Source organism: Anastrepha ludens, chromosome 2 (assembly GCF_028408465.1).
Source record: "Anastrepha ludens isolate Willacy chromosome 2, idAnaLude1.1, whole genome shotgun sequence".
Classification (NCBI taxonomy): Eukaryota; Metazoa; Arthropoda; class Insecta; order Diptera; family Tephritidae; genus Anastrepha; species Anastrepha ludens.
This window is the reverse complement of record NC_071498.1, coordinates 143,468,379-143,756,736: the sequence shown is the minus strand read 5'-3', so window position 1 is coordinate 143,756,736 and position 288,358 is coordinate 143,468,379. Positions and strand designations below refer to the sequence as shown.

Below are 288,358 nucleotides of genomic sequence, written 5' to 3'. Positions count from 1 at the left end.
ATGATAAAAAAATGCCTTTTACCTTTTCAAGTACTGTAAGAGGAGGAAAACCACACAACACAAGTATTTGGAAGATATTTAAGGGATTAGGGGTAGTCAGAATTTTACAAAAACTTGGACTTTATTCACATTTTCTCAAAAGTATAATATCTTAAAAATATTGTGTTAAAATTTGAAGTGAATCCGACAAATACTTTTCGAGTTATTCAACAATTAACAAAGGGCGCTCTGGCGCTCCGGAGCGTTCGAGAACAAAACTTTAAATGCGTTTTTCTCAAACTACGCTTTAAACTGGTGATCATTGTTCCTTAAAAGCCGCTTGGTAGATTTCAATAAAATGTATATTGCTTTTAAAAAACATAAAAACTCGTGTCTGATAAAAGGATTTTTTGTTTTTTCGAAAATTTCGATTTTTTAAACAATTAATTGTCGGTTTTTTTTTATCGAAAATCTGAAAAATACAATAATTCCTGAGGATAATTTTAAAAACAAAAAAAGCTTCAATTAGGCACAAGATTATCTATTAATAAAACTAACTTTCTCTTGTCCGATTGATTTTAGCTGAATCTCCAAGGACTTGTGATGATCACCGCAAGGGACTTCTGGAGAAACGGGCTCCACATGAACAGCGACAACTTTTACAATTATAATTTTTTTTTTTTTTTTTTAAATTTGGCTAAAGTCAAGCCGAAACATGATGTATTTATGCTGTGTTTTTATTTGTGTAAAAAAAATTATTGAAATCATAATTTTTTCGGGTCTCTGACTACCCCTAAAAGAAAAATACAAAAAAAAAACACTTAAATTGAGGAATGCATGCCTTAAATTTTAAAAAATATCAAAGCATCATCAACACACTTTAACTTGCATTATCTCACAAAACAAAATGAAAGATTCTGTGAAATAATTAGATCTCGTTTCACTGTATCTACTTAGTGTAGGGCATGCTCCCACTAGCCCTATAACATACCTCCTTTCCTCTAATTTCCACCCTGGGATCGCTGTAAGCATTTCATCAGCCGCATTTACGTCTATTGACACAGCCAGGTGCTTGTGTTCAGGTCGCTCTCTTGTGGGCGTATTGAGATTTTACGCACGCCATAGAAAAATCGCAGTATTTACGAACTATTGTCTTGTCTTCTGCTTGATGTTATTGTGAGTGATTAAGTCAAATGTCTGGGTTGGTTGTCGTCCTGTCCAGAAACAGTTTATCTCCATGTCGTACTTCCAACTGTAGCTGCTGCTACTGGGTCTTGCGCTCCCATTCAATAAATTGAAGTTTTACCATTATTTGTCCAGCAAACGCTCGAACCGCCTCCCACTTAGCACTTGATGAGCGCATGTCCCATATGAGGTTGATAGGACTAAGTGAGTGTCCCAAAGCTCTTTGAGGTATTGCACGTACTTCGTAGAACTGTAATTTATCGCCGATGGTGCCGATGGGGGGCGTTATTTCATGATATGTCGATGATTTAAGTACTATCAATACTAATGCATGCATCTCAAGCCGGATGATGGCCCGCTCCTTTAATGTAAAGACAAAAAATAATAATCGAATTTGCTTGTTAGCGCAACATTCGCTCATTTTTAGTGAAGCATTTATTATTTCATTGTTAATAATGGATTAAATATTCATTTTGGAAAACAAAGACAAGTGACGCCGAAAAAGCCAATATATCTTAAATATCACCAACCAATGGGTTGCCAACAGGTAACTGCCAGTTTACCAATAAACCACAATTAGAGAGGAGAGACAATATCTTTTTTTATGCAAAACCAATTAAATATATTTACATATATATATAATTAAACCGCTACCGAACTTGATTCCCTCAACAAAGTGCATCTCACTGCAGGTAAATTGATATCCCAACCGTCTATGGTACAGCATTTTGGGCTCTTATTGAAATGTCTTTCATTTATGATTAAAAGCATTGTCACAAGTTGAGGCAGAAAAGGCTGAGCAGGTGATTAATTAAAAGGTGTAATTGCAATTGTACACGTTGTGATTGATGAGTGATATGTAAATCTAACTTTTTATTTAGCTACTGAAGTTTTCAAGCCACTGTACACACAAAAAGCGCGAGCTACCATAATTTATCCGGCCCACGTAATCCGACTAATTATGTAAAGTTATGTGTAAACTGCTTTAAGACTCTTGTCTGATAGAAGTAAATACCTGAAGATAATAAAGCTTTTAATGCAAAATGTATCTGCTTACAACTCATTTATTTAGTTGTTAGCTGTAGGAGCTCTATTAGTTAAGCTCGCTCACATACTACTTCACATACATACATACATACATACATATGCATATTTGTCTAATGAGCAAGTGCCACTTATCAAAATAATTATGCGTTTTGTGAGTGCACATCTATTTATTCATTAAAATATTTTTGTTGTGAAACCAAAAACTGCTGAAATCAAATTCAAACTGAGATAAACCGTCGCATTGTTCTCCGGTAACCGATGTAGAAAACTCAAATGGAGGTGAAGGTAAACTGGGCGCTGAAGGCTGTTGGGCAGAGCTGGAGAATATATTTTAATCCCAGATCCTGGTTTGATCGGATAAATGTAGACAGGATGTGGAGGTTGGCGCATGTAGCCAACTTATTTGCAGATTTTTTCAAATCTAATTTCACTCGTGATGATGCAGCTTGACTTGTTTACAGTAGCACAGAAAACAAACTATGTGACATATCACGCTGAAATTTGCCATGTAAGCTTATAACAGTCCTACCAAAAAACAAAAAATTTATTTTTGCCATATGTCATCCGCGGACCGTTTTATTGATAACGTCTCGTTCATATTTGAGCAGAAGGTAAGAGTACGCTGCTACTGGCCTATGCCCTGTCAGCACGTCTAACAAAGTTCCACAATCTCTTCGCCCTGTTTACAATGAACTTAGCATTCCTGCAGGTGGACAGACTTTCCCATCTTGTACTGAATTTTCTGCTCTTGTTTTTGTCTAGTTCGTTGTGTCATTCTCGTATTGGCTTTGGCATTTCGTTAACAAAGGCTGGGTATAGAGAGACCCCATTTTCCACAATATCGTCTACTATTTCGTTCCTTTCCATGCCCTTATGGACTGGATACCAATAGAAATGTAGCTTACAATTTACTGGCAACCTTTCTACAGTCTCCCTTCTCTTAAGAACGGTGTTGGACGTTATACTAAACGACGGCTGCCTGCCTATCTATGTAAAAACTAACTTAGGATTTGGGTCCAGTAGTAACACAAGCCACGTTCGGTATAATAAAGCTCGCCTATTTTTACTCAGCGAGCATTTCTTCGATGAAGATAAGCTAAAGTTTCAGAAGAGTTTCACTCCAATGAAGGTTGTACAAGAACCTCCACTTATTTTTGTATTTCGATACGGATACATATTTTTACTCATATGTACTTGAATGCTACCTAATATTTTTTGTACTTCCATATATATGCCCAAGTACTACGTTTCCGTACGACAGTCAGTTCAGTTCTAAGTTACGCTCCAGCAGCAAGTAGAATCGTATTATTTAGCGGTACTTAGAGTAGCGTGGGGTATTTCCTTCGACGATTTGAAATGTTTACTAGCATCGACTAACCGGTGGTACCGGACGAAAACTACCTCCACTCACCAGTTCACCAGCAACTTAATTTACTATTAAAGCCCTTTGAACCTTTAGAAAAGAATGTGAAAGTAAACGCAAAACATCTCACCTTAAATTTTTTTCAACAAATACACCTAAACATTTGTATATTTAAATGATAAATATTAACGGTATATATTTAATCGAACCATATTTCATCTCGTAAAAAGGCCTTTTGAAAGTAATGGCCAGTGATAAGTCAAAACTTACCAATATTAAAAAGTAAATATTAATATAATAAAAACAGATTATAAAGCATATAAAAACTAGCCCTTCTTCTGTTTAGTATCGATGAATATAGCTGCTGCTACTGCGTGAGTCAAAAACCAGTGAACACAATAAATCAATGTGGCATACTTTTTCTTTCAACAATAAAACCCACAACTCTTTTTAAATACATAAAAGAAAATATTGTGTGCATTGAAGTCTTTTGCAAATTCCATGAATCAGGCTTTGAAATCAAAACAGTGTTTCGTAATTGAAATTGGAGAGGGCTTTACGACATTAATACGCCGGCCACTTGTGTGACAAACAAAGGTCGTATGCAAAATTAATGGCGAGTGATTGTGTTTTAAATAAATTTTGCATGCCTTTGCCACTTTTCGGTTGACATTCATTGCAATGGATTATTGGAATGGCCTTACCCGTGAGAGCGGAACTCCGAGCTTAGGTGCTTAGGTATTATCTCTCATAATTGGGGTTTTCAATCTGATGCATACAATTCCATATGAATTATGCAGCTATGCGAATTCTCCCACCTTTAGTAGCCATCAAAAGACTTGTGCGAAAAATTATTTTGTGCAAAATATTTCAGATAAATTATTCACCTGTAAGAAATTAGTCAATTATAACACTATGCAACACAAATATATAGTAGGTAATAATTATGCAATTTTTCATATGGTTCGTTGTTAATTTTTGTACTTTAATTTTCTACACTTACATTCTGTGTTTTGGGTTTTATTCAATAAAACCCAAATTAATTGTTTAATCACCAACATTTATTTTGTCTCCTTCAAAATAGGCTTCATTCGAAGCAATACAGTCAGCGTCAGAATAAAGTGTACACTACATATTGTTAAGATTTGACTATTTATTTTCAAATTTCTATTATTTTTTTTTAAGTATAGTTCAACAACAAAAGCCATATGAACGAAAGTTTAGAGCTTTGTATAAAACTTGTAAAAAGTCGGCAAATTTTCATCAGAATTTTAGACTTTTTACTTATTCGACACAATTTTCTTATATGGAAAAAACATCCTATACCGCCAGCAAAAAAAAAATGTCAAAAATCAACGCAATTTTTGAACTACTTGAATTTTGTATTTTAGAATACCAAAATTCAATAATCTATATTACAAAACTGCGTACCTGAAATTTTTCCATAAACTCCTAGTAAAAATTGTGAAATTTAGCTGAACAATTGCAGAATTTTTATAACTTTTGTCTTAAGTTCGAAACCTTAGTTTATATGGGTTTTATTTTAGTACGAACCATATTTTTATAAAAAAATAATTGAAATTATAAAATAAGTAAACAAATAGTCAAAACTTAACAATATCTCGTGTAGACTTTATTTTGACGCTGACGGTATATGCCAACGATTAGTCCAGTCATCAAAGCACCTTTTTGATCGCATTTGAAGATATCTGCCCCTTAATGGCCTCTATTGACTCAAAGTAGCGTCCGCGAAGTGGCAATTAAAGTTTTGGCAAAAGGAAAAAGTCACAGGGGGTAAATTCGGTGAATACGGTGGTTGTTCGATGATATTTGTCAAGGTTTTGGGCAAAAAAGTTTTTACAATATGAACCCTGTGAGACGGTACGTCATCTTGATGCAAGATCCATGAGTTTTCTCTCCACAAATTGGGCCGTTTCCTACGCATATTCTTTCTTTAACGTCGCATAACTTCCAAATAAAATTCTTTACTTACCGTAGAACCATTTGGAATGAATTCTTAGTGCGCAACACCATGATAACACAGGCCAACAACCAAAAAACTGTTTCGATAATTTTAACTAATTACTTTGTAATTTGGTGTCCTGATTACGAAAAAAATTATTAAAAAGTTAAATCACCCATCAATTTTTCACATTTTACAATTAAGTAAAAATAAAGTTTATGTACCAAAATGTATCGGATATCTTTTTAACTTCTTAAATACTTTTTAGTTGGCAACATTATTAAAATGTAATCAGATTGGCAATGAAGGAAAATGTTTTTAAGTTGGTAGTTCTTATAAATTTAACAGCTGTTAGCTTTCATTCAGTGAGTTATAACCTCAAATTGCTGTGCGTTTTTTATTCAAAATTAAAATGGTTAAACGTGATTGTAAAAATGCTCCTAACGCTTTTTGCTACATATGTGGTAATTTTGTCATTAAAAAACATCAAAGGAAAATTACTGACTTTGTAAAAAAAGTTTACTTTGCATATTTTGGCTTAGAAATCAGTAATCAAGACAAGTGTTGGGTTCCGCATAAAGTATGTTATGTTTGTGTCGAGGATCTAAGGAAATGGCTTAAAAAACGAAGAAAGCTTGTAAAGCAGTACCCATGGTATGGAGAGAGCAAAAAAAACCATTTAGACGATTGTTATTTTGACGTGATAACGTCTTATAATTCGATTTAACAGGCTGCACGCACGAAAAAATGTGTCGTTACCTTGCTCATTAGTGTTACCTTGCTCATATGTAGTTACCTTGCTCATTGCATTGAATGAACTGCAAATTCTTTCACCATTCGAAAGCTACATCCTCCACGAGTAACATGGATTATATTTTATTTTGGAAATAGGGCTCGAGATATAGGTCAAAACGTGGACCCGGGTAACCTTCGGATGTGTATGTACAATATGGGTATCAAATGGAAGCTGTTGGTGAATGCTTTAGTCCAGAGTATTTTTCATGCCGCTCCGTGACTAGGGTCTCGAGATAGAGACCAAAACGTGGACCCTAGAATGTGTTTGTACAATATGGATATCAAATTGAAGCTGTTGGTGAATGCTTTAGTACAGAGTATTTTTCATGCCGCTCCGTGACTGGGGTCTCGAGATATAGGTCAAAACGTGGACCCGGGTAACCTTTGGCTGTGTATGTACAATATGGGTATCAAATGAAAGCTGTTGATAAGTGCTTTAATACGGGGTAATTTTCATACCTATTGATGACTAGGGTCTGGAAATATATGCCAAAACGTGGACCCGCCGTGTCTTTGCACCGAATTAAACCAAACTTCCACACATTGTTAAGGAGGTATTGAAGATGGTTTCCGTATAGTTTGGATACCTATTGGTAGACAGGGTCTCGAGATATAGGTCAAAACGTGGACCCGGGTAACCTTCGGATGTATATGTACAATATGGGTATCAAATGAAAGCTGTTGGTGAATGCTTTAGTTCAGAGTATTTCCATCCGCTCCGTGACTAGGGTCTCGAGATAGAGACCAAAACGTGGACCCTAGAATGTGTTTGTACAATATGGATATCAAATGAAAGCTGTTGATAAGTGCTTTAATACGGGGTAATTTTCATACCTATTGATGACTAGGGTCTCGAAATATATGCCAAAACGTGGACCCGCCGTGTCTTTGAACCTAATTAAACCAAACTTACACACATTGTTAAGTAGGTATTGAAGATGATTTCCGTATAGTTTGAATACCTATTGGTAGATAGGGTCTCAAGGTATAGGTCAAAACGTGGACCCGGGTAACCTTCGGACGTGTATGTACAATATGGGTATCAAATGAAAGCTGTTGGTGAATGCTTTAGTACAGAGTATTTTTCATGCCGCTCCGTGACTGGGGTCTCGAGATATAGGTCAAAACGTGGACCCGGGTAACCTTTGGTTGTGTATGTACAATATGGGTATCAAATGAAAGCTGTTGATAAGTGCTTTAATACGGGGTAATTTGTTATGTTATGTTATGTTATGTTATGTTATGTTATGTTATGTTATGTTATGTTATGTTATGTTATGTTATGTTATGTTATGTTATGTTATGTTATGTTATGTTATGTTATGTTATGTTATGTTATGTTATGTTATGTTATGTTATGTTATGTTATGTTATGTTATGTTATGTTATGTTATGTTATGTTATGTTAAAGTATATTATGTTATGTTAATGTTAACTCATTCTCTATATCCATACAAAATATCTATCAAACAAATAAAATTAAAATTTTCTTTTGAAAAATGCAACCATTCAATCAGTATTTTCTTATGACGTTATCACGTTAACCCATTAATGCTCACACATAAAACGGGTTAAGATAAGTGACTGAAATTTTCACCAAATATTTGTTTTGATGTTAAACGGTTCATTTACATTTTTCAAAAAAATATCTCAAAAGATGTGGGCGTGGCAAAGCGTATGATATATCATACATAAGCGTATTCGGAGAGCTACTTCTATGAAAATAAATTTACAATCTATACATTTTTAAATTTCTTAGTTATTTGATGAGTGAATTACATGATATTTTTGTAAAAACAGTTATCTGGGTGCAATCCGAAATTACCTTTCATGCATATACATTTTGTACACTTGCCACAAAACTTGCTTCGGTGTTGAGTTCTTGAGTAATTTACGCAGTGCTCGACTCCATCGTATCTAGTTTCGTTTTCTCGTTTCCTCTTTCGTGTTGACACTGGACGAAGTTCTACTGGTTTTTAAAGAATGCTTACCAAAATAAGGCTCCATCGATTCGTCTACAGAAAATGAAGTTCCAAATGGTTTTCCAAGCTCTTTAAATTTTGTATTTAAATGTTCCAGAATATGCTGTACTTTGAATGCTTCATTATTCACATCAATTTGTGTATTATTATTGAAATGAAGGTACCGATGTATTTTTTGGGTTGAGTACAATATGATTTTGGTTCAAAATTCTGTATTTAAAATTTTGTATTCAATATTCTGTATTCAAAAATCTGTAATGCAAAATTCTGTAATGTTAAAATTGTGTATTGCGGAACACTGTAATTTTAAATTTTGTAAATCAAAATTATGTATTGTCAAAATTCTGCATTGCAAAATTCTGTATTGAAAAATCGGAAGAGCGTATGGATAAATAAAAAAAGTGCGCACTTTTTTATTTTTCCATATGCTCTTCCGATTTTTCAATATAGAGTTTTGCAAAACAAAATACTGCCAATACAAGACTTGTCTTGACCCATATGGTTTCCTATATTATCAAAACAGATTTACATAAAGCAAATATACATATGTTTGTATGTATTTATAGCTTCAGTCAAAATATATTGTAGAATAATTGCAATATTTTATGTATACTTCGTTCAAATACCTAACTGTTTTAATCAATTCCCATTCTTTCATTGTATACCAAAATACCCACCAAAATTTTGGTCAGTGCACGATGAGTCCAATATCGCTTTCCCCAGAACGCAAAACAGTATTGAGGCTTGGCATCGACGGCTAAAAGTTATTGTTCGGAAATGAAACTCAGGGTTGTACAAACTAATTAATGATCTAAAAGGCGAGCTGGTTTGTGCGAAAGCACAACTAGCTAAAATTCAAAATGGTCACAAAATTAGTCAAACGAAGAAGGCTGTAAAAGCAAACAACAGAGTTAAAAGAATAACAAAAAAAAGGCTTATATTAAGGCATGTTTCTTTTCTAAAGCGAATTGCTAAAAATTTAATAATAGTTTCGCCATTATAATGTAATAACTTTTGTTTTGAATGAATTTTTGAATTTTTCTTTAATTGACGTATGTATATATAATATACCATTGTTTCTATAAAATCAGAATTCCATTATTCATAAAATAAATGTGCTATTCAGGTAAGCGTGCTTATCAGGTTATCTGCTTATTTGGTTATATTTTTACAGCATTTTGATCGAAAATAATTTTGATTCCAGAATTTCAGTTCTCCATCATTTTGATCATACAGAATTTTAAATACAGAATATTGAACCAAAAGAATTTAGGCTGGACAGAATTTTTTTTTTTGATTTTTACAGAATTTTCATGCAAAAGAATTTTGAAAAGCAGAATTTAGTACCTCTCCCGTATTTTTTTGGATATATTCCGCGCCATTGAACCTGCCACTAAATGGTTGTACACATCACTTTCTGTCTCCCAGTACATCCCAGTAGCTGGTACCTAAAAGTGCAAATAATAAATTTATCATATCAAGTGAAATTATGGTTGAGAATAGTCACCTTGTTGCACCCACCCCATATGTGTGTAATTCCTCAAGATTTAGGGTCAACGCTTCATCTATTTTCTTTACAGCGTATTTTATAGTGGTGCTTGTATATATTTCATAAAATCATCATCAAAAATTTGTTTATAAAGTTGTAGTGGACTTAAATCGTTATTCAAAATATCTGCTGCAATATCCGGAGTGTGAACGCGTATTTTGTGTTTGTGCCTTCTCTTGTTTTTAGTTCTATTTTAGACCACTTTCGACGAATTGTGGGGTTTTTCGTTTTCCTTTGAGTGGAAGTCACTGACCGCGAGGTTTTTGAATTGATCACATCATTAAAATAACTGTACATTATCCACTTCTTAATTAGCAATTTTTATCTCGCATGGCCTTTTTAGGACCCCACTGCCCAAGTCGCCCAGTATACCTTTATCGTTCTCATCTGCATCATCGCAATCGCATAACTCTTGTTCTTCAGGTGGAAATAAAGTCTCGTCGATGGAATTGGCATTTCTGATGTCGTCTATAATATCTGCATTATCGTCCTCATTCAGATCTTCGAGCCATCCAATTATCTCCTCAGTTGTTGCTTGTCTATAAAAAGGTATTATATATGAATGCCCGTAAAGCCAAACTGGGGTAGCGTTTACGTATGATAAAACATACGCAATGATTTACAAAAAGCTAAAACACATTTCGAGGCAAATTTTTCACTGCATTTTATATGTATTCGATGCCTCATAGTTTCAACTTTGAGTTAATGCACGTTTTTATGTATATAATACTGTTGCTTGGTTTTTTTTAAGATATAAAACTCACCTGCGTGGCATTATTCACTTTTCCGAAAAACACTACATGAATTGGCGCGAAAAATGTAAATAAAAGAGCTTTAAGTGACAACTAAAAAGCTTTTCCTTTCAAATTACTCTTTTATCTCACTCACCCTGTAAATATAAAAAGCTTTTATATAATAGTGGGTTTTTGGTGAATTTTTGAAAGAAGCTCTTTTTGCGTATGATATATCATACTTTGTCATTAATGGGTTAAACTATCGTCAGTAAACCGGCTTTACAGACAACCTCTTTTTTGCTGTATAGATGTTAGTGGATGTAACTCCAAAAATAAAAAAGATATTATCTATCCTAATGTTACATCAGTTGATCAGCCGGTAGAACATGGCCGAGCTTTCCTGTCCCTGTGTCACCTGAGGATATTGATGATGTTTTACAGTCTAGTTTCGAATTTAGTCAAAGTCAATCGACTGATATTCTATTTGAATTGGAGACTTTTAGATATGCAAATTCAACCTTTCTAACTCTCTAATGCCCCTGTAAAGGACGAATTCAAAATAGTATAACTTTTTTTACATTAATCGCAAAAATATTTTTAAAAATTGATTTTAAAGCTGAAGAGTAGTACTTTGCGATGCCGTTGTGGAAAATTAAAAAAAAACTTTACCTTGCTCAAAAAAAAATTTAAAAAATGGCCAAAATCTGCATTTTTTGACTATTTAACCTCAAATTGCCCAAAATCCTGACGTTCTGGAGCATTTTCAAGGTCATATTCGTTTTCAGGATAAAAACACCTTCAGGAAACACCCATAGCGGTTTTAGAAACTGTAAAAAAGCGAGATTTTGCAGGCCTGTGTAATCAAAGAAATGCTACTCGATTTCCTTCACTTTTGACCTACTTTGACGTGGTTTTTTGGGTTTCGGCTCATGTGGATAGCGTTATTCAGCCGCCTGCTTAAGACAAATTTTTTGTTCGAAATTTTTATCCATAGTGAAAATCGCAGTGAACACCTGCGGTTGACTGATATAATTAAATGCCAAAAACAAACTAATTGCCAGATCACCCTCAAACTCTGCGACACTATAGAGAAGAGTTATACGTACATTCCAGCAAAAGAAATTCAAACATTTGTGTAACGCGCGCTTTTTCAATGAACAATTCCCAATATTTTTTTGACAGAATGTATTTTCTTTATTTTCAATTTTGTTTTGATGTGTCTTAAAATTTACTGATTTACTGAATTACTGATATTCATCAAAAAATTTGTATCCAAATAGGGGGCAAAATAGCAAAGCATTTTTGCATTTAAGTATACCTTTGTGTTTACTAACGTTTATGTACGCTGGAACAGTGACTAGTTATGCTATCTATTCGCAAGGGGTGATTCAAGAAGACGCCAGCAAGAGGAAGCGGGAATCGACACAAATGGCGCTTCAAGCAGTAAGAAGGCATTGTTCTTAAGCAACGACAAGTGGGGATTCCCACTACTTAGGACTGGTAGCGGCAAGCAAATCACCTACCGTGTCAGAAATGAAAATAAAAAGAAAAATTCAACAACACCTCTGATTTTCTTTCATAAACAAAACACAATAAAACTTATCGAAATGACTTTATTTTACTTCATCGCGCTTTTTTATGTATGAAATTGAATATCCATTAAATGCGCACCATGCTCCTCTAGTAACACAGAATGAGCATATAAAAGTTTTTCATGACTTTCTGGCCTAGTGCGGACTATACCATATATCACTTATGATTTCGTTCTTCCCCCATACAATAGTCTCGCACGTATTGGCATAGACCATGCTTTTCACGTAGCCTCAGAGTAAGAAGACCAATGGTGCTGAAAAGCAAGATCAAGTAGCCATATGACCTCCTTCTTTTGTGAGAAAAGGCGTTCAGGGAACTTCGTTTGCGATAGAACCATTTTTTCATGAGCTGTGTAGCAAGCGACAACCGACCGTTCTCCGTCCTGGAGCCATCCGTGAAAATGAGAAAACAGTGTTTGCCCGGCTCATTTTCTGATTTTGACCACAGTTGAGCCTCTGAGCCTCTTGAGCACCCCACTCTATCTCTTGTCAAGCACGACTCTGGATGGCATGGAGTAAACTGCATGGCGAGGATCGTTGGATCGAAGTCCATGCCTACTCTGGATTTAATTGTGTTTAAGTACTGTACTTGCTAGTCTGGCCCGACAAAAAAATACGGTATAACCCCGAGCTCAGTGCTTTAATCATATTGCATATTGTTCCAATATTAGCTCCTATTTAGTCAATCAATTCAATAATCATTTGAATGCTCTAAGCAATGCTGTACCGCTTGGTTTCCCTCTGCCAAAGGTAGTATTTTTAAATCTCTTAATTTATTTTAATTATTTATATTTTAATTATTATTAATGTTATGAATTGTTTTTAATCGTTTTAAGTTATTTTGTACTCCATACAGCTTACAAAGTTGTTAAACCTCAAAGCTCCTCACCAAATTGTTCTCTTCTCCATCCCTTATCCAATCCCTTAGCATCTTCCCTGCTCACTTTAACTCACTCTCCATTTTTAGCATAGCGATATTTGCAATCTTACGAATTCTTTGTAATATTTCCTTTCTCCACACACCTTCTCTCGCCCTTGATACTGCCATGCTCATAATTTAAAAACCCAACTTTTTTTAAATGTGAATGCAATATTTCAAATTGATTATGAATTAAATTTCGCTTGCGACTGCTGCTTTTAATTTCGCCATAGGTCGTTATTATCTACTTTTATAGCAGTTTACAGCAATTCGAAGCATAATAATTGAGATATCCATTGTCTCGTCCATATATGGCCGAAATCATTACAAAGCATCTGTTTACTTGGCGACAAACGTATTTGTAATACCTTTTATACTCTTCACATTGTCATTGTAATCTTGAAAATGTATACAAATTTCGTGTTATTGTTGTTATAATTATAGGTTTTCTTGCATTGCATCTGATTATTAAGTGTGAGATGTGTTAGTCTAAGAAGCAAAACCGGCGAATGTCACTTTGGTCTGACGTTGAATTTGTTACTTGCGCTGCTCATCACCGACCAACTAAACCAATTGAGAAAATGATAAGTGACTGTTGGATGAATGTTGAGAGCTACGAATGTTAGTATAAAAAGCAAGAACCGCCTATAGTTGGTCAACAGTCAAATTCGAGTGGTCTCCACCTAAAGTCAACAGTTCAACCAACTTAACTTGGCATCAAATTAAGTTTCAATATGAAGATCTTTGGGGTACGTGGATAAAAATGTGTTTTGTGTTTTAAGTGATTAAACCTTTTGAACTACTTTGAATTACTACATAGATACCTATGCAATAAATTTTGTGAGAAACAAAGAAAAAAAACAAACAAAACATTTTCGTGGTGAAGAAAATTTAAAACCTGAATACATTGGATTACGAGAGAAAAGATTGGAAAGTAGTTGCGCAGTTTGTAGTTAGTTTAAATAAGAGCCAAATTACAATCTAGTAAAAAATATATATGTAGTGAGACACATGTTTGGTGATAGGTTTAGGGTGTGAAGCCCACTACGGACATTAGGATTGACTTAAAAAAGCTTCGCCTGAAAATAATTTGAAGACGATTGCACTGGCCTATTATTATTGCACTCTGAGACTTGACGGTTTTCCATGTGTCAAGGGTGTTAAAAAAACTAAGATTTAAATGTGCAGAGCGATGTTTTTCATTTTTTTTTTATAGAAAATGCAGGTTGTATCGAGTGTTTTTTAATTCTGCGCCATCAAGTTTGCACTAAATTTGATTGAAACATGTTAGTTTTTGCTCCAGTTATCGGGCACACGGACGAATGGTCGGATGTAGAAAACAATTCCTCTTACCATTCTAAGCATTTTGATAGATATCGGGTGTTTTTTTAGCTGCATGATATCGATAACTATGACTTGACAGCTGAGAATGGCAAACTGTACGGACATTTCTGTTCAGTAAGGTTTGGAAAGTCATCAGAATCAGAAGTACGACTCTAAATTATGGAGATTTACTTTATAAAAAAATGATTGGTGAAGTCCATTGAACAAAGTGTTGAAGAAGACGCCGAACTAATCGGCATAGTAGTATTTGACCTTTTTCCTTCGACTACGGGGAAAATTTTATATAAGATCCTTGGCTTACCGCCCGATAAAATACAGCTCGTGCAAAAATTGAAATCACACATCGTTTGCGCCGAATTTTTGCTGATTGAACTCATTTAGCTTTGCTATTCAAATTTATTGGATAAAGTGTTCCAAAATAGGAATGATCGAATGATCGTCGCTGCGGCGGACATATGCCGGATATCATATTCAAAAAATAAATGCCATGAAATTATCAACCAGATTAGATTCAAAGAAATTCATTCCAACAATATTTCAGTTTTGTATTATCATTTTAACTGTTCAAACTCTTAAAAAACACCCTATACAAGCACACCACGAGGTTAATCTAAAAAAAATATATCTTTAATGGAAGACCTGCTTAATACATTTTTAGCCTTATAAAGAAACGATACGAATTATTCTTCAATAATAATCAACTTTTTAAGCTCAATAAATTTTTGAATTTAATTAATGAATTTTCCAGTTCACGAGCCTTGTTTTTTTCAAAAGTATTAGAATTCGAATTACCTGTCCCTCTTCCGGACTACTGTAGTGTCTACCAGGCAGAAGTTTTAGCCATAAAGAGGCCAACTGTGTAATTTAACACTCATCCGTAACAAAAAATACCATAAATATCTTCTCGGACAGCGAGGCAGCTATCAAATTAATGGAGGCAGCTATACTAAGATCAAAGGTTGCTCAGGAATGTCTTCCAGCTATAAATGATATTAGCACCGTATTCAAGACTAGCTTTATATGGGTTCTGGGGCATAAAGATATGGCAGGAAATTGCAAAGCCGATGAGCTAGCCAGAAAGGGTACTAATCTTCCACTGCTTGAAAACAGAGACAATAAGGGAGTTCTTATGGCAATTTGAAAATTAAGGATACAAAATAATATTCTCCAGGAGGCTAATAGGTTATGGAGAGAAAAAAAAATTTTTGTGCTGCAACCAGGCTAATTTGGCAGCAAACAAATAAGAAAAGATCAGGAAAATTGCTCAACCATTAAAGAAAACATCTCGAAAGTCGTGGCTTGTGCCACCGGTCATTGGCATTTTCGGTAGGGTAGGCATTTTCTACGCTAAGAGTATTTTATCTTGAAGTTGTAGAGACGAGGAAGAGGAAGAAACAGTGGAACACTTTCTCTGTAATTGTCCAGCTCTAGCTAGGAGTAGATCAAGATTGTTAGGTTGTTCGTGTACTACAACTGTCTAGCTCACAAGTGTCAAATATGACTCACGTTGGACGGCATTTGCAAAAATTATAAATCTTAAGATAGAGTGATTAGTTTTGCGCAACATTATTTATACGTAATATTATAATATTCAATTTTATCGAAAGAAATAGTGAGATCATTTCAGAATTGCCAGAAATTTTTTATAAATGGCAAGCTTAGAACATATTTCACATTAAAAAAAATGTATTGTATCGTAAAAAAATTTGTTATATATACTAATAGGTATTATGATCAATGGTTTCGTTGCTTGTGTGGCACGTAGCACCGTCTTGTTGAAAATAAATGTTGTCCAGATCAATACCCTCCAATTCCGGCCATAACAAATCGTTAGTCATCTCTCGCTAGCGCAATCCATTCACCGTAACTGTTGTTCCAGCTTCATTTTCGAAAAAGTAAGGTCCAATGTCTCCGCCGGACCATAAATCGCACCAAACAGTCACACGTTGAGAATAGAGAGGCTTCTCAACAATAACTCTTAGATTTTCTGTGCCCCAGATCGGACAATTTTGCTTGTTGATGAAGCCACCGAAGTGCAAATGGGCCTCATCACTCAAGATTATTTTTCGATGGAATTTCGGATCAATTTCATGCATTTCAACGACCCAATCAGCAATGACACGAAGTTGTTGATGATCGGGCGACTTGAGTTCTTGTGTTAACTGGACTTTATAAGCCTTAAAAGCCTAATAATAAAGAGAAATACGGTGTAATGATGTTTGTGGAATGCCTAATTCCAAAGAACGACAAGGAATGAACACACCTGGGTTTTCTTCAACACTTTCGGCTACAATAGCAATATTTTCGACTATTTTTGAGTGACTGGTTTTATTCTTTACATCACTAACTTGTTCCAACAGCTCGAAATTTTTCACCAATTTCTGTATTGCGGTCCGACAAGGTGCTTCACGATGACCCAAATATGTTCGATTTTTACGAAACGTCTCTGCCAAATTTTCACCATTTTTTTTAGTGAATTTTAATAATTTCAATGCGTTGTTTAAGAGTTTATCGTTCCATTTTTATTAATGGCGTAGGTTGTACTTGTCAAATATCAAAAAATGATAGCTTCAAAAGTGACATCTACCGAAATAGCGAAGTATTCAAAATAACCCTTTAGTATAATTGATATTTTTGCCAGACTTTTTAATTTTTATAGAAAGACTAAAAGAATTTAAATTTTCTAAAAAGAGTAAAGATATTTTATTAATTTTAGCCGAACATAAAAATGCATTAAATAATTTTTTTCCTCGATACTAAACTTTTAATGTAAATGAATTTTAGAAAATATTACTTACAGAAAGGGCCATTAAAAAAATTTGTTAGGGGCGCTCATAAACGCAATAAATATGTAATAAAAAAAATGAAAGTTGCATTAATTTAAATTTTTTACTTTTTTTTACAAGAAGAACATCAGAAATATATTTGCTTGGCTAGTAGCTTTAATATTACCATTACTTACCTTCCTCAATTTTCCCTTTGCAGACTTTTTCGCTGGCGCTGGCCACCCTAGCCGTCCTAACATCTGCCGATATCTCGCTACAGAACGGCTACATTTACAGTAACCAGCAGCAGCAGCCCATCTACAATGCTCGCCAACAACCGTTAATCATGCAGCTGATCCCTTCCCTGCCACAACAACAAATACAAGACAATAGAAACAAGCCATTACAAATTAACCAGCCTAGCCAGCAGTATTTGCCTGGACTACAACAACCACGCCAGCCACTACCCCCACAACAACCATTACAGCCCTTACAACCTTTACAACCTTTACAACCTTTGCCACCACCACAGCCACTACAACGGCAGCCACAAAAGTCTGCACCTTTGGCGCCACACACATTGCCAATGCCTTCAAACTTCCCTACGCCAGCTGGCTTTCAATTATCGCTAGCACCCGTGAGAGTTGCCAAGCATCAACGCCGTCCACGTCCTCGCGTTAAGATACCCAAAAAAGCTATAGTGACCAAGAATTTCTTCATCCACACTGCACCAGAGGAAAGCGAGGACGAGTTGCAAGATGAATTTACCCAATTGTCTGCACAGCCACGCAAACACTATAATGTGCTCTTCGTGAAGACCCCAGCGCAGACGAGCAAGGCTGCTGCTGTCAATTTGGCCAAGGCACTGCATGAGGAGAAGACCGTTGTTTATGTGCTATCGAAGAAGACATCTGCAGCCGATTTGCAAGAAGCCATTCAAGAGGCGCCACAACACATCAACAAACCCGAGGTGTTCTTCATTAAATATCGCACACCCGAGGAGGCCGCCAATGCACAGCGACAAATTCAGTCGCAATATGACAGTTTGGGCGGCACTTCCACCATCACCGATGAGGGTTTGGCGCCCATCACTTCTGTTGTGGGTTCACTCGATGAGCCAGAGGAGGAAGAAATCGAAGAAGAGCAACAGCTGCCTGAACAACAATTGCCTCAGCACCAACAGGCCGGTCCAGAAGCACAATACGAGGATCAGCTCTCGAATGGCATCAGTCCACCTGCTCAGTATTTGCCACCCGCGAATAAGTATTAAAGATTTTCATTTTGCCAATGAATGCTTAATGTTAGTTGTTATGAAATTATTGTTGCACACTCGTATATGAACAGAGTTTCATTGTTCAAGAAATTTTCAATAATTTTCATTTGTTAATCTAATTTTAAGGCTGTAGAATTTAAGCTTCCATTTTCAAATAAAATATTATACAAACTTTCATCATACAATACTAAAGTGCGTTAAAGCAGTGATATAAATTTATATACATACAGGGTTTGATTGAAAAGAAATGAGCCTTCCCGTGCGGAGCGTCTGCCAAGCGATCAACCGAATCGGCTGGTAGGGAAAATGATCGTTGGACCTTCCCCTTCCACTAGAACCTAGTTCCAGTTCGCTGGCAACACCGATGCAGTCAACATCGCTCCGCGCGTGAAAGCTGTTTTAAAAGTGTGTTAGGATTTTGCAGTGGCGAAAATGCAGCGATCGTTGGAGCAACGTTACTCGATCAAGTTTTGCGTAAAGCTAAACAGTTTGTACCTCCAGGAAGCACTGTAAACGCGGCATTTTACAAAGAAGTGCTCCTTTGACTGAAAAACCGCGTCGCCCGGGTTCGGCCCGACCTCGTCAACAATTGGACCCTTCATCACGACAATGCGCCGGCGCACACTGCTTTCCTCTGCACCTCTGCATTGGCCAAGATGGGGGTTCCGGGGGTTCCCCACCCTCCCTACAGCCCAGACCTGTCTCCTCCGAACTTCCTCTTGTTCCCGCGCCTGAAAAGAAAGCTGAAGGGGAGGCGTTTCGACTCCATCGAGGCGATCCAAAAACTGTGACAGCCGAATTGAACGCGATTCCGGCGGATGAGTTAAAAAAATGTTTCCTGCAGTGGATGGGTCCTATTTTGAAGAATATTACTTGTATAAGCCAAAAGGATGCTTAAAAAGAATAAGGCTCATTACTTTTCAATCAAACCCTGTGTAGAATTGGCGCGTACACCCGGGAACTTATTCCCATACCCAATATAATTTGTGAAAATTTATAATGGCGTCGTACGTCAATCATATTTGTCGTTTGGAGCGCGACTTTCATCACTCAAAACTTTTTTTTGTTTATTTTTAGTGAAAACGTTATTAAAAAAATTGGCTGAATAATTTTGTGCCACCGTGCCACCTCTCTCATTGAGCAGTACTTGGTAATACGAAATTTTCCATACAAAAATTCACCGTTCGCATTGTCTTAACAAGCCGTTAAGTGCACATTCTGTTGCACTCATTAGTGGTAATTTACAAAATCGCAGCAGGTCGTAGGCTTCCTATGCATAAATGTCAATGGCGAGTTAGAGATAAGTGCGCCACAAGAGCCCTTAATTTCAATTTTACTACTTTACTTGGGCACAACAAAGTTGTAGTTCTAGTTTTTTTTAACATAAAAGCGTTGCTGTGTCCCAATACTTGGTATTCCAAATACTGCAACGTAAACGAAATGTATCAGCACAAAAAAATCGCGCTACTACTGTTCCAGTTCGCTCTACTCGCAGCTGTTAGCAGCCGCATTATAACAAAGGATGAAGACGAAGTCATCTATCCACCACAAACGAATTCGCGCATTGTGGGAGGCGAAGCGGCGCCCGAGGGTTTCGCACCTTACCAAATATCCATGCAAAGTCTTAATGGCCGTCACTTCTGTGGTGGTGCGATCATCGATCAGCGTTGGATCATCACTGCCTCACATTGTGTGGCGGGAGCAAAACCTACAAAAATTCAAGTTCTCACTGGCGCACAAAATCTGAAAAACCACACCGGCAAATACTACTATCCGGATCGCATTGTGATGCACTCAAACTACAATCACCCGGCGTATGCCAACGATATTGCGCTATTGCATTTGAATGATTCGATCGCTTTCGATGAACACACCCAGGCTGTGCAGTACGTTTATGAGCCATTACAGAAAGATGACGAGCTGGTGCTTACCGGTTGGGGTACTATGGCGTTGGGTGGCTCCACACCGGATATTTTGCAAACGCTGACTGTGCGCGTGGTGCCGTATGAGGAGTGTCGCAAGGCACATCCTGATAATTTGTCCAACTATGTTGACATAGGACACTTGTGTACTTTCAATGATAATGGTAAAGGGGCATGTCACGGTGATTCAGGTGGTCCTCTGGTGCATAATGGTACACTGGTCGCTTTGGTTAATTGGGGTCTACCCTGTGCGAAGGGATATCCAGATGTGCATGCGAGTGTGACGTACTATCATGACTTCATACGTACGCACTTGAGTGCGTCCACGGAGGATAAGGCTTGAAGAGTTCAGATAGAAAGTTTGTTCTGTATTCCGTTTCGGCTTGAAAAGTAAAAAAAGCGGAGAAACTGCTTTCCTACGTTTTTATTGGTTTTTTACTTACCGAGTAAGATCGCATCGCATTTTTTATTCCGACAACTGGGAGGTACCTTTTTCCAACAGGGTGGAAGTAACAAGCTTTATTTATTTTGATTCCTAATAAATTTTTCACAGTCGGAATGCAGCACAGGTCAGAAGATGTACCCACATTTGAAAATGTTTAGTAAATTAAGTTAAAAGTAATTCCAAAAATATATAAAAAGATAAAGTATTTAGTATTCAAAAACTCTATAATAACTTTAATGAATAAAAAGTAGCAAAAGTATTAAAAAAATTACATTTTACAATAGCGTTTATTGCAGACAAATGCTTAACTTGGCTAGATTCGTATGTAGAAATGGCAGTCGATCTTTAAGCCAACTCACTTAGACTCTTGCCGATCCATTGTTGTAGCACAGCAGCAATTTACCCGCTACTCCTCATTAAAGTATTTGTTTTAAGTGCAAACTTTTTGATTTGGCCGACGCTTATATCTTTAAGGTCTTCAGTATCTCTCAGGAACGATTAGCCAAAGTATCGTCGCATTGGCCTAGTGGCATGCCATGCAGGACAGTGACAGCGAAGATGTCAGACATACTCTTGCCTAACTTGCAAACAAATCAATAAATCAACGCCAAGAAGTATGCAACATTTATTCACGTAGCGGAAATTGAATAACCCTGCAGGAAAAACCTGAGGTAGGAGAATAAATGGCTGGTTAACCCTTTAATAGACAAATATAAATTGCTTGCACATTTTTGATATTGACTAAGTTTAGTAAAGCTGAGTCGTTAGTTGAAGTAATTTAAAAGATGTCGTTAGGTGAAATAATAAAAAGAATCATCAAATAATATGCTTTCACTGAAGGGGTTATACTCGTATACAGTTAGAATTTTCAAAAAATAGATTTTTATATTTTACTTAATGTCGTTCCGGTGAATATTTTCGAAGTTACACGCAAATTTGAAAAGGCGTTTTAGAGCGCTTGAAAGTACTTTTCAAACTTTAAGCGTTTTTTTTTTCAAAATGGTGTTTTCAAAGTCGGTGACAAACGTTACTCGAAAACGGCTAAACCTATTAGCCTCAAATTTTAACACAAGCTTCTAAAACATATTTTTTAGTAATTAATCTAAGATTTTTTTCACAGATAAATATTTTATTGTGTTTATTAACAAATTATGGTCGAAATTTTGTCAAAAATCGATTTTTCTTTTTTGAGAAACCGCCATTTTTTCAAAAAAATTTATTTTGCTTATTCCTTCGATTAATTACTAGATTTGACATTACCTTAACGAAATCTGTTTGGTTTTTTTTTAATTTCAGAGGATCCAGTTCAGAGATATAGTGGTCACCGCAAAACGTCTGTTTTGAGAGGATCTCCCGGAGATCAGCTGTGGCTCCTTTTCAAATAAATATTTTTTGCTACTACTAAGTCTTAAAAGACAATTAAAAGATAGCATAATATGTGTACAAATTTTCAGATCAATAAATTTAAAAGTTTTCTCAGAAAAAATTCTGGAAAGCTCGCTTTGTTTCGGCCTTCTAACTGTATAAAACCCCTGAAAGTAATAAAGTAATTATGAAAGAGATACGACTGTAAGAAATATGGATTTTAACTTGCACAACAACAAAAAAACGAGAGCTATATAATTTTACCTGTGTTTCAGAAAACAAATTGTATTTTCCCATAGCAAATAATTCAATTGGCACGCTGGTATTCTATACAAAATAAATAATTGGCTTCCGGCTCCATATTTTCTAGTAATTAAATTGTAATTAAGTGATCGAGACTTCAACAACAAAAGGAAGCATCCTCAATAAAAAAATGAATGCTGCAGCTCCACAAGGAAGTGTTTTGGGTCCAGTGCCATTTACTATATTTACAGCCGACATCCCTCTATGAATCGATATTAACATGGCGACATCTGCTGATGGCACGGCTATTATTGCAACCAGCAGTTTCGCGGCAGAAGCCTCTCAACATCTGCAGTCAGAGCTTAACTTTATCGGAACGTGGCTATTCATCAAAATCTTAGTTCTGTTCACACCTCGAATTTCCCTACTTTTGTTTTTACTTGCTGTCACGTCAGGTTTTTGTTGACAGCTTTTGTTGCACTTTCGATGCAACTCCGCCTTGATCCCCTGCGTCTGCCTCGTTTCACGTGCCTCCCTTGCGCTGTGTATGGCTGAACCACCTCCACTTGCGGTCTCTGATATCTTGCGTGAGTGGTTTTTGTTGGCATCGTCGGTGTAAGTCGGCATTCGATATCCAATCTGCCGATATCTGGCCACCAGATGCGCAGGATGTATCTCAGGCTGTGGTTTACAAATACTTGAAACTTTTGAATGGTTTTCGCTGATAGACACCATGTTTCACCAGCTTATAGAAGGGCAGACTTAATATTTGAATTATACATTGGAAGTTTCAAAACAGTTTAAGCTTCTTTTGCATTGAGAAAGGAAGACTGGACCTAGGAGCTTGGAGCTCACCTTGACCGAAGCCTAACCTGGAAAGTCCACATGAAAGAAAACCAGAAGCAACTTCAAATTAAAACAAAAAAATATATTGTCTTTTGAGTCGCAATTCCCAAGTCAGTCTTGAAAACAACGTGCCCCTATACAAAATTGTATTAAAGCTTGTCCCGACCTATTATATTCAACTTTGGAGTACAGCAAGTCACTCAAGTTCCGAATTTTTACAAAGCTATCAAACGAAAACCTTTCGCTCGATTGTAAGTGCGCCTTGGTTTATTACGGAGCGAAATTCATAAAGATATTAAAGTACCTTTTATGTGTAAAAGATGAAATACGAAAATTAAATGACAGGCATATCTTTGTACTAGATTACCACCCTAATAACTCAGTTTAAATCTATTAGACATCTGTTTAACTTATAGAAGACTGAAAAGAGATCATATTTTAGATCTCCCAGATAGAGTTTAAATCTATTAATTGTAAAAAAGATGCTAATGAAACAAGATAAAGTATTAAAAAAGTAGTACCGAAAGAAGAAATATACCAGGGAATTGCGCCGCAGATGAGCTGGAAAGCGAGCAAACTTACCTGTCCGTAAACTTTCTCAGTAGCCTCTATCCATAATGTGACTATTTCTCTATCCTCATACAAACTTCGGCGCAGATGATCTTTTATTAAACTATCAAATACCAGATAGAGCAGCGAATGAATTTAATGAAAATACAGATCTGACCAAGCATCAATGTAGAAATAGCTAAATCTCTAATCTGACTTGTCCGTTGCTTTACTGGATCAGTAGTTGATATCACTAAGGGATAGTGCCTATTGGAGAAGCGAATTCGCTCTTCTCAAATAACTTTTCCCGCAGCTGCACAGATGAATAGCAGTTGTAGACCGTTGGGCTTTATCTCTGCCACTATACTGCTTTGGCTAAACCGCGACCTTTGGACTCAATGGGTAATTTCATAGGTTCTTTAGGGAAAGACGGTTGTTACACTACACAAGGCAGTAAAATTGGATTGAGCAGTGCGCCACTGAGCTCTAATGTCACCATAGTGGAGCTTAGGCTTTGGAATTCTTTTACATAACATGTGGAATTTTTCTTCACTTCATATTCATATGTATTTACTCGTATCTTGTGAAAAAACAGTCAACCATTCAGACTAAAGTAGCAGATGGCCAGTTAGTATCGAAATTTTAGTACTCAGGAACTTTTAGGAAAGATGAAAATGTGCCATTCTATTTAGAGAAGTACGACGATATCGTATCATCGGCGTACTATTACAACCTAACTAAAGGGTGATTTTTTAAGAGCTATAGGAAAGTGTTTAAAAAAAACACACGTTAAATTCAGAAAAATGCATGAAAGTTTTATTTAAATCGATACAGTCGTACAGTCCGTATAATTTAATGTTTGAAGATTATTTCATACAAATGTTCACCGCGACTGCGCTTCAAATGCGGATGGACCATTTAGTCCAATTTTAGCATACTCTTTCCAATGTCTCGGCCGGTATCTAAGATACAGAGTTTGATTGAAAAGTAATGAGCCTTATTTTTTAAGCAGTTTTATTAAACCTTTTGGCTTATACAAACAATATTCTTCAAAATAGGACTCTTGAGCGTCAATACACCGCTAGTAGTGGTCCTTCCACTGCAGGAAACATTTTTTAAACGCATCCGCCGGAATCGCGTTCAATTCGGCTGTCACAGTTTTTTGGATCGCCTCGATGGAGTCGAAACGCCTCCCCTTCAGCTTTCTTTTCAGGCGCGGGAACAAGAAGAAGACCGGAGGGGACAGGTCTGGGCTGTAGGGAGGGTGAGGAAGCACCGGAACCCCCATCTTGGCCAATGCAGAGGTGCAGAGGAAAGCAGTGTGCGCCGGCGCATTGTCGTGATGAAGGGTCCAATTGTTGACGAGGTCGGGCCTAACCCGGGCGACGCGGTTTTTCAGCCGAAGGAGCACTTCTTTGTAAAATGCCGCGCTTACAGTGCATCCTGGAGGTACAAACTGTTTAGCTTTACGCAAAACTTTATCGAGTAACGTTGCTCCAACGATCGCTGCAGTTTCGCCACTGCAAAATCCTAACACACTTTTAAAACAGCTTTCACGCGCGGAGCGATGTTGACTGCACCGCTGTTGCCAGCGAACTGGGACCGGTTTCTAGTGGAAGAAGAAGGTCCAACGATCATTTTCCCCCACCAGCCGATTTGGTTGATCGCTTGACAGACGCTCCACGCGGGAAGGCTCATTACTTTTCAATCAAACCCTTTATAAATGCTTTAATGTTGTCTTCCAACGCGTTAATTGAAGCAGGTTTGTCTGAATAGACATGAGCTTTAACATAGCCTCACAGAAAATAATCTAAAGGCGTTTTATCGCACGATCTGGGTGGCCAATTGACAGGTCCCGAACGTGAAATAAAATGTTCACCGAACTCGCTTCTCAACAAGTGAAACCACATGTCATGCAAGTCAAGCTCTTGTATTTTGGGCAAAAAAAATGTGGATATCATTTCACGGTAGCGCTCACCATTCACAGTTACGTTACGATTCGCAGCATCTTTGAAGAAATACAGTCCAATGATACCTCCAGCCCATAAGCCCCCTCAAACTGTGACCTTTTCTGGATACATTGGTAGCTCTTGCAATTTTTCTGGCTGATCTTCACTCCAAAATCGACAATTCTGCTTATTTACCTACCTATTCATCCAAAAATGAGCTTCGTCGCTGAACACAATTTTTCGATAAAAAAGTGGATCTTCGGCCAACTTTCCAAGAGCCCATTCACCAAAAATTCTGCGTTGCGGTAGGTCGTTCGGCTTCAATTCTTACACCAGCTGTATTTTGAAAGGCTTCACACCTAAATTCTTTCAAAAAATTGTTTACGTTGTTTAGTAACAGAGGCCCAATTACTGCGAACGGCGACGAATCGATAATTGATGGTCATCATTAACATTGGCCAATACAGCTGCGATATTTTCTTCAGTTCGCACTCTACGTAAGCGTGTTGGTGGTTTGATGTCCAATAATGTAAATTTGGTTATAAAATTAGTCACATTAGCTCGAATAGCCGCTTCAGTGGGTCGATTAAACTAACCATAAAATGGAAGAAGCGCGCGATAAACTTTCTTTACAGAATACGCATTTTAATAATAAAATTCAATTATTTTCAAGCGTTGTTCGTTTATAAGACGATTCATGGTTAAATTGTAGACCAAACTGAAGAGGTTTGATAGTGAAACAAAACACGAAACTTGCGTCAGCTGTTTAAACCAACTGTTTAAAAATGTAATAGCTAAAAAATCACCCGTTATTTAGAGAAGAAGGACGATATCGTATCATCAGTGTACTATTACAACCTAACTACAATTCACTTAACGGAGCGACCGCCTTTTGTAACAGTTGATATTTCATGACCACAAGGGATTTCGTGGCCAGGCAGTGAGGGCCGCCAAAACTTATTTAGTGTTCTCTGGGAAGTTAAAGAGTTATTATTTACATTGCACCAAATTATAAAAATATATTTTATTGTACTTTTTTAAATGAAATAATGTGTTTAAATGAGCAAAATTACAGTTTTTTCTTTTTTGATTGAAATAGTATGTATGACATTTTTTTTGTCACACTGTATTTATGTATAAAAATTCATTAAAGCTAATTGAAATATAATCTAAGAATTTGTTCGCGATTGGCTCTCTTTCTCCTCGCATGTTCCTCCAACACCATAAAACAGGTCACAATAAGCTCAGCATGCGTCTTTACCCTCAATGGTATCGATTATCCAGTCATGGAAGTAGGCGACACTTGCGAAAGTATCGGGGTAACCCAGTGCGCAAGGCTCGCCACCATTGACAATACCTACTTGCTGCTGATTGGCATCGACCAATGGACCGCCAGAGTCATAGCTGCAGGCTCCTTTCCCAACTGCGGTCGATGTGCAAATATGTCCAACGCCAACGAATTTGGCATTGCGTACCGACTTTGTGCATGTGCTATAATCCATATATTCCAAACTAACTTTATTCAGATTGTCAACAGCCTTGCCCCACGCCTTTTTGCTACCCCAACCGCTGAGCACTAACTCGTCGCCCGCTTTCAATGTATTGTTGGTAGCCAATGTTATCGCCGAGGTGTAATTATCGTAGACAATTGGTTTCGCAAGACGTATGAGTGCGATGTCATTGTGATACGTAGGGTTGTTGTATAGGCAATGCACTTTGATGTCATCTACAAGATAAACGGCGCCAGGATTTTGCCACTCCACTGTACCGGTGACGATTTTCAAATATTTCTTGGGCCAATCCATGCAATGGCCGGCCGTTAAGATCCATTGGGGCGCGACAATGGAGCCACCACACACATGTTCACCGAAGGTATTCTGTATGGAGACCTGATAGGGTAGGTCACCCTTTGACACTTCGTTTCCGCCGATAATGCGACCTTCAATGGCATTATTGTTCGATGTCACCACACGCGCCTCACAATTTGTCCATAGCGCGAAGGTGAATAGTAGAATAGTTGCGAATTTAGGCATATCGTTCAACCGTTACACTCCGTTATGTTTACTTTTCGGTAGTTGAAATTAATCTGAATTAACACAGTGGGATACTTTCACTTTTATATCAAACATTTGGACTAAATTTAACCGCTGATAAGAAACGGACTGCTACGCGTCGTACCGATAATTGATAGCGGAAGTATTTCAGAGTTGTTTATCGCCTATCGGTTCTAAGTAATTTGGCACTCTGCTGTGTGAGGTATAGAAAAATAGGTAGAGCGGTGATAAGGTTTATTGCCGTTACTGCTACCTAATCACACAGCCCACTGACGAAAACTCACTGACATGATTAAGATTTGAGAAAACAGTGAATAATACACCTGGCTGTGGTTAGTCACAGTGACTATAAGTTTGGTAGTGAGTGAGTGTTTATACTCTAGTAAGAACATCATGCACTGTTTACGCGTTTTGGACTTTGATATGACTGGGCAAACAATTTGTTGCGAGTGCTTCCAAAATTTTGATTATCACTTGCGATTAATACGATTAATACGATTTTACCAAACCTTTAGCTGTCTTGATTGTTTAAGTAATAAATAACGGGATTTACTTTAAGTACCCGATTCTATTAGTATTGCATCAGACCGTGCGATATCCAAACTCATTTGGTCCGCAAATGAATGCAAGGGCGCATCCATCTCTAAGCAAACCAAACATCGCATTGCACGGCTCGTTGCCGTTGTTAGTGGGCATTCAGTTGTTGACACTCGCGCCAGAAGGGCGCGTGTCGCATGCAATGGTAGCTGAAGCAGCTGTACAGATGAAACTAAGCTTCAGATGCGTATTACAAACCAGCGGACAGCGACAGACACTAGCATGGCCCCACTTGATTACAAGTCTAGGCAGGATCTGCATGCAAATAGCCTATAAACAGCGCTGATTTTATTTAATTATTGTGATTTATATTTGGCACTGGTCGATTTTAATATATTCGTAGTCATGCGAAGTCTATCATATCAATGATATGTTGCAAACGATAAGTAAAACATTCACGTTTACGCCGGCTCAAAGTATTAGGCGAAGTAAAAATTGCTGAATGTTTGCAGAGATGATATTATATTTTAGACAATTTTGTATTGTTGTTTCGAACAACCACTGTACTAATGGAAGGCTGGCTTGATTGATTGATTTGGTACCTAGTTTGGGCCAAACCTGTCTACTTAACTCCCAAGTGGGCTCCGTGTTCCATCTGCTGTTGGCTTGCGCGATGTTGACCTACCTGAAACAGAGCTTGCTTGAAGATAAAGGAATGCGTAAATAGTGGGCAGAAATTTGCAGGAATATGTCTGTGTTCAGAAACCCTGACAACGTTCGTTGTGCACTACGTAGCGAGCTCATCGAAAGTTTATAGGCTGAAAAGTCCCGGGCCTAACAAAGGAAACACGTTTTTTTTTTTGTTCAAAATTCGTTTTTTTCGTCAACGTAACTGCCATCAAGAACAACGTAATCACTCCAGCGCCGCTGTAACATTTTAGTATCACTTTTGTAGAACGATTTAGCTTTTGCCTCAAAATAGACTTTAGTTTCAGCGGTAACCTCTTCATTCGAACGAAATTTCTTACCGGCTGCAAACAGCCAGTAGTCGCTGGAAGACAAATTTGCAGCAGCAGATTTCTGCTCATTTGAGAGTATTTTTCAGTATTCTTATCCTTGTGCAATCAGTCGTTGTTCAGACGACATGGAGTAACTTGAGTGATGATTATGTTGATTTATTCTTATATCATCTCATTTTTGTCGCCATCAAAACCCCGGTTACGTCAAAAAATCTGTTAATAATAGGGCCCTCCTGAATTATTTTCACCACTTCACCACGGGTACTTTCATCGGCGACCATCGTTCAATTTCAAGCTGAAAAAACCCGTCATCTAAGAGGCTTAACTTATAGCTTCAAATTGTCCCCTGATTGATGTTAAATTTGGTTTTGTGCAATTTTTCCTTTATAAGATAATTGCAAAACAAAAACCAACGCATTCGCTCAGGAAGAAACAGAAGAGGTTTTTGCGTCCAACAATTCGAATGCCGATATCAGCGAGCCTGAGCCAATGTGACTAAATTTAGAATTTTGTGCATTAATGTCTCTTAAAAATGGTTTCGATTTTATCGAAAAATTATTTATAGGGACTTTTTTTCATCATGATATTTAACCTTTTTTTATTGCTCTTTTTACGAAATTATATGTTAACAAGTTTAGTAAAAATTGTATTAAAAATTAATATAAACATTTGTGTTTCTGTCAGAAATTGACTAACAACTCTTGACCGATGATAATAGGTTTTCAGCGACAGAAATCTTAAAGTGAGATTACGAATTGAGCTACTGGAGCAAAACCTGATACTGGGTTTTCTGAAAAAATCCCCAGTTTTATTTTCATGATTTTCACAAACGATTCATTATTATTTTCAATTAAATCACACACCTTCTCGATTTTTTCGGTAGAATATACCCTCTGAGAAGACCTGGTATTTCTTCGCGATCAAGCGTTTCTCTACCTTACGTGATAAACCATCGTCACCACACGCGTTTCGCAACGTTTGTGGTATTGCGATAAAAATTTTATAATATTTGCAGCTTTTTGTTTGAAACTCATTTACAGAGCAAAACATATATGTACTAACATATATAACGCAATAACTAAATTTGTTTATATCCACAGTATGGCAATGCTGGACTATAGTAATTTAGCGTAGTAAGCAAATTTTGGTCATAAAAAGTTTTTTTCTTAATAAATTATATTTTTACAAAATAAATTTTGGTTATAAATATTTTATTTAACATTTAATACCTTCTCATACAATCCAGTTTAGAACAAAATGAGTAACAACTGGCTTTGTTTGAATCCAAGTGCGGAAATTTTCATTCGATCAAAAAGTCCTTCATTTATTGTACTGAGGCACTTGAAGTTAGTGGCAGTTGACTTGCTGAAATTTTTTGTTTAAACTATGTTAGCGAATGAGAGATGGTGCAATGCACCGACCTGCAGAATCGTCCAACAATTGTGACCGACTCTCAACACTAAAAGCACGGAAGCTCTACTAAGCCTAAATAAGCGCAGTCTTAGCACACTGATTTCCATGATAACGGGACACTACCCCAGAGCATGGGCATGCAAACACATGACTTCTGCAGAAGCTGTCTAAATGAGAAAGAGGACCATTGTGGGCCACTGTACTGCTCTATCCAGACGTATATTCACCAATTTAGGTAGACAATTTGCAGTGAGTTGGAAGATCTTAGTACTGTGCAAATCAGGGATCCTCTAAAATTTTTGGAAAGTTCACACTGGTTTTAGGAGGGATAAGGACAATTTACCACCAGACACCCCAATGGACTATGAGCCCGAGTGCGTCCCATAGTGGACCACTGCTACAACCTGACCTAACCTACGTTGCAACATGTTGATACATTTTACATAAATAGCCAGGTTAACACAACAGGTGCCGTAGGTTGGTAGGTGAAATGGTTGAAGTGCCAGTCTGTCCAGACTCCAAAGAACTTTCTGAGTCCTTCGTATATTGTACTGGGGGCCAAAGGCTTTTCGAAATAGCACGTGAAGAAATGGAGCTCCATCTTTTCTGCGTTTTCCTGAGAAATAATTTGTTCAGTCCCCCTTTAACAACCGTTAGAGGGATTCCGATGACCGCGTAGGAGGTCTCTGAGACCAATTCAGTCCCCTTCCCAGCAAGCTCAGCAGCAATTTCATTTCCCTCTATGTTCCCATGTCTTGGAACCCAGATCAGAGAAATGTTACCTGCACACCCCTGCCTTTCTTGTTAAAAGATGCTGAACAAGCCACTTTGAAAGCCGTCTGATAAGATCGCTGCAAGTGTTCCACCTGCTTGTCCAGTTGATCAGTGGATGAGTAGGAAAAAGTACGCCTGTTCAATTTATTATTGAAGACCCTTTTGAAGAGAGACCAGTCGGTTCTTTTAGGGTTCCTGTGGGGAGATATGGTACCATAGTCAAGTATATTTTGCATATAGCCGCTGGGAACATGCATATCTATGTACATTGATTTTTTATGTGGCCCTCATTGCGTTCGCCAGTCGAGGTAATAGCTAATTTCAACAAGGAACCAAAGGTAGTATTAGAAAAGGATGGATGGCAGAGTGAACAACTTTCAACGTGCCACACCTTTAATATATACACAGACCATCCTAAATGGAAGAGGCTGATTGATCTGCACATAAGGAGTGAAATTCCTCGGGGGCGCTTATCGTACGCTCAACATGCTTACTGTAGAGGCAGATCGGTAGAGTCTGCTTTGCATACAATTGTTAAGGACATCGAGGTGTCCCTCCATCAGAAGCTGCTGGAGGAGGCGCTGTGAGGTGATTGCCTACGCGGATGACGTGGCACTTATTGTCAGAGGCAAGTTTCTAGATACTCGAATGGAACTGTTGCAGGGTTATCTGAATCTAGTTATGAATTGGACCTCAAATTGCGGACGGAGCTCGTCTTATTCACGAGGAAATACAAAATACCCAGAGTTTTTCTCCCCTCAATAGCGGGCGCTCCATTGGTGCTCTCTGACAAGGTGAAGTACCTGGAACTCATTTTTGACAGAGGTCTTGCGTGGAAGCCAAACATTGAGGAGAGAATTAGGAAGGCAACAGTTGCCTTGTATGGTTGCAGGGACGCTATAGGCAAAAGATGGGGCCTCTCGCCTAGAGTCACTTTTTGGCTTTATAATACGATTATAAAACCAATCTTGCTATACGGAGTCCTTACCTGGTGGAACTCGCTAGAAAGGATGGTATCAGTTAAGAAGCTGAAGAGGGTACTAAGGTCTGCCCTCATTGGAATCAGTGGGGCGCTCCGTACCACTCCTACTCTAGCGCTTAACGCTATGCTGAATGTGGCACCCGTGGACATCGCAGGAAAAACTACCACTGCACGCGCCGCAATCAGACTAAGGTGTTCGGGCCATAGGCTAGACTTAAGTTACGGACACTCTAGCATCCTTAACAATTTTGAGTTCATCCCCATTCTCGGTCCGAGCGGACCGTTGTCTACTCATATTTCCTCAAGGGATGAGTGAGTGGGGTGCAAAATTTGGCGGCAAGGCATGGCAAACATGTTCACGGATGGCTCGAAATTGGACGGAAGGGTTGGTGGGGGAGTATTCTGTAGGAGCCTCCCATCAAACTAAAATTTAGGCTTACGGACCAGTTTAGTGTTTTCCAAGCGGAGATATCCGCAATTAAGGAAGCGGTGGACTGGTTGCTTAGCTCGGTAATTACCGTTAAGGAAGTAAATATTTACTCCGATAGCCAAGCGGCAATTAGGGCCTTGGGCTCGTTGTTTGTGCGTTCGAGATTGGTCGAGGAATATAATTTTTTTTTTTTGGAAATTAATAAATTGATCAAAAAAATATAAAAAATATATATAAACATATAAGTAGTGTTAATCCAAATTTTAATCAATCTATGCCAATGAACGAAGTAAATTATACAGGACCTTCAGTTAACAAAAAGGTTTACCACTTAAAAGTATACTGGGATCTCAATAGGTTTTGAATGCGAATGAACTAAACTCTCTCTTAGGAAAGGAGTACGAAAGTCTGCGACTTGGAATAACATGCAAATTCTATGAAGCCACCATAAGAATCTCGAATTCAATAATTTCACTTTCGTGGAGTTTAAGAAAATCAGTGCTAGGACGGATTCAGTGATAGGGCTGATTTTCACTATCAGTGGAATCATTTATTTATGATCTGATTAAAGGGCGCAACTAAATTTTATTGTCAAGTACGAAAATTGGGCACAAAAGGCCATGACGTTGAAGTGCAAACCTCAAATAAATCTAATTCTAAGAACCGAAATTGGCTGAATTATTTAGTGGCAGTAGGGCTTGGATAATCCTTCATCACTCTGGCCATAAAACACTAAAACGATAAAGAAAATAATTTCACAATTCAAGTGAAAAATAGGCCTAGACATCTGTTGTAAATGCTTGATTATTGTTATTGTTGTTATAAAAAAAATCAATAAAAATTATTACAGTTGAAAACGAGCATATTTAGGTGCTTTAAATCTTTTTGATTAAATTCGATAGAAATCGGGAACATTTTTTGACATCGAAACTATAATAAAAGAATAAAATCTCAAAAACCCCAAAAAACAAAAAAAACGGAAATCAGTTCCTAAAAAAAATTGTTCATTAATTTCAAAATCACTAATGCATGACACTTCACGCTACCTACAGTCAGTTCCAAAAGGAAGTCTACATCACATATTGACCAATTTTGTTCTTTTACTCATTTATTTTTTCATTTCAATCACTTTATTATAAAATTCGTATATTTGGCAAATTTTTATCAAAATTTGATATTTTTAAGCAGAATTTCTGAACAAGAGCGTAAGTTCTAGAGTCCCTTTGAATTTTTATGTAATAAAGTGCAAGTTTCAAGTAGCTTAAATTTAGCTTTGATTTTTGAAAAATTTTTTTGCTCGTGGTGTAAGGTGCTTTCCTCCATATAAAAAACATGTTGAGATGTGTGGAAAAAAGCGCATTTCTGTCACAAAAGAAAATTATCAAAAATCAACGAGATTGTGCAGCAACTTTAAACATTCACTTTATTGCATCAAAATTCTACTGCATACTCAAAGAATTTTCAAAAATTCGGATAAAAAGTGTGAAACTTTGATGGAGATTATCTTAAGGTGCCAGTGTGTCAGTGCCATCCGCCTCCTCTAAGCAAGCAAGACAGGCAAATCGGGTAGTCAATGATTTCATTTGGTCATATGTTGACCCCATGGATTGTACTCTATAATAATACCGACCATCAACCGAACGTCTTTTCTTCCAATTTTTGAAGAGAGCTCGACAGTTTTCTCCATGGGCTTGTTACAAACCGATTTGCAGCTCTGCAGCGTTTTAGACTGGACCATCGCTCTTTATGTAAACTATTTGTTATAGAATGAATTATATTTTTTTTTTTAAATAGTTATTGAATAATTATATTATAATATATAAGTCTCGTTTGGTAGCCGACTTGTTCCGAAAAAGTCGAATATCATTAAAAGTTGAAAAGGTAGCAACTGCAAAACAAGGATTAACTTCAATGCGGCCACTCTCCTTAAGCCTCGCATCAGCTAGTTTAATGAAGTTATTACAAGTTTTAACTTTAACTACAATTTAGAATTGAAAACTATGCACACATATCACAACATCACATGTTTTTAGTTATCTCACATCTTTAAATCTAAACTTAAACCCTTTGATTAAACCAAAAGCGAATTTGTTTACTAACGTAGCAAGTTTCAGTATGAAGTGTGAAAAGACGAGCGAGTTTTAGCCTACACTTGACACAACATTTCTTATGTTTGAAAGCTTGCAATTGCGCGAATATGCAAAGCAAAACGAAATTGGTAGATGGTGCTCATCCCTGCAGCGGATTAATAGTTAGTAAAGGAAAAACAACTTTCGCGGCATTTCACAACTTTAAAATTTAATAAAATCCCACTAGATCGCTCACTGTGAGCTAGCGGAGAAAGTCTTGCAGAGGTTACATAATTTTATTTAGGTATAATGAGAATAATCAGCCAAGCCGATTTTTTTAAAAAGTTATAATATCTCACCAAGATACTTAGGCAACTCACCTAACATACATAAGTCGGAATATAAAAAAAAAACAGTTCCGCGCTTTGATATAATCAGTTAGGCACTTAAATGAAAATTCAAAAAGAATTCAGTGGAAGCAGTAATTGTGCATTTATCCGAATTTGATGCAGCGAAAAGAGCAGCAGCTGAGAGTATGCTTTTTAGCGCAAAAATGGGAAATAAAATAATAAAAATAAAAAATAAATGTTTAAATAAAATTGTCTTTGAAGGCAGCCCTAAGAGGTCTAATTGCCCAAAATATATACAAGTTTCATTCTTTATTAGCTGCTTGGCCGTGCTGCGGTATGTGTCTTTATATTGTCCTACACAAATAAAGCGTTTTTTAATAAGAGGTGTTACTTTGATATTCAAAAAAAATGCTATTTTTTAATATCAATGATCGGATGTTTATTTCATTACAAAGAGGAAGGTATGCCGTTAATAGTGGAAAATAACATTAGGCAAATGACCACCACGACCACGCTTACAGGACAATATCCTTTTCATGAAATTTTCCATAACCGAATTGCAAAGTGGCTGCCCTATGTCCTCGATAGCCTCACGAAGTCCATCTTTGAGGTCTTGAATCGACCCTGAGCTGTTGGCGTAGATCTTCTCTTTCACGTGGCCCCGAAGAAAAAAGTCACACGGTGTTAAATCACAAGATCTCGGTGGCCAATTGTGATCACCTCTTCGAGAGGTGACACGGTCCGGAAACTTTTCCCGTAAAAAATCAATGGCTTCGTTGCTTGTGTGGCACGTAGCGCCGTCTTGTTGAAACAAAACATTGTCCAGATCAATACCATCCAATTCCGACAGTGAAAAATCGTTAATCATCTCTCGATAGCGCAATCCATTCACCTGTAACACCTGTTATTGGAAAACCCTTTAGCACCCCTAAGTTTTTTGTCAATTGATTTTTAGGAGAAGTTTTTTCATGGCATAAATGCACTCAGAGATTAGCTGTTGCCTGTGAAAGAGCTTCAGTTACTATAATTTAATGCTTTCTGCCCACAATGAGCTCCAGTTCAGGAGCAAGCCCAAACGGCTACGCCGACCTCAAAGCAAATTCAAGATATTGGACAACAGCGCTTACCTGTCACTAATAAATATTTTTTATTGAAATTTACGTACCACCAAAGTGCTCTTAAAGTTTGTATTGCAATTTGAAATATGATTTTTTCGTATGTCTATGTAAATGGAAAATTTAGAAAAGGATTGACTTACCTTATCAATCAGTCTGTGGTTTTTTGCACAGACGAATTGATTTACCTTATCAATCAGTTTGTGGTCGAGCGCACAGACGTCTAAAGTTCAGGTACAATAATATTTTTTGTACTCGTATGTATGTATATCTAAGTTTTTGTGAAAATGACTAAGTATAATTTCCAATTCAACGCACACCGTCACAGGCACATACAACCCAAAGAACGAGTAGCCAAAATATGTTTATGCTTTGTGCGCATTAGTAAACAATTGTCACAAATGACCACTTCAAGGAAAACCACCACACAAAGAATTTAGTCATATTTTATTTCATATCTTTCAACAGTCACTTCCGGATGTTTAATGAGACTTCCGTGTAATTTATAAATTTAGGCATTTATTTACTAAGTTGGGTTACAACCATTTATAGTTGTACGTATCCAATCCGCGTGATACTGGATCTTAGCAAATACATCTGGAAAACCACGCCCACATGGTATACCCCAATTACCCACACCAACAAGTGTGCCATTGCCATCGACCAGCGGACCGCCAGTGTCGCCATGACAAGCACCCTCACCCACAGGCGAGCTGGTGCACAGGTGCCCCATATCCACATCGTCCGAACCACCGTACGCAGTGCGACACTTCTCATAAGGCATATACTTCACTTCGAGCTGCATCAGATTCCTTGGAAGATTTGTTGCGCCCTCCACTGTTTTACCCCAACCATACATCGTTAGAGTATCACCTTCCTCCAGTTCATCCTCATAGGCTATTGTGATGTTCTTTGTCTCATCATCGTAAGCGATTAATGTGGCCAACTTGAGTAGAGCGATGTCGTTGTGATATAAAGGTTTGTCAAAATTGCAATGCACAATGATCTCTTCCACATCGTACATATATGCCAAACCCATCCAATCATTGGTGCTGGTGATCACTTTTACTAAATTCTTATGCAGTCCACTTACACAACTTGCCGCTGTCAACACAAATTGATCATGAATGATCGCACCACCGCAAAAGTGACTGCCATAGATGTTCTGTAAAGAAACTTGCCAGGGTGCAGCGGCTTGCGCAGCTTCCTCGCCGCCAACAATGCGCGATGATGCGCCTGAGACTCGGTTATTAATCGCTGTATCCCCAGCGTCAGGCTGGGTATTACGATGGCGCAATCCTTCATAGGGTTCACCGTACATGCGAAGCGCCGAGCCGAGTGTCAAGGAGATTATCGCCAAAAGGGCGAAGAACGTATTCACTGTGGTAGAAGACCACATTTTGTTGCGAGCTATTTGTTGGATATTCAAATAACATCTGATCCAATGTTGGATAGTACCTAAAATTTTATATAATACTATGAATGTTATCAAATTAACGGAAACGATGGCGATATGTGCTTGGTTCATTCGCTTTAGTGGAGTTTTTATTGTCCGCGATAATATCATAATTATGTATATATACAGGGGCGTTGAGGTAATCCAGAATGGATATCATTATTATTATTCTTATTATCAGGGAGCTTAGCACCTGAAAAATCTATTGTGTGCTCCTCATGCACTCAGTATGAGCCGAACTTCCTTAATAAATTTTAGGATTGATCTTATTTTATTGAGTTGTTTTTCCTCCCTGGCGTTTGTGTGTTACGAGTATTTTGGAACCAACCTTAATACCGCTAATAATGTTAGCCTTTTAATCCAACGGAGAATCTCTCTTGCCAACAATTGCTACTTTGGACTATGTAGACAATTGAGTAGTAAAGTCCGCTCTCGACGAACAAAACTAACTTTCTACAAGGCTCTCATCATGTCCGTCCTATCATATGGCGCAGAAGCATGGACGATGACAATATCCGATGAAGCGTCGCTTGAAGTGTTTGAAAGAAAGATTATGCGAAAGATTTTTGGATCCTCACACGTTGGCGACGAGGAGTATCTCAGGCAATGGAAAGATGAGTGGTATGAGCTTTACGACGACATAGACATAGCACAGCGAATAAAGAACCAGGGGCTACGTTGGCTGAGTCATGTCGTCCGAATGGAAAGTAGTCGATGCAGTAACAGCTGATGGTAGCAGTGGAAGAGCAAGGCCTAATCGGCGTTGCAGAGATCAGGTGGAGAAGGGCTTGGCTTTACTTGGTGTATACAACTGGCGTTGGTTAGCACGAGAAAGAATTGACTGATGTGCATTGTTAAACTCGACCAAAATCGCGTAAGCGGTTATCGCGCCAATCAAGAAGAAGAAGAAAGTACCTGCGCGGAAAAAATATCAGTGCTGGGCCCAATGATAGTACATGTTTGGCAGCTAAATCTTCCTTCCCACAGAAGCTGCCAGTTCCATTGGAGTAAATGGCTTGGTTACTAAGATAATTATTAGTGTACAATGCCCTGTTAGAATTTCTGTGATGATTCTAAAATTATACTCATTTGATTCCACACAATCATTAGATCGGTTTAGGTTAAAGCTACCAATAATTGACCCAGCATAATAATCCAGACTAAGAGAGGAGCGGTTACCCTTTCGTTTGCAGTAATTCATATTTATGTTCCAGGGAACTCACAGGATACGTAGCTGGCTTAAGATATCCAGCTTACTGAAGCATTCCAGCACCTGTTTTGATGTGATGTGACCTGAAAAGAGTTGTGTAGTATTAATTTTCTTTAAATTTTCTTTAAATCTACCCGATCTCCGAAGAAATCTGAGTAGATCTTGTGGTGCCAAGGAGCCAAGATGGTCGCTTCTTAACACATCAGTGCCAAAGACCTCAAACCTGATTCGAGCGAGGGCGGGGCAGACACACAGGAAGTGGTCCGCCGGCTCATCCACCTCTTCACAAGCTGGGCAGAGTACTCTGCCTGAGATGCCCAATCTTTCCATGTGCTTTGCCCACAGAAAGTGGCCCGACATCAGTCCAACCAGCCGTCTGCACTCCCCTCTGCTCAATGACAGAAGGGTTTGCGACAGTCGAGCGGACATGACAGGTAACATCAGTTTTATCCATCAGATATCTCACTTAAGGGATCTGAGGGATCCGTCCCTATACCATGTTCTGGTTTATCTCGTTAACGCAGTCTTGAAGCCTTTGACAAAACTGAAAATCGGTGGCATCATCTCAGGGTTTAGTTCAGCAAGAACATCAAATTTGGTACGATTTTTATGAACGCCTGAGCCAACAGTGGCTTTCTTTATTCTGCGGATAGCCCTTCGCGCTTATTAATTGAAAATAATTACATATATTGGCGCGAAGCTTAGTACAATGTGGGTACAAATGTCACAACTCAAAATTATTCTGTATATACTTCGTCAGCTGTCATAATCTTGGAAGCCAGCTACAACTCTTCTTTGCCTTTCCCTTTGTCATTTGGGACATACGTAAAATTCAAGGTGATTGCAGTCCGCACTTCCTTCTGTCTTAAAATCTAGCAGTTAGTGAAAGGAAAGCTTACTGTATAGTCGAGTAGAGCCTGAGTGCTGTGACTCACCCAATCAGAAAAGACATCGTTCTTGTAATTGGTCCCTATAAACTATCTTCAAAGACTTCTTTTTGGCGCGAACTGATTCCATTATAGCACTTTTCTATTCTGCTTTCGACTCAATGCCACATTAACTTCTACTAATGTATGGTGCATCATTAGTTTTGGATTTAATAAAACTCCTACATGCCTCCATAGAAGTGTTTCGGATTTAACCGGACGACCCTGTATGTTAAAATGGTAGATTGCAATTTAATTTGAGTAGAATTGACTTAACAGCTATTGAGACCATAAATTGCATACAAAGTAAACATTGACCATAAACGGAAATTTTCGTTGTTTATTTACGATAGGCGATACGAGCAACGTCATATCTGGTATACAAAATTAAAAAAAAAGGTTCTGATAAAAACCAATCTAATATTTAGAAGCTTTTATAAACCAGAATATAAATTAAATAGAGCAGGTGTTTCGTTGCCAAATTTTAAAAGCGGAAAGTGGGGAGTAGATGTTTGCTCAAGCGCTGTATAGATTTGACGAAAAGAGTGTGGAAATAATTCAAGTATTAAATGACGGAAATGAAGTAAATTGAGACTAGAAAATCTAGAAAGTAGGAAGGGTTTTCTGAAACTACTGTGGTCAGTCACAGCTGCCGAAAATACTAACTTGAAATCTCAAAAAAACCGCAGTAGCCATACCACGCCAATAATGACCAATAATGTAAATTGCCTGCAATAAAGGATCGGGCGGACGAATGCGCGAAGCGAGAACGTTATTGGGTCGGTTGCTGTTCTTACTAGTAAAACCAATTTTCTAGTTATCACTAATAAAGCTCTTTAGATCTGAATATCATTTCAGATATCAGATTTCATATCAGATCATCATAGCATTTGCGTACATTGCCACGGGCTAAGAGTTCCCATATACACCACAAAGCATCGATAGTACTGTGTGAAAGTTTGAAGCCCTTCGTTAACCAACTGTTTAAAAAAATAATATGGTTAGGCAAAAGTCTTATAGGTATTTCGAATTCTCGAAGTGAATGCATGTCCATATCTTTTGATTGTTGCTTGAGTCGAAGCGGTTAAAGCCGGATTCGTTAGCATGAAGGGAAGTTGCCTAAGTCAAGCCTAAATTTGGTATCCTTCCGAAATTGATACGACCATGTAGAAATACGTTGTGTAGATTAAGGAAGGATCTCTCCGGGTCCTCCGATATCAAACCTTTATCAATCGGATACTCCTCATAGCCAGAATTAGAAGAGGTTAGTCTAGTAGTGAAGCACAAAATAGACTATCGCATGACAAACTACAGAAAGTAAACGCAAATTATCTTGTAATATCTCCCTCCGTGTTGTCAATAATAATTTAGAAGTTGTAAAGGATTTGACCCACATAGGAACTGATATGTATCAACAATGTTCGCCTTGACATGCAACCAAAAATAACGCTTGTAAACAGATGTTATTTTGAAGGCAATTGAAAAACATGCAAAATTTTAGTAAATATCGAAGAAAACTAAACAGCCACCACAGTAAATCTGCGTATTCGGAAGAAAAATTTTACGTAAGTTCTATAGCCTAGTCCGTGGTAGTATCAATTGGATGATAGGTTAAGTTAGGTTAGGTTGAGTGACTGTCATACAACACACGCAGGCTTGAGTAGTCCCATTGTGATACCACTAGAGGTCATCCTTTGCACTGATGCGTCTTCTCTGAACCAACCTGTGGATATAATCAATTTTGTTAGTTTTGTTAATCGGTAATCTTAGTTATGAGGCCTCTTCAATGATGCCAAGAATGGCGAATCCGAGCGTGTAAGACTTTTTTCGGTATAGAGCAATGCATATGTAAGCAGATGTTTAACGATTTCCTCTGCTTCAATATCTTGACAGCTACGACAGCTTCATTTTGTGGTACCCCCAATCTATTTGCATGCCATCCAATTAGACAATGCCCTGTTAGCACGCCTATTGTGTTTCTCATATCCTGTCTTGCTATGATTCAGTAGCGATTTTGTGCGGGCGTGTTTCCATTCTGGCCAAGTTTGCCTACTTATTTGACAAAATTTAATGCCTCCAATGGGAATTGGCAACATTGATACGGTGTCTGTCTATCTTCCAATAGTAAAGTTTGCACGTAGCTAAGAGAATCGGTATTAGTGCATTATCAGGGTGAATTTTTAATGTTGTACCTTCCTTGCAAGCTCATCTGCCTAGCAATTACTTTCCATATTTCGATGGCTTAGCACCAAGATCAGGTTTATTTTAAATATTGCGATAGTTCGCAAAATAATTTGTGGCATTCAACAACCGTTTTTGACGAGTGGTTTATTGACTTTAGCGACTTCAGAGCTACCTGACAATCCGAGTAGACCCATATATACTTCCCTCGTATTTAGGTGCCTTTTAATTAAGTGCAATAACCCCTCTCCTGTGGTCCCTGCCTGAAAGACACTGCAGTAATTACGCAAACGAAAGGATGCACAGATGCTTATTTTCAGAGTAAACTCCTCCATCAATCTGTTCATCAAGCTTCAATCCGTCAGTTACTATTGTATTTTTTCTCATCTACCGTACTACTGTCCCAGTGCTCTGCTAGTAGCTGGAATGGTGGAACATTTTCTAATGTAGTCGAATGATCATCAATGCAATGATGAACTATAGGAACTTTTTAAGCTCTGCAAGCCGAATAAAAATATAGGCATTACTGGCGTAAAAATATTCTTCGATGTATCCTCCATGGGCAGACAATGAAGCCAAGAGCTTACAAAAACAAAATGAAACGAATAAATTCAAAATAGTGAAAGCTAATGTCAAGTTTAATGGTCGCATTAATGGATACTCAGATCGTCCACTCGCATTAATTATGAGATAATGACTGTTAAAATTCATACAAGTGGATAAAGTAGCATGAAATTCATGAAAAGAAACACCTAGATCTTGTTATAAAATAAAGAGCGATCATATTGGAGGTACTTTTTCCAAAAGGGTTTTTTTCGACAGATCACGCGCGACTACTGTCAACTAAATACATATTTTTTTCAGTATTCAGAAATCTTACGCCTCAGCAATCTTTACAACGTACAAATCGACGATATGTGAAAAGTGTTTAGTGATGAGACCCATTTTTCACTTAGTGGCTACGTCAATAATCAACAAAAAAATTGCCGTATTTATGCTGCAGAGCCACCCGATGCCATTCAAGAACAGCCATTATATCCATTGAAAGCAACCGTTTGGTCCAGCACATGGGCTGGAGGAATCATCGGCCTATATTTATTCAAAGACGAGGCTAGCGCCAATGTAACACTGAATGACGAACGCTACGGCGCCCTGATAAATGATTTTTTGATGCCGTGACGCCAGAAATTAAGGCCTGTGATCTCCACAACATTTGGTTCTAAAAAGAAAGAGCTACTTTCCATATAGACCGCCCGTGAAACAATGGATTTATTGCGTCGTCGTTTCGGTGAGTAATTTATCTCTCGCCTCGGATTAATGGATTAACCACGAAGATCGTGTGATATCTTGGGCTTTTATTTGTGGGGGTTTGTAAAGTCACAATGCTTTGTGGATAAACCAGCTAGGATTGAGTCATTGGAAGTCTACATTACTAAAGCTATTCACGATATACCGACCGAAGTCCTCCAGCGAGTCATTCAAAATTGGTGTTTACGGATAGCCGAATTACGTAGTTTCGGTCTACATTTGAAAGGGATTACCTTTAAAAAATAAATGTCATGAATGGTTCTACACAAAAATAATGAAGATTCTCCAATGAATTTTAATTTTCGTTGTTTTATTTCAATTTAAATTCCGATACCTCTAAATTGATCACCCTTTATATAGTTTCGCTAGAGCAATAAGTCATAAAAAGTAAAAGAGGTGTCGCTCGTGATATTATTTTTGTGTTCGCTCTAGTAATATACATATACAACTTGTAAAGAGTGGTTTCGACGCTTCCAAAGTGGCAATTTCGACGTGAGTGGTAAAGATCGCGAAGGAGCACCGAAAAAATTCGAAGATACTCAACTACAACAATTATTGGATGAAGACGCATGTCGAACAGACAGGTTCACAGACCAAGCGTCTGTAAACGTTTGCACGCGATGCGAATGGTCCAGGAAGCAGGTAGCTGGGTACCACATCAATTGAAGGTGAGGGATATTGAAAGTCATTTGGTGATGTGTGAGATGCTTCTTGCACGGCAGAAAAGAAAAGGTTTTCTGCATCGCATCGTCACTGACGATGAAAAACGGATCGATTATGTTAACCCTAAGCGTCGAAGAATTTGGAGCCTGCTAGGTGCACCAGGTCCATCGACAGCGAAAAAAATATTCAAGCTTCAAAGGTTATGTTGTGCATCTGGTGGGATCAGAAGGTGTCATCTATTATGAACTCCTTAAACCATTTCAAGCTATAACTGCCGATCGCTATCGACTGCAGCTAATGCGTTTGAATCGAGCTCTCAAAGAAAAGCGGACGGAATGGGACGGTAGACATGACAAACTGATTTGACTGCATGACAACGCCAGGCCATACGTCGCTAAATCGGTCCAGAAATATTTACAGGGACTGAGTTGAGAGATCTGGCCCCACCCGCCGATCAATACAGGTTTTATTGGAGAGCGGTTCACTTCTTACGAGAGCATCGCAAACTGGCTCAATGAATGGATCAAGTCAAAAGAACTCGAATTTTTCCTCAGAGGGATCCGTATGCTGCCTGAAAGATGGAGTAAAGTTGTAGCCTTCAATGGGAGCATACTTCACATTAATATTGAATTGTTTAAATAATTCGTAACTTTGGCTAAGAAAAGACGGAATCTTATTCCCATACCCAATATGATATTAGGCATATGTGAAATACGTGATTACAGCTGTGGAAAGTTTTGCCGATCATCCGATTACTGGTAGGTTCTTACAATGAGCAAATCTGCCTTGTGCTTGTCAGCTCGTGTACAGTCGTTACATACACACCCCAAATATGGATTTTTTTATAATTAGTAGAGATTGGCTATCGACCAGCCAAATGATAAGAAATAAAATTACCCAGTGATATCATATTTACAGCTTAAAGTAGCTCTATATGTATGTAATATGAATTTATGGTTGGTCAGCCTGGCCATTTTATGAGATCTACCTATGCTAAACCGAGGCGCACTTAAATTAGACCAATTATCCTTAATTTGATATCTATTATAGACCCAATAAATACTTACTCTTTCAAACGTCGCCGTCCGTTTATTGCTAATTGCTTCGATAAACTTTTTCTGTGCAGGGGTATGTACGAGTATGTGACCACCCATAAAAATTAGGCAAAATATTTACTGATAGTCCTATAGTTAGTGCCTCGTAAACAATAAAACTAATTGTCCGAAATTCAAAACTAACAACTGTGCGTTTAATAATAATGTTAATTGGTGTTTAAGTCCTTCGTTGGTTATTTGGCCAAGCTCCTCGTCCTATTTGTGGTGTGCGTCTTGTTGTCTTCCACAAAGGGGGGACCTAAGGATTTAAGCGGTCTCCGAATGACATATATAATTTTATGAGGAGTTTTTTGCAGTAGGCAATGGCAAGCAAACCTCCATGAAAAAGCTCGTCATAAAAAATATCTGCCTAAAAAAAATATCTTGTGGAACAACGTCAAAACGCAAACCATTAATAGAATGAGGAGCTCAGCCAAACACCCAAAAAGGGTGTAAGCGTCAAGTATATATAGGTATATATATATATATATGTATATATAATTAAGTGGCAAGGCCAGTCACATTTTTTTTTTTAAGTTCTTCTGGACATATTTCGCCTGATACGTGCAACAAAAAGACTTAATATATTTATTTTTGTTTTGTTTTTAAGTTTTGTTATCAATCTTGCTAGCAGCTTGGCAGTGGAGATTAACTGTGTTAGACAAACCGACGACAGACATGAACGTTTGAGTGAAACACTCACTACTGTATCAAAGAGAAGACAAGACAATACCTTGTGAGTAATGGACTATTGCCCATTCTCTGATATTTCATTTCCTCCACAATCGCTTTAGAACGCAATAGGAGAAGTGGATACTATCGACGGCGTAAAGTTTCCATACGGCCACTGGAGTGGAACCTGGATACAGAAGCATGTTGGGTTAATAGACATTAACGCGGGTCTACCTTGAATAAATGCTTACGCAGTTTCAGAGTGAAAAACAGCCGAGGCGGAGGAATGTTATTGTGTTATTGGAAGCGTGCCCCAAGTACTGTTGGATTGACGGCACCTTTGATAATATTTCTGACATTTTAATTTCAATCTCCTTCCAAAAAAAAAATACAAAAAATGCGATACTTTGATAGAAGAAAGGTTGGCTTTCCATTATGGGCCAGGCGAAAAAGTTGGCGTGTATCACTTTTCGGCAACGGAGTTCAAGATCGGTCCAGATCGGAAAAGTGCGAAGTTGTCTGATGATGCTCCTCCGATACCTATCAAAATATTTTTTTATACTATTTATTTTAGAAAATATTAGGAAAAAAAACATTTTGAAGGCAGGAAATATCAGATGATGAACTGCTAAATCCACAACAACAGCATTAGATAGTACTCATGGTGGCTGGCATAGCGGGGTTATGTCAGCGGTTTGTTAACGAAAAAACTGAGATTGTTTTGGTGATGTATAAAAAAAATTAACACAACCTTCGTTCATTTAACTTCATTGCTGTCTGAACAAAGGCTGATTGGGCGAGTATTATCCCCTTTGCACCATAGCTGAAGTCTAATCCTGGTAAGCTATCAACCTTGGATAGTACTGCGATAAGAGAAAAAATTGTGTTCCATTATATTGCTGTAACAGAAAGAAGAACTCTATTGCTTGAGGGTTTTGACAGCAGCATTTTCATTTATTTCGAGTAAAGGTTTTACATATACTTCCATTGTTATATAAGTATTATATATGAAAATGTGAAGAATTAATGAAAATTTGGAATGGTAAAATTATCTTCTGCTTTTTTTGTGCATATATAGTCACTCACACCTTATTTGATACATAGCATAAAACATAAATATTTTATATTGAAAAAATGAACTAAAATAAAATATCTGCATACTCTGTCCTTCCATTTTTGCAAAATATTATGAAATAAAGAACGCTTTACAAAAAAATCGTATCTGTATCAAATAAGGTGTGAGTGACAGTATGTGTATACATTTTACTAGAAAACAATATTTTAACGCGATTTTTTGTTTAAAATTTTTGCCTGATGCGTTTTTCTGTTGAGTCACCATTGTCTAATTTATGGAGTTTTATTGAGGTCTCTATTATAAATATTTCCTTTAATTTTTCCCAAACTGCACAAAAACGGCCTTATACAGTTCTCTTCAACGATATTTCAGTACAAGAAGCAAATACGGACGTGAGAAATTAATATTTCTTATTATTATTTTAATATTCAGAATTCATTTTTTACGCTTTTTCTGGTGATTCTATAGGAACCATAGGAGGTTAAGACTTTCATAATTGAAATGGCGGGTTTTTGTTCTTTTCGTGAAAGGACACCTCCCTCCCCGCCACCATTCAAATACATGGTAGTCATAATGGAAAGTTCTCACTCAGACTCTTATCTCGCGACTCGATTCCTTCCTAATTTCGCAAAATATTGCAAAGAGAACGAGTTTTGGCATCATATCAGTTACATTGAACTGAGATTGAAAAGCGTGAAACTCTATATGCATAGAACAGTTTTTATCAAAAAGCGAATAAGATAAGAAAGCGACCGTAACTTTCAAACATGTAATGAAAAAATATGTAGGTAATGAACGAAAAAAGTATCGAATAATTAAAATCATCGTTAATATTAAAGTTTCACCACTTACACGTGCTGATCAATCGTGTAACTTGCCGCGGTAACTCGGCATGAGTGACTGAATAATAAAAAATAGATTTGGCAGACACCACCAAAAACAACAGCCCGCCAACATAGACCTGCGCTTATTAGTGAAGGGAAGAAAAATCAAAGTGTATGCGCTACTTTAATATTTTATCTTTCATTCGAACAAACAACACATTTTTTTCCATTAGTCATTTCATACTTTGTTTACAAGCCATTTGAAGAAAATGTGGCAGTATATCTTTTTCAATGGAAATAACCGGATTTTTGCAGTAATAAAATTGTTTCTTTTGAAAGGAACATAAATGAATAAAAAATTGGCGGAAGTGTTACATGAAAAAATGTGTTCCTTTATTCCCAACTGTGAGGCGGTTATATTTAGAGTTTTAGATTTTGCACCACATAGTGGAAGTTCAAAAAGGAAACAATACCAGAAATCATTGAGCATTAAAGATCCAGTTTTGAAAGCCTGAAATCATATGCAGGGACGGAAGCCAAAATTTACTTTATTTGTGAACTGGATGCCCTTCCTCTCCAATATGGTTTATTTTTAAATCCTTTTAATATGATACCAAACCAGTTGTATGCAGTAATTTTCGAGCATCCACAGGGTGGCGCAAAGATTTCTAATTTTGACAAATGGCGACGTACGTCAATGTTATTTGGGGCTAGTGAACTGGACAACTGCAGCATATAAACAGACAAGTAATGGAGCGGGTAAAGATACAATTAAAATTTCCATAACTCAAAATCATGTACTTTTTTATTTAGTAAAAAATTTATTCAAAAAAATGTTGCCCAACTTTGTATTTTTTGTCGAAATATTCGTATCGTGAATACAAGCGACCGTACAGCCTGTCTTAATCGATTCATCTTATCATAATTTGAAAATTTCGGTATATTAATGAGGAAAGAGTGAGGAAGGCAACAATTAGACTGAGGGGTTCGGGCTATAGGCTTAACCTCACTTATGGCACTTAAGCACCCCAATAAGCTTTGAGTTCATCCCCCTGTCAACGGTTCAATGCATACCGTCGCTTAGTTCAACCGGAACTTTCTCCACTCACTTTTCATCAAGGGAAAAGTGGACGAGGGGCTACCAACTGGGACATATATAGTTATATACAGGGTCCGACACTCAAAGGCTTAAGAAGGCCATATATTTAGTTTTGAAAATTACTTTTATTCAATTCGAAGTAAAAAATATGTGAAAATAATACAAAATTAAGAATCAATTTACTTCTGCTCGATATGACCACCTTTTGCATTGACTATGGCCATGAGACGGTCCAGAAACAAATCGCAAACTGCCCGAATGTGACTTGCAGATATTGTGGCCCACTCGCGGACAATGACCTTCTTCTGCGCCTCGAGACCTTTGAATATTTGGGACTTCGCTCTCCAAAATGGCCCAAAGAGAATAATCCATCCCAAAAAGTGTAATCCATCGGAACGTTGTTTTTTAGCCATTATTGGTTAACTTAAGATTTGTGAGACGATGCCGAGTCTTGTGGAAACTCTCATGATCTGTCGCAGAAATGTTTGTCCGCCCACGGCTTCAAAGCAACCGCCAGAATACTTTCCCGATAATATTTCGCATTTACCGACGACGCCAGTCTCGATGAAAACGATTGGAGAGCGCCCATCTGCGGTTACAGTGGAGACGGGTGCTGCCTCCTGGTGGCCAATTGATGACTCAAATACTCATATGAATGGTCGGTCAAATAAACCCTATCATTTTGGGAGCTTTCGAATGCTCAATTTGAAAAATTTTCTCGTCAGAAAACACAATGTTCGCAAATTCACTGCTTTCGGCCAAGCGAAGCAACTCCTTCGCTCTCTCAAGTCTGACTTGTTCCTGACAAACCTTTTGGATCTTGTAAGGCTTGACTTTGAGATCATTTTCCAGTATGCGGCGGATTTCAGATATTTTTAGCTCTTTTGCCATTTGATTGGCAGTTCGTCGGGGATTTCGCTTAAGTCGCAAGTCTGAAGTTGGTTACACTTCGGGTGCTGGACCCTGAATATAAACACACCTCCTCTAATGTATTACGAGTTTTTCAATACAAATACATTCGGAAGCTTACCGGGGGGTACACGGTTAGTTTCGAAGCCTGGACTTTACCGAATGAAAGTTAAGCACAAACGCATTCGGCTACGGAGGCTGATTTCTTTATACCACTCAGAAACCCTGAAAAAAAACGTCTCATATCTCAGCATCTGTCCTTCGGATTCGGTTTAAGACTGTAAGTCTCTCCATTCGGGGAACAATATCAAGACGCTCACTTCAAATAGAAGGAAGCGCTCGGCCATATACCCAAAAAGGGTGTAAGCGCCAATTATATATGTATGTATATATTATAATACCCAAGTGCAGCAGTTGCACCGTGTACAAAAAAAGCCATTACTTCAAATAAATACATTAAAACGAAATAGTCCATCAATAAAAGAGCAAACGTGGAACCAAATTTTTCTGGGTAATCATTAGGCCGGGTCGATTTGTGGGGAGGCAAAAAAATCGCCCATTGCTCTGTGAAAATCGTATTCTAGGGATCAAAATAAGAAACTTTGCCAAAGGAACCATACCTCTAAAACGAATTCTGATGTCCCCCAATTTCGGTCGAACTTTTTAGATTCTTTTCTCATGTAAAGGCCAAAAATGGTGATATTTTGAAATGATTGTATGGGGAACCCCCCAGGAGAGTTCCAGGGGGTGTGCCACTGGCATTTGTGGATCAGCCGTCCAAAGTTAGTGGGGGTCGGTCATACATTTGGACTCGATTGGAGCACTCTAAATGGGTCAAAGTGGGATTTTTTGTTCGAACCAAATTGGGGGACATCAGAATTCGTTTTAGAGGTAAGGTTCCTTCGGCAAAGTTTCTTATTTTGATCCCTAGAATACGATTTTCACACAACAATGAGCGATTTTTAAATCGACCCGCCCACTCTGTGGTAAGTGCCGTGAAACGTGCAGAAATTGGGTTTTTTTTTATTAAATGCTTGATAAAACGAAACATGCAAATCATTTGGCAGCAACAAAAAATCGCATAAAATATAATATAAGTTGTTGAAAAATTCGATATTACGTTAACTGATAAGTGATGCTAATAAAATGTTCTTTAAGCAATAAAAAAAAGTTTACTACAGAGGCTAATGCAATACACAAGTACACACACACATCCATATGTACTATATCTTTCTTTCTTGCTTTTAATTACATTTGCTCATGAACGGTAAAAGAATATATTTAAGTGAATGTGTGTAAATGTGTAGATGTGTGTACCTCGTATAGGCAGGAGGATATCAACACCCCTTTGAGAGGCTAATAATTTTCAGTTTTGATTACTTGACAACAATTATTTCGTTTATGATGCAATTTAGTATCAGCAGTGCATAAAACCACTACTGCTGGCTGTTGCTTTTGATAAAATATTTTACAGCGGCATTATCGACTTACGAATATATCAAAAACTTTTATGAATATGTAGATAATATTTATGCGATTTCATTCAGATAAAGGATGAGGAAGAACTACTGAAAACATTTTCTGCATTCAACATACGAAAATACAATTGAGCACAAAAAGAGGCAAGTGTAAAAGATTAAAAATCCTTTTCAAAATCAATTTCGCACGGGACACCAGGTCTCCCCACAGGAACGCTAAAAGAACCGACTGGCCTCTGCTCAATAGGGCTTTCAATAATAAATTGAACAGGCGAACTTTTTCCTACTCATGCACTGATCAACTGGACAAGCAGGTGGAAAATTCTATTACCCCATGGGGCATTGTCGACACGAATCGACAGGTAGGCTACTCGATATTTCCCTGAAATCTATGCTGACAGTTGACAGAATCACGTGGGCAATTAATAGTTTTCCCCCCTTTAAATCTCCTGGTTCTGACGATATATTGCCTGCGATGCTTCAGAAAAAAAAGGACCTCGGTGGTTCCTGTCCGGTAAAAAATCTACTTGGCGTGTATCGCTCTTAATCACGTCCCCGCCAACTGGAAGCAAACGAGGGTTGTTTTCATACCCAACGCAGGGAGGAGAGGCCACGACTCGGCCAAGGACTTTAGGCCTATAAGCCTTACCTCATTTATCCGAAAGGTGTTTGAAAGATTGATTGATTATCATATCCGAGAGCACATCGAATCCAAATTATCTCCAGCGCAACATGCTTACCTGAAAAAGAAATCCACGGAAACAGCCTCACATGAGGTCGTAGGAACTGTGGAAAAATCTCTAGAAAGCATTCAATTCGCTTTAGCGGCCTTCATAGATATAGAGGGTACTTTTAATAACATCAGGGCGGAGTCACTTGTCACTGCATAAGATAGACTGGAGGTGGAAAGACCTATCTGTCTCTCGACCTCGTCCCTACTTGGCTGCAGGGAAGTTAATGCGGTGGTATGAGGGGGACCTTCCAGAGAAGGAGACTGTTGAGCACTTTCTCTGTAAATGCTCGGATTTGGCAACTAGACGGTTAAGGTCACTGGGCGCTCCTTTCTTCGACAGCCAGGGGCAGTGCGCCAGCCTAAATCCCATCAATCTTCTCCATTAGATAGCTGTAGATATCTGCCTGTTGGAGGTCTCATAATGGTATCAAAACGACGCTTCAGTGCTACTTGCGGAGTGTCAGACTGGCACTTCAACCATTTCACCTACCTACCTACCTAAAAAATGATCCTTCCTAGACATGAAAATCCACAGACATAATAACAAGCAAATCTGCTGACTTCTTCAAAATCGCTGATAGCCGGTCAAAGGTCTAATGCTGGCCACACCTCTGCATTTTGAACATCGTGTAATTTTAAGAGTTATTTTGTGCCCTATTTTGGTGTTCTTTATTTAAAAGGGTATTTCTAGAGGGTCCATATATGCGCAAGAAATTCTATAAGAAAGGTTAACTGTTTGTTGTTGGTGCCATCAAAAATTTACTATGTCGTTCGAAATTTTAGAACTCAAAATATTAGAGGATAGGGAAATATATTTATATTTGTGTGTATTATTTGCACTGCCTTTTTTTACCGTACACTTTATAATTTATGCATGTCTGCCGCCAAAAATGATATTTCCCCAAGCTCTGTAAGACGTGTTGTATGAGTAACATCCAGAATTGTGAATTAATCTACAAGTAGAAAAACTGAGTATGCATAGGTTTTACATTTATAATCCTCTTTTATAATACATAGTTACTCATGTGCGCACATTTGTGTTGCACAGTGTAATGCACCTTCTTATCGATCAACACCTTTGATCGATTTTGTTGCTATTTTGTTTTACTAAAACAATAAACTCTCAGGCGTTATGCTTTTGGACTGTGAAAATTTCTATACTGTGTCAGAAGGAGACTTTTTTTATTGCTCTTCGAATAATTATAATAATTTTCCTTTTTGTACTTTTTACTTCGGAACGTAGTTCGCATTTATTGTACCTCATATTTTTTTAAATTTCAACTTTTCTGAGGTGCACTTATCTTACCTTACCGTAGAAGGTAACAAACAGGGAGTTTGAAGATCGACTTTCTTTTTCAGCAGTGTTTGATTTCGACAGTTGTAATAGTTCGATGTCGTCTTTTTGAGAAGATTACACAGTGTGACAAAATGAAACAAAATCTGTCCCTGGTATTTTTAGTGTCGTGGGAGGTAAAAATAAAGATTTCCATCACTCAAAATCATTAGTGAAAAAAATGATGATCCATTTTGCGTCACCTTCTACATATATTTAAGGTCGTTAAGATCACTCAAGTTATGTGTGTTCCTTTGGCCCTTTTTTGTGGAGCTTTCACAAGGACAGAGATTATGTGAATGAACCAGAAAAGAAGATTTAAAAGGTAACATTGGGCGCGTTATGACCGTCTAGGGCCTCAATTATGACTAAATTTCAACAAAAGGAATCGGTATCTTCAATACCATTTATGATTCATAAGTTCTACATTCTATAAATCAATAATTAGTAAAATCTATGGACACTCGGTCACGGTAGTCTGGCGTAAGTGCATTAGTTGTGGGTTCGAAGCCCACATAAAGCACAGTCCACACACTTTTCCTAATTTACCTACTTTCCATGTTTCTAAAACAGAACAAAAAAAATCTAATTCCTCAAACCCAAAAACTTATCCTTTCCATTCTTACTCCCGCACACCAAATTTAGTGAAGTCCCCAACCATCCGTGTGATCCTTTTGGCAGAAAAATGTGAAACACAGATGGCGTTCCAAGCATTAAGAAGGCGTTGTTCCTAAGCAACGACAGGTGGGCAAACCCACTATTTAGATTAACGAAACCAACGCAAGACAAGTCTTGTCGAGGTCCTATGATCCCAAGAGGAGTGAACAAGAAAAAAAAACAAAAAAGGACACTCGCTGTTAAACAACTTTTGTGCACTCAAATTAAGTTTCGGCTGCAGAAAGAGTAATTTTATTTATTTATTCATGACTGCAGTTAAATGGTACAGATATTGGAAAAATTACAAAATATACATTTTTTTTTGTTTTAGTATAATGCGCTTAAGGGGAAATTCCAAAAACATTATGTGAGCTCTAAGTATAGCTCTAAAGTTAGAGAAAGAATTGAACTCAGACAAAGCTCTACTAATTTGAGCCTTAACATTGTAAAGCATTTTATGTATATAAGCCTATGCACGTTACAATCAATTAACCCAAGAAGGGACGAACAGTCTATTTACCTGAAAGAATGTCGAGAAGAAAGAAAAAGGCAAAAGAGATCGTCTGTTATTTCATGATAATAAGCCAATTAATTGGTAAAAAAATGAAGAGTATAGAATCTTGAATGGATATGGGTCAGAGAATTGTAAAGAATGACGCCGAACATATGCCCGAATTCCAAGTGACTTTGAAATAATATAATTTGTATGCAAGGTAAAATTAGGTTTTGAATCAAAAAACACTCCTAAGTCCTTAATTTCGTTGACTGCTTGAAAAGTGGTATTAGATGAATGGACCAACGTAATAAGTGGCTTGGGCACCTTAGAAAACGTTAATTTAAAACATATGTATTTTGAAGAATGGTATTAGATAAATGGTACGATGGCAACTTAGGACACATTTTTGATGTTAAGGAAAACGCGATTCATTATCACCACCAATTATAGAGCTTATTGACTTCTGACTGTAAAAAACTGCGTCATTAAGACAACTAACCTCAGAGTGAATTTTCAAGTCATCGGTAAAAAGAAGAAATCTCGTTGAAACGAGGCACGCGGAAACGTGGTTTAAGAAGAGAATACAAAATAATGGTACTAAGATGCTACTCTGGGAAACGCCTGCGGAGGCAATAAATGGTTTCGATGAATTGTCATCAATAATAACACTAGAACTCCTGTTGTCCAAATACGATCTAAGCCATTCCAAAAAGATAAAATGAAAACCAAAATTTGCCAATTTAGCTACTAAGGAAGCCAACTAAGGCAAATTTGTGGGAAATCGTATCAAAAGCTGTATAGAAATAAGTGTAAATTACATCCATTTGAACGCCACGCCGAAAAAACGCAAAATTACCACATCAGTTAGAAAGGAGTTTTTAATTTTTCCTCTTTTAAAGGGGTTTTTAATAAGGGCGGGTAGATGTTGAAAATGTCAATCGTGGCGTTTGCTATGTGGCACGTAGCGCTGTCCTGCTGGAATCACATGTCGTCTAGGTCCATATGGTTCAATATGGGCCATAAGAAATTGGTTATCATCGTTGTGTAGCGCTCGCTGTTGACGGTGACCGCCTCACTAACGTCGTTTTCAAAAAAGTACTAAAGCACTAAAGATGATTTTTCGCCCAAAACTGGGGTTCTCTTCCAAACGATTCGAAGCCCAGTCAGCGAACAAACGGCGTTGTCTATGGTCATCAACTTTGAGCTCCTGGGTCAGTCGGATATTGTACGGGTGTAGGCCCAAGTCCCGACGCAAAATTCACCAAGTTGAAGTCTGCGAAAGGCCAAGTTCTTGTGCACGGCAAGGAATAGACTGCCTCGGGTTCTGCTATACACTTTCACGGACCGCGGCAATGTTCTCGGCTGATCTTGCGTTCCTTGAACGTACGGGTGTTAACTGATTGTTTACTGACCCGGTCGTCTCAAATTTGGCCACCAAACGTTGAAGAGTCGACTTTGAAGGGCCACCACGTCTACCGAAAAATGGGCGCAATGCGCATTTTGATAATAAAGTTGTATCATTTGAACGTGCTGTTCAATCGTGTAACTTGAATAATAAACAAAATATTTGACAGGTGTCACCCTTTACTTCTTAATTGGCGCGACAACCTCTTATAATACGTGCACATATAAGTTGATGATCTACTTTTTCGTTCTTAACTTCCAATCCATAACTAAAAAGTGAGATTACACATACAAAATTTCTTTCCCAAAATCTGATATTCTACAACAATCCTAAGTACCAACCATACTTTCTGACATACAACCCTTTGTTTATTGTGTAATAGATCATTATTTTTAAGTGTGTAAAAAAACCTCGAAGCGAAAACTAAGTAAAATGGATGCCGGCAAAGAAAACAGGTTTTTAGACATCATTATAATAAAATGTTTGTTTTTTATTATTAAGTATCCATTCATATAACAGAAAACAAACTACTGTGCAGCATCGTACACGTGGTAGAAGTGAAACTTCTGTGTGTGAATGAGTGTGAATAAGAGAAAGAGAGAGAGAGAGAGAGAGAGAGAAAGAGCGAGGGAGGAAGAGAAGGAGACAAGGATAATTTCAAAAGAAATCCAACAGTATACAATTTGTGTAACCAAAATTCGATTTTATTAACTATATATGCATTATGCTATCATCTGTTGGTGGTTCAATTGGTAATACTGATATATTAATACAATATATAATATTGTTGAATTGTACACTGGTTGAAGATCCGGGAGTGCATACTGGTTCGGCAAAATTTCGATATGTACGGCTTCGCCCTGCGCATTCTTGACTTGCGGCGTTGACTTGAGATAGTTCACCAAGTACAGAAATGTCATCAACGTGATGCCGGTTGGCAGCATTTTTTGCAGCCTTGTGCCGTTCTCTATAAGCACGAACACGTTCTGCTGATGTTTTCGGAGTTTTGCCACGTCTCCCCAACATTGATGTGCCACGCAGAACTTGTGCACTACTGCTCGTTGACGGAGCATCCGAAAGCGATGGCAAATCTGGTTGATGAACATCAACTCGAACAACAAATGCTCGATGAGTATTCCCTGCTTCCTGATCACTCTGGATACTCTGTTCACTGAGGACAGCAACATTGCTTATAGATACAGCCGCGGCTACATTCTCGAGGGCCCTTAAGCGTGCTCGGTATGCGCGAATCCGCTCTGCCCCCTTTTTGGCTATTTTTTTTCCTTTTTTTATTTTTTCTCCTTCGGTACCAACTTTGCGATATATACATATATCAATTGGTATAGGTATACTCGTATTACTTACATGTATTACAGCGATGTATAGATATATTTCTTGATTGCACGGAAGTAATGCCTCTCTCACGTACTGATGGAAGTTATGCGTTATAGTTATCTGTGATGAAACACGTGGCGTAAATCAATTATTTTTATTTTTTCAGCCCAATATAGGCTTAGAAATATTATTTATCATAATATTTTAATAATTTAAATATACTTACATTATAGCGGTTCAAGGATATTATCAAATAATCACAGAATACAGATGTAAATAACGTAAATAATCACAACAAAATACAATGATATAATATATATATCAAATATACACACGTGCTGTTTCAACTGCTAATATATGGCGTCTGACCATGATGCAAAGAATAATGAGATGGCGCCCATCTTGGTCCCGTTACTTTGCGCTCAGCGAATTTGACAACTAATTAGTTACGTGATTTTAGCTCCAGTATGGCCAGATTACCATTTTCGTAACTTGATTTAGCATTTTCGTTTGTTATTTTTATTATTTTTTGTCTCGGAGTTTTAGTTCATTCCACATGACATTTTTCTAGCCTATTCTAATTAAAAGTAATGTTTATAATTTTGTAAAATATACATATTTTAATAATTATTTAAATAATTCACTCAGTTTTATTTAGCTTTAATTTTTTTTAACATCTGGTGGCATTGCCCGCGATTGCCGGTGTTGTTGGTGTTCTTCTGCTTTCGGCAGTCAAATCTCTCTCTCGCTACTGCAGAGTTGCCTAGCTTTGGATATAAAAACGCACTAAATGCCCATTTAAAGAAAATAAAACACGAAATTTTTATTGTGTTACTTAAAGAACTTTGTATGCGTGACAAATTGTCTGTAGAATGTGCGTTTTTTTTAAATAAATGTGTTATGCTTATGTACAATTTAATTTATGAAATTTTTTTGTTAAACGAGACTCTTTTATTAAGGGAACGACTTTTTTGCTATATTTGAAGTTATGTAACTAGATAAGGTACTCTTTTTGTAAAAATGTCAGTATGGTTTCTTTAGTATTTTCTGGTATTTTGTTGCTTATTTTTACTATGAATACACCTCTTGATGCTCTATGTCTCACTAAGGATTGATGACCGGAAGAAACGATTACACCTCTATGGTTTTAATTCGCATTCAATAAATTCAAAGGCTTTTTAAAATGTGTAAAAAAGTTTTCAATCTTAAGAAAAGTTGAGAGAGGGGCATTTAATATTTTTGCATAACCTTAAATGGAGTCAAAAATTAAATTTGCACTTTCAAATTATCAAATTTTATAAGAGTAATAAACATTTCATTAGCACTAAAATCTTCTCAGAGTGACCTTTTATAACATTTTTTCTTTAATAATACAGTTTTTTTTTTAACTTACAGTTTCGGTAGCTTTAAATTAAACGCAAAAAGAAACAAACACGAAACTTCAAAATTTTCGCATTTTCGGTATAAAAAAGCACTAAATTTATTGCGAAGAGCAAATGGTTGGCAATACTGCACAACTCAGCAAACGTGACGTCACGTACGCTCTGATGGGCGCAATCTTGTTTCTATCATTCTTGGCGTCTGACGAGTACATCTATAATACGCACATACGATACGATATGTTATATATCTGTGTACTCTGTCTTACAACGAAGCCTATGTCTTAGGTATAGAAAATGTATAGCTCTCTTTCTCCTTCTCTCTACGTTGTATCTTTTTTTCTCTCTCGCGTAACGAAATCTCTAAACGTTACATTTTTTCCAATTCACTCTCCATTCTCGCTAAAATATCAGACCGCCTCTAAAGAAGTTTCACTTCAAAAAGCGTCTGTCCTCTTCTTATTTATTATAAAGTGTTATATCGAACTACGAATGCGTATTGCTACCATAATTTATTCCAACCTCAGTGAACGTCATTTACGGATTGCCTCCAACTGTTATTAGCAGTCAATTGCACAATTATGTGAATTAACTATGCTTTCTCCTAAACACACCAAAAACACCGAAATATTCCACCAAAATAGTTTCTATGAAGAAAAACCTTTCACAACGGTATTGACAGCTGATTGTCAATTTTGCAGGTAATTCGCCAAATGTGAACGGGTAGATTAATTTTGTCTAATGTCATCGTCAGTATTAATGAAGGAACCAAAATTGAAAGTCAATCAAATCGTTCTCATGTAAGTCCTCATCAGTTACAAAACTAGACGAAAAGAAATCCACAAGTAGATTGGGCACAGAGGAGGCAGTAACGCCGTTAATAAAGAATATTATTCGGGTATACGGCAGCCGCCGTAGCCGAATGTGTTGGTGCGTGGCTACCATACGGAACTCAGAGAGAACGTAGGTTCGAAACACCAAAATGAAGAAGAAGTTTTTTGTCGTCCCTCGGCAGGCAATGGCAAACCTCCGAGTGTATTTCTGCCACGAAAAAGCTCCTCATAAGAATTATCTGCCGTGAAAACTGAAAACTTGAAACTGTGGGTCCCCCCATTTGCGGAACAGCATCAAGACACACCCAAAAATAGGAGGAGGAGCTCGGCCAAACACCCGATAATGGTGTACGAGCCAATTATATATTCGGAATACAAGGCGTACTTTTTACACATTGAATGTTCCGATACCTAAGACTTTTTTGGGAAAAAATATGCGTCCGTCTAGTAGAAAATATGCGTCCGTCAGAAGAGCTTACACTGTTTATCAATGAATAAATAATTAATTATTATTGGAACCCGTTTTATGCATTTAATTTGAATTTAAAAAAGTTAATCGAATTTGAAGGACCCTGTATGTAAGTGGATATTATCGCTAAGTAAATTATCATAAAATAGCTTTGAAGCAAAACAATAAAAAAGCACGCAAGCATAAATGCTTTAGTACATATGTAAATAAATTGGCCAGATATGATAAATGAAGGTTTTGTTCTTTGATTTCCGCTCAATCACAATACTCAGTCTCAACTAACCAAACGTTCCCCACATTTGATTTGGATAAAAATTGAATTACTTCATCTGAGTGATCAAATAATTTGTGTGGTGTTTAGCAAATTAAATAGAAAATAATGCTGCTGTGCCGGGCAATCTCTATAGTACTTCTCTGCACCATAACTACAGCCTGGGCTAAAAGGTTGGTCACGCCCAGTGCGAAAGTACTGGCACAACAGAAAAATGAGCGTGTAGTTGGTGGCACAAATGCTGATCCCGGATTCGCTCCATATCAAATATCTTTGCAAAGCATGTTTGGCTCGCATATGTGCGGTGGTTCTGTGATCGATAGCCAATGGATACTGACGGCGGCACATTGCGTTTACGGTTACAATCCGCCTTACTTGCGCGTAATCACCGGCACCGTAGAGTGGCAAAAACCTGGCCAAATTTACTACCCCGATGAGTATTATACACATTGCAACTACGACAATCCGGACTATCACAATGACATTGCACTCGTGCATGTTAACGAAAGCATTGTTTACGATCAATATACGCAGCCCATTCCGCTTGCCTCGAAAGCCTTGAAGGACAACGACGAGGTTCTTCTAACCGGTTGGGGCACGACTTCGTATGGTGGCTCACTGCCGGAAATATTACAGAAAATCACACTACGTTACATGAGTCACAAACGCTGCTCGGACGTATATGAAGGTGACGAATCAGTTGACGTGTGTCACATTTGCACATTCACGCAACAGGGAGAAGGGGCTTGTAATGGCGACTCTGGTGGTCCTGTGGTTAGCGGTGGTGAACTCGTCGGACTGGTTAACTGGGGAACGCCCTGTGCGGTTGGTTACCCAGATGTGCATGCAAGTGTTTTTTGCTATCGAGACTGGATACGACGCGTTATGTCGGGCGAGTGTAAGAAATGCCACTGTGAAGCGAGCAATTATCCATTTTAGCTAGTCAGGAGGATATAGAAGCGCTAAGCTGAGAGTTGTAAACTTATTAAGTAAATTGAGACAAATAAAAATTTATTTTTATTTATTTATTTATTAAAAGAGTAACAATTATAAATAACTATTCCACTTAAAGAGCTAAAGCACTGGCTACTTTGGCCTTCGGCTATTAGTATAATAAAAATGACAGCGTGTCTTAAAGCCTTAATTTACATCTAGATACATAATCACAAATCTTATTTAAATTGCATACCGTTGTCTGTTTGAGGAGCTCCGATGGTTTGATGCTTGAGAAAAAGGATGTTCTGTCGAGTAAAGATTTTTGCTTGGTGACATAATGCAAATGGAGGGTAGATATTTGTTCCCCCAAAAATTTATAAATGAGCAAAAATGTTGGAATCACTTGTTTCGATGGTTGAGTACAAGATTTGCTTTTTTCTTAACTATTTCTGATGTAATGTGTAAAATATGTGCTGGCAATCACAAATAATTCGCCTTCAGTGTGAGGAAAACTCTTTAATTTTTGACGCTTTCACCCTTTTTGCCGCTTTCACCCTTTTTGCCGAGGTCCTACTCCTATTTGATGTGTGTGCCTTAATGTTGTTCCACAAATGGAGCGACCTTCAATTTTAAGTCGACTCTGGACGGCAGATTAATTTTTATGAGAAGCTTTTTCATGGCGGAAATACACTCGAAGGTTTGCCATTGTCGGTCGAGGGGTAGCTGCTATTACAAAAAAAATGCCTATCAACTGGTAATTCGTGCTTGTGCACTTCCGCATGGTAGTCACGCACCAACCCATTCGGCTACGGCGGCCGCAATTTATATAAAAGTAGTAATAAGCCCCCATCCGCCTCTTCTTCCCTACTAGCGCGAAAGCCGCTAAAGCAATTTCGAAGCCAAGTCTTTCTCAACTTCCTACTTTCTGCGCGGAGAAGTCTTCCCCTTCCTTTATTACCACCAGAAATTAAAAGATAAGTCAAAGACTTTCAGCGGTAGAGCGTGTGCATCCATTCATGTGACATGGCCTTGCCAGTGGAGCCGTTGGATCTTTGTTCAATACCTAACTCATAGGATTTATACATCTTCCGCAGAATCTTTCTCTCATAAACTCCAAGGACCAACTCATCGAAAAAACTAAAAAACAATGACAAAATGACGCGGTTTTGAATTTCAAACTCCAAAAATCGGGTGTTGTTCAGTTTTTTAATAAAAAAAACGAAATACTTGAAATAATAATATGATTCTAGTACGGGCGATAGCCATCGTTGTTATGAGCAACATTTTAAAGTTCGAGACGATTCGGTTAAGTAGTTTTTTGTTTGACAAAACCAGGCCGAAAAAGTCGTTTCGAGATAAATGAATTTAAAGTTTAAGATAGTTCAAGATGCCTTGAAAAAAAAATAGATTTTTTTAAATTTCTAGACCTCTGGGTCGCCTTAAGCAACTTAGTTTGGATATGAAAATCAAAAGCAGGTATCACAATGGGCCTTAGGGCCACCGAGTGTCTTGTTTTAGACAAGCAGCCTGACTAACCTAACATACTACAACAAAGTTTTTGGAAATAAATAAGCGGAAATCTAATAAAATTTTGGTAAAAATAAATGTTTTGTGATCTGGAAACCAATTTTTATTCCCTACACTTAGTACTGTACTATATGGTGCTTCCCATACTCAGTACAGTTTATATGAAAGAATATCACTGTCGATATACTTCAAAGCATAAAATTCAGCGGCTGCTGAGTGAAAGGACAACAACGCTTAAGCAAAGAAGGTGGCCTTTTCGAAGTGTACCGGTTGAACATGCAAAAAAGGACTCATCCACGTTGAAAAGTCCAATTCGACGACGACCTGACCACCCTGGGTGTATCTAACAGACGTCAACGCGCGCAATACATAGGCGATTGGCTCAACATTTTGGTAGCGGCTAAGAGCATAAGTATGTCGGTAAGAACAATTGTTTATTGGTTTCAGAATAAATAAATAATATACAATAGTATATATTTTAGGAAAAGATACACGCTTAATATCTTTCAAAACCAAACCTCCTAAAAGTATAAACTACATTTACGATTTTTGCATACATTTTGACGTGATAACGTCTTATAATTCGATTTAGCCGGCTGCACGCACGAAAAAATGTGTCGTTACCTTGCTCATTCGTCGTTACCTTGCTCATTTGTCGTTACCTTGCTCATTCGTCGTTACTTTGCTCACTTGCCGTTACCTTGAATGAACTGCAAGCGAAAGCACGGAACGAACGACAAAGCAAACGAACGGCAACGTTCGACATCTTGCTCTCTCCTACTTAAGTGAGCGTATATATGTATGTATATGCGCATATGTACATATATAAATTCACATATTTGTATATGCCTTCTTATTGATTATTATTATTATTATATATGAAGGTAAAAATGTATGGTAATATTTACCACATACCTTATAAGATATGTTGTATACCAATATATGTACATATATAAACATGCGTACATACATATACTTTGGTGCAATTTTCATATTCTAATATACGAATGTCCTATGCCAAAACATATAAACATGCATATACATATGTATGTACATATTCAATTTCGTGCAATTTTCAAACAAAAAGAATAAATCTATATGTAAAGATGCATACAAAAAACATATGGACATATCAAATGTACGAATCTATTCTGTACACAAGCAAATGTAAGCTAAGTGCTTGAACTGCAAGCGAGAGCGCGGAACGAACAGCAAAGAGCACAATCGGCCCCCGCGCTCGGCAACGTTCGACATCTGGCTCTGTCCTACTTGAGTGAGCATATATATGTATGTATATGTATGTATATGCGCATGTGTATATAAATTCACATATGCCAGAGAACGTAAATTCATGATTCTTGTGCCATATTATGCTGTATTATGGTTTAGTTGTCATGAATTTACGTTCTCTGCATATGCATTTACGTTCTCTGCATATGCCTTCTTCCTGTGTGCATGGTAATGAACCATTTCTCTGTTGAGAATAGGACGATGAGAGGAAAAGTAGGAAATGAAAGCGAGTGTCTCGAGTGTGATGTATCTTGAAATAGTCAAATCGATGATTTTGCCTCTTAGTGTTGTTTACTTATTAACGTCTGATGCACAATCGAGATTGAACATATCTTTCATGAATTTGATAAATGTTTCGTAATTTTTCACGTTTTTGTAAATGTAACTTGACCTATTCCATTGCGATTCCATTTACCTCCTCTATATCCATACAAAATATCTATCAAACAAATCGTCCCCTTAGTATTAAAATAGCCTATACATTTTTTGATGTTTTGAGAAAATGAATTTTAAACTTTTTGTCGAAAGTAGCTCTCACTCAAATCTCGTTATGTCTGTAAATATTTATTATTTTTTGACTGACGCTTTGACCCACTTTGTGGAACTAGAATTTGACAAAATTTTGACCACATCTAAAATCGACAATGGAGAATCCAAAAATTCAATAAAAAAAATAATAGCCTATGAGCACATAGGCTATTGTTATACTAAGGGGACGAAATAAAATTAAAATTTTGTTTTGAAAATTGCAAACATTACATCAGTATTTTCTTATGACGTTGTCACGTTAAACTATCGTCAGTAAACCGACTTTACAGACAACCTCTTTTATATTTACTTTTAAGCCCATCTCAGCGCATTTAGGAACACCGTGCGATAATAAAATTTAGTCATGGAAAATTTCATATGCACATAAAACTATTGGTTCCATAGAGTAGTGGTGCATACTCAACCTTTTTATTTTCTCGGCAATTGAGTTTTTTAAAGGACGTAAGAATTTCAAAAGCCTAAATTTTCCAAAAAATTGGTTTATGTACTTATATTCACTGTATGTTAGTAATAAAAAATATTAAACCTAACGCTCTTAATTTCTGTCCTCCCTGATGGGCCTAGACAGGTGTATATATGACAATAAGCACATCGTTTTACTGATATTTAGAAAGTTATGTGCTTTGCATCATTTATCTTAAATGTGCTTGCGATTTCCTACAAAGAGCCACATCAACGAACTTCTCAGGAGGTGGTAGGAGGAGAAGTTCGTTGAACACTGGCGAAATTTTATTCGTCAGCGAAAAGCGACAAGCGAAACATTCCTACCTCCGTACAGAGGAATTTCTAATAAGCTACTTTCACTCAGCAGAGTAGACTTAGGGCTTCTTACTGGGTACCTTACAGGCCATTGTAGCCTTTGATACCACTTAGACATTTTGTTTGCCTCTCTGAGACCATCATCTGCCGATTCTGTGAAATGGACACTGAAAATTCAGAGCACATCTTTTGTAAATGTCCTGCACTAGGCAGAAAACGGGTACACCAGCTTGATGCTGAAATTCTTAAAAAGCCTTAAAATACAGGCTACCTCAGCAGACTTTGCGCAATAGATCCATTTTGGTCGCAGTGCGCAGTAGCCCAATAAAATAATAAGAATTTCCTAATGAACTATTTTGAAAAAAAAAACAAATGTATACATATATGTATATATATTATATATATATTCAAAGTATATATTTATATGTAGTAATACATACATACCTCAATTTCGTATAATTCTTGCTGTTTTATTGAAATGCAAAAAAAATTGAACTTTCTTCCTATGAAATCAAGTATACGCAATGGACAACTCCTTTTACGTTTTCTCGCTTGAAATTTTAAAGCCCTTCAATAAATTAAATTGTTAAGAAAATGAAAAACTGAGTATGCAGCAAAATCTATTGCTTCGCGTGCAAATGCAATTTCTCCTGTATAACAAAAAAGGTTTATTTTTATTGCACGGCCTTTAATAAAAAATAGTTATTTTTCTTCCATTAAATAGTTTAAACTAAGCACTCAGTGTTCGGCGTATCCAATCCATATAAAAGAAAATACTAGCATGCATATCTGGATAGCCTACGGCACAAGGGTAGCCCCAATTAACTACACCAACCAATTTTCCGTCGTTCACCAGCGGTCCCCCAGAGTCGCCATGGCATGCACCCTCGCCATATTTCGTGTATGTGCACATATGTCCATAATCCATAGAAGGGTTATAGTTAACCATTTCCGCGCATTTTTTATACGGCAAATAGTTCAGGTACACCACTTGCAACTTTTCCGGAGTATCACCATACAATTCTGTTGTGCCCCAGCCCGTCAGTATGACCTCATCGCCCTCCGTCATCTGTTCTGTTGGCAGTTCTATCGGCTGGGTTTTCTCATTGAAAACAATCGATGTATTTAGATTTAATAAGGCAATATCATTGTGGCTAGACGGGGTGTTGTAGCGGCAATGCACATGAATTGCCTTCACGTAGTATGTGGCATTCGGTTTCTCCCATTCGTTAGTTCCGGTAGCAATCTTTATACTGTCCGCTGTCTTCCCATAAACACAATGCCCAGCAGTTACTATCCAATCTTTGTTAATAATAACCCCACCACAGGAATGATATCCATAAATGCTTTGCAACGAAATTTGATAGGGCGCAAAGCCCTCCGTTGCGTTTTCTCCGCCAATGACACGACTCTCGAACGAACTTTTTACATAGTCCTTTGGGTATTTCAAGAGTATGGCCCGTGTATGGGCTAGCAAAAGAATGCCGATAAAAACAAATACCTTCATGGCGTATGGCTATAACGAGTATAGAGAAGTTTGAGCGACTTTGGAAATATTTATCTAAAGGTTTGGTCAATTTGGCTGTAGATATCAGTAAACAACAAACTTATCGTCGTTTCTGGTTCGAAGATAAAAAAATTATATGTACTATGGCTTGATTACCAGCGTTTTTGGTTTTGTTTTGTTCTTGTTTTTTGTTTTTCTTTGTTGCCCAATACATTAATTGAATAGTAAAATTTAGAGACATAAAATGCACTTCTTAGGGTATAAAAGAACGAACAGTTATGACCTGTTTATGGCTTAAAAAATGACTCACAGTAGCAATGATATAAAACACACATAAACAAGGTGGCGCAAAATGAATCAGCTAACTTTGTTTTCGAACATTTTTGTACTAAATAAAATAAAATTATTTTGAGTGGTCATACTCCCATCATTTTGACCTTCACCCTCGCCATTGCTTGTCTGTTACTGTAGCTGTCTAGCTCACAGGTGTCGCCATATGAAAAATTAAAAATCTTATAAAGGTGCGGTCGGCGGTAATTTATTATTTTATTTGTAATTATTTATCAGTCAAAAAGTAATTTTACAGTATCTGAAATTGAATACTTTAATAATAAATAAAAATATAATTAATAATAATTACATCAAAGGTAATCGAAAGGGGTTAACAGCGGGACTTACTGAGATATTCGCACGATTATTTTGTTTTTACTTGGCGAAAATATCTGTGGTGCATATTCATCAAAGAAAAATTTAAAAAATATATATAAAAAATTAAAGGGATTTCTCAGCAACATGCACTTAAGGGGGGAGCCTGCTTTAAAGGCTTCAAAAAATCGATTTTTTTTTCATAAATGTCTTCCCAAACTATCCAAGAATGTGTCCTCAAAATTTCAGAAGGAAATTCAAAATATTTTCGCAGTTGCAGAAGAAATTGCGAGCAAGCGTCGAACAGGTATACGAGCGGATTTTTTATATACAAAAACTTTGACGCGCGATTTCTCGGTTTTTTGTTTCACGATTTTTCCTAATTGGTGGAGGGTTATATTGCGAAGAGCTTTTTATCAGAATGCTTTAAACTACCGGATCACTGTAGTGTTTTTCAAACGGAAATAAAAGCTGTTCATGAAACCTCAAGATGATTAAAGATCGACAGAATATCATCCAAAGATATCTGCATTCTATCAGACAGCCAAGCTGCTCCACGGGCTGTGGATGCATTCCAAATAACATCAAGTATCGTATTATCTTATGCTGGGCTCTAGTCCACAAAGATATACCAGCTAACTGTGGGGCTGACCAACTTGCAAGAGATGGTACCTGTATGCCAAATATACATAATTTTATGGGGGCTCCTCTCGCAACTTGTAAGCTTCTTGTTATGGACGCAGTAATCAATTCTGTAAATCAAAGATGGATTAGTGCCAATACCTGTGAAATTGCAAGGCAAACATGGCCAAGGCTAAATTTAAGTATATGCAAGAATACTACAATATAAAATTGAATGGACCTCAAATAAGGACCTTAGTACGACCCCTCACAGGGCATCGAGTCATAGGAAATCACGCGAGGAGATGACATGCGTTGACATGCTTGATTTCTGTCGTAGCTGTGGGTATAAGGATGAGTTCGAAACCATTCAGCACCTTTTCTGCACATGCCCGGCTCAAGCCAGAAGCAGGAATCGATATTTAAGATCCAATTCCTAATGAATATGGATAAGTTATCCACTTTAGGTATCAAGAACCTTTTACGCTTTGTCTAAAACTCAGGATGTTTCAATATGGAAAAGGAAATGTGGCCCAGCCCCCGTGGCTCACAACGGACCCATTTCATGGTCTAAGTGGCATCGCTGTTCCTATATACGATGCGGCTGCCAAACTTACCTACCTTCCCCAAGTTTATTTATTTCCTGATAGTTTGATAAGAAATAATAGCGGGAAATATTAAAGGCCCCCACTGTCTTCTTTTCTAATAAAATATAATAGTTCGCTAACCTTATATTTCTTGGAATCCACTAATGAAATCAAGCACTTTACTTTACGACATCTTTCAAAGAAAAAGGTGTGCCATAAAGTGAACAAAAAAAACAAATCTCTTTCCATCCCTAGCATAGAGTGTTAGCTCACAACTACTTAAATTTAGACATATTTAAATCTTTTCAGGCTGAACGCAACCTTTCAGCTCAATTGGACCAGAGAGGCAACAGAGTGGCAACACAGTTATCGACAGGGAAAGATGACTTGCGATAAGCCAACTAGTGCATGACCAGAATGGGAGGCGAGACGTTGTGGCAAATGAATAAATTGACGGTGTGCTATGTGGCGCATACGCAATGCTGGCGCCATTTGACGATCACACCATTGACGTGGTGCACATTTACGTGCATGGCCGCGCAAGCAAAGCGCTTGCCATGATGAGTCAGGTGAACCATCGGTATGAACCGATAATGGACAATTGGTAGGCACCTTAAGTTGGTTGAATTCTTGTGCTAACGCTGTGCCAATGTTGGGTATTTACATACATACATATATACAAAGTTGTTGTTCTACCGCAACCGAATGCGCCAAAGTGTCGAGCAGCAATCGTAGATGTGAGATGGTGGTTTAACGGCATGTAGAAAACGAAATTGCACAGCTATAGAAAAAAAAAGTATTTTAAAAATATCTGACATATACTTAAATAGCTTTCATTTATTATTTTATTGGGTTGACTGTGTTGAATTATTTTTTTTTTTTGTACATTTTTTTGTTTGTTTTGTGCCACACGTCTTCCCACCCGCTCAACTGTTATCGCTTAACTTGGCTGCTACTTAAGCATAAAATGTGTCTGCGTTAAGGAGCTATTTTTGTTGCCAACGAATTTCGTTTGTTCCGAAAGCTGGCTGTCAGCCAAACAATTCCTTTCCGCCGTTTTCGTTTGACGGTGGAGCGTTGGACGATCGCCTGTTGACTCATTGGATCTGTGTCACACGTGTACTGGGCAGGCAAGCTTGTGTGTCGTTTTGTGGCCACCAACGCTGAACAAACACTCAGGTGCTGCGATATTTTTGATTTTTTCCAATTTTCTATTTCAGCCATTTGGACTGTCTGACGACAGGTTTTTTATGTTCTTAGAATTCTAAATTCAAAATTATTTTATAAAATAATAATAAAAAATGCTATAAAGAATTTCGAAATGACTAATAAAAACTTCTCAAACATCAGACACCGATTCTGCGTACAAAAATTCAAGTAGCATCTTTAATTTGACTATAGATGACATTCACTTATTATGTACCGTTATATTTGTTAAAAAACTACTATAATTTTGATTCCTTTCAGCTCGGCATTGGCGTAATCCCAATAGCAATGCTGAGCCATCACTTTAATGAGTCTTTACTGACGGCTCCAAAGCAGACTAAGCGCCGGAATCGGCAATTTGCCTTAACTACACCTTTGCTGGTAAAGAAACATACCTACTTATTTTATTCTGTGTGCCCGAACATGTAGAAGTACCCAGGTACCACAGGTTGAGACAGCGGATGTCTTGAGCAGAGTGCACCTCGATCAGGCATTTTTTCGCTCTCCACTGATTATAGCACTCGTTGTATTTAAAATATATTATATTTACACTGTTTTAAGGTGGTATAGAGCGTGCACTTCAAACCCTATCTAAATTTGTAGTCCGTTTATTTTTGACTCAGTATTCACCTTTGTTAACCATATGAGTTTAATAACTCCTAAGGCTCTTTCCAACTTGTGTATTCTGCGACGTTAAACGCGAGGCTTTAAGGACCCTTATACTAGAAAAATGCTTTATAAGCAAAATGCTGGGTAAGCTTCAATATTCCCGAAAGGGTTTTGCATTTTCACTTTCCGTTGCCTGTTTTCTTCTTATTTATTTGCAACTCGTTACCGAAAGCAAGCGATCATATATAAAATAAAATCTATAAGAAAACAATGCATAAAAATAAAATGTAAAAATAAAATGGTTAAAAAAGAATTTGTACAATAAAACTCGTAAACGGCTGTTTTATTTTGGAGTACCATTACCGAAACAAAATTTAATACAAACTCTTGTTGCAATTTCAAACCTATTTTTAAAAACAGTAAAAACGAAAACACGCGCAAAGGTAGATTTACTCAAGACGGCACGGCTGAAACCAACGATTACGTCGCCTTTGTGAGTATACTGTCGAACGAACCGTTAATGTTGCGCCACCATGTAAAGGGTGATTTTTTAAGAGCTATAAGAAAGTTTTTCAAAAAAACACACGTAAAATTCAGAAAAATGTATGAAATTTTTATTTAAATCGATAGTACAGTCCATATAATTTAATGTTTGAAGATTATTTCATGCAAATATTGGCCGCGACTGCGCTTCAAATGGTCCATCCGCTTAGTCCAATTTTGGCATACTCTTTCCAATGTTTCGGCCGGCATCTCACATATAAATGCTTTAATGTTGTCTTCCAATGCGTTAATTGAAGCAGGTTTGTCTGAATAGACATGAGCTTTAACATAGCTCCACAAAAAATAATCTAAAGGCGTTATATCGCACGATCTGGGTGGCCAATTGACAGGTCCCGAACGTGAAATAAAATGTTCACCGAACTCGCCTCTCAACAAGTCCATTGTTACGCGTGCTATGTGGCATGTGGCACCGTCTTGCTCAAACCACATGCCATGCAAGTCAAGCTCTTGCATTTTGGGCAAAAAAAAGTTGGATATCATTTCACGGTAGGGTTCACCATTCACAGTTACGTTACGACTCCAAATCCAAAATCGACAATTCTGCATTTAATCTTACCCATTGATCAAAAATGAGGTTCGTCGCTGAACACAATTTTTTGATAAAAAAGTGGATCTTAAACTTTCTTAACAGAACGCGCATTTTTAAAATAAAATTCAATGCTTTGCAAGCGTTGATCGTTTGTAAGATGCTTCATGGTTAAATTAAAGACCAAACTGAAGATGTTTGACAGTGAAACAAAACTCGAAACGTGCGTCAGCTGTTTAAACCAACTACTTAAAAAGATAATAGCTAAAAAATAACCCGTTAGATTATCTTGTGCCTGATTGAAGTTTCTTCTTCAAAATTCAAAATATGGCGGCCTCAGGAAATATTTTTCAGATTATCAGGAAAAAAACCGACAATTAATTGTTAAAGAAAATCGAAGTTTTTGAAAAAAATCCTTCGATCGGGCATGAGTTTTTTATGTTTTCCAAAAGCAGTATAAATTTTATTGAAATCTACCACGCGGCTTTTAAATAACAGTGATTACCAGTTCAAAAAACATTGTTTTGAGTAAAACGCATTTTAAAGTTTTGCTATCGATTGCCGATTTGCCCGAACGCCCTTAGTTAATCGTTGAATAACACCAAAAGTATTTGTCAGAATCACTTCACACTTCACATTTTCGCGCAATATTTATAAAATATTATACTTTAAGAAAATGTAAAAAAAATCTAATTTAAAAAATCCGACTAAAGAAATCATTTTTGATGATTTCATATACTTAGTCTTGCCATAAACTCTGTGAGAAATTTTACAATACATACGACAGGAACAAATTCGCAGAAAAAAGTTTCGTTATTTTTGTTTTTGTTCGCATGCATTGACTCAGTTTCGTGGCAAATTTCGGTTGTTGTCAATGGAGTGGGAAGCTAAGGAAAATCGCATTACAGTGATTGCATTACGAAAGTGGGGTAAAAGTGCAAACGAGATTTACAAATTGCTGGAAAAACTGAATATTTCGAGAATGTTTGTTTACCGCACGATCAGTCGTTTTTCGCAAACATCTGAAGTGTCAGACAGAAAAAGAAGTGGTCGTTCTCGAGTGGATCGAGAAAGCCGTTCGAGAAATAAAGGGCCCGCCATCTATCGTTACGGATTTGAACTAGGTATTATTTGAAGAATGGTAACACTTAGCTGTCATCTGATTTGACAGAAAATTAGTTTTATTCTTCCGCTGAACGAAAATGGTTGTTCCGAGAAATTGAAGAGGAGGATATTGGTGGCATTTGGCGCCAACAAGATGACGCTACTTGCCACACAGCGAATGCTACGATCAATCTTTCGCACACTGTCTTCGAAGATCGCATTATCAGCCGAAATTCTGATATCGTTTGGCCGCCTCGGAGCTGCGATTTGACGCTGTTGGATTATTATCTTTGGGGTGCCGTCAAAGACCAGTGTTATGCCAACAAACCAGCAACAATTGATGCACTGAAGACAAACATACGCGATTCATAGCTGAAATACAGCCGCATACAAACGAAAATGTGTGTTGAAAAATTGGACCGATCGTATGGGATGGTGCATGGCTAGCCGAGGCAGCCATATGAATGAAGTTGTGTTCCATCATTAACCGGAAGGATTGTACTTCAAAATAAAAAAAACAGCTTGGAAAAATATTGAGTAGTTTCTTTTTTATAGCATTTTTAATTCCGTAAAGTTATATGGCGGACCCTATAGTTCGCAGGAATCCCCTTAGAAAGCAGGACATGATGTCCCAGGCTAATAAGAGATGATCTCCACATGAAAGCTTTTTATCTCTTTAGACTCTTCTTCGGTGGCACGTGGCCAATGTTTTGACTATTTCTTGATTATTTTATTTTTAAATGTCAATATTTTATAAAGTATACTTTATTATATATATTAACAAAGACCATTTAAATTTAAGCTTCAAATTCTGTGTGAATTAAAAACAAAAATTTAATAAATTTTCAAACTTTTTAAATAATAAAATTAGGAAGATTTCAAGTACACAGCTCATTGAATTTAGGTATGGTATACTATAATATTGGATTTTGACATATTTTCCTGACAATAGTGAGTGTTTGCTGCCATATAGAAGATAAGCCCAACACATGATTCCATAATAAAAGGTTTGCTCAGTAAGCAGCTTTCTCATTCCCTCTTGACAAATCGGTTCCCTTAGCAAGACACTGGGTTGCTAGCTCTAGAAAATTTGACTAAAAGTGGAGGAAAAGTAAAATTTGTAGAAAAATCATTTCATTTTCAAAATGGACTGCTTACGAGCAACAATTCGCGCAAGAGTTTTCATCGGTATATTCAGGACTATGGTAGTATGACATGGAATACATGCCGCTTAAGTCAGGACATGATAGAGTGTTTGACGCAATCCGAGATCGAGATGAAGAATTTACAAAGCTTTATTTCTTATGATGTGGAGCGTTTGCTAAAGAGTTACAGCAGGGAGAATTATTGTATAGCCCCAACGCAATCGATTACATTGCAGACCTCATTATAAAAAAGTTGGCAGAACTTGTTTCCAATGAGCCCACCTTCCTATGGTTGGATGAAGTGTCCAGAGGAGGCTTAGAAAAGCACAGTACCAGTATGAAAGAGCTTCTCATAAAAAACCATCTTCCGGAATCGGCTTAAAACTGTAGGGCCTTCCAATTGTGGAACCCGCGCTACAAATAGGAGGAGGATCTCGGCGAAACACCTAACAGAGTTGTACGTTCCAATTAAATATTTATTTATTTTTAACAAAATAGTTTCATATTGGAGAAACTTCGCGATTGGTTTCAAATTTAAAAATTAATTCACAAAATAAAATCTTGGATTATGTGAAATAATTTCTTATTTTAATATTAGACTTGGCAATTTCCGCTAATCACTTCTATCTATACCATTATTGACATTCAAATATTAATTAAAATTTATTTTTTAAACAGTCCGCAGTTTATTTCCGTTTAAGTAACAAAATACTATTTTGCTACCATTTTTGCCAAAAAGGATTTAATTTTTTCCTTTTTATGCACCTTCTTAAATACAACCTTTTGTAAGGGAGTGTCAAAATTCGAATGTCACTAGTGAGCAAACCTTTAATAATTGAATCATGAGCCCAACATTTGTTTTTTGGTTTTCGGAGGAGAATGAATTTTCGACTGCAGCTGTAAATGTGAAAGTTTTTATGTTTGTGAGATTGTGAGTTTGGGCGTTTGTGACTCAAATGCGCGAACACGACTGAATGGTTCTAAATGAAACTCTGTACACTGATAGTTCATGACCGGAATTGATTACATTAAATTAGCTCAATACATTTTGTCAAAAAAGTACAGAGAATTTTTCAATAAAACGCTAATTAATTGTTTAATTATGAAAACTCATTTTGTCGCCTTCTAAATAGCTTCAGTTGCCACGTATGGCAAAGATTAGTCCAGTCATCAAAGCGCCTTTTAAACGCGTTTGAAGAGATCTTCTTCAGCTCCTTCAGCGAATTCCCCTTAATGGCATCCATCTACTCAAAGCGACGTTCGCGGAGTGTCAATTTAAGTTTTGGGAATTGGGAAAAGGAAAAGTCACAGGGGGCCGGGGGTCCGGTGAATACGGTGGTCGTTCGATGATATTTGTCAAGTTTTTGGTCAGAAAAGTGTTCACAATATGAACCTTGTGAAACAGTGCGTTGCCATGTTGCAAGATCCATGAGTTTTCTTTCCACAAATTGGGCCGTTTCCTACGCACATTCTCTATCAAACGTTGTCATTTATCGTAGAACCATTTGGAACGAGTTCCGAGTACACAACACCATGATAATCAAAGAAAACGAATTGGATGACTTTCACTGACCGACTTTGACGTCGTTTTTTGGGTTTCGGCTCATGTGGATAGCGCCATTCTGCCGCCTTTTGGAACGAGGCGAGCAGCCCAGTTGATGTTGTAAAATGTTGCGAATTGATTCGTGAGACACGCTAAGGTCACGAGCTACCTGCCTCAAACTTAAATGATGGTTTTCCAGTACCATTTCCTTGACTTTGTCGATGTTTTCATCCGTTGAAGACGTTGAGGGGCGACCAGATCGGGGCAAATCTTCCCCGACTTCTCGGCCCTCTGAAAAAGCCTTATACCACCCGTAGATCCGTGTTTTTGATAAAGCACACTCGCTTTCTGCATCATTTTCCACGATTCGGCACTCGAAATGCGTTCGGGACACAAAATTTAAGACAAATTCTTTGTTCGATATTTTTATCCATAGTGAAAATCGCAGAGCACACCTGCGGTTAGCTGATATAATTAAATGCCAGAAACAAGCTAATTGACCAAAAAACTATGCGACGCTATGGAGGAAAGGTACAACAGCCAACATTCCAGCAAAAAAAAAATTGGAGTCATGTATAGCGCATGAATCATTTATTAGATTTTTGGCTAAGTTTTCTCTTCAAATCTGTGTTGTTCATATTGTTGTTGTCCAACAAATGAAAAGGCCTACAATTTTATACTGCATTAATGTCTCTGACCAGAGTTGCTGATATTAGAAAAGCCGGACAAATGTCTAAGTAAAATGTTGGCTAGCCAGCAAAGTCGTACATATTTAACGCAGATTTCTGGCCGACGTAGTTGGGGAATTTTATTTACATATTTCCTAACACGACATGTCTAATTGTCCCATTGCGTAAAGATACGGCTGATTATTTCTTTCACAGGACGCCCGCGTAATGTTTTTGGTAATTTTATAAATATCTTCCTTTGTAAGAATTCGAAATAATTACCTAGTATATTTTGTTAATTTAGTTTCCTAAGCTTTAATTTTATTAATTACTTCCATATATATATAAATACTCTTAGTTCTATGTAGTCTGTAAGAAACTTTGTATTTTTTGACTTACTAAAATGAATAATCCTCCTCTTTAAGTTATAAGAAATTTTATCTTTTTCTTTTACTCATTACAATTGAAGCTAGTTAATTATAAGTTTAATTTTACTTTGATTAATTAATTTAGCATTAATCTGTTTTCATAGTCTGTAAGAAATACTGTATTTTTTAGACTATTAATTGAATTAAATAAATTTAAAAAAAACTGCAATAAATTAAAAAACAATAAAAAAACCAATTAATAGCATAAATATAAAGTAATAATAAATTAAAGTTAAATTAAAAAACTATCATAAAAATTTATATAAAATAAAAATATTACTTAAACTGAGAATCAAATAAAAGCAATATGAATGGATAAAATACTCATGAGACATTTTCCCCGAAATCTAGCAGATATCCGTCAGTTTCGTCGGCAAATAAATCAGGATTTCACAGGACGAGTCTGTCAGATTTCTTTTCAACCTCGCCATTTGCTTTATTGATCGATATCGGCTAGAAATCGCAAAGATGTCGCACTTTTTGGCCGACGAGTCTGACGTGTCTCTGATAGATGTTTTTTAATTTAGGTCATCTAATTTTTAGTACTTAATTTTTGCAAACTTTTTATATTCAAAATGAATTTCTTAACCACTCATTACAGTCAATATGTGAGCCTTATTGAACTCATTGAGAGTGTTTTAGATTTTTTTCTTCTGCCTGCTAAATTAATGGTACGGCTTCAGGCATTTTATGGCAAAAAATTGTGAAAGTGCTCCATAGACTATATAACTTTTTTCGCATATTTTGTTTAAGCTAATTAAGAAAATTGATTGTTAAATTTGATTTTGCATCTGAAATCACCTGGATTCGAACACAGAACGTATTTAGCAAGGCGGATTTCAGTCCGATTTATTACAGATGATGGCATCTACCCAGGTAACGTTTCGCCGTGGATAAAAATAGCGTCAAAATGATTTGTTTTTTTACAGCTGTGCGTACTTCGTCTTTTGTGTAAATTCAAAATTTATAGTTGGTTACTCAAATAATACCTAAAGGGATATATTACAAAAGCACACATGAAAAAGAAAGTATTGGGTGTGGAAAAATTTAAGCAGGGCAAAGGACCCGTTTAGCGTTCCTGGTGAGGAAACCATACGGCAAGTGTGGAGCAGAGCTCGCTGATTTTGACGTGATGGAATTCAAAAAGTAAAAGAAAATACTCGCATGTTTTTACTTAAATGTGGATGCCATCAGCTGTAATAACTTCGTCTTGGCATTTAATATATATTAGTAAATGAAAATATTTCAATTCAGCATTTCCAGTTCAATAAGAGTTACAGTTGAATCAAAGATGCTACATATTTTTACGTTACTCAATAAGGTTTCATTTAGAAAACGTAAAAAAAAACGTACTTTTACAATTAAAACTTACGTTATCATCATAACGATTACAGCTCCGAGTGAGCCGGTGCTTCGTTCACAATAGCGCTCCATACGACTCGACTCGGTAGCATTTATAAGGCGTAAACCTGCATCAACACCGTCTGCCCATCTTCTCGGCGGTCTTCCACGCTTTTTACTGCCAGAGTCAGAGGCCTTTTTCGTAATCCTGCTGTCGTCCATACAGAGTAGGCGTCCAAACCATCTCAGCCGTTGCTTGATTAAATTAAAAAGGTCATAAATTTAGTTTGGAAAATCACTTTTATTCAATTCAAAGTAAAAAATGTGTGAAAATAATACAAAATTTAGAATCAATTTACTTTTGCTCGATATGACCACCTTTTGCCTTGACTATGGTCTTGACGCCGTTCAGAAACGAATGTGACTTGCAAGTATTTTGACCCACTCGCGGACAATGGCTTTTTCAGCGCCTCGAGACTGGTGAATCTTTTAGTTCGGACCTCCAAAATGGCCCAAAGAGAATAATCCATCGGGATCGCGTCTGGTGAATTTCAGAGCCATTTTGTGGACGTTATGAAGTTCGGAAGGACAAAACTTCCTATTTTAGTTCAAAATTGTTGGAAACATTTCTTTATAAGGAGTTTTAAAGAGAAATAATTTCGGTTCTTTTAGCTTTAAAAAAATTATACTAATGTTTTAGGACAAAACGTGGTTTTTTTTTAATGTAAAAAAATTTTATGTTTTCGCTAAAAATTTTTCGGAATAGTGTTTTTTTGTTAGCGAATCAGTGAAATAATACCGTGTATCTGCGGCCGCCGTAGAAGAATGGGTTGGTGCGTGACTACCGTTCGAATCTCCTTGAAACAGCAAAATGAACAAATAATTTTTTTCTTATAGTATTTGAGAGAGAAGTTTTGCAAAAATGACAAAAAAATTTCCGAAATTGTTGCAAAAAAAAATGTTTCCACAAATTTTCAAAAAAATTAATATTAGGTTTTTCTGACAATTTTTTTTAATTAGTTTATGTAAGACTAAAAAATTAAAACAAAATTTTGAATGTAAAAAATAAGAATATATTTTACTTTAACAAATTTATATCAAAATATTCAACATTCAATAAATCTCGAAATTATAATTTTTTTTCAGCTTCCTTCAATCTCCAAAAATTTTGAAAAAAAAAATTGTTGAAAATGTTAAAGAAATGCTTGAAAATGTTAAAAATAATCGAAGATATTTCACGTTCAAAAACGCTGTACCAAAATTTTCAGCATTCAAAATTATATTGTACTTTTTTTTCAAAATGTTTTGAGTTTACTTCCGAGTCCTGTTGAAACGTCCATGGCCTGCCACCAAAACATTTGTCTGTCCACGGCTTCAAAGCAACCTCCAGAATACTTTCCCGATAATATTTCGGATTTACCTTGACGCTAGGCTCGACGAAAACCATCTGTGGTTACAGCGGCCCAAACCATTACCTGTTCGGAAATTTCAAGTCAGACTTGTTGCTGTTTTGGTGAGAGAACATGCGCCTTTGGGATCTTGTAAGTTTTGACTTCGAGATCACTTTTCATTATGCGGCGAATGCTACAGTCATATATTTTCAGTTATTTCGCCCTTTTATTGGCACTTCGTGCGGGATTTCGCTCAAGTCGCTTCTTCATTCTTGAACCATTTCACGTAAGGTTGCAGTATTTTGATGACCCCCTCCTATATATAATTATAACGAGTAGTTGTGGTATAAACAAAAACTTTATTTAAGATGCCCAAGCCAAATATAATGCTATCACATTATTACATTTGAAATACATCACTGAATTTCCTATGCCCGTGCATCAGCTGCGCGAGCGGTATGAAGTTGGTTACACTTAGAGTGGCGGACCCTGTATATATTTAGAAATATTTCCTTGTACAAGAGAAAGTATGTTCATGCACTCCGATTTATTTTTACGCTACTGTATTGCAAAAATCTCACTGCTACGGCATATAACATGCATACATACATACTACATACGTACATACAGTAAGTTACCAAAATTTTGGCAAGTGAAAATGGAAAAAAGCGGCAAAACACTTTGCTCGCAACGCAAAAGCGGCAGCGCCAAAAATGCTGGCCAAACGCAATCGAAAATATTTTGAGTTAAATTTTCAAAAATTTATTTTCCACCGCTCAGTTGCTTCAGCAGCCACTACGGGAGCGGTAGTACAGAAGAACAAGCAGCGCGTGTGTATAATTGCGAGAGTTTTCAAAATTTCACATCAAATGCATAAATATATATGTACATCTGTATATGTGTGTATTGAAAATAAGTAAATGGAAGTGGTAGTGAAATATTGAATTGCCCAATTTGTGCACAAGTTCTGTGATGAAGTTTTCAATCGAAGGCAAATGTCATTAAATAAATCACGCGAGTGTTTCGTAATAGTTTTTACAAACTGTAATTACTTTGAAAATTTGTATATTTTCTAAATATATTTTTCATGGCTAAAATGGAAAGGTAAAATTCAAAATGAATATTTTACAAGGCGAAAATAAAAATAAATGTGAAATATTAGAATAGAGTGGAATTAATTAATATTATTAGAGAAGAGTGAAAAATGTATTTTATTTAATTTTATCGGAAAAGTCTAGAAGTTAATTTTCCGAAATTAAAAGCAATACGCGACTGTTTGATGATTAATGCAACGCTGGCGACGCTTTTGCAATATCAATGACGCTGGATGTCGACGCTGGCGCTGACGCGGACGTCGACGGAATGGCGAATGAGCCAACCATATGGAAAATATATTCCGCGAAAATTATTAAATAAATATAAAAAAATTTAATATTCGAGCAAAGGAGATTTTCAATTCGTTCTCGTATGGTCGCTCTGCGGTGTCGTCGCGACCGAGTGGAGGCCTGCGTGTCGCAATAAAGTAAAGAAGAAGAAAGAAAAATCAGACAAAAACGCAAAACTGCAACAACAGCGTTTCATAAAGGCATCAAGAGCCGCCTTGGATTGTTAATAGCGGCCGGTTGTTGTGATGAAAATATGGTATTTCGAAATTTTCAAACAACTGCATTTTCCAAAAAATGTGTAGCAAAAAAGTGAGTGCTGAGTGAACGAATTAAAGAGCTATGAAATGCGCAAATAAAAAATTTCAATAAAAGAGAAAAATATGAAAAATCTAATTAATAAAAACCATAGCATGACAGTATAAAAACATAAAAGCTTTGAAGCTGCAAATAATTTATGTTCCCATATGGATGCGCATGTACCGCAAGTGGCGCCAAGTAGCGCGCAACAAGGAAAAACTAAAAAATGTTATAAATATATTAAAATATGTACCTATGCATTCACTCACTCTTTGTTTTTTTTTTTCTTTTCCTTTTTTTTTGTTTTGAGAAAATTAATTAGAAAAGCAGCAATTTTCAAACCGAAGAGAAGCAAAATTCACTGCAAGCAAAGAGATCTGAATAGTTGCGAGTAGCAGAAACGATTATGTGCGATTAGCGTTTTCTCTCTCTGCGCTCTTCGCACTCAAAAATTTTACAACGCAATTTTGAAAAATTCGAAAATTCCGGTCTATTTACGCCGGCTGCGAAACTTTAAATTTTCTTTGTTGTCATTGTAATTGGCAACCATTTTTCGTACGCATTCGGGTCAATCCATTTTACAGCAGACAAACCGACCTGGTCGAAAATTTATTTTACAATAATACTTATAAAAAGATACAAATGTGCATGTTTTTGCGTCTCAAAAGTTGGTTTTGAATAATTAATTTTGTAATTAATAAATATTTTCTTGCTTCCGCTTGTGATTTTTCATTTCCTCCTCAACAAATTTTTATTCGCACGGTAACAACCGCTGCATAAATGTATGGATTGATAGATTTTTTTCCTTTTCTATAACTCAATTAACTAAGTTCTTGTGCAAAAAACAAAATATGTCTTGAAAATTTGCAAAAATTTGAAATTTTAATAATTTGAATAAAAAATTTTCTACTGTGTTATATTTTCTGCTTTGTTTTTTTTTAATTTTATTTTATGTTTTATTTAAAATTCTAATATAAGTTATACATGAAGTAAGTTATACAATTTTCGAGTAAAAGTTAAATCTAATAACATAAAATATGCATAAGAATTGTAAAAAGAAAAAATTCTATAGTTTTTTATGTAGTTTTGCACCAGTGTAAATACTATGCTGTCATTAGGTAATAAGATCTCTTTTGCTGAATATCTGTATCCTAAGATAGATTGCAAATAAAGTATTTCCATTAAAAACAAAAAAACAAAAAAAAAAAATGTTATGTAAAAAAGTGTCGCATGAAGAAGAAAGAAAGTGTTGCATGGATGCACCATGTTGAAATTCATATTTTCGAGTACTCGCTCCATATATTGACTTCGGCAAGCTAGTATTGTCCACTGAAGATGTCTTTAGGGGCATTACTCGTCTTAAATCTTCTTCATAAACTAATGTTGATGGTTTGTCTGCGGTGTTATTCAAGCAGCTTTAACAAATTACTAAATTTCGGAGACTTTTATTGATGCTTGGAAATTGACTTTGATTTCACCCATTTTCAAGAGCGGTAATAAAAACGATATTAGTAACTACAGGCTTTCCGCCACTGCAAAGCTTTTTGAATGCATCATCCAAGACAAATAACTTTTGCTGTCAAGAACATGGTGCGTCCGAAGCAGCATGACTTCTATCCGGGCCGCTCAACAGTATCTAATTTAGCTGTATTTTCGGATGATTGTATATGATTGTTTCCCGTATAATACTAATAAAAAAATTAGCCTGCATTGGCTTCCACTCAGCCTTCTTAAGTTGGATCTCATCTTACTTGCAGAATCGCCATTGTTTGGTCGTCGCCGACAACGTTAGGTCTCTTCCTTTCATTGCTTGCTCTGGGATTCCGCAAGATAGTATTCTGGGCCCGCTTCTTTTTCTTCTGTTTATCAACGATGTTTACTCTTCCTTTTCGTCGGCAAGTTTCCTGCTTTATGCAAACGACGTTAAGGTTTATTCGACGATTACTAGCTCCCTCGTCTCTGAATTAATGCAAATTGACTAGATTACGAATTGTCATTTATCCAAGTTATTTTCCAGATTTATCCCCAATCCACCTATTAACTGCTTCCATATATCAAGAAATAATTTGACGGTAAATGATTTGAGTCAAACGAAGAAGTTCGAAGCAGCAAACACCTATTTGGAAATGAGAAATGAGGTATACCTATTAGGCTAAAAGGAGAATTTGCTTTAAAAAAAAACTGTTTTACTTTTGTTCAATTTTCATGGACTTACAGAACCACTCTTATATACGAATATAATCTGGGAGATTGGTAGTCTTATGGATGAGTATCCAATGTGAATATTCAATGAATATCCAATAGTACGACAAAAAGTCATACAAGTAGATATCTTCGATACATAGATGGCGGCAATCGGTTAGTTTCGGAGGAACTATCATTTTTTATACATAAACCATCAGGGTGGACTTAAATAAATGGTTTTCGATGTTCTCTATTCACTAGGCCGGGTCGATTTATGGGGAGGCAAAAAAATCGCACATTGCCCTGTGAAAATCATATTCTGGGTTCAGAAATTTTGTATTCCAATTCATTCATTGGACGATGCATGGGATGATTAATACATTTTATGGCAACTAAAAGGATAAAATAATTGCAAATTTACCGCAAAGCCAGAAGTTCATGATATAACTCATAATTATACTCTTGCTCAGCTTTGTGGTTTAAATTTTTTATATTACACATACATACGTACTAACATATAATATTGATAGAGTCATTTTGTTATAAATACATAAATAACTCTATTCAACAAATGTACGGTTTCTCTTGTGCTAACTTCAGAGGTTTTCTGAAAGTGTATATGAAACACGCCGGAGTTTTCTTCAATTGCAAACAACAAGGCTTAGATCAGTTGAAGCTAGCGGCTCCTTTTCAAAGGTTCAACACTTCCGTTTTGAGCTTTCTCCACTTCCCTTTATTTTCTAAAATAGTTGGCATTTTCTTCAAAAATTAACTGTATACACTAAGAAACTATTGGGAAGGACTTTTGGTTATTTCAAGAAAAATATTTCTCAGCAGAAAATCGATCTTTAAAAACTTTAAAGGGCTTCACATGGCAATACTGCAATTACTTTAAACACATCGCTTCTCTCCCTTTCATCTGATCACTTTAGGTAGTTATTCATGCCTATGTAGTATAGGCATGGTCAAAAGATTTTTAGAGGTGTACTGACTGACCGTTTTTCGGCTCTGGCCGAATTTGCCAGAATAGCTGATGGGCTGACGTCACTTGGGTCACGAAGTGGCTTGTTCACAAAAACTGAGGTTGTGTTGGTGATATACGAAAAAAATCAATCAATGGCACTTCGTTGTTATTTGAACAACAACTGATCCGATGAGTATGAGAATATGTGTGAAATGATTGTGCGAATTTTGGCTAGCGATATGATTGTGTTAGTGACATACGAAAACTAATCAACACAGCGTTCACTCATGTTGCTTCGTTGCTAACTGCACCACGACCGATTGGACGAGTGCGTAAATACACATGAAATGATCGTGCAGTATTTGCCTTCGCACTTACAGTGACCGTCGTCTACTGCGTCGTGTGGTGCGGCCACTAAAACGATCCCTCCTCTCCTTCTGGGGAGACACCCTTCCCGGAACTGCTTTCTATATTACTTCGGAAGGGCCAGAACGGCATCCTTAAAGGACCAATTCTATTCACCCACGTCTGGGTCCACCATATTTGTAGCCAGCTTTCATGCTATAGGCTCGTCTTTTTGTGTCTCCATCTGTGCAGCTTCACTTTGTTCGACTGTATCGAGGTCGATCTTTTTTTCCGTGGTACGTTCTCGCTGTTTCTCTATTTCTTTACCGCTTTCCATCTCCTCTCGCGTTCGAGCATTTTGCTGATTATGTTGCTCGGTGCTATGTCGCCAATCTGCTCCCTCAGCGCATTCCTTTCCGCGAGCCTTCTATTATAACTAAAAAACGTGTGTTCAGCGTCATCGCTCAGCGCTTCGCAGTATATGCACCTGGAATCGGTTACCTTGCCCATGCGGTATAGGTATCTCCGGAAGTATCCGTGGCTCGAGAGGAACTGAGTTAAGAAGTAGTTCACTTCCCCGAAGTTCCTTTGGACCCATTTGTCAATTGATGGAATAAGTTTCGCCGTCTATCTGCCACTCGGTTCAGTGTCCCATCGGCTTTGCCACCGCAACATGGTTTGGCATATCCGTTCTGAGAAGCTAGTGATGACGTGTTTCTTCTTGGAGTCGCACGCGGGACTTCGTTCCCAGACCATGAGGTCGACGGGTATCTGCACGTTTGATGCAATAACTTCGCTTCCACTGAATCGAATGAGCCAATAATCGGAATCATTTCCGCAAGAATCATGAATTGGATCAGCGGATATGTACGCAATCTACATAAAGAGCGATGGTTCGGTCTAGAACGCTGCAGAACTGCAAAGTGTTTTGTGACAAGTCTGAACAGGAAACTGTCAAACTTTCTATTAAATCTTGGAAGAAAAGACTTTCGGTTGATGGTCGATATTATTACAGGACACAACCCATGGGGTCAGCATATGATCACCATTGGAATCATTGAGGACCCAATGTGCCTGTGGTGCTTGGAGGAGGCGGATAGCAGTGAGCACTTTCTCTGTGAGTGTCCTGCCTTTGCTAGAGCACGGCTACGAGTTTTGGGTTCCGATGTTCTGAGAATGAGTAATATTCGTTTTCTAAAACTGGAGGATATTTACAGATTTGCCAAAGAGTCAGGATAATTCAGACAGGACTAACTACCTTTATCTCTGTATTTTATTATTTCCTATCTCTTTCTCTGATACTTTTCTCCTTCCCCTCCTTCCAGAGCTCTAGATACAATGAGCTTTTTAGCCTGAGTATTTTAGGAGCCACTAAATCTCTTGGTGCTCATTGAAAATATGGCGCCAAAAATATTTTTATGACGCCAGTTCTGTTTCTTTTGGGACTCACCTTGTACATAAAATACATATTTACAGTTTTTTAATCTGTACAAATGCCACTCTGGGGCCAAAATCCTGTTAAACAGTGTAGTTAATATATGTGCAGTTAAGTTTTCGTCAACATGGCATCTGCTGTGATAAAATTATATTTAAGCGCATGCCATTTCCAACTGCAACTTCATTCCAAAGCTTAAAGCCACGAAAACAGCAGTCAGTTTTAGAGAAATTTTATTTTCAAATTACTTTTCATCGCAACAGAATGAAGTGTCCAGCCGTGGTATTGCTTCTGTGCCTCGCCTTAATGGCTTGCTTTAGCGCACAAGTCGTGGAAGCATTACTAAGAATGCCACCACACAACGCAAGACGAATGCATTGGCGGGATGTGGATAAGTGGCCATGCAATATTTACAAGCAACTAAATTCAACTGGGCTACTTCAGAATTTACCACCGCCTCCAAGTGACTGCACATAGATTTGTGCCTACTAAATATATCTACACACATACACAGAAAAATATTTAGTTGTAAGTGATTCTAATTGAAGATGAAGATAATAAGTAAACAATTATCACTTGATAAAAATGTAATTTTAACTCTTGTGTTTGTATTACCACTAAAAATAATACACTTACTGTGCATATTGTTCGAGAAATATCCGCCATAAGAAAGCGTCATAGGAGACGTCATTTGAGCAGTTGCCAAATAGCAGACAAGTTCAAAAAACTAAAACAAAAAAAAAACCTAAAAGTTTACCAAATTTTGCGCTCTCAAAGTCACATTTGATTGGCTTGTTAATTTTAGGTAATTTCATTTAGCACCACAAACTAATTGCTAGTGATTAGCGCGTCTTTCTGCATGCTTAAGCACAAATGCAAATATAAATGAAATAGAAATCAAATAAAAAACACATCAGCGCATCATCATTTCGTTATTGTCGATTCGATTCAATTCAAGTGCATCCAAGCAGTTTTATTTATTTGCTAAACTTTCCTTCTTTTTGCGTCCTAAATATAGATTTGTGAGTCAAAATAAATGAATTTAAAATACAATACAATTTTAGGGACAGAACAACTCAAATGCCAGTAGTTAAATAGATTTCACAATTTCTAGTCTAATTGGGAACGGTGAATAAATCTCGTTCTGCTCACGCTGGCGTTTATTTAATAAGAAATAAGATTCCCGCTATACAAAGCAGGCTAACTTTGACGATTTAGTTTTGAAATATGGATGGAAAACTAAGATTTCCTTTTCTCTTCTATAATCTATATATTGGAGCGAACGTTTTATTCCTAACTTTAGTTGCTGTAGAAGATAAAGGTGAGCGCAGCAGAGGTGCCTACTGGCGACTGCTCGAAGTGTGTTGCATACGCGCAGGCGCTCGTGTGAGCAAATACAAAAATGAGAAGAAATGTGTGATATTTCATTGCTTGCCTGCACGGCGCTTAGTATTCGGTAAGAAGCATTTTTTGTTGCTGATTTCAAGTAAAGACTTACTCTTTTTAGTTTCTATGTATTACTTAAAAACAAAAGGCTATACTATGAAATTAATATGGAAACTAGCGGTGAACCCAAAATTTGGTTTACGGGGTTTTCCAAACAGAGGTGTTATTTTGATATTCAAAGAAAAATGCTAAATATTTTTTAATATAAATGTCGGATGTTTATTTCATTATAAAGAGGAGGGTATGCCGTCAATAGTGGAGATAACTTCAGACAAATGACCACCACGACCACGCTTACAGGACAATATCCTTTTCATGAAATTTTCCATAACCGAATTGCAAAGCAGCTGCTCTATGTCCTCGATAGCCTCACGAATTCCATATTTGAGGTCTTGAATCGACCCTGGGCTGTTGGCGTAGACCTTCTTTTGGGAAAATACCCATCCCCTACCCCGCCTCTTTTAAAAAAAGGGGTATAAGGGGGGGATAGAGGGGGTATTCTACTTTCTAAAAGTGAAAACCTCACTTCTCGGCGGCTTGTAGTTTTTAAGTTATTTGATTTTAAAAATTGTAAAATTTACCAAGAATCCTCCTATTTTGGTTACTACAACCAGCCGAAGTGCTGCCAGACATCGTATAAATAAACAATTTTAGCAGATAATAAATGAATAAAAATACAAAATTTTACAAATTATTGAAGTGAAACTTCTTTAGGCGCGTCGGGGCCCCAAGGCAGATTGAAAATAGGCGAGTGAAACGGTAAGTTCGGAGCGTTACCGAAATCCGTCAAATGGGCGGGGCCAAGGAGCAGCTGCTCCTTCCCACTCTCGCCTATTCGCTCTCTCGGATCGCAAGCGCTGAACGATGTGAGGGAGCCACCGAGACACGCCGTCTCTCCCCTTCTCTCTCGAATGCCTTTCTTTCTCTCCCGTTTGCTCTATAACAAACTACCCACGCCGTGCATCAGCCGTTCAGTAAGTGTGAAGCGAGGTTAGGATATTGCGTTGACCTGTGATTCGCACTGAACGAAGCGAAATAATATGAACTGAAATGTATATAGCACACAAGTAAGCATTGAAGTAGACTGGCGACATGCAGGCAACCGACAATCGACAACCGACAACGGGTATTATAGATAGGCATAGCCCGTGCAAATGAGTGCTGTGTGTGAGTATCAGATAAAGCGCCGATTGAATGTGTGTAAGCGGGAAAGCAATAAGAAACTGCTGTGAAGTAAATAGATGGTAGGTATGGAGGAGACGAAGCGATACAATGAGTGCGTTCGCCAAACGAGTGACGATAGTTGAAGTAGAAGGTTGTAAAATGACTTTTCAACCGTTTCGGTGATCAAAGCAAATTGATTAACGCGCCAAAAGTAGGCAAAAAACACCATTGGAAGTGCAAAGAAATGTCAGCGTCAAGTGCAACACTGCAACCAGGTGTCAAATTTGAAGCTAATAAGGACAAAAATAAATAGTACAAATTTATGTGGAGTGATATAGAAAAAAAAATATGAAAACCTGAATTTAACACGAGAGAGGGGGGAGAGATCTAAACCGGGGCTCCCATGCATGGAACAACCAACTTAGAAGTTTCACTTCTACCATGCGTGAGTCTGACAGACCCTAGTTTTTTTCTATATTATATACGTCTATTCATATATATATTAAAAATCGCGCGATTTTTTATTCCAAATTTTCGCCTGCGGCGCTTTTTTTTAAATATATATATGTAAATCGCGCGATTTTGTATTCCAAATTTTCACTATATTATGAATATATTATATATATTCTTTTTCATATATTAAATATCTATATATAAAAAAGAATAGTTAAAAAATTTTAAAAAGAATAAATGAATAAAAAGACAGAATGTTATGGTTTGTAACTGTATTTGATGACATCAATCAGCTTTTCAAAGGGATCATAGCGATTTTTAATTATTGACTTGCGCCAAAGGTACTCTACAATGATGTCCGCGAAGTTGCTTGGATTGTTATAATTATCCCTTTGAAAAAACCGTTTTACCACCCTCCATTGGGATTCTATCCTCTGCGTATGTATACCATCGCTCGTCACAAACGGATTGTCCGGGTCGCTGTGGTTTATTTTTGGGTGCTCATACCCATGATCGCGAAGGTAGTCGTATGCTTTCCAGTAATCCGTGTGGATTGTTGTGCCTTCCGCCACATGCTTTTTAATCAAAAGTATGAGCACCTCCGCCGAACGCACGTTGTCCGGACATACCTCCAGCCTTAAGTCTTCGCTGCCGTTCTCTATCATACCGAGAACCCAATGGCCTTCCACTCTTCTCCCTAAATTAACAACAGAAATATTTTAATTAATAAAATGTTTTATATTACAGGCATACAAAATTTACCTTTATTATATTTTCTTTTGCCGAATTTGCTCTCATCTATTTGCACGATTTTGCCCGGTCCTCCTATTTTTCCTTTGGACTCCTGCTTGTCAACCTGATATGTTACCACAGCCTCACGGCAATAATTGTACCAGTCAGTTATTGTTTCGTTAGACAAGCAGGAGCCCTCGACGAAATTTTCTTCTCTAGTCATGGCATTCGACCAGTGATGTGCGTACCCATACATGATGTGAAAAATATGGGGGAGCGAAATCTTGGCCTTTTCAAACCAAGTCCCGCTCGCTCTAGACACCCCAGAATTATCTCGGCATGACGCTTTTCTGCACCAAAAAATGCCCACTGAGCTGTTGCCCCTCATTTGCAGTGACATCTGTGTCTTATGCTTTGTACATAATTTCGACCGCAGAATGAGGCCGTTATCCTCGGCAAATTGGACGCACTGCTCTGTTGTCCCCAATCTCCTTATCACTTTTGCAAAATTCCAGCGCTGCTTTATTTCAGCAGCAGTGAGAGCATTGCTTTTAGAAATTGCTGGTTCTTGCAAAGTCCTTCCACTGCTTGTGGAAGGTATATTATCATCTAAAAAGTATATTAATATAATTCAATATATATATGTTTTATAAGAAATAAATTACCTGCTTCCATTTGACTCATTTTGTGTTATTAAATGTAATGTAAATCACTGAATCGAAAACTTTCAACGCGTTTTAAATGGCAACGGTAAATGGAAAACACGAAAATGCAAAACAAAATGAAAGTAAAAATTACCGTTTTTCGAAGATGCAGGGATGCATTCCCAGTAGGTACGATAGGAGAAATTGGAGTAGGATGGGAGAAATTTTAGTGTTTTTGTGTAAAACTCCTTTCTGCGTAGGCGGCCTTCGACGGCGCTTAAAAAAAATAAATAAATAAAATAGGCGGATACTAGACCGTCTATGCTGTCCACAGTATTTTTGCGTAAAACTTTCTTCTGCGTAGGCGGCCTTCGGCCGCACTGCAAAAAAATCACCCTTAATAGTCAAACATCGTCTCCGCTGCACATAGAAGTCTTACGTGAAGCGGAACTGTATTTCGAAAATCATATCGATATTGTATTTATGAACTCAATATATACACCTTAGAGGTTGTTAACCCCCATTCCCTCATTATTCTAACAGAAAAGAGTGTGTGGAAATTATGTTCCTATGTTGCTTCGTTTTCAATCGCATTCTATTATTTTTTTTTATTTTTTGCTTCTGGCAGCACTCCATTCAGCCATGCTTTTCAGTTATTGTAAATTTAGCTGGCATATTTGGAGTTAGCAACTTAAAAATGCAATATAAATTGTTAATTTGTGGTATAAATAAATAAAAAGAGGTAAAAACGTGTGTGTATGTTAATATAGTTTCAATATTTATTAAAATAAATGTGATAAATGCACTTATTCTATCAAAATTTGGTGAAGGTAAAAGACAAATTTTATCAACAAATAACTTAAAAACTATTATTATATGAATAGTGTTGGTGCTACAATAGTTTTAGCAAAATAGGCACGAAATGAACATCTCCTGTGAATTTCATTGGAAAATTCGTCATATTTCTCTCAAAACAAGTGAGGGGGTAGCGCATGGAGTCGGAGCCCTTATTTTTCACGTGGCCCCAAAGAAAAAAGTCACACGGTATTAAATCACAAGATCTCGGTGGCCAATTGTGATTATCTCTTCGAGAGGTGACACGGTCCGGAAACTTTTCCCGTAAAAGATGAATGGTTTCGTCGTTGCTTGCGTGGCACGTAGCGTCGTCGTCTCGTTGAAAATAAACGTTGTCTAGATCATTACCAACCACTGCCGGCCATAAAAAATCGTTAATCATCTCGATAGCGCAATCCATTCACCTGTAACATCTGTTATTCGAAAACCACTTAGCAGCCCTGAGTTTTTTGTCAATTGATTTCTAGGAGAAGTTTTTTCATGGCATAAAAGCACTCAGAGATTAGCTATTGCCTTTGAAAGAGCTTCAGTTACTATAATTTAATATTAAATGTCGGTAGCGATAAATAACACCTGTTATTCGAAAACCCTATATTTAAAGATAAATTTTGGTTTCATTTTCTCCATTTTTTACGGTAAATCTTTTATTGTATGTAGGTTTATATGCATTGAGCTTAGTAGTTTCAACCTCTCAGTGACACAAAATTCCTCATTCAGTTCATCTACACTACGTTCCAACCATGTGGAAAGTTGCAGAAATGGTAATGATTCCAAAACCGGGAAAAAATTTACATCTTGTTTCCTCATACCGACTAAACTCGTTGCTGCCTCAAATTGGTAAGCTATTTGAAAAACTCTTCCTCAATCGATTGACGCAAATTATCGACTCTCTAAACTTGTTACCTTCGCATCAATTTGGCTTTCGCAGTGAGCACTCAACCATCGATCAGGTGCACAGAATTACAGCTGAAATCAAAAACTCTTTTGAACAGAATAACGTATGTTCAGCAGTATTCCTGGACGTCGCGCAAGCTTTCCACAAAGTTTGGCATGTCGGTTTAAATAACAAACTAAATACCTGCCTTTCAAATGACTTTTGCGCCCGCCTAAAGTTGTATCTGAGCGAACGCTACTTTCGCGTTAAACAAGAAAACGAGTACTCTTACCTTGAAGAAATAAATGCTGGTGTGCCGCAAGGAAGCATTCTTGGTCCGTTCTTATAACTTCTATATAACAGAGACTTGCTGAAACCCCGAATAGCTCGACCACCACTTTTGCCGACGACACTGCCATCCTAGAAATTGGCAAAATTGCTGAAGAAGCTGCAGCCAAACTTCAAATTGCCACAAACGCTATTGAAGAATGGACGAAGACTTGGCGCATAAAAGTCAGTTCATGTAAACTTCAACAACAAAAAGGTGAATCAGTATCCCATAATACTGGTAGGTGCCGCAATACCACATGCAAACACTGCAAATATCTCGATGCGAAGCTTCGATGGAAGGAGCATATAAAACTTAAACGGCATGAAATCCATCTGAAGATAACAAAATTGAAATGGCTAATGGGACGAAGATCAAAGCTATCCATATTGAACAAAATATCTAGACATATATAAACAAATTATAAAGCTTGTGTTATCCTATGGCGCGCAACTATGGGGTTGCGCCAGTCACAGCAATATAAATATACTTGAACGACTCCAGAATAAAATCCCTCGAGGTATTCTCAACTCACCTTGGTTCGTTTGCAATAAAGATATTCACCGTGAACTCAATATTCCTACAGTCGCAGAAGAAATTAAAAAATAAGCAGAAACCCACTCCCTCAGGCTTCAAAGGCACGTGAATGAGGAAGCTAACAAACTACTCAATACCTCAGGCCTAATCCGACGACTCCATCGAATCAAGCCACATGATCTGGCAGTTATGTATTTTATATTGTATCCATGTTTGTATTATAAACAAAAAAATTGCAAAAACTAATACTCGTAGGCTTGTTCCTCCACCTTCAGTTATTTTCATTTAATACATAGTTTTTTTAATACAATTGTTTTTTTATAAAATGTTTATATAATCCTTTAAGAATATATCAAAAAAATTTTAGACCCTAAATTTAAGTATTTCTTATAAAGGGTGGCTAAGTTTCAAGGGCCGGTGTTGATTTTGAATAAAACACATTTTTTTTAAGAAATTACTATCATTTCTCTTCATTGTGATAATATTGGTATAGCTCAATTACGTACACAATAAAATATCGGCCATACAGTCGCCACGGCCTCGGCGGCACACCTCCATCCGATGGTCCAAATTTTCGATGACGCTGAGGCATAATTGGGGTTCTATGGCGTTAACCCTACAGTAGTCGCGCCCCTGAAACTGACGTAATTGGTCGCGCGGTCTACATATGTAATCCATTTTAAAATTAAAAATACAAAAGATAAATATTTAATTCTTCCATTGCTTTTGTTTTAAATATTCTTCTTATTGTTTAATTTATTAATATTAATCAAAAATAACATAAATAAACTTTCAGTTCTTGCATAAAATAAATAAAAACCAAAACATAATTTTTTAACAAAAAATTAAGATACTTCACAAAAGTATAAAATATATATAAAATAACCAGAAGATAATTGAGATATTTTAATTGTTTTCGAAACATGACAAACATACAGTCTTGGAATGATCAGGACAAATGCGTTTATTGCAAGCGTTACACACTTTACGGGTGCTTTTATTACGGGCCCTTCCACAATCGTGGCAACGGCCGACGTAGTTATTGTGCGTTGGACCTTGATGAGTTACAACTTGTGGAAGATCCAGGAAGTCTTTTATTTTACATTTTTAGTGTTCTAGGTAGCGTGGTAAGTGTTAATCTTTGGTGAGCCAGTGGTTTCATCCAAGACAAGGCTAAGTCTATGAGAAAATCACGCCTTTTGACAGATTCATAGTTACTGTTTGCAGTGTAAATGCATAATGCGTTGAGAGCACTGAGGTTTACAAGATTATAGAACTTAGTCAGCGGCCACCTTCTCGAATTCCTAGATACGTCATAAAGAGAACGCACATTGTCAACCAGATCAACGCCATTTTTAGTGCGATTATAGTATGTTATTATTTCCGGCTTTCGTTGATCTCCGTTGTCAGAATCAATCGCTGTATCGTTGAGCATTGTAGACATGGCTATTACCACTTTCTTGGCTTTTAGTACATAAGAAACCAGAGTATATGGAGAGTGGAATCCAAATTTTGAGGAGCATATTGGATTGCCTCTAGCTATGAATTCCCGGTGAACTTCGCTTTTATCTTTTCGAACGGTAGCAACCATTGTAATTCCATTATCAAATCATTGCTTTGCTATTTTCAGAGAGGAAAACCAATTGTCCATAGTAATATTGATATGTCTATTCGAAATAGGTTGCACCATTCTCATCACGATATCAAATCTCTCGTTGCTTAACCGAAATGGACCTTCGGGTTGTTGGCCGGCGTAAATTTCTAAGTTATAGGTGTAGGGGTAATGAACATCTACAAGTGCAAAAACTTTCAGTCCATACTTAGCAGGTTTATTTGGAATATACTGCCGAAAAGAACAACGCCCTCTGAAGGACAAGAGTTGTTCGTCCAAAGTCATTTCAGCAGAGTAGCATACATATGCAAATATTATCAGAAAAGTTCCACAAAATTGTAAAATGAAAAAGTATGCCAAAAGTCCACTTTTCTTTACAAAGTATAACTAGCTATTAGCATAAAACCTAATTTAAAATACTTACGTAATCGGTCGCGCGGCATACATACGTAGACCATGAATTTCACGAACCTCTAGCGATAAAACTGCATTCGACAATTAACAGCGGAACACTGAGAGTGACTCTCTATTTGTTAGTTACAAGTAGCAAAAATCTCCGATGAAATCGATGCAAAATTTTCAAGAAATTTAAAATTTAACAATGGTGGATTACATATGTAGACCGCGCGACTACTGCAGGGTTAATGTGCCAAATTATCTCATCATTTAGCTCTTGAATTGTTGCTGGCTTATCCACGTACACCTTTTCTTTCAAATAACTCCAAAGAAAGAAGTCCAACGGTGTCAAATCACATGATATTGGCGGCCAATTGACATCGCCGCGACGTGAGATTTTTCGGCCATCAAATTTTTCGCGCAAAAGAGCCATTGTTTCGTTAGCTGTGTGACAAGTGGCAACATTCTGTTGAAACCCCCTATCGTTCACGTCCATATCTTCCAATTCGGGCCATAAAAAGTACGTTATCATCTCATGATAGCGAACACTATTCACAGTAACTGCCTGACCGGCCTCATTTTGGAAAAAATACGGCCCAATGATGCCGCCAGCCCATAAACCGCAAACAGTCACTCTTTGTGGGTGCATTGGTTTTTCGGTCATCACTCTTAGATTATCATTCCCCCAAATGCGTCAATTCTGCTTATTGACGAATCCACTGAGGTGGAAATGTGTCTCATCACTGAAGATGATTTTCTTCACGAAGTGCGCGATATGCATTTTGATTTGAACGCCCGTTTTCATAATAAGCCTGAATAACTTTAACGCGTTGCTCGATTGTGTATCTTTCCATGGTTTAAATTGAGTTAGTTTGAAATTGAAAAATGTCAAACGAAATGCAGAAAGAAACTTGACGTTTAGGTGTGGTTGACATTCAATATCGGCCCTTAAAGTTTAACCACCCTGTGATGGATCTCTGTATGGTTCTTAAATAGCATGCAGACTACGATTACCTGTGTCAACTGGTGGTCTAAGAAAATGAGAAAAACCGCAGAGTTAGATCGGGTCGGCAGCCGTTATTTTCTGAGTTGGAAGATTGCATCTGGGAAATTTTCCTTTCAAACAGCAATTGAATTTGATATATCCGCAGAAGAATTTAAAGCATCGTCGCAATGTTGGACAAAGATATGAACTGTCTCTATGAAGTGGTTAAACGTGCACTTGCGTTTAAGCTTTTTGTTGATGGCATCGATTTTTCGAAATACCAACTCTCCAACATGATTGCTATGGATGAGACCGCGGTATTCACAGGCCCAGGAACTCAAATGACAGTTCACCACAAGGCCTCTTAGTCTATTTCTTTCCTTCTACCGGTTGCGATAGTGCACGAATTACCTGTATTTTGGCGATACGTCTAGATGGCAAGAAAGTATCGCCATTTTGAATCACTAAAGATAAAAAGACGTGTTTCAGGAATTTATGTCATTGAAAGTGAAAAGCCTGGTGCACCCAAGCATTTATAAGAAAATGGGTTGATTTTATGCTGCCACCACTGTTGAGGGGTTAGAATAGAGGTTTACGAGTTTGGGACTCAGCCAGTACTCATCGTGCTAAAGACATGAACAACTTTTGCTGAGAGGAAGATTCATCAAATAATGATTCCGGCAGGAATGACTGGTTACCTCCAGATACTTGACATTGCAATAAACAAGTCATTCAAGGATAATTTGCGAATGGAAATCAATGAGTATATTGAAAGCAGAATGGTGATAGCTATGTACAAAGTGGCGCAAAGTGTAGGTGGCGTAAAAGTAACCTTGCGATGTTTTTTGGCTGTAATTAAAAAAAAAATGAAAAACGTTGATTCTTCTTGTGGATTATTTTTATTTGATCTTTTAATTTTTTTTACATCAAGTCGAGAATATGATGTCATGTAAATGGACGCCGCCACAGTTGATTGCCATTTGAGCCCTTTTTATGGCATTTTCCATCACTTTGGCCAAAACTTCCGGCGATAGGCCTTCACATTCTTGACGGATATTGTCTTTAAGAGCTGCAAGAGTCTGAGGCTTGTTGACATAAACCCGCGACTTCAAAAAGCCCCACAAAAAGAAGTCTGGAGCGGTCAAATCAGCGATCTTGCTGGCCAGTGTAAATCGCCAAAACGGGAGATTAGGCGCCCGTGAATTGCACCGTCCTGTTGGAACCACATGTTTTCCAATCCCAATTCATCAAGTTGCGGCAAAAATAACTCGTTGATCATTGCTCTGTAGCGCTCACCATTCACAGTAACCGTTTGGCCCGCGACGTCTTCGAAGAAAAAAGGTCCGATGACTCCTCCAGCGAAAACAGCACACCATACAGTGACTTTGAGCGGGTGTAATGGCTCTTCGTGGGTTTCACGCGGATTTTCGTGCCCCAGAAGCGTTAATTTTGCTTATTTACGTACCCGCTAAGATGGAAATGGGCCTCATCACTCATGATTATTTTTGATGAAAAATCATCTTCCTCTTGGTGGTGATTAAAGATGGCTTGAGCGTATGTTAGACGCGATTGGCGGTCAGCAGCTGACAGCTGATAACAGCTTGTATGGAAACATCTTCAAATCTTGTACCAAAATTCGCTGTAAAGACCGTCGACTGATACCCATTTGCGTGGCACGTCGTCTGGTCGAAGTCGACGGCGCTTCCATGACATCCTCGGCTACAGCAGCAATATTCTCTGCAGAACGGCTACTCCGGGGTCTGCCCCGCCTGGCAGCATCTCGTGTTGTGCCAGTGTCTTCGAGGCGAGCGGCTAAACTTCGCAGTGTTTCACCAGTAGGCGTTTGACGACGAGGAAATCTTCTACGAAATTCACGTTGTGCCAAAGTCACCGACCGATTATTGGTCAAATAAATAGTCAGCAATATTTCGCGTTCTGTAGCAGTGTAGCGTAACATTGTTTATTAACGTGTATTTCGCATGTGTTTACTACACAAATGTCAAAACAGAACTGACATTAGGGGCCAATCGCAAAATTTATAGCATTTTCTGATAGGAGGTTTACTTTAGCGCCACCTGTTATAACACAAGACATGAGAGATTCGAAACAATGATTCAACAGGAAATGGATTTAAAAAAAAATTAGAATATAATTACGAATTTTATTTAAGACGATGTTCTAGAAGAAGATGGCATGACTGTATTTGAATAAATTTAAAGTTCTGTATTCTGTGTAAAATAAATATTAGATAAAAATATATAAATATACTTTTATTTTTGACCTCCCCCAAAACTAAGCCCTAGCACATATTTTGGACCAAAAAAGAAAGTATCTTATTTTCGGAGAAAGACGGTAGTAAAAACCACAATTTCCCTATGAATATTGGGATTTCTGAAAAGTTCAGTTTCTGTCCGTAGTGAGATAAAATTCTACTACCTTATCCAAATATGTGCTTAGCATTTTCGCCAATGGGTACAAAGGTTGACCAGACAAAGCGAAATATGCTGAAACGCTCGCAATAGATGAAAATGTGCTGAATGGTGGTGTCTTTGATGCTGATTGCACCGAAACAAATTGATGCCTGATGATGGTTCCTGGGAGAGCTGTATAAAGGGTTTACAAAATCGATTTTTTCGTGGATTTTTTGGAAAGGAAAGAAATATTAGATTGAAACGAAACTTTCAGGTTTTATTGTTATATAATTCAACAGTCTTCTCAAATTTTTTCATTAAAATATATATCATATTATGCCTGGTACAACCATATTGCCGAGGCGCCTCGAGTGTGCATGTGTCGAGCGGCGGGAACGATGCAGGTCGCAATTTTCATTTCAAACCAAAAACCCAAAAAACTGTTTATTTTAGTATAGTATAGCTTCTTCTTAAACCAAGAAAATTAAACAAAGAGTGAGAAATTCAACAATTTTTCGCTAATTAAAAAAAAATCATTTTTTTGGAAAAACAAATTCACTTTGTTTAAAAAGTGGGTAAATCATAACTTTCTAAAGGTTTTTTAAGTATAACTAGAAGAGAACTTAATTCCAAATACAATCAATGTTATCTCGTTTCGATAGAACGTTTAACTTTTTCCCTATCTTTCCCGCCAGTTGGGAAAAATCGTAAAAATAAAGAACCGAGGAATCGCGCGTCAAAGTTTTTGTATATAGGTATACCGGCCGCTCGTATACCTGCTCGACGCTTGCTCACAATTTCTTCTGTAACTCCGAAATCATTTTGAATTTGCTTCTGAAATTTTGAGGACACATTCCTGGATAGTTTGGGAAGACATTTATGCAAAAAAAAAAGCCAATTTTTCTCTAAAGCAGGCTCCCTCCTTAAGTGAAGCGCCCATACATCTCATATGACTGCTAGTGATTTGGTTTGCCATTCTATTTTCATATACTTCAAAATTATTATGACTACAAACTAATTTTAAATAAAAAAAATATGGGAATCAGCACTAAAAATCACTTTTCGCAGTATTTTGATAAATGTGCATACATAACTTACACATAAATACTTCCTTATATGCATACATACGCACATACATTCAATCATATATGTAGTAACAGCTGCTACGCATTCTTGCAGCGAGTGAATATCTCTACTTATAAACCGAAATTTTTTTGCGCAAATCTTGAAATGTGCTTTTAAATATGTACATCCACACATACATATATGTGTATGTAGATATGTGAGTATGTGCATGAAATGAGCAAGCAAGCGCGCTTGGCAGAACACAAAAGATGAATCAGACGCTTTAAATGAGTTCATAAAGTGCCAAAACATAATGCGCCTCTATTCATAATTTGACAGCTAACAAGGAATGAAAATTTGTATTATTTATGTTTGTATAATAGGAAAATATTATTGCATAGTTTAATGGCGAATAAAGGCATATGTATGTAGTCTCAATGGTTATAGAAGTAGATACAATGTTAAATTGTCCAACAAAGCACAGACCATGGGTGTATAAATATAAATACAAAAATACATACGACAGCGCGCGTCAAAGCGATGACCCCTTAACATTTTGACCAGTTTTGAATACTTGCGCAGAAGCACGGACATTGCTAACATCCAATGAAGCGACGCTTGGAGTGTTTGAGACCTTTTGGACCTTTGCACGTTGGCAACGGAGAATATCGCAGGCGACGCAGGCATACGCTGAGATACGGCAACTAAATTTAAGAAACATGTTAGTTATAGCAAAGCGATGTAAGATTAACTAAGTCGAAAAATAGAACGAAAACTTCAAAATGCATACCATAAATGCGAGGACAAGCTCGGCCAAATACCCAAAAACGAGTGTAAGCGCCCATTATATTATATGTAGTGAAATTATTTACTTCTCCATCTTCAAAATAACAGAAGTTTCCAAGTATTGCAAAAATTTAATACTGTAAAAATATTGCATAAAATTGGCAATTAGGACAAAATTCTAAAAAAAGTGTAAAAAATTTGTAAAATATTTTTAGAAAACAAGCGTGCACGATTGGATATAAATGCCTTTCCACGAACTCGCACCATAACTGTTCGGCTAAGAGATGAAGACTTGATCTTCGGCTAGATTGTTTACAAATTTAATTTGATATATTTTATGAATTAGTCTTTAGCGTCCCTTAATTCGAATTAGGTAAAAATTTACAAATTTTGATAATAAATAGCAACCCAGTTTTCCATTTAATTTTAAAAACATCTTGCTGCTATTTTGAATTTTTAGAACCTGAATTTAAAATCGTAATCAGCAAACACAATTGGATTCGCCATTTTGGATTCAGCATACAAACCTGAATAAATATTATACATTTCTTCTCATTTTTTTCTTAAAGTTTCCGGAACCGTTTCAATTGAATATCTGAGCACTTTGTTTTCGGATCAGAATATGATCACTAAGCCACCTGGTAGAAGAATATGGCTTATTCTTCAGTAGAAATAGGGAAAATAACACCACTGTGATTTTTCAAAAAAAATTTATTTTTTTTGCATTTTCTTAAAGGAGATATATTCAAAAATATATATTATTTTTTTTATTTAATTTTTTTTTTAATTTTTTTTATATATTACTTTTTCTTTTTATAATTTTTTTTTAATTTTTCTACATGTATTGGCTACAGTCGTACATAGCCGTTTTTAAAAATTCCAAAAATTAATACTTTTTCAAGCCTTTCGAAAACAAAAAAAAGGGTAAAAGCACAATCTCATTTTTAAAACTTGCACCACTTTCTCAAAAAAATTAAAAAAAAAACGCCACGTACGACGATAGCCATTGATGTAAAGATTAAGAATTTTTGTGGTTTTTTGCTTTCCGATGATTTTTCACCGCTGTATCGTGGCCACCAGCTGTAATTTTTAATATTTATTATATATACATATATATATATAATATATTTAATAAAAAATTGTGTCAGTATAGTTGAATATATCTTAAATAAACTATAATTTGTCCGATGCTCAAATAATCAGGGATGAAAAAAATTCATGAAAATCACTTAATTTTCACACGTTCACAGTGGTGTTCCCCCTTAAGTTTAAGTTTTAAAATAAATGTCACAATTATTGCTGTTTGCTTAAAGGATTTTGAATGCGCTCTCTATGGATCTTCAATATGGTCCCAAACAAAATATATAATAAAACATTTTCTTAAAACTTTTCAAAGTCATTTCCAAACTTTATAAAATTTGATAAATTGTTGTTGTTTTTAATTGAATTAATGAAATGTTTAAATTTTCAACAAAATTTCACACTTTTTAATCAAAGTGTTTAGGAAAATTTCGATATGTAGTGACTCAATCACTTTGATTTGTATTTTTTTTTTCGCCTTTTATGTAATTTTTTACAGACTCAGCACTCGTACGATTATTGCACTGTTTACACTTGTTTTATTGCAGGCAGTTAGTTAACAAGAACGGGAGTTACTGCACTCGAAAGAGAAGATTTCACGCTAAACACCTGGCGGTCTCAGGCGTTTGGCGAATGCATACTTTTGCTATGGCGCTCACTCAGTCTATATGTTGGTTGAGGTGCGATCTCGTATACGTTATTTTGAACACCAGAATGAGTAAAGGATTGAAACGCTGAATGAAAGAAAATTTTACTTAAATTTACGCTTGCTGATTTCCATTCACATTTCCCATCTCCATGCTCAAGATTTCTTTGTGAAATCTTCCGGCATGCACGCCATGTGAATCTCATATCTTTGATTTACCAAAAAAGTGTGGTTTTGTGCGTATAAAGATTGACATTGCCAAGAGATATATTTTAGATGAAAATACTATTTATAATCCTCCGCTGAACGTAGTATTGAGAACCAAAATTGCAGGCTTGAGAAATACATTAACTTCAAATTGAATTGAAGCATCTGGCTTGGCTTCGCACAGAAGTTGTCGTTTGCGAGTGGACTGCAAGTTGGCAACACGCACCTCATACAAGTGTGAATGTGTAAGTGGTCATGTAAGTTTGTGTGGAGAAAGATGCGAATGGCGGGAAGAAAACAGCTGTGCTTAAAAATGACAACAAAACTTGAATAACATTGGCCAAGTGCGCGCACACACACACACACACACGGGTAGACCACGAAAATGGGAGATATAGAAAAGCTGAAAGAGGCAAAAAACTCATTGTCAACATTGCAGCTGTGAATAAAATAAAATGATAAAAACAAAAACGTCAGTTGCATTGGCGCATCAAACCAAAAACAGCAATGCAAAGTCAACAAAAATGCAAAGAAAAGCTAAAGAAAAGCAAAAGAAAAAAAATACATAAACGACTATGTTGTATAAGGATATAAAATTAAATTAAATAAAATATATTATAAAAAAAAAACAAAAATAAAATAAAATAAAATATAAAAAAATAAAAATAAAAATAAAATAAAATAAAATAAAATGAAATAAAATAAAATAAAAGCTAAAGCTATTTGTAAATATTTAAAAATAAAACCTAGAAATTACAGCCAAACAAATGTCAATAGAAAATCTCACTCGTGCACCTACTGATACACAAGCACAATCAAGCTCACCTCTCTCCCTCTCTCTCGCTCTCTCTCTCTGTGTCTGCAGCGGCTTGTGACTGATCCGCTGCAGAATGGCATAGTTTGGTGTAGAACGCTGAAATCAACAAGAAAACGTAATGTAAAACAGAATGCGAAAAAGAATTTCGCATAAAAGTTTCACAACAATTTCGTATGCAATTCAGTTGAGCAGCGATATTGTCGCGAACATAACGTTTGGGTCCACCACAACCAATTAGCCAATCCGAAAAAAAGCGAGAAAAGCGCAAATTTCGATATCAAAGATTGTGAACGAGCACAAAATCTTAAGCTATTGAAAGATTAAGGATCTGAAAAAGAAAAGTGCAGTGGCAAAGTAGCAAAAAAAATTTTAGTTCTAAAAAAAAAGTGCAAACTATAAATAATAAAGAGGTAGAAAATTCCGAAATATCTGCAAAAACAAAAACAAAAAACAAATTTGTCCAAATTCACAAATTCGCTATTGGCCTTAATTGTATGTGCTTAGTATTTGTATATTTTCAAAATTATTTTTTTTATTCCAATACCTTCCAAGCGCACTGTGCCAAGACAAATCCTTTTTGTGTTTCTAAATATGTAAATTAATTTCTTTGTTTTTTTGTTTTTAATACTACTTAGTGTTTTACCTGACAGGCGGCAATTTGCCTGTATTGCAATCAACCAAAAACACCTTCGAAAACAAAAAAAAGTGAAGCGAAACAACGAAAGAAACAAAAACAAAAATCAGCAATAGCAACAGCAGCATTTTTGAAAACAAAAAAGTTTTATTTTTAGCAAAGAAATAAAAACACATTTGAATACGTCAAAATGTCGGCGAAAAATGTGAGTGATTTTCTTTTCTACAGCTGCAAACATATTATCATGCCTTCATACCCACAAACATACCAACATACAAGCATACATATGAGCATACAACAAACACAGCTACACACATGTCCAGATACATTTGTACCACACTGTCTAACAGCATTTGTACATTATTCCAACACAAACACTCACACAAACGCATACGAAATCCTTCTTGTGCGCAGATTTGCAGAGATTGGCGCCTCAAGCTGCTGTCGAAACAGAAAACATATTTTCAATGGGGGACGTCATTTTTTATTGAATATACTTCGAGAAATAGATTTTCTATTCTTAAAAAATAATTCAAGGGATATTTGTTATTTTAATCTCGATTTGCTCTTTAAATATTTTTTTTTTTTTTGTTCAATTCTACGTATAATTTGCATACCTACAAATCTAAAGTATATACATATACTTACATATGATGTATAAGGTGCGTTTTAAATTTTTGATCGATGAGTGTTTTAGAAACTTGCAAATGTTTATTGATTGATTATATGACATCGTAACCTTTTAAATATGGAAGGTGAAGTCCAAAATAAACAAGTCTGACCTGAAAAAGAAACGACGGGAGCTTTGTTCTAATAACTTCGAATTTATTTATTCGAAATAGTCCCACCCATAGTCTGACCTCGATACACTCTTTAGCGCGATCTAAAGAGTGTATCAGGTCATTGACCGGAATCCGGAATGCCCTTTAGGAGGTCGGTACAAGCCTTTTGGATGGCCTCTACCGACGCAAAACGTTTTCCGTTCATGGCCAAAAGCAATTTTTCGAATATGCAGAAGTCACAGGGAGCCATATCAGGCGAATACGGTGAGTGACTGATAGTTAAAATGCCATTTCTAGTCAAAAAATCAGTCTCAAAAGTGGATCAAGGAGATGGTGCATTATCATGCAATGAGCGCCAGCTTCCTCCTTCGCGGTATTCAGGGCGAAGTCGACGAATTCGACGAATGCGATGCAACCAACGCTTATATATACAAAACGAAAAGATAGGAAATTGCATTGACGCTTTGGATCGTTGAAACGAACTCCTTGTGGACAATTCCCTTCGAAAAGTAAAAACAAATGAGCATCGACTTGATTTTTGACTTCTTCAAACACGATTTTTTGGGTGGTGGCACGTCTAGGACCTTTCATTCGGCACTTTGACGCTTAGTTTCAGTTTCATGTTACACTGTTGTAAAGAAAGTTCTCACATTTTCTCGCTTCTTGAATGAGGTCTTACGAATATTGCATTCTGAGCAAGTTTTGGTTCTCAGTTAACTTGTGCGGAAGGAAACGTGCACAGGCCTTTCGTAAGCCCAAATGATGAATTAAAATGCGATAAATCGATATTTTGGAGATATTCAACTCCGATTCCATGAATTTCAACAATGATTTCGGTTAATTTTTAATAAATTTACGAATAATGTCGATGGATTTTTTGGTAATTACTTGATGTGTTTCCACAAATGGAGGGGCCTACAGTTTAAAGCCGAAACGTGAAATATTTTTTTTACGAGGAGCTACACTCGGAGGTTTGCTGTTGCCTGCCGAAGGGCGATCACTATTAGAAACAAAACGTTTTCCTCATTTTGGTCTTTCACCAAGATTCGAATCTACGTTCTCTGTGAATTCCGAGTGGTAGTCACGCAGCAAGTCATTCGGCTACGGCAGCCGAAAGCTATATTATATTATGTATGCATATAATATACATATATATGGTATACCATATGATACGAGTACTCTTAATGCGCCTAGCTGTAAACGGACTCTGAGACCGAACACACATTACATCTTTTTGGTGGTCGTCCTTGGCTCCTGGGATTGTTTCTTTTACCATCTAAGGCCATTTTTGTCATTTTGTTGTTCGGCATTCTACGGGCACGGCATTCTCTCCATCCCTTTCTTCGTTTTCTCGACCAACGACAAAGTCATCAACTCGAGAAAAATCTTGGACTTCAGTTTCTGTTTTTCTATCAAGCCGGGAAAATCCAGCGATAAATCTTGGTGCGCTCATTCCAAAAGTCGTTGTAAACAGTCGCTTCGTAAACAGCCCGATATTGAAGCAGCTTCCATTAGCTTGTACTTTTAAGAACGCACAGTGGTTTTAAGTTAGACATTTCATGAGATTCCAAAATTGTAACTCGTATTAAGGGTTTGACCAGTTAATTCAATTCCTTTACTTGAAAACTGCTTCAAATTTCAAGCCTACACTGACAGAACCAAAATATAGATTAGGTTATGTTTGGTTGGATGCGTTGTACTCGAGTAAGGAAGACTCACTTGAGCGAGTGACTGGGAATCTGTGCTTTGCATTATCAATGAACGAAAACGAGGAGGAAAGAAAAGTTATATAAAAGCTAAGAAAATATTTGAACGATGACACCTTATCACCCTGAATTTGAATTTGAAAAGGTCGAGCCAAGGAGCACCAGGAGATTTGGTGGCTCCTAAAACACTCAGGCTAAAGAGCCCATTGTATTTAAAGCTCTGGAAAGGGGGTAGATAGTCAAGGAGGGAAGGAGAAAAGTATCAGAGAAAGAGATAGGAAAGAATAGAGACAGATATAGAGATAGTTAGTCCTGTGAGAATTTTCCAGATTCTTTGGCAAATCTGTAAATATCCTCCAGTTTTAGAGAACGAATATTACTCATTCTCATGACATCGGAACCCAATACTCGTAGCCTTGCTCTAGCAAAGGCAGGACACTCACAGAGAAAGTGCTCTGTGCTATCCGCCTCCTCCAAGCATGACAGGCATACCGGGTCCTCGATGATTTCAATGGAGGTCATTTGCTGCCCCATGGGTTGTGTCCTGTAATGATGCCGACCATTAACCGAATATCTTTCCTTCTAAGTTTTAGTAGAAAGTTTGACAGTTTCCTGTTCGGACTTGCCACAAAACACTTTGCAGTTCTGCAGCGTTCTAGACCGGATCATCGCTCTTTATGTAGATTGCCTACATAATCGCTGATCCAATTCTTGACTCCTGCGGGACTGATTCCGATTATTGGCTCTGGCCCCTGTGGGGGCACCGCTGATCCACGGTTGGCCAATTCGTGGGCAATTTCGTTTCCTTGAACACCGGAGTGTCCTGGAACCCATATAAGTACAAGCCTGTTTTGTCTTGCGACAGAATTAAGCTTCTTCTTACATTCTTGAACAATCTTTGAGGTTTGCTTCGCGTTCTCCAGGGCCTTCAATGCAGCCTGACTGTCACTGAAGACTCCAATCTGTTTCCCGCTCCATCTCCTCTCGATTATCCATTCGGCTACTTTTAGGATGGGAAAAACTTCTGTTTGGAAAACAGTTGCCATTCCCCCCATAGCATAGTGATACTTATTACTATCGTTTAAGTACCATCCGGCTCCAGACCCTATTTCGTTCTTGGACCCATCGGTAAAGAAAATATCCGTCAAACCTCCCTGAATCCCTCATCACCCTACTGCATACTGCCGTAGGAAGTCGAGCTGACGTTGAGCCTCTAGTGCATAGACACCCTTCGGACAATTTTTGGTTGCCTACCTTAACGAGCGCAAATCAGAAGCGGTCACGTTAAAGCAAACTTAACTTGATCCGAAAAACCTGAGTACGCGCAAATATTTGGATTAGAAATGGTATATATACCAGATGATTTTTTTCCGTCTTACTGTGTAATTGTTGATACTAGTACCAAAATTTAGATTAGATTTGTGGAGGGGTCGGACAAATCCAAGCACTCAGTTAGGAAGACCATTGTACTACACCAGGATAGATTACAGTGGAAGGAATAGAGAGACAGGATAGATAAGGTTTAGCTGGTAAGACTGAAAAATTCATTTGAGGTCACTTTACCACCTGAATGAAAATGATGATGAAGAGTCTGAACTTTATCCATACTCAATACATTGCACCCCAATAGCCTAAGCCTGATTCTAGAAAACGCCGGACAGCTACAGAACAAATGATTTGAAGTGTCTTCATTCTCTCGGCAGGATGGGCATATTGGGTCGCCAATTATTCCCAGCCATATGCGTTGTGCCCTGTGATTACACCCACCAGTACTCTCAGGTCCTTTCTACTAACTCTTAGGAGAAAGGTCGCTAATTTCCTGTTTGTTTCTTTCACAACGCACTTGGCTACTCTGCAGGAGCACAACTCAGACCCACGTCTTCTATGGGTAGATCTCATGGAGTCGTCAAGTCGTTATGAAGTTCTATCGTTGCCGAATTGACACCTAGAAAGGATTCAGAGCCTAGTGGTATACCTGTAGAGCCGTCATTAGTCGAAACTCATTATTATATATCAACTAAGATAGCACGAACGAGAAGACCTCAGAAACTGTCTCATTTAAATTTCTTTATACTATAGCAGAATATTTTACAATATCAAACCGAATAATGTTTCTTTTTCCGGAAGTTATCTACTTTCATTTGAAACGAAGTTTGCATTTTGCTTTAATTGATACGAAATTTGCTTCGATTGCGTCATAATTCCATAACGCCAATGTGCACTTGGCCCTATGTTCCAACTTGGAACTCTAGGAATTGATGATGAATAAGAGGTTGCTTGGACAGAGTAAACTTGTGGTGGTCAGTGTTGGCGTTAGCTTTGCCCAAAGCTTGTGTATATGATGAGCTTAACCACAATGGGATATGCACCATGATTGCAGTTTGAAATTGTTGCAATTCTGTTGATTTTTTATAATTTTTTTCCTTATTTGAAAATTTCACCATATAACGAATGCACAACATTTTCTTTGTTTTTTGAGTGAAGAAAATGCGGAACACCGTCACGGAAAAGTAAAAAAGTACTAAAATTTAAGAAGCTATAAAACAGCAAACCAAAACTCTGTCAAAACTCTAATTAAAATCCGTAGAATTGGGAAGAAAAGTTTGTCAGACAAATAGTTATAATTTTACACAAAAATAATGAAGGTTCAAAAAATAATAAGAAAAATAGTCAAAATTTATTAAAATTTGTCAAAATGTTTATGTCGCTGGATGTAAATACGGCAACATGAAGAGGGAGATAGAAACGCAGCTTCCTATTAAGCACAATGAAGTTTTCTAGCTCAAGACGTGTTGGGTAGACAATTAAGTCCTCCACCTATTTGTGAGTAACCTACAGTTTTAAGCTGACTCCGAACGGCAAATGCATTTTATGAGAAGCTTCTTCATGGCAGAAATACACTCGGGGTTTTTAGAAAAAACGTTACGGAATGGTAGCCATTCGGCTACGGTGGCCGCCAAAAATTACAATACAAAACCTAAATATTGTTGGAATTAATTTCTTTAGTTATAAAACTATGATGTCCGAGACATTTTCAATACTGATGAAACTGACCTCTTTTTCAAATGCGTACCGGACAAGACGCTTACTTTAAAAGATGAAGTGTCGTGAGACAAGATCAGGACAGTTTGCAAATAATTATGTATGATGAAAAAGCATCAATGCTACCAGTGGTTGACATCAGCGGTGTCAGTTTTTCTGGCTATGTTCAAGTGGATGAAGATGTTGCTGTCTCAGGATCACTAACCGATGGCGAAATTTTATCTGCGACGGATACAAATGAAAAGAGCAACGATGAAGATGAAGACGATACATCAGATCCTTTGGCAGAGGTGTCAGTTAAGGTAGCAAGAGCCTCATTCGATAACTTACAAAGCTTTTCGTCTACAAAATGAAACTGATGCAACAGCATATCAGGCACTTTTTCTCCATAAAAAAATTATTGAAAAATCTGAGCGGCAGCGAAGCAAACCCGTATAAATGTGTTCTCTTCAAAGATTAATTAATTCACATTATGAATATGTAAAACATTAGCAGTTAAATAAAAACACTTGATAATTTGAAGTTGTATTTATTTTCTCTCAAACATTTCGAACCATTTAATACTTCAAGCACTCGATAATTCGTAGTATTTTAAGAGTCGCTCGAATAACGAATTAACCAGCGTCGACTGTACTTCAAAATATTTGTGATATGCCAGATAATCACGGTTGCATTCCGTATTCATCAACGTTCAAATCATGGTTAAATGAAACCATATTCAAATTATTTGAAAACATCTTTCAATAATCATTAAATAAATTTAAAAAAATAATTACAATAGCCCAGCTCATTAATTTCTACGCTCACTATTCAGTTGAATACCAAGTCATTGAATATTTCTGCATGATTCCTCTCAACTTCCTTCCTCTGATTTGCTCTGAAATTTCGTATGCATTGCGCATTTCATCAATTTCCTGCTCAATTAGCTGGCTAATCGCCTAGCAGACTGTTGCTTTTGCTAATTCATGCCACACATAATTAATTACTCACTTGCGATCAGTGACGACGTGGAGGCGAATTATTCTTTAAATATCCCGCATATAAATTAACAATTTTTCTATGCATTACTGCCAACTTACTTGTATATAAATCATTAAGTGCATTATTGCATGCATTTATTTGGTTATTTTAATAAGAGAATAAATAAATTAGCCACGGGCCTTATATGAAATAATAAGCGAAAAAAAATTATATTTGAGCAAAATACGCGCAAATTAAATGGGCACAGCACACATCAATATTTCTCAATCGGCTCGCGGCTGTTGATGACGTTTTGCCGACGTACAGCCGAAGGACCAATTCAATATCACTAGCAACCGCCTGACTAAGCGAAGTACATGTGTGTGTGTGTGTGTGTGTACGAGTATGTATGGGCATATATGGCATAGGAGCGCATATTTCTAGGCCCAGCGTATTTTTAGCCCACAAACAATAATTATGCGCATTCGTATATAGGTTAGGTGCATATACATATGTATATGTATGGGTAGTATAGTGCGCATTCACATATTCGCTCAAATAGGTATGAATTTTTTGCAATTTATTGAATTTTGCATTAGCACGATTCGGTGTGAGGCAGCGCGAATAACTACACAAGGTCTCAAATGCGGCTACAACTTATGAGCGCCAGTTATTCGGTTTAAATATTCGATGAAGATATAAGAAAAATATGACTATGTCGTTTCAATGTTTATCAGCGAGTAAAACGTTTTATTCAAAGTTAAAGTGTCATGAGCTTATAATGGAAAGCACAGTGATGCATTTATGCGTACTTTATTTAATGTACTTCCTACATATTCATACGATTTCAAATAGTTGACCCTCTAATGAAATTCTCGCTTTGTTTGTTGATTTTATTTCTTACAACTGCAGATGTTTTTAAGATCTTGCAAATTAATAAAACACTAATAATAAAACTAATTATTTTGCTGGGAAGTTGGTGGCAATTCTCTTTTCATAAATATAAGAATTCAAAGGTTGTGATAGATCGACAATAGCAAACTTACGAAATACTTAAGGGGGTGTTCTGGTCTAGACGCCTTAATTTTAGGTATTTTTAAAACTAAGATAAGAAAAATGAAAAACATTTTTACTATTGGAAGGTATAAAAAAAAATTAATAAAAAAAATAAAAAAATCGTGGAATTACAGGCCGGCGGAGCGGGGGCTACACAAAAAACGGTGCTCCATGGTTGGCATGATTCCAACCCTTGTACTGATCTTAAACAAACAAATTAAAAAAATTCTTCATTAGTTAGGATGTCGCTATCGGATTACGCCAAATAAAGAAAAAAAATTCACAAAATGGCGTGAACTTGAAAAAAAGAGGTTGCCTGTAAAGTCGGTTTACTGACGATAGTTTAACGTGACAACGTCATAAGAAAATACTGGTGTAATGGTTGCAATTTTCAAAGTAAAATTTTAATTTTATTTGTTTGATAGATATTTTGTATTCACGAAAGATATGTTCAATTTCGATTGTGCATCAGACGTTAATAAGTCAACAACACTAAGAGGCACCATGAATTTATATACACATGCGCATATACATACATATATGTATATGCTCACTCAAGTCTTTCTTTCAAAAAATTCATCGGGAGAAGGTTGAAGACATGCTTGAGCAAGTGAATTCGGACCGAACGTTTATCCATAATCATCCAGCGCATCATAACAGGTGATAAGACGTGGGTATATGAGTTTGGCATGCAAACCAGTCAACAGGCGGCTGAATGTGACTATCCACTTGAGCCGAAACACAAAAAACCACTTCAAAGTCGGTCAAAAGTGAAAGTCATGATACTGTTTTCTTTGATTATGCTCGTGTTGTGTTGGAATTCGTTCCAAATGGTTCTACGGTAAATGAAGAACATTATTTGAAAGTTATGCGATGTTTGAGAGAGAATGTGCGTAGGAAACGGCCCAATATGTGGAAAGAAAACTCATGGATCTTGTACCATGATAACGCACCGTCTCACAAAGCTCATATTGTCAACACTCTTTTGTCCAAAAACTCGACAAATATCATCGAACGATCACCGTGTTCATCAGACTCCCGGATCTCTGTCACTTTTCCTTTTCCCAAAACTTAAATTGCCACTCCGTGGACGCCGCTTTGAGTCAATTGAGGCCCTTAAGGAGAATTCGCTGAAGGATCTGCAGAAGATCTCTTCAAACGTGTTTAAAAGGTGCTTTGATGACTGGACTAATAGCAGACTAATCGTTGGCATACGTGTATTGCTTCGAATGGAGCCTATTTTGAAGGGCGACAAAATAAATTTTGATGATTAAACAATTAATTTGCGTTTTATTGAACAATTCCCAGTACTTTTTTGACAGAATGTATGTTTTTTCTAGAATAAAATACGATGTATAAAAGTAAATTTTAATACTTTTAAGTATAGAATTTTTTCTACATTTTTCCCCCCTTCTAAAATGTTTCTCTTTAATTCTTAAATGTTAAAACTGTTTCCTATATTGCAAACAAAAAAACCGATCACTTTGTGTTTGTCAAAACGAGTTATTCACACATTACCCACTTTTTGTTGGCACAGCTGATCAACCAAGAACTAAAATAAAACTAACTGGTCACGGCAGACGCGATGATTAATTTTGCAACATGACCGCATAGCGAATTGTTGGAAATGGCATGGAAGAATTATAAATAAAAAACGCTTAACGTAAATCAAGTGTATACAACTAGCACATATACACACACACATACAAATACATATGAACATATAAATGTTCAAACATTCGTACTCGTATATATGGAAGTATATGCGCGCACTCGTAGAGCATCAAATGCAAGGTTTGGTTGAATGAAATTTCCATATTAGGATGAAAAACTGGCATTACAGAAAAAATGAACACACATTTACAAAATACAAATGAAAGAAAGTAAAACAAAAAGAAAATGCCTATAAACCACATTTATAGCAAACACGGAGCGATATTGATTGACAAGGTACGCCAGCGCGAAAATGGCACGCGCAACTGTTGCAAAAAACTCAAGCTGCGCGCTGCGTTCACTTGTTCGCAATAGCAATATCTACATAAGTGCACATACATATTTACACACATATATTTGTATGTATGGGCATGTGCATGCATAACAATTTATACATTTTTGTAAGAAAATTCAATTATTTTGCACTGGCACATCCTTTTCGAGCATTTCAAGCGATCCCAAGCGGGTGAACAAATGAATTTGCGCAAATTTGAAACGAGTTGACAATCATAGCACCAAAAATAATCTACATTTTTTGATGTGAAATTTAATTATTTTTTATTTGTAATGAATTTTTTCCCTCACATAAACACACACACACATGCACATACATACATACACATGAGCCCAAGTGCTTATGATTTCATCTGTTATGCATTTTTGCTTCAGATTTCAAAGAAACTCGCAATCGCTTAGCGCTCGGTTTTGTTTTTCTTTTCGTGAAGTTATTTTATTTAATTTTGAGCAAAAGAAAAAGCTAAAAGATATGTACATATGTACACAGAGCTTAGGTCGCATTACGGCAAAGAGTCGTACTTTTGTACTGACAAAAATTTCATGAGCCACAGCCAACTGAGTCATTTTAGTTAAATTTGAAGTGATGTCCATTAAGGAATATTTTTCGCCCATTCTCCCTACACTACGAATATACTGGTATTTGTGTATGTAGAGCGTGAATGCAGTTGCCTTACAATCATATTATCGATAAATACAGGGTGGCGCAAAATTAATCACCCTATTGGAAGATTTGTAATTTTTGCCAATGGTTTTTGTACGTTTATCATATCTGACCCCTGTGAACTAGACAGCTGCAATATACAAACAGACAAGCCATGAAGTTCGTAAAGCTCAAAATAAAGGTTTTCATAAATCAAAATCTTTTTTTTTTATTTATTAAAAAATTTCTACAAAGACTAAAGTGGATGATTAATTTTGTGCCACGCTTTATATACAGAAAAATATATTTAGAACAGGAAATGAACAACACTAAATTGTATTTCAGTCAGTGTTTGCTGGTTTTATTACAATAAAAAAGTAGGTGCGTATAACACTGCGTTACAAAAACGAACTTTTTTTCTGTCCTATGAACCAAATATACTTTTTCGGAAAGGGGAGAAAAAATAAAAATACACGTGTATCGACGATTTTCATGTACATGGAAATGTTTTTATTATGTAAAATTAAAAAAAAAAATTTTATCAATTCTCAGATTTTCTTGAATTTTTTTTTTCTAAAAAAAATTTTTTTTCTAATTTTTCGGCATAACTTGAAGGGCTCCAAATTTTTAAACAACTTATTAACCTTTAATTTATTGTTTCATACAACACACTCTGTGCCGTTTGTGTGTTTGTTACAGTTCCGGAAGTTCCGATCATCTGAAAGTTGCGCTACTAGGAGACGTATATTTTGACAATTGTTTTAAGTTATGTTGCGCGAAAACGTCTTTCTGTATATTTCATCTTACGAAAAATGCAGTGCCCGACTCGAAATAACTTTTGTTACGTTTGTGGCTTATTCGCACCAAGTAAAAATTTTAAAAATATTACGAAAACAGTGGTTAATTCGTTTCAGAAAATATTCAAGACTGCTTATGTTCCTTACTTGTGGTATACTCCGGAAGTCGTGTGCGAGTGATGGAAGGTCAACAATAAAGTACTCTTTACCAACAATTTGGCTACCACGTACGGAGCACTGCAGTGAACTGTGCTTCTTTTGCGTAACTTTTACTCAAACTAAAGGGTACCAATACTTTCGCCGCAACAATAATGTAGAATCGGTTATTCCAGCGGTTCTGTACTTACCAGAAGAACGTATAGCGGCTTCAATGGAGATTTTTGATGATATTCCCGAATTAAGGGATGGAGAACCAATAGTAGCTCCAACAATGCTATCAACATTTCTTGCATCGAATGCGAGATGCGGGGAACCAGAAGTATCGGAATTTGTATCAACACCCAGTGAACTTGGGACTGCAGTGCCGCATTTAGTAACGCAAGCCGACTTCATTGACCTTGTACGAGAAGGAAATTTGTCAAAGAGAACAGCCGAACTCTTTGTATCACGCTTTAAGCCGTGAAATATAGTGGCGTCTGATTTTAAAATAAATTGAAAAGCGCTTTAAAGGACAAGACATTACGCATATGATTGGCGTATACTGTTGGTCTATTTGTCGCGATACTTTCACAAATGCTCACAAACGCAAAAATAAAAGGCCTAAGTTTCTTTAAAAGCATTAACATTTTTAATGTAACAATTTTTAATTTTAATATAATAAAATTAATAAAAAAATTCGGGGTTTTATATCTCTATTGTAATGCGGATTGAAATACCTTTCTTTTGATACCCACATCGGCATATCTCATGCAATTTTTTTTTAAATTTCGAACAGGTGGCAACCCTGTGAAACATTGTCAGTGGCAGCACCTAGGTGAAAAGTCTAGAAATGTGATACACTATCTGTGTGCCCAATTTCATTCAAATCCGTTAAGCTAATCCTGAGATCGTGTGGATATACAGATATGCATTCAAGAATTGTTTTTTATTTTTTTTTTTTATCCCCTTTCCGAAAAAGTATATTTGGTTCATAGGATAGAGTGTGTGTAACGCGGTGAATTAAATGCAGAAAATGTTTAAGAATTTAAAAATGGACCACCACTAAACATGAGAATGCCCAAATTAGTGAAAAATTAATTTTGAAAACTTCTTTAATTATAAAACTTCTTTAAATTGGATAATTAATTTTGTGCCACCCTTTATATACAGAAAAATGTATTAAGAACAGACAATGAACAGCCTTTTTTTCAGAAATTTTTTAAATATTTGAAAATGGAAGCCCAAGTTAATGAAAAATTAATTCTTCTTCTTAAAAAAAGTTTTTTTTTTTTAATTTTAAAACTTCTTAAAAATGGATCATTAATTTTGTGCCACCTTGCAAATACATAAAAAAATATATTTCGAACTGAAAATGAAACTCACTAGCCTGTCTTTTAGTATGTTCTCATTTTTTACAATAAAAAAATTGTTCCCCTTTCCTACAGTTAAGAACAAAAAATTTTTACGAATTCCCGAATGAAATGAAAATGAAAAATAAATTTTTTAAAAATTTTCATTTTTTAGGGCAACATTTTTTTTTTTTAATTTAAAACTGCTTACAGCTTTCATAAGGCCTCAAATGCTCTGTTAAATCTGTAAATATGAAGTAAATTCATTCATTTGCGGCTGAAATATTTTATTTAAGAATCTATCCGATTTACGACCTGTATTTTCCGAAATTTTAAAAAAATTATTGGGTCCCCTCATTCTCGATCTTCCCCTTGCTCTAATGTTGAATGCTTTGGCTTCTACAATTTTCTTCTGCGCCCTCGTACCACCTATTCTTGTCATAAGACCCAGCCATCTTAACCGGTGCGCTTTGATGAGCTCGTCCTTCCACCTTAGCAAAGGTAATGCGTGTACGGGTTAGGCTAAGGCCTTTATTCACTGTGACCAGAACGTGCGCCCTAATAGCTTAATTATAATATTTAGTATACCGAGGAATCGACCAAGCTCCTTAGGAGGGAGCAATTGTAGGTCTTCCTGCTCGAGTAGGTACGTGCCCAGAATTCTGTGTCTTTATCACAGCAGAACCTGCATGATCTTGAACTTAAGGTTGGTTAAATTTCAAGGGCCGATGTTGAGTGTGAACCACACCTAAACGTCAGCGACACCGTTGGACTTCTTTCTTTGGGGTTATTTGAAAGAAAAGGTGTACGTCGATAAGCCAGCAACAATTCAAGAGCTAAAGGATGAGATAATTCAATGATGCCTCAGCGTCATCGAAAATTTGGACCATCGGAAGGAGGTGTGCCGCCAAGGCCGCGGCGGCCATTTGGCAAATATTTTGTTCCATGCGTAATTGAGCCATACTAATATTATCATAATAAGGAGAAATGACAATAATTTCCTAAAAAAATTGTATTTTATTCAAAATCAACACCGGCCCTTGAAACTTAACCACCCTTTAAATGACAATAATTTCTTAAAAAAATTGTATTTTATTCAAAACCAACATCGGCCCTTAAAACTTAACCACCCTTTATATAACCTCATTGTGTTAAAGTGTTTATTACAGGCAAAGTGACCTGTCGTTCCACCTTATACGCCACTCGCCGTGATCTTTGATTGCTCCAAAAAATTGTCTAAATATTTTTATTCGAAGGTTGCAGTTTTGCTTTATCTGCTTCAATTAAAGTCCACGATTCAGCTTCATAGCATAATACTGGTCCAATAACGGTTTTGTACAGGAATAAATTGGAATTGTCTGTTTAGTATTTTCGATTTAAAGAGTTTCGCTAGTAATGCGTACGATTTCTTAGCTGCTTGGATGCTCTCATCGATGTTGAGATTTGTTGAATTGTCTCTACTTAGCTTGAAGCCTAAGTAGGTAAAGGATTTTCCGATTTCAAAAGAAAAATCCTCAACTTTCAGTTTGCCTGACGTTGGCTTATTTTGTCTGGACATCCTCATATATTTCATCTTATCTTCGTTTATTTGAAGGCCAACTCTAACAGCTGCAATTTTAATATGCGCTAAGGTTTTGGATAGGCCGTTGATGCTTTTGCTCACGATAGTTGGGTATTATTCCCTTAGCTTTCTTTCTTTAACGATACTTTACCACTTTGTTCAGCATACAGAAGGTGGCGCCTTTTGAAAACCTCCACTTCATATTTTGCATTTTTAACAATCGAAGACGTCGTCTCCTCAAATATTGTTCGGCAGTTTCCATTGCTTTCGTTTGCCCTGCCTCATCACAAACAAGTAATTTTTCTTCCTTTTGTTTGTTTATTTGAAGAGGTGTCGTCACTGTGAATTCGGAAGGCGCAAGCTTCTATTCTATCATTCTTGACACTTCACCACAAAAAAGCGTCAAAACGCAGTTCTATGGCGGTCCATTAACATCGCGCTGTCACCTGATAGCGCGATGTTCGAAATTAATGCACAAAAAATAGATTGTGTGATGAGCTATACGACGTGGTGTGAAATTTTCTTGAAAAGACAAAGTTCGTCCACATTAATTTTTTTAATTTTCAGCCAACAAAAATGTCAATAGTAAAAGTTCTGCATCTGCAAAAGAGTTTCCAACTGCGACTTTCGAAAAAATTATCGATTGATACCACCACGGTAGCGACAGTGGAACCTCTAAGTACAGCTGGTATATTGCTAGTCGAATAGTGACAAAAGAATCGATAAGCTTTTACTTAACTTCCTTTGAAGGCTCTAAGTCCACTCGACCCGACGGAATATATCCAGCAATCCAGGAAGAGACAGGCTGATTGAGACCTTGAAAAGGATCTTCACAACCTGTCTTGCCCTTGGTCATATACCATCCCATTGGCGACGCGTAAGAGTAGTATATATTTATTCCCAAACCAGGAAAAGATGAGATTTCCCTAGCAAAAAATTTTGGACCAATTAGCTTGGCATCGTTCGTGTTGAAAAGTCTAGAACGAGTGGTGGAGAAACATATTCAAGTGCGGGTATTGCCGAGAAGTCACTTAGTAGAAATCAACACGCTTACCAGAGTGGAAAATCATGTGAATCAGCTCTACATGACCTTGTTAGCAAGAATGAAGCCGGGCTGGAAGCTGACGAATACACAATGGCCGTGTTCGTGGACATTGAAAGAGCTTTTGATAATGCCCCTTTCAGCTCAATATGTTCTCCTGCCGAACGGCATGGAGTTAATCAAACCATTGTAAAATGGATATATTCCATGCTCTCTGAGAGGCTGTTAACCGCTGGTGAGAACAGTGGCGAACTAATCACCGTCAGGGCCAGGCATGGATGTCCCCAAGAGGGTGTTCTTTCACCGCTGCTGTTGTGCTTGGTCGTAGACTCTCTACTAGCGGAGATGCAGGAACTCGGTTTTCATGCCGAAACATATGCGGACGCTGTCTGTGCGCTAGCATCCAATAAATCCCTGGTGAAAATCGATGACTGGTGCATGAGACGAGGTCTATCCGTTAACCCGAACAAAACCAACATCTTTCTAGTCTTCCAACACTGCAAGGTGTGATACTTGGTTTTTCCGATGAAGTTGAATATCTAGGAGTAATCTTGGATAAGAAACTGACTTTTGGAGACACACGTTTCACTGAAGGTGAATCGCGCATTAAGGATTTTTCAGCAATGTCACAGAGCCTTTGGTAAAACCAGAGGTCTGAAACCTGCTCTGGTCCTATGGATATACACAGCACTTATCAGACCAATCATCACTTATGCCTCTGTGGTCTGGTGGCGACGGAGTATGGTTAAGTCCACACTCCGGGAACTATACAGGCTGCAAAGAAGTGTATGTTTATGCATCACGGGTGCCATGAGTACAACCTCTGGTGATGCCCTAACTGCTATGCTTGATTTGCTCCCGTTGGATCTTAAGATACAAGAGGAAGCAACAAAAGCAATGCGTAGACTCCATAAATATGGTTTCTGGCACGAAGATGGAACTTCGGGACACAGAGAAATCTTTAAGTTGCTATCTGAGCAGTATCAACTCGCAGAGTTTTTGGCACCTAAACATGACCTACTACCGAATGGATTATCGAGAAGAAATGGAGCGGAAAACAAATTGGTGTTTGCAGTGATAGTCATGCTACACCGAAGGCCCTGGAGAACGCGAAGCAAACTTCAAAGATTACTCAAGAATGTAAGACGTTCGGTTGATGGTCGGTATTATCACAGGAGACAACCCATGAAGTCAGCATATAACCACCATTGGAATCATTGAGGACCCGATGTGCCTGTCTCGCCTGGAAGAGGCGGATAGCACTGAGCACTTACTCTGTGAGTGTCCTGCCTTTGCTAGAGCAAGGCTACGAGTTTTGGGTTCGGATGTCGTGAGAATGAGTAATATTCGTTCTCTAAAACTGGAGGATATTTATAGATTTGCCAAAGAATCTGGGAAATTCTCAAAGGACTAACTACCTTGGTCTCTGTCTCTATTCTTTCCTGTTTGTTTCTGTAATACTTTGCTCCTTTCCTCCTTGACTATCTACCCTCTTTTCAGAGTTTTAAATAGAATGGGCTTTTTAGCCTGAGTGTTTTAGCAGCCACCAAATCTCTTGGAGCTCCTTGGCTCGACCCATTCAAATTTCATTCATTTCATTTTGATATCAAAATACTTAAAAAGCCAAAATAACAAGCTAACGCTCTCTATGAGTTTTTCGAACTCCAAATATTCACCTCGTTCCGGGGGAAATACATAAGTGCCTACTTTGAGCAACTAACTAACCGCATTGTTATTTCCTCTGGCAATATTTCCCAACCCTATTCAAGGCATTCGTTAATCTCCAGAAGATCTAATCACCTGACAGCAAAACTGCCAAATGCTCCAAAAAAACACCTGTATTTGAACCACCCGGTATCCAAGAATGCTTATAAAGACAAGCGCGTATACAGACATACCTTCATACAATACGTAAATCAACAGCTTTGATTAACCTCTCGATCGATGATGTCAAATTCAATTTCGCTGTGTTTTTTATCTTAATTTAATTGCTTTTCTTTATTTTATTTATTTGCAAATTCCTTTATCACCTTTTGCTTCACTAGCAGCAAACTTTTGGGAATTATGACTCATGCAAGGCCAATAAATACATTTTTGTATGAATTGTTTACTTACCAAGCGTTTTCATTTCATTTTCAATAAACAAATGGCGTAAAAAACCTACTTAGCCAATACAAAGTGGCATAGATGCTTTCTGAAGTGAAGGTTTAAATATTTTGAAAGTTGCTTGATTTAGTGCCAAATACTCTAATCAATGATTGTAATTATGTACATAAAATATACGCAGTTGTACGAGGGTTGCCTTTTATATTGTGTTTTGCGTACAATGATGAAAACAAATTAAATTTTTTTTTTTTTGCGGTGATGTTGGGTTAAAAATGCCTTCGCACCATATAGTAACCGTCGCGACTACGTGTGTGCTGATTCCATTAAAAATGTTCCTCCTCTTCTCTAGGAATTTTGCCTTCACCCCGGGACTGCTTCCGCATTGCTTCGAGGTAGAGGGCCTAGATAGAACGCCGCCTGTTTTGAGAAACCTATGCTCTTCAGCATAAGTTTCCATTTTACGCTTCTTTTTTCGGATAATATCCTCCACGAAATTTGCGACGGCATTTAATTTTTCTTCGCCTATCATCATTTTCACGATTATTTCTTCAGGTGTAAATACACCAATAGCTCGTTACAGAGCTGTTCTTTCTATGCCATTAAAGTCATTACACTCCCACTTTCGCTTGAACCAATTTTCAAAACATTGTTGCCCCTCAAAACTAGATACCTCCAAAACGAGCCTTTTGATAGCTTCAACAGCTTCTGCAGGATTTGAAAAAAGTGCGTTTCGCATTTTATTGTTGATGCTCGAGGACAAAAATAAGTCATACATAAGTGCAAATCAAGGCTGTAAGGCGAAGGACTTATTAATTCCATATTTTGAGTGCTCACAAACTCTCTTTTGTGAGCCGCTTTGACGATCGAAGCTGGCATAGTCTTGAGGAAGGATGATTATCTTCGACAATTGGTTGTTCTTAATTCTCCGAATACTTCTAGCTACCAAATGGTTGTATACCGCTAAGAACTGTCGGTTTTAAGGCTTTTGCTGTGCCTCAGCTTTGGCTTGGCAACAGTCTCAAATAATTTAGAAACTCCTCTCAATTTCATAATAGTTCTACAATTTATGAAGTCGTTCTTAGGAGTATTCCTATTTTAAAGATCGGAGTTATCTTCCCGTCTAGTGAAGAGTGGAGCTCTAACCCAACATGGATAAATGATGACTCACAAAAATGGTACACAAAATCCCTAACACTAAGTACAGATATCACAATTTTCCATGCGGAGCTATTCGCCATAATGGAAATAGTAGAAATCATATCCAAAGAGGGTTCGAGAAAGTAAAAATGAACCATCCCATCTTTAGCTGCTTGATATGGATTGAGACAATGTCCCGTCAGTATTCCAACCAATATTTTACATTCCTTCCTTGGTAGACTGATAAATCCTATGGGAGGTCGAGGTTCGATCTAGGATGAGTACCTCGGCAAACGGGGTCCTGCCTTAGCAAGCTTGTCAACTCCCTCATTTCCCTCTATTCTCTTGTGTCCTGGTACCCAGTTAATTGTCATATGTCTATTCTCGCTGGGCTCATCCTTCTTGAACCTACACTGCTGCACGCATTCCGAGTAAGTCATTACTACCATTACTGCTTTAATAGCGGCTTGACTACCGATGAAGCTGTTTGTGCAAGGGTCGAGGAGAGTATTTTCCAACATTTATTCAGCTGCTCAAAGAAATGATGTGGCAGGAGAGGCCAGAATCACTAGGATCGTACCGCAGGGCGGCGTCCTCTCACCTCTCTTTTGGCTATCAGCTATTGACGAAGCTTTAACTCCTTTAAACAGGCACGGAGTAAAGGTGGCAGGACCCTTCCCATCAGTAATGGTCGAAATTTTAGAAGGCGAATTGGGTACACTCAGTAGACGGGCTGCCAGTTGCGGTCTCTGAGTCAACTCTGCCAAAACGGAATTGATGCTATTCACCAGGAAATACAAGCCTCAACCTTTTAAGCTTCTAAGACTAAACAACCAGAGTCTTACACTCTAGTCGGAAGTCAAGGAGCTTGGTGTAAGACTTGATCCACTGGAACCTGCACATAGAAAATCGAGTTAAAAATGCCAGTATAGCTTTCTACCCCTGTAAATCTAAGTTCGGCAAAAAATGGGGTCTCAAGCCACGTGTCGTACTTTGGTTGTACAACTTAGTGGTTCTGCCAATTTTGACATACGGTTGCCATTGCTGCTCAGAGCGCTGTTAGGTTGAAGGAGATTGACCTCTAAAGGTAACTTCCTGTAGGACATAGTAAGAGTGGGAGCGGGGGTTTTCTCTAAATCAGTCCATATTTCGGCCTCCTTTAAACTGTAGGAAACGAGCAGCGTTTTTCAAGCAAAGGTTTTCGCAAGCATGCAAAATGCTTCGGGATCACTGTTGGGAGGGAAACATTAATATTTTTTCCGATAGTCAAGCTGCGATCAAGGCCCTGTCGTCGCCGTATTGCAGCTCTCTTCTGGTGAACTCCTGTAAGGAGGAACTCAAACGTCTCTAACGTGCAGAAAACATTGCCTTTATCTGGGTTCCTGGGTATAGGAATATAGAGAGAAATTAAATTGCTGATGAGCTTGGCAGGAAAGGGTCAGAGCCGGTTTCAGTTGTCCCCATCTCAGACATCGGTGTGCCTTTGACAGTTGTTAAAGGGAAACTGCACAATTTCTTTCTCAAAAAAGAGCAAGACAGATGGAGGTATGTCTCATCGTGTGCTATCTCAAAAGCACTATAGTCTCAATACGACAGAAACAGGATGCTTAAGGTGATGGAAACTCCCCGCCATTCCAAGCTCATTGCGGTATTCACTAGTCACTAAGTGATTGGAACTCGTGCGGAGAAGATTGGACTTCCGTACAACTCCTATTGCAAAAGCTGTGGAGATACTCCGACCCTGGCGACTAGGCGCATGAGATTCCTTAGCGTGCCCTTTGGGGATGGCCTGAGGAAATTATCCAGCCTAGATCCCCTTTCTCTCCTCCACTACATCAACAGCACTGGATGGCTATGGATGGTTTCTCTTCCCTAAATTTTTCGCAGTAAGTGGTTCATGGTATCAAAACGACGCGTAGGTGCTACTGTGATACTCGTGCCATCTAACCTATCTTGTAACACGCACAGTTCCCTCATCCTTTGGTGCACAGGCAGTCTGAATAAAGGAGTTCCAACTTCGCACTGAACATTCGGTTGGGATGGACGATCTGAATGGACGAAATCCAAAGTCGCACTGCTAAGGCGGACGGGAAGAGCTAGTTTCTATCTAATAGACAACGTTCTACAGTGATTGAATAGCAGCCTGTTGAAAGTTTTCATGTTAACACAATTTTTATTTGAGTTGGTAGTTCGTTAAAACATTTTAATCATTTATAGAATATATTTTTCTTATCAACTTTGGTTCTAAACAGCGGCAGTCTAAAACTACTTCTTTCCCTGAGTAAATATTACTGGATTTCGTTTATGCATCTTAGGTTATCTCTCAAATAATTCATAGCGCATTAAAATATTTGCTGTTTCACGCTGAGCCAATACAAATCTTCGATAATTTCTTGTATGAATGTATCATAACGCTTATTCAAAATGAATCGCATAGATCTGTTTTGCATTTTTTCGGAGTTTCCCTACTTGCGTGTCGCTGTCCATGAAAAAGTCGTTTGACAGTAAATCAAGTGTGGCTCCAATATTGATTTGTAAACCGGACTTTTATAACACTTTCAATGTTTTCATCATTGACATTAGAAGGCCGAAAACAAGCAAATTTTCCAGAATTTTTCTTGAGAAAACTTTTAAATTTATTGTTCTAAAAATGTATACACATATTGTGTTACCTTTTAACTGTATTTTAAGACTTAGTATTGTTAAAAATATTTATTTGAAAAGGAGCTACAGCTGATCTCCGGGAGCTCCTCTCAAAAAAGACGTTTTCCGGTTACTACTATATCTCTGAACTGGGTCCTCTGAAATTAAAAAACGAAAAATATTTAGTTAAAGCAATGCTAAATCTAGGTATTAATGGAAGGAATAAGCAAAATAAATTTGTTTGCCAAAATGGCGGTTTCTCAAAAAAAAAAAAATAGATTTCTGACCAAAATTTCGGCCTAAAATTGTTTATAAAAACAATTATTTATCGATGAGAAAAAATATTCGCTTAATTACTAAAACCTATATTTAAGAAGCTCGTGTTAAAATTTGAGACTAATCGATATAGCCGCTTTCGAGTAATGTTGGTCATCGACTTTGAAAACAAAATTTTGAGAAAAAAGTTAAAGTTTGAAAAGCATTTTACATAGGATACAATTTTTGTTTTTACCTTACATAGAGTTGTCTGTTCCAATACCATATAATACACCCTCCGCCGCTTCGGCAGCTTCTAGTAATTCGAACTGATGTTGTCTGCGGGCCATTCTTCCATCTCGGGTGCTTTTACGTGCTCTGAGATCGGAAATGTTCAGGCGGAACTGAGATTTCCTCTTGTTCTTTACATTTTTTCGCCGAGGCACTGAACCTACTTTCACCTGTTTCAGTTGTTTTTAGATTAAAAACATTTTTGCGTTTTTTTGTTCTCGTATGTTAAGAGATTTTCTCATTTCTCTAGAATACTTCATTTTTACGAAAAAATTATAAAAAAAAATATGAACGAGCTTACAAATTTACTGCTTGGCTTAGCTGCTTACAGGGTTTGATGCTGATCATCTTTTTCCACTCTCGAGGCATCGTCCACAAGAAGTTTGTACCTCCAGGAAGCACTGTAAACGCGGCATTTTACAAAGAAGTGATCCTTCGGCTGAAAAACCGCGTCGCCCGGGATCGGCCTGACCTCGTCAACAATTGGACCCTTCATCACGACAATGCGCCGGCGCACACCGCCTTCCTCTGCACCTCTGCATTAGCCAAGAGGGGGGTTCCGGTGCTTCCCCACCCTTCCTACAGCCCAGACCTGTCCCCTCCGGACTTCTTCTTGTTCCAGCGCCTGAAAAGAAAGCTGAAGGGGAGGCGTTTCGAACGAATTGAACGCGATTCCGGCGGATGAGTTTAAAAAATGTTTCCTGCAGTGGAAGGACTGCTACCAGCGGTGTATTGACGCTCAATGGTCCTATTTTGAAGAATATTAATTAGTTGTGTAAGCCAAAAGGTTTAATAAAACTGCCTAAAAGAAATAAGGCTCATCACTTTTCAATCAAACCCTGTATACTGACTACCACTCTTAAATATTTTCCAGTTTGGGGAGAGAAAAATAAGAATTTACCTTTCAGATATAAAAAAAAAACATAAAACAAAAAAAAACTGTATATAATCCCTTAAATGGCATCACCACCACGAGCACATCTACAGTCTGTCATGCGAGAATTAAAATTGTCAAGTCTTCTCTCACACATTCTTGGATTGAATTCAACAATTTCGATCCGAATGCTGTGCTTCAGCTGTAGAATCGTTGATGACTTATTCACACATACTTTACTTTCCAAAAACCCCAATCTACCAGTAGTTTTTCTATCCTGGGCAGAATCAATTTCTTGAAATTTGTTCACAAACCTTTGAGTTGTCGACTCATTCGTACAATTATTTACACCAAAAAAATAAAGAATTTGGTGATATGTTCTTTTTAAAAATCCGCCATTCTCACAATAAGTTTTCGTTGTTCGGTCGTGTATCGCAAATCTCAAAGATGACATAAAAAACAGGTACCGTCTAGGAATTATTCACTACTGACTTCTAGGCGTTACTTTTGAAAGATTTTTTAAAAATCTTAATTTTACTATCTTTGCATACATATACTTGAGTTTTTTTTTGTTTTTTCATAACCCCGGGGTAAATTTTAACCTCGAGGTGGTAATTGAGTAACCAAAGGTGGGCTGTACTTCGATAAGTCAGCATCTTGGTGTAATTGCAACGCATTTAACGTCTTGAAGCGATGGATTAAGAAATTGTCTAAATTTTACAAGCAAACGGTTTCTTATGTATGAAAGTATAAGTAAGAAGCCATTCTTAAATATTTTATATAAAATGTAATGAAGAGATTTCCACACGCGCGAGATCGAGACAATAAAAATAATAATAATAATAATTTTAAATAAAAAATGTAAGTGAATAATCATCGCACTCAGCTTTTCTCAATGAAGTGGACTTTTTGAAGCCTACATTTAGGCTCAAGTAAATTCAATGAATTAGCAAAATGATAAAGTGACTAATGTTTGTATGAGTAATTGATACCACATACCAAATGTATTATGTTTCTACAAATTTAATGAGTGCACACAGTAAATATTTCCTAGAACAGGCAACGGAAATGACAACAGTGTTAAGAAAAGTTTAAATCAAAGAAAGAGGAAACAAAATTACTAATAAAATTTAAAAAAATTACTAAAAACTACGAGTGAATGAACTTAATAGATATATGTAATTAAAAAAACTGTGCACACACATATGTATGTATGTGTATATTTATATACAAATGTGTATGTGTATGGGCGATTAGTACCTAAAATCTCCTAAGTATAACTAAATTAACAATAAAAGTATGAAGTAAAAAAAAAATATATGAATAAACGTATGTGTATGTATTCGTGAGCATAAATTTACAAACAATAACCGTTACACAAAATCTAGTGCCGAAAATTTAGAAGTGTCACGACGAAATCTAGTCAAAATAAAATTAACTTAATAAAACAAAAATGCAAAAGCACGCAACAACTGCGTCACAATGAATGCTACATTGATTTCGTACTCAAAAATTAAAAGCAAAACATTACAAATACACTCAAAATTGGCTATCATGCACCGAGTGGCACGTACTACTAGAAATCGTATTGACAGAGATCGCGCATAAAACAGAGCTGCGGCTAGCGCACTATTCCAACGCTGTCATACCTACGTATTTATTGATGTGTGTGTCCGAAGCAAAGTCAACGTCAGCGTCAACGTCAGCGCCAACGTCATAGTGATCTCGATGACGACAACAAAAAATCGCGAAAACACTTAACCACACATACACCAGCCACTCTTGTTGGGGCGGAATAGCGAGAAAGTAATAACAACAACACAAGCAACAGCAATGCAGTGCAGTCAAGCATTTCACTTGCATACCAAATGCATTGTAGCTTTGTATTAAATAACAATAGCACATCAAGTAGCATAGAACCAGACAAATAGACGGATCGGTAAACATATACACACACACACACACACACACATGCAAATGGATAGTGAAAAAGTGTGATTAGCATGAGATAGGCACATTCCTATGTTGCCGAGAGGCGTATTTCAATTAGACTTGACGCCAGTTTTTCATCGTCTCATCGCTGCCCATTCATATTTTGCGATGAGAGAAAGAGAGCGAAAGAGAGAATAAGAGTGATCTCTCTAATTTTTTGATCAGCACATATTTATTGTTAACAGACTGTTAAAGTCTCTGTGAAGAGAGTGGCACTGAGAAAAATATTGGCGCAATTTTTCGTATGAAATTTTTTTTGTTTCCGCTTGAAAATTTATGTTAACACTTAACAGAGAGGTACAGACAATACAAATTATTATTATTATTATGAGAAGATTTGGTAAGGTGACGGTCCATTGCGCCCCCTTTTTGTATTGAGAGTTTTTCTCTGAGCCCAACTTCCACAATAAATTTTAGTATTCGCTCTACTTTACTGAGTTTTACATATTTTCTTCTCTGATAAAAAGGGTTCGTAAGATAAGGTTCGTAAGATAATAATTCAATCTACTGTTCGAGATTCTGTGAAGATTATAAAATTATTCTTCTTTAATTACATACAATATTTAAATCGGTTTAGGTTAAGACTGCCTACCATTGATTGTGAATGCGATACGCCCGCTATATCGTCCCAGTAGGAGCTTCCTTGCCTTTACTATTCATTTCATCTACTTCCGGACTAAGAGAGGAGAGGTTACCCTTTCTTACGTCAATTTATCTACCAACCGTCTACCTGGCTAATTTACCATATCTAACATTTCCGTCCCAGTAATTTCTATGAGTCTAGGATAGTCTAATTTTTCTGCTCTCAGCTTACCAAGGCATTCCAGCAGCAGTTTTGATGTAACCTGGAAAGAGTTCAGAACTTTGTTTGCTGGCCTTGATTGCCTGGCTATCAGTTAGGATGCTACTGAGCATTTTTCTCTGTATGTGTTCTGCCTTTGCTAGAGCAAATATACGAATTTTGGATTCCGGTGTCATGAGAACGAGTAAAATTCGTTCTCTCAAACTGGTGTGGAGATATTTTCAGATTTGCAAAGATGTTTTCATGTTTTAGAACACGAATTTCTCAATTTTTTTTTTTTAATTGGAAAGAGTAAACCCTTACGAACTGAACTCAAAAGTATACAATAGATAATAAAGGGTGATCATATTAGAGGTATTGGGTTTTAAATTGAGGAAAAACAAGGAAAACTCAAATTGATTGGGCAATATTTATTATTTTTGTATAGAACCATTTATGATATTTATTTCTTAAAGATAATCCCTTTAAAATGTTAGCCGCAGCTCTCCGTAATTCGGCCGTCTGTAACCGCCAATTTTGCATGACTCACGACTCGCTGAAGGACTTCGGTCGGTATCTCGTGAACAACTTTAGTAATGTAGGCTTCCAATGCCTTGATCGAAGCTGATTTATCCACAAAGCATTTAGACTTTACATACCACCACAAATAACAGTCCAAAGGTGTGATATCATACGATCTTGGTGGTCAATCCACTGGTCCGAGACGAGAGATAAATTGTTCACGGAAACGAAGACGCAGTAAATCCATTGTTTCACGGGCTTTATGGCAAGTAGCGTGCCGTCTTATTGAGACTACGGATTGCATGTTGTGGAGATCACGGGCTTCAATTTCTGGCAACAAAAAGCCATCCGTCATGGCCCCATAGCGTTCGTCATTTATTGTTACATTTTCGTCGCCCTGTCTTTGAAGAAATATGTGCCGATAATTACTCCAGCCATAGGCCGCGCCAAACGATTGTTTTCAATGGATGTAATGGCTGTTCTGGAATGGCTTCGGGTTGCTCTTCAGCCCAAATAAGGAAATTATTGACGTAGCCACTAAGCCAAAAATGGGCCTTGAAAGTTGGCCTGAGCGCGCGATGCACACTTTTCACAGAGCGTCGATTTTCGTAATACAATTCAACGATTTGTAAACGTTGTTAAGACTTAGGTCTTTCCATGATGAAATGCGAATGAATACTGAAAAAAATTATGTATTTAGTTTGACAGTAATCGTGATCTGTCAAAAAAACCCTATTGGAAAAAGTACTTCCAATCTGATCACCCTTTATTTTGCATACTTCATCCTCTAATATGGTATTATCAGCCGCTGATCATCGGTATAAGCTTAAATGTGACATAAAAGCAACTTCTTTCTTTACTACTTTTTCTGGATTACTTTTCATTGCGGCTATATCTAATTTCCCTAGTTTCGCCTATTCAGCAGGTCAATTCACTAGGTGACAAGCAGAGAAAACTACTCCTTATCAAAACGAGTTTTATGACACGAATTACTTCAGAAAGTCGATTCATTTGTCAATTTCCGTATTGAAATTTTTACTTATCTTTTTAGACTGTTTCAATTCCAGTTAAGCACTGGTTTGGAAGGGCATAGCTTTTGTTTTGGGAATTCGGAAAAATATAGAACTTTGAGGACCTCTTTCAGACCAAATTAATTTCACTTTAACAAATTTGGTCTCAGAGAAATTATTTTCATATAAAAATATATTAAAATTCTATTTATGGATTACTTTTTAATGATTGTCCTGAAATCCAATAATTTTTAACTACGGATATAAAAAGTGCATGTTAAACCGGAACATGTTTTTATCTAAAAATTCCAGGGGTATGAAATAAAAATAGTTCCAGGGGCAAATAAAGAAATTTTTATTTATTCTAAGATTCCCAGGTGATCTTATCATCGACCCATTTTCGAAAGTGTTGTCTTAATCATTTCGCATATTTTTTCAAATCAAAATTTTAAGTACACAGATATTCAAAATAAGTAACCATACTGGTATGACTAACGAAAATGATTGAAATATACTAAATGACGAATACAATTCTTAAAATCTATAAGGTAAAAACTTGATTCTCCATGAAAATTAGTCGAACAGATAAGAAGTATCTGAAGTATTTCGTCACTCAACATAAATATTGGCGCTCTTAATTACAGTGTCAACAAATGATATTGCCGATTGCGGTTAAGCGAGAGCCTCGAACCAAAAGTCATAAATAAAAGTAAAATAGAAAATACCAACAAAGAAGTTAAACAGTTGAAAGCCGAATAGGCGGTGAGCAGTCAAGTGTGGTGAGTATTTTTTAAGAGGGTAACAAAAGGTAGTTTACTCACAAAGAAAAGGAAAGACCTCGTATTGAGCAGTAAAAAGTGAGAATAAACAACCAACCAATCAACAACAACAAAAGCATAATCAGGTACCTAGCTACTAATTAAACGCAGCTGAGTTGTTGCTCAGCAAAATGTATGGCAATCGCAGCATTGCGGCCAACGCCAACGTCAACTGCGCTGTCAACGCCAATAAAGCCGGTCCAACTTTACGTTGTGGTGGAGTTGAACCAACAAATGCCGGCTACAACAAACCCACGGCGATCGGCTCCGTAACAACAACAATGACCACCACACCAATGCCAATGAGAGTAACGGCAGCACCAACACCACTAGCAATGAGAGATGGAGCGACGTCGATGGGAGCAAATAATATGACAATGACGAGAAATGCGGTTGGAGAAAAGTTGGAAAAGCAAAATACAACAACAACAAAAGTGTCGCCTACGAGTGGAGCGGCTGCGACAGCAACAGCGGCAAAGTCAGTAAATGCATACGTTAGCAGAAATAAAAATTCAGTAGAAGGTGGACCGCGTGCGCATACGGATGTAACGGATTACGAGTTGTTAAGCAGACAACAAACAAAGCAACAGCAGCAGCAACAAGAACAAAAGCAAACAGTGCGTCAATTGCAATTGACAACAAATCCACAGGAACAACAACGAAACTTATTAAATTTGCAAGTAAATAATAATAGTGCGACAAAAACCAAAGCAACGGCCGCAACAGTTGCTCGTAGCAATAATAATTTCGGTCAAACCTCATCGGCGACGATTTATCTAAATCAGAAAAACAACAACAACAACGTAAACGTGAACGTGAACGCGAGTGGTAACGCAAATTACGCGCGACAGCCGCAGCAAACGCAAAATAATTACGAGTCGAGCGCGAGTGCTAACGCCTACGCTGAACAAGATCGCTACAACAACAATTATAGCACAAACAACACAAATCAGCAGGCCGACAGTGGAGAAGGATACTACGGTTCATCACTGTCTAGTTATCCGCAACAACAACAACAAGTACTCGGCTACAGCACCAACAATAACAACGCCGAATACTATCAACAGGTGTGTGCAAGGGTTGTAAACAAAGGCAAACAAACAAAAAAATGCTTAATCTAAAAAATAAAAAAAAAAAAAATAAATCATTGAACTTTGTGGGTTAATGCAAAACGCTAAAACGACACAGATCGAGCTTACGCCCCTCCCCCTACCGTCTTCTACGCAAAAAGGGCCAGGCGGCAGTTCGTCGGTGTCGTATAACAGCTTCTAAAAACGTTTGCAATATCTTTGCTTTGCTGCTACTAAATTAACATTTCGCAACTAATGAAAATGTTAATGAACTTCACACGCCAGGCAGCCAGTCGGCCAATTACTATATATGTATATGTATTATATTATATATATAAGTATGTATGAATAGGTATAATAACAAATCAGCCACTTCAACACTTTTACGCGCACTCACACACACACACACACGCACGCACTCAAGGAGCGTACGCTTGAGAACGCACTCATAGCTGGCCAAAAAGAGTCAGCCCAACAGAAATGCTTGCCGGCCAGAACTATGACGCTCTTTTACCATCTTCCCCTCATCTGCCTCTCTATTTCGTCACCACAGTTCATTAAATACCTCGACTTCAGAACACTTTGCTTTCTGCGCTTCTTGCGGTTCTTCTTGTTTGTTGGCACTTTTATGACTGCCAGCTCGCCGTTGTCTTGCACCATTGTGGTTAAAAACAACAACAACTTAGTGGCAGTGGCAGTGGCAATGGCTGTTTAGGCCATTTGCCTTCCCTGCTGTAGAGCCTTTCATGGCAGCTGATGTGGCACGCGCAATGTCCCAACAACGTGAGAGAGGAGAGTTACAGCGGGTTAGACGAGATGACAACGTCAACAGCGCGGTGTGCATGTCAACATTTTCTAGTTCTGGTTTTCCCGTTGCACGTCGAGTGTGTGAAGTGACTAGGCTAGACTAGCAGCAAGTTGGGCTGCCATAAATATACCCAATCAAATAAATGAATATACACACATGCATACATACCTGCATGCACAAGTACGTACCTATGTATGTTGCTCAAAATATACGATCATGTGGAAGCGCACTGCATACATTGCCCTGATAATGGATGCCGTGAGCCACATACATTTGTGAATACTTTTATGTGTTTGTGTGCGTGTGAAAATCTGGAGCGTGGCTGTCGACTGGCAGCCAACATGACATGCTTCCAGATGCAACATTGTGATTATGAATATTTCTCAATCTCCTCACCTTTTGACTGCTGTTTCTTGTGCTATCTGATTCGATACGGCTGCTGATATTTGGGCGGTTCCGGAATGTTTACTTGCTACATTTAACCGCACATGTGTGCATATTTGCTTACATACTGACACATTCATTTACTTACAAAGCCGAGCTTGCATACTTATATGAACTTTCCATACATACATACATATGTATATATAGGTTTACCTACATCTGAATATTCGTAGGTTGCAAATCCGTCTGTTAGCTGTCTTAGTGTTGGTGACGTGGCTAATGGAAACGAACAGATAGCCGGTTTTACCGTTTGTTGTTAAAGCATTACACTTATTTACATACTTAGTTATGCCCGCATACTCATAAAAACATCCACCGGCTGTGCACGCAGCAAGAAATAACTTTTTAATGCGATTAGGTTTTTGAATATTTTCTCTGCATGCGATTTCATTAAGCCTAAATTTGATGGAAGTGAACTTCTTGGAAATAGGTGAAACTGTGACAGTGAGTCACACATTTTCTAAAATATTTAATTACTAAGCTTATCGCACCCAAATGCATTCCAAACGCTAACTACACTAAGATAGAAGGCGAATCATTTGCATATTTAGTTGCACGGTGTGTTTGTATTTGTGTGACATAGGCAGCGAAGAAATTCAAAATACTGAAGATTCGATATACTCGTATGTGGATACTGCTATCTACTACTTGTTGTTGTGTCAAATTGAAATTAACTAAACCTAAAAGCAATTTTAACTAATTAACAAACGAATATCAGTCCTTTGCGCACTAAATATCCCGGCTGTTCTGTTCAAATAGATCCCATCGTAAGGGGAATTAGTCAAAGTATTTTCTCCAACTGCTGTTAGGAGCACTCACTGTTAGGAGCACTTCACTGTAGTGGAAGCAGTTCACTGCTTGAAATGAGATGAATTAATAATAAGATAATATAATATGATGAAATAATAAGATGAATTATTAATAGTAGCTTATTGGCAGTAAATTTTTTGTAAAGAAAAAAATATCTGTAATTTTCATATTAAATAAATGGTAGAGCAGGGTGATATTCCTCGTTATATTCGTGCTTTTCGTTATAGACAGAAAATCACAAACGTTAATGCAACTTTATATTCAATTTCGTAGCAGTAAATTAATTTTAACAAATTATGTGTAGCTCTCATATTTTATTTAAAATATTCGACCTGAGTGCTACTTTTTTTATAGTAATGAAAATGTGGAAACAAAATTAATACTGGGCTAAATTAAATCCTTCAGAGTCATGCATCAAATTAATTCAATTTACGGTTTCCATAAAGAAGCTGTTAACACTCAACATTACTTTAAATTTTTTTCAATATAAAATGCAAAAATATTTTTATATTCATTTCGATTTACTGTTTCTACCAGGAAGTTGTTCATGGAGAAAATATGAAATATAAAATTTCTTCCAACAAAAAATTTGTCGCAAAAAAACTACAATTAATGAATCTTATTTCCAAAAGTATACTGCGACAGAGGTGTCAAAACCGGCTTGGCAATATTAACACGTTGAGCGCGGCGCCCATATTTCTGACCTTTTCCCTTGGCCGGCTGAGAGCAGTCGCTCTCTATGCGATAATGTCATATTATCAGCGATCAATTCCGGCGGCCGCTGTCCCCGAATGGGTTGGTGCGTGACTACCATTCGAATTCACAGAAAGAACGTAGGTTCGAATATCCTGAAACACCAAAATTAATAAAAACATTTTTCTAATAGCGATCGTCCCTCGGCAGGTAATGGCAAACCTCCGATTGTATTTCTGCCATGAAAAAGCTCCTCATAAAAATATATGCCGTTCGAAGTCGGCTTGAAACTATAGGTCCCACCATTCGGGGAACAACACCAAGACGCACACTTCAAATAGGAAGAGGAGCTCGGCCAAACACCCAAAAAGGGTGTACGCGCCAATTATATAATATATATAATTCCCTGTTTCTATTTCAAAAAGTAACCGGACAAAAAATATCAGTTACGGAATTTCGGAGAGAAATTGGTAAATGGACTGACACAGCCAGTACATGAACAAATTCCACTTCGGAAAGGAAAAACTGTTAATAAAGGAGGAGACGCCCATAAATTTCGCAAATACTCTGGTTGTCATGATGAAAATTCAAGATTATTTGGGGCTAAGAAAGCTAAAAATTAAACAAAAAAAGTTGTGTCATGGGTAAATCTGTGGCTGGGATTTGCTTTGCTTAGAATGCTTCAACGAAGCTAATTAAAAGGCTGCATGTATCTTTTAACTTTAATACTGTCGGTTCACAAAAAGTATGATGACAGTTCCCAGAGTCCAAAGCCGGCCACGGGGAAAGATTAGCGCCGGTCCGCAGGGGCATTCAGCATTCGCGCTCGAATCTCTGCAGGATAAGTAAATCATGGTGCTCGTCTTTTGGAAGAAAGTTTTCAATTTACTATACTTACCCAATTAGAAGTAAAGACACATTTTCGCGAAGAGAAATACCGTTAACAGATATCGCCATAACTTCACACAGCACAAAGGAAGAGAGCGTGAACATACAGACAATTAACGACAGTCATCGGGAGACTCTTACCAGCTTCTTAAGTTCCCGACTCCCGAATGCCGTCATCGGAGTCCAACCACCACCCATTGCAGACGAAGAGCTCCAACTTCCCCGCGTAACCTTGGCACAATTACGTTTTGCATACTGTAGCAGGTTACACTCCTACCTATCCAGAATTGACCCCGACATACTAAACTTATTTTCGGCATGTGAAAGCACCCCGTAGGGCACTAACACCTTTTTACACGCGCCATCAAACCCACTCATCTAACACCCCTCTCCATCAGAACCCAACATGTCGAAACAGCAACTTTCCAAGCGCTACCATTAGATGAGCTAGACGAAGACGACCGGTGATTTACACCACGCTGACAGGGCATAGTTACTGCTACAACAACAACAACAATAGGATGAACATTTTCTCGTGCGTATTTCTCTTTTTAATTTTATGACTGTCTTGCAACAAAGTAGCGAAACCGCATCCGGCTAATTTAGGTCTCTGAATACAGGGGCATAACTGGGCATGAAGTAGTGGACACATTGGCTAGAAGGCTGCGCCCTCATCATTAGTAGGACCCGAGCCCTTCTTTGCTATGGGACAACACACAATTAAGGAAGAGTTTTGGAAGCTTAGGCGCCAAGCTATGGGGCTACGCCAGGCAAAATACTTATTTGGAGGGTACGATGAAAAGAGGTATAAAAAACTCATAACTCTCTTCAAGGATAAACTGGCATTGCCCACGGGCATTCTCACAGGCCATGGCAGACTGCGTAGTCATCTGCAAATCATCGGGATTTGGTCCATTGACTCTTGTCGTTTCTGTGACCAGTCCTCGGAGACTCAAACACTCCTCCTTCTTGAATGTGACGCTATGGTGTGGAAAAGGTTGGGAGATCTCGGTCGTTTGCAGCCAGAAGAAAGGCTCTTTCGCTCAGTCCAATCCAGTTCTTAAGTTGAATAAGGTAACTGGGTCTGGAGAAGGTACTGTGAGGAGTAGAGGGAACAGAAGACCATGAGGTCGAAATGCAATCCTTCAATAAATCTAAATCTAAGGGAGTTATTTAACATTTGGTTCCGAGGGTATCCAATAAACGCTATATAAAATAAATTTTTACCTTTGTAATACTCCGTTAATGCTGATTTTTTCTCATATTTCGTTGTAAATTTACCACATTTCCATGCAAATATGTTTTGTGGGAAGTGATATACAATTCGTAAGCCGTACCAGAGCTGAGGGCTTGATTTTAATTTCATAAGCCGACGACATAGATTTAACAGACTAGATAGGTAGGTGCCTATCGTTAGATCGTTGCTGATCCATTATGATACCACAGTCGCAGTTTAAGGGCTACTCCTCGTCAAACCATTTTGTGTTAAGTGCAAACCCATTGAACTGCCTGACACTTGTGTATATCCCTAAGTTTATCGGTGGTATTCTAGAACAATGGTATGCCGCGCAGGGCATTGACAAAGAAGATGCCTGACAGACTCTTCCTCCTCCTCATTCTTGCAGTTTCTGCAATAGTCGAAATGAGGTACATTCAATCTTTGAGCATGACAATCTAGGAGACAGTGGCCTGTGATCAAAGCAACTAACATTGAGACGTTTTTCCTTCGCCAATTGAGAAGCGACTTTGAGCGTCTGATGTCTTACCTGGCCAACTGAAAAAAACCAAATAGGTGGAAAAGGAAGAAAAGGCTTTCGATTACAAATCGACGACCAATAGTGGCTAACTATGTTCGTATTAACCGCAACATCCGTAGGTTTAGCAAAAAAGTGAGACCCCAAATGTGTAAATCTTTGCCTCACAAGAGCTTAGCAGCTGAGAAGAAGGTGCTGAGATGATTCCACCTCATCACCCAAACAGCTTCTGCAGAAAGGACTTGAAGCAATCCGAAGTCTCACCGCATGGGCACCTAACGGACAATGCCCGGTACCAAATACCTATCAAATGCGTGAGCTGCGGCATTGTTAGCGTTCGAAATACCCTTGAGCGCCCCCGATCTACCCGTGGTCGGAAGGATCACGCAACTTTACACGTTTAGGCACCAGCCCAAAACTCACTGAGTTGAGAGAGGTATACAAAATGTGACAAGATTGACGACCTGATCACGGCGCAAGACGAGACCTTTGAATGACGAATTTTGCATGACGGAAACTTATCGGAGCCCATTCGAACTGAAGCCGGTATGAGGCAGGGCTGCATCTTATCACCCCTTCTTTTACTGGTCGTAATTGATGAAATTCTAACCAGATAATCGGCAGCACCATTAAACACGGATAGACAAGAGACTATCAAAATCACGTGTTCAGATAATCCCGTGGTTTGTGAGAAAAAGGTTTACAGTGTATCATTAAGAGTAGAAATGATTGATAAGAAGTAGAGTTAGTCTTCTAGATTTAATGGAAGAATACAAAGAGGTGCGACTTTTACGATACTGTTGAGTTGCCATTCCGTACCGGTTACAGTTGCTCGCCCACTGCTACTCGAAATATGTAAGATAGCGGATTTCATTTACCGAAATGTCTCAATGAACTCCTTGTTTGTAAACTCTTCAAAATAATCTACTCAGCTCCAAAAAGTCCTCGTAGTTATATGATGCTCTGAGGTCTCTTCAAACATTTCCGCAAGCGCATAGAAAATTTATTATGACAACAGACCATCAACGAAAATTATATAAGCCTGCCAATCAGCTGTTTTATCTACTCACATATATACATACATATTCCCGTGCACACAAAACAGACGCTGGCACTGACGGAGCGACAAATGTTAGCCAGTGCATTGACTGTCTGCTCAATTTGTGTTTAAAGAGAAGAAAAGATAATAATTTTAATGCGTAGTCTAGAAAGTGACCCTCAGTTTTAAGCCAGATTGGCAATTACTAAGCATTGGCTGTCACTGCATTTTTCATCATCATGAATTCTTTGAGCTCCAGTGTGGAACATAGGGTCACAACGAATTTCTTCCGCTCGGGTCTGTTTTGCGCCAGTATCTTAACTTCATTCAAACTAAGCTACATGGCGCGGGTTTCGGATTCCAGCAATCGTCTCCAGGTATTCGTTGGTCTTCTACGTCTGCGGCTTCCTTGGAGGTTCCAGTCAATGGCGGCCCTTGCTAAGTCACAGCCATTTCCTCTGCGTAGAACATGGCTAATCCAGCTCCATTTCCCCTTTTCTCTTTCGGTTCTCTAATAGTATTAGGTTCTGGCACATAAGTCAGCATTCGAGATAATATGTATATAAATATATTTTTTAAATTGGCGTGTACACCCTTTTTGGGTGTTTGGCCACGCTCCTCTTCCTATTAGTGGCGTGCGTCTTGATGTTGTTCCACAAATGAATAATATTTGGCTAGAATATTCGAAGCAGTTTTTAAAGACTTGCTCCCCATGATAATTGCACAACTTATTTCTTGCGAAAGCGCAGAAGAGACGGAGCTCTATTTCTTCGTGTGCTATTTCGAAACCCCTTTGGTCCCAGTTAAATAGACGCGGGAGTCTGAAAGTTCTAAGGACTCCACACCATTCAATTTCCAAACTCGGTCACTGGACGATCCAAAAGCTTGGTTTGGCATTTAATTCCCATTGCCGAAGATGTGTGGACCTTCCAGAGAAGGAGACTTACTTTACTTTCTCTGTAAGTGTTTGGGTTTGGCAGCCAGACGATTACGGGCACTCGGTGCTCCTTTCTACGACGGCCTGGGGCAGTGCGTCAACCTAACTCCCATCAATCTTCTCCATTATAGCAACAGCTCTGGCTGACTGTAGATATCTGCCTGTTGGAGGTCTCATAATGGTATAAAAACGGCGCCTTAGTGCTACTTGACGACTGCCGGATTGGTACTTCAACCATTTCACTTACCTGCCTACCAGGTAGCTAATTTTTGAATCAGCAGAAACTGGAAGCAGTATGACCCTAAGCCCCCAAATAAATTCACTTTTAATCGTTTTTTTTTTTTTTTTTTGTTTGGTTTGTGCTGCTTTTAAGAGCTTCTTCTAATACGCGCAAACAATTGTTTAATAATAATAATAATTCAAATACATATTTTTAAATAATGCCGTAGGGTGTCCATTCCAATAAAAATAAACATTCCGTCATATGATTTGATCCATTTCTTTCACTCACATGCAAAAACTTGCCATTAACCTGCTTTTATTTCGCTCGTCATCCATCGCTCATCACTCTCATCAACTCAATGCCTAATACAACAAATTCACCTAAACAAATAATTAACACAAAAAATAAAATTTATTCGTAAATTAAATAAATTCTAATCGAATTGACAATTTTTCTACGCACAACCGAAATAGCCATCCGATTATTACCAACACCAAGAACCGTACGACGAGAACTTCGACGAAGACATGGAAGCCGAACGTGATCTCGCCGAAGATGCGCAATGGAAGAAGATCCAACAGAACACTTTCACACGGTGGGCCAACGAGCATCTCAAGACCATCGACCGCAGCATCAGCAACTTGGAAACCGATCTGTCCGATGGCTTACGCTTGATTGCGCTGATTGAGGTGCTATCGCAGAAACGTTTGCCCAAACACAATAAGCGACCTACATTCCGCAGTCAGAAATTGGAAAATGTTTCAGTGGCGTTGCAATTCCTCGAACAGGAGCACATTAAGATCGTCAATATTGGTAAGTGTGAAGAAAACCAAATTTATGCTTCTAAATACTTTTATGCACACACACACACGTAGCTACTCGTGTATATGTATGTGTTTGTATATATATTTACTTAGTATAAAAATCATAGGTAGAGTTTACCGGCGATTTCAATAAACTGGGGAATATCGAAAATGAAAATAGTAAACTGCGCATGCGTACACACTCATACATACGCACATATATGTGTAGGTATGTATGTGTGTGCATATTTGTGCTTTACATTTTAAGTGTTGAAATTCGTGTCTCAGGAAGAGCTAAATTTTTTACCTGTCTTGCGCGTGAAACAAATTCATTCAAAAGCTGAGTATATCGAGCAGCCGCACTAAGCTGCGTTGTGCGAAGGGGCGATGAGCGCAGGGTGTGTCGATGCGTTAAGCGTAACAAATGCGCACAAACATTTTGATTATGCGGCACAGCCCGTTAGACAAGGCTGAGAATCAAGTTTCTAAACGAGTTTCGAGCATTGAAAAACGACAACAAACAAATTGAAAGCAACAATTTGTGGGTACCTACAAAATTTGTGTGTGTGGCTATGTATGTATGTATGTACGTACGTATTTATGTGCGAATGCCTGCCCGGCTTTCATGTTGCTTACCGCATCTTGCCTTGCTGCGAAAGTGCTTAGAGACTTTTTGAATTTAACGAAGCGTTAGAATTAAACGATATTGCTCTTACGTCATACCCAGTTGAGCACTAGCGGCAAATGACTTCACGGTCAAGTCGATGATATCACAAAGCAACTGTGTACAAACAACTGCACACAGAAGTATATCAGCACTTACATACATACATACATACATACATACATACGTACGTTCATACATACATACATACATACTTGCATACATACATGCATACATACGTCCATACATACATACATTGTACTTGCTTCTCCCTACATCTCCATCGTTTTGTCGTTCACTCACTTCTCGTAGGTCAACAGGCGGCGACAATGCAACACACACACACAATACAATTCGAAATTTTTTAAAATTAAATTTTATGGCTCTTTTCATTTTCAATTATTATCCAATTAGAATTGCATTATTTTCCATATAAAATATGAATACAAAATGCAGCTCTTTAAAACGACCCGAAGTGGCTTGGGAAGTTTGTAACTTCACTTTTCTTTGAAAAAATATTTTGTAATTTTTGTTTTTTTTTTTTGTTCGTGTGTGCTCCTCGTTCTTACTACGGCATAATGGCAATAAATTATATTATGAACTTTTTGCTTTGCTTCGGCAATTTAGTGTGTGACCGCGGCCCAGAAAGCAAGGCGAGCGCCAATGATTGTAAATATACACAAATAAACGAATACACACGTCCATTTAAACACATTCATCCATACTACATAACTACATAGTCGATATCGTACGTACTCGTTATGCGCATATGCATGTGGGTTTTTATTGATGTATGTCCCTGACAGGCTGATGCGCGCGTCACGCCATCGCATTCCATGAATACCGCCGCTTTTGTCCAGAAACAAATGAATGATGTCATTCCCTAATGGGGTAAAGCTCCTCAGAGGTTTGCGAAGTATTTGAAGTTACCTTGTTTCGATTCACTCTCACTGATGCCGCAAGCGCTTTGAATTGCAATTAGTTTGTTTTATTCTCTGGTTCCCTGGTTATTGGGCTGCCCATATTGACCACAGAGCAGGAAAAAGGGGTATATGCGTTTAATAAATGTTTATTCAAAAAAAGGCGCAAAATTTAAGTTTTTTTCCATTTTATTTTCAAAAAAATAATTAAGTTTTAAAATTGTCCGCTAACACCTAACCTTGCGCTGAAAAACTGGCTCTTAATATGCGAAAAAATCCACTATTGCGCTAATTAAAAGACAGAGGGGTTCCTCTCAATACGTAAATGCAGTTCACCACAATTTGCGCCTTCAGTATTAGTTTAAACGATTTTCAGCATTGGTTTAAAAGATCGCACACGAAGTTGGCGGCTAAATTCTCGATTGGTATCAAAACATCTGTAAATAGCGTTCTCCAATCCTTAAAGATATTATCACTTAGCTAAAATTCGTAAGTACTGGTAGAGCAATCTACCTTTCATGCTGCTCTCCGATGGCCTCTTGCTCCATTTCATTTAAGATAGGGTGAACATATAAAGCATAAGTACGTACATATACATATGAAGAGTAGTGATCTACCTATAGGTCGTTCGCACTTGTGCAGGAGAATATTATTTACTGTTGTACTTGTGTACTTACATATAACTACATATAAAGCAGTAATAGTATACGCATAACTAATAGGCCTACCATAATGAAAAAGTGGGGAAACTCTATACTACAACACAAATCAGTGAGCGAAGGTACTCAGTTTGTCCTACCAAATAGAAGGAGAATATATGTACATATGTTCCTCTCAAAGATGTTTAAAACGCACAACGCTAGCAGAACTTACGGAGAGCGAGTAGCAATTATATTGTACTTAAAATGCTTCTACTAAAAACAAGTAAAATTATCAATCATTATTACATTAATATATTAATTATAAAGTAAAATTATCAAATGAGAATCGCTTATTAGTATTCTTTTCTATATGCTAGGTGCAATTGTTAAACGCTGCTAAAAAATTAATGAGAATCATTAATAGAAAAAATAAATAAAAAAATTAAAATAGGAGAAAAATTTTAATTTCGTTAGTTAATGAGAGCCCGGTAGATGAGAGTAATTGATGTATGATGTATGCGTTCAGGTTCTGTATACAGCATTCTCTCATCTTACTGAGTGAATGGTTTTATGGGCTACATTGAAGTTAGTAAATTTGGTGCAAGGATGATGGGTTTGCTCGTTAGGTATGGTAAAGTAAAAAATTCTTTGAGGGGAACTTTGAATTTTACGGCATTTGTTTTGTGTTTCACACAATTTAGCTTTAGCTTAGTGAAGCGCAAAACAAATGGCGTCGGCATATCTGTCGAATTCGCTCAGAGCCGAATAACGGTCTGATAGGTAGTACATCTCTAAAAATATTTTCACCATGAATTTGGTGAAGAAATGTTTCTCGCACAAATTGTTTCAACTTAACAGCTAGCAAATTTAGTGAAAACCTGAAAAATTACAGTGATGGTGTTGAAAGTAGTTCGCAGATATAATTTTCCAAGAATTCTAAATATAACTCCGCATCCGATTTGCAACGCGATTTACATAAAAGTATATTTATGATTTATACTCTTTTTTTTAATTTGTAAGTAGTGCCAGCATACAACCGTCGCTCCATTTGAAACTCGAGACTATTATTTATTTATTTGTTTATTTATTTATTAAGGTAAAAATGATAAAAAAAAAATAAAGTATACCAAAACATACTAAATCAAATTATTTATAGGCATAATTAAGAAGTTTAATGAGAGAGTGTTTATAAGAAGCAAAGTAAATCCCAAGAGGTTTCTAAATAGTATTGAATTCGATCAGAGCTCTCATGGCAGGTGCATTCCTTGCAAACAGAGTTCTTATAATGCCAAATGAAAAAAAATCTCAATTACGAAGCGCTCCAGATGGAGTATTAGAATAGATTCGCTCCAGAAGAGAGAGGAAATCCACAATACCTTGAATAATATCAAAGACGAAAGATAAAGACCAAGTAGATCGCCAGGAATGCAGATATTTCAAATTGATAGGCAGGCATCCTGGACAAAACTGATGTAGAATGTTGTTGAATCAGATTTTTCTCGGTGCTAGATCCGAACTATATGGTAAATGCATTAAAACCACTCAGTTAAGCTCCCGGAATTTTCGGCGAGTCACTACAGACGTGTATAGCCTTGCGTTGTCCTGATGGAACACAACACTTCTCCTCTTCGTCAACTCTGCTCGTTTGTGGTCAATCGCTAGCTTCAAACACTCCAGTTGCTGGCAGTAGTGATCTGAATTTAGTGTTTGGCCATACGGAAGCAACGCATAACAAATTAGTCCTTTCAAGTCCCATCAAATACTCAGTAGAACCTTCCTAGCCATTAGTTCTGGTTTGGCCACAGTTTGAGCTGCTTCATCACGCTTTGAACTCGCTCGTTTTCGCACAATATTGCCGTTTGTGATTCATTTCTCATCTCCAGTCATCATCCGTTAAAAGAAATGGGTCGATTTCACTCCGTTTGGTCCCGGCTTCGTAGATGGAAATTCGATCCATCAAGTTTTTTGGTGTTTCTTGGTGTGGCACCCAAGCAACGAGCTTCTTTTTGCATCCTACTTTTTCGCAAATGATCTAAAACTGTTTTTATGGGCGAACTTTAACTCCTGGGTGATGCTATGACTACTCACATGCTGGTTAACTTCGATTGTTTCTGTGATTTTATCGACATTATCGACATTTTATCGAATATCAAAAATGTCTGAATGGAATCGACGAACCCAAAATTGCATGTAAGCTGTTGCACGTATCGTCACCATAAACACCATTCACAATTCCAGCTTACATTTTCCTGACTTGAATTTTCGCCTTTATCACAGAAAAACTGTAAAATATTCGAATCCGCTCTTTGTTGACTTCCATTGTTAACACCCTGTAACTCACAGCTGAATGGAACAAATAAAAAATAGCAAACGCACTTTTTTAGTGCGAAATGTCACCTAAGCAACGCGCATAAATTTGAAATTGTTTGATCGATACTTAACGAGAAATCGATCTCTACCGTCATCTACCGTGAAAATAATGGATTTCTTTTCACCCAAACTAATATTTAAAAAAAGAGAAAATATAAAAAAACGGCAAATCGTGCGAGCTCTAAGCCCTCAAAAAAAACAAAAAAAAATAATAATACAATAAATAAAATATATTAGGTAACAAAAGCAAAAACAACAGCTGCGAACAGGTGTATCTTCACTCAGAGATAAAACTACCTGGATTTCTCTGCGTAACCTTTTGTAACACTCTCAAGAATGATAGAAAGAAGATTACGCCCATCAAGAGTGCATGACGTCACGTTTTTACGAGTTGTGCAGTATTGCCAACCATTTGCTCTTCGCAATAAGTTTAGTGCTTTTTTATACCGAAAATGCGAAAATTTTTAAGTTTCGTTCTTGTTTCTTTTTTTTAACTTAAAGCTACCGAAACTTTAAGTTAAAAAAAACTGTATTTTTATACAAAAGAAGGTTAAAAAAGGCTACTCCGAGAAGAGTTTAGTGCTAATGAAAATTTATTGGTTCTTATAAAATTTAATATTTTGAAAGTGTGAATTTAATTTTTTGCTCCTTTTAAGGTTATGGAAGAATATTAAATCTTCTTCCCTCAACTCTTCTTAAGATTGAAAACCTTTTTACACATTTTAAAAAGCGTTTGATCTTACTGAATGCGAATCAAAACGATAGAGGTGTAATCGTTTCTTCCGGTCATCCATTCTTAATGGGACATAGGGCATTAAGCAAACAAATACCAGAAAATACTAAAGAAACCATAATGACATTTTTATAAAAATAGTACCTTATCTAGTTACATAACCTCAAATATAGCAAAAAAGTCGTTCCCTTAACAAAAGCGTTTCGCTTAACAAAAACAAAAAAATAAAAAATTAAATAATACTTAACCATAACACATTTATTTAAAAAAACGAACATTTTTAAAATAATTTGTCACGCATACAAAGTTCTTTAAGTAATTCAATAAAGATTTGGTGTTTATTTTCCTTAAATGGGCATTTTAGTGCGTTTTTATATCCAAGGCTAGGCAACACTGCAGTAGCGAGAGAGATATTTGACTGCTGAAAGGAGAAGAACACCAACAACAACTGCAATCGCGGGCAATGCCACCAGATGTTTAAAAAAGAATAAAGCTAAATTAAACTGAGTGAATTATTTAACTAATTATTAAAAAATTTATATTTTACAAAATTATAAACGTTACATTTTAATTAGAACAGGCTAGAAAAATGTCATGAAGAAAGAACTAAAACTCCGAACCTAAATAACAAAAAAAAAAAGCTAAATCAAGTTACGAAAATGGTAATCTGGCCATACTGGTGCTAAAATCACGTAACTCGTTATCAAATTCGCTGAGAGCAAAGTAACGGGACCACGATAGGCGCCATCTCATTATTCTTTCCATCATGTAACACTCTAGCATTTATTGCTTCTACTTATCAACAACCTGTTGCTTCATACTTTTAAATGCAAACACAGCTCCAATTCATTTATACGGGCCCTATGAGCGATATTTTGCTCAATATTTAATTGTGATTTAACATGTTTCGCCAGCAAATGTACTTATTACAAATCATGTACGGTTACAATAATAATAAAATTACAATATTATATACTCAGTTACTCTGTGTCGATAAGCAAAACTTTTTTGTTATAAAATTAGTCACACAAATTTTTCGCAACGAAGCGTGCAAATTAGTTGCACTTCACTTTTCATTTTATTTCGTGGGCGAATATACCTATGGCACTAAATATTTTATGTATGTACACATACGGACACACTTGCATACTTATATAAGTACATAGATATATTTATTTGCATGAAACAAAAAAACAACGCTTATATGACTCAATTGTTTGGCACACGTAACAGTTCCCCAGTGAGTGACGTATGATGTCATTTCGTACCTTGTCATCGTTGCAGGTACATCGAGCCGCTGCGTGGAGAAATAAGAACAACAATTTCATTTTAAATGTTATAATTTATTAATATACAATCAACGTGCCTGCAAAATTTGATTTTGTATTGATTTACTCACATACTTATACAAACATTTATGACATCTAAGGGCAAAAGAGGACGGTAAAACGGAATATAGTCTATACATTTCAGTGAGCGAAAACGAAGGGGAATAACCCCCTCTTGGAGTGACTCTAATCTTTGTGTATAAATTGCATGAAAAGGTCTCCAAATAAATGTCACGTATTGCAGCCTGAAGCAATGATTTCTGTTAGAAGAGAGGGCATCAGCAGTAGAGATTATTCGATACTCGCTATATGTACAGATTTGCCCTAATATCAGTGAAGCGTGAATGATGCAAGGTTGGCTTTGCCAGTTCACTTGTTTCAAATGGCATTTTACTAAACAAAAAACATTCGATGATACTCATACATACATACATATATACATATGTATATGTACATACTTGCAAGTATCATACATAATTTTCCTTGGATTTATTATTTTCGTATTACATATCAATTTCGGTTAGTTATAAATGCTTGACTAAGAAATTAAGTAGGTTAGGTTAGGTTGAAGCGGTTGTCCATTGTAGGGCACACTGAGGCTGAAAGCCCATTGTGATGCCACGTGGAGAACTAGCCCCCATCCCTCAGGAAAGCAGTGTGTGCAATTCAAAAATTTCGCAAGACCCTTAATTTCGGCAGAGCCGAGGTCTTCTAATTCGTTGAGGAAATGTCCGCACCAAATGGCGACTCTACGTCTGGATAGAGCAGGACAGTGACACAGAAGGTGCGGGATCGTCTCTTCCTCGTCTAGACAACTTCTGCAGAAGTCATGTGTTTGCACACCCATTCTCTTGACGTACCTACCGATTAGGCAGTGCCCCGTAATAACTGAAATCAGTGGGTTAAGACTATGCTTATCTCTTCTTAGTAGAAGTTATGTGCGTTTAGCATTGAAAGTCGGCCACATCTGTCGGGCTATTTTGCAAGTGGCTTCGTTACGCCATCTTTCATTCGCTACTCTTACAATTTCCTCGCGGATACGTAGTCTACATGTTTGCAAGGGCATACCTATATCATTGTCTATGTACTCATCAGTCGATTTGGTACCGGTTTTCGCTAGTTCATCGGCTCTGCAGTTCCCCTCAATGTCGAAATGGCCAGGAACCCATGCTATGATTAGGTGAAATGACTCAGCCATCTCGTTAAAAGATGCGCGGCATTTCATGGCTTCCTTGGAGGTTGTCGACTGTTTTGTGAGGGATTTGATCGCCGCCTGGCTATCAGTGAAAGTGTAGATGTCATTTCCAGGTATCGCATCACACTGTACCAGTGTCACAGCTTTCGTTATTGCCATCAGTTTAGCCTGAAAGACACTGCAGTAGTCGGGGAGTCGAAAACTGAAGGAGATCTCCAGATGCTCGGAATATACACCTCCGCCCACCCTGCCATCGAGCTTTGAGCCATCTGTTATACATGGATGGACTCACCCTGTCTTACCACGTGCCGTTCCCACTCTTCCCTCTAGGGTAGGAGGATCTTGAACGTTGTAGTGGCTAGTATAGGCGGAACTCTATAGTCCACCTGTCTGAGAAGCCCCAACGTGCCATCCAGGATTTTACCGTGACCATAGTTTGTGTTTGACCACTTACTTAAAGAGCTCAGCCGTATTGCTGCACTAAGCGCAATGTACTTTGCCTGTAGGTCTACCGGAAGGAAGTTTAATATTACATACAGTGCTTTTGATGGTGTAGTTGACATTGCACCGTTATTAGAACAGATGCAAGTCTTTGGACCATGTCAACTTTTTTAATGTTCACGCTCTTCTCCAGGGCATGCCACCATATTGCAATACCGTAGTAGGGAATTGGTATTATTACTGCTGTGTACAACCCGTGTATTATTCTGGGTTTCAAACCCCATTTTTCCCCAATGAGCCTTCCGCAGGAATATAGCGCCGTCGTAGGTTTGCGTACTCTATCTGTCCAGTACAAGTCCTAGATATTTAGCGTTTTCTGTTACGTTAAGGGGCTTTCCTCCTAAAAGTATTTGTTGAAGAGCAGGTGTTTTCTGTTTTCTGGCATTAAGAAAATGAAGTAAAACTTCGCAAGGCTCTACCCTCTAGACTTAAAGCCAAAACTTCATAGCCATGAAATTTCGCTAGCAAAATTGATTGTCAAATGAGAAAGAACGATAAATTTATGAGAAGCAATCGGCAAATTTTGGTAGGTAGGTAGGTAGGTATAGTGGTTGTCGGTTGACACACCTAGGCCTGCTGTAGGCCCATTGTGATACCACCAGGGCTGTCCCCTCTCCTCACTCTACATTGTCCTCATTGAACCAACCTGTGGCTTTAATATATTTAACAAGACTTGTTATTTTTACATTGGCTACTTCTGCCAAGTTATTCAAGGAGCTTTTTCCTAAAATATTGAACCTTCTTCCATCCAGAGCCATGCACCCGCATAGAAAGTGTTCTATAGTCTCTTCTTCTTCAATATCGTTACAGCTTCTACAATAGTCGTTATAGGGCGCTCCCAGCCTACTGGCATGTCTGCCAATCAGACAATGCCCTGTTAGGACCCCGAGTAGATTTCTCATATTTTTCCTGTTTAGTTTTAACAGTCGGTTTGTGCGGCCCATGTTCCATTCCGGCCACGTCATTTTACTAGTTCTACAGTTCAAGGTCTGAGACCACAGCCTGTTGGCAGCACTGATAGTGTGTTTATCTATAAGCATCTTACAAGTTGCTAAGGGTATAGGAATGTCCGCTTTGTCTGGTTGGATCGGTAACGTGGTCCCCAATCTCCCTAATTCATCTGCTTTGCAGTTGCCTTCTATGTCTCTATGACCCGGCACCCAGAGCAGGTTTATTGCAAAGTACTGTGATAGTTCTGTCAAAACGTCGATACATTCTTTTACTGTCTTCGAGTTAATATTGGGCGATTTTAAAGCTTTCAGGGCCGATTGGCTATCTGAAAATATGTTTATATCCCTTGTGGTGAGGGCACTTTTATTTAGGGTTAGCAGGCTCTCCCTGATAGCCAAAATTTCAGCTTGAAATACACTGCAGTGATCCGGTAACCGGAATGAGGTGTTGTCATACATTCCTTCAGAATAAATGCCTCCGCCTACTTGATAATTTAGCTTGGAACCGTCTGTATAGATGCTGATTCCGCTTTTATTGTCCATTACCCCATTGTCCCAATCTTCCCTCGTTGGGAAAGTTATGGTAAAGGATGTGTTTAAGTGCAACTCTACTGAGCTACAAAGGTCTGTCGCTTGATGTAGGAAGGGATATTCGTCTAGTATTCTAGCGTGACCCCTTCTGTTAGTGGCTAAGTTAGAAGATTCTCTTAGCCTAAGTGCCGATTTCGCCGCCAGCTGTTTGCTGTAGGCCTCAATCGGTAATAAATGCAGCATGACATTCATCGCTGCCGTGGGTGTAGTCTTTAGTGCCCCGCTTATGCAGAGACTAGCACCTCTTTGAATACTTTCTAGGCGTTTTACAGTTGTTCTTTTCTCGAGTATTGGCCACCAGACCAATGCACCGTATGTCATGATAGGCCGTACCACTGCTGTATATAGCCAGTGTACTATTTTTGGGGTTAGGCCCCATTTTGCCCCCACAATTCTTTTGCATGTATAGAGTGCTGTGGCTGCTTTTTTTACTCTATCATTAATCGTTTGTTTCCACGAGAGCTTCCTATCTAATACCAGTCCTAGGTAGCTCGCCTCTTCCCCAATTGATAGTGTGATACCCTCAAGAGTAGGGGGGTTTAGGACAGGTAACCTGTATTTCCTGGTGAACATGATTAGTTCTGTTTTGCTGGGATTTACCCCAAGACCACTCGATGCAGCCCACCGGCTTACATCGTTCAAAGCATTTTGCATTATATTGCAGAGGGTATCTGGGAATTTCCCTCTTATTAATATTGCAACATCGTCTGCGTAGGCCACTACGTGTATTCTCCTTTCCTCTAGATTCTTCAACAATTTATTCATTGCCAGAATCCACAGCAGAGGAGAAAGTACACCGCCCTGAGGGGTGCCCCTCCTGACGGATCTGCGTATCGTCGAGGGGCCCAACGTCGAAATTACTAACCTGCCTAGTAGCAACTGTTTAGTAAATTTCACAAGGCCCTCGGCGACACCCAAGTCAGTCATTGCGCTTGTTATGGCCTCCGGTAGGATGTTGTTGAAAGCGCCTTCTATGTCTAGGAAGGCTACCAGAGAATACTCTTTGTCCTCTATTGATTTCTCTATCTCTGAAACTAGTGAATTTAATGCTGTCTCTGTGGATCTGCCTTTACAGTAAGCGTGTTGTGATCTCGCCAGTAGCGACGGGGTCAAGTTTTCCCTTATAAAGGCGTCTATTAATCGCTCTAGCGTCTTTAATAGGAATGAGGAAAGGCTAATAGGTCTGAAGTCTTTAGGCTTTGTATGCGAGCTCCTACCAGCCTTTGGTATGAAAACTACTTTGACTTCCCTCCATCTTAGGGGGACGTAGTTTAGTCGTAATGCTGCTCTGAATATGGTTATCAGCCATTGCATAATGTTGTCCAATGTTTGTTGTAGTTGCGCAGGGATTATCCCGTCTGGTCCCGGTGTTTTATATGGATGGAAATTTCCTACAGCCCAAGTTATCTTGGCTTCTGTGACAATGTTGGGGATGTCGGTACCTAGTACCGCATCCGAAGTTGGAATATTGGCGGTTATCGCTTCCTCTAAGTTACCTGGGAAGTGGGTATTTAGTAATAGTTCTAATGATTCTTCGCTGGATTCTGTCCAGCTGGAGTCTGGCTTCTGAAGATACCCTATGGGTTGAGCAGACTTGGTTAGGATTTTCCTCAGTCGAGATGCCTCCACCGTAGTCTCGATCTCCCCACAAAAAGTTCTCCATGAAGACCTTTTTGCTTTTCTTATTTCTTTCTTATATATTTTTAATTTGTCATAGTATAGGTCCCATTCACATTCGCTTTGGGAGAGTTTGGCTCTATTGAATTGTTTCCTGCAATTCTTTTGTAGCTTTTTCAGTTCGGGTGTCCACCAGGGTGGCTTATTCTTCCCTCTATACCTGGCTGCCGGACAAGCCTTATGCAGGGCTTGGTTGCAGCAATTAGTCAGTCTATTGACCATATTGTCTAATGCCTCTATGCTAGGGGGGATCCATGGGCAAACGTTCTGCTAGTTCTTGGGAATATCTTAGCCAGTTTGTTTTCCTATGGTTCCTAAATTTTAGTGTTTTGGGATGAATGACCTCTTCTTGGAGCGTGCATTCTATATATCTGTGATCAGAGAATGAATGTGCATTAAGTACCCTCCAATTCACTATTCTATCTATAATTGAGTCTGAGACTAACGTAATGTCAAGAACTTCCCGACGATTTCGTACAATAAAGGTAGGCTCATTACCGCGATTGCAGAGCAATAATTTGGTACTCATAATAAAATTAAAGAGTGACTCACCTCGCTCGTTAATATCTGAACTACCCCAGGTAGTGTGATGGGCGTTTGCGTCGCCTCCCATGAGTAATATCTTGCCGCAGGCTTCACTGTCCAGTATTAGCTCTTTTAACAGCTGCGATGGGACTGGATCCCCGTGTGCCATATAGAAGGACGATAGCCGGTACTTGTTACCATCTGTCTCCCAGCTTATCGTAGTTGTGTCTTTATTGCTATATTTATAAATCATAAATGTGGTTAGTTCTGTTTTTGCCATAATACAAGACCTTGATTTACCTTCACAGTCTGCTGTATACAGCTTATATTTCGGTGTCCTCAACCCGCAGATGCGCCCTCCGTTGATCCATGGCTCCTGAATGAGGACAAAATCAGGGTTGTCTGCTGCCATGCGATCAATTAGGGCTTGTGATGCTAACTTACTGTGATGTAAATTTATTTGTAGAAGACGCATGGTTAACACTCTCTGAATCTTCCTGTGAGTCGCTCAATAGCTCTTTTTCTGAGTATGTTGTACTCAAACCAGCTGTAAGCTTAGTTGTCGTACTTGTACTCATTTTCTTGAGTCTAGCTGTGAGCTCAGACCCTGACGAGCAGTATCCTTCTATGTCGATGCTTTCGACATCGCTTGAGGACTCCATAGGATCTTCCTCAGCGTCATTGGCCTCAATTTCTGAGGCCAATTGGTCGATGGCATCAGCATCTGTTTTATAGGTTCTGACCTTAACCTTGCCAAAACCGTAGTTTATCATACCTTCGCTTTTCGCCAAAGGTTCTAGAGAATCGTTTGTTAGTAACAGCATTACTTGCGTTGTGGCACGTTTCGTCACCACACCGTCTACTGTTACGGTATTGTCAAAGACCTTGACAAATTTCCAGCTCCCCGTAGGAAGGCCTGGGTTGCATGCACTTATTATCTGCATGACTTGCTGTGGGTCAGAGGGTGTAGGGACCCAAACTCGTGCCCTCGGTCGAGACGGGATGTCTTTTTTGTCTACTACCACGAGCTTCGCTCCAGGGTAGACTTCCCCGATCTTCGCTATTGCAGTCTTGTATAGCTCCACCGATCTTTCGTCGTCGCAGGCTATAATTTTAATCTGGCCTTGGTACCAGCCAGCGTCAGTGCATGATGGGGGCGGACCTGGATTGCTTAGTAGCACTTCCAGCGTTACGTTGGTCAGAGCGGCCTGCACCCATTTCCATTGGGCTCTGGGAATTCTTCCTTCGGGATCACCCTCATCCAGGACACCAATGATGATGCGATTGCGGGCCACTTCCGCAAACGTTTTATTAGGCGCTATGCCTCGATTTTTCGGTCTTTTCGCTGACGGTTTAACCTCTTCAGTAGACCTCTGTCTTTTGGTGGCAGCTGACGATGTGGTTGGCCTTTCGAGGGTGAAGTTAGGAAGAACCTTCTTCGCCCACTCTATCGACTCCCTTACCTCCTTCGTCAGCTCCTCCGTTGTTGGTGGAGATTCGTGCAGCCTTTTGAGTATCCTGGCGGCATTACGCCTCTCCAGGTACCCTGCTTTAGTGGGATCAGTGATCCTTACTGTCGGCCATTTTCCGGCAGGAGCACTGGCCTCGGTGCTACCTGTGGCAGTCTCTTCACCAGCTCTCCGCATAGCCACAAGACGTCGACTAATTGGTCTGGTTCCGATAACCACCGCAGGAGGTTCCGATGTACTGGGGCTAGGCTTAACCTCAGTCCCAGTGTCAGCGCTTGCCGCCGGTCCACTCTGACTAAGTTTGACTACAGTCATCGTGGTGGCAGATTGAGAGCTCGTTTTGAACGCTGCTCGCTTCTCGGAGCTTGCTGCCCCTTCTGATTTGTTTGTTTCTTTTAATTTTTTATCTTTTGTATTGTTCATTTGTTGGTCCCACGAGTGTCGGAGAAGAGATGTTCACCTGTGCATAGCTCCGAACTACACAGGCAAGGCTGGTTATTACGGAGGGCGCCAGGTATCCGTAAGCTCACGTTAGCGACTGGGCTATTTTTGAAAAGGGCCCCCAGCCAGGCTGATCCTCGGCACGGGTCGCATGACACCTTGATCCGGCCCTTTACCTCACACCATGGTAAAACTCCAATTACAAATGCTGTACTATTAAGGAGTAACGAACACTTATCCGTGGAGTCTTACCTTAGCTAGCTACCTCTCAACTGAGTGCAGGATGAGAACTGTGGTACCTATTTCCAGTCGGCACCCTCGGGGAGGGTTCAGTGGAGGGGTTTTGCCGACTCAAATTTTGGTAAGAAAAGTGTTTTTAAACAAATGAAATCAAAAATATAAAGAAGATTTACTTACACTTTTTGCGAAGTAGTTTCGCTTAAAAATGCCATATCTTCATAGTATTCGAACACAGGCACTGTCACTGGCACCATTCTAAGTACAAGTCTACCTAGTCTACAAGTTTTCACCAAAAGCCAAGTGTTCATCAGAGGTACGAGTATTTGCCTCTGCCTTGGAACACGTTTCTTGGCTGTTGAACTTTCTGGTATAAAGTAGAAGGTAGGGCTTTTCCTGTCGCCGTACATCTCCTGGTGTACGAATTCAAACTCGGCATCTCTCTTCTTCTTACAGATAATATCAAGGCGTATTCATTCAAGTTGATGGCACTTAATCGGCTAATTTTTCTTGATTGTCAAAGTCGCCTGTCTCTTTGTTTGCTTGCAGTCTCGTGAAAATTAAATTAAATCACTAAACAAAGTTCGCTTTTGTCGTGAAATTGCTGTCAAAATGCATACAAATTGCATTGCCGTGAAATACGCATGAAATTTGACATGTACGAGTATCCCACGGCAAAGTAGTACTCAGTTTTTCTTATTTTTATTTCTGTGTGTTAATTTCTTTAAAAACATTTTTCTTACCAAAATTTTCCATTTGCTTCTGGGGTGATGCTCATAAATTTGACGTTTCTCCTCATTTCACAATTAATATTGCTGGCAGCATTTCACGGCTGGGAAGTTAGTACTAGCAGCTTAGTACAGCTGTTACTTCTAATTTGAGATCTATAGAAATGAGCAGGAAATCAATAATAAATTTTGAAAGTTTGGTAAGCATTTATAACGGTCTAATGCATATGTACATGTGTAGATATATAAATATTTTGATAAAAAAATTTCGCTCGCCATGCAAATTATTATAAAGGTTATATTACGGCGCTTAGATCTATTTGAAATTTATAAAAATGTGCTTACTCCTAATTACCGTTGGCTATGTTTTTTTTTTGTTTTTTTTTTTTTATTGCTGAAATGCGCATATTTAACATCCGAAATCTTTGCATGATTGTGTGTGTACTCTTCGTATTGCAAATATTATTGCCAACTGCGATCTAATCAGCTGATATTTGCAACTTTTCGTTTTTTTCATTCTTTGCACTTTTATACAAGTATATGTTTAACGCGCATATATATGTAGCTGTACATACATACATACATACTTACATACATACATACATACATACATACGTTCAGTAGATAAGTCAGATAAGTCGCTATCAGCCGTAGAGTTTGGCAAAGTTCCAAAATTAGGTATGACAAATAAATTCGGCTACACTCAGCCAAATGTTGTGTTTGTATTTTGCGTTTTGTGTATGTATATGTATATATATGTACATATATTTCTACATATATATTTGCTGCTAATCCCATTTGCAAATTCACTTTAAAACTTAATTGGGCGAAATAAAATTCATTGCAAATTCGATAAGAAATCGAAAAGTTTGAAAGTGGGACCATATAAAGGTAGGGAATTTGGTAATTTTACGGATACAGATATTGAGGAGATTTTAGTTACGTAGAATAGAGATTTTGACGTATGTACATACAGTACATATATAAGATGCTTCGCCAAAGAAATTTGCGGTTTTTCAAAAGAATTGTAGAATTTATTCTAATAGCATCGAGAAACCGCGTCGTTAATTTGGATTGAAATTGAAAATTTAAATTTGAATAGGTCGAGCCAAGGAGCACCAAGAGGTTTGGTGGCTCCTAAAACACTGAGGCTAAAAAGCCCATTGTATTTAGAGCTTTGAAAAGAGGCTAGATAGTCAAGAAGGAAAGGAGAAAAGTATCACAGAAACCGATAGGAAAGGATAGAGACAGAGATATAAATAGTTAGTCCTGTGAGAATTTTCCTGATACTTTGGCAAATCTGTAAATATCCTCCAGTTTTAGGTAACGAATGTTACTCATTCTCACGACATCGGAACCCAAAACTCGTAGCCTTGCTCTAACAAAGGCAGGACACTCACAGAGAAAGTGTTCAGTGTTATCCGCCTCTTCCAAGCACGACAAGCATATTGGCTCCTCAATGATTCCAATGGTGGTTATATGCTGGCCCCATGAGTTGTGTTCTGTAATAATACCGACCATCAACCGAAAGTCTTCTCTAACAAATGATTCCGATTCCTAACTGATTCCGATTATTGGCTCTGGCCCTTGTGGGGGAACCGCTGATCGACGGTTGGTCAATTCATCGGCAATTTCGTTCTCTTGAACACCGGAGTGTCCTGGAACCCATATAAGTACAAGCCTGTTTTGTCGTGCGACAGAGTTAAGCTTCTTCTTACATTCTTGAACAATCTTTGAGGTTTGACTCGCGTTCTTCCGGACCCTTAGTGTAGTCAGACTATCTCTGAACCTCCAATCTGTATAGTGCTGCATCTCCTCTCGATATCCATTCGACTACTTTCAGAATCGCAAAAATTTGCGTTTGGAAAACAGTCGCTATTTCTCCCATAGCATAGTGATACTTATTACTATCGTTTAATCCGGATTACCGGCTAGTTCTGATACAAATTTTGATGTGACAGGCGGTTGTTGGGCGGATTAGTAAACATCTGCTTTGTTTATTGGATAGTTTTTTGAGTGAAAGACGAACCGCAGGCAAGAAATACTGATATTAGCTGCCCTGATATTAAGAAATCATTATTTATTAAATTAAAATCTATAAATCTTAAATTGCCATTTCTCAAATTGCTCCGATATATCAAAGCAGTTAATGCAATTTTCAATGTATTATCTATGATAGCATTGCTTCCGGTCTTCTGGAAAAATCGATTTTTGAAGTGAAACTTCTTAGGCGTTGATGGACGAGCGAAAATGGAGAGTAAAATTTCAAGCTCATGCAACGTTTTGGGCATTTTCTTTCCGCGAGAGAGAAAAAAGATATAACATAGAGGAAAAGGAGAGACAGACCTATACCTTATATATATCTTAGATACACGTTAGGCGATTTTTCCTGAGTTTTTCCTTGTGGTTGCTAATTTCTAGTGAGAAATAACACTGCCTACTTTTTGACGCTTGTTTGTTGGTGCAAACTTGTAGGAAATATATTTTTGGTACCTACGCTTAGGCGTTATAATTCCTTGGTGCCTACTGTTTGGGGCGCTTTTTGATCCCAATTTTTTTGGCGTTTTTTTTTGGTGCCTACTTTTGGCGCTTATTTCCGTTTCCTGGCTAGTGCTTGTGCGTACTATGAAGTGCTATCCATTCCGGCGCCGGATTTCTTGGTATTGCCTTGCGGTAATTTGTGCCATTGCTGCAGTCCTGGAATCGCTGCGTTTGTGCGGGTGATAAACGCTCGGAGTAGTGTGCGCTGTTGCCACGGCTTGTGTCCGGCGTTTACCTACACCGGTCGACTCTTCTCCGTTTTTGTAAATTTTGTCTATTTGTATTCTCTGCAAATGTTGTGAATTTATTTATATATATGTTCTTTCTCTCTCTCTCTCTCATTCTCTCTCGGGTCTCTACCTCTTTCTCTGTCTGCCTTGAAAGTTTCACTTCTGTTATGTGTACTACTCTACACGCACTTTTAATTTTTTATACATAAAATTACTAGTTAAAAAAAAATTTGTTTTTAAATCACATCGGATGATGAGTTTCAATTAGAAAATTTTACATCATAAAAATATTTAAGCATTTTATAAACGGAAAGTTGTTAATATTTGCGAAAAAAATATTGGGGCGTGAAAAGAAGTCTAAATCTAGACCAAAATTTGACTGAGTAATTCGAGTTTTCCGTAAAGCTATTCTCCAAAAAACGTCCAAAATAGTACGTACACTTCTGTTAGGTTTTTGACCGAGCTCCTCCTCCTATTTGTGGTGTGCGTCTTCATGTTATTCCACGGATGGAGGGACCTACAACTTTAAGGTGTCTCCGAGCGGTAAATGTTTTTTTATGAAAAGCTTTTTCATGGCGGAAATACAGTCGGAGGTTTGCCATTGCCTGCCGAAATTTAATTTTTTGACTAAAAAAAATACTCTTTTTCAACAAAAATATTTGAAAAAAATTTAAATGTTACTGCTAAAAATTTAATTATTTTTTTGCTGAAAATTTTGTTTAAAAAAATGTATTTTTGTTACTTTTAAAAATTACCCTCAAACTTGTTTCTTATTTTTATCATTAATTGCTGAGATTTTGCTCAGTAATCGATGAATGTTTCATAGTGGGATTCCCATATCTTTTGGATTTAAATTCAAATACGTAGAGCGAATCAGTGAATAATGCCGCTCTGACGAAGCGCCAACAAACGTACTCGTTTATTATATCCATTTGCGAATCGATCGAAGCATCTCTACGTAGATTAGTAGCAGATAGAAAAATGTTTACAAAAAAAAATGTATTTTTTTCCAAATTATGCTTTGTGTTTCATGCATAACCTGCATATCTCCATACTTCATTAGAAAGCATTTCACAACAGAACATTTTCACATAAGCTAAAAAGGAACACTTTTTTTTAAATAAAATAATACGACACTCTATTTAAATGAATAATAAAATACACACATCAGCGTTAAAAGTGATAACTATGTATGTACTTACTTATGTATTAAAGACTAATCGCGACGAATACTAATACAAAAAAAAATCTAAAAATTGGGCCTTAATATTACTTATATATGTATGTATGTGTGCACATTACTATACCCCAATCCCTAGTTTCCCACCCCACTTTTTCAACATTTAAAGTCACATAAAGTCTATTGACATGCATGCTTATGAATAAACGCGGATAGATAAATAGATATGCATTTACATATTTTGCAACATTCACCTTTCCATAGCATGTGACCTCTTAAGAAATTCCTTTGTTCACCACAGCAACGAAAATTGCCTATGAGAAATTTAAAATGTAATTATGCAGAGAAAGAGATTCTCTCTTGTTAAGAAAATTCCACGCCAACACCTTTCCCCATTTAGGTACAAACATACAAACATACTCGTACGTGCACAAGTAGAATATCTACAAGCTTTTGTGTTTATGTAGAACTGATGCTCTTTGAAAATTTGTAATTTGCACAGTTAACTCAAATTGAAAAGCCACGCCATTACAGAAAATGGGTAATATAAGAAAAAGGTGTCACGGCGAGCCAATAAAATGCCACAAAGCAGACAGTGAATGAATGTGCCACTTTGCGAAAAAAAAAATATGTTGGTTTAAATACAAAAACAAATACACATGCACATTTACGTATACACATTGAAATGTTGCTCTGGAGATGTCATTGTACAACACCAAAAAACATAACAAGATTCGTAACATAACAAACGCGTATGGTAAAGGGAGCAAAGGAATATCTGTAATATCTATACTAGTAGAATGTGGCGAGGATAATTTATTTAGAACGTATTAACGCTGTGACTTTCAGTGAAAATAAAAATTAAAAAACTCACAAAATAGGTGCATAACAGATCCATATACAGTACAACAATAATTGTATGTATTTATATACATACATACATACTGATAAAGAATTTAAGAGTTTATTAAAAATATAAAATTTCCTATGTAACCAATTATAATAATATCTATAAATACAAAGTTGAAAACTGCAGTATTTTATCTCATATGTGGAGAGTGGATACTCCAACGAACGTGACATACTGAGCAAATGACTCATACTGAAAAATTACTCACCTCAAAAAATGTGAATATCTACAAGGCACAAATGCATGACTTCATAACAAAAAACTTAGCATATTTTCCGGAAAAAGTGCATAGAGAACCACCGAACATCGGTTTTCAAGATTGAATCCAACTGATACAAACTTCGACCAATTTAGCACGGAACCGAACCGAAACCGAATATTTTCAGGTGCACCTGGTTCCCCCTTTTTCGCCTCTCGTATGCATATTAAGATTAGCTTGCCCTTATTAATAGATAAATTGATTCCGAAGGAGCTGCTAGCTTTCGCTGAACATGTCCAAAAGACATTAATATAAGATCTTTATCCACAATTGGCGCCGCTAGAATCAAGAATCCCGATGTAAGCTTTTCGATTGATTTTTAGAGCTAGAGGCGGTTTACTAAAACTTAGTTCGAGAGCCTTTACTTGTACTGTTTGCAATTCAAATGTTCTTGAAGATACGTTGCATTTTATCGGTGTGTGTCCTATTTATTCAAATAATCGTGTGAAATGTATTGGTGAGAAAGTTTGGGATCTACCTCAGGTCTGACAAATTTTAAGAGGAAATAACTATTATAAATACATAAGATTCAAATCGAAGTGATATGCAGACATATAACATCAAATGTGTCTAATTTAATTAAATAAAATAAAAATAAAATGGTTTCAAGTGCTCATGGAAAATGCCATTCCACCTTGCTTGTGTAATCATCTATTAGTTAGTGTTGACTTGCAGCACTGAAGAACTGCTTACTAGTCGCACTAGTTGAAAGAGCAGAAAGACTTTCTTTAACAAAAATGTGAGCTTTGCTATCTGTATTCAAAACATTTTATAAAAATTAAAAGTATACAAAATTTTTGAACAAAAAAATCTTAAGGAATGTTCGGCCAAAGTTCGATTGTTTTTTTACCGAAGCCGAATCGAAGGATGGTTCCATGTGTAGAAGTCCACGCAAGTGGGGAAAGTTACTGATCGCCATTCACTTGGGAATGGCCAGGACGATTCTTCTACATATGGTTCAAGCAGCTCACAACGGCCGGGATTAGCCCACGTATCCTCTGGGTAGCTTCCGAACACCCGTTCGGGAGTGAGCTAAAGTGAGAAGGCGAAACATTCCAGGATAGCTGGTTGTGCGTTGGGTTTGGGACCCGCCACTTAAAAATCGCCCCCAATGAAAACTTTAAAAAAGCCTCGGATGAGACCTCCCTATACTGATGACGACCCCTGCAAACGAACTAAGGACTATGATTTGAGGGCATGCACCTGGAATGTCCGGTCCCTTAATGGGGAGGGTGCCTCTGCCCGGCTGGTTGATGTCCTCGTGAGAGTAAAGGCTGACATCACTGCCATCCAAGAGATGCGATGGACGGGGCAAGGAAAGAAAACCATAGGACCTTGCGACGTCTACTACAGCTGCCATGTAAAGGAGCGCAAATTCGGTGTCGGATTTGTTGTGGGAGAGAGACTTCGTCGCCAAGTACTGTCGTTCACTCCGGTGGACGAGCGTCTCGCAACAATCCGCATCAAAGCCCGTTTTTTTAACATATCGCTAATTTGCGCCCACGCCCCGACGGAAGAGAAGGACGATGCGACCAAAGATTCTTTCTATGAGCGCCTGGAACGTTCCTATGAGCGCTGCCCCCGCCACGACATAAAAATCGTGCTTGGCGACTTCAACGCCAGGGTGGGCAAGGAGGGAATTTTTGGTCCCACAGTCGGAAAATTCAGCCTACACAACGAAACATCCGGTAACGGACAGAGGCTGATCGACTTCGCCGGGGCCCGAAACATGGTAGTCTGCAGCACCAGATTCCAGCATAAAAAGATACACCAAGCTACCTGGCTGTCCCCTGATCGAAAAACGCGAAACCAGATCGATCATGTTGTGATAGATGGAAGACACGCTTCTAGTGTATTAGATGTACGTACGATCCGAGGACCCAACATTGACTCGGATCACTACCTTGTTGCAGCCAAACTGCGCACGCGCCTCTGTGCAGCAAAAAACGTGCATCTACCTACGCAAAGAATGTTCGACCTCGAAAAGCTGCAATCACAACAGACAGCCAGAAGATTCGCCACTCGACTCTCACTCCTGCTCTCAGAGAGTACTGCCCAACAAACCGGCATCCACGAACAATGGAGCAACATTTCTCGTTCTCTACGTACCGCCGCCGAAGAAGAAATCGGATTCCGGCGAGCCCGAAAAAACAATTGGTACGACGAGGAATGTCATGCTGCCGCAGAAAGAAAGGATGCCGCCTATAGAGCCACGCTGCGATCGGGCGCAACGCGAGCCATGTGGGATCGCTACAGAGAGCTGAAAAAGGAAGAGAGACGTATTATCCGAAAGAAGAAACGAGAGGCCGAAATACGTGAGTGCGAAGAGCTTGAGATGCTGGCCAACAGGAACAACGCCCGAAAATTCTACCAGAAAGTTCGGCGGCTTACAGAAGGTTTAAAGACCGGGGCGTTTTCCTGTAAGAACAAAGACGGCGAACTGGTGACCGACGTACAGAGCAATCTTAAATTATGGAGGGAACACTTCTCGAACCTATTAATCAGTGACAGCTGCGCATGTCACCGAGAAAGTGAAGATCCCGATACCCCAATCGTTGACGACGGAATTGTCGTTCCGCTACCCGATCATGACGAGGTGAGAATAGCGATAACGCGGCTAAAGAACAACAAAGCCGCGGGCGCCGACGGACTGCCGGGTGAGCTATTCAAACATGGCGGCGAGGAGCTGGTAAGGTGCATGCATCAGCTCCTATGCAAAATATGGTCGGATGAAAGCATGCCTGCCGATTGGAATTTAAGTGTGCTCTGCCCAATCCATAAGAAGGGCGATCCTGCAATTTGTGCCAATTACCGCGGGATTAGTCTTCTAAATATCGCCTATAAGGTTCTAGCGAGCGTATTGTGTGAAAGGCTGAAGCCCACCGTCAACCAACTGATTGGACCTTATCAGTGTGGCTTCAGACCTGGAAAGTCTACCATCGACCAAATATTCTCAATACGCCAAATCTTGGAAAAGACCCATGAAAGGAGAATCGACACACACCATCTTTTCGTCGACTTCAAAGCTGCATTCGACAGTACGGAAAGGAGTTACCTGTATGCCGCTATGTCTGAATTTGGTATCCCCGCAAAACTAATACGGCTATGTAAGATGACGTTGCTCAACACCAACAGCGCCGTCAGAATTGGAAAGGACCTCTCCGAGCCGTTTGATACCAAACGAGGTTTCAGACAGGGTGACTCCCTGTCGTGTGACTTCTTTAACCTGATGTTGGAGAGCATCGTGCGAGCCGCAGAACTTAATCGCTCAGGCACAATTTTTTATAAGAGCGTACAATTGCTGGCGTATGCCGATGATATTGACATCATCGGCCTTAACAACCGCGCTGTTAGTTCTGCCTTCTCCAAACTGGATAAAGAGGCAAAGCGAATGGGTCTGGTGGTGAACGAGGACAAAACGAAGTACCTCCTGTCTTCAAACAAACAGTCGGCGCACTCGCGTATCGGCACCCACGTCACTGTTGACAGTTATAATTTTGAGGTTGTAAAAGACTTCGTCTATTTAGGAACCAGCATTAACACCGATAACAATGTCAGCCTTGAAATCCAACGTAGAATCTCTCTTGCCAACAAGTGCTACTTTGGACTAAGTAGGCAATTGAGTAGTAAAGTCCTCTCTCGACGAACAAAACTAACACTCTACAAGACTCTCATCATGCCCGTCCTAACGTATGGCGCAGAAGCTTGGACGATGACAACATCCGATGAAGCGACGCTTGGAGTGTTCGAGAGAAAGATTCTGCGTAAGATTTTTGGACCTTTGCACGTTGGCAACAGCGAATATCGCAGACGATGGAACGATGAGCTGTATGAGCTTTACGACGACATAGACATAGCGCAGCGAATAAAGATCCAGCGGCTACGTTGGCTGGGTCATGTCGTCCGAATGGATACAAACGCTCCGGCTTTGAAAGTATTCGATGCGGTACCAGCTGGTGGTAGCAGAGGAAGAGGGCGGCCTCCTCTGCGTTGGAAAGATCAGGTGGGGAAGGACTTGGCTTCACTTGGTGTGTCCAACTGGCGCCGGTTAGCACGAGAAAGAAACGACTGGCGCGCTTTGTTAAACTCGGCCAAAATCGCGTAAGCGGTTATAGCGCCAATTAAGAAGAAGAAGAATCGAAGTCGAGCTGAACTTTTGTGGCCGCACATAGCTGAATACGAAATTCCATAAGTCTCTAAAAGATTATTATTTGCTGAAAATTTCCACCAGTGGTACTGTCAAGCAAAATTTTTATACGAAAACCGAAAAAGTCTATGTACCTATATACTTCAAGTCAAATAATAAGGATGTTGAACAAGCATGTACAGTAGGCCGGGTCGATTTGTGGGGAGGCAAAAAAATCGCCCATTGCTCTGTGAAAATCATATTCTAGGGATCAAAATAAGAAGCTTTGCCGAAGGAACCATACCTCTAAAACGAATTCTGACGAAATCTGACGATTTTCACAGAGCAATGAGCGATTTTTAAATCGACCCGCCCTAATGTACAGTCTGTATAAGAGAACCGTGGCCGCCATAACTTAGAATGGGGATTTAGATCTGGAAAACCCATCATCGATCAGATACTCACTATACGTAAAGTTTTGGAAAAGACCCATGAAAGGAGAATCGACACATACGTCGATTTGTCGATTTTAAAGCTGAAGTCGACAGTACGGAAAAGTGTTGCCTATATGCCGCGATTTTTCGCAAAACTAATACGGCTATGCAAGATGACGTTGCTCAATACCAGCAGCGCCGTCAGAATTGGGAAGAATCTCTCCGAGCCGTTTGATACCAAGGTGACTCTCAGTCGTGTGACTTCTTTAACCTGATGCTGGAAAAGCTCGTGAAAGCAACCGAACTTAATCGCTCAGGCACTATTTTTTATGAGAGCGTACAACGGCGTGTGCCGTTGATATTGACATCATCGGCCTTAACAACCGCGCTAGTTAGTTTCCGAACTGGATAAAGAGGCAAAGTGAATGGGTCTGGTGGTGAACGAGGACAAAATGAAGTACCTCCTGTCATCAATAAAAGAAAACAAACAGTCGGCCCATTCGCGTATCGGCACCCACTTCACTGTTGACAGTTTTGTGACATGATTGCGAGGTTGTAAGAGACTTCGTTTATTTAGGAAGCAGCATTAACACCGATAACAATGTCAGCCTTGAAATGCAATGGAAAATCTCCCTTTCCGAAAACTGCTACTTTGGACTAAATAGGCAATTGAGTAGTAAAGTCCTCTCTCGACGCACAAAACTAACACCCTACAAGGCTCTCATCATGCCCGTCCTATAATATGGCGCAGAAGCTTGGACGATTACAACATCCAATGAGGCGTCGCTTGGAGTGTTTCAGAGAAAGATTCTGCGGAAGATTTTTGGACCTTTGCACTTTAGCAACAGCGAGTATCGTAGGCAATGGAACAAAGAGCTGTATGAGCTTTACGGCGACATAGACATAGCCCAGCGAATAAAGATCCAGGCGGTTCGTTGGCTGAATCATTTCGTCCGAATGGATTCAAACGCTCCGGCTCTGAAAGTGTTCGATGCAGTACCAGCTGGCTATAGCAGAGGAATAGGAAATCCTCCTCTGCGTTATAAAGATCAGGTGGAGAAGGAATTGACTTCACTTGGTGTTTTCACCTGACGCCGGTTAGCACAAGAAAAAAACGATTGGTGCGCTTTGTTAATCTGTTAGTTTTATTGCATTTTTGATGTCAATGTATTTAACACTTTAGAAGCAATTGTCCTAAGCTACTACGCGGAGGGAAGTCTGCCCTTCAATTAGAGCCTTTAACAGAGAATCTACTTTCAGACTACACTAATTGCAGCATACCTAACTGTATATAGTAAACCATCTTGAAAACCCAACTTTTATGTGGCTATTCAGGGTATGAATTAATCAGTCTACAAGCCAAATGTAACTGTGAATTTTCCATGCAACTAAGCCTTTCTAACAAGTCTCTTAACTCTTAATTCGCTGCAAGATGGACACTTTTCAAAATTAAAACCTCTTGAAAGTCGTTTGGCCTCTTCACAAGTCACTTGTTCTGAAACTCACACAAACACTCAGCCTAATGCACACTAAGTAATGCCTGCGCAACTGGTTCCTTTAGGCTGCGGCTGCCAGCGAATTCGTTTTAATTTAACTATTTGAATCACGTACAACTTGATTCCGGTAAATGAGAAACTTGAAACGTTTATTAAAACATCCACTGCATTGACATGTTAAATGGTTAAATCGCCAGCCAAACAGAAACAAAAGAAACCAACAACTAAAAGGAAAAGGAAAAACAATACCGCTAACTAAAATATGTACGTAGAAATCGTAATAGCAATTAAAAAACAAAAAAAGTAGTGGAGCTCGCGAAGCTAGAAAGCTAGAAATGCTTAAGAGAATGAAGAAAAGCCAATGAAAAGCTTAGAGTTATACAAATATAAGCATGTAGATATGTATGTACGAACGTTGATGCCTCAATGTCCAACAGTTGCCACATGCCACAGCATGACGAACGACTTAATACCGGCTGTGAAACTGTGATTTGTGGAATGGTGTAGCTGAATGATGGCGGCATCCTCGTGCTGCCTAGCGCGCGTAGCGGCTATTTGGCTGCTCGGGGGATAATGAGCACAAAGCAATGCTAAATGGGAACAAAGCAATTGACTTGATGCTGTTGCTGTTGACGCTGCTGCCGGTGGTGTAGGAACTGTTATTCGCCAATCCAATAAACGGGCAGCTAGAATTGTGGAGCGAGCGGTGAAGCGAGCAGAGTGCACAGAGTGGCTTTTTGATTTGACTGCTACCGCTCCAACAGCCGATCAAACGGGCAGGCAGGCGGGCAGGCAACTTTGCGCTAGTGGCAGGGCATACAAGTAAGCCACAACAAATGCCGATGTGACTGAATAAATAAGTATTTTGAAATATGCGCAAGTGCTTTTGCCACCGCTAGCCAGCTAATACTTGAGATGACTTCGGAAGAAAGCTTTCTTTTTCTGCTACTGTTTTTCTATGCATGTGTGTATGTGTGTGCGTATGCAAGTACTTGTCTGCGAGTGCGCATGCGTGCCGCGACGTGCCTGTGCGATGGTGAAATGTGAAATTTGCGGTTAAGTAAATAAAACTTCACTTACTGACGAGCACACAAACAAACATGCCTATGCACCACAGGCATGCTTTCAAGCCAGCAGCAGCAACAAGAAACGCTCAAAAAGGAGAGAAAACGCACGACGTCTAGAGCGTGGACCAACCGCAAGCCATTAGAGTGCGTAAGATGTGACATGGCACAGCAAATGCCAAAGGCGTCGGCTCGGTGACAGCAAGGTGTTGCAAAGGGGGCAAAAATGATGGCGCGAGATGAGGCATCGCGGCGGCGTGTAGGCATTGCAGATGATGAAGGTGACGAAGGTGCTCTCTAATAGCGATAGCCTCATTTGATACTCGCAACTATGTGTGTGTGTGTGTGTGTGTGTATGGTTGTGTGCATACGCAGGAAGGCTAGTTGTGTAAACACGTTGTAAGAACGTGTGGCATGGACATGTTGGCGCGCATGCGCACAGCTAGTCAATTGTTAATGTGATGCGCAGGCATTTGCCACAACCGTTGACAATTCCCACTTTTCAGCCAATTACAAATAGTTGAAATGTGAAGAGTTGGCGAAGTGCGGCAAGAGTTTTAATATGAAAAGTGTGCGTGGAAATTGGCAGCAGCCAGATCTGGTCTCAACTTACTAGTGTATACATATTTATATTGGCATCTCTCTTTTTAAATTCAAACACACGCTGGAGAAATTAAAAGAAAAAACAAAACACATTTCAAAACCAAGAAAGGCGTTGACTGCTCCAACGTTTAATTAAGAATGTAATTAATATTAATTGGCCATCTATAAAATAGAATTAGCACTTGAGAAAGGCAGTTGATCATTAAGCACAAAAGTATGAAACATGCACAAATACTCATGCATATGCAAGTGGCAATAAAATTGTTTTATAGAAAGGCCAATAAAAAGTGCCATCAGATTCATAAGTTTAATAAATAAATATTTTTTAAAGAAAATACCTGCCAGAGAGTCCAGATTGGCGTGTTTCTGTATGTATGTATGTATGTATGTATGTGTTTCTCTTGGACCGTTGGAAAATTTCAAATTTAGATTTCCGTTAATAAAAAAAATGAAATGCTGCTAAATAGGTATAGTGCGTGCCAATTGATACACCTAGGCTTGCTGTTGGGCCATTGTGATATCACCAGGGCCGTCCTCGTCCTCGTCCTCACTCTACACTGTCCTCATTGAACCAACGTATCTTTGTTAGATTCAAATTAGCTAATTCTGCCAAATTTTTCAAAAAACTTCCTTTTTTCCTTGAATATTGAACCTTCTTCCACCCAGAGCCATGGACCCACATTGAAAGTGTTCTGCAGTCTCTTCTTCATCAATGCCGTTACAGCTTCTGTAGTAGTCGTTATAGGGTGCACCCAGTCTGCTGGCAGCCTGCCTATAAGACAATGCCCTGTTAGTACCCGAAAAAATTTGCTCACGTCCTTCTTGTTAAGTTTCAACAGTCGGTTACGGTCCATGTTCTTATCTGGGCACGCCATCCTATTTATTGCACAGGTCAAAGAATGAGCACGTTGACAGATTTCATGGTTTTGCTATACCGGCATAGCAGTATGCACGACCTGTAGCCTAATAACTACACCTACGTACTAAACACCTCTCCACTATCTAACGCTCTCCCGACGGAACTGTCCAAGAAGGAATTACCTCACGGGGCTGGTTAGCTCATAGGCTGCTATGTAGTTATTTCGTCTACGAACCTCCGCGTGTCTTAGATCATTGTGGATATATTTTACATGCGCGCAGATTGGCTTCCAGTTATCGCTCGATTTTAGCATAAAATCTATAATATTTTCTCCGTTTAATATACCACAAGGTTCGGGAGCATAGCGTGGGCATTGGAACAAGACGTGATCAGCGTCTTCCTCCCTATCCGTGCAGATTGGGCAGTTTGGGGAACTGTCATGGCCGAACCTATGGAGGTATTTTCGAAAAACTCCGTGCCCTGAAAGAAATTGGGTTAGGTAGAAGTTTGTTTTCCCATGGTTCCTTTCTAACCACGTCGTAAGAATGCGTATTAGCAAATGCGTCCATCTACCTTTCGGTGATCTGTTCCACCGGTCTTGCCAGTGGGCGATCGAACGACGCCTTTCTTCTTCTGCAATAATTTTACGACTTGCTCTACCGTCGTATTCAGATAGCCCTATATACACTCTTTGAATTTCTTTCGCCAAAATGTCTACGGGGACTAGCCCTGCTATAACGAAGGAAGCATCGTCCGAAATTGTACGGAAACCGCAGGTAGTTCGCAAAGCGCTTAGCCGATAGACGGCTGTCAGTTTTTTTGTGAAGCTATTTAAGTTCAGTGCATCAGTCCAGACCGGTACGGTATACAAAAGAACCGAGCTGATTACCCTGCTATATAGCATTATTTTGCTGTGGCGAGGTCCGCCATTGTTTGGCATGATTCTTCACAGCGTATTCCAGGTGCGCTTTGAAGTTAAAACGGCTGTCAACCATCACTCCTAGGTATTGTATAGCGGGTTTTGAACTAATGGTTACAAACCCAACATTTACATTTATAGTTTCTACTATCTTCCTGCTGCTTATTAGAACTACATCGGTCTTTGCTCAGCTAATTCCAGCTTCATAAACCTTAGCCAAGTCTTAAATCGTCGATACATTCTTTTACTGTCTTCGAGTTAAAATTATGTAATTGTAGTGATTTTGGGGCTGATTGACTATCATATAATATATATATATATACAATATATATATATTTCTCCTGTGGTGAGCACTCTTTCCTTTAAGACCAACAGGCTTTCCCTGTTAGCCGGAATTTTCGCTCGAAATACGCTTCAATGATCTGGTAGCCGGAAAGAAATGCTGGCACTCATCTCCTCAGAGTGAAATCCTCCACCTACGTATTCATTGAGGATTAATTTGTTAATTTTATAAGAAAATTAAAAAGCGTACATTATTTTTATAAATTGAGTTGCTCGCATGAAAAATTTGAAGCGTTGTTTTTGTGTCCCCAGCTGTAGGTCCAAAAATGTTACGTTTATCTGCAACAAAATACTTGGAGAAGTCGAACAAAATACTATGCCGAAGTTAAATCCTTGACGACTTCGTCGGCCGAGCTCTACAAAATATACCTGTCCAAAGCAAGATCAGAAAATCATTGATTTGTTTGTGACAAAGCCGAACTTATCGTTGCTTGAAACTAAACTGTGACTAAACAATTTATTGAATATAAAGCCAAGTCCTTCTCCACCTGATCTTTATAACGCAGAGGAGGACTACCTATTCCTCTGCAATAACCAGCTGGTACTGCATCGAACACTTTCAGAGCCGGAGCGTTTGAATCCATTCGGACGAAATGACTCAGCCAACATAGCCGCTGAATCTTTATTCGATGCGATATGTCTATGTTGCCGTAATTCTCCTACAGCTCATCGTCTACGGTACTCACTGTTGCTAACGTGCAAAGGTCCACAAATCTTCTGCAGAATCTTTCTTTGAACCACTCTAAGGGACGACTCATGGAATATTGTAATCGTCCAAGCTTCTGTGCCATACGTTAGGACGGACATGATGAGAGCCCTGAAGAATGTTAGTTTTGTTCGTCAAGAGAGGGCTTTACGACTCAATTGCCTACTTAGTCCAAAATAGCACTTGTTGGTAAGAAATGGATTGGATTTGGATTTCTAGGCTGACATTATTATCGGCTTTAATGCTGGTTCCTAACCTCTTACAACAAAACTGTCAACAGTGATGTGGGTGCCGATACGCGAATGTGCCGACTGTTTGTTTTCTTTTTTTGATGACAGGAGGTACTTCGTTTTGTCCTCGTTCACCACCAGACCCATTCGCTTTGCCTCTTTATCCAGTTTGGAAAAGGCAAAACTAACAGCGCGATTGTTAAAGCCGATTATGTCAAGATCATCGGCAAACGCCAACAATTGTACGCTCTTATAAAATATTGTGCCTGAGCGATTAAGTTCGATTGCCCTCAAGATCTTTCCAGTATCATGTTAAAGAAGTCACACGACTGAGAGTAACCCTGTTTGAAACCGCATCTGGAAGCCTTCACAATCCTGATGGCGTCGCTGGTATTGAGCAACGTCATCTTGCATAGCCGTATTAGTTTTGCGAAGATACCAAATTCAGACATCGCGGCATACAGGTAACTCCTTTCCGTACTGTCGAATGAAGCTTTGAAGTCGATGAAAAGATGGTGTGTGTCCATTCTTCTTTCACGACTCTTTTTCAAGAGTTGACGTGTGGTAAATGTCTGATCGATGGTGGATTTTACAGGTCTAAAGCTACACTGATAAGGTCCAATCAGTTTGTTGATGGTGGTCTTCAGCCTTTCCCACAATTCGCTCGCTAGAACTTTATAGGAGATATTTAGAAGACTAATCCTACGGTAATTGGCACAAATTGCAGGATCACCTTTCTTATGGATTGGGTGCAGCTCACTTAAATTCCAATTGGCAGGCATCCGACCATATTTTACGTAGGAGCTGATGCATGCACCTTAACAGCTCCTCGCCGCCATGTTTGATTAGCTCAGCCGGCAGGCCGTCGGCTGCCGCGGCTTTGTTGTTCTTTAGCAGCGTTATCGCTATTCTCGCCTCGGAGCAATAGTCCCGTCGACAACCATTCACAATTTCAGCGTCCTGGCTTGTATTTTCGACTTTATCAAAGAAAAACTGTAAAAGGTACCGAATTTTCTCTTTGTTGACTTCCATTATCAACACCCTGTAACTCTCAACTGAATGGAACAAACAAAAACAGCGAAATAATCTCTTTAGTCTGAAATTTCACCCTGATGACGATGTTTTGCAAGAAATCGATACAGCCATCTACCAAGAAAATAATGCATTTCTTTTTCGCCAAACTAATTTAATGTTTTGAGATGTTCTTGTATTTGCCACAGTGAAATATATGGCAACATCACAAAAATATTTCTAAAAAGAAATTCCCTGTTTCAAGCCTTTTTTCTTGATGCCGGAGTTTTTTATTATGAAGAGGCTGGAATGTACATACATGCATACATGCATAAACATATTTATATATGTACATACGATGCTGTTCCCTTATTTCAAACCGTTTAACTAACTCAGAGAACTCCATTCAGTAAAACTCTCAAGGCCAACGTAGCGTTCAATTGATTAGAATGCACACCAAAAATAGCAAATGATTAATGCTAGTCATTTATCTGGATGTTTTTTTTTGTTTTTTGCCAATAAAAAAACTTTTTTGCTAACACGTCGCACATTCTAATGAATTTATGACGCAAAAGTTGGCGTCATCATTTGAAAACATCGAAAAAACGCACATATTTAAAACATTCCGACATTTAGTTTAATAATTCCCAGAAGCTCGCCTACAAATAGAAGCTTAAAAGCAAACAACAAAAACAATTCGCTAAACAATAAGAGTCATAATTCAAAAATTGTTGGAGGGCGCCTCGTGAAGCATGACTCAAAAACGGCTTAATCAGCCGAATCGAGACACTCATTGACGCCGATGATTGCATTGTTTGTTATTGTTAAAGCTGTTGATCAAATCATTTGTTTTCTTAGCTGCTGCGCTGTTGTTGTTGGTGACGACTGGTTGGTGGTAGATGATAAGGTTGTCGATGTAATGAGAAAGCTTGCCCGTTTACCCACTAACCTTGATTGTTCTCTCACACACACACACATCTACGCCTACATGTATAACCGTGTTAACATGTGCATGCATGTATTCACTTGTTAATAGGTATGTATGCATGTACGTTCTGTTACTTTTATGAATCAGATGGTACAGTTGTTTTCTGCAATGAATACATTTATGATGCAAATCTCCGGAGAAAATTGAGAGCAGCATTTTGCTACTTTTTGTTTTTAAATTACCAACAAAAATTCCTTAGCAACAAATGCCCGCAACGGCATATTTCGGAAACTCACTACGTAGTAATTCACCCGCAAAGCCAAACGATTACCCAGCACAACCACAGCTTTTTGTATCGCTTTCCGTTTCGCCATAGCGTTTAGATAAGAAGTGCTCTTGAAATTTGATATTTGTATGTATGTATGTAAAAATATACCGCAATTCAGCTAGTACGCTTGTGAGTTAAGTATATGCAATTTACTAGAGCGACCCCACATTCCTTCACACACTTATCACAAATACAAATTTTGCTTAACTTTTTTTTTGCACTTTTGCTTTTGTTTTCGGTATTTTAATATATAAATTTGTCAATGCCAGAATATTTTATTAATAACAGCGGATGTTAATAAAAAAAAAAACAAATCTCTATCGCAGAAAAAAATGCCGAAAAAAGATAGTGCATGGCTTGTGCTTATAAATTTAACATTTAATTTTTTTTATTTTATATAATTTTAACTAATTTCCCATTAAAATACAATTTATTCTTTAAGAATGGCCGCACCAATAAAAGTTCCGAAAATTGTTGAAATTTGCAACTTATTAAAGGATTATATACACATACGTCCAGCAGCGCCACACATACTATAGATTTGGAATTTGTTTCTTTATAACGAACTGTGAAAGATGTCAGATGATATTGTGCGTGTGGGTACAAATTAAGGTGTGTCTCATTGCCAATTGCGAAATGTCCCATAAAAATGCCATTTTAAAAGGAAGGTTTGTGCTGGAAGCCAAATAACATTTTTGGTGTGTATTTTATTATATGTGCTGATGTACATGTATCTATGTACATAACTCTTTAGATACAGTAGACTCGGGGTTGAGCGAACTAATTCGTGCAAGGGCTATTCCCCTCAACCCAGACTTTCCCTTCAATTGAGATTGAAATTATACATGTACAGAAGTGGGCGGATTATAAATATTTTATTAATACTGTTGTATGTAAGGTAGAGGCACATAGTTTGTGCAGTGAGTGTATTTATTTCATATAATAAAAACATATTATTTAAAGAACTCCAATATAGTCCTTTGTTTTTTCTTAGCTTCCAGTGATTTTTTTACGAAAGAAAGAAAAATGATGTGTTCGTGCGAGTTGGTATTGTGTTCGGTCCAATGGATTGCTTTGTCAAAAATTTTAATGGCTTCAGCTGCCTCTATTGTACACTTGTCGCCGTTTATTTCGCCATGCTCATCCTCATCCTCATCAGATGCCTCAACAGGTTGATTAACATCATCGATAACGCCCTCAGTACTATTAGCGCAATTGTCATCTATTCCTGTCCATATTCTTAGTTCGTTGACACTTAGGTTTGGCTGAAATAAAAAAATTATGGCATGTTAAGTGCACGTGTAACTGTAATGATTGTGTTTTTTACCTGTGGAAATGCAGTTTCAGTTAAATTGAGTAATTCTTCAAATTCGGAATGTTGTTGTGCAACTATCTGCTGTCTTAAAACACTGAGAGACACATCATCCTCGATACACTCATCATTGTCTATCGGATGTTTATAGTCAAGTAATGGATACCAGCATTTTTTAATAACGTCAGCATCGATTTTTTGCCATGCTTGGGTCAAAAGGCAAATGGCATCTTTCAAAGTAATTTTTTTTTAAAAGTCGGCTATTTCGTCTTTACCAATAGCTGATTTTAATAAATTTGTTCTATAGTGCAACTTGGTTAACCTTATTACATTCTGGTCCATCGGCTGGAGAACGGGTGTTACATTTGGTGGCATAAATAAAACAAAAATTTAACCACATTCTGTTTTTAATAACTCTTGTTTTGGATGGCACGGTGCATTATCTAAGATCAAAACAGCTTTGACTGGTAGACCCTCGTGTATTAGGAATGTGGTAACCTAAAAAACAAAACAAAATTATTTAATTCAATTTATTATTTACCTATTCTATGATTTAATAATTTAACTTACCTCTGGTACTCGTACAAAGGAATTGTGGAACCATTCTTCGAAAATGTCCGCAGTCATCCATGCTCTTTTTGAGCACCTGTAGTTCAACGGAAGCTGAAAATTTCTGAATGATCGTGGTTTCGTCAGCATTGTGAACCTGGATTTCATCCAACTGTAAATCATTTTGTAGTCGCCAAAATTTTGCCTTGAATGCTGGCACTGCTTCTTGATCAGAAGACAGTTTTTCACCGCAAATTTGCAACAATCTAATTCCAAATCTAGCCTTAAATCCATTTAGCCAACCCAAACTTGCGTTAAAGCCACTTCGATTTCCATAAATTTTTGCATGCAGTTCTTTAGCCTTTTCTTTAATAAGGTTTCCAGATATTGGAATATATCGACTTCTTTGAGTGATGAACCATTTATATAGCTTAGTTTCCGTATTAGCAAACTCACCCTTCTTCAGAGACTTCCGTTTAATGCTGCACGCTGTCGATGCTTTTAAAATCTTTCTTTTGCCATTTTTTATACGTGATATGGTCGATTTGGTAACACCATATTGATAAGCCAATGATTTTAATGTAAAGCCTTTATCGAGCTTTTGTATAATTTCAGATTTTGTTTTGTATGCGCATAATTGTACAATAACTGAAATTACATAAAAATTTTGAGGTTCCGTCTACTCCGTACTTATTAGATTGAAGGTTTCCTCTACAGAGTACTCAATGAAAGAATTTTTGTGGTCCCCTTAACCGAGTAGTTCCCTCAATCCGGGGTCCCTCAACCGCGAGTCTACTGTATATTAAGATAGAACTAAAGTTTATTGAAGACACAAAATAACTAATTTATCTGTTTGTTTGTTCTTTCAACATCGATAATGTCAAGTGAAACTTTTCTTATACTGCATTGATATAATATTCTCATGTATGCATGTATGTATGTATGGATGTATGGATGTATGTATGTATGTGTGATGGCTTACATCAATTTATCAAATTTTCTTATCATAGCCCCTTTATGAAATTTATTGTCATCGGGCATGTTTGTTATAGGCGACACTGTGGTTAAATAATTTAACAAACATTCTCATGTATGTGTATGTGTGTGTGTATACTTGTAGATCTTCCACTTTTCTATTTACTCCCAAGCAAGTAAGAAAACAATATTTCGCTGAGTGCTAACGATGATGTCATTGGGCATTTGGAGCGGCTTAAAATTTTATCGCACTTTATGAAAATACACACAAAACTTTATATATATATATATTTATATAAGTATATGTGCATATGTAACGGGTGTTTTTCTTAGATGTATATAGACGTATATAACTTTCGCATGAGCTAGATGTCACCACAAAGACATGAAAAAGTATGAGAAAGTAACAACGGACCGTCAAACCACTTTAAATATAAGTCCCACTACTGGCTCAATGGTTACGAAAGTAGGTAATTTTGCGAGTTTGTAGTTTGAATGACCCTCACAAGATTCTCGAGATCCGCTACAAACCAAAGGAGTCACCGTTTAGTGTACTGTACTCCAAATCTGAAGATAGAGCCAATATTACCCTCAATGCACGCAAACGATACGCGACTTTTTGGTTTCTTACGTAAAAGACAATCATCTAAGTGGTCACAGTAAGGCGGCTACAGTACGACACATCATGTGAAATCGCTCAATAGACCACACTTTTAGTGATCGAATAATGTCATGAAATGACTCTGCCAATTGCTCGTTTAAGTCATGTAATTTGACTTCTTTGCTTCAATATTTGTGAAGTTAAGTGAAGCCACACCGGTGGAGGATGCTTATAAACCAGTCACGTTTAAGTACGCGGTCGCCCGCATTTGGCGCGTTCTTAGCGAAAAAGCAGGTTACTTTGTACAAAATGATGCGAAATTCTCCAACCTCAGGGTCTTTAATAAACACTGAAAAAGTAGTCATGTGCTTGAAATTTTTTTTTTATATTTATGAACAGTAAATGCTGGAAAAATTCCAACCTAATAAAGACAAAATGTTTGCTTGCAGAAGAACATTATTTTCTCGGTAGATGGCTGTAGTGATTAAAATCTCATAAAGTATCGCTCAAATAATTTCAAATTTATGCTATTTATCAAGATGAAATTTCACACTAAAAAAATGCGTTTGCTGTTTTTTGTTTGTTCCTTTCAGTTGTGGGTTACAGGGTGTTAGCAGTGGAAGTGAACAAAGAGAAAATTCATTACATTTTACAGTTTTTCTTTGATAAAAGCGAAAATGCAAGCCAAGTCAGGCTGAAATTGTGAATGGTGTTTATGGTGCCGTTGTTGTAACAGCTGATTACGTGCAATTTTGGTTTCGTCGATTCTGTTTAGGAGACTCCGATGTTAAAGAAAATGTCGATAATGTCGATCAAATCACAGAAATAATCGCAGTTGACGGTCTTGTTAGTAGTCGTAGCATCGCCCAGAAGCCAGGAAAAACCATCTGCGCAAAAACTTTACGCAAAAATAATGGATTTATTTTTCTCCCAACTAAAGGGTTTTCCAATAAGAGGTGTTATTCCCGTAAAAGATCAGTGGTTTCGTTGCTTGTGTGGCACGTAGCGCCGCCTTGTTGAAAATAAACGTTGTCCAGATCCATACCATCCAATTCTGGCCTTAAAAACGCGTTAATTATCCCTCGATAGCGCAATTCATTCAACGTAACTGTTGCTCCAGTTTAATTTTCGAAAAAGTAAGGTCCAATGACTCGGCCGGACCATAAACCGCACCAAACAGTCACACACGTTGAGGATAGTGAGGCTTTTCAACAATAACTCTTGGATTTTCTGAGCCCCAGACCCGACAATTTTGTTTGTTGACGAAGCAACCGAGGTGGAAATGGGTCTCATCACTCAAGATGATTTTTCGATGGAATTCCGGATCATTTTCATGCATTTCAACGACCCAATCAGCAAAGTCATAACGTTGTTGATGATCTGTGTTAACTGGACTTTATAAGCCTTAAGTCCCAAATCTTTTTGCAAAATAATGTGGAATGCCTAATTCCAAAGAATGTCGAGAAATGGACAAACCTGGGTTTTCTTAAACACTTTCGGCTACAACAGCAATATTTTCGGCTGTTCTTGAGCGACGTGCACGGGTTTTATTCTTCACATCACTAGCTTGCGCCAACAGCTCGAATTTTTTCAACAATTTCTGTATTGCGGTCCGACAAGTTGCTTCGCGATGACCCAAAAAGGTTCGAGTTTTACGAACCGTCTCTGTCAAATTTTCACCATTTTTATAGTGAGTTTTAATAATTTCAAGGCGTTGTCTAAGCATATATCGTTCCATTTGTATTAATGACGTAGTTTGTGCTTGTCAAATATCAAAAAACGACAACTTCAAAAGTGACATCTACCGAAATAGCGGGATATTCAAAGTAACACCCGTTATTGAAAACCCCTCTATATTAATGATCTTTAAATGCTAGAAATATAAATAAATAAAGGCAAATAAAGGCAAAACATTTGCCATTTCAATGTTTACACAGAAAAAAAAAATCAATGTGAGGACTCCGCTACCAAACTAAATCTACTATATGTTTCTCGGGTAACTGAAACATGTAATTTCTGTGCATTTAAAAATTTTTTCCTCAAAAGCCGTGTTTGAATTTTCTAACCTCAAACCTAAATTTTCTAATCTCAAACCAGACTAGGTGTACCGTACGTTATGTTTTTTTTTTTTTATGGTCGTGGCAAAAAGCATTGAAAGCCGAAAAGTGTGAGACTTTTCTTTCGACTCACCCACTAAAAACCCACCCCAGCTCCGTTTCCCTCCCGCGGGACGACCGTTAAGTTATACTTCACGGTAGGGGGAGCGGCCTATTGCCTCTTCATGATAATCTGCGCTGCTGTTGACGTAGTTTGGTGATTCCTAATACCGTTAAGTGTTACTAGGTATTACTTCACGGGAGGGGGTGTGGCCTATTGCCTCTACGTAAAAATCTGCGCTCTGAACAACAGCGACGCAGTTTGGTAATTACTATTCTTGCCATGTTACTGACAGCGGACCAATGTTCTTCTGAGTCAAGCATGATGTCTACTAGGTTACTAACCATTATTGGCTTCCCAACCCTATCACTCAAATCTACTCTTTCCAGCTCAAAACGAGGGCAGACAAAGAAAACATGTTCTGTATCTTCAACTAGACTGTCGCAAAAGGTGCAGTACCGGTCATCTTAGTGCTTAAATCTATGCAGATAAGCCTTAAAGCATCCATGCCCACTAAGTACTTCGGTCAGGTAGAAATCTATCTGTCCATGCTTTCGACTTTTCCATCTTGTGATATTCGGAATCAATCGATATGTTCATCGTCCGTCCATGGAGTTCCTCCATTCCTCCTGCCAAGTACGGATGCTTCGCTCCCGTTCAGTCCATCGGTTAGTCAGCTGTGCTGGAACCGTATGTTATGTGGCGACTGATTTACGTACATTTCAAAATTTTGTCTAACCTCAAAAATGTGTTTCAATTATCCAACCTGGAACCTATATTTTCTGATCTTCAACCAGACTAAATGTACTATATGATCTTCTTTTTTGTTTTTGGTCGCTGAAACATGTCGTTTCCGTAAATGTCAAAATTCAATTATCTAACCTCAAAAATCATAGCAAAAAGCAGTATTTTTTCCAATATTGTTAGACGTGCTGAAACTTTGTTACACGACTGCTTTTATGGACATTAATTACAAATTTAAAGCTTGTTTTTTTTAATTCAAAATGCCGGTTATAAAATGGTGCGAAAGTTCTCAAAAAAATTATCAATTTTGCGCGGCTTTGCTGATCGCGAAAACTGCAACCGAGTCAGTTATGCCATTTCGGGATAGAATATTTTGCTAACCGCGAAAACTGTGTCTCACTGAAAAAACTGTTCCATATATCTACAGAAAATACCCGTTACATGCAACTACAAAAAATAAATTTGAAATTTCTCGTTATCTCATCTGAAAAAAAATTTAATGGACTACTGGAATTTCGCTTGCTAAATTTGTAAGCAAATTTAATAACAACAACACGCCCGGCACAATAAATTGTCATAAGAAACGCGACCGAAAGCTAAACCCAACAGAATATGGCAACCAACAGTGGTTTTCAAGAAAAAAATTATTCGCGAAAACATAAAGTGGTTTTAAATATGTAATAACAACAATAAATGACGTGTGATATAATTTGAAAATAAAAAATTAAAAATAAAAATAATGCGAAGACAGCGAAAGCAATAAAGAGGGCAGTTAAAAATTCGTTAAATAAATGCAAAAGTAAGAAGAAAAAAACAACGAATTGTAAACATCCAACGAAATGGATATTTTCTAAAATTGCAAACAAAACACATACACACATATGTACAAATGTATGTATGTATGTATGTACGTATGTAGGCACACACTTGAATGTGAATACAAATAGAATTTCTAAATTCACAAGTAGTTGTTATTGTTTTCTTGTATACAGTCAAATGTTGAAATTAAATTATTGCTGAAAGCAAACAGAAACCAGTTTCAGCGCTGCCACTTAAGAAGTTAAGTCGAGTTCAAATTAGTCCAATTGCGACTCCACTGACAGCTCTGAAGTCCTCTAATTTAAGCGCGGACTGAATGGTAATCGCATACGAGTCGATGGCTGCATGCGCATGGATGTGTATGTGTGTGTTTGTGTTTGTATAAAATGTAGAAAAGTAGGAGCGATAAGACAAGAATAATGATAAACAGCCAGATAGTGAAAATCTGCAAAATTAATTAGGCAAATAAATGTTCGCACAAATGTGTACTTGCGCGATGTTTGTTAGACGGGTTATGTTGTTTTTGTTTAACATTTAGTATGTAAGTGATATCTCAAATTTTCTATCATGTAAAATCCAAGAATTGTGTGCCAAGGTGGTCGCTTCTTAACACATCAGTGCCAAAGAACTCAAGCCTGATTCGAGCGTAGACTGGGCAGACGCGCAGAAAGTGGTTAGCCGTCTCATCCTCCTCTCCACAGGATGGTCAGATTGCCCACCTTTTCCACGTGCTTTGCGCATAGAAAGTGGCCTGTCATCAGTCCAACCAGCTGCCTACAGTCCCTTCTGCTCTGTGACAGGAGGAACGACGACAGTCGGTCGGACGTTACTGGTAACACCGTTTTCTAACCGTGGCTTTGACGGTTGCAGAAGTGAGTGGCAGAACGGGCTCCGTGCCAAGAAAGTTGGCCTCAGAGCCCATTCTGGCTGAGGAGTCAGAGATCTCGTTACCCACGATACCCACGTGTCCCGGAACCTATGTTAGCATCGGCCTATTATGTCTACCGACATAATTTAGCCTGGATTTGTAGGACTCGACTACCCTTGAAGCGGTTGGGGGCTGTATAAGGTCATGAGCGCAGGTTGGCTGCCGCTGCAGACGTATATATGTAGATAGATCTGCCTTTCCATCTGTTTTCCATAACAATGTTTATCGCTTCTTGAACAGCATACACCTCCGCTTGAAACACAGATGCATGCATTCTGAGAGCAAAATACAGTTTTGTCCCGAGCCGAAGCCGTGCTCGGTCCTGGAGCCATCCGTGAAAATGCGAAAACAGTGTTTGCCGGGCTCATTTTCTGAGTTTGACCACAGTCGAGCCACTGGCAGTCCACTCTGTATCTCTTGTCAAGCACGACTCTGGATGGCATGGAGTGAAGAGGCATGGTGAGGATCATTCGATCGAAGTCCATGCCTATGGAGCCGTACCAATTCCCATTGTGTTTCAGCCCTCAGATGGCCTTCAAGACCTATACTTGGATGAAAACTTCAAGTGGTGGTAGACTAATCAGAGCATCTAATGACGGGAAGTAGTCGAGAAGCTCCGTCGCAACAGTTGGCCACAGTGCGTTGTTCTAATTGCAACTCTCTCTGCTCTGGGATTACGCAGCAATCGGGTAACAGACTGTGGTTTAAGTGTGAATCCGAGTAAAATTGAACTGATGTCTGACTCACTAACAAAACCAAGATACCAAACTTTGATCTCGCAAAATTAAATGGAGCTGGTCTTACCCTAGCCCAAGGTAAAGAAAGCTAATATAGCACTTGCACGTGTAATCGAATGTTGGGTAAAAAATGGGGTCTCCAACCAAAACTATCCAATTGGTCCTACACAGCCATTGTAAGGTCAATACTAATAATAGAAAAGAAATACAACCAAACGAAGCTGAACAAGATACAAAGATCAGCGTGTATCCCAACCACAGGGATGCTTAACACCAGTCCTACTGAAGCGCTTAACGTACTAAAACAACTAGCTTCACTAGATTTAAACAAGCGCTACATACTGCGCGGTGAGACTCAGAGACATAGGAAGCTGGACAACAAGACTGTATAGTTACAGCAAGATCCTCTTGCAGGGATCCTTACTGCTCAAAAACAAATCAGACTTCACAGTCCCCGACCTTAACTTCAAGAAAGAATTCACGGTACGTTTGCCGCCGAGAGCCGAATGGCGGAAAGGAAAGGTAATTAGCATATTCGCCATTGAGATCTACACTGACGGTTCCAAGGTGAACTGGTGTGTGAAAGTTGGCCTATATTTGGAGCCGCTGAGCTTATCCAAATCAATTCGACTCCCTGACTTTGCCAGCGTGTTGCAGACAGAACTAATAGCATTCAGCGAAGCATGCAAATCACTGAAACTCTACAAAGAAATTAGTTCAAGACAGTCAATCAGCTATCAAAGCCTTATATTCCAATTCTATTCCATCGAAACTAGTCTTCTAGTGTAGAGAGGAACTATAATTGCTTGGTCATTGGCTTGAAATTACTCTGTTCAACACAATAGAAACATCCATTGCCAGTACAGTACTATGCTTTACATGCGCTACAACAAGAAAAACATGGCCGTCGTACAACATCCAGAGGACGAGTTACCTGTTAGGATGGCCTCGCCTGACTCACGACTTACTGCAACACTTACTGGCTACTGGAAGGTAAGGGATCATGCAGAAAGACTAAACCTCGCTTTCAATCTCAACTGCAGAAGCTGTCTGGTGGAGGGGGTGAAAGAAAGTCCTTTCCATAATTTATGCGAATGTGAAGGTCTAGCTAGAGCAAGACTTCGCTCTGTCCGCAAGCGTTTCTTCCAGCAAATTAATGAAATCTTAGACATAAAACTAAAAAGGTTGCTCACGAAATGGATCTGACTAAAACACAAAACAAATGAAAAAAAAAACACAGACACAGACACCGCACGAGAGCAATGATTGTAAATCGGCGCTAGTCGCTAATTAGGATTATTTCAATAGAAATACTCAACCACTTCAACAAGAAAAACAACAGGAAACTGTAACAAATCAAAAATGGATCAATCGATTAAAGTATTGTAAGTTTGTTATAAAATTTTAAAATATTTACTACCACTCAAAATTCCAAGTTTGTTTTAAAATATTTATCTAATAAATAAAAAACTTATTTTGAGTGATGTACGTCTCTATTTTGGCCTCCATTTCTTGTTTGTTTGTATACTGCAGCTGTCTAAGTTCACAAGAGTCAAAGATGATTGACGTACGGCGCCAAAATTAAAAATCTTTCGATAGGGTGATTAATTGTGTGCCACCTTGTATAAATAGCGCGTCTATCCCTTATTAGGTGCACACACAGCTTCTGCCCCTTCCGAACGGCAGATGGGTTTTTATGAAAGTTTTCTTCATGGCAGAGTTGCTCTAAGAGGTTTGCCTTTGTGTGCTGAGAGGCGAGTGGTACCTATTAGATGTAAATAAATGTGTAATAAATGATTAAGGAATTATTGATTAATACTAATAAAATATAACAAAATATAAATAAATTATAATAAAATATTAAATAAAAATAAGTTATAAAAAAATTTTAATAAATTATAAATATATAAATTTTTTCATTATTTAATATTTTACAGTGGGTGGATTTGATCAAGTCCAACCGAATGGTAGTCATACAGAAAGCCACACACACATTTATAAAATAAGTCGCTTGTCGCTAGAACAAAGTTGGAGAATATTAAATTTAATATCGAAAATCATATAATCAGCCAATCAGCCCAAACCAATTGACATGGGTATATAAAACAATTTTTTTTTCATGTGGTCGTTAGTGAAAAATATTACGCCAACTATCCAGTGACACAAAGCCACTTTTCTAGCGCTACTATGGCCTAGGTGCCAGTTGTCATACATATCGCTCATTCCCTGCAAGAGTTTTATAATCCAAAAATCCAAAATGTTGGGAAAACCATCATGCAAGTTTTCGCTTTTCTTCTGCCGCCTTAAATAAAAGTAAAGATATATTTTCACCAAATGCCATAATTTAATTGATATCACCATGCATTTTCTGCGCAATATATAGAAAGATCGTGGGTCATACCTGCATACTTATCTAAACCAAAAAAAAATCATTATTAATATTTTTTTTTTCTTTCGTTTTTTATTATAACTCTCTTGCAGCAATCTTGTATGTATTTACTTTATAGTGGCAAGTCTATGTAAAGTTCTTCGAACTTAGTTTCTGAACAGCACACCTCGTTAATATTACATATGTATGTATGTACTTCAATATTTGTACTCGTGTGTGCATTGTTTTTATATTATTATTGATATTCTCGATTACACTTTTATTTATTTATAGAAGTGCATTGACACATTTAGATAGACTTGCCTCTGTATATCAAAAGAAATACAATACTTACGCAAAGGCACACTCATCAGCACAACACAAGAACAGTTGATCGGTGTTAAGTAAAATAACAACACTACGTACATCAAAATCAGCTGGAGCGCAAATGATGACTCTCGACGACGTGCAAACACTTACATACATGCAACCATATGCTTGCATGTGTGCTCACTCTCTTACTCACATGCATATAATATTTGCACCTCATTAACATACACTGCTCACAGATGTACCTGTAACACTACCAGTGAGTGCATCCTATTCGCTGTTAAACGCTTGCACACGTTCGCCACGTACTTTAAGCTATTAGCAAGCAAATATTTACACATTTATGAATGCATGCATGATAATAATTTTGCTTTTACATATTCTATGTATGCATCACTTGGCAAAAAACAAAAGCTGCTGCGGGTTGCATTTATAATTGTTGTTTTTAGCTGTTTTTTTTTTTGTTTGGAAATATCCCGTACCACATATTTGTATGTAATTTTCTCCGCCACTGCAACTACTTCGTTTTTTCATAATTCTTTTTTTTTTCGTCTTCTTATTCATTTATTAACTCATTCATTATTCCGCTGCCTTTCGTGTTTAACGAACCAATTAAGTGTTGGGGAGTATTCCTTCATTTTTGTATTATTCTTCAATCACTGAGCACAAGAATTTTCCCAGCGAATACCATTCACTTAGGATTGGCTGCACGCATACACTTGCACATGTAACATTTTTCACTGTGCGACCGAAAAAGAATTTCTGGAATTTACAGAATCAAAGTGATGAAGAGTCTACATATTATATGTGCTTCCTATATGTGGAAGTTATTTGGATGAATCGTGTACTCTAGTCGTGCTAACTGTGGTCATGACTGTGTGTGTGTGTGTGCGTGGTTTTTAATGATGTTATTGTATAATAGGGCGCACCTACTGTAATATCACACTTTTGACCCTGGCAATCAGCTGTTGCTGGCAATGACTACATTCTATTTTTGAATTCGGCATCACTTGACTAGGCTGGGTTAGACTAGGCGGCAGTGAGACAAATTTGTTTACGCGAGTGTGCACATGCATGTATGTGTATATATGTATGTATGCATGCATAGACGTAGATATGGTATGCAGCAATGTGCATAACCTAGACAATATTTTCCTGTATATAGCTAAATATTAGCTTCTGCGTTTGCTTTTCTACGACTGCAATTGAATTATTATTTGGCTCATAAATATGCTGCTGGTATTAAGAATTTACTATAGGTTAAAAATTAAATAAAAAATTGAAATGAAATTGAAAAACTAAAATGTATTTGCATATAAAAATGTGATTATAAAATATTTATATTCATATATGTATGTATGTATGTTGTGCAAAACATAAACAGTTTTTGCTAATACGTTATACAGGGTTACAAATCTAGTGTTTGAAATTTAAACTATCGATTTTGTTTTACTTTGACAACTGAACTGATGTGTCAAAAGTTTTGGTTTATGGTTAGGCATTTACAAAATAAGTCGCTTGTCGCTAGAATAAAATTAGAGAATATAAAATTTAATATCCAAAACCATATAATCAAACAATGAGCCCAAACCAATTGACATGGGTATATTAAACTATTTTTTTATGTGGTCGTTAAGGATAAATATTACGTCACTTATCCAGCGACGTTTCTAGAGTTCAAAAGCGAAAGTGAAGTTGCCTTTGTTGACATAAACGTCGAAACTCCCGAAAATGTACTGAAAAGGTTAGCTGCCAGAATGGGTTGCAGCAAAGCCAAGGCGAATTCAGTAAAGGTGGGTGCCCCCTAGACCAACAACAATATTTTGTACGTTCGATTGTCAAAGAAAAGTATTGTCAAAGTGGAAAACAAAAAATGAATTCGTCTTATTTCATTCTGGGCTGACAGCCACATGGACACGGCGAAAAAAATATAAATCAGCTGATTTACCGATACCACCTTTAATATAATAGATTCGCCTTGCAGTAGAGCCAACAATGAAAGTCATTTGAGCGAAATTGTTTTGCTTGTTTAACGGCAAGATTTACGTTTTCCAATGAAGAGAAAAATTGTAGAAAAATATTCGTGCATCTTTTTTTCATAGCCGAATTAAAAGATGCCTCGGTTTTGCAGAATTTTCGAATTTTTGTAAACTAATTGATTAGTAAAACCTAGAAGTACATGAATTCTTAGAAACTAGAACAACAACAACAACTTAACGATAATAATTCATACTTATCTACTTAGTCCTGCCAAAAGTTCTGTTACAAGTTAAGTCCGTTCAAGATATGAAATTATAATTTTTTTTCAATGAAGTTAGTTTTATTTAATAATGTAATAATAAAGAAACAAATTTTTAATTTTCATTCGAAATGGTCCCCATTTGCTTTCACACAAGCCTTCAAACGATTAGGCCATTCAGCTATGCAGCAGGAACGGTTTTCATAGATATTTACGTCGCGGCTTGAACCAAAGGTTGTTTGATACTATCCCAATTTCTGTGAGGTCTTCGACAGGCCTGGTCTCCAATTCTGACCACAAACTGTAGTGCAATGTATTCAGATCTGGACTTCCAGACGGTCAATTTTCTGCCGCTATAAACTCAGGAATATTGTTTTTAGCCTCTGCTGGGTGGTTTTTGCCTTACGGGCAGGAGCGGAATCTTGCTAGAAGATACAACGCTCTCCATTGAAGACAGTGCTGCTAAACTGCTTCACCACGCCTTCTAAGACATCCTTCTGGTATACTTTTGTCCCGATCTTAACCTGTTTTTCGCAGAAAGGAAGAGATGTAACGCCTTTACAAGACTCTCCGCACCAAACCATTACGAAAGCTGGATGGTGGCCACGCTAAGCCCTTTTTTCTGTAATTTTGTTCTCGCCATATGCTTGTTAAAATTTGTCCCAAATTTATGGCAAGACTAAGTATAAAATTTATTCATTGGCAGTTTGAAAGTTTTTTTTAAAAGATGAAAAATCAAAAGCCGAAGAATTTTCGAAATCTCAATTATTCAATTCAAATTCATTCAATATTCTATGTATCTAATCCTTGGATGCATAAACCGTTCTAGTAGATTAAAGCTACGGTTTTATACAATAGCGATGCGGCAATATGACATTCGTCATATGGCGGTGGATGACGTCACTTCAGCATTGACCGTGCAAGCCCATTGTGGTGGTTTCCTCGAGAGCTTCAATCGTAAGCAGAAGGTAAAAAGCGGCACCACATTTACCTGACGGCCGTATGACGGTAATGAATAGTCGCTCAACGTTTTTTTACCGTAAGCAGTTAGGTTTAAAGTCGCGAGCATAACTGAGTACATGATATATATATTTGTTTTTAATATTTTCAATATTTTTTGAGTAAAAAAATTTTTTTTTTTTGTAATATTTACCCCCCAAACCATGTAAATCAAACTTTCAAACTCTTTATAAAGTTTAGAAAAATTCAATAAATTTTCAGTTTCAACGATAATCTCTTCATTCAAAGTCATTTGCAAAAATTATAAGTCATTGGACAGGGTGATTAATTTTGCGCCACCTTCTAGAATAAAGCGTGAAAAGGCATCGGAAAAAAATCTATTCAAAATCCCAATGTTGCTTTAGCGACTTGAGTTACACTTTAATATACAAAATTTGAATGGGCTAAAATTGGCTCGAAATTTTTCTATAAAAAGTTTAGAGTTTAGATGCAAATATGTTGAATTTTTCTAGATTTTGTATAAATTATATATGATTTTCGTTAAAAAATTAACAATGAAAAAACAAAGTACCTGCCACAAAAATATTAATTCGAAAACAGTGTAAATATTAACATATTAAAAATCATCCTGTACTGAGTCTTACGCGCTGCTGTACTTCTTTACATCCCAGCCTATGGCAAATCAAACGCAGAAACTGGCCATGGATAGGTGACACGCTTAGAAAACCACCAGATAGCATAACGAGAATGGCACTGGAATGGAACCCGCAAAGGCGCAGAGGTCGGGGTTGGCCAAAGATTACTTGGATAAGGTCGATGTTGCGCGAGCTACCAGATGTCGATAGAAGTGCAAAACAAAAAAAAAAACTTCTGTTTGTTTGTTTTGTGAAATAACGAAGATATTGCCTGAATTTCTCCTCATTTCAGTGAAAATGGCAATGCACTATAATTTGGAAAGCGCATTCTTGTAGCGCGATGCTTTAACTTCTCACTTCGCGCCGAACGATATTTTTCTACTTCCGAGAATTCCACATCTTTCAAATATACTGATAGAGCTACGTATCATTACTTATTTATTTATTAATTTATTATTTCTTCTTTTTTGTTTTGTTAAGGGGTTACATGGGTTTCGTTGGTTCAAAAAATCGGTTTATTTTTTTTTGTCTTATTAATTTCTACAACATCTGAGGAATATTATCCTAAATTTTCAAGTCGATCCGAATAATAAATTCGGAGATACAGCCTTTGGAAGGTGTGCGCTCCAAGCCACTTTTATTGTTATTCAAAACTTTAAACGCGTTTTTCTCGGAACTGTGTTTTCAAAGTCGATTGTCAAATGTTCTCGAAAATTACTCAACCGATCTTGATGAAATTTTACACAGGTGTTCGAAATACAATTTACTCGAGCGTAAACGAAGGATTTTGTTCCTTTTTTTCAATTACAACTATTTAAAAAAAAACAAAATGCCAAGTAAATTTGACCGAAATTTTCATTTTTTTGCAAAAATGTCTGCCAAAAATCTAATTTTTACTTTTTTTTCTTTCCTTCGTTCAAGCACGAGTTTATGGTCTTAACTAAAACACTTATTTTTGTTTTTTTATTTTTGATGAGCCTGTCAGGAGTTATGCTGACAACGCGGACGCACCTTTTTTTCGAGGGGTCACCGGAAATGACGTCACAATAGAGGAGTTTTAATTTTTTTTTTTTTTTTTAATTTCAGAAATTATTCTTTAAATATGTATCTATAAGACAGAAAAAAGTTTGAATTAAATATATTAAATAATTTTTTACATAGAAAAAAAAATATTGAAAATAGGCCTTTTTTTACCCGACGAAACCCATGTAACCCCTTAATTAACAAACAGTTGAAAAATATTTAAATGCACTTTGTTTTAATCTATTACTGTAAAAATACGGTCCTGTAAGTTAACATCTCTCCGCACTGCGAAAACCCGACTATCTGGTACAACCACCGCTATTCACATGCCCCATTGCACCCACTCACCTAATACCCCCCTCTCTCTCTCTCTCTCTCCCTCCCTCTCTCTCACTCGACTCCCGTCGAAATACCATGTTTCTTGGGCCTAACATTAGATGAGATAGACGATTACGATCTGTGACTACGCCGCACAGGCAGGGTTTGATGAACTGCTACAACAACAACTTGATACGGCGATTACATAACGCATCCGCTTTCTTAAGAAACTGTAGCTTAACATGCCTAAGGCGAGAAGAAACTGAATTTTGTGTGATTATATAATAACATATTTTTGATCATCACACTTGAGGAAAGAAATTGCCTCAATTATTTAACAGAGAAAAATGTATTCTCTCTGAAGCAGCAGCAAAAGTTGCTTAGGTTTTGCACAATGCTGTTTATGCATGATATGAAATCACTTACATATGTGCACAAATCGCTCTAAACAACACATATTCAGAATAATGCACACCTATATATACATATATACATAAGTTTGTGGCCACTTTTTTAGCGCTGCCGCATATCAACTCCTACCAGCAACGGTGTGCCTATCTTTGTATGGGCCGATCAACCTGCTCTGTCTATTCATTAACACTTTCCTCTATAAAACAAATATACATGTATATATGAATTTATATATATGTATGTATATGTGTATGTATGTATATGTCGGCATAAATGTATGTACATATTGAGCCTTATTTGTCTACATATAAATAACTCATTTGTCGACAATCGGGTGTATTTAAAATCCACTTACTTGGCATGACTTGAGTGCCATTTGCAACGCTTGTCTTTTGTCGCATTTTGCTTAAATGCCTATAATTAATTGCTTGTCATTTTTCAACACATTTTATGAGAAAAAATTTCGCCCCAAACAAATGTTTGTTGAAGATTAGCCTCACTGCTCGTTTCTTGTTATTGTTTTGTGCCTTATTTTGTTTGCGGTGCTCTAATTAAAACTCCCATTTTTATTTGTATGCACTTTATGGCAGCAAAAACTTACTCTATATCTTCATTTGCAAACAAAGTTGGTACCAATTAAATATTTGAATTCAGCGATTAAGTTTCACGATTAACAATTGCAATTCAATTAAAAAATAAATCCTTAAAAATACCCATGCCATGCATAGCATAAGGATTTTTTAATTAGCGAAAGTGTTGCTTTTCTTATTCCTTTTGCAAATAAGAAAACCCACCTTAACATTTTATTGCTTTCGAAGAAATTTATGCACTTACATATCACTTTTACTTTAATTTACTTTTAATTAAGCAAAATGCAGTTTGTCGGAAATCTGAGCTAAATTCTACGAATCGTCATCGGGCGCTTGCACTCTCTGTGTGGAGGAGCAATGCACACACATACATACAAGTGCATGTACTATCCTAAAATGCTTTCGTTTTTGTTAGTGCAGAAGCTATAAGGGCGGTGGGAAGGAAATATGATTGCCTATCTCCTCTGTAGCTCTCCATCGCTGTGTGGCTACTATTGCTAAATATCTTAAATCAAATGGCTCAAATTGAGATGAGGAGACTAGTGAAGCTTTTCAAAGGTGCCGGTTGCTTCAAGGGAGGTTACTAATAATCGATTTGCAGTACTACAGTATTTCTCTAAAGTGTGCTCAATTTAGAGGTATCAGAATCAAATTGATTAGGCAATCTTTATTAGTTTTGTGTAGAAGCATTCATGACATTTATTTTTTGATGATAATCCCTTTCAAATGTTGGCTGCAACTGCGCCGTAATTCGGCCATCCGTAAACACCAATTTTGAATGACTCGCCGGAGGATTTCGGTCGGTATCTCGTGAATAACTTTAGTAATGTTGGCTTCCAATGCTTCATTTGTAGCTGGTTTAACCACAAAGCATTTCGACCTTATATACCCGCACAAATAAAAGTCCAAAGGTGTGATATCACTCGAAATTCTTGGCCAATCCATTGATCCGAGACAAGAGATAGTAAATAGCTCACAGAAACGACGTCGCAGTAAATCCATTTCTTCAAGGGCTGCCTGGCTGTATGGCAAGTAGCGCCTACTTGTTGGAACCAAAGCTTGTAGATATCACGAGCTTCAATTTCCGGCATCAAAATGTCATTTATCATGGCGCGATAGCGTTCGCCATTCAGTGTTACATAGGCGCCAGCCTCGTCTTTAAATAATTATGGACCGCTGATTACACTGTGCAACAAATTCAGGTTAGGAAAAATTAGGTCCATTCTGAGAGTGGCGGGTGAAAATAGAGGCGAAATTAGAAGACCCGTATCGCGCCGTTTTTTTATGTTAGTTCGAATTTTTTTTTAATCGGCCTTCGAAGTTCGAAATCGGAGCAAAATTGTTTATATGGTTTTTTGGCTATAATTCGTCGATATTTTTTCAATCTGTAAAAGCCAAATTATTGCTAGAGACCTGTGCAACAATTACAATTTTTGAAAAAATTGATTTCGAAAATTTTTGTGGTATATACTTCAACATAAGTTGGCCTGAGCGCGAATTATATATTTAAAATGAAACAGTGAGTAGTTTGCAGAAAACATGACTTTGATCTTCAACGTCAACATATGACTAATATATACGTTCTAAAATAAATAGGTTATTATCTAAAACAAAGCTGCACTTCATAAACAGTTAAACAAAAAGCATCACGCCACCTCAGCTCAGTTACAATGGTATTTTTCCATCCAACATTCCTTTTTACTATTTGTTGTTACTAGAACTGTCTAATTTAGGTTCCCCAACACAGTTTTTCCATTAACAGTTCTTAATATTTAACTTCTTAAAATTCAACATCGTTTATATTGCTTAACATTTGTTTAACATCACTATTGTGTTATTGTCATGTTAATAACATTAGCTCTGTTATTAACAGATGCTTATACATAACTCGCGCAATGCACACTTTTCACAAAGCGTTGATTTTTGTAATACATTTGTACGATTTGTAAACGTTGTTGAGGTGTAAGTCTTTCCATGATGAAATTTCCATGAATACTAAAAAAAATTATGTATTTAGTCTGACAGTAGTCACGCGTGATTCGTCAAAAGACCCCTATTGGAAAAAGCACCTCCAATCTGATCGCCCTTTTGTTAGGGCAAGTATAATTTAAATTATATTGTAATATAAATTTAAATAAATGAATTTAAATGCAAATTCATTCCATACAATAATTGAATTATAGGAAAGTGGTTATTAAATATTTCTACGATGGTTTAAGCAGCTGTCTTATTTCTATTCCGATTGAATTGCTAATCAGCATTCGCCGTCCATAGCGCCCATAAGTACTGAGAAAATAAGAAGTGAAAAAACAGCCTCAACAGTCCAAGGCATTGAAAATTATCTTATTTTATTTATGACATTGATTCCCTGCCGACGAAAAAATTACTAAATATTATAGGTTTCCCCGAATGCTCATCCTATTGCATGGGGTAGAGACATGGATCCTTTGGAATGTTCAAGATGTTGTATCTGTATTCAATTAAGCGATGCCAAATTTCAATTTTACAGGATGAGCTGTAATGGCTTCCCGAAATTATCGGCATAATTCTGTTATTTAGGATCCAGCGACTTCGCCAGCCATATCATTACATCTCAATGGATCGAATAGCTGCTGCGCAGAAATGCGGTTGAATGCGGTACCTCCGTCATAGTAAGAGAAAGGCCACCTTTGTGTTTCTAATTGCCTTTGACTAGCAATGGAAAAGAAGCATAACGCTTAGGTGATTAGGTTGCGCAAATCAAGAAAAAGTTTAAGCGTTTCCCTTGTTTATCACTGAAAAAGATGTCTTGTGGACTATCCAAAATAAAGTTAGCAAAAAAACAACAAATTTCAATGAAGAACAAAACCAGTTTAAAGTTCATTTAACTCTAATGCAAATTTGAACCAATTTTTGACACGCATTTCAAATGCTTCAGTTTGCCATTCAAATTTCATCTTTCCCCACTGAGCACATTTCAGACAGCATTGAAGACCGACTTTGCATGCAAAGTGTTTCGTCAATCTTTGCTTCAATTATTTGTATACATTTGTATGTGTGGATGTGTGTGCATTTGTTCTATCGAATGAACGAAAAGCAAGCATATAAATATTCGTATAACAAAATAAAATTATGCAGATTGCCCATATAAATATGTGTGAGAATAGTGAATAAGAACGATCACCAAGTTATAGATCAACATTTTTAGATTGTGGATTTTATTACTTTTTTGTAAATACCGTAGAATCAAAATAAAGTTCCTTGGTATTATTATGCATGTCCATCCTTTTGTGTCTTCTATAGCATTTCTCTCAAATAACCAAGTGGTAAATAAATTAGAAATAACTATCAAATATACTAACAGTATGCTGCAAAAAGAAAGGCCGCGATAAGAGACTTCTATAATAAAATTCTCTTTTTTCACATATTTTTAAGTCATCAAAAAATCAAGCCCGCAAATTTTCCAGGAATTACAGCAAGACTTTACGGCAAGCGTTGGTTTGTGGTTCAAATTGAACGACTCTCTCTCCAGCCTCTCTCGTTTCTTCTGTGCGTGTAGTCTCCAACTTTCTCCTATTAAATCTAAGACGACACTATTCTCCACATGAGCGAAGGAGGTCAAACTACAAAAATAAAAACTAAAAAATAGGCGCGTACACTTCTGTTAGGTGTTTGATCGAACTCCTTCTCCTATTTGTGGCGTGCGTATTGATGTTTTTCCACAAGTGGAAGGACTTACAGTTTTAAGTTGTGTCCCAATGTTTTTTTATGAAGAGCTTTTTCATGACCGAAATACACTCGGAGGTTTGTCATTGCCTGCAATTAGAAAAAACCGATATTAGAAAAAACTGCCTTATGGAGTAGTCACGCAGCAACCCATTCGGCTACGGCTGTCGGCGGCCAAACAACCGCTGAAGGTGAAAGTCGTTGACACGCCAATACCGATTGTTATTAACTCCAAACTACTGGATGGCATCTTCAATAGTTTACTCTCCTTCTCGGCGCATACAACCGCATTGCCACTAAGGCCCAAAACGGCAGCTACCCGGTAGCACTTGAGGCAAGGACAAAGAAATGTTACTGACGCCTTTAAATGCCAATGACTGGCCGGTACTGAATTATACAGCGGCCATTTGGCGGCCTGGTACTAGTGATTCGCAGTTTAGCAATCTCCGAACTTTCCAGAATACTGCCAATAGCACGGTCACGAGATGTCTCTTGATTTTTCCCCTACATCATCTCCACAGCGAGGCTACTATGCTCCCAGTTAAGAAGTATGATAGGATGTTCAACAAGCGATTCTTACTGGGTCACTACCGCAGAGGAAACTGAGCCATCTCCCAGGCACGTCAGGTAGTATCTCTTTGACTGCACTGATGAGATTCAAGACTATGCTCATCTACTGGAGGCAACAGTTTATAGGCAGACCTTAAACTACAATCACCGGGAGTCGCTTACCACCTGTTTAAATTCCCGCCTCGCCAGCCGTCATCGCAGTCCAACCACCACCCATCGCAGATGAAGACCTGCAGTTGCCCAGTGAGATACGCGTCATCCTGTCACAATTGCATTCAGGATATTGTAGTGGGTTAAGCTCCGATCTTTCCACAATCGACTCCGATATACTCAATTTCCGACTTATGAAGGTACTCCGCACGACACTAACCACCTATTGACGTGCTCGCTCAAACCTCTTCACCTAACACCGCTCTCCCCCTTGCTCCACCCCGTCAAAACAGCTTATTTCTTGTGCCTATCGTTAGATGCCATTGACGATGATAGCAGTGATGGCACTGAACCGGAAGAGTTTGATAAACTATTACAGCAACAACAAACACAACAACAACAGGAAGTGGAGCGTTAACTAAAATTAATAAATATTAGCGAATTTGATAGAATCAGCTGATGAGCTGACGTCACTTGGGGTGTGTTTACAATAAAAAAATCAACCAATGGGACTTCGTTACAGTCTGGACAACGACTGATTGGACGAGTGTGTGAATATATTTGAAATGATCGTGCAGCATTCGGCTGTCGAATCACTCCTGTGAAGTCTCAGTCGAAGTTCCCCTCCCCTCGATTTTCTTTCTCACCACACTTAAAGAGCCAAGAATGATAGATACCAGGTTTGCTCGTTAGATATGGTAAACAAAAAATTAAGGGGAACTTTAGACTCTAAAACGAATGACGTCGGCATATCTGTTAAATTCGCTCAGAGCCGAATAACGGCCTGCTAGGTATTACACCTTTAAAAATCTGTTCACCATGTTAAAGAGCAAACCTGGTAAATCTACACTTCTCACAAAAATTAAGGGAACAGCAAAATTTCCTAAATTTCTTGGTGATTTTTGAAAAGCTGTATCTCGATGAAAAATGGTCACACAGAGTTTTGACAAAAAGCAATTTAAAGCTTTAAAATTCTAGTTTTACGGTCTTTGAGCAAAATTTCGTCAGTTAAAGGGCGACACAAAAATTTTCGAAATTTTTTCTTTTTTGTTTTTTTTGATTGCACGGGCTTGGCAAAATTTTTCCGACTAAAACTAGCCTCCAACAGTCAACTAGCTTGATTATTTAGCTTCAATCTTCTTTTTTTTCTGAATTTTCGCTACGATTATTTCTCTCTGAGATATCCGCATTTGACCAAAAAAGACCATTTGAAAAATTTCAAAAATGTTTGTGTCGCCGTTTAACTGATGATTACAAAATAATCGTTTAATAAAAAAATTGTTTGCTCAAAGATCTTAAAACTAGAAATTTAAAGCTTCAAATTGCTTTTTGTCGGAACTTTGAGCGACCATTTTTCACCGAGATACAGCTTTTCAAAAATCTCTAAGAAATTTAGGAAATTTTACTGTTCCCTTAATTTTTGTGAGAAGTGCATCACCCTTATGTTGGACTTCATTTTGAAAGCAAAGTGGAAATATTTGTCGTTGAGCAGCTTCAATAATAATCCAATAAGCAAATAATTGTTAGGCTAATGCAGAAAATAGACTTTATTCAGCACAATTATCGGCTATTGAAATTTTTTTAAACAATTAATGACTTTTTAGTGTCACATAAAGTAATTTCCATGCTCTCAGAAATACATATTTTGAAAACGTATTTGCTGAAATCTATTCAATATTATATCACTTCTTCTATTATCATTTCAACGAGAGACGAAAGCAAATTTTGAAAAGTCACCGCCGCTAATGAAGATCAGTAAACTCAAATGGCTTCATCAAATTGCTGTTACCCGGTAAAAAGCCGTCAAGACATTCTAAAATGATTTTTGTCTGTCGCCAATAATGAAATATTTTACCAAAAATTAATATACAATAAAAGCTGTGTACATATGTATGGACATAGGTATGCAAATGGGATTTAAATAAAATATCTAGTAATTTATGCGCAAAAGCATAAATAACTGTAAGCCAAAATAGAGAGAAAAAGAAGTCAGTCAATCAGCTAATACACGCGACCAACAGCCACTCAGTCAAGTTTAAGGTCAAGTCATCCATAATTGGCTAATTGCTTGGACGGTTGCCTGTCGCTTACCTAAAATATGCGCTGCTCACCGCAAGTTGTTGTGATTTTATCCATGCCGAATCAGTGCCGGTTATTTGTACACACACACACACACACATATATATATACATATGTATTTATATGTCGACACACGTACGTACAAGGCTGTGCAAGTTGCCGATTCGCAACTCGTTGGCTCGTATGGCTATGGCCGGTGTGTTCCGCAAAACAACAATCGCCCGTGCCCGTTGATGTGCGAACGAAAGACTGTTAGATTTGGTCATTTACGACTCGACTGCATCAAAACAAGTCGAAGCATACATTCCATGAGATTTTACACCATATCCACGTACATACCTACATACATATCTTGAGCGGCGCAACTTCAATGACGATAAATATGCGAATGTTCATCAGGAGCAGCAGCAGCGGCAGCAGCAGCGGCAGCAGCAACAACTGCAGTAGCGTCGACGGCGGTGGCGGTGGCTGGAGCCACAGAAGGCATTGTCTGTCCGTTGCTCACAATTTAATTGTTCATCGATGCTTATGCGCGCATATTCAAATCTGCAAGCTGCATTGAGTTCTTTACAATATTCACTCACTGCCGCCGTGCTGCTGTTTTAGCAAGTCATATTAACGGGGCAACTTGTGTTGCACTTTACTTTCTGTCAACCATTCACACTTCATCAAAATAGCAACGTTTATGGTTGTTTACAATTGGCCACAATTAAAAAGCCATTAGCACTCACTTTTTCGCAACCGAAATAAGGAATAAAATATCAAAAAAAAAAAAACAAAAAATTGATATCTGGTTTACAAGTCGGGCTGACTTTCAAATGCATTTTAGTCATATCAATTTTTTTGGGGTTAACGATGACTATCACAAATGTGCGTGATGCTTTAAGTGTAGTTAATTAATAATACATACATACATACATGCATACATACATACATACGCACATACATATACACAGAAGTTCATACATACAAATATATACAGTTCAGCAGCACTTTTCATTTTTGCTTTCTTTTTTCTTTTTGTTTTTTTTTTTTACTTGACAGTGCCTTAACTGATAGTTATTTCTTTATTTTGCAGATTCTTCGGACATTGTCGATTGTAAACTCAAGCTGATTCTCGGTCTAATATGGACGCTCATTTTGCACTACTCCATCTCTATGCCCCAGTGGGATGGCGAAGATGAAAGTCAAGTTAATGGCTCTGGACCAACACCCAAGCAAAGGTGAGTTGTGACGGCTTATCACTGCTTTCACTTAAATAAAGGGATGGTGACGAGATAAACTTACCTATCAACGCAAAAATAAATAATATCAAAGTGCGGGTACACGAGTAGGTGTTACTGGAATAACACGGGAGCGATTTACATATGTACATGCTTATATCCGTTTAAAGACTGTCACTTCAACAAAATTCTCCTACATTTTGTGGGGAAATTTGCTGCTCTCACTACTACTACTAACTACTTCGTGACCGTATGTTTCAGTATGGGGTAAATGGAATACATATAGGTATACTACAACAACAACATGTTATACAGTATTGGCCAAAACTAAAGCACCCCCCTAATGGCATTTCAAATAATGCTAAATCTCTCAATCAAACATCTTGAAATATGGGATATATGTACATATGTCATGTGTTTTCTTGTTACTTAAGTATTTATAAAATACCTATAATAATGAATGGTCAAAACTAAAGCACCCCAAACATTTTTTTTTCTTAACTATGGCTTTATTTTGTTGTTTTTAAGTTAATTTCTCTTCCTAACGGTATTTAAAGCTGAGTCAAAGTTCGTTAGAATAATCTGCGCAAAACACGTGCGGATTTAGTACGACAAAACATTTCATACGGGAAATCAGCAAATATGGCCAGAAATGCGTATTCAAATGAATTTAAAAATAAAATAATAAGTGATTGGCAAAGTGGTTTATCGCGACACAAAATTAGTGAGAAATATATTAATAAATAGAAGCTTAATATCGCGACTTATAAAAAAATTTTAACAAACGGGTTCTATTTCTGCAATCCATAGTGGAGGAAGGCCACGAAAGACTACACGACAAGACGACTCCACGATCAAAAGAAAAATTCAGAGTGATCCCACAGTCTCTTCGAACAAATAAAAATTGATTTAAGTTAGCCAGTAAGTTCTAGAACGATCAGAAGACGAGCAATGGAAGCCGGACTTTTCAGTCGACGACCTGCTAGAAAGCTATTTATTTCCGCCAAAAACAAAAAAGCGAGACTCGAGTTTGTGAAATTGCATATTAATTGGACAATTCAAAAATGGAAAACTGTATTATTCTCTGATGAATCCAAATATAATTTGAAACATTCAGATGGAATAAGGCGAGTAAGAAGGCCAAAGCAACAGCGACTAAATCCGAAGTATTGTATCGGAACTACCAAGTATGGTGGTGGGAACATTTTGGTCTGGTGTTGTTTCTCTGGCCAGGGTATCGGGCCTATTCACCGAATAGAGGGAATTATGGACCATTTCATGTACACAAACATCCTTAAAGATGTAATGCCACCACACGCTGAGGAGGAAATGCCACTGAGATGGAGGTTCCAGCAGGATAATGATCCGAAGCATACCTCTAGGCACTGTAAAACGTGGTTGCAGCAAAATGCTATAGAGGTCTTAGCTCAATCTCCCGATCTCAATCCCATTGAGAATTTGTGGGACATTGTAAATTCGAAAATTAATAGGGAAAATTGCAGCGCAAAGCAAGCCTTGTTTGAAGCGGTAAAAGAAGCCTGGTACAACATTTCTCCGGAAATGATTAGTAACCTAATATCTTCTATGCCAAAAAGATGTTCTGAAGTTATCAAAAATAATGGGTTTAGTACAAAATACTGAAGAATAAAAACAATTATTTTCGCTTTTAATGGGGGGTGCTTTAGTTTTGTCCAGACAAGTTTTGAATAATATTAATATTTTTAATTTAATTTTTGTAATATAAGAAATGTTGAAAATTTTTTGTTATGTTTATTAATCACCAAGGTAATAAGAAGAAACAAGATGTAAAAGTATGTAATATTCGATGTTGTTTTATTGAGTTATTTGACATTATTTGAAATGCCACTAGGGGGGTGCTTTAGTTTTGGCCAATACTGTATTTGTCCCTGTGTCTGCTTTTGTTTTCTGCGCGTCACTACGAAATGAATTGGTGCGTGACCAACGGCAGATTCAGCTGTCGAAGCCAACTGTGAAATGGAAACATGGTGAAAAGAATTCAGAGAGTGGTGGCCCAAGGTGAAAAGATTTTTGGAGATATGCTGCATAGCAGACCGTTAACCGGCGCTCAGCGAATTTGACAGAATCAGCTGAAGGGCTGATGTTACTTGGGTCACGAAAAATATCAACCAATGACAATACTTCGTTACCATTGGAACAATGACTGATTGGACGAGTGTGTGAGTGCATGTGAAATGTTCATGAACAATTCGGCTGGCGAGTCCCCCATTAAGTAGCAGCCCATAATTGGCCGCATAATTTTGTTTTTTACCATAGCAAGCGAACCTAGTAAAGCGATCGTCCTTGTACTGGAACACGTCAAACGATACAACGAGTTTGTTTCAATAGCGATCGAAGTTCGGTTTTCATTCACGCCGGCTCTTAACCCTTTTGCATCATTCGACGGAATAATCCGCGAGCAAAAACTCTCACGGAATAATCCTGAATAAAAATGTTTGTTATTTAAAGTTTGTGGAAAATACATAAATAATTTTGGTAATCATGCAACAAATTTTTTTTCGTTAGGGGGCGTCCATAAATTACGTGAGATATTTAAGGGGGGAGGGGGTCGAGTCAAATCTCATCTAATCTTACGTTGGGGAGAGGGGGCGGTCTCGGCAAATATCACGCAATTTTTTTTCCGATTGAAACAAAAAAAATTATACTATTTTGGTTCATAATCCAGATTGTACATGCTTAAGATTTAATCTTAAGCGTAATCGTAGTATGATTAAGATCATTCACTAATTCGTTCGAAAGAAAATAATTTCATTCATACTTCGACGTTATACATTACTGATGTCAATCCACCATATTTGTTTTATACCAAATAGCTCAATTTAATCTGAATTTACGGTCCAGTGCAGCCCGTCGTTTGTTTTCGCGCCACTATCAGCCGAACGTGCGACTCGATGAACAAGAGCGTAAGAGCTGAGTGGCAGCGACACACGGACAGGTTCCAACCTTCTTTGTTTAGAGAGAGCCAATATTTACTCCAGGTACATTGCAATTGATTCATATCAAATTTTTATGCGTGCCTATTTTTTTTTTTTGTTTTTAGAGTTACAAAGGGAAATTGTTTTTAATTTTTTTTTAGGTTGTGAAATGCGATGATCAGAACTGCTGCAGCCCACGCCGTAGTGATCTGCATATGATTCTTCACGACCGTTTTCTGCCACCTCCATACGCCATCACTTAGGTTGATTGACGTTTGATAATTCCGGACTTGATGGAAAGTCATTTGCTCCATTTCTAATACGCCTACCGATTCAACCGCTGAATGCCTTTATCAGCACGCCTTATGATCTCTATTGCCCAAGTATACGTGATGATTTAGAGAAAATATGCTGCAGTACATGCGGTATTTACTTCGCATCTATATTATCACAAGAGCTGCAGAGCACAGGCGAGCAGCTCACATTGCACCAGCTAAGCAAGCGCGTATGTTCCGCAAAGTGCGACCCTCACGGATTGTCGAAAGACGAGCTAATGAGTTACTGTGCGCAAGCGTCAACGGCTTAGAGTGGATAGATCAGAACGAAGTTGAAGGAGCAGATGATTTTACTAAAAATCATATGGACATGTTGGTCCCAATAGTCTCTCTTGAAACCGCGCATGATTCTCCATGGACTGAATTAGAGTAGATATTCTTTTTTTAATCGCAGTAGTTACGATTTAAGTCTTCTATTGTTAAATTTTTATTACACTTATAACTCTTAGCAATATTGATTACTAGTCTTAACTAGTCGTAAATAAAAGCACGAAGCAATTTTTTTTCTTTTTACAATAACAATCTAACGCCTTTACATAAGAAACCCACATTTTGAAAAATCTCACGTGAGATTGGGGGATGGGGAGGGGGTTGAATAAAATCTCCCGGCATCTCATCAGGGGGGGAGGGAGGTACAGAAAATTGAAAAAAACACCTCACGTAATTTATGGACGCCCCCTTAGAACAAACAGTAAACGTCTTGCCGACGCAAGGTATTTTGAGTACATCATGTATTTCGAGCGGTAATCCAAAAGGGTTAGACTACGAAAAAATCTGCAGTATTTCTAACATATAAACATTTTCATTTCTCATTATTTGATTATAAACATTTACATTTCTTTCCAATACAAATTTTTTATAGTATACTCACAGATCCATTAATAACTTCTATTCCCCCATATTTTATTTGCAGGCTGCTCAATTGGATCCACACCAGAATACCTGATATGCCCATCAACAATTTCACCAATGACTGGACTACCGGTAAGGCAGTGGGTGCTTTGGTAGATGCCTGCGCGCCTGGTCTTTGCCCCGATTGGGATATGTGGGATCCCAAAGATGCTGTACAGAATGCCTCCGAAGCAATGGGTCTCGCCGATGACTGGTTGAATGTGCGTCAGCTGATCAAGCCCGAAGAGTTGGTGAATCCCAACGTTGATGAACAGTCGATGATGACCTACTTGTCGCAATATCCAAATGCCAAACTGAAACAAGGTGCACCACTGCGCCCCAAGACGAATCCAAATAGGTGCGCGCTCTAGCTTAAGAAAGGAATAGGAAAATAATCATAAATATTTCCTTATAACTTAATTAACTGCCACTAACACGTCACTTTTCTTAAATTTCAACTCACTTTAATTTTTTCTACGTTCTATTTTTTCTATTTTTCTACTTGTCTTCGTACTTAATTAGTGTGCCTGCATTTTTTTCTTTCTCATTTTTACTCGAACGCAATATCGAGTTATGGCACTGACGTATTTAATTTTTGCCCATTCATACCGGTTTTTGTGTTTCAGTGCAAAAACTGTCAGCAATTCATTTTTTTTTTTTTTTTGGTTTTGTTACTTTCGCATATCAAAATGCTAATATTAAAAAAAAAATTGCCTTTGGATATGAAACTCTGTAATCTAATTTTTATATTCTCTTTCTTCTTTATGTGTTTTTTTGCGCATATGCGTCTCAAAATTGTTTATTGGATATTGTTTTTTGTTCGAAAACATACAAAAAATGCGAAAATTGAAAACAATGAAAATACGCAAAACTCAGCATTCCTCCACCGCGGTAAGTCTGGAATGCTTGCATACTGTTAAGTTTTAACTGCTCAATGCGGCTATAAAAAGCAATTTGTTTCGTTTCTATTGTTTGAAGAACAGCTTAACCGCTATGTATCAGTTATATCATTATTTTTGATATTCTTTTCACAAATTCTGTCTTTCTACTAACCAGAATCGTATTTTAGTGCCTCTCAACTTTCTTATTTGCAAAGAGTTTTTAGTATTAAAAAAATTTTTTTTCATGATAAGTAATTTTCGTTTTTTTTTTTTTTGATGTCACTCATTCGCCTTTCATCGCTCGTCAACACCACAAAAAAATCAATATAACGAGCACGCATTATTCCATTCTGAAAAAAAAAAATTCTAAGCTCGAATGTGTAGTTACGACCATAGAATTATTGCCTAGTGCAAAATTAGTATTTTTAACTGCAAAAATTTTATTTGTAATGAATTAGCTCTATTCAAATGGCGCTCTTGTAAAATTCCTAACGGATCTTTACTGCAATGGCAACAGAAGCTGTTAAAAATGTTTAGCCAGCGTTGCTTAATTCGATCTGTTGCTTGTCTGTATGTATTTAGTTGCATTAGGTAGGGCGATGTTCATTGCATAGCCACAGGCGCTAATTTTAAAAGCCACTTTAGCAGAAGCTCACCTATGTTAACTAACAGCTGAATGAATGTTCATTAACATTCTTTGAACTAACGCAGCAAGCAAAGCCAAAAGCCAACAGCTTACTGATAAGCATCTGTTAACGTCAAGCACCAGCTGTTAGGCGTGCACTACGCAGCAAAGGCACTGCGCAGCAAACTTAGTGACTTTTGACTAACAGAAAATCAAATTATGTGCACTGCATTTGTATAATAAATTTTAAAAATAAAAAATACTTTATTTAACATTAAAAATTAAATGCCCTAAAACGCAAACAAATTCCAAAACAAAAATATATGGCAATAAACTCTCGAAATTAACACACGTATGAATACTTATAATACAGACACATTTCAAAGCTATGTATTTGGATTTGTTTAACGAGTTTAGATCATTTATAATGATTTTTAAACAGTTATGCTCAGCAGCAGTTGCTTGCTTTGCAGTTATACACATAACAGTAAAACGATTAATGGTGTTACATAAATATATTGTAATCAATTTGTCTTCTGCGCAGCATTTAATATTTTGATATCTTTCCCAACAGAGTGCGTGCTTATGGTCCTGGTATTGAACCAATTGGTCCTGTTGTGGGTGCACCAGCCAACTTCACTGTCGAGACTTTCTCCGCCGGCAAAGGTACAATACAAAGCTTAATACTATTTCCAGCACTTCATAGTCCTAAATAACTTCGAACTTTATTCACCAATTTCCGCAAATCTTATCCCCCGCAGGCGCTGTGGATGTGGAGGTAATTTCACCCACAGGTCAAATCGAAAAGGCGGATGTTCGCTTCAACAACGACAAGAACTTGACCTACTCCATATCGTATATCCCCAAAGCTGAGGGCGATTACAAAGTTGTTGTTAAGTTCTCTGGGCGCGACATACCGAAGAGTCCGTTCCCCGTTAAGGTCGAAGGTCATGCCGGTGACGCCTCGAAGGTTAAAGTGACTGGCCCAGGTATACAACCTGCTGGTATTACCATCACTAAACCCACTTTCTTCGATATACACACCAAGGATGCTGGTCGCGGTGTGCCCGAGGTGATCATCATTGATCCAGCCAACCACAAAACATCTGTGGCCGCTAAAGTGCGTCAATTGGAGAACGACGTGTGGCGTTGTGAATATGTCGCATCGACGCAAGGTCTACATTCGGTGAATGTATTCTATGCCGGCAATCCCATACCCAATAGCCCCTTCCCGGTGAAGGTGGCACCTTTGTCTGACGCGCGTAAGGTGCGCGCTTCAGGTCGCGGCTTGCAGGCGAATGGCGTGCGTGTGGGCGATGATGCCGACTTTAAGATCTACACAGAGGGCGCAGGCGAAGGCATACCCGAAGTGCGCGTTATTGGCCCTGGTGGCACTAATCAATTATTGGCCTTGATGAAAATCGATGGCACTACCTACGAGACTCATTACTACCCCACTAAGGAGGGTCGTTATGTGGTCATGGTCACTTTTGGTGGACAAGAGGTGCCCAAATCGCCGTTCGAGATTAAGGTTGGACCCAAGAAGGAGTCTTCAATTGTTGCTTATGGTCCAGGTTTGACTGGCGGTATTATTGGCTACCCCGCAGCTTTCGTTGTGGAAACGAATGGCGAGACTGGCGCATTAGGCTTCACTGTTGCGGGTCCATCACAAGCCGAGATCGAGTGTCATGACAACGGTGATGGCTCCGCATTGGTCAAATATCATCCCACTGCTGTGGGTGAATATGCAGTGCATATTTTGTGCGATAATGAAGATATACCCAAGTCACCATTCATCGCGCAGATTCTGCCGCGTACGGACTTCCATCCAGAGCTGGTTAAGACCTTTGGCCCTGGACTGGAGAAGAATGGCGTAATAATTGGCAAGCCGCAAACATTTACGGTGGACACCAGCAAGGCAGGCTCAGCACCTTTGGAAGTTGTGGTCGAAGATGTGTACGGTAAGAAGGTACCAGTAGATATCAAGAATAATGCCGATGGCACAAAGACTTGCACATATACGCCAACTACAGGCGTACCACACACTGTGGAAGGTGAGTACATATTTTTAGAGATACTGCGAATTCGTTAATTGATAACACTCAATTTTTGCCATAGTTAATTACGGCAGCGTGGCCACACCCAACGCGCCCTATCGTGTCTATGTGGGCGTGCCAATCGATGCCAACAAAGTGCAGGCATTCGGTCCCTGGCTACAGCCTGGCGTACGCCCCAATGCACCTACTCATTTCAATGTAGATGCACGCGACGCTGGCGACGCAGAGCTCAAGGTGAAGATCGTGCACGAGGAGACTAAAGTGGAAGTGCCATGCCGCATCATCGACAATGACGACAATACCTACACAGTGGAGGTGATTCCACCTACCAAGGGTGCCTACACCACCACCATGACTTATGGCGGACAACCGGTGCCACTCGGCCAGAAGGTGCTGGTAGAACAATCTTTGGATGTATCCAAAATCAAGGTCGATGGGCTCGAACCAAGTAAGTATACAGCGCTTTTGCCTAATTATCTCGCTATCTCATTTCTCACCAATGCATATCTGAGTTAAATTATCTACAACCAAAAAAAAAAGCAATGGTTCAGTCAATTTAAGACATAGTATACAAAATCAATACAAGGTCATCATCTAAGCCCAAAAACTTTCGTTACAAACTCATTCACGTACAAGCTGCACCATTGAATAGCCTCCAGCAATTTCGCATCATTACACGTGGCCTGCCAAAGGCGGATCTCGCAGTTACCATTACCAGTCCATCGGGAAATCGCGTGCGCGCGCACGTCATACCTACAGCTGAAGGCTTCCTGGTGAATTTCACACCCACGCAATTGGGCGAGTATTTGTTGAGCATATGTTTCGGTGGCACACCGATTGCGCCACGGCCATTCCGTTTACAGTGTCTCAGTGGCAGCGACTCGAATAAAGTGCGCGCCTTCGGGCCTGGACTGGAGCGCGGGCTAGTGGCGCAACCGGCGGAATTTATAATCGATACACGTGGCGCTGGTCAAGGTGGTTTGGGCGTGACCGTGGAGGGGCCCTGCGAAGCGGCCATCAACTGTCGGGACAATGGCGACGGCACGTGCAATGTGGCTTACCTGCCCACCGAAGCGGGCGACTACACAGTGAACATCACCTTCAACGAACGTCACATTAACGGTTCACCATTCCAGCCGGTCATAATGCCACTGCCTAACCTGAAAAATACGCGCGTTAGTGGCATAGGCATACAGCCACATGGTAGGATATTGCAATTTACAAGACATCGAACTTGTTTCATTCGATGTATTCCTGATGCTTCGCCGTTACTGTTGTCAGCCAACCCGCAAGCGCATGCGTGACTCAAACAAGTACGATCAGCTAAATGGAAAACGCAATAAACGCCTACAAAATTAACCAAATGCTTTTGTGTGCCACAGCAACTGGCGCTCCAAATCACAACAGTTTTCCTAATCTTAGCGTTTACTATGTTAATTATTTCTTTGCAACTAATAACAAATCTAACAGTGATTATGAGTAATTGTTTTGAACGCATGCCAGCCTCGAGAATTCGTATATACTCTAATTTATGGGTTTTCGAATGCATAGCAAAAGCTTTGCTCAAACTCTTTCAAAATGTGTTCGAAAAAGTATTTGGGTCGTACTGAACCTTAGTCCATTTGCACACGAATCTAAGCAAGTATTTACAATTATTCAAATATAGAATTTTACCGAAACTGCATTGCAAAATGTATCGGCAGAATGATGCTGCAACCGAAAGTTTCAATCACTCTTGCATAGCTTCGTGTGTATACGCCGTTACTTTCACTTTTACACTAATCGCATTTAAATGTTCTCGTGCAACGTATTGTGCGTTTCCCGACTCGTTCGTTGCACTAACAAGTATTTAACACTCCCCTCTCTCACACTTAATAGGCGTCATCATGAATGCTCCCACGGACTTTATGGTGGACATGAGCAAAGTTGGCAGCAACATCGACTCGACTAAGCTCTCGTGTGCCATCTTTGATCCCATGGGCAAGGCGCTGCCAAGTAAAATTGTTTCCGGTCCATCCGACGATATCTTCCGCATCGCCTATACCCCATTCGAGGCTGGACGTCACACCATTGAGCTGCTCTATGACAACATTCCCGTGCCGGGTTCGCCGTTTGTGGTGAATGTGAAGAGCGGCTGCGATCCCGCGCGCTGTAAAGCATACGGTCCTGGCCTGGAGAAGGGTCTGACCAATCAGCAAAACAAATTCACCGTGGAGACACGCGGCGCCGGCAATGGTGGCCTATCGCTGGCCATTGAGGGGCCATCCGAAGCAAAAATGACATGCACGGACAATCGCGATGGCAGCTGTGATGTCGAGTATTTGGCTACTGATCCCGGTGAGTACGACATCACCATACGTTTTGCAGACAAGCACATACCCGGCTCGCCATTCCGTGTGCTGGTCGAAGAGACAGTTGATCCCAGCAAGGTGAAAGTGTACGGACCGGGCATTGAGCATGGTGAAGTGCGCGAGAGTGTGCCGACCTACTTCAATGTGGATGTGGGCGAGGCTGGTCCCGGACGCATAGCAGTGAAATTGACAAACTCCGAAGGTGTGCCGGTGGACAATCTGCGTGTTGAGGACAAGGGCAACGGCATCTATGCGGTGCACTATGTGCCGCCCAAACAGGGCTCAGTGCTGACGTGCCAAGTGAAATTCGCCGACGAAGAAGTGCCATGCAGGTAATTTGTAAAATACAAATTTTTCCTGCTATAGGAATTTAACTAATTAACTAATTTTCTTTATTTATTACGTGCAGTCCATTCATAATGACCGTCTTCCCCAAATCGGAGGCAACTAAAGTGAAGGTTAAGGGTGTTAACGAGAAAAAGAAGACACCCGCATCGCTGCCAGCCGAATTTGAGATCGATACCAAAACGGCTGGTCAAGATGACATCAACATCGCCATTAAGAATCCGAAGGGCAAACAATTGGCACCGCGCATGGAGGAGGTCGGCAGCGGCACATACGTGGTTTCGTTCGTGCCCGATGAGTGTGGCACCTATCACGTGAGCATTAAATATGGCGATAAAGACATAGAGGGCTCGCCATTCAAACTCGAAGCATTCCCAACGGGTGAGGCGAAAAAATGCAAGCTAGTCGAAGAGGCGCCGAAAGTTCAAGCATCGGGCAGCAAAAGCCATCTGACTGTGGATGCGCGCGATGCGGGCGATGGCGCGGTTACATGCAAGATTACCGACCACAAATCCGGACGGTACGTAAGCGGAGGGAGAGTGAAAGCGAATATGCGAATGTGAAAATGTGAAAATGTGTTTCTATTTAATGGATTTTTTTTCGTTAACAGCGAAATCGTCGATATTGATGTGCTCGAGAAGGATGGCTTCTTCGACATTTTCTACGCGCTCAAAGACCCAGGCGATTACGATATTAATGTGAAATTCGGCGGCAAGGACATACCCAATGGTAGCTTCGCCATAAAGGTAGATTGAACACTTTTCATAAAAACTTTTACACGTGAAATTTCACTAAGCAAAACAAAAAACAAAAAGCAAAAAATACAAGCAAGCCAAAGCGTGAAAGCTAGCCGAAGAGGATGCGCCGAGTTTTAAATTAGCAATTAATTTCGATTTAAGCAAAAACAAAGTTAACAAGATTAAAATTTACGAATATTTAATTTTTGTAATGTGTCATTGTCTTGATGTAAGTTTAAAAACAAAAAAAGAACAAAAAATTGTCATTTGTTATGTGTTAAACGTAAGAACCAATTACAGTTACACACAAATACACGCAAACATTTATAGTCAATAAAATCAACAATATTGACTTAGTTTAGCAGTCATGTGTAAAATTGCATAAAAAATTTGCATAAAAATTAATAAAAAACACAACAAAAAAAATAGCAAAAAACATTTTCAAGCCAATTGGAAACTTTGTAAAACTCACGAACATGACATCCAGAAATAAATAAAGCATACAAATTTGGTAGCGCAGAGCACCAGGAGAAGACAAAACAATGTTCTCAATTAGTTTCAATACGCATGCGCATAGGCATAACCAAGGCAAAACGCGCTTTCAAAACAAAAATTTTTTTTTTTTTATTTCAAAATTTTTATTTAACTAAATGTAAAACGCGCTTTCAAAAAAAAAATTTTTTTTTTTTTAATTTCAAAATTTTTATTTAACTAAATGTATATATTTTTTATATTTTTTTTCCGTTTTTGCTTGCCTCATTGCTAATTTTTTTTTTTTGCTGCTTGAAAAGAATTTTCCTCCTTAATTAAGCTATTAATTGCAATTTATAATCATAAATTTTAAGACGTTTGTGTGTGTTTGTATTATTTCTTGTTATTAGCCACGTATTTATTAACATTTTGTTACTGCAATTGGTTCGTGCGTTTGCGCAAACACTTACATACAAATACATGTGTATGTATGTATGTATGAGCAGCGACACGTTTTACTTATTCCACACAGTTAACTTGTCTCTTTTTGAATTTAACACGAATTTATTTAGACTTAGTTGAATAATTGCTAATTTAAACGACTCACGCAAGTGTTAACCAAAATATTTTATTTCTATAAAAACAAAAATGCTTTTCACCGCCTTCATCGTGTGCTCGGCAACGCCATTTTTAGAAAACTTACTTTTTAACGGCACCTAAAATCCAGACGCCTTACGTAGCCAAGTATTTAACTGCACTATATTTAATTAAGCGCGTGAGGCTGTCCAAAAATATGAGCGCTTTTGAATGACTGTCCCGAAAGTTATGCGTTGGGCGCTAAAATTTGATCTGGCAAACCTTGCACTTTAACGCAATAAAAAATAAAAAATAAATTACGCAAATTTAATGATGCACAACATTTTAGCTACGTATTGCCAACTAAATGCAGCTGAGTATTTTAGAAAAATATATATAGATTTTTTTAAATAACTAAAAGTGCCTATGCCGAAGGTTGTTCACAGGTATTGTGCGCTAGCATACACAAACAGTGAACGCCAAAGGAAAGAGTACAACAAGTTTTGATTATTTATTTATTTATTTACTTTTTAGTTTCAATTATTCTTTCTTAAAAACACAGTTCATACTACAACAAAAACCTTACAAAGCAAATTTTCAAACTTGTTACAAAATTTGTAAAAAATCGAAATTTCTGAATTTCATTGAATTTTGGTATAATGAAGTGCAATCAGAGATCTGAATCCATCAGGGAACTGAATGGTGCTTTACTGACCTTCACTTTGAGCCAATTAGCAACATCGCTCCTAGCAGTTAATCTATTTTCGAAGTGGGCAACACAACAGCCAGCAGCAAAACAACAACATCTTGCCCTAGTCTAACGAAGTTTAAGGATCTAATCAAGAAGCTCAACAAAGCCGCAGACGAAAATGGCATACAACCAGAACTACTGATAGTCGACCAGCAAATTACAGGGGAAATTCTGCATCCCCACATCACTGCCGTCTGGGGCCATGAAAAGCTGCCTCCGTCCTGGACGAAAGGTACCATCGTGAAGCTGCCCAAGAAAGTCGATTTGCGTGACTACGGCAAGTGACGAGGAAAAACTCTGTTCAACGCTATCTACAAAATTCTAGCCACGATCATACAATGCAGACTTTAATGTATCGAACGCTTCTTAAGGGATGAACAAGCAGGATTTCGCCCTCACCGAAGTTGTGGTGACCCAGCCAACACTCTTCGCATCATAGGAAATCAATCAGTTGAGTGGCGCTCCCCGTTTTACATGCTGCTCGTCGATTTCAAGAAGGCATTCAACACTATCAAACGAGACTCAATATGGCAAACGTTGAGTAGAAAGAGAGCTCCCGCTAAGATAATCCGCCTAGTCAGAGCCCCTTACGAGATCTCCAAACTGGCAGTGCTCCACAACGGCAACATCAGCGACCCATTCACCATTAATGCAGGCGTCGCCCCCACTCCAGTTGAACCAGTTGACCCTGCACAAAAGAGGCATCGTATGAAGTTTCACCAAACACCGCGAGGACCTGGACTTCGCTTTTGACATCTGCCCCCTCTCTCACAAACTCTCTGACATGCAAGCCAAGGCGGACAGACTGGGCTGGCACGCACTGTCGGACTGCAGGACAACATCGCCAAGACAATAAATAAAGCAAGACATATATTGGTTGACGGGTGTCCGGTGGAATTTGTCTAAAGCTTCTGCTACCTTGGCTGCACTATCACGACAAACGGCGAAGCAGAAGAAGATGTCAACTACAGTCAGTATTGTTCTACGGAAGTGAAACAAGGCTGGTCTCCAACACCATCACACAGACGCTACAATCTTTCGCCAACAAATGCCTCCGCATCATCTGTAGAATATTCTGGCCGAACACTATCAGCAATGACGCGCTGTGGAAATCGACGAATGAGGAGCCCATCTTGTGGCAAATCAAACGCAGAAAGTGGCGATGGAAAGGTCACACATTGAGAAAACCACCAGTTGCATCACGAGAATGGCACTGGACTGGAACCCGCAAGGGAGTAGGGGTCGCGGTCGGCCAAAGATCCCTTGGGATGGGGTCGACATCATATGGGACGGCGCAAAAACAACAGCCTTTTCCCTTGGCAACATGTAAACTTTTAATAGACAGACACACCATTACTGTTGCAATTTCCAACTGGAAACAGTTAAACACCTGCGCTATCAGTAGACAAACGTGGCCCGACTAAGAATTTACTTAAATTAAATTCGAAAGATCTAAGAAACGTAGTAGGTGTCCTATCTGGGTACTGGCCAATAGGAAGACATGCAAGTAGATTAGAGGCACCACCCAGTCACTATTGTGAAAGCTGGCAGGAAGTCGAAAACCTTCTATGCGGGTGCATGACTCTGTGTAAAAGACGGTTGAGATTGCTCGGTTTCGCTTTTCTGGACAACATTGCGGATATTGCGAATCTCAAACTAGCTAGGATAGCCACAGCCACTAGCTAAAGGCCACACAGCGGTTTAGTAGTCCTTGGTACTCAGTAGAGTAAAGATAAAACAGTTTCGGTGGTATCACAAGGGGTCTTTAACTGGCCGAAGGGCGACAATTTCACCTAACCTAACCTATGTTCACAGGCGTTGACGATAGATTGTAACCTCTGTGTGATGGTGCATGCAGAAAGTGGCGATAGATAGGTTGAAGTACCAGACTGGCACGGCCAGATATCAATTAGAGCTGTTGATGTAATGGAGAAGGTTGATGGGGTTTAGGTTGGGGCACAACCCCAGGCTGTCGAAGAAAGGAGCACACCGTGACCTTAATCGCCAGGCTGCAAAGCTCGGACATTTATAGAGAAACTTCTCAACAGTCTCCTACTCTGAAAGGTCCCCAAAGTTTCTTCAATGGGTGTTAAATGGTAACCCTAGCTTTTCCGCGTGTATGCCGATCGTCCAGTGACCGGTAAACACAGCTACGAGTTTGTAAATTGAATGGCGAGGAATCCAAAGGACTTTCTGTGTCCTCCGGAATGTACGGGGCTAAAAAGCACATGAAGAAATGGAGCTTTATCTTTTCTTCCATCTTTTTGTGCAGTCAACCCTTAACAACTGTCAGGGGGATGCCGATGACCGGGTAGAAGGTCTCTGAGGCCAATTCAGTCCTCTTTCTGGTAAGCTCAACAGCAATTTGATTTCCCTCTATGTTCCTATGTCCTGGAATCCAGATCAGAGAAATGTTAACTGCACACCGAAGAGATTCGATCTCCTTCTTACAGGAGTTTACCAATTTCGCTCTGCACCATGGCCTCGTTAGAGCCTTGATAGCGGCTTGTCTATCGGAGAAAATGTTAATATCTCCTTCGCTCCCGCGTTCCCCAAGCATTTTGCATGCCTGCAAGATCGCGAAGACTTCTGCTTGAAAAGCAGCTTAAAGGAGATAGATAAATTGGCTGATTTAGAGAAAACCCCTGCTCCGACTCCCGATTCCACCTTGGAACTGTCAGTGAAGACAGAGGTGCAAGCTTCGGTGCAGATTTCCCCCTCGTTGCAATCCTGCCTATTTGGAAAGATTGCCCTAGCACGACCCTCAAACAGTAGTTTGCAGATAGAGAGATATGTTCGAAGTTCGGAGAAATGCGGTGTTAACTCCCCGAAAATGCTACCTTGTCCCTTGCGAGATTGCCTCCAGAGGTCAACATCCTTTAAGAGAAAAGTAACTCAACCTGAAAACATTAACGCCCTTCACCCTTACCCGTCCACTACTTATAGGAAACGCGTGAGTGCTCACACAGCTTTTTACTTTTCCACAGAATTTTCGAAACTCACTTTTATTTGCGGAAAATGTGTTCAGTGTCGCCGATAATTCGAACAAAGTGCCGGCATAAAATATGCACATAATTATGTATATGTATGTATGTAAATATGTATGTCGCAAAAAAACCAATTTAAACAGAGAATTTTACTTCAATTCTCTCAACCTTAATTGTTGTATAAATACTAATTGGGCAGTGCGCCCAAACGCGCCGTCATTGCAAGCCAAGTCAGCAGTCAACCAGAACTTCACAATAAGAAAAAAAACGAAGAAAAATTACGATAATACGAAAATCTGCAATTTTTGCATTATATTTTAAAAACAGATTAAACAGTCTACTAATTGCTAATTATTCAAAATCATATGAGGTGTGCATTGTGTTTTGTGTTGCCTGATAATAGTACTGGTATACATAGCTACACACATACATACGTACACACTCACATATGGTAGGTATCATATTTGTAATTCAGATTGATTGGCACGAATCAAGTGCGATATGTACGAGTGTGTTACTTCTAATGTGCAAACGTCTCGAAAGTGCTGACGTCAGATGTACCAAAATCTACGCTGGTGAGGAATGCATGAATGATAAAAATAAAAAAAGATAGAAGTGGTGAAGTTAAGTCCATTGTACTGCACTCGGATTCCCTTTTTAATTTTCTTCAAATCCACGCGACCTCCGAAGAAATCTGAGTAGATCTTGTGGTGCCAAGGTGGTCGCTTCATAACACATCAGTGCCAAAGGCCTCAAACCTGGTTCGGGCGATGGCTCGGCAGACGCACAGACAGTGGTCCACCCTCTCATCCTCCTCTCCACATGCTGCACAGAATTGATGGCTGCAGAAAGGAGTGGCAGAACGGGCTCCGGGACAAGAAGTGATCGTAGAGCAGTCTGTTGAGTGGCGCACACCACTGTACATGTGTTTCATCGACTTTGAGCAGGCGTTTGACACTCTCAACTCGCAGGATGCGATCTGGAGAGCTCGCGTCTACAAAGGAGTACCTGAAAAAATTATCAACCTCGTAAAAGATCTGTATACAGATGCCACTTGCAGAGTGAGATTTGAGAGCATTCCGTGAGCGGTGGCATTCAAGTGCAGACAGGAATAAGACAGGAATGCATGCTTGCCCCGCTCCTATTTAAGCATCTGTGGCTAACAGACGAGATATATCATGGGCGGCTCACTTGAAGATCTTGACTACGCCGTCGACATATGTTTGTTTACTGTCGCTTAAATACTCCCATATACAGTCGAAGATCGCAGCGGTAGGCGAATGTGCAGCAAAAGTGAGCTTGAATATTAATATTGCGAAGACAAAGATGTGTTGTGCCTCAACACTGCGGGCGCGCAAACCTTTCACATACACATTCTGCTATCTCGGAAGCGTCATCAACCAAAATGGCGGCTCGCAGCCAAATGTCGAAGTGGCTGTGTTTGGAAATTAAAGATCTTTAAATCTAAAGTAAAGTCTGTTTTGATGTATGGGTGTGAGACATGGGCCACAACAATCGCAGTTTTCCCAAAATTGTATGCGTTTTCTGGTCTGCAACCATCACAAAAATACTGACTTCTTTTTTTTTATTTTTATTATTATTTTTTTTTGAAGAGGAGGTTAAAATCGAAAAAGTCAGAAACATCATCAAAGGTGTCGTCACACCAGCGGTATGTGGGGCATTCCTCCCCACTCGGCTGATTCCCCCCTGGGACTGCTAAAAGCAATTTCGTCAAGGTGGAGCCGTGTTTATGTCTTTTAGGCACACCAGCTACCTGTGTCCAGGTTCCTCTCTTAATTACGTATTAGGGTTATACGCTATCGATAGAATCCATTGGTTTATCACCAATGGCGCATCGATAAATTGCAATATTGTTACTCGATATCGACTTGCCGTCTGTTTGAGTACGTTTTGAAGCTTTACCTCACGCGTTCGTGTTTGTCGTCTGTTGGTGAATACAGTCATCCCCAAAGGAGATCTGTTTCAAAATGGCTTCTTTGGGCGACGCATCTAGGCATCTCTTGGGTATTCTAAATATATAGGTCGCTTCCGCTTTGCGCTCCCATTTTAAGTTTCGCAGAGCACCGACTTCTGGGCACTAACGAAGCAGACGTCCATCCATCTTGAAATCCGACAGCGGAAATGGATTGGTCATACACTGTGAAAATCACATGGAGATATCACTTGGATAGCAGCCCTAGCCTGGAACACGTAACCAGAAAAATGGCCATTCGTTTCTGCAATTCCCTACTCATTTGAATGAAATCTTTTTCCCGCCAGCCATTTCTATTTCCATTAATCTTGCGACCACAACTGCTAAGGCGTGAGCTGATGCGTTGTCGTGTTGTAAACGGAGAATCACCCGACTTCCTCGATTCAAACAAATGCCAAACACAAAGAAATCAACCGATTTGACTGAAATTTGGTGAGATGCTACTAACTAAACCTAGCGTCGATACGCACCAGTAGTAACATCTCTCTGGCCTTGCCAACACTTTTCAACACTCTCTCACTCTCATAATATTTCCGCAGCGAGACCAATTCCCAGCACTTTTTTGACAACATGTAGGCAGCTGTAAAAGGAATATTTACGCTCTTGCGAAAGAATGCAGGGTCATAAAATCACGTTATACTGTAAATAAATTACAGGCTACTTGTCATACCAAATGTTGCATGTTGCATACAAATTTAAATTAAATATACAAACAGTGGCATGTACTAAATTCAGACTAACGAAGCAGCATAATTATTTTATTAAACGAAATCGCAATAAAATGTGGGAGAAATGTGTAAGCAACACAATGTACCCCATTGTAATATTTTTTATGATAATTTTTTTTTGGCGCTTACCGCCTTACATTAGGAATGAGCGTTTGTCTTGAACGAAACTAGGCATGTATATATCATTGGCGCGTACACCCTTTTTGGGTGTTTGGCCGAGCTCCTCCTCCTATTTGTGGTGTGCTTCTTGATGTTGTTCCACAAATGGAGAGACTACAGTTTCAAGCCGACTCCGAACGGCAGATATTTTTATGAAGAGCTTTTTCATGGCAGAAATACACTCGGAGGTTTTCCATTGCCTGCCGAGGGGCGACCGCTATTAGAAAAAATTGTTTTCTTAATTTTGGTGTTTCACGGAGATTCGAACCTACGTTCTCTCTATGAATTCCGAATGATAGTCACGCTCCAACCCATTCGGCTACGGCGGCCGCCTAACTAAGCGTAGCATACCAGAAATAAAATAAAATGTATTATCATAGGCATTTATTTCGGCAGTTAATCATCTTTTGCGTTAGTTTAAGGGTCGTCAATTGTATTAAATCAAGTGCTCAATTTTTTTTTTTTTATAAGAGTCCATATTTTGAAGAATCAATTTGTGTATTTTAAGATGTCGAATATTGGTACTTTCCCATAAATCCAGATTTTTTAGACGAATTTGTTCACTCAGAAGTGCAGGAAATGTTCTTTGTTTACCGTCTAACCTTTTGGCGCGTATTCCCTTTTCGGGCGTTTGACCGAGCCTCTCCTCCTATTAGTGGTTTGCGTCTTAATATTTTCCGCAAATAGAGGGACTTACAGCTTAAGCCGCCTCCGAACCCCAGATGGTGTTTTTATGAGAATCTTTTTTAGGCATAAATACACCCGGATCTCTGCCATTGCCTGCCATTTTCGACGCTTAGGCTATCATTATAGATCCATTTTTCATCGTCAGTGACGATCCGATGCAGAAAACCTTTTCTTTTCTACCGTTCAAGAAGCATCTCACGCGTCAGCAAACGTCGCTCGATATCCCTTTCCTTCAATTAATATAATATAGCACCCAGCTTTCTGGACCATGCCCATCGCGTTCAAACGTTTACCGACAGTTGATCTGTCAATGTCCAACTCTTTAGACATATCATAAAGTGTTCGACATGCGTCGTCATCCAATAATTGCTGGAGTTCAGTATCTTCGAATTTCTTCGGTGCCCCTCAGCGATCTTTATCACTCACGTCGAAATTGCCACTTTGGAAGCGTCGAAACCACTCTTTACAAATTGTATTTGATGGGACTTGTTTTTTTTTTTGGTGGGTGAGGGGGGGTTCAAAATGCATTCGCACTTACAGCGACCGTCGTCTACTGCGTCATGTGGTGTGGCCACTAAAACGATCCCTCCTCTCCTTCTGAGGAGACATCCTTCCCGGAACTGCTTTCTATATTACTTCGGGAGAGCCCAGAACGGCATCCATAAAGGACCAATTCTATTCACCCACGTCTGAGTCCACCATATTTGTAGCCAGCTTTCATGCTATAGGCTCGTCTTCTTGTGTCTCTATCTGTGCGGCTTCACTTTGTTGCACTGTGTCGAGGTCGATCTTTTTTTTCCGTAGTACGTCCATAGTACGCCAATTTACTCCCTCGAGCATATCTTTCCGCGTGCCATCTATTACAACTAAAAAATATGTGTTCAGCGTCATCGCTCAGCGCTTCGTAGTATATGCAATTAGAATCGTTTACCTCGCCCATGCGGTATAGGTATCTCCGGAAGTATCCGTGGCCCGAGGTGAACTGAGTTAAGAAGTAGTTCACTTCCCCGAAGTTCCTTTGGACCCGTTTGTCAATTGATGGAACAAGTTTCGCCATCCATCTGCCACTCGGTTCAGTGTCCCATCGGCTTTGCCAACGCAGCATAGATTGGCATTTCCGTTCTGAGAAGCTAGTTTCTTCTTGGAGTCCCACTCATCCATTCGTTCCCGGACCATGAGGTCTACGGGTATCTGCCCGCTGATCACGAAAATTGCTGCGCCTGAGACAGTTTGGTAGGCTGAGGTAACTCTAAGTGCAACTGTTCGTTGCACAGCTTCTAGTGCTTTGCGCTTCGCTTTGCAGTTTAGCACAATTGCCCATACTTCGCGGCCGTACAGAAAAATTGAGTTTGTGGCCGCCATAATTACCTCTCTTTTGCTCTGTGTTGGCCCACCGATGTATGCCATTAATCTACTTAAAATACCTGTGACCTTTGCTGCTTCGGTAGCCGCATGCCGTATCTGGACCCAGAAAGTAAGCCTGCAGTCAAGTTGAATACCTAAGTATTTTATTACATTTTGGGTCGCTAAGGACTTCGGCCGCCGTAGCCGAATGGGTTGGTGCGTGATTACCATTCGGAATTCACAGAGAGGTCGTTGGTTCGAATCTCGGTGAAAGCAAAAGTAATAAAAACATTTTTCTAATAGCGGTCGCCCCTCGGCAGGAAATGGCAAACCTCCGAGTGTAATTCTGCCATGAAAAAGCTCCTCATAAAAATATATATCTGCCGTTCGGAGTCGGCTTGAAACTGTAGGTCCCTCCATTTGTGGAACAACATCAAGACGCACATCACAAATCGGAGGAGGAGCTCGGCCAAACACCTAACAGAAGTGTACGCGCCAATTATTTATTTTTTTTTATTTTTTAAGGACTTCGTGTCATAAGGACGACTTCGGTTTTATGTTTAGCGAGTTCCAGGCCATAGTCCTCATGCCATAATTGCGTCCTTATCATGACTCGGTTTAGATTCCTTTTAGCGCCCTCTGTATCCCGAGCTGGTATAACCGCTATATCGTCCAGGTATCCTGGTAGATATGTATCTTCTGGCATTTCTATGCTCAATATCTCATCGTAGCTAAGATTCCAGAGATCGGGGCCGAGAATACACCCTTGACCTGCGGCAGACGTTATCGCGTTTGTTTTCTGGACATCTGGTGTGTCGTACAGCAGTTCACGCTCACTCAGGTAGCTCTGGAGAATCCTTAGAAGGTATGCAGGTATTCGAAACCTTTCTCGTAGTACCTTTATAATGTCTATCCATCGTAAGGCGTTTCGTGCATCAAGCGTTGCCAGGACGGTGATGCGGTTCGGGTAATGGCGTCTGCCTTGAGCGCTGCTTACCACCTCCACCTCTATTGCGCCAATGTATGCATTGTAAACATCGAGCATCACATCTGGTCGGCTTTCAGCCACAAGTTTGAGAGCTTCAGCTGGGATGCCATCTGGGCCTGGAGCTTTGTTTTTTTGAGACTTCTTGCCGCGGTTTTCAGCTCTTCCTCGGTGAAGGGTGATGGGCATATACGACACGTTTCAGCAGCACTTTTCTTGAAAAGCATGACTTCCCGCAAGTGCTGTATTTTCTGGACTAGCGTAGGCATTTTTGATGTCAGATAAAAAAGGATATTTACGCTTCAAACGAATATCAACTCCTGCAATGGAGACCTCACATATACACCTTCAAATCACCAGTACAGTATTACTAGAGCGAACACAAAAATAGTATCAACAGCGACACCTCTTTTACGAGGGCGGGCACTTATTCCCATACCCAATAATATTCAGCACACCGTTCACCCACTTCTGTGATACCCAGTCATCAGTTTAGAAATATATTTTGTGGCCTGTTTTCGGATGAACGTTTTGCACTAGCACCCTTAACATAATTTTAAAATTAGACAATTCAGAACTCAGACTGCTTCATGTAGATTTATTAATTGTTTATATTGTATATACATACATACATGTGCATATGTATGTACATATTAGCGTAGTGCGGCAAGCCATTGTAATACGGATTGTAAAATGTAAAATTATTGAGCTAGACGTGTCCCATAATTTATCGTATGAAAATTTATAGCGAAATACTGCAAACAGACTGTTGTGATACTGTAAAGGCTATAAGTTCATTGTATAAATATTTAACATTTCATTTCCCCATACTATTTTTTGTAAAGCTCCGTTGTGCCAAATGGTGATTTTTCGTCGTTTTGCATATTTTTAAAATAAATTAAATAATACTCCTCCCACATCATTTTGTATGGAAAACCAATACAGTGATGGACGAAAATCTGCATGCATATCAAAATCATTTGGCCATCACTAACAAAAATCTACATCCCCCATTTTCGTTGGCTTGAAAGTCCAAAAAGTTTATTGAAAAATTGTGTTGATTCAGTTTTATCTGTGGACCAACGGCTATATCCGGGGTGTATGCAGACTCTTATCAGTGATGGGCAGATGATTTTGAACCATAAAAACCGAACCACAGAACTCGCCAAGCCTTATATAGATGAGGATGACAAATTTTGAGAAACTGTATTATTCATGCATGAAAACTAAGTCAATATTTTTGTTATTGGTAGCTGAGGAAAAGTGTAGCGCAAAACCAAATACAGCTTTAGAAGCACAAAATTTTATTCAAATTGTCAAACAAGACGGTGGAAATGGCATGGCATGAGGTGCAATGACAGCTAGATGGTGTAATGGTTCAGCGTCAGGATAAAAGAATATTGGAAGACAATTCGAAGGATTCTGTAGGTGGTTTGGGCTTGGCCAATGTTGGATTTTGGCAACAGAACAATGATAAGCAACAACCTGTGCGTAGAGTCTGCTTTATTTATCTGCTTTATTATGCACCAAGACAATTATATTCTCTTCCTCAATCACGTGTCCCTGAACCCCATCGAATACTGTTGGGAACTTTTGAAACGCAAAATGGGTATAAAGAGTGTGCCAATAAGAATGAACTTAAAACTGTTTTGGAAGAAGGCTGGAGGGGAAATATCACCAGATAATATACAATAAAAAATTTATTCCGATCGATGTTCAGGAAACTGCAAACAGTGATTGATGTGAAGCACCTACTAAGTATTAATTTTAAGAGAAATAAGATAAATCCAAACGTACATATAAAATGTACGAACACTTTTGTCCCAATGGAATATTCTTATTTTGTATTTTTTTAAATAATGTCTTGAATATTACTACGTTTTTTTATAAAATAATCAAACGAAATTACATTTGAAATGAAACTACGTTTAATATTTGTAAATATTCTACTTAAGGGGACAGATACCTGTAAAATTTCGGAAAAATTTTTTTTTTTTTCATAAAATGTTAATATAGTCCTTTAAGAATATGTCAGACACATATTTAGAACATAAATTTAAGTATTTCTCATATCATATTATAGATCGTCAACCGTGACGACTCTATTCTTTGCGTTCGAGCGCTAGGAAAGGTATAATTACGTTGTATTCAAATTTTAGACGCGTTTTTCTCAAAACTATATTTTTCGAATTGACGATAACTCGAAAAGTTATTGACCGATCTCCCTGAAATTTTGCACACATCCTTTTGATAATATAACTTTCTATGTGTTTCAAGTCGAAAAAATTATTTTTTCGAAGCAAAAATAGTAGGAAAATTCACCCCAAAATTCATTTTTTTTTTTTTGAAACATTTTATTCCGCGAACCTGGAAGAATTCCGCTGCGACCTTCCTGGAAGAATTGCCTTTTACATGATTAAAATACAAAAAAAATTTTAACTATTTTCATGAATAAGTAAACCGTATGCCAATTTTGAAAAAAAATATATTGACTTCTTCATTTTAAATAATTTTAATGCAAATCAGGGAAAATATGGCCGTTTACAGGTATCTGTCCCCTTAATTTTCAAAATATTCAACATACATGGGGTGTTCGAATAGTTATGTCCCTAACTGTATATAGTTCAGTACTCTCTACTGCATTCACACATACGTATATATTTTATAATTATTTGTATATATGTATTTTGGTATCTACTGGATGCCAATGTAATTATAGGTTTGTATTAAATAAAATGAAATAATTTTTCTTGCTTATCAATGAAAACACCAGGATCCACAAAATATGCAGCTCACGAACAATTAAACAATCATTAAATTGCAAAATATAAAATTCTTCACGTTGTGTCGAAATTTCAAAATTGCAATCACAACAACAAACAGCAAAAATGTTGGCGTCGCGCTCAAGATATTAAGCATTTCAAATTAATGTTATATTTTTAAAATTAAATTGTTCTGTCTATACAAAAGCACACACACACACACACAGGTTATAAGAATGCACATATTATTTCACAGTATGCTACACTTGTGCTCGAAATAATAGCAGTGCGTTGAACTACCAAGTTTGAACTACTTTTTTGGTATTTTATTTAATTTTTTATTTTTTAATAAAAGGTTTTCCAATAACATTATTTTGAATAGCGCGCTATTTCGGAAGATATCACTTTTGAAGCTTTCATTTTTTAATATATGACAAGTAGCAACTACGCCATTAATAAAAGTGGAACGATAACCTCTTAAACAACGCATTGAAATTATTAAAATTCACTAAAAAAAATGGTGAAAATTTGACAGAGACGTTTCGTAAAACTCGAACATTTTTGGGTCATCGTGAAGCACCTTGTCGGACCGCAATACAGAAATTGGTGAAAAAATTCGAGCTGTTGGGGCAAGCTATTGATGTGAAGAATAAAACCAGTGCACATCGCTCAAGAACAGCCGAAAATATTGCTGTTGTAGCCGAAAGTGTTGAAGAAAACCCAGGTGTGTCCATTTGTCCATTCCTCGTCGTTCTTTGGAATTAGGCATTCCACAAACGTCATTATACCGTATTTTGCATAAAGATTTGAGTCTTAAGGCTTATACAGTCCAATTAACACAAGAACTCAAGTCGGCCGACCATCAACAACGTCGTGTCTTTGCTGATTGGGTCGTTGAAATGCATGAAAATGATCCGGAATTCCATCGAAAAATCATCTTGAGTGACGAGGCAAACATTGTCGGATCTGGGGCTTAGAAAATCCAAGAGTTATTGTTGAAAAGCCTCTCTATCCTCAACGTGTGTGTCTGTTTGGTGCGGTTTATGGTCCGGCGGAGTCATTGAACCTTACTTTTTCGAAAATGAAGCTGGAGCAACAGTTACGGCGAATGAATTGCGCTATTGAGAGATGATTAACGATTTTTTATGGCCGGAATTGGATGGTATTGATCTGGACAACGTTTATTTTCAAAAAGACGGCGCTACGTGCCACACAAGCAACAAAACCATTGATCTTTTATCCAAATAACACCTCTTATTGGAAAATCCTTTATTTTATTATTATTAGGCTACTTCGCACTGCGACCAAACGAGGTATATTGCGCAAAGCTTGCTGAGGCACCTTATGTTTAAAGGCTTTTTAAAAATTTTACCACTTTCTGGTGCTTTTTGTTCCATAATTTAGTATATACCGCCACTACCGCCCAAGTAGTGTAGCCGTTTTCTGCCTAGTGCAGGACTTTTATAAAGAATGTGTTTTAAATTTTTAGTGTCAATTTCATAGAATCGCCAGATGATGGTCCCACTTTTATGTGATATTTCAGGCTACAGTGGCCTGTAAAGCAATCAGTTAAAAGTCTTACGTCTACTCTGCTCAGTGAAAGTAGCTTATCAGAAATTCCTCTGTTCGGCGTTAGGAATTGTTTCGCTTGTAGTTGACCGATAGAATTTCGCCAGTGTTCAGCGAATTTCTGCTCCTCCCACCTTCAGAGAAGTTCGTTAATGTGGCACTCTATAGAGTCCACATAAAGGCTCAGGATCAACTAGTGGCATGTTGGACTCTTTTTTTAGCTAGATGGTCTGCTATTTCACTTCCCTCATGTCGCTCGTGTCCAAGAACCCAACCTATTATAACATGTTGAGAAGGTTCAGGCAGTCATGCACCATTTTTGAGGTGATTGTAGTTGATACGAGTAGAAGGACCTGACTATCTGAAAGTATGTTAATGTGGATTGCTCTCATTTTTCTACGGAGACACTCCATCACGAATATCTCAATGGCATGTATTTCTGCCTGGAAGATTGTTGGGTAAAGACGCATTAGAAGCGAGTTTTGTGCAGGTCCATAGGTAAAATCCACCAAACAATCGACTCATGAATGCCTAGTTTTTGAGAACGTAGAAATATTGAAGGTTATTCAGCAACACCTTGCGCTACAGCTGTAATATTCTCCACAGAGCGTCCAGTTTTTGGTCTGCCAGTCAATTTTCTATCCTCGGCAGAACCAGTTTCTTGAAATTTTTTCACCAACCTTTGAAGTGTCCACTCATTCGAGGGATTATTTCCTTAAAAAAATTACGAATTTTGCGATGTGTTGTTCTTCAAGATTGACCATTTCCTTTCGACGACTTTCAATAATTTTAGTGCGGTCTATCGTGTAAAATTGTATATCTGTCTACATCACAAAATGTCATAGACGACATAAAAAACAGGTACCGTCTCAGAATTATTCACCACTGATATCTGGGCATCACTTTTGAAAGACCCCTGTAAGAAGGTGCAAGTTTCAAGTTGATTTTTCGCAATTTTTTGTCGCTAAAATATTGAGAATTTTCAGCCTTATTGAAGACTTTCAATTTAATCTTTTTCCTCGTATAGAAGAAAATTCTCAACATCGTGGGCAAAAAAAAATGTCAAAAATCAATGTGAATTTCAGCGACTTCAAACTTACCCTTTATTGTTCTAAAATTGAATGCGCTATAAAATTGTATACCCAGTTGTTTTCTAAAGATTGAAAAGTTTTGATTGAAAAGTTGAAAATTTTGATGGCAGTTTTTCTTAAATTCCTTATTTCGGCATAAACTTTGAGATCATCATGCGGTAAAGGCTTAATTCTCGTTAGGCCGTAGGGTGCTTTCCACTGCAGTTTTTCGTAATAAAAAAATAAAAATAAAAAATTAAATAAATATACACCTCAAAACTTCTTTACATCGACTTAATCGGTTATTGCCTGGGACCACACATATACGTATGTATGTATGTATGCCTGAATGTACATGTGAGCATAAGTACTGAAGATTAATTTTTACGAGCGATCGAGACAAAAATGCGGCATGCACAAACTTAGTGTAAACGCATACGCCAAAGCATGCTCGAGTATATGCAACAGCTGCGGTGGGAGCCACCCACCCGCCAAGCATGCAAGCGACCTACATGCATACGTGTGTGTACATAAATACGCGTAGAATAGACGCGTGTGTGTGTGTGTGAGTTTTTGTGACTTGCAGTTCGAATCGAGAATACCAGCATTGGATGAGGGCAAAGTCATAGGAAATGATTTTTAATAGATTAATTCAAAATACATACATTTTAATACATACATACATATTTACACATTTATGTACTATATACATACATACATACATGCTATACATAAACATTTGCTTGTTTCTACACTTGACTGTATTACATATACATACAGTCACTCACACCTCATTTGAAACAGATACGATTTTTTTGTAAGGTATTCTATATTTTATAATACTTGCGTAAATGGAAAAACAGAGTGTGTAGATATTTTATTTATTTTGTTTTATTTCATTTTACAACATAAAATATAAAACAAAAAAGGGTCCACTCATTGTCATGTCATGTCATCCAAACAAAAAACATACAGAGAATTTGAGCCACAGCTTAAATGATGCATTTAAAAAAGAAATTTGAAATTTTTGAAGTTTTAAGGTATTTAGTACTTCGTTGGGTATCCGTTATAATCAATCACAGCTTGAAGTTTACTTCGCATGAAGTCAAACAATTTTTTACGTTTTTTGTTTTCCTTGTTGACTCCTCTTGGAGTCCTCGACAAGACTCAGTCTCGCGTTGGTTTCGTTAATCTGTTTTGATTTCTGACAGGGTAGGTGATTAACCTGTCACTGCCAGTCCTAAGTAGTGGGAATGCCCACTTTTCGTTACTTAGGAACAACGGCTTCTTACTGCTTGGAGCGCCATCTGTATTTCACATTTTTCTGCCAGAAGGATCGCACGGATTGTTGAGGACTTCGCTAAATTTGGTGTGGCTGCGCTATTATTGCAGTTGTCCGCTTCCTTTGGCTGGCGCCACTGATGCAATGTGTAACTGTGTATTTTTCTTTGTTTTTTTGCTTGTTTTAGCAGCCACAATGCAAATAATGCGCTGACTATTGTCCGGGAGTAATGATGGAAAGGAGGAAAGAATAAGTTTTTTGGGTTGAGGAATGGAATTGGAGGAATTTTGTTTTAGAGACAGCGAAAGTACGTTAATTTGTGTGATTCCAACCCACAAGCTCTGGGATGGCAGGCTACTGCACTTACGGTAGACTACCGAGCCCGGTTATGTATTCTGGACTAATATAATTTGGTTCCAGTCTTCAAGTATTGCCTTTTTAAGATCAGATTTGTTATGGATGTCATATTTTCTTATATTTGTTTTCAAAACGACCGATAAAAGCGAAAGTCATCTTCAATTTGTAATTTTCTAGCGCTTTGAAGCAAATTTTCTTGCAGAAGGCAGGCAATGGCAAATCTCCGAGTGTATTCCTGCCATGAAAAAGCTCCTCACGAAAAATCGTTTGCCGTTCGGAGTCAGCTTAAAACTGTATGTCCCTTGGATATACGAGAAGTTCGGCACTTAACAGAAGTGTACGCGCCAATTATTTATTTATTCTTACAGTCCGTGTGAAAAGAAAAGAACCAGTTTTTTTCTTGTAACTTCAAGATTTATTTCGTTCTGCTTTTTAGTCTCACTCAAGGGCTATGACGCCAGTGCTAACTCAGCTTAGTGTCGTTCAAAACTTTCCCGCAAACGCAACCAAACAAAAATGAGTGAGAAGTACGCGAAGCGTTTTGAGGCGGTATTTTTATGCACACATTCGAAAGGGCCGAAATTATCTTACGCTGCGGCTGCAAAAGTAATTAAAAAATGAAAAAAGTTTGTTGTGATGTAGAATCAGCGGTATAAGGTGTATAAAAATGTTGATGACTTTTCCGAACGCGGCTTGAAGCGAGTGACGACAAAAAAGTAGGAAAAGTGATCGTCCAACTTTTTAAGCGGGACTATTCCTTGCTAAAAAGGGAATAGATGTGAGTATCAACACCATTGAACGTCGACTGAAGGAGGCGAACATATCCTACCGTCCCACAGGAAAACACATTGAGAAACAACAAAACAAAAAAATGGCGTTACGGTATATGATTTTCAATGCATGAAGCTTCTCTGCAGTCTCATGTGTTCTACTGTGACGATTCGAATCGTTTATTGCTTTGAATAGGGCATCATCAACTTCGGCTGGACGACGAGAGCGTTTTTCATCTTTGAGTGAAAAATCACCAGAACGAAATTTAGCAAACCAATTTTGACACTGCCGTTCTTTCAAAGCTTCGTCACCATAAACAGCACATAACTTTTTATGAGCTTGCGATGCAGTTTTCCCTTTGCGGAAATAAAAAAGAAAAATATGACGAAAATGCTCCTTTTCATTTTTCATTTTTCAACGAACGCCAAACGAAAACTACGCAACCGAACAAAAAACTTTTTTCACTGATTGGCAGCTGAGTTGCCAACTATCAAATAACAAAATGTGTTTTGCATTTGTACTACGTCGGCTACCCTAAAAATTCAACTAAAGCAATCTGTGAGTGAAATCCGCAATTACTTAGTTGCCAACCCAATATATTAGTATTTATATGATTGCCTATTTATCTACGTATGTGCATATGTATGTATAAATTTGTATCCCTCCACACCTCATTAGGTATTTCCATATTTATGTATGAATTTGTCTGTATGTTTGCATGTTAATTTGTGATTTTCAACACGGATATTTTGCACGCTTAAGTGCAATGCGAAGAAAAAAAGTATGCCGCCGAAATAAAATAAAAAAAATAAAAAATTCTAAAAATTTTCAAAAACTTTTCATATTTCGTTCGCTCGCAAAAAAAAAATTCATTCGATTTTAAATCTACACGTATACAAGTATGTAGTATGGATGTGTGCACGAAATACACAATTTTATGTACATACATGCATGTATACATACAAACATGCATACATGCATACATACATATGTGCACATGCCTGAGTGATGCATTCAAACAATTTTTGATTTTAATAATAGTATTTTTAATTAAGAGCAAAAATAAAAACCAATAAAAAGTTGTTTTGCTTAACCAACAACAACGATGACTGCCGCTTTGCTGCTACATACATACAAGTATGCACATACATACATACATGCATGCATATGTATGTACGCCCATTGTATTTGTTTTGCCTACAATTTCCGCCGCCGGCAATAACACAAATATATTTTCCTCCTGCACACACACATATACATACATTTGTGCACCACACCGATTTATGTGCCCCGCACAGCGCGTGACAAGTCAGGCGGTGTCCAACAAAGCCACTAACGCCACCATGGGCCGCCCACTGCCACAACTCGACAACTGTTTTCTGACACTTTATATGTGCAGTTGCGTAAATATGTATGCGTGTACATACATACATATATGTGAATGTAAATGCAAATGTATGTATGTATGTGTGTGTGTGTTTGTCAGCCACTAGGAGAAACTACTAGTGCCACTACTCACCACTCGGCCTACCAATTGTCCTGGCTCACATACGCGTACATACATACACACATGCACACCTACGTCTATACGTCGCATTTCAAAAAGATCACTTTCACGATCGTTGTTCGACGGACGATCGCTTTGCTTTCTCGTCGCTAGTCCGTCTGCTTGCTAGCCAACCAACAACGCCATCTCACCGAGCAGCCATCATCGCCATAGCCATCATCATAGCCACACCACCGTCGCTACCATTGACGACGAGCGAGATCGTGTCGAGCGTGTGTGAACATTACCGTTTGAAACTTTGCGCGCTGCAAACAAGTGTCCACTAAACGAAAAGTGTTCAAAGACAAAGTACTTAGTACGAATAGTACAAGTGTTGGTGTTGGCTGTCGAAATTTCTGAGTTCCCCGCAAAATTAATGGACTTGTGATTATAACGAAAAAGTGCACACTTTGAGCATTTCACTAAATCTGGAATCATACACAACGCACTACACATACTGTTGAAATAAAGGTCGGTGTGCAAATTGTATCGAAAGTGTATTTCAATCATGGCAAAAAATTTAGATCACCATAAAAAAAATTAAAAAAAAATATATATATATATAAGAAGATATTTGTGTGTCTTATTGCGAATGCATAAATTGCAGGAAAAAAATTGTCTCTAGCGAGCTGTAAGCGTTTAACATCCAAAGCCCGCAATGTTCTGGTCCCAGGACATATGAACACTGCCTATACATACGCACACATGCGCGTATACATGTGAATGGGTGTGTGGCGTTTTCGAAAAATCAATTCAATTGATTGGTGGTCAAAGAAAGTCATCAGTGTTTTATATTGAATTATCAAGTGTTGCATTTTTTTTTTTAATTTTTTTTTTTTTTTTTTTAAATACACCCACACATTTTTGCACCGTTTCATACAGAAAATATGTCATATTAATGCGTATTTATTAGCATATTTGTAGATATTACTCATGTGGTTGTCTTTTGCGATATTTATTGGTTGCCAATTGGCATTTGGGGATATTTAATAAGTTTTTTTTTAAATAAATTGCAGTGAATGCTTCACGCTTCAAGTATTTCCAAAGCATTGAAGAAATTATATTCAAAGATTTTTTTAGCGAAAAAAATTAAATTTATTACCACGACTCTGTGCAATAATTAATGCCCTGAGGTAGCTTAGGAAAATGGAGAATTTATTTAATAAATAAAAATTATTTCATTATTTTAGTTGCAATCTTAGATGCGCACGTATTTATTTTTACTTGCTTTATGTATACTTTTATATGTATCGGGTGTTTTTCTAAAAGCTTGAGAACTCAAAATGATAATGCAAGACCACCGAAAAAGGGGGAAAAGAAATCCATTATTTTCTCGCTAGAAGGCTGTAGTGATTGATATCCCGTAAAGTATCTATCAAATGACTTCAAATTTATTCTGGTTGTCAAGGTGACATTTCACACTAAAAAAATTCGTTTGCTGCTTTTTGTTTGTTTCATTCAGTTGTGAGTTACGGGGTGTTAACAATGAAAGTCTACAAATAGAAAATTCGTTACATTTTACAGTTTTTGTTTGATAAAGGCGAAAATGCAGGTCAGGAAAACGCAAGCTGGAATTGTGAAATGGTGTTTATGGTGCCGATGCTATAACAGCTGATTACGTGCCTTTTTAGTTTCATCAACTCTGGTTAGGAAATTTTGATGTTAAAGAAAATGTCGATAATGTCGATAAAATTACAGACATAATCGAAGTTAACCGACACGTTAGTTCTGGTAGCATCGCGCAGGAGGTAAAGATCGACCATTTAACAGCGTTGTTGTAGAAGCTGCATAACTTAAAATGATAACACAAAACAGAAATATTCTTGGAATGATTTTTTTTATTATAATCTTGAATATAAAATCCTGCATGTGTCCGCCGCGGCTATGAGTTACATGGTCCATTCGATCAGTCCATTTTTTGACTACTTTTTCCAGTAAACCTGAATAATAGATCTAAATGAGCCCAATCAGCAAAACTGCGACGCAAGCGATGGCCGATTGGCTTCAATTCTTCAATTCTTTACAGCTCGTGTGTTTTCTAGGCATTTAACCAAGAACCTGACGTAAAATTTTCCACGCAGGACAAAGGCTAATGCATTGAGAATGACGACGAATGGGCATTTAGGCGTCCGCTTCAACATTTCGCGCTATGAACTTTGCGCACAGATTTATTTATTTATTATTATTTTTTTTTTTTTTCAAAGTAAATTTCCACAATTTGGCATTAAACGAGTCAACATGGCTTGCCAAACCTTGCTGTCAACACATATCGATATCGGCAGCTGCATGAGAAGCTAAAAAAAACACCCGATATAAGTGAATAAAACAACACCTCAAGGGGTCAAACACCCAAAAAGGGTGTAAGCGCCAATTATATTACATATATGTGACCTGGTCTATGAAAAGGTACCTTACGTGTCAAAAAATCATTTTTCACTTTTTTGTTGATTCGAATAGTGTGTGAAAGGCTCTTTAAAATGGTGATAACCAGAAAGTCGTAATTTGCTTAAAAGTTTGTTAAAAGTAAAAAAAAAGAAAAGTACAAATACGAAAAAGACTGATTTTTTTAGAAGTTTAAACTTTAACTGCTGTTTTCTCGAAAACTTGTTTTCGCACGTAAGGTACCTTTTCGTAGACCAGGTCACATATACATAATATTATTTTTATTGTATAATTGGCGCGTCCATTTCATAAATGGAGGGTCCTACAGTTTTAAGCCGACTCCTTCGAACAGCAAATGTTTTTTATGAGTAGCCTTTTCATGGCAGAAATGCATTCGAAGGCCATTGTCAGTGCCTGCCGAGGGGCGAACGGTATTAGAAAAGACTTTTTCTATCATTTTGGTGTTTCATGCACGCAGATTCGTAATATTCAGCCACAGAGAATAAACGCTTTTTGATTTTTGCAAATAATAAAATCAATAAATTTACGATTTTTTACTTTTCCGGTCTGATTTTATCACTGTTTTGTAGATTTTCTTTATTTTTCAAACTCAATAAAAATATAAAAAAAAATCAATTAACTTACTATTTTTATTTTTGAGACCATAATTTATCGCTTTGTATTAGGTTTTTGTTTCGTAATAAAAACCAAAGCTTCTTTTTCACACTCTGCACCATTAAATGCTATTTGACAAATACTCCTAGTTGGTGAATACGCGAATAATTAGTTTCCCCACAGCATTTTTGTTAAGTCTAACTAAGTATTTGAATCACTTCCAAATTTACCTACGATAAATTATATCGCATGCTACTAAAATTATAATGAGTTTTAAAGCGGTAAACGCTCGTTTTACGCTGACTTGGGTAGCTGGAACGACGTGGAAAATACAAAGCGAGGAAATTGATCAAAAATAAATAAAAATCATAATATGCCATAAGAATCTATGATAAGTGTGATATTAAGGTCTAAACTAACAATTAATATAACAATTAAATATAATCAAAAAATAATAAATCAAGAAATAGATATAATAAAAATAGATCGAAAAATAAAAACGAGAAAAAAACTACGAGCGAGGAACTTAAATCAAAAAGTTCAAAATAAAAAAAAAACACGTAATGAATGTGAACTAAAACTAAAAATCATAAAAAGACTATCAAATACGAGCGAGGAACTTAAATCAAAAAATTCTAAGGGTGCGACCAGAGTGAACGCTGATGCCGAGCGGAGCCGAGCCGAGCTTATTGACGCTTATTTTCATGCGAGAAGAAAATTTGTATATAACACAGTGAATGCGAGAATCAGCGCTGAAATTCTGTTTGTTCCATGTGTTTTGCTCTTATGTCATTTAATTTTGTTGTTCATTTGTGTTTATAAAATTGCTGTACACGGTAATGGATTCATCTGATGACGAGTATTTTGCTTCTCCTAGTGTGATTAATGCAATTATTAACACAAAAGAGTTTGGAAAACATCAACAATCCAAAAAAGCGAGCAAAACGCTTTGAAACTGTTTTCTCGCACTCATCGGCTTTGCTCTCTGCTCTTGTCGGCGCTCACTGTGTTATACACAAGCTTATTTGTATTGACTTGTATGTAATCAGTTTTATCGCACTGACAATCTTTATCGCACTGACAATCTCGGCTCGGCTTTCAGCGCTCACTCTGATCGCACCCTAAATCATAAAAAAAACGATCAAATTCGATCGAAAAATAAAAACTATGGAATAAGAATCAATTACGAGCGTACGAATTAAGATCTAAAAATACCGTGCAAATATGATACAAAAAAATAAAAATAGTAAAAAATCGATGAAAGGACAATTCTTTTGACAAAAAGTCATAACTTTTATTAAAAAAATGATAATCGTTTAACATTGAATTTCAGTATTATTTTTTAGAAATTTTCTAACTCTACCACAAAATAACCAAGGCGAATCTATTAAAGGTGGTATCGGTAAACCAGCTGATTTCTCTTTTTTCTTTCGCCGTGTCCTTGTAGCTGTCAGCTCAGAATGGAACAAGGCGAATTGACTTTTCGTTTTCTACTTCGCCAATACTTTGGCTTGACAATCAAACGTACAAAACATTGTTGTTGGTCTACTGCCACCACCTTTAATGAATGTGCCTTGAAAAAAACTGTATATAATTATAGTATAGCTTTAGAGTTTCTATGCTTCTACTTACTTTAAGTTTATTATTTAAATCCCTCGTAGCCGGTTTGCATTATACCAACAACACTCCAATGATCCAAAGCAGTGCTAAATTGAAACTGAAAAAAAAACTAAAAAGACCTAAGTCAGTGATTACATTTAAAGTAATTTTATATAGGTGTATAATTTTCAGTGCAATTAATTTCACATTTACATCCTTTGTTTTGGTTTTTTATTCGATCTTCTTCTACAATTTGTGGTCTGCGTCCTGATGTGGTTTCACAAATGAAGAGACCTACAGTTTTATGCCGCTGCCGAATGGCAGATAGTTTTTTTTTTTTTTGTTTTTTGAGGAGCCTTTTCATGACAGAAATGCCCTCGCTGGTTTGTCATGCCTGCTGAGGGCCATCGCGATGAGAGAAACTCTTTTTGTGACATTTAAGTGTTTCATGCCTACAGATGGTTTCGGGCCTGTGCGCTACCGAATCGTTGTCACGATTTAAAAATAATATTATTGTATATTGTTCGGTTTACTTTTTATGCATATTCAAGCCTTCAAATAAGCCAATTTTCAAAAAAATTTGCGACAAATCTCAAGATACTTGGATCGCTTGGCATGGAATCGCTCATGAGAGAATGGAAATAATTCAAATTTTTTTCAAGTCCAACTTTTCAACCTGAACGCAAATGTAAAACATATTTGAGATAGTGACCGCTTCAGAAGGTATAACAGCGATTGGTATGAAATTAAAATTTTTTTATTAAAATAGCGATTCTGGGAATTCATAATTCATAATTAATAATTCGTAATTCATGAGAAAATTTTTCCCCCCTTGTTCACTCCTCTCGGGAGCATAAGGCCCCGATAAGACTCTTCCATCGTACACGGTTCTGTGCTGTTGTTTTTGCACCGTCCCATAAGATGTCGGCATCTGCTAGTTCGCGCAGCATCTACCTTCTCCAAATATTTTTTGGTTAACCGCGACCTCTGCTCCCTTGCGGGTTCCAATCCAGTGCCATTCTCGTGATGCTATATTATATAGTGACTTTCTCAATGTGTGACCAATCCATCGCCACTTTCTGCGTTTGTTTTGCCTAAGGATGGGTTCCTCGTTCGTTAATTCATGAGAAATATGCTAATATAATTTTTTTTTAACTTAAAAGTTATGGCTAAAAATGACTCACGGAAACTACGCCACCCCACCAGAGTAAATTCATATCGTCCGCTCAACATTCCTCCCTTGAGTTGTAGTTCTTAAGTCGCTGCAGTGTTATACATTTTGATTATTGCATAAAACAATAAAAATAAGGCTTTGAAAGTAAGAATTAAGGCAAATAGAAGAAATAAGCTCGCATAGCTGTTTTCCTAAATTCCTGAATTGTTGAAGTGGAGGAGATTTTTCGTGAAGTTTGCACTTACCTACTAAATTTTAGGCTTTAGCTAAGAAATTAAAATACTGAGAAAGTTACCAAAGCCCAACATTCGCTTAGCAAAAAAAAGAAAGTTGTCATTATTGTATAATTAGCCTGAATCTGCTAAGCGGCTTAGAACTAATATGACGCCAATTCGTTTAGGATAAAGAAAAAAGAAAACGAAACTCTGTGAAGTGTAACATGACCACACCACCAATGTGAGGGAAATATTTTTAGTATGTAGTAGTAGTAGTAAAAAAGAGTATTCAAACAAAAAATGAATGATTAAATTTGCGCCACCTTGTGCGTACATAAATATGAATATAAGGCAACATAGCAACAAACTCTCACTAGACCCACACACTCCGCTTGCAAATGGCACAAAACTTTTAGTTCAAATTGGAAAATTATTCCGGTTTAGTCCAGAATTTTTGCCAATGCTATAAATTCAGAAATTTTTCACTCGCTTGTAGTAAAAATATTTCGTAGACAGAAAACAAATTTCTCTTTCAGTACCACTTCACAAACTGAGTTCACCTCTCAGCTCTGTGCGTAGGTGTCGAGGCAGAAATTTTTAGCTTCGTGTTAAGTTGGAATGCAGAAGCTTTGCGCAATCGACGATTACGAAAACGGTTAAGTTACAGTTGTGCTCTATATATGTAGATATGCTACGTTACTGAATTTAACAGTAATTCGAAACTAACGAAAAATATAGATGTGTCGGACGCATGGTAATTTGTTCTCTATTCCAAAAAAAAAATGGCGTCGTACGTGAACCACATTTGACACTTACGAATTATACAGCCGCAGTATACAAACAGACAAGCCTGAAGCGTATAAAGGTCAAACTAAAGATTTTCATCACTCAAACTCTATTGTTTTTTTTTTATTTTGTAAAAAAGCTATTCAAAAAAAATTGCATGATTAATTTTGGGCCGTCTTTCTTATGTACTGGTAATCAATATATGGAATTCACCTTCTGCTTCGATTCACAATTCGCTCGATTTTTTTGACCGTCTACAAACTTTTCTGGTGCATTGAGCCTTAAGTGAGCCTACGAAGATCTAATGGCTCGACTTGTAAGCTTCTTATTAAGGGCGCACTAATCAGTTCTGTAAATCAAAAATGGATTAGTGCCAATACCTGTGAAATCGCTAGGCAAACATGACCAAAGCTAAATCTACGCCTGTCTAAGAATATTATACAAGACTTCAAATTAGGACCTTAGAGGGGGCCCTCACAGGAAATTGCCTCATAGGAAATCATGCAAGAAGATTAGGCATTTACATGCACGATTTCTGTCGTAGCAGCAGGAATGAGGAGGATTTGGAAAAAATTCAACACCTTTTTCGCATATGCCCGGCTCTTGCCAGAAGCAGGCTTTAAGATTCTACTTCGTAATGAATATGGATGATTTAGGTATCAACAACCTTATACGCTTTGTCAAAAGCTCAGGATGGTTCAATATGGAAAAGGAAATGTAGCCCAGCACCTGCGGCTCACAACGAATCCACTTCGTGGTCTAAGTGGCATCGCTGTCTCTATGTGCGATGCGGCTACCAAACCTAACCTAATGGCTCGATACTCAAAATGTAGTGCTCGATTAACGGACGATACCTCAATTCTATTTCATTGACTTTAAGCAGATAAATTCTTATTATTCTTAATGAAATCATGCACTTATCCGATGTTCTCTGGTAAAAATCCAGTCGGTGGACGACCTTTGCTTGTGTGACTCGTAAACTTGCATGCGAAGTAGTCAACCATACAAATATTTTTTCTGAGGCATTTGGTGAAGCGATTTCGCGATAGATTTGCTCAGTTCGCCACAAAAGTCAGTGGCGGCTCTTTGTTTGAAACTCATTTCCCAATTACTGTACAAAATATACTAGCAGAAATGATGCGTAAACTTGAAATATCTAAAATGTGATACTCATTTTACAAAAAATGTTGGACTGGTATTTCGAACTCAAAATTTTTTCGCAAACGGCTACTGCTTCTTTCTATTTTTTTAATTTTTTATTTTTTTTTTTATTTATTTATTTATTTTATTTATTTTTTTTTTTATTCTGTGGATAGAGGGTGTCAAATACATCTGTTAGCATTAGTACCACAGATGCATTGAAGTTTATTGGAACAACAGTGGCATGCAAACTGAAATATGTAGGAACTTCTGCCAAACCGAGGCGGACGTTGAACTAGTCTAGTCTAAACTCACTAATAATGAATTTATCTGCGAAGTACATAGAGCTTAATGTTAATCCTTGGCAAACCGCTTTTTGAAAACCTCGAACAGCTGGCCGATATAGACGCAAGCAACCCCATGAGATTTTCAATCGATACACAGATTGGATCGTGAAGGAATAACCGTTGAACTTGTTGGTGTCGACGATGTGGCAACAAAATGGATTCCTGAAGAATCACCACTTCAACCACTCCTTATACCAGTGTTTCGGAATATTATTGAGAAATTTCTGGACAACTGTTTGGTGACAACTTTGGTGGCGCACATTTTCTAACTTTTAGTTTAGGCGCCGAATGTGAAAATTTCAGCCAATATAATGGAAATAGAAATCAACAGCAACTAGAAAACTCATAAAACAATAAAAACTAAATAAGAAAAAAAAAATAACATTAAGAAAATTACCAACAATATTGAGTTAATGAACATAACGATGGTTTTCGAGAAAAGTGACATAATTCAAAAATACAAAATACTGAGTTGGGTCAGTTTTCTAGATAAGTGAAGCGCCAATTCGATCACCTGACAAAACGACACTAACGCCATCTCTCAGAATTGCCTCAAGATTCGCTTATGACGCTTTTCCAGATAAAATTATATAAACTCTGTAGTTGATTTTTGCTTTTAACGGTAAAACTCCGAATTTTGAGTTAATTTTGAGTTGTGTCGCTTTTCTCGAAAACCATCGATAAGAATTTCGCAATGTTTGACAAAATTAAATAAACAACTAAATTTTCGCGTTTGTTAATCTATTTTTAATTTGTCCTTGTTTAAGGTTAATTGAATAATATTAAAAAAAAAAAATTAAATATAATATACAAAATCCATCTAGCTGAAAACTGTGTGGCTGAAAAATATATAAATTATTTATGGCCTACTACAACTCAAATATCATACACTTCAACTTTTTATGAGCGGATATTTTTAACATTCCCCACTGGTAGGGTGAAAATATTTTGAAGAAAATTAGTCATAGAAATCATTTTGAAAATATCCGAAAGTGTAATAAAAAATAACACTCAACAAATTTTCTCAATAAACGACTGCCCTACATAAAAACCATTCCAGATCTGTTTATATGTATGAATATAAAGTTAACATTGCCAGAGATGAAAACAATGGCAATTAACAGTAACAGCTAAAAATACATTTATTAGCTACAGAAGAAAATTTGAACCAAGAAAACAAATGTGTTGTTGACTTTTATGGAGAGGACGCAACCGATAGATACAATAACAGCTGCTGGAGCACGTAGACATTTTCTTTTTTTTTTATTATAAAAATATTTATAGTAAGCAAATTATTCAAAACAAAATAAAATAAAGCAAAACTAAAAAACAAAAGCCCAAAACAACGGCGAGGCGTAGACTAAAATCGAAAATAAACAATAACAAATGGATCTCAAATAAAAGAATTTATTAGAAATTGGCCACAAATGAAAAAAGAGTGCGCAGCAAAGTGGACAGTGGCCGGCCGTCAGACGGTGTTTGTAACAAACAAAAGTAACAGAGGCGTAATATATCAAGTCAAAAAACCTACATTCGTACACAAGTATGCACTTTTGTATTTTAAACAAACATTTCAATAAAAAAAAGTGCCTGCTTTCTTACATATTTTTCGCTCATTAATTTAACAAATCTTGTCTTTTACACATTTTGCTCATTTTTCACAATTTTTGGAATTTTTTCGTTTGGCAAGTGTTGTGCACATCTGTTGTTTTGCCATGACATACTCGCAGTTAGCAAAATTAATAATCGACTTGGTATTTATGTACATACATACATGCATACATATGTGCAAGGAAGTGGTGTTGTTGTTGTTGTTATAGAATTTGTATGAAAATGAGAAATTTTCGGTGTAAAAGAAATTTTTATTTTTTTTTTTAATAAAAAATATAGCGCATATTCACTTAACGCGCATCGCAATGCGGAACATATCAATCAGCTGCATTTTGCATCGAACATTGCCGACCGCGCATTTTAGGCCAATTCACATTATAAAATAATAAAAGCTCTTCAGCTGTCAATGCCACCATTCTCTAATTGCTAAATCAATCAACATGCAATACGCAATATACTCCAGAAATCGCCTGATTTTTTTGTGAACATTTCCCGCTAATGTACACACACACACGCATACTTACTTAACAACGTGCGCTTGTGTGTTTCCCATTGTTCTTCCTCTTCTACTGCAATACGAGTAGGTGTCACTCAAAGCGTTTCGTATATACACACACACACGCGCACACGATGAATGCGTAAGAAAGTATACAAATTGTATTTGTTGTATTACAAAAATGTTTCGTTTCTTTTAGCTAAGTAAGCTTATTGAGCAAAACAATTTATTTACCTCTATTTTCATTCACTACAGGCTGTTGAAAGCATCGAGGAGGAGTTTAGCCATAGCGAATATATCGAAGAGCATACGAAGATTGTAAGCAAGGTGAGAATTACACGCATTTAAGTAATTTCCGTTTCTGTACATATTCTTACACATACATTCATGTATTGTATTTTGCGTCAATAAATTCCATTGCATTTTTAATACGTACGCTTCATTCGCAGACAACTGAATCGATTGCCAGCGAACGAACTTATAGAGCAGTCGCTTTTGAGAAACTCCCATTACCAACTACCGGCGGAAACGTTGTAGGTGAGTACGCACACGAAATATTGCAAATATTATTTTTGTTATAAAATTTGTGAAATATAAGCGCAGATTTAGGTAAATATTTGTATACATATCAATGTATGTATACCGAGATACCAGGAATTCATTGCCTTAAGCCTAGTACTAACTGCAGAGCCGTGAAATTTCAAGCATTTGGCTCGGCGGGAAATGTTGCTAGTAATCGAGAAGAAGCGTCACATTTATGAGAATCGCACCAGAAGCAATGGGCAAATTTACATAAGAAAAGTGTTTTTGAACAAATGAATAGACATCTTGCGTGGTGTTTTCACGGCGTGAACTGAAAACTACTTTACCATGGAAACATACGAAATTACACGCATATTTCACGACAATGCAATTTGTATGGATTTTGAAAGCTATAGGGCTATCTAATAAGAGGTGTTATTTTCATATTCAAAGAAAAATGCTATTTTTTAATATCCATGATCGGATGTTTATTTCATTATAAAGAGGAAGGTATGCCGTTAATAGTGGAAAATAACATCAGGCAAATAACCACCACGACCACGCTTATAGGACAATATCCCTTTCATTAAATTTTCCATAACCGAATTGCAAAGTGGCCTCGATAACCTCACGAACTCCATTTTTGAAGTCTCGAATCGATCCTGGGCTGTTGGCGTAGACCTTCTCTTTCACGTGGCCCTAAAAAAAAATCATAAGGTGTTAAATCACAAGATCTCGGTGGCCAATTGTGATCACCTCTTCGAGAGATAACACGTTCCGGGAACGTTTCTTCTAAAAGATCAATGGTTTCGTTGCTTGTGTGGTACGTAGCGCCGTCTTGTTGAAAATAAACGTTTTCCAAATCAATACCATCCAATTCCGGCCATAGGAAATGGTTAATCATCTCTCAATAGCGCAATACATTCACCTGTTATTGGAAAACCCTATACTTTGCCATGAGAATCGTACGAAATTTCACGCATATTTCACGGCATTGCAATTTGTATGGATTTTGATTTTGAAAGCCATTTCACGTTAAACGCGAACTTAGTACTATGCTTTACGACATTAATGTATTATACGAGGTGGCGCGAAATTAATCATCCGATTTTTTTGCATAACTTTAAAAAAAAATTATTTTGAGCGTTGAAAATTTTTATTTTTACTTTCATTTTGCGCCCTCTTGTAATATAAATAGGTTACACAATTCAGCAATTAAATCACAGCCTCTAAATAAAAAAATAATTACAAATCGCTTATTCAGCTTTCGAAATTTTAAAGTCTGTATGTATATACACCCGTGTGCACAATAATAGTACCGCGAAATATTGCAAAGTTTTGACTATTTATTCATTTTCATTTTTAAATTTTTCATAAAAATATAGTAAAGTAGAACCGCTGAGAGGCAGTTTCAACATTTTTGATGTTTGTAAACCATTTCCTAGCTTCTGTTGTTGTTATAGCAGCATAAGCATTCCCCACGCATTTGCGGTAAAAGTTGCTGGAGTGACAGTCCTTGACTGGATATAATTGCGGGCCGTTCCGCCATTAAAGGTGGTGGCGCTAGACCAACAACACTGTTCTGTACGTCTGATTGACAAAGCAAAGTATTGAGAAACTAGAAAACAAATAATGAATTCGCCTTGTTTCATTCTGAGCTGACAGCCACAGGGACACGGCGAAAGAAAAAAACAACTTAGATGATTTACCAACACCACCTTTAATAAATTCGCCTTGGCTAGAACCAACTATCGTGGCAACGCAAATGATGTTGCCTTACACTCTCATTTTTATTGTTTTTTTTTTTCATTCAAATAAATTAAAAATCAAAAATATTTGTATAAAAATGTATTTCTTCTATGCCGTAAAAGCGTTTAAAATTTGGATCAAAACGTGATAAATTTTAGCCGTTTTTGTTATTTATTTGACTCTTAACCAAAATCCTTTCGTTCCGGTACTTCAAAGTTCAATGTCGAGGGACACATATCTCACCGTGCTTAAAAAATAAAAGTTTAATTTTTCTTGTTACCTTTTTATTGTTTATTTGGGTTGCTCTCAGTATAAAGCTGAAACACAAACCTGCTAAAAAAGGAGCAAAATATTGTACGAGTATAAATAATTTGTACTTTTTAACACCAGGTTTGTGTCACACGTTCACCGAGCTATCTGATTCCGCTAAATATTTACATTTTTATTCAATATTCTATGTACTTTTAAAAAATAAATAACACAAAAAATTTTGACCGAACTGAAGAGGACTCGTCTCCCGTTTCTAGCGTGCCTTTCAAGCTTTCACGTGTGTGACATATGTACATATACACTTGAACGATATGTTCGTATGTACTTCGCTTATTTACCAAATTTACTTTCGATCAAAGAGACCAAACACGGCTATTGGTGGGGTTGGGTAGTAGAGTTACGCTTGATCTGACCGCTTTTTTACTGGCTTTGGGTTATCAGCGTTGATGATTGCGTCTGTAGCGATGATGTGCTTAGTGGCGAAAATTTAGTGGTTTAGTTGTGCGTTTCGTAATTGCGACGAGTGCACTTGCGCTGTGCTTGATGCTGATTGACCTCCAGTCTCTCGAATGTCCAAACGTTTACGTATGAAACGAGCAATAAGCTTAGCTGGACGCTCTTGCCATTCCGTAAGTGTTTCCTTAGTTTCCGTAATCTATATAAGAATTTCCAAAAAAAAAAACAAAAATTAGAAAAAGTCATATTCACGTATTCCGAAAACCGAACCTGGTCACCATTAAGTCGATTTAGTATTGCCACACAAATTATGGATGCCTTAATGCCGGCGTAATTTGTTAATGCCGAAAACATTGAACTCTCCATTTCAATGTTCAAGACACCCTTTTGTTTCAGCAAATTCAACCAATTCATTTTGTCAGCTTCTTTGTAACCACAAAATGCGCCATCCAAGCGTCCTTGTCCTAGTGTATGATACGAGTATAAAAGGCCATATGAGGCAACAATGGAATCCACAGAAATTAACACAATACTCGCCTTCGTAGAAGTCGTCAGCGCAATAGGTTTTACCGATGACTGTCTGGAAGCCATCAGTCGAAGTGGCCAATGATTTAAGTTCTCGCGCCAAATTGCCGTCCAAAGTGGTGGGTCTTGTCATGACCTTGCCCAAAACTTTCTGCAATTAAAAGAATGTACACAATTTATGCATTCCATTTGCGTTCCATTCGAATGTTGAGGCCAACAAGTTTAAGGCACACGTGATCGCATCGCTTCAAAGACTTGACAGTGGCAATGAATCGAAACGAATAAAAATTGAATCTTTGTATGAATTAATAATTAATATTTTTTGTATAGCTCATTAACGCCTGTTATGATATTCAAATTAAAAAGTAAAATGATATACAAAGTTGAGAGCGCATTAAACTCGATTACGTCGGCTACTCAGACCCCAACTCAAAAAATTTGTATCCATACTCACAAATTCGTGTTCGGCATTTAACTTATCGTTAAGCACTCCCTCCGAAATGACGACCGTGCCACCTGGAATGCCCAAACCACCACAAGTGCCCATGCGTATAAACACTGGATCCTTACACTTGGCGTGATACATCAGTTTAATCAATTCATGCAGTAAAATGCTGATCGAGGGATTGCCCATGCCGTGGTTGACACAAAGGATCGGTCCCGCTTTGTACATTGAGTAGCGTTCTGCGGAGGCACTAAGATCGGTCAATTGCGTGCCAACAGGTAGCTTGTGTTTAATTTCTGTCATGAGGAATTTCGCCAAATTTTCCATGCGTTTTGGCGTACCACCGACCACAACAAACTGGAAAAAGAAAGAATGAGCGCATGCGATAAATGTTCGCTTTTAAAATTTATACACAATTCGTAATCTAAAAATTAAAGCAAAATTTTTAAATATTAACAGCGAAATCGAGATTAACTGAACTCCTCGTTCGAGTTCACACCAAATTTCTTTCATTGAGTTCTCTGCAAGGCGCATTTATTGAAGATGGTGGCACTAGACCAACAACAATGTTTCGTACGTTTGATTGTCACGGCGAGGTATTGACGAAGTAGAAAACGAAAAATTAATTCGCCTTGTTCCATTCTGAGCTGACAGCTACATGGACACGGCGAAAGAAAAAAAAACAACTCAGCTCATTTACCAACACCACCTTTAATAGATTCGCCTTGGTGAGATTTAAGTTTGTATGGAAGCTGCCACGCCCCCTTTTCCAATAACTAATATTTTTCGCGTTAAGATTGGTATTCGTAATTTATGTAACTTTATGAACTTTCAGTCACTTAATATAAGCAGTTCCAGAAAAAATCTATATGAAGGCTTCAGTTCAGGGAGGTACTACGCCATCTTTTGCAATACCTACCACTTTTTACCGCAAGATAGGTATTGACATTTAATGTAATTGTATCAAATTTCATTACCTTAGCGTTTGTGGTACCAGAGAAAAGCGATTTAAAAATTTCAGTTCATATGGGAAATGTCAAGACCCCTTTTCCAATACCTACCAATTTTCAGTTTCAGTTTCATAGCTTAATTGGAGATATACCGGTTTGCATATTTTGGTCTATACGTCACACGTACACGACGCACTAAACGAAAATATTTCTTTCAAATCGGTTCATATTTCATTGAAATAAAAAAAGGGTGTTTACTTTGCGTCCAATTGGGGGAAGAAAGAGAGGCCGACCAAGAAAGAGATGACCTGATGACGCCAAAGCAGACTTAACAGCGATGAACGATCGTAATTGAAGAAATGAGGTAATAGAGAGACTGAATTGGAGGAGGATTATTGATGAAGCTATGGTCCACCGCAGACTATGAAACTAAGAGAGAGCGAGCGAGAGAGAGGTACACTCAAAAAAGGTTTTTAAATATTTTAGTGTGAAACATTTATTTTGATATTAATAGGAAATAGCGAAAATAACTTTCTGTGTGAAAATTCTAACACACAAAACTTCATTTACAATCACTCTTTCGTTTGCATAATCCACATCTCTGACTGCGCCTGAAAGTGTCTTACATTTTTTACATTTCTAATAAGCCTCTCACTGTTAACATAACATTTTCTGTAAGGCTGCGAATGGTGAGTTAGCTCCGCTCTGAAAGAGCTTACAAGCTGTGATGCAACAACAATTCCAGCGGAATTTTGGCAACAACGCATTTATGTTAAAGATAAACTGAATGTAGGCCTGGTGGAAATAAGCTTCACTTTACTTTATAAGAAGTTGCCTAAGTTTTTCATTTATAATGCCATTCACTTGAGAGAATTTAGTGAATATTAGCAATATATTTCACTCTTACAGAAATTCTTACACAGATTTGCTGAGATAAAGAGACAAAAGTCATTAGTCACCATTAATGACTGCTATCGAAAACTTTGCGCAAATATTTTAAATTCTTCAGACCCAAGCAGTAAGAAAACTTCAATCTATAACAAAAATATTCTTATAACTATAACTAAACTTCAGTATAACTAATTTGAATTACCTGCAAGTCTAATGTCTTAATGTTTTAATTAAATCCAAGAGAAGAGAGGAGGGATATTTTTAGTGGAATCACCACACACGTAGTAGCGACGGTTACTATAGGGTGCAAAGGCATTTTTAACCCAACCTCACCGCCAAAAAAAAAAATGTTTGTCTTAATGTTTTAAGAGAAAAAATGCATAGATGTTTATACATTTACCGAGGGTCTGAAGAGTTTAAACCAGAAATATTTATGAAAGCAATCGAGTTTTTTTTTTTTTTTTTTGGATTTGAGAGGTAAGGCCAAAGATTCTTAAATGCAAGTAAAACGTTTACTAAGAGAAAGTGCTACATTTTTTAAAAAAATATTTAAGTATAAAGGCTGACAGAATCTTCTAATAATTACAATTGAATTTAAATATTCATCCTGTCTTGCCGCACTTTATGTATCAACTTCAAATTACTCACCTTCACGTCACCAAACATTGCTGGCAAATTATGCGACTTTGTGCCTAATCCAAGGTGATAGAGAAAATCTTCATCCATAGGCGGAATATGAGGATTGCGTATGAAATCTGTTGAGGCCTGTTGCGGCAACCTGCGAGAAGTGGGAGGTTCGTCACATATGCAGATATTTCTTACAGCTATTTCATTTTATAACTTTTAACTTTTAGGCGTACACACATTCATGGAAACATACATCTGTTTTTACTATATTTGCGCATATAACAACAACTAATTAAAAGTTAATTCAAGCCTCATGTTTTCAAGTTACATTTAATATTTGTATACAGCCCAACACTGTCTATTAGAACACATAAAATAGCACTTACATGCAGTGGCAGCACGCATCCATCATCAAAATTTAGTCTTTTTACCAAAAATTACAAGAAAAAAGGCTCTCAGCTAGAAAATAGGGAGACGAAGTAAATTTTGCCGTCCTTCTCAAAAAATTAATAAATTTCAAATATGTATGTTTTCTAAGCGAACGTCATGAAAACTGATTTTGAAATACATAAAAGTGCTTGTGAACTTTAAATTAAAAAAAAAAAAATTAAAAAATATTGAGTATATTTTTTTGATCCCTCAAATTGGATATGCAGTACAAATCAAAGAAGCCGAAGAAGAATGAGGCGTGCACGCAGGATTTTTTACGGGGAAGTTTTTATATAAAATTTTTTTAATGTTCTAAAAAAAAGTAATAATAAAACAAAAAAAACATATTTTTTATTATAATAAAAAAAAATTATTATATACAAATCACAGCGGAACAAATAAAGGCGTTTTATGGTATGAAAATAAAAAAAATCCTTAATTCGATTTCGACTTATCGCTTGTTTGTAGCAACTTTTTCTAAAACTCTTTCCGCAAAACCAAACAAAAAAAAAAATTTTTAGTAAAAACAAATTAAATATACCCTATGACCAGAAAGTACCAGGAATGTTTAAATAAAACAAAACAGAGTGAAATTTCAGCCAAATTATTTTATCTCATACAAAATTAAATCCGTCTGAAGCAACACACACGTGCAAACGATTAATCCAGTCCTCCATGCACCCCTAGTAGACCGACGAAGGGATGGCCTTCGGCTCCTTCGTCGCATTCTCTTTGATCTCCTCGATCGACTGAAATCTCCTTCCACGAAGCTGTACCTTCAACTTGGGGAAACAAAAAGAAGTCGCACGGAGCATTGACAGGTGAATACGGAGCTTGCACGATGGTATTTACTTGGTGTTTGGTCAAACAATCTAGCACAATTTGGTGCGCGTTATCATCATGCAAAATCCAAGAATTGTTTGCCCACATTTCCGGCCGGCCAGGCAGACACTAATGATGCGATGGCGCTAAAAAGTGACTGTGTCTTACAGCCCTACCAACATAAGAAAAAATTATGGACCGGTCCCCACGTGCGTGGTTCGTTTAAATTAAATATTTCCGGTACTTTTTTATCATAGGGTAAATCACAGTGGGAATATGAGACTCAATAATGGATATATATGAATATGTACTGCCCTATTCACCGTTCTTGTGACGTCATACTTCTTAAATACACCCCCTTCCACACTGAATTAAATTAAATATTTTCCTTTTGTTTTTGTATAAACTTCTTTTCTTCAATTGTTTTTGCCAATAACTTAATTATGTCCCAAGAGAAGTGATTTCTAGAAAACCCCTAAAAACCATAAATAAACAAATAAATTGACCGATACTTACTTTTCTTCCAAACATGAAGAATGAAATTTTTCCGTCATTCTCACAACTCCACGCGATTAAATACCCACTAAAATATTTATGCTGTAGCCTAAGCTACAACATACATATGTATATACGTTCCAACGATTGTACGACTTCGACAATTTTCGGAGAATTTGACTATTTCGTAAAACCGAAACTTTTAACTTATAATAACCGGGTTTTTCTCATAGCTGGTTCTTGCTAACTTTCTTTGAAACAGGATTTTCGTCTTTCTATTTCACGCTTAAATCAACTGTATAGAAAATGATGCAAATTACAGTTAACTTAAGGTTCTAACATGGCCACCCTTAGAAGTTCCAGTGCAGTAGGGGACCCCGCAAAACTGAAATAATTCTCTTTACAAAGAGACGGGCTTCTTATAATCTTCCTCCTGGTTTTTAAAGGTGTGGAGATTCCTTTGAGAGAGAATGTCAAGTACTTAGGATTCAGATTAGATAAGAAATTTACGTAGAAACCTAATATTGAGAAAAGAGTAAAGGAGGCCAACGTTCCGTTATGTGTATACTTGCAAAAAACGGTGGGTATTAGATGGGGGTTAACACTCCGTGTTACACTTTGGTTCTATACTTCTGTAATTAGGCCAATCTTAATATATGGATGGCGATCTGCTCAAAAGGCGTATTACGCTAAAATCATGAGTAAAGTGAAATTGAAATTTGAAAAGGTCGAGCCAAGGAGATTTGGTGGCTCCTAAAACACTCAGGCTAAAGAGCCCATTGTATTTAAAGCTCTGGAAAGGAGGTAGATAGTCAAGGAGGGAAGAAGAAAAGTATCAAAGAAAGAGATAGGAAAGAATAGAGACAGCGATAGAGATATTTATTCCTGTGAGAATTATCCAGATTCTTTGGCAAATCTGTAAATATTCTCCAGTTAGAGAACGAAATTACTTATTCTCACGGCATCAGAACTCAAAACTCGTAGTCGTGCTCTAGCAAAGGCAGGACACTCTCAGAGTGCTCAGTGCTATCCGCCTGATTCCAAATGGTGGTCATATGCTGACCCCATGGGTTGTGTCCAGTAATAATACCGACCCTCAACCAAACATTTTTCCTTCCAAGTTTTAGTAGAAAGTTTAACAGTTTTCTGTTCGGACTTGTCACAAAACACTTTGCAGTTCTGCAGCTTTCTAGACCGGACCACATCGCTCTTTATGTAGATTGCCTACATAATCGCTGATCCAATTCTTGATTCCTGCGGAACTGATTCCGATTATTGGCTCTGGTCCCTGTGGGGGCACCGCTGATCCACGGTTGGCCAATTCGTTGGCAATTTCGTTTCCTTGAGCACCGGAGGGTCCCGGAACCCATATAAGTACAAGCCTATTTTGTCTTGCGACAGAGTTAAGCTTCTTCTTACATTCTTGAACAATCTTTCAGATTTGCATCGCGTTCTCCAAGGCCTTCAATGAAGCCTGACTGTCACTAAAGACTCCAATCTGTATATAATCTGAGTAAAGTGAAAATAATAGCTTTTCTATGCATCTCTGATGCTTTAAGGACTACCCAAAATAAAGTGCTGAAAGTGCTAATCAATTTGCCTGCGTGAAATCTGGTAGGAAAACACGTCGCCGCCGCCTCGGCGCTTAGACTTAAAAGTATAACGCTATGGAAATACCGGTGGTTTGGTCACACCACTATTTTGCACACTCTGAATAGTCACTAACAAGAAATAGACTATTCTATTTCTAGACTCACCTTAGACAGACTCTTTAAGACGAGAAGAGAGCGGCAGAAGAAGAGTGGCGGCAGACAACTCTCTCTCAAGAAGAGGGAAGCAGACGCCAAGGCCATAGAGAAGGGAGGAATTAAATTTCTATACAGCTGGTTCCAAGCTACACGATAGGGTTTGCTATGGAGGATTTTCGAAGGAATTAGGACTAAAACTATCTGTTCGACTACCAGACCACTGCAGCATTTATCAGCAGATATTCTAGCTTTTAAAGAAGTGGCTACGTATCTGAATACGCATGCCGTAACAAAGCCTACAATAAATATATTCGCGGAGGCGGCCATTAAATCAATGAATGCAGCTGTACTAAGATCAAAGGTTGCACAGGAATGCCGGGCAGCCCTAAATGATATTAGTATCGTATTCAAGGTCAGCCTTATTTCGGTTCCGAGGCATAGAGACATTGCGGAAAATTATAAATCCGATGAGCTATTCAGGAAAGGTACTACTCTTCAACTCCTCGGTGATAGATGTGCCATTGGGATCCCTATGGCCACGAGTAAACTAATAATCAGAAACAATGTTATCCAAGAAGCCAATAAGTCATGGAGAGATGAAAGCACATGCGTAACAGTTAGGCTACTGTGGCCGTAAATAAATAAGAAAAAGACAAAAGAACTGCTTGGCCTTTCAATAGAGCACATCTCGAAGGTCGTGGCCGGTCATTGGCTATTTAGCAGGCATTGCGCGAGACTAGAAGTTTTCTCCCATGAATATTGTATAGGTTGTAAAGATGAGGAAGAAACAGTTGAGAACTTTCTTTGCAATTGTCCGGCCTTAGTTAAAATAAGACGAGGTTTCCTAAATAAATACCTTTTCAGTTCTCTTACAGAACTATTTGCCGTGCGGATGGGATCAATCCTGCGCTTTATAAGAGCTATAAATTGGTTCCACGCAGAAAAAGAAGTAAGCTTCCCGTGTGGCACAGTGGTAGCACAACAAACCTGTAAGGTCTAAGTGAATTGGTCGTACAGACCGACTACCACCATAACCTAACCTAACCTAATGTTCTTATAAACACCAAAAAAGTACTGGCAAAGAGAAAGATTCGCATTGGGCCCACTCAATCATAGCCTCCTTAACTCAAGCGTCAAACCAATTCAGCAAAGGTTCAGTTGGTCAGTTGAACTACGCAAATAGTTTTAGTAAATGGCCGAGTACCGAATTGTAGTACTACTGCCGAATAGCTAGGTGTGTGAGTAACATTCAGTAGTGCAGACGGGCATGAAATATCAAGTGATGGAAAATGTTGTTGCTAACAACGGTCGCCTCTCGACAGCCAATGGTAAACCTCCGGGTGTATTTCTGCCATGAAAAAGCTCTATAAAATCCATCTGCGCCTTGGAGGCAGCATAAAATTGTAGATCTGTTCATTTGTGCAAAAACTTCGAAGCGCACACCACAAATAGGAGGGAGAGTTCGGGCAAATGTCCAACAAAGGTTGACAGCGCTAATTACATATAAAAATTATATATAGATATGGTATATATATGTTTTAATTGAAAATATTCGAAAATTTTCACAATAATACTCTGCACCTTAGATGGCACCTCTTCGGCTAATCGGTGATGCGAATTTTTGAGTTTAAGTTGACTATGAAAACTGTTAAATTTTTATTTAATCTTTAAGTTACAAATTCTAAGCAAAAACTGAAAAAAGTCAACTAATATAAGTTTAGTAAAATATTTAATTAGAAGCATAAACAACCCCAAGATGTTCCAAGACGAGCTTCATCCAGCAAAAGTTGTTCGCGGAAGAAGCATCTCAAAGATTGCCTTTGTTTTGCATAAACTGGAAAACCTGTTCCCACACAACTAAAGAAACTTAAAACAGTCCATTCTGAGTGGTATACAACCATTTGTTTCTCATACGTTTTCGGAGAACTAAGGAAAACTTATCGCTGAAGACGAATTATCCTTTACTAATGCTATGCGAACATTCCGCGAACATTCCCACATCGCCTCAAAGACAGAGTTTTTGAGTACTCAGAAGATCGAATTATTGGGTTATCCACCCTACAGCTCGGATTTGGCACCCAATGATTTTATTTCGTTTCCGAACATCGAAAATAAAATGCGCGGTCAATGTTTTTCAACGCCTGAAGAGGCTGTTGACCGCTTTAAACAGCTCCCTGTGGAGGTATCCACTTCTGAGTGGTAAAAATACTTTGAAAATTGATTCAAACACGTGCAAAAGTTTATTGACTCCCAAGGAGAATATTATGAAAAACAATAATGGCCATTTTGCGTTTTTATTTTACTGTGTCTTCATTATTGGGCGCAAAGTATAAAAGACAATTCTCGTAGGCGTCAGACGACGATGGGCTTCAGCGCATAAAAGATAAGAATTTCCATGAAGGTTTAAAATATTGGAATGAAGATTTATACCAAATTTTGACTACTACATATTTTCACAAGAAGATCGAATAGACTCGTATAATACTTTCAAACTTATGAACTCATTTTCATACTAAAGGGTGGTTAAATCTCAAAGGCCGATGTTGAATGTGAACCACACCTAAACGTCAACGGCACCGTTGGACTTCTTTTTTTGGGATTATTTGAAAGAAAAGGTGTACATCGCTAAGCCAGCAACAATTCAAGAGCTAAAGGATGAGATAATTCGGCACATTAACGGCATAGAACCTCAATTATCCCTCAGCGTCATCGAAAATTTGGACCATCGGATGGAGATGTGCCGCTGAGGCCGCGGCGGTCATTTGGCCAATATTTTATTTCATACCTAATTGAGCCAAACCCATATTATCATAATAAGGAGAAATGACAATAATTTCCTAAAAAAATTTATTTTGTTCCAAATCAATACCGGCCCTTGAAACCTAACCACCCTTTACTTTCAAAATCTTTTCTTGATTTTGGTGTTAATTAATTTCTAGACTGAGGTCGATCTCCTCGCATGCCTTAAAATGCCTTCCTTTCTTAACAGTCAGCATCTCACTTCGTTGTTTTCGAAATATGCTTATACGCGCACATACCTACATACATACACACATACATACGTGCCATTATGCACATTCAGTGGTTGGTTAGTAAATGTTTCTGCGCATTTTATGCCAATAAATAGACCAGAAACAGCAAAAACAAATGACAACGACACGCTTCGTCTGATCTTATACTGCATGAAAGCAAAAACAAACAAAAGGCGCCAAAACACAACACTGCGTCTGTCAGCGTTGATGATGCAAAATGTCAACGACAACACCTAGCGGCCTGATGAAAATGTTAATGTTGATACGACAAGAAAAACAAAATCAAAAAAAAAGAAACAAGAAACAAAAAACAGCCAGCAAGGATTATTTTCATAAATTGTATTGCTGCTATTGTTGCTGTTTGTAATGCATGTTTCAGCCGACAGATTGTCAGTCCGATTGTCAACGAAAATGTTAATTAAGCATGGATCGCAGTGTGTGGCAACAGCAAATGTAACAAATACTTGCGCGTCCTTTTTTTATTTAAAACACTGTAAAGCTTTTAATGAATCAACAACAAATGTTTGATTTTTGTTGTCAAATAATGCAAAAACAAAAAACAAATTGTCGCATACGCTTCGTTTTGGTCGTTATTTTAGATTTTTCTCTGCAATTTTGCAAGGTTTTGTGAATTGACAGACAATAGCCGATTCGCTGCTTACGTGAAAAGAATTTTTTCAAAAGTTCAAGGACTCGACGAGTGCAACATGCGCTTTCACATAATCCTTTCAGATTCATTGTTTTGAGCTCAATGGAATTCGCTTAATTAATTCATCTCATTGACACGTCTGCGCTGAACGATGAATTTTTTTGGCGGTTTTCAAATTACGAGTATTTTCTGCTTGGAGGAGATTAGCAATCACATGCACGCAAGTGGCGAGTGTAAAATTAATGTACGTAATATAATTTTTCTAGAAAATAAAATATATTTTTTTATTTTATTTGATTAAATGTTTTTTTTTTGTTTTTTAAATTTGTTTAAGGAAGTTATATTTACTTCGGGCGAAGGAATACCATATTAAACGGGGCGTAGCAGCAGAGCAGCTGATTTGATTTTTTTTATTTATTTGGTATCTGGATTATCAAATTTAGTTGAAATTACTTTAAGGGGCTATATGCAGTCAGAAGGCTGAAAAAAGAGAATATTACAACATTTTCGCTTTTTTATTTATTGATTAAAAATGTGTAACAAATTATGTTATCTTTTAACTGTATTTTAAGACTTAGTATTAGTAAAAATATTTATTTGGAAAGGAGCTACAGCTGATCTCCGGTAGCTCCTCTCAAAAAAGACGTTTTGCGGTTACTACTATATCTCAGAACTGGATCCTCTGAAATTAAAAACTCCAAACAGATTTCGTTAAAGTAATGTTAAGTAATTAATCGAAGGAATAAGCAAATTTGCGGTTTCTCAAAAAAAAATATATTTTTGACCAAAATTTCGGCCTTAAATTGCTTATAAAAAAAATACTTATCGGTGAAAAAATCTGCGATTAATTACTAAACAATATATTTAAGAAGCTTGTGCTAAAATTTGAGGCTAATCGGTTTAGCCATTTTCGAGTAATGGTGGTCACCGACTTTGAAAACACCATTTTGAGTTTGAAAAGCACTTTACTTTACTTTCAAGCACTCTGTAACGCCCTTTCAAATTTGCGTGTAACTTTGAAAATATTCATCCGAACGTTATTAAATTTTCTGTACATTAAGAAAAAAACAAAAACATTTTTTTGAAAATTCTAACCTTAAACTTGCAATCCATGTTTATATATATTCACATTCTAGAGGCGAAAGGCAAAAACAAATTACATTGATTTACTACTTATCTGTTCACTGTGCCTTGGTTCTCGCTTTTTTTAAACCTTTTAAGTGTTTAAAATCTATGACTCTTTCAATTGTGAGTTTCTTCAAAATCTCCCACATTTGACCCAACAATGTACCATTTAAGACTGGCGAGAGATAGATGCGCAAATTGGATCTTCGATAAGCCTTATGGTGGCCATATGTCCTCCACATGGTTTGTGTTCTAACAGCTCTCTGTCTGAGAGGCAATTTTGCTACCACCCTGGCAGGTCTTTTCAGACACACTTAGTTGTTTTTTGTGTGAGTACTGCACCAACGGCTCTCATGAGCGTTGTTAATGAAAGCTTTGATGTAGAGGATTGTTTTGTTGTTGTTGTTGTTGCAACAGCATAAGCATTCCTCATAAATGTTTGGGGAATGCTGCTGAAATGACAGTTCATGACTGGATATAAATTCAAGTAGATCCGGTAACGTAGAACCGACTGTCGTGGGAACGAGCAAGCTGTTTTCTGTTGCTGTTCGTTGCCATGAACCCGAATAGTGCCCCGGTACTGACAGATGTTCAAGCTCATTCAACCTTGGGACGTAGCTTAGCCTCAACTTACATTCCTGGACTATTTGTGAAGAGGTGCAATGGGTTTCGAAGCCTTCAGAGTATCTTGGATAGCACTGCACACCCTGATTTTATGCCCTCGCTACCTTTTGCCAACCATCCAGCCTGCTACTTGAAGTATTGCAAAGACAACCCATTGAACGCTGGCATAAAGGGTTAAATCACAAGATCTCGGTGGTCAATTGCGATGATTGTCCACATCAGTACCATCCGATTCCGGCCATTAAAAATCGTTAATCACATCTCGATAGCTATAGATAACACCTGTTATTGGAAAACCTTTTAGTTAGATGCATAAAAATAAAACGCCTAAGCTGAGGCAATATCATAAAGATGTACGATTTTGTTTCAATACAAATTTCCTTCAATTTCCATTCAAGGTTAAATAAAAAAAGTAAGGGCACCCGAGAACACAAAGAAGTACCTGATTACACTTGGTATGAATAAGTGGCGCAAGGAAAATATGTAACTGACGAATTAAAATCGAACAGAAATATCATTGGAATGAATATTTTTTTATTATAATCCAAAAAAATTTCATTTTTTTTCGCAAAAGTTATCTTTATTCTTCAACGTTATTTCCACCAAGAATCACGCATAACTCAGCGTAGCTCTAAGATTTCAATACCACTTTTATAGAACGAATTATCTGTTGCTTAAAAATTGGTCCCAGTTCAGCGATAGCCTCTTCTTTCGAGTGAGATTTCTTACATTTTTTGTTAGGTCTACGAACAGCCAGTAGTCGCTGTGAGCCAAATCTGGCAAACACGGTGGATGAGGGAGCAATTCACAGTTCAATTCGTGCAGTCTTGCCAATGTTTTGATTGACTTGTAGCTGTCTTGTTTTTGGTAAAAACTAAGCAAACACGACACCCACTTTTAACAGTACTTTCTCATAGTCAAATGCTCATGAAATATAAGACCAACACTTTGTTTGATATCTGTGCGATGTCAGCTAACTCACGCAACTTCACTTTTCGATCATTCAAAATGAGTTTGTGGATTTTTTTTATTTATTTCTTTTGATGTTTTCTGGTGTTACCGCCTCATTTGGACATCCACTGCGTTGTGCATCATCGGTGTCTCTTCGACCACATTTGAAGTCAGCAAATTATCGTTTTATTGTTCTTTCCAATGAAGCGGTGTCCCCATAACACTTTTCAAGCCATTGCTTCGCTTGAACGGTATTTTTTCCTTCAAGCAGTAGTGTAAAATTAAAACACGAAACTCTTTTTAATCGAATGTTTTGAAAATAACAAAAGTAGCGTCACTCTTAGCGCAATAACTCACGAACGAATGCATAGAATATCATGAAATTTGAACAGCTGTCTTTTTAAGGTTACTACTAATGGAAAAAGAGGTGAATGCAATAAAATCAGTGTCATCTGTGTGCTAGGCCCGCGACTTTTCAGCTCATGTGTTATGATAGATCTTTTCTTCATCTATATATCCAACTATACCGTCATTTTTGTATTAATTTAATTTAAATCTTGCGCTTTAACCGCTGCTAGAGCCTTTATTTAATTAAAGCATACATTTAGGAGGCACATATACATATTTTCGCATTTGTATTATTGTCATTTTTGTATTAGTGTCATTTGAATTGATATTTCGCGTTATATATCAAACTAATTGGAAATTTGATAAATTTTATTCTCTTCAGCAACAAAATACCTTTCGCATGATATAGAATTTGTTATGTCTTAAATATACAGTTTGGCCGTACAAGGGGCGTTTATTATTATTTACAAGGAAAGATTATTAATATTTTTATTCAAAACGAATCAAATTTGAATATACATATTAACATGATTAAAATCGTCTGTGATATTTTATGAAAAAGTTTCATTATGCTCCGGTATTTTGCTTTTATTTTGAAATTGAGAATGCACCTGCTGCTGCGCACCGCACAACAGTACATTTTCGTTAAGGGACATTATTAAATTCAAATTAATTTCTAGCAACGTGCATAGTTTTATTGTTTTTGTTTTTTTTTTGTTCACTTGTGACATGGCTTTGCAATTTATTAGCGTAACAACAACACCATTTAACAGCTATTAATTATATTCAAGATTTATTAGCATTTCTTCAATATATTGTCAATATGGACAACGGAAGTTCGATGTACCAATACGTTTAGTATACAAGCAAACTAGCTAACACAGTGAAATAAATATTATACACATACACAAACTTACATACATATGTATGTAGATAGAATAAGTATACAGTGAGTGAGTGTATGCGAGTCGCTCGTGCGCCTGTCGCCTAGCCCAAGCAAACAAAAAAAACCAAAATTACTCTTTGCTGTAATGCTGAGTGCAGAATATAGCATAATATACAGGTTCCAATATTTGCACAGCTTGTTTTGAGACTTTTCGACAGGTTTCAATATTTTCGCTTCCACTTGTCGCTGCACGTTTCATTTACTCTCTGTGTGACACACAGGCTGCCATCAGCGCCTGCACATTCGCTGCACAGCAATGTCTGTCCTCCTGAGCCGTCGCTTATCCAATTGCCTGTATTTTGCATTTTGATTTCCAATAGCCGCCATGGTGATCTGCTCGCAATCTTATTATGCACATTCGGTATTTTCCTGTTGTTTTTTTTTTTGAATTTTGCAATTTGTTATTTTTTCCAATGCGCTCAAAAATGTTGTGGCCGATTTCTTTTGAAAATACTTTGCTGTAAATGATGTGTTTTTCCTTAATGATTATTTCTTTGGTTGCCTAGCGGCTCGCGCTGATTTCTCATATGTCATGTCAAATTCATTGATTTCCCGACCCACAAATCGCCACAGTGGCGAGTCATCAGCCAACCAATATTATTGCATGTGGCATCTTCAAAAATGCAGAAATTTTCTGCGAAACTTACAAGCTCTTATAATTACGGATATTTATGTACGTGTGTAAGTAGCCACACATACATATAGCACGACTTAAAAATGAAGTGAAATTATTTTTATAGCTCAATGCAACGTGGATGCACCCTGGATATTTTATTTTTTCCTCGCAATTTTTATGCTTCTTTTTATTTTTGCTATTTGTTTCTTCTTTTTTTTTTGTTTTGCTTTGGCTTGCCTGCCACGGTGCATTGAGATTTTCGATTCAATAAAATATCGCATTTTCTAGCGTTATGCCAACAGCAAGTTGCACAGACGCAAGCGTTTCTACAAAGCCACAAATAACATTTGATTGATTTGCGCCAATTGCGTGTTTGAAAAATATTATTTGATTATTTTCTCTTTTTTTCTTATTTAAAAGCCCGTCCACCATAAATACAGGTATATGAATTGCATTTTGATTACAAAGTCACAATATTTTGCGATAAAGTGTTGTTAGCATGCGAATTTTACAGGCACCTCACCAATCAGCTGCAAGAGACTCTATCCAATTTGGTATGAGACACATCTCTGATGGTCGAGAAAACGTTGCTAAGACCTCAAAGGGCTAGTATTGATATCTTACTTAAAATGAATTGAAGCCATGTTTTCGCATGAATTGTGCCGTAGATGATGAAGTTGTCGCTGCAATCCTATAACGGAGTTAGACGGTTTTTGATGAGAAGCTTTTTCGTGACGGAAATTCACTCGGAAATTTGTCACTACTTTTTTGTGAAAAGCTTTTTCGCCATAGAAATCTACTCGGAAATTTGGCACTACTTTTTTTGTGAAAAGCTTTTTCGTCATAGAAATCCACTCGGAAATTTGTCACTACTTTTTTATGAGAACCAATTTACTCGGACATTTGGCACTACTTTTTTATCAGTAGCTTTTACGTGGCGAAAACTTGGCACCACTTTTTTATAAAAAGCAAATCGCTCGGACATGTGACACTACTTTTTATGAGAAGCAATTCACTCGGACATTTGGCACTACTTTTGCGTGACACAAATTCACTTGGAAATTTGTCACTACTTTTTTGTGACAGAAATTCATTCGGAAATTTTGGCACTACCTTTTTCTGAAAAGCTTTTTTAGGACAGAAATTCGTTCGAACATTTGGCACTACTTTTTGTGAACAGCAATTCATTCGGAAATTCGGCACTACTTTTTTGTGAAAAGCTTTTTCGTGACAGAAACTCACTCGGTCATTTGGCATTACTTTTTGTGAACAGCAATTCACTCGGATATTTGACATTAGAGACGCTTTTTCGTCACAGAATTTCACTCGGAAATTTGGCACTACTTTTTTCTGAGAGGCAATTCACTCGGCCATTTGGCACTACTTTTTTATGAAAAGCTTTTCTGTGACAGAAATTCACACGGATATTTGGCACTACTTTCTGTGAAAAGCCTTTCCGTAACAGAAATCCACTCGGAAATTCGGCATTACTTTTATATGAAAATCAGTTCCCTAGGACATTTGGCACTACTTTTTTATGAGAAGTAGCTTTTTCGGCACAGAAAATTGCTCGGAAATTTGGCACTACTTTTTTATGAGAAGCTTTTTCGTGACAGAAATTCACCAGGAAATTTGGCCCTAACGGCATGAAATACTAAATGAAGAAAAAAGTTTTTCCTAATAGCGGTCGCCCCTTGGCAGGCAATGGCAAACCACCGGGTGTAGTCCTGTCATGAAAAAGATCCTTATAAAAAAAATCATTCGCCATATGGAGGCGACATAAAGCTGTAGGTTTGTGGAAAAACATTAAAGCGCACGCCATAGATTAGTGAATGAGCTTGCCCAAACAGCCAATAAATGGTGTAAGCGTACATTCGTCAGCTACTTAACGCAAAGCCTACTCTTTCGAATGCAGTCTTCTTCGCTTCTGCAGAGCGTTCCGCGGTGTTTCATGAAGTTGTTATTTTTTTATTTCCGAAAAATATTCATGTGTTCATGCGTATTCGAGTGGTTCAAATGTGTTCAAGAGGCCGAGAAAGCTTTGCGCATGATTTCTCCCCGGGTCGCCCTTCTACGTGAAAAACTAATGGCGATATCGAAGAAAATAGTTACCTGAAAATATGGTTTGCTCATATATCTATCATACAATGATTTTCTGAAGGCCAAACTATTACTCACCATTATTAATTGTACGTTTGAGTTAAACTCCGCGAAGGAATAAGGAAAAAGTTATTGTGGAAGGGCAAGCCTTTGCTTATCCACCAAGAAACTGCGTTTGATCATCTGCCTTATTCGCCGGATTACACACGATGCTATTTCTATCTATTTCCTGAAGTAAAAATAAGCAAGATTTGTGGCCATCGAAATTTTAGAAGAGACGCCAGTATGTAACTTGAAGGAACTGGCAAAAGATGCCCAGCGTTGTTTGGAACAATGAAAGTGTCGTATGAAGGGCTGAAGTGATACAGATCGCATAAGTAAATATATTGAAGATGATAAATAGCAATTAATTATCCAATTTTATTTTTGAATAACTTGTTTACTAAAGAAGAAAATGACTTTGAGTGATGGAAATCCTTTCGGGCTCCATTGCTTGTCTGTTTGTATGTATGGTTAATTTTGTGCCACCTTACATGAAATAAGTATTATAGCGTCAGTTAGCTAGTTATTTATCAGAACTTTTATTCAAATTTTCTAATATAACGGGTGTTTCAATATGCAGTCACCTTCAACTTACTGGCTTACAGAGCAATCTGGATTCTTTGTTCGCAGAAAAGTTTCTTACTTGCCTTTTCTTTGTTCGCGGCGGCATTGTGACACATAGATGTATAAATGTTCATTCATTTTCATTCATTCTTCGTTTGCTATCGAGCTGTGAGAAAACTCAGCACGATTGGTTAGGTCAGACCAACAACAGACCAAGCTTTCTTGCCTAAACAAAACATTAAAAAATGTTAAGATCGGAACACAGACATGCATCTACTATTCATAGATTTCAAACAAGCGTCCGACAGCGTCCACCGATGTAAAATCCCTGGAGTTTTTGGCAAAATAATACCTAGCATAATAATACCTAGATTAGCAGCAAGCTGACCAATTTGGTTATGGTCAATCTGAAAAATACTACCGGAAAAGTAGTAGTCCAGCAGATTGTCTCGCTTCCCTTTGACATTTCATGTCGAGTCAAACAAGACGACTCTCTCTCTGTACAACCGTTTTCAACTTCCTATTGCATTTGGTAATTAGAGATAAGGTAAAATTTGGAAATCTCTTTAACCGATCAGGACTAACCATAGCACATGGCGATGACAACGCGATAATCGGATGAAAAAAAAAATGCAACATCAAGAAAGGCGCTGAAGCCCTAGATCTCAAAATAAATGCAGAAAAAACCAAACATCAGAAAATTTCACACAAAGTGGAGAGATACAAAACGGCAATAGCTCACACGATGCAATACAAAGCAGGATTGCGGCAGGAAACAAAGCATATTTCACTTATACCAAACTATTGAAATGTAAACTTCTTACGAGCGATTGCAAAATACGTCTATAGCAGTCAATAATACGGCCAGTTCTTGTATACGGCTGGGAGTGCTGGACACTGACTTCTAAAAATGAATCGTGGCTAAGGGTATTCGAGCGAAAAGTGCTGCGAAGAGTGTTTGGTCCGCTACGACTGCAATATGGTATCTACCGGATACGCTGCAATGAAGAATTGCTGCAACTATGTAATGGCGAGGACATCGCAGTCTTTAGGGCTACTGCATTCGTTGGGTCATATTACGCACATGAAAAATGACTGTTTCCAAAAATCAAACGTGTCATGCAACCCCCCCTAAACAAGAGGACGTCCGAGACTAACATGGTTTGAAGAAGTTCTAATGGGCCTGCGGGCACTGGGTGTTAGAAACTGGTGAACTCTTACCGAGCATCGAATCGTGAACGAAGCTAAAGCTCACCCCGAGCTGTAAAGCAGCCCGATGTTAATGATGATGAAAATGATGGTTGGTTGGGTCGCCTACTATTGGAAAAACTTTCTATTATCTTTTTTATTCACTGAGCTACTTACGAAAAGAAAATTATCTATTACAAATATACAGCTCGATGACAATTTATTGACGCACTATTCGTAATTTATAAATATTACTGTGTATACTTATAAATAACACTTGCAGAGATCAATAAACCCATTTAAATAAAAAATACGAATACTTTCGACACTCATCAACAAGTAATGATTAAGCAAAATTTTCATATTATAAGTATGCGACTTTTTTTTACCAATCACCAGATAAATGCCAAGTTTTTTTTTTTTCATAATGAAGTCTTAATCGAAAAAAGTCTGCAGTGTTGAGCAGAAAATCGCAAAAGAATTTTTTCTACGTAAATAGCGCATTTTCGAAAATTCGAAATCATTTCAAATGCATTAGGTTTTTGAAATATTCGGTCACTGCTTTGACTACCTTAAAATAAATATGTAAATATGTAGAAATCTATGTAAACTTTTCATATATAATATAGAGGCCAGCACCGATGCTGACGATGGCAAAGCAACATTGGTGATCAAAAATATGAAAAAAGCAAAATCAAAAAAGGGGCATTGAAATATACATACATATGTACATATGTATGTACATACGAGTCCAAACCAACAAACAAGGTATGCGACGCGCGCAAAAACACATGGAAGTTTTTGTTTTTTTGTGTTTCTACTGGTATATGAAATATATTAAAATAAGAAATGATTTTAATTTGCAACGTAAAAAAGTTGCAAAGACAGCAACAACAATAACAGCAGCATATGCGCCACCCTCAGCGACCACAGCAGCACGCGGCCATCACCCAGCATCAAAGAACAGCGCTGACATTAGCAGCGAAGTTGACGGCGCCAGCAGCCGCGACGGCAGCGTTCTCTAAGTCAACAGTATCGAATATTGGCAAAGGAGATTTTCCAATGCCCAGCTGTTGTATCGAAAAATCAACCAAAGTAGCAGCAATCAAGAAGATTAGCGCGCAAGTGTATGGGTGTGCTGGCGTGATGGTGTGCGTGTGCGCAATCCAACTAACACCAGCGTGTGATATCTATGTGAATTTTTCGAAAATCCACCAACTGCGCTAGCTGGCTGATGATGGTCGTTGATGATGACCGCTATGATGCTGTGAATGCTGTGAATGCTGTGAATGCTGTTGCTGCCGCTGCCGTGGCTTCGCGTCGCATCACGTCAATCGGAAGACGCATTTGCTGCGCATACGGAGCAATCGAAGGCACTACTGGTCGATTTGGAATCAAAAAAAAGCTCACTTGAAAACGGAACGTGGAAACGCGTAGACGACAAGCGTCGAGTGAGTTGTCGTTGGGAAAGCGCATTTTTAATACCTAACAAAGAGGCACGAAAGGACCTCGCAAGTCTAAATAAAAATACAAACAAAAAAATCTTTAACTGTGTATTTCTGTTAAAAAAAAAAACGTGCCATAAAAAGACAAACTTAGTAATTTAAGAATTTAAAGAAAAAAATAAGTGTGAGTTATCCTTAGGATATACGAAAAAATGTGCGCCTAATTTCCAAGGATATGTGGAGAAGCTTGCAAAAAATGCAATAAATTAAAAAAAAATTAAAATATTTTATTTTGGCGAAACAAAAAAATTTATCTCAATGCATTTCCGCGTATCCTTGCGAAATTAGTTCGCATGCCCACTATCACGCTCTGTTGCTCTATATGTGCATAACTCTACACTTTCCTTCTCTACACTTAATTTTAAAAGCAATTTTTTAATATGTTCGTCGTTAATGTCAATTGTTATAAATTTTAAGTGTCTTTATTTCCAATTTCTGTGTGAAAAAACGCATAACAACAACAACTGCAAAAACCTAAAAATTTTATTTAATTCAAAAACGCAAATAATCCTAAAATATCAAAACAAAAAAAAAAACACTAATTTTTGTAAATAAAAATTATTTTGGCTATTAAACAAACAAAAAATGCACTTCAGTTGGTTGCCCGAAAAAAAAGATACTCCCGAAGCCACCTGGGAGGAGTCTACTTATTTTTATCGTCCGAACTACTATAAGATAACGGTCTCAGAACGCGATCACGTCGAACGCGCCACGGTATACTTCAATGAGACCATCATTCAGGAGAATGAAGAATTGAGCGGTTGTGATTTTGTGCCACTAAATTTCTTATCTTCGTTCTACATAGTAACGCATCAAGGTAATTTAAGTTTGGCAGTAATTGACCATCTCTCAGTTTAGCTTAAGGCCAGAGTAGCCATGGCTATAAATCTTTTGTATTTTATAGTTAACTGTAAATGCTATTGAGAATAAAAAGAAAAATAAAAAATAAAAAAAATTTAAAAAATTTGAAACAAAAAAGCAAAATTAAATTAAAAAAAAATCATCCAAAAAGTAAGCACAGTCAATGGAGATCGTAGATCCTACTATCGGCTCTACGTTAGCGGAACGACACTGATTTGCTTCCTGCCATCGACTGTCAGTTTAGCAGCTTTCCCCTAAAATTTATGAGGCAAGTTTTGTGCTGTTACAAAAGTAATAAATATATAAGTAGATTTTGAGCAATTTTTTCCGATTTTCCGCAATTTCAGCAGGACAGTGAGTTATGCTTACTATTTTGCTACCAAAGCTATCAATTAGGTACTAAGATACCACTATTCTCCTAAATGGATTTATATACTAGCCATCTAGATCATGTAATTATTTATTTATTTATTTAATATATGGAAAATAACAATAAATTATTATTTTACAATAAAAAAGGAGCACTAGCTGCCAGGGCTTACGGCTCATGTAATTACTATGGTCTATTCTCTGTGTGGAAGTTTGAAGTCATTGATCTGAGCGAGCACGTAAAAAACTGGGGTTTCCTATTGGAAATCAAATACTCGAAAATTTATAGAAAATTGCCGCATATCATTTCTCATTCGTAAAGCAAAGATATCAGGAAAATATATACCGTTTCAAGGAAGAATTTGTTTCTCAGCTCATTTATGGTCACAAATAACACAGGTCTATTGCGCAAAATGCCGACGGTTTTCTCCTAAAGAGACAGGCCAATGTTAACAATGGCGTCTGCTAAATCTATAGTTTATTATTCAGTCACCTTGTACGGATTAAGCAGCTCGCGCAAATGATAAAATGTTATTCTGTAATTTACTTCCGTGTGTACATCATTGAACTGTTCTACATAGCAATTGCATTGAAATTCACTCGGAAGTGAATCTGTCCGATTATGAAAGATTGGAGTGGTGACGTGAATTGAATATCAAGCGTGAGTGATTGATGGTTAAAATGCAATTTCTAGTCAAAAAATTAGTCACAAGAGTGGGGCGATGAGATGGTGCATTATCAGGCAATAAGCGCCAGCTTCCTCCTTCGCGGTATTCAGGGCGAAGTCGACGAATTCGACGAATGCAACAAACCTTCAAATCGTCAAGATAGAAAATTGCATTGACGGTTTGGCTCGTTGGCATGAACTGCTCGTGGATAATTCTCTTCATCATCATGCAAATGAACATCAACTTGATTTTTGACTTTCCCAAACGCGATTTTTTGGGTGGTGGCTCGTCTGGGGCCTTCAATTCGGCACTTTTACGCTTCACCACGTTTCATCACCAGTTACAATGTTGTAAAGGAAGTTCTCGTCTTTCTCGCCTCTTCAATGAGCTCTTTCGAATGTTGAATTCTGAGCAATTTTTGGTCCTCAGTTCACTTGGGTGGAACGATACGCGTGCACACACCTTTCGTAAACCCAAATGATCAATTAAAATGCGATAAATCGATGTTTTGGAGATATTCAACTCCGATTCCATGAATTTCAACGATGCTTTCGGTTCATTTTTGATAAATTTACCAACAATTTTGATGAAGTTTTTGGTGATAACTGATTTTGGGCGGCCCGTTTGTGCATTGCCATTTATGTCCTCACAACCATCTCTTACTTGCTTACTTAGGTGGCCATAACAACCCGTTACCGAGTCACGGCCGACCTCACTAGCTCTCTCCAGGCGTCTCTGCTCCTCGCGCGCCTTCTCCAATTCTGTACACCAAGCGAGCATAGGGTTTCCTCCACCTGGTCTTTCCACCGGAGCAATGGTCTTCCTCTGCGTTGGCTCCCTTGGACTTCGTCCTCGAACACCTTCTTTGCTGGAGCTTCTTCATCCATACGCACGACATGCCCTAGCCAACGCAGGCGTTGGATGGCGATGCGTTGAACTACGTCAATGTCGGCGTAGAGCTCAATCAGCTCGTGGTTCATTCTTGAACGGTAGTCTTCGCCACGCGCACAGGACCGAAGATCTTACGAAGAACTTTTCTCTCGAACACCCCAAGAGCGGCTGCATCGCTTTGTGAGACTACCCATGCCTCTGCGCCATAAAGCAACTCTGAAACGTGTAAACCACTCATGAACTCTGGCACGAGATAGACAATCATCGCCATAAACTTTTTTCATCAATTCAAATGTTTCGGTAAAGATTTTTCCTATTTGAAAACGAAATTTGATATTAGCTCTTTGTTCGAAACTCATTTTTGAACCGATGACAGAAACATACTGACACTTTAGACACTGAACCGAATATCACCAAGCTTTCACTGGAAGTCAGCTAGGGGTGTAACTTCCAACGCACTAACTCATTAACTTCACCTTGTAGATTTCATAGGCGAAGGGAGAACTTTAAAACGTTAATTAAGGTACATTTATTGCTATACGAAATTGACTTAGAAGGTTTTAACTTTTCAAAAATTTGTCATTTGTGGCATGGTTTTATTGTGTAGTAGACATTTATACCTAAGAGTTCGACAATCGCGTTAAGAAGAGTTTTCCAAAAGTGTTTTTCTGAGAAAGTGTTAGTTTTGAAAAAATTTGCTTTAATAAAGTACGAAAAAAAATACGCACTTCATGCAGGCCATTGCAAAATTTAGCTACCTACCAAAAAACATGAAAGTAACCGCTTACCATTTTCCTTCTCAAAAATTTACTTTCCACGAATCTGGAACACATTTGGTTCAGAATACTAAAAGTTATAACTGAATCTTTATAAGAGCCAAAATGGAATATTTCAGTTCTTCTATTCAATTATAAAAGTATAAGAAATATTTATGGAAAGAAGAACTGCGTTTGTGCTTTCCCAATATTTTGGCAAGGGCAATGCAATGTCACCCTGCACCTTGACTCACTTTTCAATTAACTTGCTTTCTTTCTAGTAGACGCAGCTGCTGAGCAAGCAATTTTGCTGGCTAGCAAAGATAAGTTATTTCACTCGTTTTTGTTGGTGGTTTGCCTGAAGTTATTCTGAAAAAAATGAACTGTCATGAAATTATTCCGATAAAACATTTTTTGTTTTTTATTAAAAATTTATTTTTTTTATTTATTAATTTATTTATTTGGTTTTTTTTTAATTTATTAATTTTAATATTAAATTTTAAAATTATTAATTAACTATTTTTAATCGATTAATTGTAACATTAAACAATTTTTTTTCCTGTTATATGAAAAAACAATTTTCAACAATTTTTATTTTGTTTTTTAGATTTAAAGAAAAAAAATTTGTGTGATAATTTTAAGCACTATTTAGCATAAAAATGTGAAAAAAGTAGAGAAACCATTTTTGCTCTCCTTTTGGCAGTAATTTTGAGCGTTTAAGAGCAAAAACGTGATTCTAAAATTTATTCAAAAATTCGATCGACTCAAACAAAAGAACGAAATGAAGTGGAAACGTCGTACGGTGTTTGCAGATATATTGAGTAGTATAAAGCTCGGCGGCCGCCGTAGTCGAATGGGTTGGGGCGTGACTACCATTCGGAATTCATAGAGAGAACGTGTGATAAGTACGAATCTCGGTGAAACACCAAAATTAAGAAAAAAGTTTTTTCTAATAGCGGTCGCCTCTCGGCAGGCAATGGCAAACCTCCGAGTGTATTTCTGCCATTAAAAAGCTCTTCATAAAAAATATTTGCCGACTCCGAAGGCTTGAAACTGTAGGTCCCTCCATTTGTGGAACAACCTCAGGACGCACACTACAAATAGGAGGAGGAGCTCGGCCAAACACCCAAAAAAGGGTGTATGCGCCAATTGTATATATATATTCAAAGCTCACTGTGCATTAGGTTTTTTATTAATATTACAAATATTTATATTTAGCACTTGATTTTTACCAAAAAAAAAATCATGAAACGCGCAATTTTCTTGCTGGAAAAAACATTTCTCTGAAAACCGATAGTCAATACCGAAGAAAACTTATTCGAGTTATTGAAATCACTTTTTAGTTTTCTGTGCGATCATTGGCGGATAGGATATCGCTGAACGAAATCAAAAGGATACTTTTCGCTTCAAAGTGGGATATCTCAACGAGCAGAGATCGTATCGAGGTCTGCAAAAAGAAAAAAATTAAGCTGTATTAGTTGAGTTGTAAAACGTCTTTCGCAGTTCGTGGCAAGAAACCGCAAGAAACTGGAAATAATCGATAATTTGTTTAATGCGTTGCTTCTTAGGATTGCCTGATATCCAATATTTTGAAAAAAAATTTTATTAAAATAACTCAAAACTTTAAGTTTTTTAAATCCACATGCGATCATTTTTAACTCAAATCATTTGAAAACCTGCTAAAAATCAATACTTTGGATTCAAAGTCTGACATCACAGTGAGAAGTGCTTTCATCGAGGTAAGCGTTTATACAGCGATATCGCGTGCCGGCAAGAGTGGGTCAGTGACAGAGGAAGTTTTCAACGCTCTCCACCTCCTACCCGTTTCTGCAACTGCGATTGAAGTCTTTTGACGGAAACCGCATAAGTTTCTCATGTGCTTACGCTAGGTAGTGCCGAGAGGTGATACCAGCCACCGTACGAATGGATGGCCGGCCTAATATTCGTTACTTTAAAAAATGTCTCATTAAAAGATCCAAAACTTAATTTTATTTTTATTAATTGAGAACTGCTTTTTGAAAAAGCATTAAAAATTAGAAATTTTTTTTTTTGATGCCTTAATTTTTCCCATTAGTGTCGATAGTCAAACCCATTCTCACTCTTGACTGACTTTTCTATAAATTTGTTTGCTAAAAGCTATTGCCCTGAACAGACAATTACAAAAATCTCTGTATTACTTCACGTCCCTCCATTCATTGCAAAAATCTGTACACATTTTGGTAAGCAAGCAGAGCGCAAGTTTGGCTTAAATCCCCAGCAATGTTGTATGTGTCTATTAAAAATATTAGCAATAATGCGTTTTTGTATTTGTATCCAATTCACATACTTATGTTCATATATATTTATTTGTAGTCGATTAACGAATTGCTTTCTGTATTTCTCATTCGAAGAATTTCAAGAATGCCAGATCCATTAACATACTTTCTTGTCAACTAATACGTATGTAGATATGTACATATGTATGAACTTGTATATAATTTAGCTATATCCAAATATAAATTTAGAATTGAAAAATAAAATAGACATTTTTTTTTTTTTGATATAACACACATTTAATTGCAATTAACTATGTGAAATGACACTATTTCAAAGCAAAAATTCATTAGTCTGGTCAGTTTGAAAATTATCAATTAAAAATTTGGACATTTCCATTAACATGAATATTCGTATTCTATCAAAAATTGTCGAGGTCATTTTCGAATTAAACTTTATTGCTCGCATTTATATAATATTTTATTTATAGGTTATGTATTCTTTGAAAAACGAAAGTCATAGTGACTTATCTGCTGTCTGCGCTTCAGTCATGCGAATTTGCCTATCACGAATCTCGCAATACCGAGCATACAAGGAATATTTGGCCCTCTTCTAAAAAGTACGCAAAAAATATTATTCACTGAACAAATTAAAAAACAAAAATGTATTGAGTCGGAATTACCAAAATTTAGCCTAACCATTTTTTTTTTTTATTTTATTTAAAATTGAAGAATTTTTCTGAAAAATTGCATTTTTGGAGTTTTTAAAATTATCTCTAATTAAAGAATGGATTTCGTCCACTTTATATACCAACATATGCCTTACCGAGAGCAATATTTGCACTAAATTTCGTTGAGATATCAAAATTTTTACGCGAATTGCTCGCTGCACAAGCAGGCGGACGTACTGGTGTCAATAAAAAAATACATTTTTTATATGGAATTTGTACATGGTTGGTGTTCGATTTTATTTACTTTCAAAAGCGTGTTTGCAGAGACTTCAAAAAAAGCCTGTATGTATGTGAAAATTGAGTACATTTGCTTCAAGTGATTTTTTTTATAATTTTTTATTTATATTAATAATCTAAAAATTATGTATTTCTTGCAGACTATAAAAAGCAAATTAATGCTAATGTAAGCTGATTTCATAAAAGTGAGCCTTTTTTTTCTAATAATCGCATTTATTTCTTTGAGATAATTTTTTATACAAAAATTTTATGAAATTTTCTTCGCCAGCTATAAAAATTTCCAATCTTTTGTAGTTTTCAAAATAACCGTTATATGAAAAGTTGGCGTTTATATTGTACGCTTTTTCGCATTGTCAATATCAACGTAGCTTTAATTAAGCTGTCATTACGATCTAAATCACTTCAATGAGAGGCTTTCTCATAACTGATATACACTCAGAGATTTGCCGTTGCCTGCCGAGAAGCGACCTTCAATAGAGAAAAAATTAATTCGATTAACAAGCATTTTACATGGCTTTAATTGAATGGGAGTCTCGCAATAACCTACACCTCAGTGAAAACAAGATTTAATTAAAGCTCTAAGAATGGTGGCCGCCGTAGCCGAATGCGTTGATGCTTGGCTACGATTCGGAGTTCAGAGAGAATGTAAGTTCGAATCTTGGTGAAAGACCAAAGTGAAGAAAAAGTGTTTTTCTAATAGCGGTCGCCCCTCGGCATGCATTGGCAAGCCCCCGAACGAATTTCTGTCATCAAAATGCTCCTCATAAAAAAGATCTGCCGTTCGGAGTCGGCTTAAAACTGTAGGTCCCTCCATTTGTGGAACAACATCAAGACGCACGCCACATATAGGAGGAGAAGCTCTGCCAAACACCCAAAAAGGGTGTACACGCCAATAATAGGTGTTATCTATCGCTATCGAGAGATGATTGGATGGTATTGGTATTGGTCAAACGAAACCATTTACCTTTTACGGGAAAAGTTTCCCGACCGTGTTTTCTCTCTAAGACGTGATTACAATTGGCCACCGAGATCTTGCGATTTAACACCTTGTGACTTTTTTCTTTGGGTCATACGCCAACAGTCCAGGGTCGATTCAATACCACAAAGATGGAATTCGTGAGGCTATCGAGGACATAGGGCAGCCACTTTGCAATTCGGTAATGGAAAATTTAATGAAACGGAAATTGTCCTGTAAGCGTGGTCGTGGTGGTCATTTGCCTAATGTTATTTTCCACTATTAACGGCATACCTTCTTCTTTATAATGAAATAAACATCCGATCATTTATATTAAAAAATAGCATTTTTCTTTGAATATCAAAATAACACCTCTTATTGGAAAACCTTGCGTGCATTTTGATATTTGGTTTTGGATATGAGTGCCGTAAGTCTACTTCAGTAAGGCATAAATGCCCAATAATTTCACAAAGTGTTGCAGTTATGTGAGATCTTGAATGACTGTTGAGGGTGAAGCTTCAAGCAAAACAGAGCAGTACCCACTCTGGAAGTCATTTCCAGGCGATTTGTGAAAACTGAATCGTAGTTCATACCGTCACCTATCAATTGTTGAGGCTAAATCGCCAACAAAAGCACAACAGTCCCTAATCTGGCAGTCATTTCCTGATTAAATCGTAGTTCATACCGTCACCTGTCAATTGTTGAGGCTAAATCGCCAACAAAAGCACAACAGTCCCTAATCTGGCAGTAATTTCCTGATTAAATCGTAGTTCATACCGCCACCTGTCATCTGTTTTGCTTTATTACTTGCACCGCCTGTGTTTCCTTTTTGAAAAAAGCTCAACTTTCGATGGCATTACTGTGGCCTATTGTTATTGTGTTGATTGCCCTGTTACTCTTAGTCTCAGTGCCGACTTCTTCGCCAACTGTGAGTTCTTTGCAACTATGTCAATTTATCGGGTACAGCTTTTAAGTCTGACTTAATCGGCGAGTCTTTGTACAGCTTCTAGAGATCTGCTTTTTTACTTATTTGATTATTTATTTATTTTTTTTTTAGTTATTCATTCCTTTATTTATTTTTTTGTTTATTGTATTATTTTTTTATTACTTTATTTATTAATTTTTTGTTTATTTATTTATTTTTTATTTACTCATTAATTTTTTATTTATTTATTTACTGATTTATTTATTATTATTTTTTATTCATTTATTTATTTCAGAAATTGTACTATTAATATATATTATTTAATTAAATAATTAATTATTCTGAATAAACTTAATACACAAAATTAAGTCACTTTATTTTTTTTTTTTTTGAATATTCGCAATATTTTTCACGTTAAATATTTTCGTTAATTTTTCATATAAATAGAAATCTTTGTGAAAGTCTCCGAACATGTGCTCTATACATAAAAGAAAATTCTCAACCAATTATGCAAAAAAAATTGTCCAAAATCAGGTTGATGTTTGAGCGACTTCAAAACTACACTTTACTATATTAAAATTTAATGCATTTCAAAACTGCATACTAAGATTTTTATTTTAATTTTTTTATTTAATTTAATTTAATTTTTTCAATGCTGATTAAAAAGTTGAATATTTTGAAGAACATTTTTTGAAATTCGTTTAATTTTTGTGAATTTTGTAGAAAGTTTGGAGCTTTGATTTATAAGGTTTTTGTTCTATAATAAAATATATTTTTATAGAATCTTGACAAAAAAAATTAATGAAGTTCAAAACTGCGTACTCAGAATTTAAAAAAAAATTATTTAATTAATATTCCAAAATTTTTATTTTTATTTTTTCGCTTCATTGAATTAAATTTTTTTTAATTCTGTTTCAAAAGTTGAAAATTTTTCAGAACATTTTTTAAAATTCGTTTAATTTTTGCGAATTTTAACGAAAGTTTGGACTCAATTTATAAGGTTTTTTTAGACGACAATGAACTATATTTTTATAAAAAATTAGCGAAAAAATTGGCATGAAAAATGTTAATAAAAAGATGAAGTAACTAAATTATATGCACACAAATCTAGAAAATTTCCCCGGCTCCACGGACTCTTTACATTTCAATTCAAAACACATTAGCATATTTAATGCACCTAATTAACATTTATTCAGCTGTGACTAGAAAAATGCCGAGTTAATTTGAAAAGCATTTTCCCAGTGCGTACATCAAAAGAAAAAAATATCTAAAAAACCATTAGAAAGTGAAAAATATAAAATATTTTGCGAAAATAGTGGCGAATGCGCTGCCATAGAATGACTAGACAATAACAATTGAGTAGTCAAGCATTTTATCTGCCATTTAGCAAAGGCGCCGATATTTATTACTCGGCAAAATAAATCAAGTAAATGGAAGTGTGCGCGTGCCACTTGGCAGCAACGAACACAAAAAGTTTAAAGAAAAGCTAAAGCACACAAAATAGGCCATCAAACGCGAACAAACGCAATGGGTTGTGGGAAAAATGCGTACGAACGCGCTGTGGCTCTGAATATTGGCGAAATTGGCCATTATGGAAGGAGGATTTGCAGTATCAATTTATTTGCGCTAACTAAGTGAGCAAACTGAATAAATTTAGGGAAAAACTTGAGAGCGATTGCAAAATTATTAATTGCCGTCAGATACGCGCAATGAAAAACCATAAATTTCAGTTAATCTAACGGTCAAAGGGACTTTTGTGCGTGAACTGGAAAAAGAAAACGCAAATTATGAAGGCAAATGAGTGTTGAAATATTTTATGGGATACACAAATATTTGTATGCGCGTGTGTATATGCGCGTTGTCCATGCCCACATATACCCATACACACACACACACCCATACACTGTATGTGCATGTGTTTGTATGAGCATATGTTATATGTCGTGTAATGAAGTAAGCAAGCGACGCTTGATTGCTGCAATTTATAGCACTCAAAAGAATTCTAACAAATTCGAAAACAGCTACCTTTCCTTTGCTCGTATGCTTGTACTCATGTGCGAAGATATTTTATGCTTTTTGAACTAAGAAATATAACAGGCATAAATTTAAACCTAAAAGCATATTTAATGTCTGAGGAAAACTTAAAAACCATAAACGAAAAACGAAAAACAACAACCACAAAGAAATAACAAAACATCCATGTCTGCACATCCATAGTCAAAGCACTGCACTGTACGTATAGCAACATAGCCAGAGTGTACACCTTTTGAAGTTAAAAAACATAATTTACGATCGGCCCAGGCGGTCGCAATAGCCACCGATTCTGCACTACGCAATGCTCGCTTTTAATGAATCGTTGCGTTCACAATTTTGCTTGTATTTAATTTGTTGTATTTTAAAAGTGAAAAAAAAAGAGTGCAACAAAAACAACAACAGCCAAACTAAAGCACCAACAAAGGGCGATCGAGCGCCTAACTCTCAGCCGTCGTATCGCGTTCGCCTTGCGCTGAAATCACAAATTTTTATCCGATTCTTTCAAATTTCGCGCTTCACTGCAGCATTTGCAAATAAATTACAAGAATTTCGGGTGTCACAGCAAGTGAAGTGTAGGATTTGTATGCCGCTGCATTGGCTTGGTGCAACGATGCGTATACGTAATGAAGATTCCTATTTGATTTGGTTTTTTTTTTGCTTTTGTTTTTCGGTTTTTTGTTTTTATTTTGATTCAGTCGCCTCCGCATACGCCCTGGTGGTCGGCGATCGTCAAAGCCAAACGCATAGGCACATCAATGTGCCCACAAAGATGTAAGCATACGAATGCCTTTGCATAGGTGTGCGTGACACAGTGCAATTGTGTTGCTGCTCTTTCTTCCGGCGCGATACAACACAAAATTGCACTTTTACAATTCTGCAATTTTTCGTCGATTTTTCCTTATTTTTCTACTTTTCTACTCATTTTATATATTTTTTCCTATTTTTTGTTTGTTTTTTGTTTTGTATTTCTTCCTTCTTATTTATTTCATTTTTATTGGCTGGCAACCTCTCAAATATGTCACACTATGTATTGCCACGAATGCGACTGTCGCTTGAGCCATTTTTTCAGTTGGTTGTATTTCGTAACGTAAACATATGCCATATTTCGAGTAATTAATTTTTTAATGGTAATTGCTATGGATCGTAAAGTTGTGTGCTGCCACTATCTGGCCTGCAGTTGATTTACTAAATGCCGAAATTATTTACTGCATTGAAATTACTTTTTAGCTGCTCTATGCTTACGACAATTTATAGCCCATTGTAGTCATTTAACATATTATATAAAATACAATGCATGCATGCATGTGTGAGCTACATATATAAGTATGTATATGTGTGTCATTCAGGTAGAATGAATGCTTGAGAATTTTTTTATTTATTTCAAGAAGTCAAGAAACTATAATTTCAGACTGACTACTCTGCTATATAGAATAATGAAAATACAAGGTGAGGTACAAAACAAACAAGGCTGAGCTAAAATAGAAACGACAGGAGCTTTGTTCTGATAACTTCGAATTTATTTATTCAAAATAGTCACCTCTGACCTCGATACACTATTTTGTGCGGTCTAAAAGCTTTTCGAAAGAGTGTTCAGCTCATTGACCGAAATATCCTTCAGGACGTTAGTACAAGGCTTTTGGATGGCCTCTACAGACGCAAAAGCGTTGTCCTTTAATGGCCAAATGCAATTTTCCGAATAGGCAGAAGTCGCATAGAGCCATATCAGGTGAATACGGTGAGAGATTGATGGTTAAAATGCGATTTCTCTAGTCAAAAAAAAAAGTCACAAGAGTGGATCGATGAGATGGTGCATTTTCATGCACGACGAAAGCGATGCAATAAACGCTTCTAAACGCCAGGATAGAAAATTGCATTGACGATGTGACCCGTTGGCGCGAACTCCTTGTGGACAATTCACTTGGAATGGTAAAAACAAATGAGCATCGACTTGATTTTGGACTTCTGCAAACGCGATTTTTTGGGTGGTGGCTCATCTGGCGCCTTCCAGAGTTTGCAAAGTTAATCGAAAATGTACCAACTAGTAAGGTCCTTAGCTTTATCACTTCGCTTTAACCCTCCGTTGGGCGCAGACTTTGGGCGTGAATTTAACATATTTCAATTATAGTTTGACTAACAACTTGAGCTTCCATTTAGCTTCCTAAAACTTGATTTCGTAACGAATTATGGATATCACCTTTATCACTTAACAGGACCCGCGTGCCCAACCAAAGGTTTTAAAAAAGGTTTCCAACGGAGGATTAAGCTTCCACTTGTTTTAAAAACCTGGGCTCTCAGGTTCTCGATTGTAATAGAAAAAATGTCACTTGTTTATTTCCAAACAAATTTTACTCAAAATGTGCCACCTTGGGTGTAGCAAAAGGAACTAATAATTTCAAAACTAAGTTCAAATGTAACCTTTTATTGACACACCCTGTAAGATACTTCAAAGACTGCAAAATATAAAATTTCAAAGACTTGTACAGCCATACTTATCTAGTAGAATCGGTTGAATACACATGCAATATGGAATATTAATATAAAATAATCAACGTTCGCCTTTAAACAACAACAAATTCCACTGTTTTGATCCACTCATAAATAAATAAGCGAAACATGATTTGGTGTTATGTGGAAGAGTATATCTGCATGTATGTGTATGTGTATGTATGTATGTATGCATGAATGCACGTATGTTTGTACGCACGGTTTTACATACAATCAAATATTTCACTTCCTTTGGCATTTTTCTAATATTTTTAAAATCAAAAATCCGTTAAAGTTATTTATATCAAAATGCAAAAATAGGAGGCCAACCGAATGCTATTCATTGACGCGCCTTCGTCGCCAGCAGAAAAAGAAAAAACAGCAGAAAAGACGAAGCAACTAAAAAAACTGAATTCAACAAAAATATTTTAGCATTGATTCATCGTTCAAATTATTGCGTCGCCATTTTTCATAAAAATTTTTAATGCAATAAATAAAATATAATAATGAAATAGAACCACCTACGAAACAAAATGTTAATCAAACCGGATTAGAGATATGTACAAATGTATACATATATCTACATATAATAAATATGTTTTTTCTAAGTTACTTGGTGACAGAAATTCAAATATTTTCACAAAAAGCTATAAAAACCATTCATTTTCGTATAACTACATCTGTATATGTGCCTACATACATACGCTCATATGTGTGTATGAGTATAGAATTTCTGTGTAATTTATTGACCTGAGAAAAAATTTCGAATTTATTGTTAGTAAAAAAAGAGAAATTCAGTTTAGAAAATTTAATTAGTAAAAAATACAAATTTCACATAACGCACAGTCGGGCACTAAAATTTCAGAGCAAAACTTAAGTTCACAAATATACGCTTCTAAACTTCTTCAAATTTAAACTTTTGTAGATACATAAATATCATTATGAGCTATGCAATTTTTACCACATTCACAATGCAACACGACTACTGCTTCATAAAGCCAAAGGTTGCACGTAGAGAGCGATCGAATATCGATTTTTAAGGCCAAGCCAAGTTGCGGCCGTACCGAACATTAAAAAGAAAGAAAAAAACGATATAATAAACCAAGGAATTTCTTTTTTAAAATCCATTATTTTCATAAATAAAAAGGCAACAAACGTGCAAAATTTCAGCAACATTAATTTCAGCTCATAACATGTGAAAATGCATGAATCAAATTTGAAAAGGTCGAGCCAAGGAGCACCAGGAGATTTAGTGGCTCCTAAAACACTCAGGCTAAAAAGCCCATTGTATTTAGAACTCTAGAGGGTATATAGTCAAGGAGGGAAGGAGTAAAGTATCAGAGAAAGAGATAGGAAAGAATGGAGACAGAGATAGAGATAGTTAGTCCTGTAAAAATGTTACAGATTCTTTGGCAAATCTGTAGATATCATCCAATTTTAGAGAACGAGTATTACTCATTCTCACGACATCGGAACCCAAAACTCTTAGCCGTGCTCTAGCAAAGGCAGGGCACTCACAGAGCAAGTGCTCAGTGCTATCCGCGTCCTCCAAGCACGACAGGCATACCGGGTCCTCGATGATTCCAATGGTGGTCATATGCTGACCCCATGGGTTGTGTCCTGTAATAATACCAACCATCAAGCGAACGTCTTTCCTTCCAAGTTTTAGTAGAAAGTTTGACAGTTTTCTGTTCGGACTTGTCACAAAACACTTTGCAGTTCTACGGCGTTCTAGACCGGATCGCATCGCTCTTTATGTAAATTGCATACGTAATCGCTGATCCAATTCATGATCCCTGCGGAACTGATTCCGATTATTGGCTCTGGCCCTTGTGGGGGAACCGCTGATCCACGATAGGCCAATTCATCGGCAATTTCGTTTCCTTGAATACCGGAGTGTCCGAGAACTCATAACATGTACTTATTTTTGTAAAAATGTACATATTTTGTATTTGAACGTATTTTGTATTACATATTGTCGGACTAGAATACTTGGCTCTTCATCTACTTTAGTTGCATGTTCGTTTTCGAACGTAAGCGGTCGTACAATTCAAGTTTAATTACAAATCAATTCCAATTTGCAATTTGAGGTTTCTAAAAAAAATATTGTTTGTGATTTCGTTAAGAGATTATCTGTCTCTTGCCACATTCCACAACTCACTGATGTTTCCTAGTGTCCTGTCCAGTGTCTAATATTACGCAACCATTATATTTGTTTGCATCCAATACTTCGACTTTCTTCAATTTTAGCTTCCAGCTTTTAGAGTGAATTGCCACGTTTTGTATTTGCTACTTCGTAGAATATGCCCTGAGTTAGCTGTCTTCCTTCGCTTCAACGCCGTAAGAAGCTGCCTGCTCCGGTTTAATCGGCGCAGAACTTCACTGCTGGAAACGTGATCAGTCCATGAGATTTTCAACATTCGCCTGTATAACCACATTTCAAAGGTTGCTATCCTGTTCAAGTTAGCTACTTTAAGGGCCCATATATCCGTGGCTTACAAAAGTACTGACCATACGTAGCATTTGACAGAACGAATGTTTCACTGCATGTTAATTTCTTGTGTATTACGAAGTGCTTCCTGAAAAATTTCTTTAGAGTGAATATTGAATAAAAGCGGTGACAGTTAACGCCTTTCAATATTTCAATTTCGTTATTTATTCTAAGTCTAGCGGTTTGGTTTCAATATATTGCCGATTTTTTTATACAGCCCAACTCCTTTTCCTCGATGTCAAGTGATTGTAATACATTAAATAGCTTGTCATGTTGCGAAAATGAACACACAGGACATACATATATTCGACTATTCGAACATAGGAGAGCTTCGCGTGTTTCCAATCTATTTCTAAAGCCAAAACAGGTTTTTTACTCAAAAATTCATTACCCAAAAACAACTGATTTTAGCTACTCGGCGTTCAGCTCAATTGAAGTTTGAGATGTCGTTTTGATTTGGAAAAAGTTATAAAAAAAAAATAAAAGTACACTTTTTGAAATATTGAATTTCGAAAAAATTTCGCACTTTTTGTTTTTTTGCAAAATAAAAGATTTTCAACTACTTTTTTGCTATTGTTTGTACATGAAGTCGCTCGTGCAAGTAATGACGATCATTTTGAACCCACAATCATTAAAATCTGTTAATTTTTGACACTTTATGAGCATTTAAAAAAAAAATTCTTATATAATGAAAAAAATCGATTTTAAGCCGAAAAACAAAAGTGTCGATAAATCTTGAAAACAAAATTTTTCGGGTGAACAAAGAAATACGTGTCTCATTATTTTGACCAGAGAGCAACATATTTGAGTTACATCGAAATCGAAGAGCATGTCCGGAATAGCCCGGTTGAATTGAAATGGAAAGCATCTACAATAAACTGAAGGAAGTCGTTGGCGTTCAAGGGTTAATTTTTTGTTAATTTCTTAGCCCGTACTGAGTAATACCTAAATGCCGTACGCTGCCTTGCATTGTCTGGTGGGAAGATTTTTCTATTCCAAGGCATTTTCCCCTTCAAAAAATGGCAACTTATGGAGAGTTTTGCTTTATTTTTCCTTGTTAAGAATGTCGCTCGCAATCAACTCATATAAGTCGGAGTATCCACGCCAAGGTTCTGAACCTGATTTTGCACACGTTTGAAATTATTCGCAAGGCAAACGGCGTATGATTTTTTTTATTTTTTTGGATCAGTTAACAAATAGAATGTGCTTTCATCCGACCAAAGAATACTTTTCTATAGAATGAAATTGTACAGAGGCAATCTTTTTATGCTAATTTCTCTTTCCTAGTTTTTTTTTTTTTGCAAAATCAGCAGCTTCTCAGGCATAGAGCGAGTTTTATAGCACTGGCCACAGAGCAGCTCTCGAAAATGCCTAACAGAAATTTATTTTACAGAGCAAAAAAAAAATATATCAAAAATCAATGAAAATGTTAGCAACTTCAAATTTGCACTTAACTCTACTAGAAATGGAATGAACTATAAAACTGCTTACCCAAACTTTTAAATAAAAAGTTTGAAACTTTGTTGAAAATTTCTTAATATTTTTTTTTTTTTTTGCAAAAAGTTTGAAACTTTTATGTATACAGTTTTAGTAATAGAATAAACTGTATTTTTTATAAAAAATTTGCTAAAATAAAATAAAAGAAAATGAATAGTCAAAATTTTCCAATATATCACAGCATCCCAGTATTTGGAACGCGTATTTGCTTTGTTACTTATTCTTATTTTATGTAAAGTTGCTTTTTTCAAACTAAGATAAGTTGTTTTTTTTTCATTTTAAAAACATTTTTGTTTCCTTCTTTTTTGTAGCTGAGGTCAAAATGCCAAGCGGAAAAGTTGACAAGCCTGTTATCCAGGACAATCGCGATGGTACGGTGTCAATCAAATATGAGCCTAAGGAGGAGGGCACACACGAGCTGGTCGTAAAATACAACGGCGAGCCAGTACAAGGTGAGTAAACATTTATTTTCTTTTCATATATAAATACTCATATGTATGTATGTATTGTTATCTCCACCTAACATTGAGCTTGGAACACTTCCAATAAGAGGAAAGATAAAGCACGAAATGAGACTACTTGGTTTATAAGAAAATTTAATCGCTAACGAATGATGGAAGTTCTAGAAATTAGGATACACATTTGCGTCCCAACTTCCAAACACTCACTAGGATATGCAAATGCCAAAATAAAAGCTAACTCCACCAGTAAGCCACAAATTCGTTGGGCGGAATATTTCAAAAAGATCTTTCGATCTATGATACGTTAAATTCTCGTCAGTTAAACTTTTAATAGGCCATTTCGATGGCAAGCAAAACAATATCCCTTAAACTTTAGGGGAAATACTGCTTGAGTTACAGTTTATGGCGGTGCATACATAAGTCTAGCAACATCCCGGCTATGTAAGCCCAACTATCGTAGGGAGGTACCTGAGTACATACAATCTGTCAAAAAAATATCGGGAATTGTTCATTTAAAAAGCGCGCGTTGCACATACAAATAAGTCTAACTTCTTTTGCTAAAATGTTGGTACAACTGCCCGCTATAGTGTAGCAGAGTTTGAGGGTGATCTGTCAATTAGTTTGTTTTTGGCATTTAATTATATCAGTCAACCGCAGGTGTGCTCTGCGACTTTCACTATGGATAAAAATATCGAACAAAGAATTTGTCTTAAATTTTGTTTTTCGAACGCATTTCGAGTGCCAAATTATGGAAAATGTTGCAGAACGGCTGTGACGAGTGTGCTTCATCAAAAACACGGATCTACGAGTGGTATAAAGCTTTTGCAGAGGGCTAAGAAGTCGTGGAAGATTTGCCCCAATCAGGTCGCCCATCAACGTCTTCAACGGATGCAAACGTCAACAAAGTTAAGGAAATGGTACTGGAAAACCATAATTTTAGTTTGAGGGGCGTAGCTCGTACCATTAGCGTATCTCACGAATCAATTCGCAACATTTTACACCATCAATTGGGCATGAGACGCATGGCTGCTCGACTCGTTCCAAGAGAGTTGAATTTCTTTCAAAAAATTCATCGGATGAAGGTGGCTAAAGAGATGCTTGAGCAAATGAATTCGGAGCCAACGTTTATGCAACGCATCATAACAGGTGATGAGACGTGGGTATATGAGTTTGACATGCAAACCAGTCAACAGGCGGCTGAATGGCGCTATCCACATGAGCCGAAACCCAAGAAACCACGTCAAAGTCGGTGAAAAGTGAAAGTAATGCTACTCGTTTTCTTTGATTATCATGGAGTTGTGCACTCGGAATTCGTTCCAAATAGTTCTGCGGCAAATAAAGAATATTGATTGGAAGTTATGCGACGTTTGAGAATTTGTCTGGAGCCTTTTTCGAAGGTGAATGGAGCCTATTTTGAAAGCGACAAAATAAATTTTGGTGATTAAACAATTATTTTTCATTTTATTAAACGATTCCCAGTACTTTTTGGTACAGAATGTATAATTGAAAATCCATTCGAAGGTGATTTAATCTCACAGTCCAAGATTTGATTTATTATACTCACGCAATATCCTTCATAAAAAAAAACAAAAGGTCCGTTTCCATCACTCCTACTGTTGGAGGGCATTCCTAAGTTTCCGAGCATACTTATCGGCGCTATTCCAGCGAACCCGAAAAAAACTTCTACATTATGTTTCCAAGAGCTATAAAGTGTTAGGAGCATTGCTTTGAACTAACTAGACAAGCAAGAGCCACCATAACAATGATATCCGCTTATTCTGCAGCGCAGAATATCCGCTTATTCTGCAGCGCAGTGTGGGCGTTCTGGCATTTTCAAATGGAACGTACTCGTATTTTGCAGAGCTTGGCGCGCTCTTCTGCAGATTGCTTCATAACCAATCAAACCGCGAAAAAGCTTATTCGGTGAAAATAATTGGCGTTTTTGTGCAATTGACTGATTTACTCCAGTAATTGAAAACCTCATTTCAACATAAATGATTTAGTTTGCTCTTATTTCATCTTATTTATTTTATTTCTTATTTTATTATGACATCTTTATGAATTAGTTTCGCAACTCATATCCCTTTACCACGCACCTTTCAGGTTCACCTTTCAAATTCCACGTTGATTCCATCACATCCGGTTATGTGACTGCCTATGGACCAGGCCTGACTCATGGTGTTACTGGTGAGCCATGTAATTTTACCATTTCAACCAAGGGCGCCAGCGCTGGTGGTCTCACCATGGCCGTGGAGGGACCCAGCAAGGCTGATGTAAGTATTTAAATGAAACACCCAAAACTTTGGTGGTAATCTAGCATCCAAACAACTCTCTTACGTCACGTAATCCGAAAAACTCTTTCTGAAATCATTTTTAAATCACAGATCAATTACCATGACAACAAAGATGGCACAGTGTCGGTGCAATACCTACCCACTGCCCCTGGTGAATATCAAATCTCGGTACGCTTCGGTGACAAACATATAAAGGGTTCGCCATATTTCGCCAAAATCACTGGCGAGGGTCGCAAACGTAATCAAATTTCGGTTGGTTCCTGTTCGGAAGTCACCATGCCCGGTGAAATTACCGACGATGATCTGCGCGCCTTGAATGCGTCCATTCAGGCGCCCAGTGGCTTGGAGGAGCCCTGCTTCCTCAAGCGTATGCCAACTGGCAACATTGGCATCTCATTTACGCCACGTGAAATTGGCGTTCATATGGTGTCGGTCAAACGTATGGGCACACACATTGCCAACTCGCCATTCAAGGTTGACGTTTGTGAGCGTGAAGTGGGTGACGCAAAGAAGGTTAAGGTATCCGGTAACGGTTTGACGGAAGGCAAAACCCACGCCGACAACGTTTTCTCTGTGGACACACGCAATGCCGGATATGGTGGTCTGTCCGTATCGATTGAGGGTCCCAGCAAAGCAGAGATCCAATGCACTGACAAAGATGATGGCACATTAAATATTTCGTACAAGCCCACAGAGCCAGGCTACTACATTGTGAATTTGAAATTCGCCGATCATCACGTTGAGGGCTCACCATTTACCGTTAAAGTCACTGGTGAGGGCAGCAATCGCAAGCGTGAAAAGATTCAACGTGAACGCGACGCTGTACCCGTTACTGAAATTGGCAGCAAGTGCAAGTTGACCTTCAAAATGCCTGGCATCACTTCGTTCGATCTAATGGCCTGTGTAACATCACCCAGCAATGTGACTGAGGACGCAGAAATACAAGAAGTCGAAGATGGACTCTATTCGGTGCATTTCGTACCGAAAGAATTAGGCGTACACACCGTTTCAGTGCGCTACAAGGACATGCACATCCCCGGCTCCCCCTTCCAGTTCACAGTGGGCCCATTGCGCGATTTTGGTAGCCACTTGGTAAAGGCCGGTGGTTCGGGCTTAGAGCGTGGTATTGTCGGTGAGGCAGCCGAGTTTAATGTATGGACACGCGAGGCGGGCGGTGGTTCACTGGCTATCTCTGTGGAGGGTCCCAGCAAGGCTGAAATCGACTTCAAAGACCGAAAGGACGGTTCATGCGATGTCTCGTACAAGGTCAGCGAACCTGGCGAATATCGTGTGGGTTTGAAATTTAACGATCGCCACATACCCGACTCACCATTTAAGGTGTACATCTCGCCAGACGCTGGTGATGCTCATAAACTAGAAGTGCAACAGTTCCCGCAAGGTAAGATTGCCGATATATGTAATAACTCCAAATTATCACATACAATCATACATTTTTGCTTTTTCAGGAAACATCCAAGCCGATGCACCCTACCAATTTATGGTGCGCAAAAATGGCGCCAAGGGTACACTCGACGCCAAAATCGTTGCACCATCCGGCACCGACGATGATTGCTTCATCCAAAGCATCGACAGCGAAATGTATTCGGTACGCTTCTATCCACGGGAGAATGGCATTCATGCCATTCATGTAAAATTCAACGGCGTACATATACCCGAATCACCATTCAGAATTAAGGTCGGCAAAGATGTAGCCGATCCAGCTGCTGTGCATGCCACCGGCTCCGGTTTGGATGAAGTGAAGACTGGTCACAAAGCCGACTTCATAATTAACACCTGCAACGCAGGTGTCGGCACGCTCGCTGTCTCTATTGACGGCCCCTCCAAAGTGGCCATGGATTGCACGGAAGTAGAGGAGGGATACAAAGTACGCTACACACCCTTGCTGCCGGGCGACCACTACATTTCGGTCAAATACAATAACATGCACATTGTCGGTTCACCATTCAAAGTGAACTGCGTCGGTGAGTGTGCCACAAAACATGCATTGCTTGCATGCCACAAATTTTAGGCGACCACTAAGATTAAACTTTTTTTCTTCTATATTTTTTAGGTGACAAACTGGCAGATGAGGGCGCCCAGGAAACATCTACAGTGATCGTTGAGACAGTGCAGAAGCTGGCCAAGGGTGGCAAAAATACTGGCGTGCATATGCCCACATTCAAGTCAGACGCCTCCAAAATCACATCCAAGGGCATGGGCTTGAAGAAAGCGTACATGGGCAAGCAAAATAACTTTACCGTGAACGCCACAGAGGCCGGCAACAATATGCTCTTCGTGGGCATGTACGGGCCTAAAGGTCCATGCGAGGAGTTCAACGTAAAACATACCGGCCGCAATAATTTCAACGTGAACTATATGGTGCGCGATCGTGGACAATATATATTAATAGTCAAATGGGGTGAAGAACATATTCCCGGCTCCCCATTCCAAATCGATGTCTAGGCTAGAAGCAACGTAAAGAAAGTGCCTTATGAACGGTGCAATTGTTTGTTTGTAATAGAGACGAGATGCAGACGCACAAGAAAAAAGAAAAACAAAATACCTTGCAGTGCTAGCGCGAATATAGTAGTAAAGTATAAACGGATATTCATATACACACATACATACATGCATATAGTGAAACTCATTATCAGCCGCTGATAAACCGGAATGGGTTAGTTAAAGGAAGTTTGTATCGCAAAATCAAATTTCAAAAAGTATTTCAATATTTTTTGTACTTTCATCGCGTTTTTTATCGCAGTTATTATATTTTTTTTAACGCATACATATGTATTTGTTAAGTTAATCGAATATGTGGAAACTGAATGTAAATAAAATTTGGACAAATCAAAATTTATATGAATTATCCTATACAAAAATTGCCATTTTTGGATAGAAAAAAAAATCAATTGTTGTACCCAAAAATGTTTGCTGTCATCAATTGTGCCCTTGCTGCTTTGTGAATTTTAAAGTAATCATTACACATTTTACGTATGTCCAATTTAAATGCTTATTTATAATGAGAATAATTGTTTTTAAGATATTGATTTACATAAATGTTCGAGCTGAAGAAATACTTTTTATTATCCATTTAATAATATTATATTATTATGTACATGTTGTTTTTTTATTTTATTTTCAACAAACGGTTAAAATTAATGGAAAATTAAACTTGCAAATTATAATAAAAACTAAACATTTGATTCTTTTTGTTTTGACTTGGATTGGATTGGAAGCTGGAAGTCGATTTATGTTGTTGTTGTAGCAGCATAAACATTCCCCGTGCATATACGAGGAATGCTGCTGAAGTGACAGTCCTTGGCCGGATATAAATCCGGGTCGTTCCGGTTGCGTAGAACCGACTGTCGATTTACTTCGAGGGCTGTGAACAAGACGAATTTATTACAGGCGACGTCAAGCGCATCCACCTTGGATGTGAATTGCTTTTTTGTTATAAAACAGGATTAAAATTCAAATACCAAACTACTTGAGAACTAAAACAATTCAGGCGCATCTATGAAAGTTGGCATCAGCTGATTTGTTTTTTTTCGCCGTATTCACCAAGGCGAATTGAATACCATAGTTGCGCTCAAAGCGAATCTATTAAAAGTGGTGTTGGTAAATCACCTGATTTGTTTTTTTTTTTCGCTGTGTCCATGTAGCTGTCAGCACAGATTAAACAAGGCGAATAAATTTTTTTCTTTTCTACTTTGCCAATACTTTGCCGTGACAATCAAACGTACAAAACATTTTTGTTGGTCTAGTACAAGGTGGATTTATTATAGGTGACAGCATTCACCCAGCTGAATTTTTCGCCGTAGATATGGCTTACGTCAAAATGATATGCTTTGTTTGTATGTATTCGTATGTTTACATTCGTATTGTATTGTATTTTGACTTGATGCTTGTACCAAAGGCAACAACAAATACATGTAGGGTTTTACTTATATGTGGTTGCTGTCACCTATAATAAATTCGCCTTGGTCTAGTACCACCATCTTCAACACATGCGCCTTGGTTGCGCCATTAAATACAATTACTTTAATTGTTGCGATTTTGGCAAGTTTGATGTCAGCTCAGTTCGCAATACAAAACAAACGAATAAAACAAATTAAGGTAGGAAAATTTA

General features: G+C 37.8%; 8 protein-coding genes and 1 long non-coding RNA gene across 15 annotated transcripts; 4 read left to right on the top strand and 5 right to left on the bottom strand.

Moving 5' to 3' along the window:
* Window positions 1–13,777: 13,777 nt before the first annotated feature.
* Window positions 13,778–18,617, top strand: LOC128859784 (uncharacterized). Its single transcript, XM_054096868.1, has 2 exons — window positions 13,778–13,857; window positions 17,438–18,617. The coding sequence occupies exons 1-2, from the start codon at window positions 13,843–13,845 to the stop codon at window positions 18,485–18,487; spliced, it is 1,065 nt and encodes a 354-aa protein (XP_053952843.1). The 5' UTR covers window positions 13,778–13,842; the 3' UTR covers window positions 18,488–18,617.
* Window positions 18,618–19,891: 1,274 nt separating this feature from the next.
* Window positions 19,892–20,770, top strand: LOC128859779 (chymotrypsin-1-like). Its single transcript, XM_054096857.1, has one exon. The coding sequence runs from the start codon at window positions 19,931–19,933 to the stop codon at window positions 20,753–20,755; it is 825 nt and encodes a 274-aa protein (XP_053952832.1). The 5' UTR covers window positions 19,892–19,930; the 3' UTR covers window positions 20,756–20,770.
* A 6,049-nt stretch (window positions 20,771–26,819) lies between these two features.
* Window positions 26,820–27,881, bottom strand: LOC128859772 (chymotrypsin-2-like). Its single transcript, XM_054096844.1, has one exon. The coding sequence runs from the start codon at window positions 27,840–27,842 to the stop codon at window positions 27,054–27,056; it is 789 nt and encodes a 262-aa protein (XP_053952819.1). The 5' UTR covers window positions 27,843–27,881; the 3' UTR covers window positions 26,820–27,053.
* A 9,170-nt stretch (window positions 27,882–37,051) lies between these two features.
* On the bottom strand, window positions 37,052–37,977 carry LOC128859765 (chymotrypsin-2-like). Its single transcript, XM_054096830.1, has one exon. The coding sequence runs from the start codon at window positions 37,949–37,951 to the stop codon at window positions 37,079–37,081; it is 873 nt and encodes a 290-aa protein (XP_053952805.1). The 5' UTR covers window positions 37,952–37,977; the 3' UTR covers window positions 37,052–37,078.
* A 22,389-nt stretch (window positions 37,978–60,366) lies between these two features.
* On the top strand, window positions 60,367–61,426 carry LOC128859746 (chymotrypsin-2-like). The gene has a single exon (XM_054096806.1). The coding sequence runs from the start codon at window positions 60,467–60,469 to the stop codon at window positions 61,295–61,297; it is 831 nt and encodes a 276-aa protein (XP_053952781.1). The 5' UTR covers window positions 60,367–60,466; the 3' UTR covers window positions 61,298–61,426.
* Window positions 61,427–65,869: 4,443 nt separating this feature from the next.
* LOC128859757 (chymotrypsin-1-like) lies at window positions 65,870–66,930 on the bottom strand. The gene has a single exon (XM_054096818.1). The coding sequence runs from the start codon at window positions 66,924–66,926 to the stop codon at window positions 66,150–66,152; it is 777 nt and encodes a 258-aa protein (XP_053952793.1). The 5' UTR covers window positions 66,927–66,930; the 3' UTR covers window positions 65,870–66,149.
* A 36,179-nt stretch (window positions 66,931–103,109) lies between these two features.
* Window positions 103,110–287,432, top strand: LOC128855480 (filamin-A). Of its 7 annotated transcripts, XM_054090424.1 has the most exons (20): window positions 103,110–103,362; window positions 103,588–103,791; window positions 140,238–140,577; window positions 198,982–199,126; window positions 203,329–203,664; window positions 204,183–204,197; window positions 205,387–205,478; window positions 205,574–206,866; window positions 206,931–207,317; window positions 207,506–208,072; window positions 208,748–209,552; window positions 209,630–210,085; window positions 210,176–210,311; window positions 240,961–241,032; window positions 241,155–241,242; window positions 281,786–281,926; window positions 284,039–284,208; window positions 284,320–285,628; window positions 285,696–286,211; window positions 286,301–287,432. In XM_054090424.1, the coding sequence occupies exons 2-20, from the start codon at window positions 103,777–103,779 to the stop codon at window positions 286,690–286,692; spliced, it is 7,275 nt and encodes a 2,424-aa protein (XP_053946399.1). In that variant the 5' UTR covers window positions 103,110–103,362; window positions 103,588–103,776; the 3' UTR covers window positions 286,693–287,432. The 7 variants fall into 7 exon arrangements, with proteins under 7 accessions (XP_053946399.1, XP_053946395.1, XP_053946396.1 ...); XM_054090420.1 differs by lacking the exons at window positions 103,110–103,362; window positions 103,588–103,791 and adding an exon at window positions 130,941–132,165; XM_054090421.1 differs by lacking the exons at window positions 103,110–103,362; window positions 103,588–103,791; window positions 204,183–204,197 and adding an exon at window positions 130,942–132,165.
* Window positions 184,731–185,331, bottom strand: LOC128855482 (uncharacterized). The gene is made up of 3 exons (XR_008453727.1): window positions 185,249–185,331; window positions 184,884–184,938; window positions 184,731–184,827 (listed from the first exon to the last, which is right to left on the bottom strand). It is a non-coding gene; the product is annotated as an uncharacterized LOC128855482 (long non-coding RNA).
* On the bottom strand, window positions 243,571–247,616 carry LOC128855481 (uridine phosphorylase 1). The gene is made up of 6 exons (XM_054090427.1): window positions 247,527–247,616; window positions 247,162–247,291; window positions 244,682–245,029; window positions 244,240–244,378; window positions 243,973–244,166; window positions 243,571–243,901 (listed from the first exon to the last, which is right to left on the bottom strand). The coding sequence occupies exons 1-6, from the start codon at window positions 247,550–247,552 to the stop codon at window positions 243,734–243,736; spliced, it is 1,005 nt and encodes a 334-aa protein (XP_053946402.1). The 5' UTR covers window positions 247,553–247,616; the 3' UTR covers window positions 243,571–243,733.
* Window positions 287,433–288,358: the final 926 nt, after the last annotated feature.

Bases quoted from the DNA above. Each gene is read 5' to 3' on its own strand.
- LOC128859765 (XM_054096830.1), bottom strand. From the start codon at position 37,951: ATGTGGTCTTCTACCACAGTGAATACGTTCTTCGCCCTTTTGGCGATA.
- LOC128859779 (XM_054096857.1), top strand. From the start codon at position 19,931: ATGTATCAGCACAAAAAAATCGCGCTACTACTGTTCCAGTTCGCTCTA.
- LOC128859772 (XM_054096844.1), bottom strand. From the start codon at position 27,842: ATGCCTAAATTCGCAACTATTCTACTATTCACCTTCGCGCTATGGACA.
- LOC128859757 (XM_054096818.1), bottom strand. From the start codon at position 66,926: ATGAAGGTATTTGTTTTTATCGGCATTCTTTTGCTAGCCCATACACGG.
- LOC128859746 (XM_054096806.1), top strand. From the start codon at position 60,467: ATGCTGCTGTGCCGGGCAATCTCTATAGTACTTCTCTGCACCATAACT.
- LOC128855481 (XM_054090427.1), bottom strand. From the start codon at position 247,552: ATGATGGATGCGTGCTGCCACTGCAT. The intron at 247,292-247,526 runs GTAAGTGCTATT...CACTTCTCGCAG, and splicing joins GATGCGTGCTGCCACTGCAT to GTTGCCGCAACAGGCCTCAA. The intron at 244,167-244,239 runs GCGAGTATTGTG...ATCATACACTAG, and splicing joins CGCTGACGACTTCTACGAAG to GACAAGGACGCTTGGATGGC.
- LOC128855480 (XM_054090420.1), top strand. From the start codon at position 131,230: ATGTATGGCAATCGCAGCATTGCGGCCAACGCCAACGTCAACTGCGCT. The intron at 210,312-240,960 runs GTAGATTGAACA...CATTCACTACAG, and splicing joins ATGGTAGCTTCGCCATAAAG to GCTGTTGAAAGCATCGAGGA. The intron at 285,629-285,695 runs GTAAGATTGCCG...TTGCTTTTTCAG, and splicing joins AGTGCAACAGTTCCCGCAAG to GAAACATCCAAGCCGATGCA.